General features: G+C 42.9%; 1 protein-coding gene across 3 annotated transcripts; it reads right to left on the reverse strand.

The window, feature by feature from the left end:
• Positions 1-17,120: 17,120 nt before the first annotated feature.
• Esrrg (estrogen related receptor gamma) lies at positions 17,121-230,649 on the reverse strand. Of its 3 annotated transcripts, XM_038349528.1 has the most exons (7): positions 230,594-230,649; positions 186,811-187,226; positions 161,464-161,580; positions 77,138-77,248; positions 73,313-73,474; positions 28,754-29,023; positions 17,121-17,365 (listed from the first exon to the last, which is right to left on the reverse strand). In XM_038349528.1, the coding sequence occupies exons 1-7, from the start codon at positions 230,647-230,649 to the stop codon at positions 17,121-17,123; spliced, it is 1,377 nt and encodes a 458-aa protein (XP_038205456.1). The 3 variants fall into 3 exon arrangements, with proteins under 3 accessions (XP_038205456.1, XP_038205458.1, XP_038205457.1); XM_038349530.1 differs by lacking the exon at positions 230,594-230,649 and having other exon boundaries at positions 73,313-73,495; positions 186,811-187,222; XM_038349529.1 differs by lacking the exons at positions 161,464-161,580; positions 230,594-230,649 and having other exon boundaries at positions 186,811-187,213.
• Positions 230,650-288,358: the final 57,709 nt, after the last annotated feature.

The raw sequence follows: 288,358 nt of genomic DNA on the forward strand, positions 1-288,358 counted from the left end.
TATGTGAAAACTCGATTAATTTTACCAAGTTGCTTTCAAGTTCCTATGCCATTTTCTTAAAGCAGGTATGAAGTTAGTAATTTTATCTTGGTCCTTTTCCATTGGGTAGGTTTGCAGGGGCTATATATAAGGGTAGAGGTTGGCAGAAATACTTTTAAGTAAAATATGTCTAATTTTAAAAGCAATATAATGAATGTGAGCTCTACGTAAAAGGGAGTGTGTATAGGAAACAAGAAAGACAAATCCTCCACCTAGAGAGAGCAACACAGATGATGAAGTGCCAGACCCTGACCTGGGCCAGAAAAGCTCCATGGCCAGAAATGACAGCTAGATCCTGTGCAAGGAAGCACTAACTAGCCCATAATTAATTAATATTGTGAGAACTGGGCAGAAGGAGAGAACTGGGAATTTACTAACTGTGAGGATGGTTTGTGTTTTATTTTATACTTCTTGTTTCCTATGGAAACCTCAGATGAGACTGTGGCAGTGTTGGCCCAGGCAATCACATCAGAGTGTGTTGATGGCTCTGGGAATCCAAAGAACCTATCAGAGAGGCAAACACCCAAGGCACCCAAGTGGCTTCCATGCTCTCAAATATGCCTTTGGGAGGCCACAAATGACCTCTAATTGTTATCATTCTGCACACATTTGCCCGAGAGCTTTGTTTAAGTTCTCTCGTACCAATCTACTCCCCTCCCTTCCTCTCTCTCTCTCTCTCTCTCTCTCTCTCTCTCTCTCTCTCTCTCTCTCTCTCTCTCTCTCTCTCTCTCTTTCTCTCTCTCCCTCTCCCTCTTTCTCTCTCTCCCTCTCCCTCTCCCTCCCCTCTCCCTCTCCAGGGAGATGAACAACAGCCTGTTAGTCTCGGTCCAACAACTTTTTATTCCAAGATGCCTTCTTCTTCCTACAAAATGTGGGGTGGGGCTCTCCTGTGGCACTCTCCAGCGGCAAGCTCGTCCTCTCTGTCACAGTGGATGTATTCTTGCTTCATTCTCTTAATGGGTATCCTTCCTCTAACTCAGAAACATACAAATATAGGGAGCTTGTCTGTTTCTCCACAACCAGGTACCACCAGACCCAGCAATCCACAGACTGATGGAGGACTCTCATTGGCTAATAAAGAAACTGCCTGGCCCATTTGATTGGCCAGCCCTTAGGTGGGCGGAGTAGACAGAACAAGAAGAAGGAAGTGAGGTAGATGGCTCAGTCAGATGCTACGCCTCTCCTAAGTTAGACAGACCGCCATGCCTCTCCTCAGAGAGATGCCAGATGCGATGAAGCCAGCCATCAGGTCAGACATGCTGAATCTTTCCTGGTAAGACACCACTTTGTGGTGTTACACAGATTATTAGATATGGGTTAAAGCAAGAGATGTGAGAATTAGACAAAAAGAGGCTGAAAATAATGGGCCAGGCAGTATTTAAAAGAATACAATTTGTGTGTTGTTATTTTGGGGCATAAGCTAGCAGGCAGCCAGGAGCAGGGCAGGGTGAAAAGCAGGCCTGCCCGCAGCTCCACACTACAGAAACAGACTATTCACGTGAGGGATACAGGTATCTGTGAGGATGTGGAAACCTGACAAAATCCCTGCATCACAAGTTTACTTCCTGTGATTGGGGCCCACGATAAGCAGAATGTAAGTAGGACATATATAGAGGCATCAAGAGTGAAGAACCATGTAGAAACAAGCAAACGGGTGCTAGAAACTAGAAGACTCAAGCTCAACCTGCTCCCGAGGAAGGTCCTTAGCACATTGACGGAACGACAAAATGAATGCTACTCAGGCAAATTCAAGGCTAAGGACGAAGGATTCCAATGAACCAACCAGAGGAGGGTGGGGGACAAAGGTGAGCTGGGGGAGGAGAATGGGCCAAAATAGAATAAAATGCACATATGTGTGAAAATACCATTGTTAGACTCATTACTTTACATGCTAACTTAAGAAATCAAGAAAAGTGAAAACATCACACACACACACACACACACACACACACACACAGGTGCTCGCATGCACAGACACTGGGTCCTGGAGTTACTTTATTTTGTAAACTGGGTCATTTTAGAGGTGATTAAGTAAAGTATCTTATGATGCGGGAGATTATATTAGATGATCCTTATGCCACAGATATATTTAAAGCCCTATGCCAAGGTAGATGGCGCACGCAGACAAGAGAAGTCTATGTGAAGATGGAGACAAAAGAGACTTGACAGTCTTGAATGCTGTACAGCTGTGGCCGCAGGACCAGGATGCCCCGTATCTCTCAGTGACAGGACTGTGACCTGGAAGTGTAAACTGAAATAAACCCTTTCCTCTCCAAGTTGCTGTTGGTCAGACCATTTGTCACAGTAACAGAAAGCAAAGAAGAACACAAACTTATAAGAGAATGATCTGCAAATTGAGTTGCAAAATCAGTGCCATTCCTGAGTAAAATAATGCAAGTATGTGTGTAAATAAACAGAGTGATCCCATGTTTTTCTTAGTAATACTAAAACACTTAGGGAAAGACACCAATGAGGAAAAATTTCTATGTTAGTCATCCACCCTTGCCCTAAATGTTCAAGAAAGGAAATAAGGGAGCAGGGGCAGGGTTGATACAGAGATTGACAAACTGATCACAAAGAGCAGAACAGAGACCAGGGAAAAACCTGTGTAAACAGACATTGCGCTGTAATGAATGCAGTAGAGAAAGGCCAGAGAATAACTAGACAATCGAATCGATGTGAATAGAGAGACAAAGATGTAGAAGACGTAACACCCACTGGATGCCATTCACAAAGCCACAGAAATCCAGTCCAGGTTATTTGATGAAATCAAGGAGGCGAGTTAAGCAATTAACCCGTAGAAAGGCAGATGTGGAGGCATTTTCTCAGCTTCGAAGAAGCAGTATGGTTTTAGTGGTGCTGTATGTGCTATCTATGAAGAAAAAGGGTGGTAAAGGGGGCTGTGCTAAAGTTTGAAACTCCTTCATCAAAAGATACCACGAAGAAAGTAAAGATTCAACCTGCAGGTTAGAGATCCTTCCCTGCTTGTCACTGGATCATACTCGGGATATACTAAACGTATCTACAAATAACTAAACTCAGAACCATGGGAAACATGAAAATTGGTTAATCTGGACAGAAATTTCATATAGAGAAAATAACCAAATGGTCAATAATGTCTGCAAAAGCATATTCAATATTGTTGGTGTTCAGAGAAATTAAATACATTTAAGAATTAAATAAATTTAAAAACTGAAAATAAAAAAAACATGGACTATCACTACACAGATTGAAAATGTAAAGTCCATAGCAACATTAAGAATTGTATTTACCATTACACTGTTAATGGAGGAGTAAGCTGGTCTGACCACTTGGGAAGAAAATTACAAGCTTATTTATTGACATTAAACCCATACATGATGTGCAACATTTCTATGCTACATTCAGAATATATTACCCAATGTGTGTACATCCAGGTCAGGTGAACATAAGTCTATAGGAACATTGTTTGTACTAATCATGGCAATAAAACCTAAATGTTCATCTACAGATGAGCAAACTCCTGCTAACTGAAACAAGGATCAATTTGTCAAAAGTAATGTTAACCCAAAACAAACAGTATTTTCTTTCATTTAAGTATAAAAAGCAGATAGCTTTCTGTGCTGCTTAGCAATGTGTATCTACAAGGAAAAATAACTCCTATTTACCTTTGTTCCTGCTGGAGCCACAGGCACAATGTTTGTGACGCTGACCAGTGTCAGATATGTGACTTGCTAGATGCTTCCATGAGTGTTGACGTCATGAATATTCATTAAGAAAAGCCTGTTCTATGCACTCTTCAATGCTTAAAAGATATTCTAAAGGGAACACAATTTATTGTTAAATGATTGATAAATGTTATATGGATAATCGGCATATGTAATTAATAACATGTACTCCAAACAATACTGTATCGACTGACAGAGACCATTATAACCAAGAATTATAATGAAAGGTTCTCACACATTCTCTCAGAAACACCAAGGAGGAAAAGTAACTAGGACATAAGTAAATAATGCTAATCTTCCTCTACCACTCCTTTTCTTGGTTTATTTATTTTTATTTTATGTGCATTGGTGTTTTGCCATGGGTATTGTGTCCCCTGGAACTGGAGTTACAGACAGTTGTGAGCTGCCATGTGGGTGCTGAGCCCTCTGAAAGAGCAGTCGGTGCTCGTAACCACTGAGACACCTCTCCAGCTCCTCCTCTGCCACTCTTAATAAGCCTGTCCTGAGCATAAGCAGAACTTTCTTAAAAGTCAATTATAAACTCAGCCACAGAAAGCATATATTCAGTGCTATAATTCAAGTGCATATGGACTACACTCTCAGAAAATGTAAGTAGAAATCAGTGACAATATTTGAAAATATAATAGCAAACATCTACATGTAAATATATGTACATACATGTACCATGCTACTATACTAAACACAGTGATTGATGGGAAATGAGCTAAAGGTAATTATGGGATATTTAGATAAATTCTAGTAAGAACATTACATGTCAGATTCCATGAGGTAACACACTTTAACGCGTGTTAGACAACATACCACGGAAAGCTTATGTGTTAGGTCCTTATTGCACGTTTACCCGATTTCTCACTCTTCTTGACCCTTCTGTGTATGCATGATGTAATCTTGCAGCTCAGCTCACAAAACCATATACTATTCTGCCCTCTTCTTCAAGGTGGGGCTCAGCTGTGTGACTTTATGGACAAGGGCAGGTTAATAATGGAGGAGAGAAGCGGTGGATTTCTATCTAACTTGGGATGTGTTGGCGACTCTTCAATCACTGAGATGAAAGTGACCTCCTAGTGAGTGCCGTCCCCATGGCCTGGATCAGGGAGCAAGGCTGACTGCACACAGGGCAGGGACTCAGTCCCGCCTGTCACTACAACCATCTCCAAACATGTAGCCCTTATTTTACACTTTATTGGAATTTTGTAGTTACTACAAAGTCAAAACTGGCTGACAGAAACACCAAGACCTGAAAATGAAGTTGTAGCCACAGCAAAACCTAAACCGTGGGATCAGCCTGGGGACAAAGGTAGAGGGAAAATTTGGTAGAAAGCGGCGGAGAAATGTCTAACAGGCTGGAAAACTGCCACGGACAGCAAGCATTTGCAGACCATCTGAGATAGCGTGCCTTCAGTCACAGAAGGATGGAGGACATAGAAAGCTGGTTGAGAGTCAAAATGCTAGCATGAGGGCTCAGTTGCCCTAGAATGCCTACAAGAAAACAGATGAATTTGATGGAGAAGAGGGTAGACTCAGAGAGGGACTGGAAGCTTCCAACTCGCACTTGAAGGGAACAGTTGTTGGTTGTTTTACCCTTTGGCTTTTGGGGAGGCGGGGCGCCACCCAACTCCCAAACAATGCACACACATGTTGTCTTACCCTTTCTTATAAACGCCTGGCCTAGTTTGGCTTATTTCTAGCCAAGTTTTCTTAGTTTAAATTCTCCCAGCTACCTTTTGCCTCTGGGTCTTTTCCTTTTCTTACTTTTGTGTATCTTTCACTCTTACTCCGTGGCTGGCTGGGTGGCTGCGTGGCTGGGTGGCTGGGTGGCTGGGCGGCTGGGCAGCTGGGCGGCTGGGCGGCTGGGTGGCTGGGTGGCTGGTCTCTGACGTCCTCCTCTCCTTTTCTTGCTCCTCCTCCTTTCCCTCCAGAGTTCTCCTTCTATTTATTCTCTCTGCCTGCCAGCTCCACCTGTCCTTGCTCCTGCCTCACTATTGGCCGTTCAGCTCTTTATCAGGCCATCAGGTGTTTTAGAGTCACAGCTGCACAGAGTTAAACAAATACAATGTAAAAGAATGCAACACATCTTTGCATCATTAAAACAAACGTTCCACAGCATAAACAAATGTACCACATCTTAAAATAATATTCCTCAACAGGGAACATAAACCATGCACATGAAAATCTGGGGTTCTTAACCAATGACTTAAGGAGAGAGCAGGTCCAAGTGCTCAGCCAAGACGGAGATGAAACATGTCAAGTATTCAGTGCTCAAAATCAGAATAAATAAAAAGAAAAACTTAATAAAGAATAAACTAATACCACAGTTGCACATTTTAAGCTATTCAGGAACTGATTCAAATGAACTTCAACACTGTACTGATTACCTACAAACATGTGTCTGTAGAGAAATAGCATAATTCATGGAAGACTAAAACATATCCATTGAATGTGGTTAGCAGAAATGTTTTCTCAACAATTATTTATACATCATAAATCCAGTGTTGTTAACAGAATTGTGATAACTCAAAACAAAGATCTTTGGAATTCATGCAGAAAGAGTAAAATTTCCCCAATATGTATAAATTTGGAAAATATGCCAAAGAGCAGGCATAAATGGAGGATATGCCACCAGGTACTGAGACTACAGAGTCTTAGGACTAAAAGAAGGCACCGTGCAATAACATACATCAATCCCAGAGCAGACTGATGCATGAGGAGTCCTCTTTACATACAGTGTCTTGTGTGATGAAGATGTCACCCCACGCACTGTGGGGACTGATGAGATTGAGAAACTAATCAAAATGCTTTACACATGAAAAGTAGATTAAAGGAGACCCAAGTGTGAAATCCAAATTATAAAAATCATTCTTAAAATGTTGGGGAAAAATGTCTTGAGCTCTGGAACCATAAGGTTAGACCAAAGGACTTGATTCTATTCAAGTTAATCATTCCTAATCAACAAAGACAAAGGTCATGGTTACTAGACGCATGACAGACAGGAGAGACATTTGTGAAAAGTAAAACTGACAGGGATCAATAGCTGGAATAGACAAAGAACTGTAAGTGAACAAGAAAATGATAGGGAAACAGACAGACAATAGCAGAGCTGAAATAGATAACGCTGTGGAGAAAGAAATGCTTGAGCGAGTAAGTATTAGGGCTGGGAAGATGCACAGACACACACAACTGAGGAATAAAGGAAGCTAAATATGCCACCAAGGTAGTTGCAGAATGACCTTGTAACCCAGGATAATTTCTTTAGTGAAAATAAATATATAAATGGCCACTGCTCTAGCAACCTGTACCAATTTCCAGAAATAATTTTATTGGCCTATAAAGAAAAGCATCCAGAAATGATTATCATCATATGGTTTATAGGTTAGGAGTTTGAAAACCATCTTATTGTTCATTACCAGGAGAATAGGTGATGTATGACCTAAGTTTTCAGTGACTTCCGATGGCACACTCGTTGCTAAGTCGCACAGACTAGTGTAAAGTGTACAAAATAAGGAAATGGTCAACAAGGAACCATCTCTGTAGGTTAAAAGTCTCACCTCCATATCCCTTCATCAGACACATTGAGACAAATAGCAAAGAGACGAAATGAAATAGCAATGAGTTCATATTCCTGACAAAATGAACAGAAATGACCCAATGCCATGCTCCACATCTCCAAATAAGGAGACATAGGTAGCATCTATTATTCAAGTCCTAAAACCTGCTCAATTCCTGGCTTTTGGTTAAAACAATTTATATCAAGACTTGAACAGATCAGATTCAACCTTAGCTGAGTCACACATCAGCTTCATGCTCTTAGGGCAAATTATGTAATGTCATGGCTTGAATACGCAATGTATCCATAAGCTCATGTTTTGAACGTTCAGTTCACCAGATGGTACCACTATTTTGGGATGATTTTGTGATCTGGAGGTTTGGGAAGGGATGGAGGAAGTAGGTCACTGGGAACAGGTCCTTGGGGGTTATGCTACCCATGGCCTCTTGTGTCTCTCTTTCTGCTCTCTGGTCACCCACATAGTGACAACTGATGTGGGATGTCCTTTTGTATATGTATTGTGTTTATTGGTTGATGAATAAAGCTGTTTGGTCAATGACATAACAGAATAAAACTAGGCATGAAATTCAAACAAAGATATATATTGAGAGAGTGGGTGGAATTGAGGAGATGCCATGGAGCCACCCAGAAAGCAAGATGTGAAGTAACCAGCCATGAGCATAATGGTAAAATATAAACTAATAAAAATGGGTTAATTTATGTAGAGAGAACCAAAAATAGCCTAAGCCATTGGCCAGACCATTGTAACTGATATTAAGCCTCTGAGTAGTTATTTCATTAGCAGCTGCAGGGACTCGGTGGGCAGAGACAAACGAGTCCAGTGGGATTGCGCTAAAGGACAAAGAGCCTTCAGTCTAGAGACCACTGTCCTTTCTCTTGTACCCCTACTGCTGTGACACCCCGCCCAAATCACAGGACCAAGTCCTCAAGGAAAGAAAACTCTGAAGCTGTGGGACCAAATAAATATTCTTCCTTAAATCTGTCAGATACTCTATCAATGGGGCAAAGGAGTCACTTACCCACTTAACTTCTCTATAAGATCTCATAAAGTTCTGAGGTGTGTTGAAACTCTTTAAAACACCCAAAGAACTTAGTACAACGGCGTCACCCAGGGCCACTTGATTTCTGGACAAAGCACAACTGTACTGAGTTGCCAAGACAACACTGCCCTTGCAGCTCTTCATTGCAGTCTACCCAGGGAGAAACCCTCACATCTACCTGCTACCAACAGGGGGCCCAGATACCAACACTATCCCCAGTATCAGTGGGTTTATATCCTATTATCATTAGATTACCTTAGAATCTTACCTATCCTCTGTTAGAAAGGAATTTTTAAGAATGAAATGAAAGTTCAATCTATTGAGCATTAGGTAGAAAATATCTCTTTCCATCATTAAATATTTTGATGGTAGCAATCCGCTGAGCTTGTATTGATCCCCATTTTGTTAACTAGAGTACATTTCATTAGTGGTCATGCCATTCAGCTAGTTAGTGACAGAGAGCTGGGATTTGAACTTACACTGCAAGACTCAACTTCTCATGTTATGTAGTGTGGCATATTGTTGATGACTTTTCCCAGTTTATATTTGCACCCCAGATCATATTACATAAAACATGTCATGTACAAAGAATATCCTGTGTAAAGAAATCATTTTATCACATTATCTGTTTATTATCTAGCCTAGAAATTATCAATGACTACATACTTATTTCTGTGAATGAGAGAATATGTTTCTGTGCAGACGTTAAAGATATATAGCTATATATTTCTTGATGTATAAGTGTGAATACACTTGACATGTAAATGCTGAACTATTTCCTTTGCTCAGTGAAAGAGAGCCATGGCCAAAGAGCAGCCTCAGAGATTCAAAGTACAATCTCAGAGATCATTCCGAAACTGCCATCTTTAGCAGCTGGCTTACATCCATCCTCAGAATGCTTTGTTTGCAATGATAGGAAATCTCAACCCAGGAGATTCAGCCCAACTCAAGACCTCATATTTCCAAAGTTGCTCGTAAGCTTTTCGTTTCCTGTGCTGGATTTTTTTTTTAATATAGCAGGCAGTACTTCTCAGAAAAACTGTGAAAGTTGACTGGCTGTTCAGACTTAATGGCAGTGTGAATGGCGTCCTTCTAGGTGCTGCTAGCCCTAACCATTTCCTTGCTGGTTCTTGTAGTAACCCTTCCCTGAGTTGGCTGGTATTCCCTAAAATCAGCCTGCCAATATTGGACACATACACGCAGGCACTTTTGCTTTTACAAACATTAAACAGAGCCATTTTCTTTCTTCTACCTATTTGCTTTCCTGGTTTCTGTCTTTGGGATAGTATAATAAACTCGGGTTATACTTTGGCTGCATGCTACAGAATTAGAGTTACCCAGCACCCCCTGTGCAGAATCCTCAGTCTGAGATGGCAATCTAGGGCCCCAGGAAACGTTTTCCCAGTAATTCCATTACTTAAAGACATTCTTGACCATCCCAAAAATCTGCTGTAATAGACTATAAGCCAAAACCTTTACCTACCGAAGCTCTGTCTACAGGGCTTCTGTGGAGGGTTAGTTATCCCCCCCACACACATATTTGATATTAAATTTTTCTACTGAGGATGAATTCCATCACTCCAGAACTTCTATGACATTGGGGGGGGGGGGGGAAATTAGTATTTTTAAGGCTATATAGTTGGTGCTAGTTAGTTTTTTTCTGATTGTAATAAAACAGGGAGTTCTCGGTCATTATCCATTGATTCAGTCGGCAAATCTCTTGTGTAGGCGCAGTTGTCACCCCCTGGTGATAGTGTCACCTATGTAATTTTTTTGCTAATAAACAAATTTGAACTAGCTAGGATTTCTAAATTCTGAGACTAGTTGTTTATCTGAAACATACTCCAGAGGAATCATCAGGCAGTTCTGCGCTGAATTTAATTTAAACAGTAACAGGAAAAACAAATCTCTATGGAGGATATTCAACAATAATAAAATATTTCTCTCAGCGGGTGAGCTGGTAGCAATTGCATTGTTGTGATCCAAGCTCACGTTGCAGTAGGTCATTACCATCATAACAAGCCCTTGGACCAACTGGCCTGGACACGCAACATCGAGCCCCTGATGGGCACATTATTTCAGAACTTGAGCTTCGTGGAGAACGAGACAAATACTCCTGGAAACGAAGGATTATATTTTGAAATTCCTTTCTTCTCCACTTTGTTTCCTAATAAGATGCAACTCACAATCAATCTCTGGCTACTCACTTTGGTTTTTCACACTGCAACAGGGCAGGAAAAGCAAGAAGCTGGGTTTAGGCTGGAAAAGAGGAGATGCTCCAACTGAAACACATCTGTACCCAGTAGATTGTGGAAATGTCCACTGAGCATGTGCCCATTCTTCACTGTGGAAGAAGCAACCTTCAAATGAATCTTGCTTTTCTTTCACAGGTTAGTCACCAATAAAGTTTTCAAAGGAGCCAGGCAGAATGCAAGCTTCTGCATAATTCTAAGAATAAAGCATTTCTATCCTCAATTCCTTCTTATTTCTACCCAAAACATAAACCTACAACTTGAAAATACATGGATAAAAAAACTAGTTCAGTCCAAAGTCCCTACCAAAAAATTAATTTAAATTTTCTTTCTCTTTCTTTTTAGTAGAGAAAAACATTGTTATTTTTCCCCTTCAGAGGATGTGAATGAATTTCAAAGCAAAATAAAGGGCCAAATGAACAGATTAAAATAAAAATAATCATGAAATATTCAGCATACAAATTGTTGAGCTGGCAACTCCATTTATTACTGGCAAATAACTAGATGTGCACTGAGCAACCAAATAAAACATGTTTCCCTGGGCCTGGAGAGATGTCTCAGTTCTTAAGAGCATTTGCAGTTCTTGCAGAAAGGATGGGGGTTCAGTTTCCAGCACTCACATTTGCTACACACTAGCAAGTATTAACCCCAACTCCATGGAAATCCATGCCCTCTTCTGACCTCTGAGGGCACCTGCACTCACATGAGCATATATAGAGACATACAGGGACACACAGAATTAAAAATAAGACAATCTTTTCCAAAATGTTCCCTTGTGTTTTGGGGAGAGGCAATAAAACCAGAGGTGGAACTGGGGGTGAGAGGATGCCCCCCATCTTACATATATCCCCTTGTCTTTGTGGGAGCAAAATTAAGAAGAGATCTTTTGCCTTGGATTTCTTCTTCAGTAGCAAACATGCGGAGCCAATACAAGCAAGCTCTTTAAGGGCATTTACAGATTGAGAACAAATTACAAAAACGCAGACAGCTGGATTCCATCCTTATCTTCCAGTGAGGTTGTCTGAAGATCTTCTCCAAATGTCCCAATGCCCAGGCCACATGGCAGACCGCAGCGAAACCATACCTGTGTCTTCCTGGATGGGACATGTGAGTCTCAAGATTCCAAGTTTAAAACATGGACACTAGTTCGAGAACCATTGTTTTGTTGTCTGTTTTTAAACAACTACTGACAGCTGGAACAAAACTGTTGTCAGCTGACTTTTCTTTAAAAAGCTGGAAGGATACACCAAAGGGCATGTTTACTCTTATGAGTTATGATTTACTGCTTAGATGACCATGCCTCATTAAAGTTGGATGTTATTTTATAGATTCCTTTCATTTGGTATGTGTTCATGAAGGTTTATGAAACTCAGCAACCTGGGTTTTCAACTTTTAAAGCCTTAAAGTATTTTGAATGCAACATTTGACTAATCCTTAGTTTTTTTCCCTGAAGATATATTGTTCATTAAAATAATTTGCGAAGTAATGCATGCCCCCTCCTAACATATCAACATGTAAAACAAGTAATTGCTTGCAAACTGTTCAATTTAAGTGATTCCTAAGAACAAACAATAGACAAATCTACTTGGTTTCTAAACTGACAAATACATCTAGTAACGATAAAATCCCACTGTCACTTTCTTTGAAGCCTGTAGCAGCCATGATAGATGTCTGTGCCACAAAAGCTGTCTTGTAATTATAGGTTATGAAAGAGCAAGAGAATTTAAATGTTTGGGTTTTTAAAAGTACGTAAGTGTGCCTCACATATGTTTAAAAAGAGGAACTCTGCTGGAGAAGGGAGAGCGGGTATCACGTCTTAGGTTTGAATGCTGCGTCTCAGGTATTTGACACAAATACAGCAACATCTCAAGACTTTAAAATGCGACCCTGAGATACTATGTCGTGCTTTTACCCCTCAACAGATATTAAGAGAGTACAGGGAACTCTGAGCTTTCTTGCTAGCTAGGTAATGGTGTGGTGCTAAAGACACCAGTTCTAGGTAGTGGCTTTTGTGTTGCCACTGTGTGTCCCAGGAGAACCAGTCTCCTCTGAGAGGTGGGCAAGCTCACTGAGGAAGCACTCTCCCTCCAGCTGGTCTGAGTAAATAAAGGACAGGACAGGCAGGGCAGTGAGAATGAGCAAATTAGCACTTGGTGATGGCTCCAGGAGGATCCAGGGGGAAGCTCCAAGTTGGACCCCAAGCAGGAGGGCAGCAAAGGTCATTGCTGTCAACAGTGCTGTTTAACCCCTTCTGAATTCCAAGACACAGGCCTCCTCCCTGTGCTTGGATCCCAGGGCTCTGCCAAGATTTCACAGCCTGGAGTGCTGGTCAGGGGCTGAACTGTGAATCCCTCCACAAAAGGCAGGCCCTCCCAGAGCTCTGTGTGCCAGCCCGGGAGCTCGACGTAACTGTCGATAGAAGGAAATAATAGATATCTCTCACAGGTTTTAATGTGATCTTAAAATCGGGGAAAGTTTTCTGTTTCGACATTGACACGGAGGCGATGATTTTGAATAAAGCAGGGGCTGCTTAAGATTAAATACGAGCTATATAAAGGCCTGTCAGAAGGAATTCTAATGTGCCATGAGATACTTTGCATACCCTTAAATATGCAAACTGTCTCTTGGCACCCTAGAATTCACTCTGACAGGCCTTTATATAGCTCTTACTTAAAGTCCTACTTTATTTTTAGGGACCAGGGCCTCAGAGCTACCCTTTGAGTGGCGGCAACAAAGGGAGCTGTTGACCCGTTTGTTTCTTTAGCGCGGGGAGAAAGAAACACAGTACAAAAGAGCGCGAAAAGTGGAAGCCTGTTTAATATTGTTCTACCATCCTCCGGAAAGGCATAATAATTTGAGTTACATATCTGAACTGATTGGAGTCACAGGATCATAGCTCCTTTTTGCATTTAACAATATATACAATATAAAATAAATACATTTACACAAATGGACATTTGCTGGAGCACACAGTATGGTACACATCACAAAAATATACAATTGATTGCTTTACAGATGTGATGCCCATCTACAGCTATAGACATGGTTTCATTATTATTATTATTATTATTAATTATCATTGTTATTATTTTCACTACTGGCTATAATGCAACTCCTGGATCATTGTAAGCAGTTTAAATTTTGTTTTGTCCATTTACGATCTTTTGCACATAAGACTGCCATGAAATGTTGTCCCAGGCAGGTAAACAGGGATGCTTAAATAATTAAAATACAATCACCGACATCCATTTTCTCTTCTATAAGAAAAATAGCAGTTTTAAATTTTTTATATCTTTTATGTCATCATTTAAATGCAAAATAGTGGAATAAATACAACAATCTGATTTGATTAAACACGAGTGTCACTACAAGGAGTCAACACAATCATATTGCTTTAAATAAGAACAAAGCTAAAAGAAAGATAAAACTGTAAATCGCACGGCTAAAACATACACCTTGGTGATTTCCTGACACTTGGCATTAACGAAACGGTCTTGCCTGAAACTTGAGAACACAATAAACTTTGCTCGAGCGAGGTACAAACGGGTACTTGCCCTAAAGCTCGTGCATGTCTTTTAGATCTACATTTTAAGCTGTTTTTTTTCCCCTTAGTTATGAGATATTTGCTGTTTGGAAAAGCCAAGTCTTTTAAACTGAGGACTACACATCATGCTGCATTTTGCAAGTGTGTCTCTGTCTCACGTGTACACTTGCAGGCTCTGACTTCCGCAGCCCAAATACGTCAGTGTGATACAGCGAAACAGTGGTTATATTCTATTCCAGCTGTACACACAGCACAGCTGCACAGAAGTAACTCAGTCCCTGCATAAACCTTCTGGAAAATAATGTTTTTAAACACTTACATGACGAAAGAATCTTACAGGATCAGCACCTTTTTATCCTCCCAGGAGTTGTGTTTTCTGTTGATGGTTGTTCAGGGATTTGCCAATTATTTTTTAAAACTTATCAGAGCTATCAATTTCAAGTTATTGACCACCCGAATGAATGGCTAATGATGATTTACCTAGATTCACACTACAGTCACTTTCTCTACTGAGAACCACAATCTACGATATATTCCCATATAGCTAATGATAGATACACAGTATTCCTAGCACAGGGCTGAGGTGTCCTCAGCCCAAGGTATTTTGCTTAAAGCACACAAAGTAGCAATAGTTTTGGAAAGCAGTCCGCACCAAAAAGTTTCGCAACAACACAGAGCGAGTTAAATAACAACATCTGAGAGATGATCAGGTGAAAGCCATATATACAGCATTTAAAAAATTAGACTTATCTATATTCTTGAATATTCAAAAGCTTTATGTCTAAGCTATACATTGGTATTCTATAATAAACCGTTAGAGAAATTATCCCTTGTTTTGAAAATATTATTACGATTTCGATGTGTGTCTGATCATAACGAATACTGGTTTGGAGTTTCAATCTCTTTTATTATTGGTAAGGAGTAGAATATACTACTGTAGTCTCCTGAGGAAGTATACATCCAATACTTGTCTCCTAATTCTACCCTGTGTCTAAAAGCACACACCACAAGAATCCAAACACCACGAGAACAAGACGACAGTTTCTGAATGCAACGTAAAGTCCCGAAAAGCGTAGCAAACATGGAACATGGAAGCTGAACTAGTCTTTTGTTAGGAGTACAACTTTAATTACATCTGTGTACATAGAATAAGACTGTCCACAGAATACAGAGAGCAGCTACTAACACTGGTCCATTGGTAAAAGCGTTCTATGGAGGTTACTGTTTTCTGGTTATTCGGCGACTGTAGGTTCCGGTAAGGGGGGGGGGCATCTGATTTCTTCGTTAGATTACACCTGGTTACAGTTCTGAAACTGACTGACTTTCATGCTGTGACCACACGGCTTGGAAAGCAGGTCGATTGGCTTAGCTCTTGGTAAAAAACGAACAGAGGGCCGAAACAAAACTGCAGGTTAATTTAAACAATCATTCCTAAGAGAATCAACTCCTCCGGATTGGGTTTTAGAATTTGGTCAGGCGTCTGCTGTCTTTGATGATTGGGTTGCTTGAATTCTGGCGTTAGCCTTATTGCCTCTGAAATGATATTGGCTCAGAGCTCCTTCTGAGACAGAGTTTGTAACTGCGTCCAGGCAGCATCTCATTCCTAACCACGAGGGCAGCTAGAAATCGTATGGCGACTGTCCCTCCCAGTGGGGAGGTGTACTGGTGCTAATTCTACGGATAGGGATCCCATGTGCAGTGCTTGTGGGTGTGACCACTTGGCATCACGGTAGGTGTAATCTAATCCTTGGTGTCAGTGAACATGTAGGCAAACTGGAGCTCATGTAAGAAACTGATGTTTGGGACCAGACTGGCACACAACATAAATTGCATCCGTGGTAATATGCACCTTCCCTTCAACTATTGCTTGAGTTAAGTTAAATCCCCATATTAATAAATGGCTGAAAAGTGGTAAAGCTGGTACAAAAAAATCTCCATTCGTAAGAAGAAACGAAACATTTTTAAAAATCTTCCTTCAGGGTTCATTTGTCATTCATCAGTGTTCAATTGTTCAAAGCCAGCGCAAAGTTGCGGTATCCTTACCCCTCTCTAGTATTGCATGAATAAATAAAGCTTAAACGATTCCCTGAAAAAGTTACATAGTAGCTAAACTAACCAACACCTGGAAGACTTGACAAAAGAATTAAGGAATCAAATGGCTGTAACTGATCTAGATGAGAAAGCAAGGAGAAGCAGCCGAGGCCGCCGCTTAAGTGGTCTGATCGGAGGCTGCCCCGTGGAATCTAATACTGCGCTAAGTCGATTTGCTTGGGTTGCACTGTACTTTTAGGTACGGTTCTCTCTTCGATTCCTTACTCACTGGGGATGTCATGGTTCATGACAAGTTCACTGGCATCCATATTATGGATCTCTGTCCTTTGGCAGGGCTGGCTTCCATCTCTCTCCAGTTAGAGACCGCGTTTAAGAGTTCAGCGGCAGAGGGGAGGAAAGGAAAAGACAGGGAAGGACGAGAGAGGGAAAGAGATGAAGGAGGTGAAAGAAATGTTCCTTGCATTTAGAGGCATTGACATAGAGAGGGAAGGGGGTGAGAAAAGGAGAAAGAGGTCAAGGCAAGAAAAGAAGGGTGTGGAAAGGAAGAAGAAAAAAGGAGGAAAGAAAAAAGGAAGGGAGGGAGAGAGGGGGAAGAAGGGAGGAAGATAAGGGAGGAGAAAGGGAACCATTAATGAAAGAAGAAAAAAGTCAGAACAGGAACAAGGGAGAGTAGGAAGGACAGGGACAGGACAGAGAGAACAGTGGGATACAGGCGAGGAAACCTATCAGGAAGCTGTGGCGGAATCCACAGGCTGCATCGTACGGTTGCTGCTAAAATATCAGTGCAGTCTCTGTTGATTTTAAATGTTGTTAACTAAACTCTAAGATTCTTCGACATCACTCTTGGGTTTATCTTCCCCTTTTCAACGTGCAGGGTGGGAGGGTCCAGGGGGCTTTTAGTCAGACCTTGGCCTCCAGCATTTCCAAAAAAAGTTTGTGCATGGGGACTTTGCCTTCCAGTTTGATGTTGTAGAAGTGCTGCACGGCCTTGGTGGAGGTCTGCCTCAGGAGCGGCAGCGTCATCAGCATCTTGCCTGCACGGCGAGGGTCTTCCATGTGCTGGCCAGCCTCGTAATCCTGCAGGGCCTCATGTAAGACGTCTTGAAGTTTTTGAACAGCCTCCACGTCTTCTATGTGCATGGAATCTGGACAAGGAAGCAGAGTATGTCAGCATTCACAAGAACAGTAAGATCAAAGTCACATACATAATCCAGTTTATCAGTTTATCATACACACACACACACACACACTGAAAACACTGTAAAGCAATATCAAAAGGAACACAGATGAAAACATTCTCAACAAAACATTTGTGTGCTCTTGGTCACCCCAAGGTCAGAGCTGCTGCAAAGGCCTTATTTCTAACATCTGTGTTTTCCCCTGAATTTTGCTTAGTAATCCTCAATATGAGCTTAGAAGAAAGGAATTATTTCATATCTATACATAGGTAGATACAGACACATGTTTACAACATGTATTACATAGTGACTAGCAGAAAACTTTCAGAGAGTATAATCTGAGCAACATGACTCTAAGCCTTTTTCATGTATTCATTTAACAAAGAATTAAAGCAAGGAACTCGGAACAAAGGTGAGTAAGGGGGCAGGGGAGAATTTGGAAAGAGCTGGGCAAAAGGAGCAAATAAAATCAAAATTTAAGAAATTCTCGAAGAAGAAATACAAATATTATTGAAAAAGGTCTAAATTTTAGCTGAGATAAAGTTTAAACCCCAAATCCTCCCACAAAATCCCATACTTCTATTTGGAAAAAATTAATGACTAGGGTCATAATTAACAACTCCACATGATACACAGAACCTCACGCTAGACAGAGTGACATCCCAATAGCTTCTTCATGCTTTCAAGATCTTAAACGCATTCCTAACATTAAAGTGTCCTTGTATTCTCAATTTCCCTGCTTTAAAATAGTTTTCCAATCTTGGGTTGTAAAATATCTTCCACATTCGTTAACAGTGAACTCCTCCCCTAAATTGACTAATCTAACAATTCAATTCCGCCAGGAACAAAATGGGTTAACAAGGTTGTCGCAATTACCCTTGTGAGAAATGTAAAATGTGGATTAAAAAAATAAAACACTTAATTATATACAAGTTTGAATCATTTAGCACGTTTTATTGATTCCAATGACAGTTTATCTGTTAATTACAAATAACGGAGTCTCTGGGGACCTTCGTGTTTCATGATTCCTTTTCTCTGTGAATGTTGACTGTGAAGATGTGTTTAGTTAGCCCAAAGTTTCACACAACTCAGACACCAATCAACAACTAAACAGAAACTTGTAATAAGATGAAACAGCAACAAATGAGCAAAGGAATTGGGGCAAATGAGTATCACCATGAAAATGCTGTTAAATATTCCTTCTGTTTGATAAAAGTATTTTGTTTAGTGTTCTTGTACAGGGTTATATAAAATCATTTTACCAAGTTAATGGTAAATTAGACATTATCTATACTAAGTAGATAATGGCCATATGGTGTTGTTACCTCCCGATATAAGGTGATGCTACCATGGAGCTCAGATTAACTTGGCATGGTAACCATGGCTACTACTGAGCAATACAATACAGTGATGCTCAGGTCTACGGTAACACTAAGGGGCCAGCTGATTGACATCTTCTTGAAGAAAGACATGAAGGAGGGTCATGAGACCCTCACCTGGAAATCTTGCTATCATCCCCTCTTGTTCCTGCTTCCCATCTGAAAGTATCTTGGGAGATGACAGAGTATATGGGAAGTAAAAGGCTAATTGCCAGGATACGCCATGATGCAACGTGCAGGAGGTCATCATCCAGAATGGAATGGGACTAGGTAGAGACACAGGTGTGTCGGAGCCACCCAGAGCCCAGTAAGCAACCCCAGGCCTATGCTTTCTCCGGCTCAAACCTAGTTTGCTCTGTTTGTGTACATATGTGTGTGTTCTACGTGCTGGAGTGTGTAAGTGTACATGCGTGTGCATCTGGGTGACCTTCAGGAATTGTCCACTGTGGCTTTCTGAGTTAGAGTCTCTCATTGGCTTGAAATATGCTGATGTCAGCTAGACTGGCTGGCCAGTGAATCTCTGGAGCCTTCCTGTCTCTGTCTCCCAGCACTGGGATAAGGAACTCCTGCACCCTATCTGGCTTTTTGGCATGACTTCGCATGGTTCCACTGGCCCTCATGTCGGCATGGAAAGCATTTCAGTAACTCCCTAGCACCATAAACTTGGTTTCCTTCCTCGTCATATTAAAGCTTCTACAATGTACAGGAGTGAAGAGAACATGCAATTTTGCAATGAATAAAAGAACTGCCCTGTGAGCTCATGTCACCGATGCCTCCAACTTTCTCAGCCACCTTCTTTACAGTGTTCCTAGCAACGACATCTCTGATTGCATGAAGACTGCTACTCTACACGGGACGGGGCTGATTAGTAGGAATGTAGACATTGATAGAAATATAGAATGAATATAAAATATAGACACTGATTAGAAACACAGAATGAAATAGACCTGTCTCCAAGCTCCTACATTTGGTTAGGGTAATAATTACTAGAAGAAGCCAAAATATATTTTTCTTTTCTACGAGGTGTGCCGTTAAACATGGGAAGCCAGCTGCAACCCTCCCCTCAGCTTTGCCTTGGCTGCTCCTCTGGCCTGGCCCAGGGAGATATACGAGCGGATGTCACAGGAAATGAGGCGAGAACAAATAGCAGAACGATATGCTCACAAACAGCAATTAAGACTTCAAACTATTCTTTAAAGGCTGTGATTTAGCTGGAGAGATTTAAAAATGATTTAATCAAATTACTATGATAATTTAACTTCCCATTTACAGAAAAGATTCTAACTCATTTTAGCTTTACCCATTCTCAGATCTGCTAATACTTTAAATGCAAACTCACTAAATCTGAACTATTTAATTAGACCACGATTCAGCTGGCAGACTGCTGAAGGAAATATTCATCTCCATTAGGGGCCCTGGTTCAAGTGCTGGTTCTGTAACTTTAATCTGCTCTCTTCACTGGCCTGAGCTGACACGCAGATGCCAGGCGCAGTAGAAGTGGCATTCACTTATGGTTTGGCTTTGGAGTTTGGTACTGGTTTCTTCCCAAGTACATTTCCAAGGCAACAGGTACCAGAACCAGAATGGATGGAAACAAGGTAAATGGATCAACAGGGACCATCAGCTCATGAACAAACTTGACAGGGTGGGGCTACACAGGAAGTACATAAGGAACTTGGACACCTGGGCCCAAGCCCACAGTCACTGACTCAAAGTCATGGTGCTGATGGTGCTGATGGTGCTGAGACGGATGGTCGTGACGCACACCTTTCATCCCAGCACACAGGAGGCAGAGCCAGGTGGATCTCTGTGAGTTCGAGACCAACCTGGTCGACACAGTGAGTTACAGGACAGCCAGGGCTATGTAGAAAAACCCTGTCTCTAAAAACCAAGGACCAAAAAGAAGTATGATTAATAAAAACCCAGAGACAGAAATTGGGGTTGAGCCTGAAGTTCAAAAAAGCAAAACAGCCAGCCATTGGCTCTTACCTCTACCTCAATCTGAAATGGTGATCCTGCCTCCATGAATCCTCAGAATGAGACCATGTGTGAGAGGTGTCTCCTCTCATTTTATATTCCTCTTTAGTGCTGGGATTAAAGGTGTGCACCACTACCATGTGGTTTTTATGGCAAACTAGTTGGCTACTGGGATTAAAGGTGTGTGTCACCATTGCATGATCTGTACGACTGATCAGCATGGTTTTTTTTTTACTCTCTGAAGTTCAGGCAAGCTTTATTAATTAAAATACAAATAATAAAATATCCCTGCACCAAAAAAAGGTACTGGGGATGGATCCACAACTTCCAACTAAAGCTTGGTTCAGGACAACTGAATAAGGTGATTTTATATTAATTATATATTAATATATTATATATTAAAAAGAATTAAACTTTCAAAATACATCCTAAGTTCAAATAAGTTATATACTATTACTTATATGGTATTTTAACCCTTAATGATGACATTAATAATTATCCATATAGAATGCTTTTATTATGTTTTAAATTTATTTATTTAATGTGCATAGGTGTTTTGCCTGCATGTGTACCATGTATGCAGTGCCTGCAGAGGCCAGGAGAGGGGACCATATTCCCTGAGATTTAAATTACTGAGGTTGTGAACTGCTATGTGGGTTCTGGGTCTCGAGCCTGGGTCCTTTGGTGGGCAACCAGTGTTCTTACTCACTGAGCCACCTCTCCAGCTCCTCTTTCATAAATTTTAATAGCTTACCCTGTGAATGGAACCATTAAGGGAAGGTGTCATTCCACTCTTTGACTTTGAGAACAGGGAAAAATATATCTACTTCAATAATTGCAAAATTCAGACTTTTCCAGCCATCACCAAATACTTTTATTGATTAACTATAGTAAAGCATTGGCCTTTCCTATAACTGTGGGTGTGGGCACAGGTACTCAGGGGGTCTTAGTCCAATGTGAAAATTGGCTTCCTATTTGTAGCTCATTCTCAATAATGCTGTCTCAGTACCCAGATTGTACTCTGAGCTAGACCTGAGTATCAGAAGTATATGACTATGCTTGGTGTTGAGTCTAGAATGTAGCAAGAACCAGCATGTACAGTAATCCATTGTGTGTAACAGAACTGGCCATGTTTGGGGGTATTTATAAATTGCCAACGTAGAATAACTAATCTTGAAGGAGTTTATGTTTCAGAATTTCTAGGCACACAAGATACGGTATTCTAGAGTGACTCCATAGTCAGCAATAAGCTGTTGTTCGGGAACCCTGATTAAACATATGACAAATGGGCTCTTAATTGACAAGAAAAAAATTAAAAGAATGAAAAAGAATGATGATAATGATGATAATAAGTCTTAGTTACAGCATAGCAACCGGACAACAACACCAAAACAAGTGGCATTGCAACACAAGTCAGTGACAAGGTTGTCCCCAAGATTCCTCTGCAACACAGACAATCAGATTTGCATGTGGGGGTTCTGAACACTTCCCCAGGTTTCCATGCATACCATCTGGTCCTTGTCCCTGGTTCACAATGAGTATAGAACACTTTGTCACACCAAATAGCAAGAGCATCATCTAAAACCACCGAGTCATTGAAGACTTCTAGAAATTGACCACTGACTAAATTGGATATTTCCGGTGCTAAGCTAACTGCAGGAGCCGGGCTGGATGAAAAGCAGGCCTGTCACTACATTGGAACAAGCATTAGTTTCAGTGAAATAATATTAGTGATTGATTGATATCTATTAAGTATGAATGAATACCTGTATTTATAATGATATTTTAAAAGAATATATTTTTTTAAATTTTGAAAGCTGGAAAACAATGAGGATGAATGAAGTATTTGCTCTGCATTTGTCTACAGTCTATATTCCTGGTAGCCAAACAAAATGAAGAAAAACAATACATATTTCTATATCATCACCCCTGAATGAAAAATCAAAGTTGAGACTACAGTCAATACCCTGAAATCTCCAATGATGAATGGATTTGAGCCATCCAAACCCTCGGCTCTGACATCACAGAGAGGACACCGGGCATTGCCTTGTGACACAGGGCAAGGACCCGAATGTGAGGTATACAAACTGTAAAGGACAGAGAAACAATTAAGATCTTGTAGCATCCAGGGGAACTCTACAGGGCAGATGTTCCGAATGGAAAGGAAGAGGGAACATGTAGATGAGGGCTGCACATTCAGACTCAAAAATTTGTCCATAAGATTGTTTAGGTAAACATGCTATATTCAACTGTAGTAACTAAGCATAAACAATTTAATAACAAACACAAGGAAGTGGTAATAATAAAAGCCAGGATGGCAGGGGGTTACCCTTTAGGATAGAGTTAACTTTCCCTGCATCTACATCTGCTACATTCATAGAATCCAGTGCAGCTATCTGAATCGATAGTTTATATTTAGCTCCTCATTTTCTAAAAGCAGCTCCTCTGGAGGAACGAGAGAGGGTTCAGGCTGTAACAAGACATCTGGAAGGGTTCCTGAGTACTTTGCAGTCCTTGTTTTTTTGACCTTGCTTATATATTCATTGTGGTAGACTGAAAATTGGTTCCAAGGATGTCCAAGTCCTGCATCCTAGAAGCCATGAATGTCATCTCATAGGGCAAAAGAAATTTTGCACATGACTAAGATTGAATCTTCATGTGGGAGATTATCTTGGGATATCCAGGCCACTAGCATCAAAATAGAGAGAAGACAGCAATGTCATAAAGGCTAACTTCTACATCACTGGCTTTTATGATGGAAGGAGAGCCTGGCACAGTGGGCATGCCTGAGTTCACAGATAGGGATCAGGAGTTCAAGCCTACCTAGTGGGGCAGTGTCTCAAGAACATAAGGTAACATGAAAAGATGCATGGATGGGATACATGGTAGACAGATAGATGGGTGGATGGAGAGATGGATGCAGATGCTCTAAGCTATGGAATGTGAGCAATACTAGAGAAGTCAATAAAAAGGTGTTTCGTGGGGCTACCAGAGCAAGCTGAGTTCTGTCCATATCTTTGTAGTACACTTGATGAAACTGATTTTGAAATTCTGATACCTACAGAACAGAACACAAATACATTTTAAAAAGGAAGATATAATTATGTCTGCCACTGAACATGTATAGTGGTTCTCCCTTGTCATTGTTCCCCATACAATCCAGTATGTCAACCGTTTTACCTGAATTTACCTGGCACCACATATTATAAGTAATCCAGAGATAACTTACTAAAGCAAGCAGGTGGAGGTTATATAAAACATTATTCCATTTTTACCATAAGAAACTTGAAAATATTTAGGTTTTATATAACCATGCTTAAAGAAAAAATTCAGAATTATTTCCTCACAGATACCATGGGACAACGGTGTTACAATTACCAGAAGACAGGAAAATAAAATAAGTAGGCATCAGTTCTAAAGTAATTTAAAGCCATTGATTTAGGTTTCCAGAGGTAGAGTTGGAGTCCCAAGTCTTCTGTACCCGGACATGTAAGACCACAGAGCATGGTCATTTGTGGTATAAAAGAGGCAGATGGAGAACAGAGATAAAATATCCAACTTTCTGTCTTACAGTGACTCCAACTCGTCTTTACAGTGACTCCAACTCTGTCTTACAGTGACTCCAACTCTCTGTCTTACAGTGACTACAACTCTCTGTCTTACAGTGACTACAACTCTCTGTCTTACAGTGACTACAACTCTCTGTCTTACAGTGACTACAACTCTCTGTCTTACAGTGACGACAGCTCTGTCTTACAGTGACTACAAGTCTTCATCAGTTCATCTCAGGTAAATGTTTCTCCCCCATGGGCACATTTGGAGGTTCCCCAAGAGAAATTTTAAAAAAAAGAGGTGGATATAATTAGGTTCTCCAAAAAAATAATAAATAAATAAATAAATGAACGAAACAAATAAATAAAAAATAATAAATTTATGGATGGATGGATGGATATAAACTCTTGGCCAGCAAACTAACTAAAGTCATCTCTATAACATCATAGAAAATAGAGGCAAATTTTTAAAGTTCTCTAAGAAACCAGTGGCTTGCTGTAGGTTGAAAGGAATTCGTTAATGACATCTATTCTCAATCTTTAGTTCTATGAGATGCTCTATTTCTATCTTGGGGTTTCAGATACAGTCTCTGTCAATGTCCCCCATACCAAAACAATCTCATCCCCTTTATAACTCATTTCAATATTATGTCCACTATGTAACATTGAACAGGGTTTTACTTCCCGGTTTAAGATCTCTCTTCATTGAGATAGAGGAAATCCGAGTAAGAGAGGCAGAAAAGATTGCATGAGTCAAAGGGATGGAGGACACCAGAAGCTCACAGCCCACTGAATCAGATAAGCAGGGTTCACACGGGCTCACAGAGACTGATGCAGTAAGCATGGGGCCTGTCTGGGTCTGCACACAGGTCCTCTGCATACATGTTGTAGCTGTCAGCTTGGTGTTCTTGTGGGACTTCTAAGGGTGGGAGCCAGTGTATCTCTGACTCTTTTGCCTGCTCTTGGGACTCTTTTCCTACTATTGGGTTGCCTTGTCTAGCCTCACTGAGAGAGCTTCTACCTTGTCTTACTGTGCTCTACTTTGTCCTGTTTTACTCTCATGTCTTGGAGGCCTGCTCTTTCCTGAAGAGGAAATGGCGGAGGAATGGACCTGGGGGGAGAGAGGAGTTAGGAAGCAGCGAAGGAGAAGAGGGAGGGAAAACTATGGCTGGGTTTGGGATGTATTATATGAGAAGAACCTATTTCATAATTTTAAAAAAAGAATGAATGAATGAAACTACTTACATGTCTAAACCTTGTTCTCTGAAAGAGAGGAAATACAGGCTTACAGAATAGAAAACCATTCCCCTAGACAAAACAGTCCCAAATATATGCTACATAAACACATACTTATTTGTGATATTGCTATTTAATTATCAAGTTATAAGGAATATCTCATCAAAAAGTTCCCCTGAGGGGATGATAATAAAAATAATGGAGAGACACACTAAGCCAAACTTCTATGAGGATTCAAATAGCCTAATTAAATATGGCCCCACCCCATTCCAACCATCTAGATAAGTCACTGCTTCTGTCATTACAAATTCCACAATGTGTGCACAAACCAATTCGTCCTGACTTAGTCAATTACAAGGTTGCTAGAATTACTCCAGGGTTCAAGCTGATGACCAAAATAGTAATTATAGTATTTTATCTGCAGATATTTATTCTAGAAGTATTATATAGTAATAAAAAGAAAGCACTTAATTTTATTCATACTTATACTTGAATGAAATGAGCTCACTAAAAAGCATGACATCCTTTATCAAGAATCAAATTGTCTGCTTGCCAAGCAGAAGCACAATATTTATGATTATTGAATAAAAGAAGATGCTTAAAATAAGACAAGAGAGAAAACTGAGATATCTGTTAACATCAATAGCCATGCAGGAAAAGGTCACATAGGTCTCTACTAAACAATATTAATTTTTACATAAAAATTCATTTATGTTAATCTAAAATTTCTGAATACTAAAAGAAAAACTGGGTATTTTCTAGCACATCTATGCAAAATGTCAGCATATGCTCAAAGAGATGTGTGTATACATACAGAAGCTCTCACAGGGATGTGAGCACACAGGTGCTCTCCCAGGGATATGCTCACACAGATGTGCTTACAGGGATGTGTGCACACAGGTACTCTCCCAGGGATATGCTCACACAGATGTGCTTACAGGGATGTGTGCACGCAGGTGCTCTCACAGGGATATGCTCACACAGATACACTCACATGAATGTTCTCATAAGCATTTAAGAAACTCACATTGAATCCAAACAAGACTAAATCTACAAGTTTGTTTCTGTTCTTCTAATTATGGTCAAAGAACAAATGGAACAAAATAACCTTATATCCAAAGTATCAAAGAAAATGACTTTCTAAGTAGGCTACCCCAAACTAAAAGGCTAGGATCTGGACTGAGATACAATTAATTTTCTTGGTATAAAGAAGCTAAACAGATGTTAGAATCACCTGGTGTAGAAACCCTCTGAAAAGCCAAGCTACTCAGCAACTAGGTCTGGTGAGGCAGGAAACGTCTTAAAAATTTCTAGTTTTAAATTCAAGACATTAACAAGTACAGTAAATAAGGACTTCTGATCACATGTAACTGCAGCAATGCAGGTTCCTTCCTGGCCTGGCAGCAGCAGAACGGGTTTGGAGCATCCATGTTTGAACAGTATCAATGATTAAACTTTTAGTAAGGATCTGAGGGAGTCTAAATTAGAATACTTAGGCATAAATTATGCCTGGAACATCTCCAGTTGACAACTTACAGCGATTTGGATGACAAAGTTAGCATTGCTCAGGGTTGACAATTAACCAACAATTTACAAAATCAACTGGAAACATAAAAAGACACAAAATGTGCTCACTCTGTTTGAAAAACAACAAATTGCACAAATGGTTCCAGTTAGAATTATTTTTATGATTATCCAGTAAAAGTTCTTTGCAAAACCAGTACTGTGAAATCCTTCATCCAGTCTGGAGAAATGCTACACAGTGGAGGTTAAACAAACTATTCTTAGAAAATGTCTATCTCATGGCCCACGTGGCCCCTCAGAGAACAGAGCCAGGGTTTCTCACGAGTTCATAAAAACAAGGTCACCGGTCACAAGAAATCATATTTTAAGTTTCACAGGAAAGGGAGGGGAACTAGGGTGGATGGTGTGGTTGGGGAGTGGGTTATATTCACAATTAAACCTGTGAAGTGCTAACGCCCATTATGAAGACAAATAGGAAGGTACAACTTCATTGTTGAAAACAATTTCCCTTCTATCAGTCCAAGGATTTGTGCATCAATATTGTAGATGAACTGTTAATTACAAAATCAATTAAAAATTATTTCTAAAAACAGTCACGCATCCCCGGCTCTCAGGGGGGCAATTTGGGCAGAAGATCTCATCTTGCCTAGACCGTGCCACATCACAAAGTCGCTATCCACAAGTAAGCAAAAGCAATCTGGTTTTTCATTTTTCAGCGCGGCTGAGCCCAGCCTGAGATTGATCGTCACATATGGCCCCAGAAAACAAACTGTCAATACCTTGAATACTGCAGAATTTGAACAAATAGCCAGCGCCCATTCAAGCCACTCATTGCATCCCATTTAACAGATTTTATTGACAGTTTCCTTCTTGTAATTAAAGGGAAAACTACTGGCCAGCAACCAAGATAAAGTTCAAAGATAGGGTCAAAACAAAAGCAGCCAGAAAGAGCACGGTGTGACTGTCAATGGTACACGGCTTGAGAGCCATTATTGACAGGCAGGTATCTGAAGATCGGGCCGTCATTAGGAGGGATCTATCCTGAACTTTATGCAAATGTTAAAAGAGACAATCTAGCATTAGGAGAGGCACAAAGAGAGAACTACAAAGTACTAATGACTTTTACTTACCAGAGTGTGTCCCGATTTTAGCACACCCCTGTGCAAGGGCAAGGCGTATCTATTCCTTAGCCCTTACTGCAGGTGGCGCTCTCAACAGAATTTGGTATCTAGAGATTCCAGACTATAATCTACAGTGTTCCTTCCTAACAAAACCAAGAGGCAACACCGCATGTATTTTTCTCAATTGCAAAACTGGCCTTTTTGAGAGGAGAGGTGTCTCTCCATTACTCACCGGCGTTGCCTCATACAGAAACAACAATGGAGCTAATTTCGTCCCAAGAGTGCCCATTTGTGTGAGTCCCTCAAGGCCTTCTGCTTCACTATGGCCCAAATTAGGAAATGCACAGGGTGGTAAAAGTGTCACCGCTTACGGGAGCAAGTGAAATAAAAGCCGCTGCCTGGAAGTTTCTTTTTCTTCCTAACTTTTCGCTAGAAAGCTGCACTGATTATAATTTTGCTGACTCACAGAGAATTTACCAAGTGGACCTCACAAATCCTGGAGAAGAGCCCGAAAGGGGAAGCCTGACAGCGTTAACAATGCAACGAGGACCACACAGTTATGCCAACCTGAATTAGCCAGCGCTATCGCCTTGAGGGTGACGAATTCCTCTTTCTCCAGCTTCATGCTCTTGTACTTCTTCACCAGCTGCAGGATAGCATTATTTAGGTCAAGAAGGCCTGCTAGCTTGGACTGGTCTTCGTCCATTACGTAATCGTCTGCATAGACAAGTTCATCCTCAAACGAAAGGGACCGGTACACAACACCGAGGATCAAGATTTCCATCCACGCGCTCTGCAGGAGGCTCATCTGATCAGCCAGGGACAGTGTGGAGAAGCCTGCATGGGAAGATGGGTGGATCAAGTTACTCTAAAGCCACAATTTCATAATGCAACCCGAGCTTCCTAGGGTGGGCAAGGTCTGTCTCAGGCCTCAAAACCATGCTGTGCTCTGAGTAGGAAAAGCTATTAACTCCCCCACCCTAGTATCATTTTGTGAACCCAAAGTCGAAGTCACAAGCCAGCTCCTATTGGTTGATGCAATGATAGAATCACAAACCCAGCCAGGGAAACGAGATAGAGAGATGGTTTTCTTTCCTTTGTAGAGAAAGCACCACCACACCACCTACCTTTAAAGGAGGGGTGAGCTTTGGTTACCTTCAACCACCTGGTTTTTTGAAACTAGTACTGATGAGGAAGGTGAAGGCTAAAATAATCCCCCACACATACTGTGGAAGAAAACAATTTAAACTGTGTAACACACAGCAACTCGGAAGTGTGTTTCCATAACAGCTGTGCGATGAATTAAAACCAAATGAGCATTTGCAACTGGCCACTTAGCCCAGCTGACGTCAGTGTGGATTCCTCTTTGAAACACTAACCAGCATATAAAGAAAGGAGAAATCTTAGCTTACCAGCCTCCACGCCAAAGAAAGAAGTTACAATTCATACTTATTATTAAAGTCTATTTGTTAAAAATTCTAAATATAGAAATAAAAGTGTCTGGTGGGAAGAGCGGGCAGAAAGCCAGAGCCCAAATGTAAACACTGGCTGGGCTCCTGCACAGCCATTCATCTTGCGCAGGACAATGAACCTGTTTCTGCATTTGGGAAATTTAAGAAGAGCAACCCTCTAACTACTGACTCACAACATGTAGTTGGGAAGTGTAAGGAAGTAAAAAGTTGTGTCTTATTTTCACCTGAGATAATATCTGGCTCAATCCTTCACTGAAATATTAGAAAGCATTCATAGAGATTATATAAATTCTCTTCCACACTGGAGTAACAAAAAGCAAATGACTGGGAAATAAAAATAGTCTTGTTCAAGACAATTCTTTAAGTCCAAGTAGATGCATGGTGTGTGTGTGTGTGTGTGTGTGTGTGTGTGTGTGTGTGTGTGTTATAATGTACTTGCATCTCAGCTCTGTACTGGGAAAGGATATGTCAGTGATTATAGCTAATGATCGGGTGACTGTTCCCAAGAGACTTGAAACGTTTATTTCCTTGCCAACGATATGCCCCAGAGTTCCAAGTGTATTCCCCTAGCTCACGGTTACTGCATGGTACTGCATGGTACATTATACCCATCCATGGTATAAGGCCCTTCTAGCAGCAATCCTGTAGAAGGGGGAGTCATGTAGTTAAGACAGCTTAAGAAATCTCTTTTTGTGCCCTTCCTAAGACCCCACTGTAAATATCCATGGGCTCCAACCTCTGCAGGCTTCTGTTCCCCATCAGTTGGTCCCATTGTTATTCACATGGAATCAGTTCTGTCCCACAAGTCAGTAAAAAGAGGAGAGGTCTTCCTGACCCACTGAGAAAACCAGTGAGCTGCCCTTGGTACCATACGTGCTTAATAAAACCACCAAAAGGGTCACTTCCACTTCTTGCGATGGGCTCTCCGTACCATTTCTTTCCTTAGGGAGGCATTTATATGGCATTTGCCAGGGCTTCTTTGGGTCTAGTTTCATATGGTTTCATCAGTGAAATTTAATATTACACTAATAAATATATCCTGAGAGCATTTTAAAGAAGTCAGCAGAGGAAAATAATTATCAAAGAAAATTAAGTTCTACAAAAGACAAACAAAACTCATTGTTCTTTCCCCAGCACCACCCATCCCACAATGACTAACTGCAAAAGAAAGACTAACAGGGGTTTTTTTCACAAAGTCAATCAACAGCAAAAACAAAAATCATCACTGGGAAACTTCTGAGCCAGAAGGAATAGATCTTTTTTTTTTTTTTTTTAATTTTCTTGGTTTAATTCTTCCTCCTCACAATCCTAACCAGCAGTTTGTTTCCTCTGTAGAAGGAGAGAGCTGGTAGCCCCAAGCATCGTCCTGAGACAGCCCCATCCTCCCTCCCAGACACTGTTGTTAGTAAATAGATTTACACATCCTTCAATCTCCACCCATCTCTCTGCCGCATAATTAAAAGCAGGATGATTAGTTTATTGAGTGGAAGGAGGAACTTTTTTATTGAGGTCCATCCGTGATTTTATCAGGGCCAGCACTTTTACGGTTGTCACTGGGGTGCAGCCATCCAATTTTTCTTATCTGCCTGATTAATACAAACGCTGTTTCAGGACGCATTAATTAACAGATACAAATCTACGTTCTCATGGAAGGATCAATACGGAGAAGAAAAGAGGCATCAATGTGAATTTAGTGCTGATGATGGAGAAGGCGCGCTATCGACATTTACGTGTGCCGAAACTTTAAAGTTGCACAGGGCTGCTTTGTCCCTGTGATTTACAAATTAACATTTTTTTCAACAGCAACAATGTCTGCCACATTTCTTTGGGGTTTAATTAAGCAAAAGCAATAAAATTTCATTTTTAAAGGTTGGTTCTGCCATTTGTTTCCTCTGTGTTGATGGATCTGTGTCGTCTGCGTCTGCGCTCCTCTACTCTACAAACCTAACTCTTCCCTTTTTATTTTACTCTGAAATAGCAAGAAAAGAAAGGTAAAGAAAAGGCACTTTTTTTATAAAACACAAAGCTTTGACAACTTTGCTTGTTTGACCTTCTGAAGTATGTTTTCCCCCTCACTTTGTTAAAGCAGTACGATTTTCACAAAAGTGTCGGGAGAAAACACCAAATCCATGCCTTAAAGAGTAAGGCCATCAGGGCCTCTACCTCTTCCAGCCAGAAAAGGCAGCGTCTCACCATTTATCCCTTTACAAGTTCACCTTGCAATCAAGAAACTGGCAGAAAGAACTTCCTCACCCGGACATAGGGTGGCACTCAGACTTCGTACGAAAAAGTCTTATCGCACTGCCTAAGGGACCCCAATATGCAACATAGATTTTATTTCCATTCCTTATGTATTTATTCATTTATTTATTTATTTATTTGGTGTGGTCCAGACTGACCTTGAACTTGCTACATAGCTCAGGCTGGCCTCACAGTGATGATCCTCCATAACTCAGGCTGGTCTCCCATTGATAACCCCACATAAGTTAGGCTGGCCTTATGGTGATGACCCTACCTAGCTCAGGCTGGCCTCACGGTGATTACCCTACCTAGCTCAGGCTGGCCTCACAGTGATGATCCTCCATAGCTTAGGCTGGTCTCCCATTGATAACCCCACATAAGTTAGGCTGGCCTTACGGTGATGACCCTACTTAGCTCAGGCTGGCCTCACGGTGATGACCTTACATAGATCAGGCTGGCCTCATGGTGATGCCCCTACCTAGCTTCTGTCCAGTGGGTGCTAGAATTACTGCCCTGAACTACCAACACCTGACTTTCAAAAAAAATTCTTTTTCCCCTCTCTTGAGGATGGCTGGCTATGTTGCCATTCCATGAAGACACATGGATGAAATCGTGTGCCGTGAGCGAAGAAGCATAGACACCTGAATGACAAGCCTAAATGAAAACGCTGCCATCATGAAGCTGACTCTAAGGATTTCTTAAAGACGTGATTGTGCTATCAGCTCGCAGCTACTGTGTCCAAATGATAATTACTTGTTTGTGTCCTGACCAGGCATTTGCTGGTGTGTTATAGCGACCCGGCTACAACGTAGAGTCCTTGTCATCTAGAACATATAGCGATCTTTGGCAGGACACCTTTCTCCCCAGTGAAATGAAATGGGGCTTGACATTGTGTCCCCAAAGTTTACAGGCTGTGCCTCCCCGGATCTTAATCTTGGCCATGTGACAGGTTACAGTTTGCAATGTGCAGCCCTATTCCAGCTTTGGGAAACACCACAGCACATGTTTCTCTCCCAGCTGCAGCCCCTGCCATCGGCACCTCTGACATGTCTGATCTCTCTTCATTTCTGCCTGTCCTGGAGTCAGGGCCATTTACTGTATCTTGGGCAGTTCGCTCAGCGGAAGAGCTCTCTACCCTGACCCGCAGCTAAATTGTGTGTTTATCTGCACTCCAAATACACCAGGGGACTGTGGAGAATGACAGCCCTTGGAAGGATTGAAAAGCTTCTCAAGAGGCGGGTGCCCCTGAGGTAGGGGACTTGAAGAAAGCATGCTTTGTGCCAACCTCCTTGCCCATTTCGGCTGGAAACTTCGGGAGTTGATATTGGTGCCACAGGCAGTCGTCGGGGACATTTTTTTCCCCAGCCTGGCAAACCGAGGCACTTTCCAGTCAACGTACAAAAAGGCTAAGCATTTGAAAGTGTGAAGGGCAAAAAATATCTGACGGCTAGTCTTCAAAAATACACTTTCATTTCAGAAAGCATAAATGTTTATTTCCTGAATAGAGTGTTGACAGAAATAGGCTGCCGTGCAGGCATTTGGTTTTAACCCCTGCTAGGCATTTCCCTGTCAGATGCTTAGCTTGGAACAGGAAGCACAGCGTTTAAATCCTCAGGATATTTGTTAGTATCAGTTAATCATGACATTGATTTGCCTGTCCTCGTGTTTTGAAAGGTACTTTCTCTATTCCACAAAACAAAAATAAATAAAGATAATTGACGTTTTTTCAACAAATAGCGTCTCGTGCCACCACCGTGATTGGCCTATAGTGGCTCACTGAGACGGCAAAGAAAGTTGGTTTGGGGAAGGCAGTGCAGGCAGGTTCTCTCAGCCCTGCACAAGTAAACCTGACATTTACAGGAACTGGGCAAGAGTAATGGCGCCACTAAGGTTCAGTCTTAGCTTCCAGTAGATGTTCAGCCACAGGGCCCTGAGTCAATACGATATTGTGTGTTAAGTCGGTTGCTTTTTGCCCATATTGACAGAGACTATCACTCGTTCTATAACTCACAGAATGTACAAATCTGAGCTTTGTTTCAGAGAGAGGGAAAGGGAGAGGGAGAGGGGGGGGAGAGAGAGAGAGAGAGAGAGAGAGAGAGAGGAGAGAGAGAGAATGTGTGTGTGTGTGTGTGTGTGTGTGTGTGTGCATATATGTGGAAGCCAGAGGTCTTTACATTGTCTTTTTCCCTCTTACTGTTTGAGACAGAGTATTTCAATGAACCTGCTTCTCACCAACTAGGCTTGATTGACTGTCCAAATAAGCCCAGGTAACCATCCCCTCTCTGTCTCCCTAATGATAACATTACATGTTCACACAACTATACCAGACATTTGACAGGGGTTCTAGGGAGCAAACTTAGTCCTTCATGCTTGTGCAGCAAGCTCCTCCCTGACTGGACCATCTCCCGGCCAGTAGTGGGAAGATTACCACCACCAACCGGCCTGCTTTGAGAAAGGAGCTGCTGCGGAGCAGATAAAACTGTAGTAAGGATGCCAAGGATTTATCTGGGAATGGCACAACCTTCCTTTGGAAGTCCTTCCTATCCCTAAACACTTCTGGGTGGCCAGTCCATAGCAGACAAGCCCATAGCCAGCAGTTCTCAACCTGTGGGGCTTGACCCCTTCTGGAGTTACATATCTGGTACCTTGCGTATCAGATATTCACACTATGATTCATAACAGTGGCAAAATTACAGTTTTGACGAAGCAGTGAAGTGGGGTTCAGTGAGCACGGAAGACGGTCACAATACGGGGGACAGAAGGACATAGGATCCAGTGACACGTCTCGCACCTGGATACCGATGAGACTCGGGAACATGCTGCACCACCTCTAGCCCTCATCTGCAGTGAGGTCATCTGAGATGACCCTGAAATCTTCTATGGCAAACCCCATATCACTATGATTCTAGAGCTTTTACTCATAAGAATGTCATAGCCATTGACACTTGGAGCATCTACACAGGCACTATAGAACCACCAGCAGTTTAGCGTAGAGAAAATGAATGGGATTCTGCCCTGATCTCCTAAAACTTTATTTAAAAAATATTTATTTACTTATTATGTATACAATATTCTGTCTGTGTGTATGTCTACAGGCCAGAAGAGGGCACCAGACCTCATTACAGATGGTTGTGAGCCACCATGCATGTGGTTGCCGGGAATTGAACTCAGGACCTTTGGAAGAGCAGGCAATGCTCTTAACCACTGAGCCATCTCTCCAGCCCCTCTCCTAAAACTTTATAGTCAGGGGAAAGTAGACTGGAGCACAATGCAGAAAAGACTATAGACAATGGAAGGATGGGTAACAACACACATGAACACAGAGGAGAGAAGCCTGAGGCTTGGTTGTACACATCCTTCTGTCTATCCTCCGGCCCCTCCACAGTTTTGGTTGAGACATCCACTCTCTCTTTGGATTCCATCTCTATGATACTATCCACGGCTATTTAGTCATCTTTTTAATAGATAGTATAAATATGCTTTCCCCTGATAAAAAAAATGCTTTCTTGGGGCAGACTGGGGGTAGTAGCGGTTCACTGGGTGTGGGATGCGGGTATAAGGGTTAGCATCAGGGAGGTAAGTGTGAGCAAAGAATGATATATGGAAAGGTCACAAAGAAAGCCATTATTTTGTGTGCTTACAAAAGATAATAAAACATAAATAATAATGACCTTTAAAAAATGTTCCCTTAGCTTGCAGAATTCCAGTAGGACAAAACTTGAATTTCTGGTATAACATTGAATTTCTTTCAACATCTGACCCCTTTCACCCTTCCCATCTTACTTCCTAAAAATGACCAAGTCTTCCTTGATGGTAATGATGATAATATATATCACATCAAACAAGGAAGAGGAGGAGCAGGAAAGAGAAAGAAGGAGGAGGAGGAACAAGAAAGAAGAGGAGGAGGAAGAAAAAAGAAGAAGAGAAGGAAGAGGAGGAGGAAAAAGAAGAAGAGGAGGAGGAAGAAGGAGGACTGAGAGGAGGGAGAAGTGGAGGAAGAGGAGAAAGAAGAGAAGGAGGAGGATGAGTAAGAAGTGAAGAAGAAGGAAGGAGAAGAGGAGGACAAGAAGGAAAAGTCATCATCAAAACACAGGACACTAGGCTTTGGGGATTACCCCGAAGACAAGAGAAAGCAGCACAGAGATGCACATCTGGCATGTGCACATCTGTCCTGTGCCTCCTAGTCCATATTGAAACACTGGGCTTCTCTGGGCAAGTGCTTACCCATTCGCATATACTTGGCACAGTGCAGGAGCCACCGAAGAGCACATGTAAAGCAAGCGGCCTTCCCATTGTAAAGCAGCGAATCAGACATATGCAGACAGCAAAGTTGTCACTTCTGCCCTGTTCTGTCCGCTGTGTCTGAGAAAGGTGTTGGTGTAATTTAAATGACCTGCAGACCGTCTTCTTCATCTTACCAAACAGGGCACAGAGCCTTCCTTAGAAAATAATTTTGAGAGACCGAGGAGATAGTTCAGTGGGTAAGAATGCTCCTGTACCAGCATGAAAATGCGAGTTTGAGTCCTCAACATGGACATAATAGCTGGGCATGCTGGGGTGTGCACCTGTAATCCTACCACTGTGAGTGCTGAGGCAGGGGATTGCTGAGGTTGCTGGTCAGCTAGGTAAAAATAGCAAGCTGCAAACTTAGACAAGAAACTTTGATGAAAGGAATAAAGCACCAGGTTCTAGAGAAGGACACAAGCATCCTCCTATGGCTATTGTATATGTGCACCCATCCACACGTAAACACGTGCATACAACACACACACACACATGCACACACATCTATGAAGGAAGGAAAGAAGGAAGGAAGGGAGGGAGGGTGAGAGAGAGAGGGGAGGAAGGGGAGGAAGGACAAACAAAGGAAGGACATAACTTAGAAGACAAACTTCCTTTGTAAGAACAAATATCACTGTGTATACACCATACAGGAATACCTAGGAAATAAAATAGGAACATTCTAAATCAATAAGAAATCTGAAAGGACCTAGAGGAAACCACACAGGGAAACCCCAAATCTTAACATGAAAGCAACATGTTCATATTAATTTGTTATAAACATTGATTGCTTTCCTACTAATTATTTTAGATAATTAAAAACGAGTTTGGATTTAAAAAATACAAGGTAATGGGTGGATTTTGCAAAAGTAAACTGTAGTGTCAAAAACATGCTCCTGCAGCCATCCAAAGTTTTAGTCAGCTAACCGAAAAATTATTAATATAACACATCACCACTCACACTTCTGTGAGAGATAGATATGCCTTGAAAGCTCCTTAGAATCAGCAAAGAGTCAACCCTAATTTGGGGTTAATTTTCAAGATCAACAACAAAAAATTACTGGTAGTTTTTAAAAAGTCTTTGTTATTTCCAAGACTTGTTTTTTATTCACTGTGTTTCTAACTTCAAAATATAATTTAATTAATATATATGCATGTCCATATATACATATATATGTGCTTCTCTCTTCCCCATGTGTCAAATTAGTAAGAACTTGTAAAGAGAACTTACTTAGAAGCAGCCAACCTTAAGCAGAAATCTGCACCTTAGCCCTGGCCACTTTGTTTTTATTACATGCGCCCAAAAATTATATTCTCATATTAAGACTCTAAAAGCATATTTAACACATTGGATAAGTTGGGAGATGAGCTATGGAGGGACACAGGGTTACACATTCGTTTACTTGGATGTCACAAAAGAGAAAACTAAAAGGAAAAGAGAAGTTTACAAACCCAGTTCCTCCTGCCTCTGTCTGTTTTAGGATTAAAGTTAACTAAGAAGCCCATGAGAGGTCGTCATTCTGCTGACTAATGAAGTCTGGGGAGCTCACTGAACGCCATGGCGTCTTGTTAAATAAATCCCTTTGTCATAGTTCTTCCGGGGCTGAAAGCCACACATCTTCATGGAGGCCGCAGAATGATGTAGCAATTAGGGGAGCCAGAGGCATTTCTTTCATATGAGTGCAATTGCAATCTTGAAAATTGGTATCCATCTACCAGTCATAAATTAAGAAAAATTAGTATGTGTACATTCACTGAAATGAGCAAGAGTTGGGATCTCTGAGAGACACTCGTAAATAACCCCTACATTATTTTTAAATAAAACAGCTTCAAATCTTTTCAAATGTACCTAATCCCCTCCTTGCTATAGAGACACGATCCAGCAAGGGCCCTAAGTATTGAAAGCTGATGTTCATCCCCTTAGCATCTGAATCCTCCCCTTTCTCACTTTGTTTGTTACACAGAAAGCAGGAAAATAAATGGAAAGAAACTCCTTCATGTGTTCCCTTGCTTTTCCTAGAAGAGACACTGTATAGTGCTCTGATCTGTAATCTAGAAGGAAATAGAGGAGAGACAGAAAAAATAAAACAGGAGGCCTTGTACATAAATGCAAGCAGAGGATCTGCAGCAGGGTCACTATGACTAAAGTGTCACAGGTACCTGTGCAAATATGTAGAGGAAGCAAGTTGTGAGACTCATGTCACAGGCATGAAATTACAGCTTGCTGCCGCAAATCTCCGCATTTAAATACGAGGTGAGATGGTCTGCATAGATCCCGAGAGATCTGGCTGTAATTTGTACTCCAGACATGCTGGAAAAACAGCCTTTCTGTGCTTCCGCCTTTGGGGGTTCACTTTGGAGTCTGGCTGTGGCACAATGCCTCTTTGACTAGCGAAGGTGTGCTCACGAAAGTGTTCTCTCCAGTTCGTGACCGGTGTTGCTGGCTGAGGCACAGCTAGGGCGTTATGGCTTGGCATGGGTTCCAGGGGGAGGCCACCAGCTATCTTCTCAGTGACAATAGGAGCAGCCCCTTCAATTCCTCCCTGGCCCTGCCTTATCCTCTCTGAGGGGTCTCAGTTTGGATAACTTACTGAATGAAAAGGAAACAATGAAAATCAAGGGACACACAGCTCCTGGGAGTCCTTGTCGTCAGAGGGTGAGTGCCTTCTTTAGTAATGAACGTGTGCTTGCCATATTTGACTCGGATGGGTGGGATGCAAACCTGAATCTCTTGCACTAATTCCCAGAGAAACTCCCCCATTCACAAGTGGGCTGGAACATGCAGATGCCAGCACAGGCAACTGCTACACCCACTCCTCCTTACAGGAACAAGAGCCCCCAAATCCTTCTCCCAGCCTCCTGCTTTGGTCTGCTGGAAAATGATTTTACCCACGCAGCCCAACTCTGTCCTCTGTAGTCCCTTGTAGGGCCTCCCGAGATCCTGTCAATAACCCCTAGGAATTCCTAGGGCCTCCCACACAAGGTTGACTCAAGGAAAACACAGGGACAACACTCTGGCTTAGAGCGCGCAGATGAATCTATTAGGAACTTGTGTCATCTCCTAACTTGATTTGAGTGGCATTAAGAACACCTCTGGAGGCAGACACTCTTATGTCGGCAGTGGTCCAAAAGGAAAAGGGGGGAAAAACGTAGAGAGGGAGGAAAAAAACCCACCGCCTGATCCTAATACACCTAATTAGCCATCGGCAGACTCTTAATTGCATACATTAGGATGATTCCATAGTGGAGATTAATTCTAAATATACCCAAGCAGCTGGTTAAGATGCCATGGATTACAGTGTGGACTGTACTTTTCCACTTAATTAGATATCAAAATTAAGCAGCAACAAGCATTTTGACATAACGGGGATCAAGCCGCTGCTCAGGCTCCCAGAGCTGCAGTAAAGTGACCGCTAAACAGAGCCGCGCAGATGGAGAGATATTAAATGCCGCACTGGAAAGTGATTTCAAATAATAAAATATCAATATTTACATTTTAATTACCCCTACCGAGGGCCTCTCTGTCATTCCACTACTGCCAACACAGCAAGGGGCTGGGAGATGACACCGTGGCTCTGGCTGCAAGGACTGTTCTGTTTCCATTAAAGAATGACAAGTGTTTTGCAGGCAGTGACACTCAGTGTGTGAATGCGAATGACAGCGGATCAGAAAATTCATACGAAGGGACTGAGTGCTTCAACAAGAGAATTCACTTAGGGCAGCAGGCGCCCCCGTGAAGTACATCAGCCTTTCCATTTTTTTTTCCCTGCCGAAAGTTTATTATTGGGGAGGCCCCAGGGAAGTTTTAGTCTCCCATGAAATATTTAGATCCGTAAAACGTTATGTGATGATTGTCAATTTAAAAACAATAATACTTGATGGGAGCAAATATGCGGGAGTTCTCTGCAGATCGTGAGGTCGGGACATGTCGTTTCCTATCTCCATCGGTGCCAGCACTGAAGACACACCCTCAAAGCCTGTCTAAGGCCCAGGAAAGTCTGGCGTGAGGTTTAGACTCCAGGCCTTAAAAGAACTGGGCCTGCTTTCACAATCTTCTCACTGGGATTTTATTCCTCATAACCACTTAGAAGCAAATCACAATATTCTTGACTTCAAAAAGAAAGTCAACAATGACTCATTATTCACATATATGTAAGCATGTACATGCATGTCCATAAACAAAGGTCATTCTTCATGTATGTTTTAGTATGTATACACATGCATATATACCTGTACTTTTCCTAGTTTCTTTCTTTCTTTTTTTTTTTTTAGGTTCTAGTAGCTCTCATGGGCTCTTCCCAAGTTTAATTCCTCTTCAAAGAGTGCAACGATAAGATTATGAAGAAAATAACAGATATACATTCAAAGTGGCATACTGCATCCACAATGCAGTAGAGGGAAGTAGTAAAGCCTTCCTTTGGAAATGGCTGTCCAAAGTGTGGAGATCTTAGAAGAATGTTAGTGCCTCGATAGGAGAGAGTGTAAGGGAAACCCTTTGGTCAGTGCATTGTTGGAGGCAGTTAACTGAGCCCCTATCTCAGGGCCTGCGTTTATTTAATGTGCGGAGAGGAACAACCATAAATGTGATAAATGACTACAGCGGCCGGCAGAATAGAATTTTTCAAGAGAGAGAAAAAGGAAGTTGGGGAGCTTTTTATAGATCCTGGGTACTTTTTTAAATCCCGTTCCTTTTAAAAAATATCGGCTCTGAAGCTGAGATAAAGGCTGGGAAACGGGTGAGGTACTAATGTGTGTTCCGTAACCAAGAGATGCTTCCTCTTAAGGGAAAAGAAGTATGCGGCCCAGCCTTCCCTTAGCATCCATCCCTAATGCTTCCAGGGCAAGACAGAGCACCATCTCTCAGCTCCCAGCACCTTTTAATTTCTGAAAGAGCCACGGTTGAAAATCTTAATTAATTGTTCCATACTGCTTCAGGATCATTATGCAACGTAATAAAGGCCGTGTAATTATGAAATTTTACAGCCATTACCAAGGCTGATGGCTCGTATTTCATCCTCAGCTGGACCCGATGGCTTTTAGGCACTCGGCTCCCCTCTGATGAACTACGGACAGATCTATCAGGCCCAAACAATATCCAGGCGAGGCAGCTGTAATAGCTACCTACAGATGAAGGCAGAGATAAAGATAAACTATAAATCTGCACACACAAATGCAGGCATGTTGCCTGGGGATGACAGAGGGGAGGATGAGACGTTCGGGAGGTGGCCGCTCCTACGGAGGCCGCCCCCCAAGCTTCTTAAGTGTTCCTTCCACAATGGCTCAGGTTTCATGAAAGAGAGAAATGCCCAAGTGAATGTCTCATTTATTCCTTGTCTCACAAAAATCAAATTAGAGAGGGAAGGGATGCCCATGAGCATTGTATTTAGGGCATTATTGAGAGGGCAGGAATGGTTCAGGTATTCTAACTTCTATTTCAGTTGCGGGGGTAGGGGGTGGTGGGATAAACGCAAAGGCATGATCGATGGGGTGTGATGTTCTACACCACACGCTAAACCAAAGTCAGCAACACGTGATTATAAGTCATGAGTAGTTATATGAGTATATATGAGATTATAATATTTTCAAAATTCAAGAACAACAAAACCCACACTGAGACACAGGCGGGATAAATAAAATGCTGTTCATACATAACTAAGACGTTTATGACTCTCAATTATGAACTGATTATATCACGTAAGAACTCACAGCGCCTAAGACCCAATAAAGCTACATTTGCTTAAAGTATTTCCATCACATCCCTTTTGGTGAATTAAGCATTTCTGCGGGTCCTTTTAACTTTAAGTTAAATGGAAAAGGGCCATCTAGGAGGGTCATTTGACAGCCCTAAGTGCTACATTCCAGGGAGTATCTAGTTCAACTCTGCCTCTCGGACACAGCGGCAGCTTCAGCCTCATAGTGCTAATGCCCTCAGTCTGTAGGATGCCATGGTCTCATGCTGGCTCGCTTCATGAATATGAGCAGATACACAGTCTGCAACAGGGCTCATCCTGGAGAGAAGCCCATGTGAGGGTCAATTTAAACCAGACTGAGTCTCGCAATGGTGGCCATGTGGGGAAGGCAAGGCAAGGAAGGAGCAGATTGCTGGAAGGCTGGGTTCCAGGTTGATGACTGGCAGGGGAAGAGGGTGGATATTTGTACACATGTTAAGATGATGCGATATTGGCTTAGGAGGCGTTGAGACTTTGGAAAGTACAACTCGGCAGAGTTCCCAGGAGTATGGATTAAGAGTAAGGGAAACTAGTTTCAATGTAACCATAGCTACTTGGTAGCTATATGGCCATGAGTTAGACATTAAGAGTTCAAAGCCCTCACCTAACATGGATTCTTCATGGGCGTTCTTCAATGCATGATCTAAAACAGAGTTCCCAAAGTCTGCAGATGCAGCTCAGAGGCTACAACGCTCGCCTAGAATGCACGAAGGCTTGGGTTTGATATCAGGCAAAGCAAAAACTGGTCTTGGTGGCTCATTCCTACCACCCTAGCGACTGGAAGGCGAAAGCAGTGTGGCCATCAGTTCTAAGCTAGCCTTGTCATATGGTGTGTTCAAGGCCATCCTTGATGTTGGAGACCCTATTTCAGAACTAGGCATACAAGTACATAGCCTTCCGTGAACGGACACTTCCTCTGCCTGAATCTCTATCTAAGATGACTATGTGTTTTTCATTTCTGTCTTCAGATCTCATATTTAAACAATAAATGCCCATATTTAAACATAAACTTCCCCCTTCTCACCCATACTGGAACATATCTAGCTGCTCTCCCACTTCTTTACGAGGAAGCAGCCTATTTCCTCGTCCCACGAAAGTCCTTTCCAGTGAGTCAGCCTGACTTTCATGCTGAAGCCCCCTCATGGGCTTTCTTCCATACATTTTCTATGCAGCCCCTTCACCATGGATCCATCTCTCTCAGGTTTTTTCCTTGGCCCCTTCATTCTGTCAAATCCCCCCCTGCTTTGGTTCCTCATCAACACCTATTTACTCTGCATGTCTTTCTGTCTCCCTGCCCACCTCAACGTCCAAGAAGAACAGGGCAATATGAGCTGCTCTCCTGCTCGCTCTCGCCCTTGGTCTTCTGACGCCTGGATCTCCTCTCTCACCTGACTGCCCCCTCCCACAGCCTGGCTTCCCTTCACATTCTGCTTGCTTTCCTGGAGTCTTTCTGTCTAGCCTGGCACATGTCCTTCCCCCAACAGTCTCCATGGACAGGTGCCGCCCGCCCCCTGTCTTTCTTCTGGTCTTTCTACCTCCCTTTGTGTCAGTCTTCCCATGCATGCACACAATGGCTTTTCTCCACACACCCCCTGCCCATCTCCACGGGTGTAAAGCATCTGCACTGCCAGCTTACCTTTTCCTCAGAGATACACATTTCATTTCCAGCCTCTTGCCATTCAGTCAAACCTAAATATCCCATAGACAACTCTGGTTATCTGTAATAGAGCTCTTCTCTCTGTAAACTTATTCCAAATATACCTCCTCCCCCACACAATCAGCATCACCAACAACTCTGAATGTTTCAATTAAAAAATATATAACTTCAAATAACAGAATTTAAAGTTTGAAGCTTTCTTTGACTTTTCTCCTAACTCTTTTCACCCATTTTCCATCCTCTCAATCATATTGCCCGTTTCAATCTCTTAATGTCTCCAGCCGGAGCTCAACCAGTGGTTTCCCCTCCTGCCTTCCCCGATGCGTGTCTCTTCCCGAGAAGATCTGTAGTAAGAAAGGATGCCATCTTCTTAGCTCTGCTGCTTGCTCATGTGAGCCCACAGAGTCCTTCACAGTAAGGACCCCATCCACCTTTCTCTTACTGATAAGAGGTAAGAAGAGAACATATAAAAACAAAACTGTGGCACCCCACTAATCAGTTCTGTAGCATGCCTTTTATATGACAAGCATTAGGAATATAGCAAAGACAGAATTTGGGTCTTTCAATGGCTTACACTGGGGTCAGGGAATAAAGATAAAGACAGACACTTAGCCAGAAGTGCAGCATAGCCGAATGTCCTCACCATTGGAGGTGAAATGGTCCCCAAGGATGGACTGTGGAAAGGAGGAGCCACCCACGGTACTTGGCAGATATTCTAATGATCCAAGAGAACATGCCTATATCTAAATGCTGCAGACTAAACACACTGGTATATTCCCCATATTGATATGCTGGAATCTCAATTTCCAATGAGACCATATTCAGAAGTGGGGTTGATTCGGTCTCAAAAGCTGGTGGAATTTCGTGAATGGGATTGATTCCCTAATTAAAGGGACCTCAGAGATCTCTCTCCTGAATTCCTCCATGCCTATGATCTAGCAGACTGACCCAGGCACTTTGATGTTAGACCTCCCAATTCCTTAGCTGTACGCTGTGTAAAAGACACTGAATTATGGTAGTTTTGTTACAGTAGCCAGAATAGACTGAGACCCCAGGAAACAGCAACTCAAACAGAAGGAAGGCAAAAACGCCGACACTGAAGAAGAACCTTCTTGTGGTGCCTTGGCGAACGGTGAAGAAGCCAGAGCAGATGACGGGAATGATGGAGCCTGGCAGCTGGCTCATGGGACAGGCATGTCACAAAGGCTTCGCAACCTTTTGTGGCTTTTACCCTTGAGTAATGCTGGAAGCCAAGCTGGCCACGAGTTTTGGCGAACAGAACAGGGGCTGTGGGTTGTATTTGCAAACATGAGCAGGTTCAGCCAAGGAGTGAGAAAATGACGACGAACATTTAACTCTCTATGGAGAATATTCTAGTGTCTTTTCCACTCTACACATGAAGAAAGTAAAGTCCAATCACATTCAAGGTCACACGATTAAAGCATTCCTTATAGGGTCTGCACTCAGCCACTGGGTGCAGAATCTAGATTTGAGTCACCTACAAGCATTATCATACTTCTGTGTCCCCATTACCATGTCCCCTTCCCCAAACAAGCCATGCCCCTGCACGGTCCTACACTTGGGTGTGCAGTGCCTTCTCCCTTCCTCCCTGACTCATCTCTTAAACCATCCATGCATTTCTGCAAGATTGCTCAGTATGAATTTCCCAAATAAACTAAGTCTCCAGAGCAATGAAAGCGAGAACAAAAACAAGCTCAGGGAAGCCAGATGATGACTCATTCGGTTTGTTTACTGAGCAGGTGATGAAACCAGAGCTGGCAATGCATAGGGAAGCCAGTCCCATGCAGACCTGGTGACCTCAACGTGAGATTTAAACACTTGTTGCCATGATTTACGCTTGATATGGATGCTTACATAGGTTCACTTATCAAAATATAAGGCTGATGCAGTGGAGAGGTGGTTCAGTGGTTAAAATCACTAACTGCTCTTACAGAGGGTCAGGGTTTTGTTCCCAGCATACACAAGATTGCTCACAACCATCTTTACCTCAAGTCCCAGAGGATCTGACACCGTGTTTCGGTCTCCATAGGTACCAGCAGCACCAGTGGTACACACACACACACACACACACACACACACACACACACACACACACCTAGGCAAACACACATAAAATAAAACAAATATATCTTACTTAAAAAAATAACTACAAAACTAGATGGCTGATTTCCCAATCCTGCCTAGGCAAAGACCAGTACTCCAACTGTAAAGAGATGCTTCAATATCAAGTCTTTGCTGTCTTATAGACTGTTTTGGCCAATGTCCATGTTAGACGACAATGAGAACGTGCCTTCTGACAAGGTGTTCAATTAGCTGCAGCATTTTCCCCTAGGTGAGCCTTCAGGGGTGTGGTCTCCAACAGCATCTGCCTGTCTAGCACTCCAATGGGAGAGTTCCTAAGAATATCAACCCAGACGGGTTCAGTGCAGAGAAACACTGGAAAGCACACAGACCACTGATACTGCTCCCTGCCACACTTCCTTTAAAAAAAAATCACCGGGCTCACTCTTTGCCAGACATGTGGACTTCCTTTCTATTCCTCCAAGATCAAGCACAGACCTCCTCAGAATCTATGTATAATCTATCCCGACCAGCCAAAGGGTCGACTCTATGGGCCCAGTGTATTTCTTTTCCTCCTTTGGGACATTTTGTTTATTGTATCACAGCTGTTTAGCAGAACCGCATACATTGTCATGTCCTCAAAGGCACGGGAAACTAAACGGCGTGATGAAAAAGGCACAGCTTAGCACTAACCCAGTAGCTGCCCTATATTAAATCAGTCCGTTTACAATGGAAGATGCTCTCCTTAGACTCAGCCCTCACCTGGCCTTTGATACAGAGAGAGACTGGCGATCTTCAATCTGAGACTTAACCAAGGCAGGCAAGAAATTCTGTTTCCAAAATATCTTTGACTCCTGTGTAAAGAATACTCTATGATACCTGCCTTAAGCTCCAAGCGGACTATATGGGTGTCTTATTTGATCATCTAAATGTCTGAAGTGAAGTTAGAAACATGATGAAAGAAGCTTAGCAAGGAAATCTGAAATACATATTCTATCCTTTTCCCTAACCATCAGTCTGGCCACATGACATAGAGAAGTTTTGTATTTTACTAGCTCCATTATTGCAGGCCTAAGATAAAGGTAACACTTTGAGCTGTGTGGCTTATGGAATATCCCGCCCCTTGCAGAATTCAGATATTGGTACCTTCATATTCTCAAGGAGCCAAGAAAAGTCAGTGGCCTCAGCGGTTCAGACGGAATGAAATAGGGTAGACTTCCATACACTATATAGAAACAGACTTTGTAGATCATCACCTGAACCTGTTTCTCCTTTCAAATTAGAACAAAAAGCAGCACCTCAGATTGGTAATTTAAACATCCCAAGAAAGACATGTGGCTACAGACCAGGGATCTGATTGAATTCACTGTTACAACACACACCGCAAGAGTAGGCGCTCAAATATTTATCAAATGCGCACACTCACAAGCAAAGCTCGTCTGTGAGATGCTTACAATTGCCGTGATGTGCTCGTAAGTTCATTGCTGCATTCAATTTTCATGTAAATAAAAATGTTTGTCAGGAACTTGACATTTATTAATTAATAGTTAAGTGGCGAGCAGATGCTAGATGCGCATGGCCTTCTCTGTTTCTCTAAGATGGAGGTCCATAAAGAGCCCGGGTGATTGGAATATTGGAGAAAAACGGTTAGAAATAAAGACAGCTCAAAGCCAATTCCGTCCCCAGTGAACCTTTACAGAGCTGTTTCCAGAAAGGCATCTTCTTTAACAGAATCAATTCCTGTTTATCATCAGGAGGGTTTCTTGCTACTTAACATTCAACAGAATTATTTTTTTAAAAAATTAAAGAACTGGTATTTTCTTAATTCCTATCCAAAGCCAGCTTTTTGTAAGATGTTTCTTAATAACTCATAACCCTGACAGTTACAGACGTGCTGACAAGACAGGCTTTTCTTTTGATGCAGGCAACACTAAAAAGAGAGACGAGCTTCAGTGTGCTACGGATTCTTCCAAGTTTATTAATTAAGCAGGAAGCCTTTCCCACCGGAATGGTGCAAGGTATTTATTAACACTTCAGCCACAAACAGAACAAATGAGCAGCAAAGAAGGTAATTATTAAACACACTGATCCCTTTATCGACTTGGCAGGGACAACCCCAAAGATGGTGTCTGATTATGATCTTTTTCAAGATATTTTAATTGTGCTTCTTAACCTGATAAATTAAAAACTACAGGGCAATCTCACTAACATCACAGACAAAGGAGATCCCATCAATTTGCAACAAAAACGTACGAGAAGTGCTTCTATCGGCTTTAATTATATCCCGAATTTAGTTGGCGAATTCCACCAGCTCATAGAAAGATGGAGAATTCACCATCATGGCTCATTCTGTGGTGTTACCATTCCATGTACTGCTGGAGATTACACAGCATAACCCCCAGCCTAAGAATAAGTTTGGAAAATAATATGTCAGAAAAAGAGGTTTTCTCAGTTACTTTTGTGTCTGTGGGTAACTTTTGTGACCAGATCTTCCATGTGCCTGCAGTGGCTTTGAACACAAAAGCAAAGACTCTTCCCTTCTTGAAGTCAATATAGACTGCAAGTGAGGTTTCTTTGTATTTCATGTCTGTGGTTAGTTTTAGACCAAAATTCTTCATCAATTCCCCCCAAACCTTCTACTTTCCTCGAGGGGCCACTTACCTTCATCCTAAACTTCAATCCACTAATACTTTCTTGGTCACTGGGGACTTGGACAGTAAGTCCCCAGAGCTGTGATCATGGAGAATTTGAGATTTTCATCTTGACCACAGTGGGGGACCTTAATTGGGGCCAACTCTCTGGTAATGAACTGACTGAAAAGGTACTCTGTGATAAGTCTTGTGAGCTGTACAGACCACAGTGAGTGGGTGTGGCATGTGTGGATGCCTGACAGGGAGAAAGAGAGGGGAGGATGATAGGAGAAGGGGGAAGAGTAGAGGGTGGGGGATACGTGGGGAGAGAGGAGGAGGAACAGGGTGAAGGAGACATGGGGAAAGAGGAGGAAGAATGGGGTGGAGGAAACATGGGGAAAGAGGAGGAAGAGCAGAAGTGGAGGAGACAAGATGAGAGGAAAGAGGAGAAAAGGGGGGTAGGAGAGTGGGAAAAGGGGGTAGATAGGATTTGGGAAGAAAGGAGTAGAGAGGAAGGGGATGAGACAGCAGGAAGGGAGATGGCTGGAGCGGTGAGAAGGGGAGCAGAAAGTCAGAGTAGGCAAGAGTAGGAGGAGGAAAGGGTAATTCTACTGCAGTCCCCTGGCCCATCCCTCCCCATCCTATTGACCCCAGAGCACCCTTTTTGAAGTTTGCATCATGAAGAATTTCATGCCAAGCTTTCCTTTTGTGAGCAGGTCTATCTTCCCAGCTATAGCAAGCCTGAGCCACTTCACTGGGATTCAAGTTCCTTTCAAACTTGGAAATGTAAAGGACGTAAATTATTCTGATTCCTTATACAGGGACTCAAACAACTCTGCTCTAACTCCTACATAAACAGACACGGGACTCCACTGTATAGTCATGCAGCCATGAGCCATGACCAGGCAAGGTGAATGACTCCCCCGCACATCCTACAGAGAGACACTGTTTGCCCTCCCTAAGTTAGAGGAGCACGTACCATTTACCACACATATATTGCACCTTACTGTTTATATTTTTATGGGTTCTTTCGCATTCTTCAGATTTTATACTCTTTTATTTAGTAGATCAAAACTTTTGAATAACTAGGGCTGTGTTTTAAAAGTCCTTTCCATAAAACGATCTCCCTGCAACACTGCAAAACTGAATTTTTCTTGAATCTACCCACAGACTTGCTACTGCAGCATTAGGTCCCTATGTCTCATTGGAAATAGTGTCATACACGGAAAAAAAAGAATCCCACTGTGATGTCACTGGTTTTAATTTAGTGTTTATTTGCACTCAAATGATTCTCAGTTCAGGATACCACCTGCCGTCTCCTCCCCCCAGGAGATGGCATTTGGAGAGAATGGTGGAGATTTTGAATTGGGACTTTTAGTAGAAGAATCAAAGGATGCTAAATGTCCTGGAAAACAAATAATTTCCCAATCCAAATGGCAAGTGTACCCCACAGAGAAACACCCTGAGTTAAGGGCAGGAAAGAAATGAGCCCAGAAACAGACAACACAGCACAGGAGACATTCTATGAGCTACTGGAAAATAAAAACAACAACAACAACAACAACAACAACAACAACAGTGTCTTCTAAACTTCCTAGGGCCTCCAACGCTGCTTACCGCCCTTTCCAAGTCCTCCATTGACTACACACTGACCTTCCCAATATCCCCAATGGCTACCATTGCTTTTCTCAGGTCCTCCAATGGATGGCCACCCACTGTCCTTGCTAGGTCTTCTGACAGCTACCTACCAACTTTCGCAGGTCCTCTGATAGCCACACACTGACCTTTCCAGATCCTCCAGTGGCCACATATGACCTCTGCCAGGCCCTCCAAAGTTCACCCACTCTCCTTTCTGGGTCCTCTGATTGCCATCCACTGACCTTCCCGAGTCCTCTGTGGTCACCTACCACCCCGCTTCCTGGGTCCTCCTACAGTCACCTGCCCTGCTAGCTCAGCTATAGACTCTGCAAATACGTCTCACAATAGGTGACTGCACTCATTCTTCGGTTGCACGTTTTCACATTCCCTGCCAGGGAATTTTCCAAGGTCAAAGGATTAAAATGCAGTTTTTTTTCTTGTGTTTATATAAACATCCTTCTGTGTCACTCTGATCACTCAAAAAGTAAAGGACCAAGGGTCTTGGACATTAAGATGAGGATTATCTTGGCAGTGCCTCTTATGCCCATTACAATTCCATCGAGCTTAGAATGTCTAAATGTTGACTCTTGGAGTTTTCATTTAATGACATTTCAACCGCTCGTACTATCCTGATTTCACGCATGTCCTAGTTTCGCCATCAGAACTATGGTTCCAGTTGCAGGGATGTCCCCTTTAGTCTTCTTACCAGAGAAGCCATGCTCACTATGGGACAGAGCTTTGCTCACTCTGTCTCTACCAAGACTCCCAGAAATATGTAAATCACACACCTCTTAAAGAGGTAGAAACAAAAGGGTTAAAGAAACACTAAAGAGAAATCAGCAAGTATTCACTTCAGACTCGTGCTTAATGCATAAATGACTTTTAAAATCAGAGATCATTGTTTTAAATATCAAATTACCAGGAATGCTGGATCATTTGTATTTGAACATAATATCAACGTTGAACAGCCATGACTGGCGGATATCAGACATAACATGTACAATCACCGTGAACATGCCAGGACAATCACAGCTTTGGGTCCCTTTTCCTCATCTGTAGAGAACAGAATCAAAAGTCTACCAAGCTCACAGGGACATGCATCAGAATAAGGGGGCACTCAATGCATTGCAGCCTTTTACAATCGGTATGTATGTTCCCAGTGCAAAGAATGATCCTGACAAGTGTCACGATACAACCTTTGCGAATTAAAGCTGCTCTTCTTTCATGCACACCAGAAGGTTCCTAACCCGACTGCAAGAAAGCAGCTCATTTACATGAGCTTTATTATCTTAAATTCTAAAACATTTTAGTAGTCTTGGTTGGAGTCTTTAAAAACAATTAGATGTTTCTGGGTTCCTGAACTAAATCTCCTAAGCATAGTTTTCTCTATGAGCTGGCATCAGTGCAATGATTTCCTGGGACAGCCAGAGCAGGCCTGGGGTCTTTGCAGAGGTCACTGAGGACCACTCTGGCGTCCAGACTCGATACAGAGCCTCCAGGGCTTTGCTTCCAGTGTCTGACTGGCATTCTTTTTTTACTTTATTCCAGGCAGATTCTTTTACTTTTAATTGCTGCGAGTCCATTTAGCACCAACCTCCCCTCCACTTTGCACCGTCCCGGGAGAAGGAAACTAGTTAAAATGACACAAAGGTCAAATGGCCTCTGAGCAAAGACCACAGAGCTGCTCTCTGGCTGCATGCTAGTCAGCAGTGAATTGCTACAAGGAACTACCCGGGAAGGTTAAGAGAAAATACTCACTGTGCGCACGCACAGGCTTTGGGAGCTCCATGTCAGTTTGCCTTTAATACATGGTGAAGCAGAACTTCAAGGTGGGGAATAAAACTATTTGCCTCATCAGCCATGGAGCAGAGAGAGACTGCAAAGAGGACAGGGTCTACGATGCCCGTTGCTGGCATCCCTACAGTGACCAAAAGGACTCTTACCTGCTCCCACCTTTGAATGGTTCTACTACCTACCAACATAACAACCTGGGGACCAAGCTTGAAACTTTGGGGAACACACAATATTTTAATTATAGAATGTATGGTACTACATTATGGGGCTTAATCAGAAATAAAATAAAGGGTCTTATTATTGTTTTACTTTTGTTTGGCTTGGGTTGGTCACTTGCAAAGGGGTCTTACTGGGTAGCTCAGGCTATCCTACAATGTACTATTGCCCAGGCTGCCCTCAATTTTGGACCAATCCCTGTTTCAAAACATCCACTCTTTCTAACAGTATTCCAGTCGTCTGGCTTCTTCAACATTTTCCTCACTGCCCTTTAGTGCACAAAGAATGAGTTCAAAGATGGTGATAATTTTTACTTAAAAACTTAAATGGGAATTCTGTGTAAATATACGGTTATTAAGGTTTATTGCTTTTCCTCTAACACGATTAAAGAAACACTTTAAGAATTAGACATTGACAGTAAGAGTCATTCATTAAACAGCCTTTGTGAATTAAAGCTCCAAAGAAAAGCAAAACCACCAAGGCTGAAGATTCTCCACAGGGCTGGATGACTGACTAAACCACGCAGCAGAGAGATAAGATGTTATAAACACAGCCAAACTGCCTTGCGTGCTCTTCAGTTCCTTTAAGGAGCATCTCATTGTCCACTCTGATGTCTGAGCTAACATCCTTCCCACTGCTAATATATTCGAAGGTATTGCTTAACAGACGCCATGCTTCCAGCACTTCCAATGCTCAGGACATCTTCTGTGAAAATCTAAGCACTGTAGCAGAGGTGCCTCCGCTTTGCTGTGAGCAGCCTGCTTCGTGTTTCTACCAATGCAGCTAAATTAGGATTTCATTTTGTTCTGTGGCTACAATGTTAATGTAACAATTTCCATGTTGGGGCATGTTATTTGGGGCAGTCTAAATCCATGTTCATGGGCAATGATCACTCATATTTGGCTCAGAATAAGTTATCCACATGCTCTCTCTTGATGTGAGAGCTGCATTTTACACTGTCAGTTCCTATGGATGTACAGATAACTCCCAAAGTACTTCTGAAGTACAACAATACACCATGCAAAATGACTTTATGTAATCTCACACAAATCAATCTGATGCTTGTGACATTCCCACCTCAATACATGAATTCTAAGCATTTCTAGATTATATATAACACAATATATTTAATCCACTATTCATATATAACTTTTTCTATCAAAAATTAAATTTTTTCACTTGGCTTTGTAAAAACTATTTTTATCAAAATAATAACAATATTTGATCATTTATTAATACTAATAATTGATAATTTAGTAACTAAGCTTCCATTTCTATATTTATTAAATGCACAATGCTTATCCAGTGGGTTTTGAGGCTCCTAATACATTATTATTTGTGAATGCATAATTAGCACCATAAATAATATTTCCTATGAATTTATGATAAAATTATATTTAAATATGCTATGGTCACTTTATTTAGACTTATTCTTTCTGCTTTATTTTTAAAGAATAAATATAAGACCTTCAGACTACAATGTACTGGTACAAATATACCCTGTTTGCCCAATAAACGTTGCTGATTTTGTTGATGAAAACGGTATTTCATCAAATGAAGCCACAAAGATGGTCCTAAAACTACCAAACTTACTTGGGCGTTATTGGAACAACACACCATAAAGTCTCCTGTGGATGGGAGGGGACTTTCAAGGCCCTCAACACTAGTGGCTGGTGTTTTTTTTGGGGGGGGGACACTAAGACAGGGTCCCTCTCCTGGGTACTGGAAAGATCTGTCAGCATCTACGACCTCACACCAACTCCTGTGTTGTGACAACCGGCATGTGTCCATATGCCCCCAAGTGTTCCCTCTGGTAAAAATTTCACATGGGAAATAAACTCCCATTTGACAATAACACTGACTTCAAAAATGTTTTGTCCTGCTGGGGCTATAAGTCACCACTGTAATCTCAGCACTTTGGGGGTTACAGCAGGAAGGTGAGCTTAAGGGCCAGCCTGGGTTACACAGTTGAGATCCACTCTAAGACAAACCACAGTGTATCTCACTTGGGTTGAAGGAGCATTTGTTTCAAGCCCAACAACCCACAAACTTGAGCCAAGTCTCTCTTTTTGCTAAACTTGTCGCCAAGCCAAACGTCCTTCTCTCACAGCAAAACCATCCTGGCTCTGTGGCTCTGCAAACTGTGTGGGGAGCCACACTTGTCTAAAAGGTCTCAGATAAGTTTTTAATAAGGGACCTTTGTTTCCCAAGGGTGGACCGTGTGCTATCAAGAACTAACACACCGGCGCTACCGCATGTCTCAGTGAAGCCCATGTTTGCCAGCAGATCTTCTGAGATTCCCCCATCTGAAAGCAAAGTGATAAAATAAAACGTAACTGGGCTGGAACTTAAAAAGAAAACAGGACTAATTTACATGAGTAGTTGGAGATAGTGGCATAGATAAAGACCATGGTTTAGATGCAAACTGACCTGATCTTAAATATCATATCCACTATCTTGCCAGGTTTGGGGTCTCAAACAAGTTGTTTGATTTCCCAAATACGGCGTCACAATAAGTCTTTAATTATAGGATGCTTCCTAAGATTAATCAAGATAGCAACAGAAATCAGTGGCAAGGGAGCCTGACACCTCATCAAATCCAGCTTGGTGAGGAGGATGTTGGCTGGATTCACCTTGGCTTGAAATGAAGAAGCAGACTTCGGCCTCTAAAGGGGTATATCTGAGGAGTTCAGATCTTAGTCCCTTATAGTTGAAGAGTTATCTCAGCCTCACCTAACAAAATAAGTCAACAATCTGTATCTTTGCAACATCATCAAATTTTGAGCTCAAACTTGGCCTTCGGTTTACACCACCTAGGCCAGGGCAAGAGAAACACATCTAGATGGGGCTGCGCATGCGCATCTGCCAACACCGCCCGAAGTCGAGGGTACCAGCATGAGTGTTAATACATTTCATACATTACAGATGTAAATTTTATTCTTGGAGCTGAAAGCCAGGTGATTAATTCTTCATAGCATCGTGATCAATTGGTGCAGATGCTCCACCTGTATTAGTGTTTGTTTTTGTGCGCGTTAGTAACAGAAACGCACCAATAACACAGGTGGCTGCCACGGAGCTAGGAGACACTCTCCGAAGCAGGCAAACATTGAGATCACTAGTTAGGTTGCACGCAGCACTGCCAATTTTTTCAATTAGACCCATTATTGATTTGATGAAATAGCAAATTAAACATACCATGGTGGTATGTAAATTGGTTAGAGGGAGCAGAAGGTTCTGGAACAGAGTTTCAAGGCATAGCAACTATTGGCTTACATTGACTGTCACTCATGAGGGTCCCTGGCCATGGTTGCTCTCTGTAAAGGTTCCTTGAGAGCCAGGAACTGACTTACAAAATAACCATTAGAAAAGATCAATATTGTATTTTTTAAAATTCACAACAAACATAGAAGAAAAAGAATCCTGAAAATCTAGCTTTAAAAGGAAGTGGAAAAAATGGGGTGGAGGGAGTAAGCCCAGAAATATTTCTATAAAGGATAGTGTACTTTGCCTTTCCAAATATAGTGCAGAAAGATTATATCCAAAAGGCAGGGCCCAGTGGATTTCATTATGTTGACCCAAGAACTTTGCTCAACTACTCCCTCAGATGACCATTCCCTCTGGAGAGCATGCCTCCAGGAGACCACACTCTCAGGTGATTACACCCTCAGAAGACCACACCCTCTGGTCACCATGCCCTCAGGAGACCACTCTCTTGAGCAACCACTCCCTCAAGCCACCATACCGCTATGAGATCACACCCTCTAGTGTCCATAACCCCAGGAGATCACACTCTCAGGAGACCACACCCTCAGGTGACCACTCCCTCAGGAGACCTCTGGCCACAAAGCACTCAGGCAATCACTCCCTCAGATGACCATGCCCTCAGGAGACCACACCCTCAGGTGACCCCCTCCTTCAGAATAGTGAAGTGGCTTTCATCTTCTATACTTGATTGTTTTTTTTTGTTTGTTTGTTTGTTTGTTTTTCGAGACAGGGTTTCTCTGCAGCTTTGGAGCCTGTCCTGGAACTAGCTCTTGTAGACCAGGCTGGTCTCGAACTCACAGAGATCCGCCTGCCTCTGCCTCCCGAGTGCTGGGATTAAAGGCGTGCGCCACCACCGCCCGGCTCATCTTCTATACTTGAAAGTGCCCAGCCTTGACTATAACCAGAGTCTAATCTGGCTAACAGGATTCCTGTTTCAAATTTGAAAAGATGTTCTTTTATTGCTCAATTAACAGTCTCTATCATTTCTGCTAACAAATGGGAACCCATTCACAGTGCTGGCTTCATTAAAAATGAAAGCTACTATCCACTTGAATGCCTTGCTTTATGCTTTCTGATGAATGTGTGTATACATCTTCAAGAAAGCCCTTTCTTCAGGAAGCCTACCCTGGCTCAAGGTTTGGGCTTCTACCAGGGTACACTACAGTGTGCTTGGTTATGCTGCCGATGTCCTGAGAACCTGGCATTATTTCCTTTTGTCTTATCTCGAGTCACTAACGGACAACAAGATTTATTCTCTCTTGTTGATGGTTTTCTGAGGCAGGGTCTCATGTAGCCAGGCAAGCCTCAAACTAGCCAAGTAGCCAAGGAAGAGCTTGAATTGATCCTTCTGCCTCCACTTCCCTAGTGCTGAGGACACAGGCACAAGCCCCCATGGCTATCCAGTTTTGTAAGGCGGAGCTTTATAACACCGGGGGGGGGGGGGGGGGTAAAGCTTCACTGTGTATGTCACTACTTGGCAGATACTTACAGAAAAGAACTGAAAACACTCAAAATAAATAAGTAAACAACGCAGTGAAAATGTGTGATCTTGTCAACTTCACAAGGAATAGCCTAAAAGCTTGTTTTGCTCCGGGTGAATACGGAAACTTGGAAAGGTGAGAGAATGGTATTGCTGGTCGGTGTGCTCTAAATTCTAAACATACAGAAAATGACAAATCTGCCAAGACACACCGGAGGCACCCGGTGACAGTCTAAAGTGCCACAGAAGTAAACAGTGGGTGTTCCAAGTTCACATGACTGTGTTCTTCACCATCCCACTTCAGAACTTGTCCTAGAGGAAGCAAAAGGTCCTGCGGAGAAGAGAAGAGCCGACCTGACATGAAGAGGTAAAGTGGGGTAGAAAAACACGAGAGAGAGAGAGAGAGAGAGAGAGAGAGAGAGAGAGAGAGAGAGAGAGAGAGAGAGAGAGAGAAAGAGAGATGGAAATTTTAGGGGAAGGGTCCCTGTTAGTAAATAAAATAAAATAAACAAGCAAGGGTCACTGCTGATCAGTGAATTGAGCTGCCCAAGCAAACACGGTTAGGAAAAATACATTCACACCAGATAAGCCACCCAACTGCATTTTTTATCCTTTGAATTAGAGCATGTTCAGTGTGTTAAGATGCCCATGTTCAAGGCTAGGTAGGTGGCTTACTGGGTAAATGTTTGCTGTGTAAGAACAGGGACCTGATTTTAGCACCCATATTATAAATCAAATGTTAACTATGTCTGTCTGTCATTACAACCCTCGGGAGACAAGAGACAGGCTCCCTGTTCAGTCATCCAGATCAGTACGCCTGCCAGCACCAGGTTCACTGGGAGATCATGCCTCAAAGTAAAATGTGCAGGCATTGATAAGATGCTCAGTGGATAAAAGAGCTTGCTTATGCAGCCACGGGGACCTGCATTTGGTCCCCACACCTATGGCTTTTAACCCCAGGGATGTAGGGAGGAGACAGGTGGATTCTGAAAGCTCACCAACCAGCCAACCAAGCCCAAACTGTGAACTTCTAGTTCAGCGAAGGATTCAGCTCAAGGCAAGGAGCTGGAAAGCTAAAAAGATGTCTTCTTCTATGAGGCCATCCTACACCTGCTTGCACACTCTCATACACGCATCAGACCAACAAAGAAATTAATAAATAAAGTGCAGAAGTGATAGAAGTGATTGAGGAAGACATCTGCTGTTGGCCTTCTGGCCTCTACCACACACACACACACACACACACACACACACACACACACTCACACACTCACACTTCTTCGACAGTCATGCTATGGACTGCAAACCTGCACATATTCTCATACATTCTCACAGAGAACAGCACAGAGAGAAGGGATCCTTTGCCTGTGCAAGGGTGCTTTAAAATGTGAAACTTAGAAAAATTCAGGGTTTATTCATTTCCCTCCCCCCACCCCAAGGAAAAGTATTCCATCAAAACAGATGAAGCCTGCATAAATCACCGGAGCATGTTTGGCTGTCATGGTTTTTCTGTATTTTTACAACCGCGAGTTCATTTTCCTAAAGAGAGAATAGGGAAGACAGGGAGCTGGCACTGCCAGCAGTTTCTGATGGAAGATAATGCATGTTTTTCTGTCATGCTGGCATCTGACTTGGGCCATCAGCAAGTTCAGTTCGTGCCCCCTTATATCAAAGTTTGTCTGCCATTGTGGGGATGTTGTTAGGAGTTGGAAGGGGAAAAAAAAGCAATGTCCATTTAAAGCTTGTCGGTGAACTTTGCATGAACCGCCAGGAATAATGCGGTGGGATGACAGGCCAGTTATACCTTCCACTAAATTTGCTGTCTGGAATGAACTGAAATAGTGTTTGGTTTGTGTAATTACGTCCATCTATCTTTATATTCCAGCGGCATATCGCAAATTGAAAATACTAAAAATTGACTGTTGGTTCTGATATTTAATGATTGCCAAAGACAAGACCATGATTTATTGGTTACTTACCGATGTGACACATTTGCATCTTATTAGACGGAGATTACTATTCCTTAAAATGCGGACGAGGCCTGATCATGTCTGATGGATTGATTTGATTTGCAAATGTAATCAAACTAATAAGAGGGAAAAAATGAGCAATAATGCCTTGTTTTTCAACTGGCAATCATTCCCCTGCCAACAAGGCTGATACCCCTGACTAAGCAGCCTTCACCAGCCTTCCTGTCGCCTCAGATAAACAAAGGAATGCTAAGAGCCTGAGACGAGGGTGACAAGCCACGTGTGGATGCAACATGGAGCGCATCCCCTGAACAGGGCCACTGCAGGGGAACAAAAGTTAACGGCAGGAGAGGAAACAGGACCATAGGCATCTTGAGAAGGACAGCAACAACCAGCCCAAGGGTCCATCTTGACGATGGCAGTAAATGAATCTTTAATGAAATACTAACATCCTCTGTGTTGCAGAGTGAGACCCCGTGCATGCAGGGCCCCATCTCTGAGACAGAGTAGTCACTTAGGCAGATGCTGCCATCAGTTTCACCCACAGAATCTCACTGATCCTGAAAGCACGGGGAGGAGGGTTGTGTGGAGGAAGACCCGAGTTACTAGGCAAGGTTACCTCTGAATTAGACTCCGTTCCAGATAGGTCTTCAAGACAGTAATGTACGAGACGGAATGCTAAGTGCGCTGCAGAACACATTCTTGAAAGGCAATTTCGAAATCTCTTTGGATAGCATATTATAAACCATGCATTGTGGTCATAAAATAACCTCAGAGAGTGTCTTCCTAAAAAAGCCAGTTAGGAAGGAACAGCATATGCTAAGCTCATTACTGTATACCTCCTTTTATTGTATGCATTAATTGGCATTGGCATGCAGGACACACACCACACACACACACACACACACACACACACACACACACACAAACACATTTTGTTGTTGTTGGAGGGCCTAGATATTGCAGATGTCATGCTGAACTTTTAAGGATTGTCACCATATTCCGGTGTCCCCAACAATATTTCACTGATATCACCCATTCTCAGACCAGCCTACATAAAACTTTACTCAAAGGTCAGGGGTGTGGATCAGTGGTAGAATATATGGATCGTGTATGTATGTACAAGGTGCTGAGGACCAACCAAAAAACCCAGCCTCCCAAAAGTAGGATGATCACATTCAAGCTGGACAAGGGTGGTCCTGTGTGACCTGACAATTCACCTTTACAAATCTGTTTCATGCCTCAGCAGAGAAATAGTCAAAGCAGGATGTTCACTGAGTGCAAAGGGCCAGACGACCGGATCAGGGATCATATTACTGGTCAGCTCATTTTAACAAAATGCTATGAACTGATGATTGTCCAGAAACCTTGACTCTTAGACCATTTGTTGCCTACATGTTAGAGTTGAATGGGGCTTTGTTTCTTAGGCACACCCCATGAATTCAGATACCTTCATTTTCTGGTTCTTGCTCGACACACTTAGCTCAGTATCAAGCTCCTTGACAGTTCTGCTTTATATCAAATTCATGCCCTCTGGGTAGATGCCCATGTTTCCCAATGTGAAGCCCCAGTCAGGGATTTGTTTCCAATGTATCCCCCTGCCTGGAACGCAAGGATTCTGTCCACCAGGAGACCAATACCTTCAGGAAAGAGTCTGATGTAAAATACCCTGACAGTATACCCGCTATATAAAAGGAAAGATTGTTTATGATTTGTCATAATTTTCCTTAAGGTACCAAAAATATTTCCCAGAATCTTTTATTGCTGTGAGTCTGCCTTCAGAAGATATGGTATTTAGGATGCTGGCAGGAAAGCTCAGGCAATAGAGTACTGGTCCAGAGGACACATTTAAGAGACCCAGGCAGAGTGGTGTACAGGGGAAGTCTCAGCTCCGGGGAGATGGACACAAGAAGGTCTCTGGGATCCTTGTCCAGCCAGCTTAGGACTTTACCTGGCCCAGGGAATGCCAATGAGAGACTGTCTCTAATAAAAGTTAGGTAGTGCCTGAGACATGACACCTGAGCTTGCCTCTGGCCTGTCACATGTGCACATGTGTGCACACGCACACAATACATGTATATACTCACACAGAAATGAACATGGGTAGACATTTCAAGTCATATAATGTGAGGTAGCATATTATAAAGCTAAGATGGTAGTTTTCTTTCTAACACTCTGAATAAAGATTTATATTCTTTCCAGGAAAAAAGAATTGCTATTGACAATGGTAAATACTAATCCTGTCAAACTTGTAAGCTCCGAGCTATAAGACTCAGCCTCAGCTCTGTCTGTGACTAGCCTGCCTGTGACTTTGCACAGGTCATCTAATGTCTGTGTATTTATCCCCAAAAGGGATGTGCAAGTAAAGGTACTTGACTTCATGCTCACCAAAAACATAAGATCGCAACCCAACTTTAACTGGGGCCTTTTCTTACATTAGCCTATAGAATTGTCCCCACAGCTCTCCCAGTATCCCTCCTGACACATGCCACCTCAAACATAAGCAAACTGATGTCCCAACAAATTGGGACTCTTTGTTCAAGGACAGCATGCTGCTCACTGCATGATGGAGTCTCTTCTCAAAATATCAGGCTCTCCTCTCAGCTGTAAAAGCCCTTTACAGCTCTCTCAACCCAGAGTAGATTTGAGGGACTCATCATAATGTTATTCTATGTATTAAGATAGAGTATTACAAAGCTTCCCCTTGTTGTGCTTCTGAACAAACGACCACATTTAATCAGCTCTGAGGGGAAAAAATCTATCAGAAAGCCCTTTATTCAAAATAAGTGCAGAAACAAATCTGGAAGCAATTGGTCCCTCTCTTTTTATAAAAGGTTGATCCAAGAAACCATAGTTAAGACAAACCGATGTGGGGCTGTTCCTCTTTCAGGGACGCAAGTGTGTGCGGAAGGTGTCCCACCACTGGGCCCCAGAGGAACAGACCATGAGGACGTAAGAGCAGGTTGCCTTTTGCTTTTCATTCCCTAAAATGCTGACCAGGTTGAGAGGAGGCAGTCCATCTCTGAGGCCCCAGCTGCTTCTCTTCCCACCTCCTCCCTCTTTCCTTCCCTCAGCAGCCCAGGCCACCATGTGCCCTGTCAGGAAGCTGCTGACTGGCAGTGGGGGCCCACACCCCAGGTAATTAATCCTCTCCTAATGCAGGTTAAGCAGGTGGGAAGCCTTCCTCATACAGAGAAAGGGTAGTGGGTCTTTGGAGATGGCCCCTAGAGTGCCAGGATTTAATTGGGCTCCTATGATTCCCTGAATCTGGGCCGGCTCTGGTGCTGACCTGCACATTCAATTACCATTGCGTTTTCCCCAAATCCAGCTGAAGAATCGCTTCTTCCCTCCTTTTAAGAGCTATAATATTAACATCACACTTGTGGTGAGGATAGCATGTCCGTAGATGCAAAGCCAGGTGCTGAATGAACACTCATAAAACTGAGAGACTTACTGATCTCAGAACTAACAGAGTTAGGATTTATCTAATCACTTCTCTCTTCCTCTCTCTCCATATCTCTCTCTCTCTCTCTCCCTCCCTCTCCCCCTCCCTCCCTCCCTCTCTCTCTCCCTCCCCCTCTCTCTCTCCCTCTCTCTCTCTCTCTCCCTCTCTCTCTGAGTGTGTGTATGTGTATGGATGCACACACACATACGTGTGCATATGCAGGTGTATGTGCACATGGATGTGTGAAGATCAGAAGACAACGTTGAGTATTGTCCATCAGACAACTTTCGCTTTTTATTTTTATCTATTTATTTATTTTGGTTTTTAAGACAGAGTCTCCCTCACCAAGTGGGCTAGTATACAACAATAAACCACCACACTTGGCTTTTGGAAATGGAGTTCTTGGGGAAAACGTCAACACTTTGCTTGCTGCACTATCCCGAGTCCGCCAGACTCAGCGGCACACTGGCAGCTTTTAGTTCATGCCCTAATGATACTGACCTGTGATCCAAGAGCAAAACAATGCCGAAATACTTATCCCTGACAAATTATCTACATCAGCCCTTACTTTTCCTGAGGGGGCAAACACCTAGCCAGCATAAATACACTCAAAAATAAAGTCTTGAACTTCTATCCAGAAAGAAGTATCATAGCATTTTCATTTCTGAGAAAAAGAAAATTTTAGAGAAATACCAAGTTTATCAGGGTGTTGATAGACACGTGGAAGTAAGCAGAGAATGCTTAGAAAGTTCTGTCAACCAAAGAGATTTTGACTAACGAATTCTATGGCATTCTTACAAAATGTCATTTATATGAATCCATCAGTGTCCCGGCCACACACACAATACATGTTTCATGTGAGATGAGAGAGAGGCCATGGAGAGCGGGGGTCAGCAGGAGTCCTGAGAAATCCATGGCAGAGGCAGTGCAGCAATCTATTCCATCTAGGTAGCAAGAGTTCTTCTGTGGAACTCTTTACACCTTAACCACCCCATGCTCCTCCTCCCATGCTCTCCCTATATTCCCCCTACGCTCCCCCATGCTCCCCCATGTCTCCCTATGCTCCTCCCCTCTGCTCCACCATGATCTCCTCCTATGCTGCCCCATGATCTCCCCCTATGCTCCCCATGCTCTCCCCATCTTCTCGCCTCATGCTCCTCCCAACAAGTGCTTGTGAAAGCCACAGGGAAAGCCCTCTCGTCCGCTCCACCCACATCTGCACCGTTTCTTTGAACACATCGAAAGCACATTTATATCTTGCACCTGCAGGGTTATCCCAAACCTTGGAATAACTATGAAACAGATCCACTTAGTCATGAGAATGAACACTTCCAGGGATGATGGTATTATTGAGATGGTGGGAAAACAGCCACATGGCTTTTTTAAGGTGGAGTTTGTGACCCAGTATTTTATTATCTTTGTATGTTATTGAGAATAACCATAAATAAAAACACATAAATATCTAAAAACATACCTATACATATACTAACCACATACTCTATTTTTATCTATCTATCTATCTATCTATCTATCTATCTATCTATCTATCTATCTATCTTTCTACCTACCTACCTACCTACCTACCTATCATCTATCTATCTATCATTTATCTATCATCTATCTATCTCTATCATCTATCTATCATTTATCTATCATCCATCTATCTATCTATCATCTATCTATCTATCTATCTATCTATCTATCTATCTATCTATCTATCATCTATCTATCTATCATCTATCTATCTATCTATCTATCTATCATCTATCTATTTATCTATCTATCTTCCCTCCCCCCTCTCTCCCTCTCCACTGCTGCTACTATAGTTTTGGAACATACAAAAATTAGTTTATGGAAGCCAGGAAAGTCAAGAGCAATATTCAAGCTATACAAAATAGAATGGTGATCATGAAAATTCTAGTGTTTTACTTGAGCTGTGCACTGGTACTTATCTATGAAATAAAAATAATGATTCGGGAATTCCACGCACACACTCTTCCTAAAAGAACACTCAGCAGTGAAAAAAATTAAATAAATCACTTCTGTATTTAAAAAGTGTTTTTAAATGACGTGGAATTCTCTAGAAAACCATTTCTCTGGTGCCTGAAGTCCCCAGCTGCCACACAATTTATATCTCCTTTCTCGGCTCTTTGTTTTTCTGCCATTTTCCCTGAATGTCAAAGTCAATTTAGTGCATTTCACTTTGCTGAATAAATCAGAGGCGAAATCCTTGCTAAAAGTGAAAATTTGATTTGCTAAAAGGAGCTTAGGGCAACTATTAATCAATATATCCAGAGTGTCAAAGCCAAGGCCAAGATAGACGCGCATTCATTTGGAGATTGGCTGGGCGGATGAAGGGGAAAGTGAAAGCGGCCACTACGGGAAGTGAGGCTGGGGTTAGAAAGAGGGTTGGTCACCGAGGAGCAGAGTGAGAAGCCCCGGGGTTAGAAAGAGGGTCGGTCACCGAGGAGCAGAGTGAGAAGCCCCGGGGTTAGAAAGAGGGTCGGTCACCGAGGAGCAGAGTGAGAAGCCCAGCGCGCAGGGTTCTGGGCACCACACTAGAGGGTTTTCTCTGAGAGCAAAAGTGACTTTAATTGAACGCTTAGACACATGTAGGTTGTGCTCATCCTGCCAGCTTTTAGAGGGCAATTTTCTCCCAGTGTCCAAACAGGTTACACTTTTTAACTCTTCAAGAAGTTAAGAGAACAATCTAAAAGTCAGAAGTCACAGCCTGAAGAATAAAAAGAAGTCTAGAAAGATTAAGGAGTGCTAGGCCAGGTCCACAGTGCCTGTATTGTGACAAGACTTGGGACCGTTCCCAGCTATTTCAGGCTCGCGAGAGATCATGGTGTACTGTAATCCAAATGACTAGTTCTCCACCACATCAGTGAAGAGAGCTTCGTCATTACCAGGAACGCATCTAAAAATTAGAACAGATCTTAAGATCAAAGACCCTCTGGGATACTGCAGAACTATTTTCCAGAGCACCGAGCAATATCGCCGTGTAAATTGCTTCAGCCATTCTGATTTAACACTTTTCAAATGGAAGTTTCAATCAGATAGTTCACAATTAAGATCTTGAAAGGTGTCAGCCCTGACTTCAGCAGGAAATCACTTTCCTCCTGTAGAAATCAAGGTTCTCTGTGGTGAGGCCCTCTACTTATTTCTCCGCTTCTTCTAACAGTTGGGCTCTGCCCTCATCATCCCATTTAGTTCATCGTTCGCGAGGTCCCCTCCCCACACCCCACTGTGAGCTCTGAGAAGCAGAACTGGTGAGGTGTTCATGCCTGCGTGTGCACGCACAGTACCTTACACTGCTCTCACTGAATGGTTAACTGAAGCAAGGGGAGAGAGGAGAAAGGAGGTGGCTATTGATTCAGCGCTAGGTAGCAGAACACCTTCCTGGTTTGTTGGTTGATGGGTGAGTAGGTGGGTCAGTTTAGAATGGGTCTCACCCTGTGTTCTAGGCTGGCCTTGACCACAGAGCCATGTTCCTGTCTCAGCACCTAGAGTTCCGGGGTGACAGGAATGGCCCACGCCCATCTGCATCACCATTTCTCCATGATACAGAGCTGCAGCAACTCACTTCTGCTGCTTTCTACCATTGTCAATCAAACGCTTGCGACCCTCCACAGAGTTGGAGAGGGGAGGGAGTCTCTTCTTTCTTACAGAGCATTTAAGGAGTTTCTCAGACATTCACATGAGTAAGTAGCCAAATGATGACTGCCTGGCTTCATTAATATTTGTGATGTCTAGGGAATACCATCAATCAAGCATCTTGATTTTTTTTTATTGATTTAAAAATGCCATACATTTCCTTCTCTAATCGTTGACCTTCCTTTAACCTTCAGGTTTGTAAATGTGCAAAGTTTAGACTCAGGGTGAATATGCTTCTATTTGTTATCAAATACAAACTGGTGCCCTGGGATAAAGACAAATAAATGGGGTGACACAGACGTGGGGGAGACACATGGAAACCACTGGCAAAATATCATTTTTCTTGATATAGCAGGGGTATTGAGTAGGAAGAATGGGGGTAAAGACACATGAAAACCACTGGCAAATATCATTTTTTTGATATATCAGGGATATTGTAGGCCCGGTGTAAACTCAAGTTCTTAGCTCTCCAACATGCTCCTCTGTGAGGTGGAGCGAAGAAAGAGATGGCAGAAAAGGCTGAGGACTGCATCAAAGGATGCTGAAAGTAGACCAGGTATGGTTATGACATGCCTTTCTGTAATTCCAGGCAAAGCAACATAAACTGAAATCATTCTGAACTGCACAGTGAAGCTGTCACTTAAAAAATAAGCAGGATGTATACACAGATTAGTTGTATTTTTAGCTTAAAAGCATCAAAAAGATTGCCAGTGAATAATTCAGATTTGAAACTAATAAAGGTATAAATCAAGAAGAGAATCATACATACACACACATATTTGTATACATAACATCCATATATACATATGTATTTATGTAGGCATGAATGTATAATGGGGGTAGGTGCTTTGTTATTATATCTTTTAAATTTCCTATAGTACTGAACATAGTGCTATGTGCATAGCTGACACTTGACTACTTAAAATGCATCTGGGGATTTACTGTGAAGTCACGGTTTAATAATGTGCTGTAAGATTACAATTCCCTTTGGATTATGAGTACACAATAGTATGGCTATATATGAATGATAAAATATGTGGAGATCTCCAGTGACGGGCAAGGGTAAAGCTGAATAGCGCTCACATGAGCGGAGGGAATTCAGGACGATGGCAGAGAGGAACAGTGGGCCTGTCGCCTGACTCTTCCTAGGGAGATGGGGGGAATATCTATTTGCTTCAGATAGGCCACCTCCAACAGACCAAAGAAATTATTCCAACTAAGTCTGGATGTTGTCTTGGAGAGTAACAGTGGCTGTCAACCCGACACAGTCTAGCACCACCTAGGGGACACACCTGTTGTGTGTGTGTGTGTGTGTGTGTGTGTGTGTGTGTGTGTATTCCAGCCTTATCTAGCTCGTCGAACCAACAGGTTTATTAAGAACATGAGTGACAGATTACTTATAGGAGCATTAGTAACTAAAAGCCACTTGTTTTGTCTAATGAAGGAACTTCACTAGAATCACCTGCACAATTCTCAGGCAACTCCGTTTGAGAGTCTTGTCTCTGCCAGCAACTGTTTACTGTTTTCACAATCTCAGGGAAGGACCTTGTGAGCCTTGCTATTTTTTAAGCTTCCTGGACCTTAGGAACGATCCTTGGCTGGCGGGGGGGGGCGGCATTATACCTCAAAGGAGACAGCTAATCATTCATACTCAAGCACTGAGCTAGCCGGGTGGCGGTGGCACACGCCTTTAATCCCAGCACTCGGGAGGCAGAGGCAGGCGCGGATCTCTGTGAGTTCGAGACCAGCCTGGTCTACAAGAGCTAGTTTCAGGACAGGCTCCAAAGCTACAGAGAAACCCTGTCTTGAAAAACCAAAAAAAAAGACACTGAGCTAGTGGAGAGGACAGACCTCTGCCTGCAGATCCCCAGAACAACCTGTGGCTTGTCTCTTGAACTTGATCTCTGCTGGGGATACCTCACTGCCCCACCATTAGCTTGCATTTCCTTTGCAGCAAGGGTAGCTGCAGGAAATAGAGGATCCACTGGAGGGGTACTTCAGGAAATTTCTTTCTTTATCCACCTACTGGTTTCTGTTTTTTTATAGTTCCAAAACTTTAAGTTATTAAAGTTGGTCCAGGAGACACGACATTACTTAGACAATAATGGGTCTTGAAAAGAGATTCCTGCCATCATATCAATGTTTAAAGTGAAACCAGGTAAACTATAGAAAGTCATGTCAGTAGTAAACAACTTTTTTTTTTTTTGGTTTTTCAAGACAGGGTTTCCCTGTAGTTTCTAGAGCCTGTCCTGGAACTAGCTCTTGTAGACCAGGCTGGCCTCGAACTCAGAGATCCGCCTGCCTTTGCCTCCCGAGTGCTGGGATTAAAGGCGTGCGCCACCACCGCCCGGCGTAAACAACTTTTGATATAGCCTATTAATTGAATCTTTTATTAAAAGAATTGTCAGAAATGGGAAACACCGCTAGTGTAGTTATCTACTTTTTACAGGAAGAAACACACTTAGAATTGCTTGATCATAATCTCACTTTCCAAGTGTGGTTTGCTCATAGAGCTTAACACCCCTGCCTTGGCTGAAGCAGTCACCGGGTTCTTCCCATTTTTGTCTGATGTCATCATTACACCAGACAGGATGCTATGAATGAGACAGAATGGTCTGGAAACACGGTCAGTGGTAAGCGGAACTGTTGCCCTTGCAGAGGACCCACGTGTAGCTTTGATCATCCATACTTGGCAGTTCACCAGCACCTGTCCAGGTGCCCAACTTCCTCTTCTGGCCTCTGCGGAAGCCTGCACGCACATGGTGCGGACTAATTTACGCAGGCGCATGCTCATGCACATAAATAAAAATAAATATTTTTTGGAAAGAATGTGGCTAAGATGTTCCCAAAGTTGAGCAAAGCCCTCCTTTGTGAACAATCTGCTTGTCACATTACAAACAAGCGAAGCTCGAGCCGAGCAGGGTGCACATGTCCGTTGGAGACAGGCCCCTAACATGAGCACAGTACAGCTTGGAGTCCCTCTGCTTCAAAATCAGGTCGGTTAAATTGATTTAGTTTTTCCAAAGAAGATGGTGACGAAAGCCTGCCGCACGCTCTTCTAAACTACACCACATCACACCACATCCACGCACACTTCATTGTTCAAATGCTCCCCTCTTCTTGTGACATAGGAGGCCAGCAGGATCCGTAAATACAAGAGGCACTTACACCGGCCAGCTAATATGGGCTACAGCTTTTTAAGTGCCACCTGCCAAGCCCACGCTGTATTTTGCTAACGAAATTCCAGGACATAATAATATCCTAATCGGCCACAAAGAACAACCCCAGATCTGCCTGTTTGCCTGATAATCGTCTTATCACACCCCGTGAAACCAAGCCCCGCTGTCTGATGGAGCCTCCGTTACTTGGCAGCCTGTTCTAAAAAAAGGCCGACAATGGAGAGGGAACGAAGTGGAGTGTGCAGGGCCTCCATATCTACATAAAAGAGATTAGAGGCGACAGCGTTCCATTTTACAGCTCAATCATATTGTGTTAGCATGCGCTTATCCGAGCGCGGACGAAATTGAAAGAGAAATAAAAAAGAACCAGGCAGATAGGAAGCAGAAAAGCGAGGCATGAGCAATTTCCAAGGGTATAAAGGGATGCTAATGGCAGGGCCTGTCATTCTTAAAAAGGGCTATTAGGGTACCATCATCTGTTCTTGTGCCCTTACACTCCTCCAGCGAAAGTCAAGCATTTTCGCAGGCCCTTGGAGTACTGTTTTTTTTTTCTATAGATAAGTATGGTCATGTTTCATAACAGCGCACATCCCCATTCATGTGATTCATTAATGCAAGTCAACTAATCCTATTTACTGAGAAAACCCCTCACTCTCGGTGTGGTTTTCTCCGCTATTTTCTTTGATAGAATTCTTCACTTTCACGAGGCCCAAGAAAGCATGCTAATGTGTGTTTGCAGCAGTGTAGACAGAAAGCTGGCCTGATCTGAGGTGCAAAACTTCGAGCATACCCGTGGGTGTGTGACTGCACGAACTACGGACAGAGTGAGGATCATGAAGGTGTGTGTGTGTGTACGTATGTGTGTATGTATGAGTGTGAGAGCGTGTTTCTGTGAATGAATGTGTGTGCATGTGTGTGCGAGACAGTGTGTCTCTGTGTGAATGTGTGTGCATGTGTGTGCGAGACAGTGTGTCTGTGTGTAAATGTGTGTGCATGTGTGTGAGTGTCTCTCTGTGTGAACTGTGTGCATGTGTGTGAGTGTATGTGAGAGTGTGTCTCTTTGTGTGAATGTGTGTGCATGTGAGAGTGCATGTGCATGTATGTGGGCACGCATATGTATAAGTTCACTTTACTTTTCAACATATTACATAGAAACTTCTAAAGCTAAGGCCAAAGGGGAGTTTCAGTTCACTTCTAACTGTGATCTGACTCCCTAGCCACTAAGTATAAGACTGGTTCCCTGTGGAGAACGCATTTTTACTTTATCAAAGCAGATATGTGACTTTACTCTTTATGCCCTCTTTGCCTCTACCTCCCCATTCAATGCTCCCGGTCACAGTATGTGTGGTTTTTCAGATGCCCTTGAACCCAGGCAAGCTTTGATGGCACAGGGCCTCCTGCACCATTCCCTGCGTGCATATTGTAAAAAAAAAAAAATTACTTAAGAAAGATTTCAGTGAATTCCTGTTTTCCAAACCCCCTTCTAAAAAACTAAGGTTCCCTTTGTAATTATTTAAAATACCTTTTGGGCATTAGGAAAATGTGAGCCACGAGGCATCACAGCACAGTGACCGCTCCTCCGTTTGCTATGGAGAGACTCTGATGTCGGCCCCCAATGATTCTAAGCCCTGGCTTATGACTGAGCACATAATCACATGCTCATTGTTTCTAGCACTGGAAATGGCACTCTGCAGAGTTATTTAAAGTTACCGTCTTTGCAGAAGTCACCGAGTCTGTGACTCCAGCATGCTTCTCTGGGAGCCCTCATCTCCACTTGGATGCACAATCAAGACTGCACGCTCACCTCTGACCTTTCCTAACCACAGGGCTTGCGAGCAGTGGCTATTCTTTTTTTAATAGCTGGTCTTTATTGTGACAATTCTGGATGGTATCAAAATATTGCCTTAATAAATCTTTTAACTCGGGGAGAGCAGAGCAGAGCTCACGGAGATAATAGGTGATCGGGCATCACCATGGCAGGGTTCACACTTTTCTCTTTGTTCGTGTGTTTGTTTGTTTGTTAATGGCAGAGGTCCTGGGGGGCAGAGGGCAATGCCAAGTAATTTCCTCTATGGCTCTATGCCTCTCCACTTTTTTTAAAGATAGGTTTCTCACTGAACCTGAGGCTCATTGGTTTAGTTAGGCTGACTAGCGAGCAATTTCCCAAGATCCCCCTGTCTCTACATTCCATATCTGGGATGACAGACATGCCACCATGTCTGGCTTCTCGGTGGGATCTGAACTCAGACTGCTACTGTCTTGAGAGACAGTCTTACTCTTACACAGACTGGTCTGAAATACACTTTGTAGCCCAGGCTACTCCAAACTGTGGCACGTGTCCTACTTCAACCTGTCTTGAATGTGTTTGGGGGATTCTGGAATTTCTCTTTGCCTCAAATCTCTCTGTCCTTGAGTGGAGGAGAATAAATATCTTGAGCTGGACTGTAGTTATCAATGGGAAGGGCTGGGGTAGGCGGCTTGGTGTGTATTGTCCCCCGGCATCACATGGTAGTGTCTGAGAACATTTTTCTTTGTTAGGGGTACTACTGGCATCTAGTGGGTAGAAGCTAAGGATGCCATCAAACATCCTATAATAAACAGAAAAGCTGACTACAACAGAACTTTCTAGTACCAAGTATCAGTGACGCCACAATGAGAAACCATCAGTTAGAATAATTATATTTAAAATACGTGTGTGTGTGTGTGTGTGTGTGTGTGTGTGTGGTAAAAATAATCAAAGAGAAAAAGGCTATAAGAGGCACTGACTTGAAAGTTGGGAGCATAGGAAGAGATCAAAGGAGTGTGATTGGGAAGGGCTGGGGGTAAGGAGAGGGGGAAGTGATGTGATTTTACTTACGTTAAAAGCATTAAAATAGCAAAAATGTACAAAAGGTATATACATATGGAACAATGACATACCACATTAATGATCTATGTTGATTATCTAAAAATATGTCCATAGACATGTTTCAAAACCTATTAGTTTTGTTTCCCTGCTTTCCTGCCCACCACAGCACCTCCTTTCCAAAGAAGTTTCATTTACAATTTAGACAAATCTGCTACCTGGTTCTTCTTCCCCGTGACAGGCTTTCATTCTACAGGGAAGGCCAATCCTCCAGCCTCAGTCTCGCAAATGCTGGAGAGCCACACCTAGTCGCTGGATACAGTCTGAATTCTTGCCCGGCACACCTTTTTAGACCATCCATAGGGGTGTGACTGTATTCTAAATGCAGCATCATGTATCCACAGGACCAAACTGTATGCTTTTAGATATTGTTATTCTTGTGTGGGTGTTTTCCAAAGCATACATTCAAGTTACCTATTTAGCGAGTTCTGACTTAATTTGGAGAGCTTTATTAGGAAGCAGTGTAAGACAAAGTAGCCAGTATAATACAGAGTGATGTTTAAATTAGTTTACAATTTGCTTGGTCTCATCTAGAACTGCCCTGAACAAAGCTATTCAGAAATGTCAGCTGTGCCCCTAACCACTGTAACAAATTGTTGCCTGAACGCTGCACACCTAATGACTTCAAATTAGCTTCACCGCTATACTGCCTGACAGTTCGTTACGACTGTTAGCGACATGGCTGGCGTATCATGACCAATAAATTGGTTTCAGTGTGGGCTGGGAGAGGGACTTCCATCAATTTGATTCAAGAAATTACTGTAGCATTCAAAGCATAAAGACAAACTAGTTTAAGGGGACGGAAATAAGTTAGCCATGTGTGCCAGAAAAACATCTCTTGTCACTCGAAAACTTCTTTATGAGCTATTTGAAAACAGAAATCCAAAGAGATGAAAAGGAACTCCATCACAATACTAACATTTTCCAAATATGTGGCCAGGTACACTTTTTGCTGTTACAGGATTCCTTTTTAAGAAAGACGATGAAATACTAATTGAAATCGGCGTACGAGGGAATCTACCATCTTAGGCTCGCATTTCATTTTGTGTTTAAATTCACAGTAAATACCTAATTGCAAACAACTGTGAAATTTGTGATCAAAAGAGAAGGTCAATGTAAACATTTATGATAAAGAACAAGATGAATTATTCTTAGAAGGAAAAGGGGACATTAGCACTACTGCTGAAAACAATATTCTCATGTAAAAAATATAGAATTATTCTAATCAGGAAGAGGATAAAAATTTTTATTTTAACTAAGAAATGGTTTTATGGATTGCATGTTCTTTATTTAACGGTGGCAAACAGTGCCCTCAAATATGAAATGCTCTGAATTAAGACAGTTGGTACTTAATTGAGTACAAACAACAGAAGTGGTGGTTAAGAAATAATCCCACAGGAAAAATGTAAATTCCTTCCATATGGGACATACAAACCTGGAGGCAACTGCGGCCTCGGTGTGTCTTCTGGGTTTCCAGAGAACTCACCTGGAATATGCTTTGCCCATCCAATGATAACCACCAACTCTCGGTCAGCCAAGTCACAGAGTGTCGTGAGGGCTTTGATGTCGCTGTCCGGAACAGTAGGGTCAGGCATGGCATAGATCTTCTCTGGTTCAGCCACCAACAAATGTGAGACGATCTTGTTATCTGTGAGATCAAACCAGAGCACTGCATGACCACTAACATAGTCACCCACTTTGACGAACCCCAGGGTATTGTGTATTTTGGAAAACAATGTTAGTGGCCTACAATAAAACCCATATGTGCCATCATGGCTCACTCTGTGTGCCCTAAGCAGTGTGTAGGAAAATTCACAGCAAGAAGGAAGTCACTGTGTGTGCAGAAAGCACCCCTTCCTTTGCCTGGCTTTCTGGAAAGCAGACTTGGTCCTGCCGTGAGCATTATTTTTATAGCAAACAGCTAAGAGTAGGTAGTTGTTTCTTGGGTTTGCTCTCCAATTCTTCAATGGGAGTTGGGGAAGCAGATTAAGCAGCACACAGCAGTTTTAGAATAAACCCTCGCTGGCAAGCAGTGAAATATGGACTCATGCAGAAAGCAAAGACCCACGAGTGTCCATAGTCTTAATAGGCACAAAAGTCATTAATTGTTTTAATTCCCTTAAAAAAAAAAGTCAAAGGTCAGAGCCTTCTGCCAGGATGAATTACTGAGTATATAACTCTCTCTTCTTGGGATGCGTTAAATAAGAGTTGCCCTCCTTTCCCCTCTTCTCCATGTACCAAGCCAACCCTCCAAATAAAGCTAATATCTGTGCCCATAAAAATGACCCTTGCTTATACGATACAGCATTTCCTCCTCCAAGCACCTTAGTCTTTAATCTTCCACTCTCATCTGTTGTCCTGAGTTCATTCTCTGCTTCAGATTTATCTGTCTGAAATTTGTGATCTATGCTTTTGAAATCTTCATAAAGTCAACACTAGAGACAAATGGAAAGCGTCTCATCCGATGTGTTTTACTGCTCTGGGGCATGAGAGGGTTTATGGAAGGGCCGTTGAGCCTGGCTAGCACAATGATTTTTCTCGTTGGCCTGATTTTCAATTTCTCTATGTAGCTTTAGATGTGATTCTCTCTCCTCCTATGTGAGGAGATACAGATGGGTAAAAACCAATTCACATATTTAAGAGTCCTAGGTAATATCTTCCTAGAAAATCGGGAGTCTAAGGAGGAGATTTGTGGACAGAGCCAAAGTTTCAAGTGTGTTTGCTACACATTTGCCTGCCACTCCGTTTTTAACTCCTGCAACCCCAAATGATACGTGGCATTCTTTGGGTTTGATGAAGTAACAAAGAGACTTACTGAAGATGTACTTAGCACTTTTTAGAAATTATATATATATATGAATATGTATGTGTGCATATTCATATATATGTATATACATACATATATATATATGTACTAGGATGTTGACTGGCTTGATTATGTTCAGGTCTTGTGTAACCTTGAAATTATATTTTAAAACACACCAATATAAATATATGAATTATATTTATTTCAAATAGTCATCAATCCTTAACATGCATATTAATATTTGGGTAGAAATATTCCCAAATACCAACCTTTCTAGTAAAATAATAAGACATGATGCATGCAATAGGCTCTTTTTCTAGCTTCTAGCATTTGAAAGGAGCAATGTTTATTTTATACACCATGGACAGAACACCAAGTATTTCTGCTTATGCAAAGAGAGGTTTTCATTTTTTTTTCCTCTGAAGGAGCTAGAATCTCACGACTAGAAGATTATGCATCAGTCAAGGGCACAAGCATGTAACCAGAGGAAACAGTGATTCTATTTTTCACACGGGGAAAACATACAGCCAGTTCTATATAAGTCACGACTTCTGAACTTGCAGGTCCGAGTGATTCAGTGGAAGCCTGGGCTTTCCCATCCTTCAGCAAATAGAATAGCCAACAGCGTTGTTTCAGGGTAAGTCTTATTTAATGTTTCCCTAATTAGAATCAATAGAACCCAATTTTCCTTCTTGGGTCTTTGTAGTACACAGCCAGCCAGGGGTGCAGAAATCTCCAGCCACCTTCCTGCAAATCCCATGGCATCCCCTGATGCCTATCTGAAAGGATCTGAAAATTAAGTTTTATAAATGTTTGTTACAAAAACACACTAATTGGATGGACTAAGGAAAATTAACACAATGGCCGTTAGATAATGAGCAACGATTTATTAGGAGCCCTCTTTTATCTCAGCCGAATGGAGCACCCTGCAATTGCTGTAATCTTCTTAGGGGCACTTGAAAAGCCACTTCCCAATTTTTCAGGTTTACACAGGAAATGATAGATGTTCCTGTACTGTGTTGATTGACAAAGGGTCTGGCGCCCATTTTTTTCTTTTCATAGAGGAAATTATCAATGGTTTAGGTCAATGTGGGCTTAAAGAAAATAAGAAGTGGGCAATCCAGATATTATTGAACCAAGAAACACTAACCCGCTAATGAAATTAAGCATTAGTGTTTATTGCATTTTATTGCATTATCAGAAAGTTTTAAATTATAATGTGCAAAAAAAATCTGCTTAATGCACTTCTAGGCCATATCTGCAGAATGCCAAACTGCTTCTTCGCGGGCTGAGGAGCGGATGGATGCCAGATTGGACAATTGAAGGTATAATCAACATAACGTTTTCTGGAAAGGCAAAAAGAAACTCTGCCATATGTTCACTTAGACTCTAATTTTATGTAAAATGGGCTGCTTTTCCTTTAACGCAGTGAAAATGGCCTTTCGTTTGCAGTTCAGGGTCTGCTTTATTTACTTAACAGAGTCCCAGATGCTGGTGAAGATGGCGCACACACTGACCCCGCCTGGAAGTGGACTTCAACTGGAAGTGGACCCTTTCTTTTCCCTTGAAGGTAGATCAAAACAGCCTGACTTTCTCTCGAATTGCTGGAGAAGCAAGAGCAACTTCTGTCTTCTGTGACAAAGACAGCTACATGCTACACGTGAGCATTCTTGCCACGGGAACACCTCTTCGGGCCTCCTCCGAATGCCAGGCATAAACATGGAGATTGCTAGCTGGGCGGAACTGTAGCTGGCTATTAACTGATTTCTCAGAAAATGGGATACAGTTATTGCCACCCTCTACACTCCAGCCCCTTTTAGTTAATGACAAAGAGAATGGGGTTTGCACGTTAGCTATGCACCAGCCATCCTTTCAAATTGCAGCCTGGTATCATAAAATCATGGGCTCTTTAAAAACAATTTATAATGCCCATAAGGGCACCTGAGATGGAACCACCAACCTGTGCTCATTATTAGTAGGCCCCATTCTCGTTTTAATCTATTGCTAGCTACTGTGTTAACCTTATAGAGCTCCAAATTAATGAGGCCCCTAATGTATTTTCATTGGGAGGTTGAGCAGCCAAACTCGTTTAGTTAGGGGAAAACTACGAAAGTCACTTTCTTGTGAAATCTGAAACTAACAGCTCCAATGAACTAATGATCACAGTATGACCCATTTTATGTACCTCTGCAGAGAAAGACAACCAGTCCATGTAAAATCCACACTGAGTAAGCTGTGCGTTAATATGCTCACGCTTCTACACAGCGACTAGGCACAAACAGGGGGAGTAGAGAGTTGCCACAGATATCTTCAAAAGAAATGAAAAAGTTCATTTGTTGTGTTGACATCGCTCTTTATTGACAAGCCCCGAAAATAGAGTCCATGTTCTCCAATCAAGAGGTGTCTCCTTGGAGTCAGTAGGGATGGGCATGCCAACATTAGCTGACACAGTGCCAACTGGGCGGGTCCTGCGCCTGGGAAGCCAGGCACATCTGTTGTACTTACATGGCTTTTTGGCTGGCTGCACCAGCTGAGGGTTCAGGTACGGGCTGTTCTCAGCATCTATTCTGCGCTTGTACTTCTGTCGGCCCCCACGTACTCTGTCGAGACGTACCCCTGTGGACAGAGACAGGCACTGGCTTACTGCTTAGGTAGGCACCTCACAATGGTCAAATACATCAATGGCATCTCCCAGGAGTGCTGAGGAGACAGATAGTGTAGCTGAGAGTAGACCAGTGTTACGAGAGAAGGCTAAAGAATTGGAAGCTAAACCAGGATTGGCAGTGTGTAGAAACTATGGCTACCAATGGTTAGAAAACATAAAAGGCCTTTTTCCCCTACAGAGCCATCACAGTCACCATCTGTACGTCAGGGCAAAGACACACTTCCATATAAATTAATTCAAAGGCGTCTCTCTGTTGTAGTGCAGTACTTTCTCAAGGTAGACATTGCTAGTTTGTACCCTCAACTTCCATCACTTCTAAAAGCCCCATGTGTGGGACCCAGTCAACAGAAAAATCTAGACAGATCTATGGGACTCTCCGTTGCTGCACCTGTGGAACTGAATGTAATAAAAAGAGCACCAACGGGCTTGGGGAAGGTGGGACCGATGCAAGCGGAGACTTCTGCATTAAAGTGCCGATGGATTTCCTAAAGAGAATGTTATTTATCAGTTGATACATTATTGGGAGAACAAAGAGTGGGCAGGGTGGTACAAATAGGATAGACAGGGGCTTCTATAGAGGGAATTCAGAAGGTAAGAATGTCAGGGCTACCACTCAACTGTCGGTCTTCCTACCCCATCTATGCAGTTTTCAAAGCACTCCATGTCCACAGAATTCTATCTTCATTCTTCTTGTTGCTCGATCCTTTGTGACTGTATCAGTATTCACTGACATTTGGCACTTTCCCCTTCCTTCCCCACTTATTTAAGCTTTATCTTCTCTCATCATTTTGTCTCCAAGATTTTTCCAGTTTATGTGAAGTGGTCTCATTTGAATACATCTGGGATGCGCTGGACCTTAGTTATAGCCTGATATCTATCAGCTAACTTCAACCAGGGGAGAGCATTTAATCTGCTACTATTATAGGTAGAATGAAAAGTCGGGGGGAGAGAGAGAGAGAGAGAGAGAGAGAGAGAGAGAGAGAGAGAGAGAGAGAGAGAGAGAGAGAGAGAGAGGTGTGCAGAAAAAAGTAAAACAGAGAGAATACTTTAGTCTCTTCTAAGATTGTTAGAACAAAAAAGCCCACAGAATGGACTTGTACAGGACAGCTTGGATCCAAAGTGTAGGCCCCTGAATATTCTGTCAGTGCTTAATAAAGAATTCATATTTCCAATGTAGTTGCATACCTAGCTGAGGAATTTCTTTTACTTTATTATGTTTCTATGTATTTGCTGTGTAAGGACATAAGTGCTTGTGTGTACATGCGGAGGTCAGAGGACAACTTGCAGGAGTTGCTTCTCTCCCTCCACCATGTGGATCCTGGGGCTTGATCTCAGCTTGTCTAGCTTTGGGGCAAATGATTTTTTTTGTTGTCTCAGGAGCCCAAAGCTGGTCCGTGTCTGAAAATGAGGTCTGTCTAGTGAGAAGCATTTAAAGATGGTATGAAGGTGGCTCAGCCACTAACATGCATATGGCTCATGCTTCAGTTTGACGCCTAGATCTGAGGGAAAGCTGAGTGTGACAGTTACACACCTGTGACCCCAGTGATCAGAGGCAGAGCTGAATGTGACAGTTACACACCTGTGACCCCAGTGATCAGAGGCAGAGCTGAGTGTGACAGTTACACCCCAGTGACCCCAGTGCTCAGAGGAAGAGTTGAGTGTGATAGTTACACACCTGTAACCCCACACTCATAGTGTCACAGTACACACCTGTGACACCAGTGCGCGGAGGCAGAGACTGGAGGACCCTGGGGCTCAATGGCCAGCCATCCTAACCAAGTCAGGGAGCTCCAGGTTCAATAAGAAACTAAGGTGGAAAGTGTTTGAGGAATGACATCGCACATGACTCCTGGCCTCCACATGCACATTCACATATGTGCATGCAATACACAGGAAAGTATACACACATATACACCACACACGAACTCTCAGCTTTCAGCGCTATGGCCAGGTGTGTGTCTGTATTGCTCCAACTGGACCTTGAATTCATCACTCAGTACAGTCCTCTTGCGTAGGTGGATGTGGGTGGGTGGTATGTACGTGTACATGGGGGTCATTCTTAGCCAAATTGGCTGTGTCTATGGAGAAAGTGTGGTCCTGACAAAGTTTATTGATCATACACACACACACACACACACACACACACACACACACACACACACTCGTCAGTAGTTTCCTGCGATGTCATATCTTGTATTTACAGACACACTTTCTGAGCAGCGTGTGATGACCCACCATCACTAGGCATCTCCCGTTCAGCTTTGGAAACTGACTTGTTATCCACGCTCCACCTGACTCCTATCTCCATCCCTTCCCATCTTGGGAGGTTAGCAGCTTTCCCCCATTCGCCTGCACATCCATCCTGCCTGAGCTGTCTATCCACCACTCCCACACATCTACCCAGTTCCTAAATGGCCAAGACCTTTCCAAATACCCCAGAATTTCACTTTTTATTCTCTGAATTGAAAATCAATTGGACAAAGAATTCTTTTATGACTTGTGAGTTTTATTTATATGGCACTGGGGGGAAAGACGAGATATTGATACCCATAAAGCATGAGATTAATAATCCTATAGTAAAACCTGACAGAGACTCAATATGCAGAGCAGTGTTCCTGCCAAGTTTGGATAACAATTAATAGCAAAATTTTCTGAAGTCAATATGTTTTAAAAGATCATAATAACATATTCATGTGTGAATTCATTCCCAGTCACAAGCGGCCAAATATTAAAATTTTCAAGTATTTCAAACAAAGTAAAATATATCTACTACTGCTTTTCAACTTTGCTTCCAAACCTGGGGAAAGCTGCCTTTTATGCACCCCTGGAGGGACAGCGGCTGCCATCCCGGTGATTGTCTGTAGCTCCCTGCTCTCACAGGAAGTGTAAAGGGCAATCCAGCTAACAATAGCGCCAAATGTCTCTGCGCAGCATCATTCACCAACTGATTTCTTTACACCAGAGCAAAACTCTGACCATGAAGAGCCAGCTCCTTCTCACCTGGATCATCATACAAACATACTTAGAAACAGCAGCGTAAAGGCTAACCCAAACCTGAAGCGCTCTCTGAATAGGTGGGAGCAGCTTCTTTGACTTAGATTATTGACAACGGATGGACTCATTCACCTAATAAAAATCTCAGAACTTAAATTTTTGGTTTCGTTTCTTTTAAGACATTATCTCACTTCATATCTCAGACTGTGAAACAAAGCAAGTCCCAAACTCAACAAAAATTAAAAAACAGTAACTAAATAACTAATTAAATAAATATGTTTTCCTTGAGTTCAGTCATAATCTGTCCAGTATGAAGCACATAATCAGTAATTACAACTTAACTTAAAGTTTCAAACCATTTTCACAAAAATAAATAATAATATTTGTGATCAGTATTTGGGAGAGCTAAGTTAGTTAGAACCAAATGTCGGTGGATTCAAAATTTTCCATCAAAAATAAACATGCTCTTTTTTATACTCTTATAGTTTTAAATAAACAGTTTCTCCTTAGACTTTACTTGTAGCATACTTTTGAAAAAATTAACACATGAGGATTCCTTTGCTCCTATAAAAATAATGAGCCCATGAAATAGCACGCGTGACAGAATTCTGGAGTTAATTAGGGTGACTTGATTGTCCACTCAAGCAGAGACCACTATTATCCTTTTTTTCCAATAAATAAATAAATGAATAAAAGATTTTACTAGTTGGCATTTCCTACCTATCAGAACATTTCCCAAGGCTTCTTCGGTTGCTGTGTGTGCCTGCAGGCCACGGGGGAGCCACAAATTGCACACACTGTCCAAATTTACAAAATGGAAAGAACCAGAGTAGGGCAAGGAGGAAAAACTGCTCTGAAGAGAACAAATACTAAACAAAGCCAGAGGTCAGGCCAAGGTCGCCTGGGTGGGCGCATGCTAAGCCAGCATGTTGTGTCCAAGTGGAAATTTTCTTGATATTATATGGTCAACGTTAAAGGCAGCTTTCACTATTTTAAAAGTAAGATGGATTTCATATATATTCTTTCCCTTCAGGGAGTTATTAAGAGTACACTCACCTACTTTCCTAATTTAAAATTAAGACATTTGTTATATTGTTCCAAAGGAAAAGTTTACTAAAAGACATTAAGGGTAAGATCCCAGCACACTTAAGAATGAAACAAATGATCACGCTCATTACAAACCATTTTGAAATGATCATTCAAGAATATTAAACAACCACTTGTGCTTGGTAAGAATGTTAACTAACACTTACTACTGCGGTGTCGGGTAGGGCTGTGAGAAAGCCAAACTTACAAAGCTGTGGGCTCTCCCTTGTACTGTCTGGCACCCTGGTAATGGTGCTGATTCTCCTCTGTACTGTCTGGTACCCTGTAACTGGCACTGACTCTCCCTTGTACTGTCTGGCACCCTGTTACTGGCACTGACTCTCCCCTGTACTGTCTGGTACCCTGTTACTGGCACTGACTCTCCCCTGTACTGTCTGGTACCCTGTTACTGGCACTGATTCTCCCCTGTACTGTCTGGTACCCTGTTACTGGTACTGACTCTCCCCTGTACTGTCTGGCACCCTGGTACTATATGCTCCATCTGCTGTCTAGCAGCCCCTCTCTCCTTCCCTGTAGGAGGAGAGCACGTGACCGTACCCAGAATCCATCTGCCAGTGATTGTTGAGGGAAGGGTCTATGCAGAGCTAGAGAAAGTTCTCCTGCAGGAGCTGCAGCAAGAGGCTGGAAGGATTAGCAGAGGCTAGCCCAGTACTGGGAATTTCCATGGCGACTTCTGTTGGGGTTCTCCTTGGGGACAATATCTGGGCAGCCATGCATGCGTACAGGGTTCACAGCAAGGGGATGAGTACAAATTATTTGTATATGCACAAGAATGCTCTGGGGAAAAGCATATTAACTGCCTGCAGACCACCTAAGATGCTGTGACAAACCAACCCTGGATGGTTTTTATAACTATCACCATCCTCTCGAAGTCGACAGCAATCTTGTTAACTATGACTTTAAGATTGAGCCCCATTTTCCCTATTTTAACAGAATGCCTTCTGGTGCCTACTCTCAACAAGCACAATGTCTACAATGTAACTCAATGATCCAGTCCGGGCCTGATGTGTCATGTAGGAAATGAAAGCCAGGGCACTCACAAGCCTCTATCAGTTCCCAAGAGCTCGTTATGCGCTAAACTCTCAGAGGGAATTGAATTCTATATGTGTTAGCGCACATACCCTCAAAGTAACCCACGAGGCAGTTGCAAATCTTGTCCCATTTTACAGGTGGGAAAACCATGATGTGTGAGAGTCAGATTCAGGTGTGAGCACTGGGGAGAATGCCTAGACCAAAAGATTAAAGGCATATTGCTGGAGAAAATGATGTCTGCACCCTGAGCTGGCACAGGGAAGAGGCAGAACAGCGCTGGAAGAAGGGACAGGACTGCTTCCCTCAATCCCCGTCCAGGTGACTCACGAGATGTTTCAGCTCATCACTGTGAACCAACCCAGGGATGACTTTTATAAGAGGAAATTTAAAAAATACTTTCTTTCTATTCTTTTCTTCTGAGCCAAGGCAAGTTATAAATCCCCCATGCTCCTCGTTCCTCATGGAAAGGGCACTACCAATTCGACAGGTCTGGGTTTGCCAGAGCACAAAAGCAAAGGGCCATCACAGGCAACTTCTATAGTTCCGACAGACAACCTCGATGGCCCATGTTCCACTGCGTGGTGGCTGGTGACTACTGTTACTCGAGCTAGCCTATCGGGTCCACAAGACAGGAGTGTCAGAAACCACTCAATCTGTGTGCTAAAATACTATAATGTGTGAAAGTGTGAGAAATGTGAGAAAGACCACAAAGGAATTGAAAGGTAGACAGAAGGGGGGAAGAGACACAGATAGAGAGACTTTGGCCCCTAAGATCTATCTATCTATCTATCTATCTATCTATCTATCTATCTATCTATCTATCTATCTATCTATCTACCTACCTACCTACCTACCTACCTATCTATCTATCTATCTATCTATCTATCTATCTATCTATCTATCTATCTATCTATCTAGAGAGAGCAAGGCTCACATTAAAACTTTCTTGTCATATAGATTCAAATGAAGGAGGAGGGGGTGTCCTTCAGATAGACATCTGGATGACTATCATGGAAAGCTGGCCCTGGGAACCACACACCCTTCTAGGTGTACCCAACATTCACACACGTGGATTAATTCACATGGGACAAACCCCAGAAAAAGCCCCTTGATTCCCAGATTCCCGAAGTGCAACCCACAGTTCTTGGCTCACTCTAGGGCTCCGGCACCAAACTTGTAACCTAGATTGAGGCCCAACCCCAAATACATGAATTTGAAATCCCTATCCACAAAATGTTCAGCAAGGAAAATGTTTTCTTCGCCGAGACAAATTTGCTTGTGTGCAGCATGCAGGCCAAAGCTATGACACATACAAGTACAAATTAGGTCATCGGCAACAGGTGACACATTCTAATTGAAAGACTTCTGTCTGCAACTCTGACAAAGGTGAAACGGAATACATGAGTCTGGGAAGGCAGCCTGAGCCTCACAATACCCAATATCTTATTACTTTTAAACAGCTATCTATAAACTAATGCTGACAAGCTTTGAACCTTTTATTTCGGCTCAGGCGGAGGTTTCTGTGAAGGGGAGAAAAAAATAAAAGGCAAGGAGAGAAAGGGGCATCCAGAACATTGCATTAAACATGCAACACCTACCATTATCACCTCCCCAGTGTAATTAGAGAACTCGCCTGTTCCAAAGGCACTATTTCTTCCTCGCCTCTGTCAGGGGCGTGCACGCTTGGCCTGCACTTGCTAAACATAGGGGCTGTCTTTAAAGAAGAAAAGAAAATCTTCCTTTGACTTCTGTGGGCTTTTTTTCCTCTGGTGTGTATGTGTAATTTGTGGCGTGTTCACATATATGGTGGGGGTGCCTGTGCTTGGAGGCGGGAGAACATTCCAGAGTCCTCTATCAGTTTCTACCTTTTCCCTTGATCCCGAGTCTTCCCCTAGAACTGAAGCTTGGCTGGTGAGCATTCAGCCTCCATGTCCCTTTCCTTGCTGCCAGCAGCAGCGCCCTTGTCGCAGGTGAACTCATGAGTGGCCACGCCACGTCTTTCTCTCCCCAACACGCTCTTATTATGTCGCTTGGGCTAGTCTGAAACTCACTGTGTAGAAGAAGCTGGCCTCAGATTCACAGTGATGATCCTGCCTGGACCTCCAGAGCGCTGGGATTGGAGACATGAACCCACGGGCCCAGCCATACCTGATGTTTTATTGGGCACTGGAAATCTGAAGTCAGGTTCTCGTGACTGCACAACAAATTTTCTTATACACTAAGCTACTTCCCCAAATATCTTTTCCTTTTTATCTTAAAAATTTCATATTCCTGCAGTGTATGTAGCCTATCAAACTATATTTTGCCTTATTTTAAGATGATAACCCTATGTACTTTTAGAAATTGCCATTCCTTGCCAATAAAGTTACGAGGCAATGGGCATATTAAATAGGGCAGGTCCCTCAAAACCAGTGGTTCCATGGATCCGCAGAAGGAGTGATGCCAGCACGAGGCTGTTTCCACACAACAGCAGTGCTCCTCGCGGGGGGTGGGGGGGAGTGAGATCCCGTGAGCCACCCTGCAGGAGGGGGAGCCATGCCCGTGTGTGGAATCAACATAGGGAATCAGCCACAGTGCTTTGTAAGCGGCCGAGCTGGGGGCTCTGACCATTCCACCTCACTGTATGGGATGACTATAGTCACAATCGAACAGCAGAATGTGGGTGTGGATTTCAAAGCGTCTACACAGAGGTTTGCTTTGCAGTTTTTGGTTATTTGGAAACATATGACAGAGCATGTTGGCAACAGTCCGGAGGTCACTGGGTTTGACAAAGTGGACAGGATCCTAGCGGCATGGACAATCCAGCTAAGACTTATGAAACTTGAAGATAAACTTAAAGAAATTCTCAGAAGAAAACTTTCAGTCCTCAATAGCATGCGATTTGCCAAAGACACTCAAGTGGCATTAGCAAGACACAAGCAGAAACCCGAGAGGCGGTTACAGACAACGAAGAGAAGCACAATGCCTAATGATATTTCTCTGGTGATCATTATAATCTGGCAAAATAAAATCTGAAACCAAGCAAATCTGGAAACTGAGGGTGTAGTTCATCTTGTCCAGTGCTTGCTGCTGTTCATAAAGTCCCAGGTTTAACTCCCCACACCAGATAAACCAGGAGGGGTGAAGCTGAGCTTTAATACCAACACTGTGGAGATGCAGACAAGATGATCAGAAGTTCAGAATCAGCATATAGTAAGTGCAAGGCTAGCCTGGTCTACGTTGGTCACTGTTTAGATAGATAGATAGATAGATAGATAGATAGATAGATAGATAGACAGATAGATAGACAACAAAGCAAAATCTACCACAAAGTATATTAAGAAATTATGTATATTTTCGGGTTCTGTGTAATGAAAACTCTACCCAATACATAAAATATATAAAGAAAAATAAGTTAAATAGTGATTAAATGTAGATATAATGTTAACATATACATTCCCAAATGTCCTAGGAGTGACAGGTTTCATGTGGTACAATGACATATTTCTCGCCCTTATGACATTGGCAGCAAGGAGTTTAACAGAATAACAACAGAAAAAAAAGCACTCTCAGAACCCCATGGGAAGATTCGGTATACAAGAGCACAAAGGATATTGCGTCCATTTTAATACCATGCAAAAATAAACGAACAACGAAGTTAGGATAGCTACGAAGCTGCTGGGTTGTGAAGCACAGTCATCCTGTCTTACAGTGGAGGAAGGGACTAGAGTTTCAAGGTCCCATTATTCGGTCTTCATTGGGAAAAAGTGAAAAGTAATGAAGGAATTCTCGAATGGAGACAGAGATGCTCTACTTTGTGCTAGTGAAGAAAGGCAACAGTGCCTCTGAGACCCTAGACAGACAGGCCACTCCCAACCTCTCTCCATCACAAGAAGAGACAGATGATATATATACAAGAAGGCATTATGTTTTTATGTCTGATGTTCATGCTAAATGAGTAGCCACGTCTTAATAAGAAAGGGTTTCCAATTCAATATTAATTGGCATAATATGTTAGAGATAAGTGATAGAGGTAGATATAAACAAATCTACACAATAAAATTAAATCTCCTGTCAAAGATACTATCCACATCAGGGAAGCTCATACTCTTGAAGGTAAGTATTGAGGTTGGGCATGGCGGCACGGGCCTGAGTTCTCAGCATTTGGGAGGTTAAGGCAGGAAGATGTCAAATTCAAACCAAACCTGAGTGTCTCCCACAACCCCTGAGGAACAGAAAAAGAGAGGTAAGAGGAGAGGAGAAAGAGAGAGGAGGGGGAAAGGAAGTGGGGGAAGGAGAAAGGCAGCAAGGAAGGAAGGGAGGGAGAGAAGAAGGAAAGGAAAAGGAGGAGGGGAAATTATCTTCAAATGCTTCTACAGGAATTTAGAAGTACCTTGTATTTAAAGTGGAACATTTGAACTGGTATAAAAAAATACACGTTGCGTGCGCAGAGGCTAAACTCCTAACACCCAGGAGTCCATTGCATCAAGCAGGAAGCTTCTTGACTGATGTTCTTTGGGTACTTGTGGCAGGAGACCTTTGTTCAAAGGACCCAAAATGTGGGGTTCTAGCAAGAGCCAAGAACAGAGCAAAGGCACTCGTCTGGTCCTGAGGCAGCACAAGGCCAGATGTTGTGAGTCAAAACCCCAGCTGTCACTGTTGTATGTAGTGAGAGGCAGAATTTCCCATGAAAACCTCTGCTGTTTTCCAAACTAGTCTTCTTTGTCTATCCTGTTGATCAACTGTTTCCATCTGTGTATCTGAAATACAGCCTGGCCACCAAACAGACTTTAACACACTGTACTGTATGCATATTCAGCTGAATTCCACACACTGCTTGAAACTGGATCAAAGGCTCAAAAATACAGCCGAATGATTTTTGCTGTATGTTTTAACTGCATATCAACAGCAGTGATTTTGCCACGTCGGTCACACACTTATTGTGAAGGAAGACTCAAAACTACTAAAAAGTTGGACAAATACACGTATCATTTATTAATCAGGTGTTTTTATCTGTGTGTTTGATTTATTTTATATTTCTCCAGGTAGAATGTACATGCAAAATATATGGATCTCTCTGCAATACCTTCTGCCTTTCTGTCTTGTTGTTTTTCTTGGTGTGCTGGTTATTACTCTTGAAAAGATAGGAAAACATGAAGGTCACAAACAAGGTGAAACACAAAAGAAGGGAAAAAGAGTTGGTTGGAAGGGAGAATCAAACACTTTAATATTTCAACATTCTTCCCAGACACTGTAAAAGGAAACAGCGGTTGATCTGCTCAGGGGATCTCAGTCAGATCTTCACATGAGAATTATATTTAGAATAATATTTAGATATTGAAAGTGAAACAGGAAAGATCATAGGTCCCCAGACTTGGGAGATTTGACAAATGAAAAAAACCATTCTCTTCCCAAGACACTTTTATTGCCTTCCTGCCTGGAAGCAGATGAATGAAGAGGACCACGTGGTAAGCTCTCCTCCAGTTCCAAGAGTCTGTGAATGAAATACTTAAGAAGATGGAAGTGACCCACAGATTTGGAGTCCGATGAGTGCCTGGACAGCTGGAAACACAGCACACTTTGTATCCTCAATCAGGGAAGATTGGAGCCAAATGGCCAGTGTTAGTGGAGCCGACAGCAGAAGGCTTGCTGGCATGGGTCTGAGTGCCTCTCACACTGACCTTGGCCAAATGCTTTTCCCTTTGTTCTCACCGATAATAGAGCAAATAAAATACCCGTTTGAAAAATGCTTGCAGCTTATTGCTGCATTAGGAAAAGATCAATGTCCACTGCCCATGGAGGGAGAGGCTGAAACTAGGAGATTACAGACAGCCTCGGGTTTGCTACCACATCTGGGGGAAGCTAAGCAGAAGACATACGGACTGGGTTCAGCTGAGCAGAAGAGGACCACATAGTGGGAATTCTGAAAGCCACGGGAGGACTGGAGGGAGCTCTGTCACCGAACTAAACAGCACCTAAACTGCAGAATGAAAATGATGCATGAAATATGACATGTTCCATTAAATGCATCACAAAGATAAAGGTTGCATTTCAGCGTGCACAACTGCCTAGAAATTCCAGTGTGTTTACGGAGATGTATATATATCCCAAATGTCCATGGGGCATGTTCCCAGACCCTTGGTGAACGGTGACCGTCCAGAAAGCACTGTACTCTACACACACACACACACACACACACACACACACACACACACACACACACATCTGTGGCCCTTTCCATTCGTCTGAGCTCTCATTACAAACTTCAGCTCTAATTTCTTGTGTGAGGTGAGAGAATTTCAAGCACATTTTTCACAACAGTATGGATCAAGTTTCCTTCTTAACATATACAGTGCTCACCTCAGCGGGCTCCACCATTGCTTAAATCATGGCAGAAGCACATGGGCTCTCTGCAGCAGAGCCATGCTGTAGGCATCACGTTATTAAGAAAAGTAAGGGGACCTGAGCGCAAGTGTTCTATAACTGTGGCTTCCAGTTGAGGCCGCAGCTGCCAGGTGACTGGCAGCTTGGGGTACAGACACCACCGACATGCAGGGGAAGGGAAACTCCACACGTGGGGCAGAGGAAACAAGGCAGCCTGAGATTCCACTGTGCTCGTCTGAAGGAATGATAGTTGAAAACGGAACAGTTCTTTATTTCCAGAATTTTTCATTTGCTATTTTTAGACTGCAGTGGAATCTTCAGGGTATGAGGACAGCTGTATACTCAGAGATAAACAAACACACATGGTGAAGGCAACTGCTGTATACACACAGGTATGCAGATATAGATTATGGAAGAACAAACATTTTCAGTCAATACATTATTTATTTTCATTCCTGTCCTAATGATTACATGACATGATCAAGTACGGCTAAGAACAATTAATTTGTAAAGTATCTTCCCTGAAAGAAAAATCAATATATATACACATATACATATATACATACATATATATTTACAGAATATATATGTAAATATATGTATATTCTGCTTCTTTACATAACGCCATCAGTTTGCTCATGCACTTCTAGCTAATGATGTAGTGCTTGGCCTGCCAGGTTGCTGGTTATAACTTTTGATGTCCATGGAGTTAGAAGAAGCCAACTGCTGGAACTTCCCTGATGGAAGCCAAGTGTAACAACTGGTTGCTTAAACTAATCAGATTATACGTTGTTAGTGGTTTACAAATTATCCTTGAATTTCACTTATTCCCTCATTATGTAAAAGTGCAAATTAAATGACCCAATTTCTCAAGCTGTCCTACAGACTACAACACAAAACTCTAATTTCAAAATCTTATTTAGTAGGCTCTCAGTCCAACATTAATGGAAAGTGGTTTTCATTGGAGTTCATTTCTAACAAGGTTATAAGTTTAATAACCCAGACCCTGCCCTAGCACCTGTCAGTTAAAAGTGCTGACATGCTTTGCTTCAAACAAGCCCTCTTAAAAGAGAATCACTCGGGAAGTCCCTGTGGCCATTTGTAGAGGACAGTGGCAAAGACGTTCTTAAGTCCATCCAGCATGTTTACTCAATGTTTCCATCTCCTTCCCAGAGAAATGTGCTGGACCCGCAGGTCAGTCCTGGTGCTCCAGCAGTCTATTGTCACCAGGCTCTACAGTCATCAATGGCAGTTAGCTGGTGGAGAGTGATTCCTTTGCTCACTCTACTACAGGAAGAGGACTTTCAGATTCAGAACAGCAGAACCAAGCTGTGGACTTTTCAGACAGTCACATGAAGAAGTAGGAACTGGATTTTAGGGGCTAGAGAGATGGAGGGTGGTTAAGAGCATGGGCTCCATGTTTAGTTCACAGCACCCATATGGCTGTTCATAACCATTGATAACTCTAGCTCCAGCAGGTCTGATGCTCTCTGCTGGCCTTTGAAGGCACTGCACACACACACACACACACACACACACACACACACGGTGCACATTCATGCATAGAGGCAAGCACTCATACGTATAAAATAAAATATTATTTAAAGAATTAAAATTTAGGAATTAAAAGCGCTTCCTTTGGGTTAGAGAACCATTGGGTACAAAGGGGCAGAAGGTGTTTCTAGAATAACTCTGAAGGATGTGACATGGACAGGAAATGTAATGATCAGAGACAGCAGGGGGGTTGAACTTTCAAAATTTAAATGTTCTTTTTACAAGAAGTAAAACATTGAAAGTAGGTGGGAAAACTCATGCTCTTACTACTTTCAAGTATATGAAGGCACATTATAAAAACCTTTCCTAATGCATGAATAACGTATCACATAATTAATGTAAGTCTTTTTATAAAGCATAAGACACACTGGATATTTGGACAGGTCCTATACCCAGATAGCATCAGCACAAGTACAGACAGGATTAGTGGGTCCATGTGTACGTGCACTGTGTGTATATGTGTGTGAAGTGCGAGTGTGTGCAGGTGCATGGCATGCACGTGCAAGTGTGTGTGTGTGTGTGTGTGTGTGTGTGTACTAATTAGCAAAAGACAGGAGACAAGTGTGAATCCCTACTGAGAGAAATGGTTACTCCACAACTTCTATTGATCTAGCAACATGGGCTTCTCCAACAGAGATACAGAGATACTGGATTTTCCTCAAGAACAGTTTGCAGAAATTTACTTTTTCTTAAGACTCTCGACTTTAATGCCACAAAGAGAACCACAAAAGATGCCCCACCCCACCCTGGAAGCTGCAACCATGTCCTGATCCATCACAAAGGCCACTGCTGGGCAATGTGAGGCCTCTGCTCCATCCTCAGGGCCTCCATGGCTGGCCTCTCAGCACTGGGAATCCCTGTTGGCCTTGGAAATGAAAGACCGTGAAATTGAACCCACAGAAGCACAAAGCAGATCAAGAGAGGACAACACGGGCCCAGCAGAATTAAGACTGGAAAAAGCAGAACACGTCTATTTTTTTTTAAAAGTTTGAGATGACCCCATGTCTTGGCTTCTTCATGCATTGAAGCTTGTCCTAAAGTAGACAGCAAAACTGAGAGCTTGCATGTTGGGGGAATGAAGTTGGTATAAAAAAAAAAGCTGTTCTCACCTGCATACATTTCTTCCCACATTTTTCTAATGAATAAATATATATAAATATAGTACTAATGTATGAGGAGTCAAATTAGCTCTTTCTAAAAAGGTTTTGCACAAACTTACATACTGTCAGGGAAAACAAAACTTTGTTCTTGTTATTTAGAGTATTCCAGATTTTAAATAATTCACAAGAAACAATTCAAATTTATTTGATATTCTTTAACCCCTTTGTGTATGTGATATGTACACAGGCACTTGTGTGTACACCTGTGTTTACAGCTGTGTGTGTATCTGTGTGTGCAAGTGTGAGAGAGGAGAGACCAATGTCAGGTGTTTTCCTCGACCTATCAGTGAATGAAGAGAGCTCACTGATTGGCTGGACGGCCTGCCACCCCTCTGCCTGTGAGCTCCAGGGATCTATGTGCCAATGAACCACATTTCTCTAGCACTGAAGTGACATATACACACCAGCCCATCATGAACAGCCTTTATATTGGTGCAGGGGGCAGAAAGTCAGGATCCTGCTCTTGAAAAGTAAGTACTGTTCTTCTGAGCCATCTCCCCAGCCTAAGCCTTTAAAGGACTTCACATCATGTCCTGGTTAACTGATGCAGGTGGGTGGTGGGCATCCCACTGTGGACTTGGTATATTCCTAGGATGTGGTCCTGGCACATGAAAGAAAGCTAACTTAGCCTGAGCCTGAGGGAATGAGCTGGCAGACAGCACTCCTCCATGGTTTCTGCCTCAAATTCCTGCTTGAGTTCTTGCTTTGACTTCCCTGGGAAGGAACCTGCAACCTGCCCATCACTCCCCTAAACTGCTTTTGTTCTTGGTCTTATCAAAAGAAAGGGAGCTAGAACCCACCCGCCCCTTCATTTGTAGTTCTGCAGATGGGGAAAACTGAGTTGGGCTTTGTTGCTCCCCATGTATTTGACTGTGGGATTTACCTCCATTTGAGGGTGGAACTGAAGGATATCACATGTACTGGAGTAATATTAGCACCACCAGTTGCCTGCATCCTATTAAATGCCCAGATATCATGGTACCAAACAATCTTGTAAAAAAAAGTCTTTGCAAATTAGAATGATGATAAAAATTACTGAAATCATTTCAATCATTCATTCAAAGGAAATGAGATTGTTCATTTATCAATGTGTGTGCCTTAAAATGAGAAAAACTCAAAGGGTTGCATACAATACCAATATGAGCCAGAAACAAATTAAAAGCATCTATAGAAAACAAACAAACGAACACTACTTGGTATTTTTCATGTATCCCTGGTGCTTATTGTAAATTTTGGTTTTCAAATATGAGATAAGAAGAAATATAAAATAAAGAATATGGAATAAGTTTTTCAAATTTATGTTATGTTCCATTTAGCAAGCTAGCAATATACTCAAAAGTGCTGCACAAAAAGTTTTAACAAAGAACTGCACTAATATAGACTTCTCTCTAAATCTGAATTCTTTTTAACTAAGTTGGAATAAGACCTTGACTGAATTGGCGTGACCTCAGTTGAGAACACACTACTACAAATAGTGTATTTGAAATCAAGGAGTCAAACACACAACGAGTGACTATATTTACTGATTAAATGGGAGAAAAACCCCTCAATCTCTGAGGACACATATTTCACAATGAAGATGCAATATTTATAGCTATCATTGCTGCAATGGATGTTTGTGGATAGTCATGCATGAGGGTCAAAAATCACCCCCACACTAGCAAATAGCTCCCACAAAAATCAAGCCCTCAGCCCATACGTGTTCCAAGCCTAAGAAGGGAAATCCAACACCACATATGTAAATGAAGCTTTCAGACCTAAGAAGGTATTTTCTTTACAGTGACATACATGAGTAACAATATTCCATTTCTCATGAATAACATAGAAATATGTGCAGATGACTAATGGCTACAGTAATACTGTCTAAGAATTTAAATCCCTATGACTATTTAATTTTTTTGTATGCTATTTGCCTCACCTCTGGGACTTCCTGGGTCATTATGGGCTTTCTAAGAGTTTGAAATGACATAAAATTAAAAAATAAAACCTTTTGAGAAATTTAGACTGCTAAAGTAATGCTTGTCAGGAGTATATAACTGAATTTTTTAAGAAAAGAAAACAATAGATGATGTTTTATTTTAAACAAAACTTGACACACATCTATCACAAAAGGACAGGAGGTGTTCTGACTATTTAGGGAGCATCTATTAAGTGCAATCATATATCTGTGTCAACTTCTATTTATACAAGATGATTGCCTAAGTAAGTGGGGCTTTCAAACCCCCCTCAATTAGTACCCCATCACATTAAAAAGACAATTTATCATGCTTGCAAGTTCCATATCTCTTCTCCAGCCACACCTGTGTGATGAATGAGCATTTAATGAACAAGATCATATGCTTGGTACCTCGGTAGAACCTGAGCATTCCAATCTCACATGCATCCGCAGTAAACTGAAGAGAGGAACAATTGCATTTAATTTAAAAATAGACATGTATTTGAGAGAATTTTGATTCACATCATTTTTGAAAGAATCAGAATCTCCTTCACAATCAATAATGCTGCTTCTCATCAATGCTTAGAACCAAATGTGAGTTACCTTTTGAAAACTGCAGTCAATAGTTAGACAGACGGTTCGGCAGTTAAGAGTATTTACTGCTCTTTGCGGAGGTCCCATGTTTCATTCCCAGCACCCGTGTATGTGAGTTGTAAGCTAAAGCCAATGACTCTGGCGCCAGGAAGATGCGAGGTCTGGGCCTCCGTGGGTATCCACACTGAGAAGTCCATGCCCACACACAGCAGACCTCACTCACATATTTAAAATAATAAAAATAAATAATAAAAGCCAGTCTGGTACATTTAGGAAAGATATACAATCTATATTTTGACTACAATCTGTGGCTAACTCAAATTTTTTTCTTTCATTTTTGAGATTATAATATGACATTATTTCTTCCTTCCCTTTACTCCCTTCAAACCCTTCCCCATACTTTTCCGTGCTCTCTTCTGAAGTTTAAGAAGAAAGCTGATGTGATTTTTGCCAATGTCTGGTAGTGAAGCCTTATAGACTTTGGGGGAAAGAGTTAATGAATTACAGACCTGAAAGCAGGATTCATGGATAGTCTGAAATTTCTGTACAAGAGTTAGAGTGGGTGTCTGTCAAGGGCTTATGAGAACAAATTTATGGAAAATAACTAAGAGTAAAGCTTTGTTCTTATTAAGAAACATGAATATGTATGTAATTTTAGCCAGACTAAATTAAACCAAAAATGAATAAATAAAAAAATAAGGACAATAATTGTTTTCACAAGGGAAGGATGTGCCTCCCTTCCCCCTTTTGCTTTGGAGTTTCAAAAAATAATTCACATTTTAAAATAAAACTGTTTGGAAAGAAACAAGAGGAAAATTGCTTGCAAAGAATTCCCTGAGGAGCAGGATCCCTGTACAGCCCAGCACATACATGCATGTACCCATACACATATGCACACGCACTATGCACACACACACACACACACACACACACACACACGACACATACACAACTGGCAATAAGCACTTTAAATAGGGATAGTCTGTAGGCTAAACAGTGTTTGACGTGAGCATAATCCGTGAACATTAGAGTCTGTGAATGCTCTATGTTGCTGCTGGTGTGTGTCTATGTCCTCGGTCGCTGCTAAGGTGATACTGACATCCATTCTAATCTCACACTTCAGAAAGTGAATACCTTCTGAAGTTACATGAGCTGGAACTTGGACCAAATCCCATGTGGTTTTCTTTATCAGTAACAGTATAAATAGGCAACCTATCATTGGTATGTGCACCCCTCTTTGTAGGCATGGTATATTAACATGTTCTCCCCTAGCTAATGCTCAATCATCATTGTGAAACCAACAGCAATAAATATATGAATTATACCTGTGGTTTCACTTTCATTTTCAATCTGATGGTTTAATTTGATTGAAGCCACTGATCATTACGGCTTTTCTTTAAAAGCAGAGGAAATTGGTTTCTGACTTTCGACAAGCTTGCAAATTATGTTGTTCTTATGACTCTCACCCCCTTGAACCTCTGGTTCTTCTACCCCCTTTGATATATCCAAACCAGAGAGCAAGGAGCTGCCCTTAAACAAACAATACAGTCTGCACCACTTCCATTAATAAATTTATTACTATGAATTTATTCAGGCCTGACATCTGTATAAATATATACCTATAATTTTAATGCTTTCTGCCCCTGAGAACTCAAATGTATTAATGGCCTCCATTTCAAACTTTGGAACATAGTTGATGATAACATTGGAAGTAACTATCTAATATCACTACATCACTTGTTCTTGGATTGTAATTCAGAACCATCAGTTTAAGACTACTAACTACTCCCTGGCTTACAGGCTCAAGGAACATGGGGAAGATAGGGTTAGTGTTTTGCATTTGTTTTCCTAGTTCCAAGCTTCTTTATATTAACGCAGAGAAGATATTTTGGGATGGGAAGGCAACTTACTGGAAAAAGGGCTTTATCCCTAAAAGCTGAAGCCTGGAACTTGGACCCCAGAACCAAAGTTAAAGGCAGATGGGTGTGATAACCGCCTGTAATCCAGGAGAAAGAAGAGACAGAAGATCCTCCAGACAAACCAGCTACTGATCCAAACTAGAACTGATCAGCTCTGGGTTCATCAGGAGACCATGCCCTAAGAGCAATCATGGAAGAAACATGATGTCAGTTCTGAGCCTCCAAATGCAAATGTACACACATGAATGCATACCACACTCCTTTACTGACAGCTGGCCATTGCTTGGTGACAACGTGATCCTCCATTTGCACAGAATGCCAAGAAAGTTAACCCTAGTAACAGAGGACAATGTACGGTCTTTGTTCCTGGTTCCTGATTCAACACTCTCTGCAGTTTTGCAGGTGGGGAAGATGGACAGATTCTCTTGCACGTTCCAATGAGGTGACCTTGGTGGGCTCCTGGGTGGCCTCAGAATGCCATCTGGCCTCTGGAAACACCAGACATTTATGAGAACATTGGAATTCTCAGCCCTATGTTCCAAATGTTCATAGAAGGGATCAGGGACAAAGACTCAGTTAATCACAAGTGGCCAATGACTGACTCAATTATGTCTATGATACTAAGCATCCATAACAGTCAATGAACCAAAAAGATTTAAAGAGATCTGGGTTGGATAACATTGTGAGGGGGGCACATCCAGAGAGAGGATAGGCTTCTGTGTTCCTGGTAGTCAGTGGACCACAGCCCTGACTTTGTAGGAGTGCATTCAAGCAGTTATAACTAAAATAATATTTAATTCCCGAATACCTTGTGACATGCAGAGAACTAGCCTTTTCCAACACATGCCTTTTCCATGACAAAACCCAAATAGCTGCTAGACCTCGGCTTCTTAGGGCCGCTCACACAAAGAAAAAATAAAGGTATTTGGAGAAATGTCTATGGTTAGAAACATGCAAAGTAAACAAGTCGATTTGTGTGTACCAGAAAAACAAGAAAGCAAAGTAGGGATGGCATAGGCATATCAACAAATAAATAAGCCATCTAGAAGGGGCCTCCATTAGATTAGTCTTGAATAAACTGCACATTAAAATCAATGAGAGCAACGGATTATAACTCATTGGCTCAAACAGAAATCTACAAGACCACATCACCATATGTAAACACATGTGTAACCTTATGGAGTGGAATAATGACTCAATTCAAATTAACACGAGGCAGACATTTTTACCACCCCGAAATGGGCAAGCACCATTTCACAGTGGAAAATGCCTGGCACACGGCTCCGACACAGGGAGGAGGCCCATGCTACCGGAAATGAGAAAGGCCAGTTGAGTGTCCCCTGAGATGATGCACTGAGATCAATGAGTCAATTGTCTGGCTGACCTGACAACCAAGCGCCATGTGAATCTCATGAAGCAACATCATGACGACATGTCTATGGCTGCTGCAAAATCACTGGCCTGTAGTCTTCCTCGTCATCAGTCCTGAAAGTCAGTGGAAGGGTGCAGATTCAAGTGGAAATCACATTCAGTGGCAGCAGTGATGCACTGGTCTTGGGGTCTCTGTCAGTCTTTGACAATTTTGCCTCTCTTGTCTCCTTCTGGGCTACGTATTTCTGTACTTAATTCTCTCCTCCCCTCAAATACTCCAAAATGTTAGATAGACTTATCTGGAATCAATTACAATGAAACACCTTCTTAACCTCCAATGGACCTTGATGTTTGCTTTTTTTTTATTTTTTCAACACCCTCAACCTATATTTTTAATTAATGTTAATGACCCTGGGATTACTATGATTTCAGAATGGTGCTACCATCCTGAGAAAAACTGCCAGAGGGGTTAATCAGAAGGAAATTTGTAAACTGTTTCCCAGCTTATGAAGTACTTGAGCTACTTTACATCATCTCATGTTGGTGGAGCAGGTGGAAGCTGCGTTCCACCTCACCTGTGAGGAAACGGAAGCGGGTGCCATCCTTACCAACAGTGTGGGTTGCGGCAAACCCTTCTAACTTCAGGACTCCTGTGAACATCCACAGTGTCACAGAAAGGGAGAAATCAATGAGGGGGAGCGGTGCCCTGAAATGCGTTAGCATTGTGCATCCTGAGCAAAGTGAATGAGTACCGGTCACATACGCAAGCAAGGCCTCTATCTATCTTCTTCTTTGTTGCTCTGCTTCTTAACAAAAACGGATAGTGCTTTATTGTTAGTTGTACATTGGGGGGTGAGTTAGAAGTGAAAAGAACAGAAAAGGAATGAAGAAAATCAATGATAGTTGGTGGCAAATTCATATATTTGAAACTCAACTTTACTGTTTTTAATTAAACGGAAATAGAAGCTCATTGTTTTAAGGACATTAAAAAGACAATTAAAACCTGACTTTGCAACCCCAAACACAGCCCAAACCCATCTTTTCAATGTGGAATGCCCTCAACAACCAACCAACCACAGTTTAGAAGATCAGATTCTGATAACAACTGATTGTAGCTAACTGCCTGCATTCCAATTATTGCCCTGAAAACCCGACTAATTACCAACCTGCCACTCTCTGTGCTCTCCTGTGAAGTTTGGATGGTTTTTCTAGAGTCTGAAGTAATTGATAGAGTAGTGGACATGAACTCACAGGGAAATGTAAGTACGTCTGAAAACATCCCCAGTGATAATTTTAGGATTCATTCCATATACACAAATGGACATTTAATAGCATCTCCCTGGATCACACAACATCAAAAACATCTCTTCCATGTGGTCTACAGAAGCAGAAGAGAGACTGACTTCACATTCATCAGGCTTGCACAAAACTCCTCCCTCCATCAGTTTCCATATATGCTGCCTGTTTGTTAAGTGAAAAACGACCCAGCCATGTGTCTGTCTGTGTGTCGATTCCCTATCTGTCTGTCTGTCTGTCTGTCTGTCTGTCTATCTGTCTATCTATCTATCCACCTATCTATCTATCATCTATCTATCTATCTATCTATCTATCTATCTATCTATCTCTCTATCATCTATCTATCTATCTATCTATCTATCTATCATCTATCTATCTATCTATCTATCTATCATCTATCATCTATCTATCTATCTATCATCTATCTATCTATCATCTATCTATCTATCTATCATCTATCTACCTATCTATCTACTCATCTATCTATCTATCTATCTATCTATCTATCTATCTATCTATCTATATCTATCTATCTACTCATCTATCTATCCATCCATCCATCCATCATCTATCTATCTATCTATCTATCTATCTATCTATCTATCTACCTATCTATCATGAACTACCATCTATCATCTATCTTTTTATCATCTATTAATCAATAATCATCTCTCGGTCTCTTGCATCACATACGTATATATAGTATATAAATAATATATATCAAAGTATTTACTTTATAACATATTATTTATTATATTAATTAAAGATATCAATATAATATATTTATATATAATAACAAAAATACTATATATTGCATATGCAATTATATATCATGTATAACATGTTTTATGTGAATATATATTAGATACAACAAATATGTCATATTTTTATATAATTTGTATTTGTTATGTATAATATATTATAGTTATAAATATAACAATAAGTTCTATTAATATAATTAGTAGAATATTATATTATATTAACACATATCCAAGGCACATTATAACTAAAGGAGAGGATGCATCTCTAGAACACTATCCCACCAGTTCATACTAATAATTTACATCTATGTTACAAATACACATTCTCATTCTTTACATTTTTACTTTCGAAACTCCCTCACTCTCTAGAAAATAATTTTCCAAGTTATTCTTTATACCTATTTAAATGCAATTTGAAGTTGGGATATGCTGAGGTTTACAAAATAGGCACTGGTCTCATCAGCTCTATTGTACAGCCATCTAACGTGGAAAGAAAGCCTTCCCCAAATATCTTTTTTACTCTGAGTTTCCAAATTGGTCCTCTCCCTCTACCTCACTGGTAGACATAAGTCTTGGTATTCTAGAAACAGCTACTGGCAGTTGAACACTCTAGTTAAGATACAGTCAAGGCCAAACATGGAGTGCTGAGAGATGGAGCCTATCTTTCCTCCTTCTAACTTTCTTCCCTTGTGTGGGTCGCTGACACCACTGGACCACTCTTCCTTTCTTGTGGAGTGAGTGCTGGAAGTTGTAAGAGGCGGAATGCCTGGCCCAGAGCAAACACTTAGCACACCTGAATTTTCTAGGACTTTGTAGAACTCCTTCTCGGGGTGGGGGAGGGGAACCGCACAGATGAGTACAAGAACTGGGGGGCTTTGGTGTCAGCAGCACCATGGCAGGGAAGGTATTTGGGGGCTGTCGCTCTCTAGGTCCCTCTTAGATCATTAGGCAGCAGCTGAATCAGTCATTCAGGGAGTAGAGCACAGGTCTGGAAGATGATTTCATCAAACCCTCTAAGGAAGGCCCTATAAGGACCCATGTGTACGTGGGTAGTCCAGTTCCCAAGTGTGCAATACAGAAAAGAAAGTCTTTTCCGGCAGATGTCTGCTATCCATGCTCAAAGGGCGTGTGATTAAATAAGTACTCCGTGGCACATGCTAAACGATCTTTTCATGAAAGAAAACATGCCTTGTGCTTTTCAAGATGACTGTGACACTTGGCACCACTGTGGAACACACCGAGCAACATGGTCAGCAAGAAGAACCTGGAGTATTGGATCGACTACATTCTGGAAGTCTTTTTCAAAGACCTGTAAACACTATAAGCCTCCTGTAACAAATGTCACAAGGAAGAACGTCAATTTCTCAGAGAGATGTAGCAGACATCATCTCATGTCTCTTTTGCTTCTAGCATCTTTTCTCCACTTTTGGAGACAAATTCCGAGAGCGCCCAATTAACTGTGTATTCAAGCACAACTACAAAAAAAAAACGCAAGTCATTCCTGGCCCTTCCCTTCAACTCCCTGCTCCATGACAATGCTGACTGTACGCATGAACTCTCTCAAAGCCCTCGGGATCAAGAGTCAATTTTACTCTCTATAGCGCTGGATTATGGAAACAATTACGCAAAACATCACTGACACCCACGCTAACATACATATCTACTTTGAGTAGAAAAAAATAAAGTAAAATGGCAGGGCGTCAGTAATAGAAACCAGAATCAAGTTGGGTATTTTCAGCAGTGTGGTAGAAAAGATAAAGATTGCTTCTTATGTTTCATAAACTAGAATTGGACTTGGGGTGCCTCCAAGCCAGTTCCCACAACACTCGGGGAGCACAGCTCAGGCCTTTTCAATTGCTTCCATCCAATCCAAGCCTCATCCCTGGGGTCAAGCGGCTCGCAGAGAAAGGTAGGCGAGGAACAACATAAAACACAATTACCGCTCTAGTTCTCCCTAAGTGGTCTAGGTCGCCGTCACTTTGCCCCGTGTACCCTGCATTCCATTACTGCCCAAAGTAATAAAGGCCTCCGTCACCACACAAGCTTTTCATCTTCAGGGCTCCTTTCTCTTCTCCTGATAAGGCTGCCAACTCTACTCTCGGCAAGCGAGCTCATGTGAATGGAAAACAGGGTGTGGGGCATCGCGCAGCATCCAAGCTGGGAGGCAGCATACTGTCTGCAAAATCAGAGGTGTTTAAAAAGGACCCAGAACTGACCTGGGAGATGTTGCCTAGAGGAAGAGGTTGAAATTGAGCCATGAGTTGCTGCTACTAGCCTCACTTTGATTTCACAATAGTTGAAGATTTGTAAGTGTGTGTGTGTGGGGGGGGGGAGACCATGCTAATTATCTCTTTACAGATTTCTGTTTGCGAACATTAAACGTTTTCATTGACTTGGGCCAGCAGCACTAGCCAATATTAATGCTCCACGTAAGTAAGAGTTGAGCATGTCATGTGTGGGACAGATGGCCGAAACCATCACAAAGCAGTCAATTCTGAAGTAAGCGAATTGCAGCTTGGGCTTCCTAGTCCAAAGAGTCACTAAATTCAATTTTTTTGCAATCAGTGGCATATGTTTGCATCTGTCTACAACATGACTTGGACTAAAACTGATCTGGCCATGGCATCCTGAGGACCAAGGCTATGCAACTCCTAGTGTTAAACTCATTGTGAACACCAGAGGGGGATAGGTTGACTAATTCGGTTTGTGTGGGGGTGGGGAAGGGCAGCGTGGCTATCTATCATACTCGCAATAACTGGAGCAGCTGCCAAACAGTCCGGGGATTTTCTGTTTCTTTCTAACATGTCTAAACTCTGAAAACAGCGATTCACAGCAATATAGTAATTTAATAACAATGCTAAAGGTAGCATGTACAAAAACATGGACTTTATCTCCATCAGCACCAAAAGACAACATAAACACACAAACACAAACAATAATAGATGCTTGCTGCAGATCTGACACTGTCCAAAACATGTCAAACAAAACATGTTGTCATTAAGATCCAGGACAATGCTTGTGTTAGAGGAACACACGGACTTCTGGAAAGAAATATGGATGCGATTCTTCCTTTATATTGTTTTATAGGCCTGGAAATAAGGAAGTGGGAAGAGAGAGCCATGGTTTGCTCGCTCGCATTCTGGGTATCTGAGTGACTGACTGCTACGCGGACCCACAAATACACTGGGGTGCAGAAGAAAATGCCAAGGAAGATCATGATGCCTTGCAAATAAGAAACTATCAAAACTTCTAAAACAATTAATTACATAAGTAAAGCAAAAAGAGGCAAATAGAAATCTCTTTAGCTGGGGCTGGAGAGATGGCAATGAAGAGTACTTGTTGCTCTTGCAGAGGACCTGGGTTCAAATCCCAGCACCTAGGCAGAGGCTCATGACCATCTGTAACCCTAATCCAAGGGAATTCAATGCCCTCTTCAGGCCATCAAAGGCACTGGAAGCACACGGTGCATAGACCTGTGTGCAGGCAAAACTCCCATATGTAAAAAGTAAAAACAAATCTCGTTAGTTGCATTACTGGGGAAGGTTTTACACACAATTCTCAACTATAAACACGGAAAGACCATTGCTCATGGAAACCTCAGTTTGTCAGACTAAGAAATAAAGGCAGGTGATGGGCTCTCTGGTGTCCTTTCTCCCTGAGACAGAGGATGAGATGGCCACTTTTCTGTCCAAACTTATACGCTTTTTGTTTTTATGAGAAAGGCTTAAAGCTCAGCACCCCAAACAGTTAGAGCCATTTGAGCCTCACAGAAAATGAGTGAATTTGACTCAAATCTGACTCAGATCAGATCTAGAGAGAGAGAGAGAGAGAGAGAGAGAGAGAGAGAGAGAGAGAGAGAGAGAGAGATAAAGCCTGACATCTGGAGTCAACCGAAGACGCTCTAAAAGAACCACATTGCTTTCTCATAATTTCCTGCCATCATAGGTGAAAAGCAGTGACTTCAATGGCAGCCATGTAGAGGGGAAAGGTTGTGGCAAGAAGTCACAATCCAGACACCCACAGCTTTAACAAGACAGGAACCAGTCAGAGAGAAGGAACTGAGACAACAGCATGGAAGAAAGGAACAGCCAGGTGGCAATAAGATGACAACAGGAACCTGCGTGTGACAGGTGACACCTGGTGCGACTCAAGATCCAGAGGACAGCCCTGAGTAACCAACATGAAGAGCGGAAACGTGAAGGCAAAGGGGAAAGTGGCAGGGAGCCATGATCACATCTAGGAGATCAGATTAGAGTCACAAGTGAGGGACAAACATAAGAGGTCAAGTAGATTCAGCACAAACTGCTTCAGTAGATTTTTCCAGAGGACAATAAAATCTCAAGAGATTGTGCATCGTATCATCAATAATAGGAAAGAGAACTCTGAACTACAAGTGTGACTTAATGACACATGTGTGCGTGTGTGCATGCATGTGTGTATGTAGACAATATACACACATATCAACACAAATAAGTATGTATGTATATATGTGTGCCTACATGTGCAGACATGTATATATATGTGTGTGCATACGAATACACACGTATTTATCTGTATAAATATATATATACATATATATATACATGTATATATATATACATGGGGAGAGGGATCTGCTTTGCGTGTTCTTAGAAACTGTACTTTTTTTAGAATGTTTAAAAACTGCTATTTACCATTTCTGATATAATTAATGGGGTGTTTATAATGCTTAATGCTGAAAATCCTCCAATTTAATTTTTAAAATGAATTATTTCACTTAATAAGGAAAAAAATTCCTTTCGATTTTGCCCGAGCTCCACAACTCGCCAAGTCTCCCATATTTCCAGCTATTAGCCCTTTCTTACAAAGAGCCACTTAATAATGTTCAGTCTAACAGCCTCATTTATTTTCCAGAAAATTAACTCAGTTTCAACCCTGATTAATGATTTCATCTAAATGAATCAAATTAAAAATTGAAAATTATATTTCAAAAGCCAAAGGAAAAAAAATTGACCATTTCCAGTTAACAAATGATCCTTTCAAATATTAAAAGATGACCATGGCGAATGTGTGGTGGTAATGGGACCTGACTCAGGCCTGCTGCTTATCTGCAGCTCTAGAGGAGAGCTGGTGGGGAGGGAGAAAGGGAAGAAAGGAAGGGAAAGGGCACCCTATGCTGACTTAACACCAAGAGTCCCCAGGACGCATGGTTTTGCATGCCATCAGTGTTCCCAAATAATAGGAGCACTTTCTGCTGGTAGAAGCTGGTGGGGCTGGAGACGGCCTCGGCAGAAGGAGGTAGGAACAGGCCCTGTTTAAAAAAACCCTCAGATGTGGGAGAATAGGATGCAGTGTTTTCTGGGATGACAACAGCACATGGAGAAAAACAGTGTCCCCCAACACTGTGTGCGTATGTGTGTGTATGTGTGTGTGTGTGTGTGTGTGTGTGTGTGTGTGTGTGTGTGTATGCTGGTCAGACAAGAACTTTTGGGAACTAGCCTCTCCTTTCAGAGTGAGCTGTAGGAATCAATCACATTTAGGTCAGCAAGGACATTTAACCACTGAGCCATCCAGCTGGCCCTGATATTATTTTTTATAAACCACATTGGGCCACTGCCTACAGGCAGAGGGTGAGGTGTTGCTGTCAGTGAAGCCACTCTGAGAACGACTATAATGATAGGCACACATCCATATGTGCTATTGAAACAGCACAGAATTCACCACACACAGGGAACTCTACCACGAGGTAGCGTTTGGTAGCTAAGACACCTCAACGCCATCTGTTTGTATCCACGGTCCTCTCTTGGGGGAAGCTGATGATGGGAGGGCAGAGGGTTATGGCACTTTGTATTCTGTTTTGCTAGGAACAGAAAACTGTTTCAAAATAAAGGCTTCAAAGGAGCAAAAAGATAACAGGATCCAAAAAGTAAAAAGAGAGAGAGAGACCCTTTGAGGACTTCAGAGTGACTGTTGGTATCCCAAATGCTATAAAAGAACACCAGGGGCACAGATTCTCTACATCTTGACCAGAATTCTTACTCAACTCAATTTATCAAGAGTAGCTAATGAACTGTGGTGGCGCACGCCTTTAATCACAGCACTCAGGAGGCAGAGGCAGTGGATCTCTATGAGTTTGAGGCTAGCCTGGTCTACAAAGAGTTCCAGGACAGCCCAAGTAGCAAAGTGAGACCCTGTCTCAAACTGATAGACGAATGTATGTATGTATGTATGTATGTATGGATGGATGGATGGATGTATGGATAGATGGATGGATGTATGTATGGATGGATTGATGTATGGATGGATGGATGGATGGATGAATGGACAGTGGATGAATGAATGAAATAAAGAAAAGAAGCCAATGATTGTGCTCAAAGCCAGTCACAAAAAGGGAAGATCTTCCTGGTAGGAAGCTTTCTGTCCTTCATGTGGCTTCTGCATCCTTCCCTGAAATACCACACCTCAGCCTTTGGGGAAGGAAAGGCTGCCTCTGCCTCCCTTCATGTTCGTTTCTGGGACTTGGCACTGCAGATCATTCAGGGCTTCACAGAGGCCTGTCTGTGTGCGGGTGTGCGTGGGAGCAGCTAGATAGAGGTACAGAGATGGGTGGGATTCTAGGCTGTCAGTCCCCATTCCCAGCCACCTCCACGTTGCTCGGGGACTCTGGTGGGCAGCAGGCCAGGGCTCCGTTTGCACAAAGGTCTGCTGGCCGGAGGAGGCTCCCTGGGAAGGAAATTTAGTTGGCAGCCAGTAGCACTCTGAGCCTCCCAGGGGCTTCCTCTAAAGATCTGAAGAGACTTCCTTTGCTCGCCAGGGAGGGTACTATGTGCAACAGCTCAGGCTGGTGTCCAAACAAGAGGGCCGCAATAGCCAGAAAGGGAATCTCCCAGAAAACTAAGCCAAAACTCTGGATACACAAGAGGGTGTATTCTTTAAAAGCAATAACTGAGGAGGTATTGACCACTATGAATTGCTTTGTTATAACAGAATAAAAGCAACTTTGTGGTGAATAAATAATAACAAAAATTATTCTGGGCAAGAAATAGCGTGCTGAGATTTTTATATTTAATGCAAATTGCAGTCCCTCCATTGCAGTCTCTTTACTGGCTAATATTCCTCCCAGTTCTTTGTGACAGTCCTTGTGTGAACTCCTTCCTGGTTTCCAGGTTGGAAGAGTATTTTATTAATTACCACAACAGGCATCAGATATTATTACCAATGATTTACAAGGGGGCACAGACACAATATCAAAACAAGGAATGTAGAAGACGGGAAATGGGTAAGGGAGGGAAGAAAGGAGGAAGAAAAAGAAGAGGGGAAGGAGAAGAGGAGGGGAGGAAAGGAAGGAGAAGGGGAGGGAGTTATTTTGCTCTGTGGCTCATTAGGTGTTACTAGTTATGTGCACAGCTTTCTATAGCACATTTTATAAAATTCTATATTTCTTGCAGCCCCCTAGAAATCTTTAAAACTTGAAGTCCATTGAATGTCTTTCCATAAACATAAACCATGGTAATATATTAATAGCAGCATAGCTAAATGACTGCCCCACAGTTACACAAGGGTTAACTATATACACATAAAAGCATACGGCCTTCCTGCAGAGGCCTAGCCTTCACGTATCTGCTCACATCCTTTATGCTTCCAAGTGCGGTAAATATTTGACATGCATTTCTAACTACCAGCAAGAAAATCAAGGTCCCCAGTGCAGCTTCCGACATCTCAGGAACTTTGCAGTGATCCCAGAGGAGTGTGAGGGATACTGACCACCCTATGAGAAACAGTCGAATTGTGTTCATGAAAGAGATGCTCCCCAGTGTTTTTTTAAACTATGTCTCTTTGTACTTTTCAAATAGGAAAACCGGGGTAAGAATGTCAAAACTGAGGGTCACCTTTAACAGGTGCTAATGAACTTGTCCCGTGCACCATGGTGGCCTTCTCATTTGCAGCCTGACCCAGAGCCAGGACTTTGTGAACACCAGGCCTCCCCGCATGGCAGAAGTCAAGTTCAATGTTCCAATGGTGGATGTCATCCAGTGCACAGTGCAGAAGGTCCGCAGGGATCATGCTAAAGTTTCTCAAGAATTTCTCTGCCATAGGACAGATTTGACTTCTGATTTCCAAACTATGATGGGATGAATGACCTAGCCAAACACATTCTCTCAGAGTAACCACCCTGAGAGGGCCTCCTGCATGTGCAGGGTGTAGAAAACCAATGTGAGTTCCCCGAAAATTAATTTGTCTTTAAAGTAACACACAACCCAAACTCTGGCACGGTTTTCCTTGTCTATATGCAGCGCATGAAGACGGAATGCATTCTCGGCAATACCACAGGGTGAAACTGTATGCGACCCAAGGACGAGGGAGGGTAGAAAATGTTCTGGTTTGTTTCAGTGCTACGGATGAAGTCTGGAGCACAGATCACAAGGCGTTGCCTTTGGACTTGAATTACTGAAATGAGTTTTTGGCTATGGCGATGAGCAGACATCAGTTTTCTCAATTTTACATTTGATGTTACTTAAAACTCTCATTTACTCATTGATTGTGCTAAAATAGAAAAGCATGTCACTTAATCCTTATGACTGTCTCCTCCTACTCACCTTGATTGCTCACTAAGAAACCCGAGCTCATAGTCTTCACTGTCTAAGTTCATCTTATGTGTGCAGTCCCCGAAACACCCACTCAGTCTATGACTCGGCCTGACGCTCACTGCTTTGAAAATATTTGCTATGAGTTCACCAGTCTACTCTTTGACTAAGTATATGAGGACATGTTTTATTTCATTTTCCTCAGCAAAAGACACCATGAAGGGCTGGAATGTAGCTAGTGGGTAGAGTACTCCCGTAGCAAGCAGGAATCCTTGGGCTCAATCCCAGAGCGTACATATAGATAGGTGTGGTAGTACACACCTGGAACCCAGTACTCCGGAAGTGAAAACGGGAGAATCAGGTGTTCAAGGACATCCTTGGCTACATAGAGAGTTTGGGGGTCAACCCGGGACACATGAGAATCTGTCTCAACAAAACAAAGACACTGTGAGGATGCAAAATGAAACTAGGAATTTCAACAGGTAGACATTAACAGGACAGGTGGACTCAGTGGTATTAGGCTCCCTCTAGGAGCAGTGGGGGGAATGTGGTGATATGTTGTTTGTGCTATAACAAATAAAGCTTGCATGAAGATCTGAGTATGGAGATAGCCACACTAGTTAGCCAGAGAGGCCAGGCAGTGGTGGCACACACCTTTCATCCCAGCACTCTGGAGACAGAGGCAGAAGGAGTTCTGTGAATTCAAGGCCACCCTAGGCTATGTGAGATTGAATAGTCTAAATGGAGAGAAAGAGAGCTAAGGGTGGTAGCTCATGCTTTTGATCCCAGCCCTTGGGATCAGATATGGCTGGGCAGAGACAGGATCTCTGAGCATTTAGTCTGAGGATTCATGTTAAAGACTAGTGGCTGGCTGCTCTGCTTCTCTGATCTTCATGCAAGCCTTATTTGTTACAGCACAAGAACTATAGGACCACAGGAGAACAGACAGGGCCTCTGACATGAAGCACCCCTGCCTCTGGACATTCTGGAGCCAAAGGAAGAGTGGAACTCTGTTGGAATTGGGGGTTGGGTTTCCAATCTCTGAGGATGGGACTTATTCCAGACGTAGAAGGAAGTGTGATCAGGGGGTGCCAGGGGAAGCTAGGAACTGTGCCGACAGGCAAGGGAAAGGTACTTTGCTTTTATCCTTTGGAACATGGTTTTGCTCCATATCCCAAACTGGCCTTCAACCAAATGTGCTGCTCAACTCATGATCTTCAACTCATGATCCCTCTGCTGTTACCTCTTGAGGGCTGAAACTACATGAGTGCTACAGTACCCAGGAGCACATAATCTCGGATGGGATCACATTGTCAAGAGTCAGTCTAGAAGGAGGAAAGAAAGATCAAATCCTTCCCCTGCTCCTGCTCACAGTCCCAGTATCCACCTTCCAAGAAAAGGTGGGCTTGGAAGTGGGTTTCCTCAAGACCCTGTCTGCTTCTGGAACCTTCTATAGGTGAATGCCAAGCTTATCATTAACGGCAGTGACCTTCTTTGAAAAATGCATCTTGTGACATTAGGAGTTGTCTGGCTCACTTATCACGATCCAATAATCTGCTTCTGAGACCCAGGGTCACCAGGAACTACCATCTCCACATCATTATCCTGGGCTTAGAGCACCTAAAATACTTCCCTGTGGTGCTAGGATTGGAAATTTATTCTTGACTTTTTCAACCTTCAAAAGACAACAGCATCTCTTGTCAGCTGCCATACAGCAGTATGCATGTGAGGAAGAAGCATCTTTGGACTCTACTGGGATGCCAACCCTGGCTGGACTGAAGATTTCTTTGGCTCATTAATGAGTGGGCAGTGGGTAGACGATGCTGCACATTAGGTAAGCTTCTGTTTCAGTAAAGACAAACAAACAATCATGTCCCATGAGGCTAGAGAGATGGCACAGGTATAAGTAATAACATGGGTCACCCAGAATACACGTTAAAAGTCATGTTCAATGATACAGGATACCTGCCTGTCATGCCAACACTACAAGGTTGGCACTGGAGACAGGATCCCCGAAAGTCGGGGAGCGAGTCCACCTGGCCTATGTGACAAATTCCAGGCCAATGAGAAACTCTGTCTCAAAAAGGGCAGCCCCTGTGGTTGTCCTTTCATCTGCACACATACAACACATATATGTGTATCCACATATACCAAACAGATACATATGCACACACCGAAACATACATACAAAAAAGTAGAAAATAGAAGAAAAAGCAGGCTGCCACCATGTAGCCAAGAGAGCTGGAAGTGCAGTTTAGCTTTTCTCATGTGCTTAGCATGTACTTAGCATGTGCTTAGGCCTGGGTTCAGTCCTCAGTAATAGAAGAAGAAAAGTAAGCAGAAAAAGCAGCTTAAGTTAACTTGGTAAAGGAGGTTCCTCTGAGTTCTCTTCCCTTTTCAGTGCTGCTGTTGGTGGGGGCACAGTGTTACAGGGAAAGAGAATTCCAGCGCGTGAACCAATCTACTCAACGAACGCCAGCTGCAGTAAAACATCTGTCTGGGGAAGAGGAAACACAAACTCATAAAACCAAATGAAAGCAATGCAATCTGCATGCTCACAGCCGTGCAAAGACTAAGACATCTGGGGTCGTTTGCAGACCTTATCAATCATCATATTAAAAACCGAGTGCGCATTGGGTGGGTCCCTGATCTTCACACCAAGGCATTGGCCACTCATCCATCAGCCAGCTTCTGAGTGGTGGTCCTGAGAGTGGGGGACCGAGCTCTAGATCTCTTGGAAACAAGCTAACATCTTCCTGGCAAAAATTAGAATATAAAAATAGCAATGATGTCTAATAAGGAAAGATCCGGGTGTCTACACTCTCTCAGTCATTGCATGGTTGGTGTCATGTAATTGTGCAAGATTTAAAATGGCGACAAAAACAACAGGAAAGAACAATCATGTGTGAGAAACAACAGGAAAGAACAATCATGTGAGAAACAACAGGAAAGAACAATCATGTGTGAGAAACAACAGGAAAGAACAATCATGTGTGAGAAACAACAGGAAAGAACAATCATGTGTGAGAAACAAAAGGAAAGAACAATCATGTGAGAAACAACAGAAAAGAACAATCATGTGAGAAACAACAGGAAAGAACAATCATGTGTGAGAAACAACAGGAAAGAACAATCATGTGAGAAACAACAGGAAAGAACAATCATGTGTGAGAAACAACAGGAAAGAACAATCATGTGTGAGAAACAACAGGAAAGAACAATCATGTGAGAAACAACAGGAAAGAACAATTATTATGTGAGAAACAAGAGGAAAGAAGAATCATATATGAGAAAGACTTTGGGGTGTGTATGGATCTAGCCTTCTGTGAGAGCTAAAATAATTGGCTACTGAAGATGAATCCTTACAGAACCCTCAGCAAACATCTCGATGCAACTATCAAATAGAAAAGCAAACAAAACAGTTTCACCCTCATGTGCCCAGCCTGCAAGAAAAGCAAGAAAAGAGCTGAAATAAAAGAGAAAAAGAAAAGAACTTTCTAACGAGGGCCATGCTTTCTCCAGAAAAAATCTGGGTTTTGCTTCCTGTGTCTTGTTTGCTAGCAATAGCTGACTACCCTGCTCGCTTTCTCTTTGATTCACGGAGTTCAAGTTAAAACTGAAGAGAGACATAATACATCCTCCAAATGGAAGACAAAATCGCATTGCTCCCATAAAGCAAATCAGAGAGCAGTAATAACTGTCAGAGAAGGGAGGGCAGTGCCGCCCCCATCTTCCACTTCTTCCCCCACAAGTAAAAAAACAAACCAGGAAATACCTGTCCCTTATCTTGGTGCCTGCAGGACCTCCCCATTGTAGATTCAATAATACAAGAGGTTTCTTATCAGCACTTGGGGTGACTGATTGGAGCTTTGATATGTTTAGACAATGCACTGTATTTAACTGAATTTACAGTTGCCCAAACTCAGACGTGGTAGTAAACGCCAAGGACTAATAGGAAATTAAACATGGACAATGGGCTAACTCCATTTGCTCTCGCTGTGTGTAACCTGTTTAGTTACCTTACTCGTGGACACACTTCATCTTTTTCTCTATGGATTCTCTGGGATATGTTTCAAATTGGCCAGAGATTCAATCTTCTTTTCAATTTTTTGCTACCGTTTTATGGCCATTCCTCCCTTTTGCTACTGGCCACTTTTTCCTTTGAAAAGAAAAAGCCAAACTAAGATGACTCCCCAGTAGTCTCCCCCAAACCAATTATCAGATAGTCAGCAAGGAATGCAAGGGTATAGAAGACACTGTGGTATTAATATTAATATAACATGAGAGGAACAAAAACCAGCCATGTATTTGAAAGCCACGGTGTATTTAACTCATTTTAAATTGAAATGTGAATTTCAATGTGCCTTGTATGTAAGGAGGTACATAGGAGAGAAGACAGAATGACAGTTGCATGCTGGGGTCAAGCTGAGAACTGTTTTAACTCTGTTGTTTCACGAATCTGCTAGCAAAAAAAAAATGGCTTCAAATAGGCATGTATCTACATACATGTACAGGCTTTAGCTGTTGAGGTTGAAGGGAGATATCACCAAGCATTCAACCTTTTCATCTCACCAACTGAAAAAGGTAATTTTTCATTAGATACTCAAGATCATTCTGTAGCTTTTCTGTGCGTTTGAGAGAGTGGGTGTGTGTGTGTGTGCGCTCATGCATATGCGTATGGGGTGTGTGTGCTCATGCATATGTGTATGGGGTATGTGTGTGCACATATGTGCATGATCATGTAGAGGCCTGGGGTAAGTGTTGGGTGCTCCTCCTCAACCTCATGTACTTTTGTTTGTTCACAGATGATCTCTATGGAGTCTAGAACTCACAAATTTGACTAGGTTGTTGGATGGAAGCTCTATGGAGCCTCCTGCCTCTGCTTCTCCAGCACGGGGATTACAAACAAGCACTATCATACCATTATGTACAAGTGCGCGCGCGCACACACACACACACACACACACACACACAAACGTTTTACCTGAATGTATGTATTGCACCATGTACATGTCTGTACCCACAGAAGCCCATAGAGAGCATGAGCTTCCCCGGAACTAGTTACATATGGTTGTGGACTGCCATGTGGGTGCTGGGAGCTGAACCCTGAGTCCTTTGCAGGTGCAGGAAGTACTCTTAACTGCTGAGCCGTCTCTCCATCCATTCTCTCCTTTTAAAATATGGTTTCTATAGATAAAACACTTAAGCCCTCATGTTCGTTCGACAAGGACCTTCCTGACTATCTCTGTGTATCTCTGGAGGAATCTTGGCTATTCGCAGAGAACACCCTTCTACATTTCCAGTGATTTAATACAGAATGGATTTGTTGCCCTAAGAAACTGCACAGGACTTCCACATTAATGAAAGTATGCTACCTATGACGGCTGAAGGTCCCTCTCTCTAATCTGACGAGATGCTGGCTCCTGCATGGGTAAGGATGGTTCCATCTGAATATAGACCTCACACACTCTCATTACCCTGGCCTCGAGGAAAATGGTTGGAGTTGGATGTCAGAATAAACTTCCCACTGAGGCTGCTTTCACTTGTTCCGATTTGTGAGTACGCATGGACAATTGTCTAATTCACTAAGTATGTTTTCATATAAATTTGTACATGAAATCCACCACAACAGGCTCGGGGAAGTGGATCCAATGAGCAACGGTGTGGTCATTTACAACTTCAAATCCCAAAGAATGAAGCTAGATGGAGTGCTCACAGACTGGATTGCACGCATATGGAGTCAAGTCTAATTGTGCAATCATGGGACACAGACGTCACCCACCAATCACTGACTAGAGCCACCGAAAGACCCAGGGCACTCACTGCAGCATCGTAGTGTATCTTCTTCTTCAGTCTCTGTTCACAGCGGCTGCGTGTGCACTGACCATTTCATCAGAATTCTGCTTCTGATGAGACGGGGGAACATTCAAAATGGAAAAGAAACACGCTATGACGATCAGATGGCAATCACCTTAGTACCCAGGTCCTGTCGTCATTTTCTTAGTTTGCTCTGAGACGGAAGTTCATGTAGCACAGGTTGGCCTTGAATTTGTCAGGCTTGCTGCTGAACTGTAGTCCTTGTGTATCCATCTGCCACTTTTTATTGTTATGGATGTAGCATCTTGCTTGTTCCATTCATTTTCCCCAATTTCTCAAATAGATTCTATTCATATAATATATTCTGCTTACCGTTTCCACTTCTTGAACTTCTCTTAGGAACTCCCCTCCTCCCCAGCTCCTAATCTAAATCTTCATCCTTTCTGTCTCTCCTGTTTCTTGTTAAAAAAAAAAAAGCATCCAAAGAATAATTGTAAAATAAAACAATATAAAACAACATTTCATTCTATTTTTTAAGTATCTTTTGTTGTTGTTGTTTAAAATAAACAACAGTGGTGGCAAGTGAAAACCCCCAAAGCACACAGAACCGTGCAAGAACAAAAGACAAAAGTTTCTACGGTGAAATCTCTGAAAGCAACTCCACAGCAGGCTTTGCTATGTGGAGGGGACAGGCTGGCGTGGTTATCACAGAGTTACCGTGTCACCTGAATGCCAAGTTAGAATCAAATGAGCGTTCCTCAGTAAACCGGAGTCCTTGATAATCATTTCTGTCCATAACTGAAGTCCAATAAATGTTACTTCTCTTTATCAGCACTGATTGGTATTTGCCATATGAGACACAGACAAATCTTTGACCAATCTTTAATTAGTGTCACTGATGAGATATTTATTCTTTTAATTTGAATTTGGAAACCCAATAAAGCCATGTTTGCATCTTTTATCAACTTAAATATTATCCTTTATTGCTTTTTCCATGATAATGGGTTCTGAAGACACTCTCCTGAAACAATGGGCATTTCATGCGTGCATAGCAGCCTGGGCTTTCGTACAGGCATTCCAATTATAAATCTTCTGCCGTCTTTTGACTGTAGTGATCATGGCATAGGGAGGGGAGAAGAAAGTATTTGAGCCATCCTAAGTCCTTCTGAAGGAATCACACATTCACCAAATCATAAGCTTCTCATCCTTGGATCTACTACCGACAGCAGCAAGAAGGCTGAGTTGCACAGTGCCATGGGGCTTGTCTGTGCAGGCAGGGGTACCCCAGTGTCCACTCATTGGCGGCAGACACCACTATTCTATCTTGGGCTCGACGGCTGATGCCCTGCAGATGTCCGCTTAACCTGTCTCCCAGGCCAGAGGTGCTGATACAGTCCCCCGGCCTGATGGTTCTCAGGGACAAGAACTCATTTTAAAGAGGCAGAAATCACCAAGCATATTATTAAAAGCTAATGAAGCAATCAGATTGCATCATCTTAGAAAAACAGCTCCACCATCTTCCTCTAGTCCACGAAACACCCTAAGATTAGTGTATGCGGAAGAATCCAGGGGAGGACGTGTGCCCTGTGAAAATGTACAGATAAGTGGGAAACATGGCTTCTGCACTGTGCAAAAGCCCTGGACCCATGAGGTCTTCTCCTAGCTTCTGTCTTAGAATCTTTTTCCATCTTCCTTGTTGTGTGTTACAAAATGGAAGCTACATAGTAGTTGAAAATCTATGTTTAGGGTTGAGATGTACCTTCACAGTCTTCTCTCCCACATCACCTATTGAACCAGCAGTGTCAAAACCACATCACGCTAGACTCCAAAATCCTGCTGTAAAAATCCAAGCTCCTCCAAACTAGCCTGACCGACTTGTTTACCTTGCAAGCTTGGCGACCTTTACCTCCGTGCCTGCAGTAGTACGGTGGGATTAACTCAGTGTTGCTGAGGAGACACACTTATACTTCCTACACAGCTAGGGCTTAGAAGAGCTGTTAACGGGAATTATGGGAGGTGGGAGCCAAGTGAACACACAGGCCAGGATAAGCAGGATAACTGGCCTGGTCCTCGGGAGCCTTCCACTCTGTCAGTGGCAGAATCCAACTCAGTCCCAGCAATGTGTTCAGCTTTTGCCAACAACACTGTAAACTGTCTCTGGTTTCCACGGTATCTTAAAGGAATTCCAGAGAAAATTTTCTTTGGTTTTGGAAGAGACTTCTTGAAGATGAGGGAAAGTCTTTTGGAAAGTTCTGGATTGCTGTTGGGGGCTTTTCCTGAAGTGGACTCTTCCTAAGAAGTCTTTTTACTATGCATCTGAAAACCAGGAATTTTCTGAATGAAACAATTGTCCCGTGTCCCTTGAAGCTGACACGGCAGCATTTGAGAGTCACGAAATTATTTCTACTGAGTAGAAGAAACCTTCTCTTAGTGCTTTCAACCATGGTAAAAGTCATTATTTGAGGAGCTTCAGAACACAGAATGTGTGAGGTTTTTGCTGCAGTTGTTTGGTTCGTTGATTTGGGTTGGTTTCATTCTGTGTTCTTGGTCGATGTGTGAGGGGGTGGGAGGTGGAGATGGGGGTGTACCTCTCTGTGTGTGGATGTGTTTCTGTGTGTGTGTTTCTCTGTGTGTGGGGGTGTGTTTCTGTGTGTGTTTCTCTGTGTGTTGGGGTGTTTCTGTGTGTGTGTGTTTTTCTCTGTGTGGGAGGGTGTGTTTTTGTGCATGACTGATTGTGCAAGTGTGTCTAGGTTTGTGTGTGTGGAGGCCAGAGGTCAACCTCAGGTATGGTTAATCAAATAATATCCACTTTAATTTCTCTGATGGGCTCTTTCACTGAGATCTGGGGCTCTGTAGTTATGCCAGGCTGTCTGGTCAGAGAGCCTCAGTGGCTCCGCTCCTGTCTCCTCAGAGCTCAGGTTCCAAATGTTTACACCATTACACTAGATTGTTCACATGAGTTCTGAGGATCAAACTCAGGGCTTCATGAGTGCTGAGGTCATTATAGACTGAACAATCTCCACAGCCCCGGTTTGGAATTTTGAGATAAAGTGTTATTAGGTAGCCCAGACTGGCACAAAACTCGAGATCCTCCTGCCTCATCCTGCAGGGTTATGGCACTATAGGAATGCTCTATCAGACCTGGAATAAAAGACAATTTTGACAATTCTTCATAAGTCAATTTATTTTGGGCACAGTCACTATGAAATTGACTCTTTCAATTCATCAGACATATTATTTGAGATTCTAGCTAAAAGATACCGAAAGGGCGCAGAAACAACATGCTTTTTTAACATGCTTTTCTGCAGGACTCCATGTAGGCTTCCAGGTACTGTGGCACAGTACTCGATGTGTTGGTTAGTTCATCATCTGATGAAGTTAAAAGTGCGCCCTTCTTCACCCAGTAATGTCAACACAATCACATCTCACTGTTTGTCCCGTCTTGAAACTCTCTGGAGAACATCTCTGATGCTGAGCACTGTGGGTAGCTATGTAAACCTTTTCCCAGGGACAGGATCGGGGTGATAAAAAAAGTCCTCTAACTTTCCCCTCTATTGCTTTTCTGCAAAATCCACAGTAACAATGTATCTGAAAGAGGACCCTCGCTAGGAATGGGGAATCAGTTTCAGTTTTCTGAGTAGTTCTGGCTCACGCTTGGAGCTTGGATGGCCCTGCTGACGTTTTAACGCAAACACATTTCCCTCCGCTTGTTTCAGGATTGCATTGTTTGCCACTTTGAGTATCTTCCTAACGTCATGTTGTCCAGGCGGCACTGAACTGACCAGTCCCTCATCCCCAAATCCCATACTGAGGCTTTACAGAAGCATACCTTTCACAGATCAAATAGGTGCACACCGTCACCCAGCCGACTAAGGGTTAAATTAAAGCAGATCTGTGGTGCCGTGTGCACGCAGGTGGCTTGGTTCCACCACCACTGTCCGTCTCGGAGCTATTAAATTGTGTCGGAGATGGAGGGCCTTCCGCTCCCATCCTCACACTTCCAGATCAAGCACTGACAAATGAGATGTTACCGCTCTTGTACAGCAAGGCTACAATCTGTCAAAATCCAACATAATTTGTGACCCTCTGTGACATCCTCTTTCTCTCCCTCTACTTTTTTTCCCTCTGACATTTGAATACAGTGATTGTGCTAGAGTCAAGTCCATTTAAGAACGTACAGTCAATCCTATCTAAAGGAACACAGCCTGTGTCTCCAACACGGAAACTGAATGTGGACCAGCAGAGTCCTCCGCGACCCTTTGTGTTAAGTGCATACCATTAACAATGAATTCTGATTTTTTCCAAGTTATATAATTTGATATCTTGACAGCCCAGACACTTAAAGCATTACTATTTGTTTTAAATGGCTTTATTTTATTGTTTAAATGTCAGTATCACAATAAAGGCAGGCATGCAGCCCTGTCAGCTCTCGCAGGGGAAGTGCTCCTGCAGAGAGGAGTCTTGGAAGAGTTAGTTCTAAAAATGGACTCAAGAGTGAATTGTAATGTCTCTTGGCTGGCTCTTTAAATGACTCATCAAACATATTTATACCGCATTTTCTGTTTAGCTGGTGCCTTTAACAAGGCACCGAAGCATAAACAGCCCAGGCAGCAGGGTGTCTTAACTTACTCAAGTTGACATCCTTGTGAGGGTTTAAAAAAATAATAATACTGACTCCAGGAAATAATTGAGGGACGCATGATAGAAGCCACGGCCCAGATACAGGAAGGGCCCTTCAGTGTACTTTAATTGTCTAATCCTCTGGCTGACAAAAGGCGGATTAGTCGGAGAGGGGAAGACTGAAGAGTCAAGAGGTAGATTAAGGAAACTATCTAATATTTCTCAACTACTAGAACGGCTGGAAAGTTGATTCTTTCAGGCTTTCGCTCCATTCAGACCTGTCTGGGGTGACACGAGACTGTCACATTTCAGAACAGGCAATGACTTTGTACTTCAAAGAGACTAAAGATCTGTCCCCAAAGACTTTTGTTGACCACAAACCTTCAGGCAGGCTAACGCCAGGCTTCAGGGAAATATCTGTGAAATGACTTTGTTTGCAGAAAATGAAAGCCTGGGCGGACGCTCTGAATACTCTCTGCTAAAGAAACAGAGCTGGGCATTAAGCTTTGGGGACACAGTATCGTCGGCTCTGTAGCTCAGTACATGATCTACCTAAGCGGAGAGGCTTTTGAGCAATGTTAGGGTCTACTATAGATATTTTGAAATACCTCCTACTTGATGAATCACCCTAAAATTCATTGGCCCACATGGTCCCACCCAGCCTACAGCATCTCAGAGTACCCAGCCTGGATGGGCAGTCACTGTGTTGGCACGCAGCAGTTTGATCAGCATTGATCCACTCTTACCATACCAGATCTTTCCAATGCTCTTGGTTTCAATGTTTGCTGCTACTGTTACTCGTAACGGAAATAAAGAACAGTGTCCAGAAGATGTCTTACAGACATTGCCTCCCGAAGGCCCCACTTCTCCGAACACACTAAAGGAATCATACATGTGCTAATTCTACCTACAGCCTTTAGCTGGCTCTGGGTCTGCAGCCAGAATTCTGCATTTTTACGACATTCCACAACTGCTGTCAGGCCCAGAAGGCGGGCCCTGGGCCCTGGATCCGGTTCCTGTGTGTCCCTGGGGTGTCTCATCAAAAAGTACCTTACCATGCAGGCAGGAGCCAGGCTTTCTGCTGTCTCTGAATGCCCACCAGGAAACTGGGGTTGAATTCTTAGTATATGTTCTGCTGGGGACTCATTTGATGGGTGCTACACTAAGCCAGAACATTCCTAGATGTTAGACTGACTATGTTCTATGACAAGATAGGACCATGTCCTATCACAAGAGTCAAAATAGTCACAAGAAAGATTTGAGAAAGGTCAATTTCACCCCTCTACTTCTTCACATCTGCTTTGTGTGTGTGTGTACATATTTATGTATGTGAGTGTGAACAAAATCATGGTAAGTTACAGGTATGGCGGTCAGAAAACAACCTTGGGTGGTGTTCCTCTTTTTACACCTTGCTTGAGAAAGGTTTCTTGTTTCCTTGTGGCTGTGTCCTCAAGGCTACCTGGCCCTTGGTGGGTCTCCTGTCTGTGCTTTCTACCTCACTGCAGAAGTACTGCAATTACACACACACACACACACACACACACACACACACACACACACACTGGTGTGTCTGGACTTAGGTGATTGCAGAGGACACTAAGTCAGATCCTCCGTACTCAGGTGAGTGCTTTATCCACTAAACTATCTAGCCAGCCCAACATCCTCTTCTTCACAGACTTATAAATGCAGATATGTTGTGACATGGGGTTGATCTGAACCCTCTAGACAACTGACTGTAGTCATGGCCTGCCAGCCCACCTACGTTTCTAACAGATTCCTGCTTTCCTTGTGTGTCTGGCTCCAGGTTCTGCCAAGGCTTTCCGTGATTTTCCAGGCTGCCACAAACCCCAGAGCTGATCTTTCCCCATTCCCTCCCTCTCTTCTCTCCAAAGCCCTTCCTGCTTTTCACCTAGTGTCTCGATTGGGCACAGGTGACACAGGGCTGGCTTTCACCTTTGCTTGTGAGCACCCAGGGAGAAAACAGTAAAGCAGAAGCAATATAATTAGCTTTAAAAATTTCCACTCTGCCTCCAGGATGAGAATAAATATTCCCCAAAGATTCCAATAAAGGGAGTGCTTGCTGGGCTCTTTCCTACAGGAATCCTGTCACCTCAGTTCTTTTTCTCTGTTTTCTCTTCTTAATGTCACAGAAGTCTCCCTTGTAGGTGGGGATCTCAAGTGAAACCTGCGCACCCACTAGGTGGCATCTTCATAATAAACACTCAGCCGATTTTCACCTGCTCCAAGTCTTGAGGATCTGTTCTATGATGGCACTTGCCTCTCAGCTTCCTTACCTAAAGGCTTCATCACATGACATGACGTTTGCCAGCCACTTGACTACAAAGCTCCAAACAAACCACATGCCACACATGGCTTCTGTTAAACCAAAGGCCGCAGGAAAGTGCTTCTAAAAGAAGGCTGGCTGAAGGTTATAAATAGGTGACACTATTTATAAAGCATTAAGAAACTTTTCATGACTCGTAACATAACACCCAGGCAGTGTTACTGTTAAAAACCTGTCCCATGCCCAATGCCCAATCAAATGGCAGCACAGACAACCAGCGAGGGCTGCTTTACCCTCCTGCTAATCTTTTACACGAGACAGAGGGAACATTTCCTACTAACAGCCCAGCCGGCTCTCCCTAAAACAAACAAACAAAACCACCAAGGTAAGGACTTTTTAACAGGAAGACACAGTATCCCACGGCAGATTTCAAAGGGACCCAAAGTACTTCAACATCCAGCAATGAATAACCTATATCCGTGGCCCTTAGATCCTGCAATAGAAGCCTGATAACAGGAATGCCAAACTCTTGGCCTGACCCCACTGAGCACTTACTGCCCCCGAAAGGCTAGCACTATCTGCCTGTGGAAATAATCCGTAGATGTGGCCAAAATTAGGTTGTAAGAGAAAGGACCTGCTTGAGTTGGGGGAAGAAGAATTTTAACATCAATTTGTAAGAGCTCTAAAAACGCAAGCTACTTTCCCTCGGCGGAATGGCTAATGCATTACAAGATTTCATGACACCCAAACCAGTGGGTGTCAGAAAGATTTAAGTTCAAATCAACATGCATTTATTCTACGGTTTTGCAATATGGAAGGCTGATGGCGTGAATATTTTACGGTAATGCTTCAATATTAAAATTCCCATATTGAGATTCTAGAGTCAGATACAAATTATATTTAACCACCAGAAAATTCATTGAAGTACTTATTAGAGTATCAGTAATAATAGTCATTAAAATTTTATGATCACTTAAGAGAACACTAAATAAAGACAGTTTAGCAAATGCCCTATTTACATATTTTAACAAGACTCACATAGTAATATCCAAATCACATTGAATTTGAGAGTAAAATTAAACTTGCCCTCGATGGAACAGATAGATATATGACGGATCTGCCCTGGTAGGTTTGTGTCTTGGTGTAGGTTACACGGAGTCTCTTCACAGCCTTTGTGAACCGGCTGTGGTATACAACATCTGTCTAAGAGTCTGTAGCTTGGCCTATGGACAACAGGAATGGATCCGCAACCCTACAAGCATTACTTGGTACCATGTGTTATTTTTTAAAGTTTTCTTTCTTTATGTGTGTGTGCAAAGGTATGTCATGTCTGTGCTGGTGCCTTTGGAAACAAGCAAAAGACACTGGATCTCTGGAATTGGAGTGACAGATGGCTGTGAGCCACCTCTCATAAGTACCGGGAACCAAACCCAGGTCCTCTGGAAGGAACAGAAGTTTTAAAAAAAAAAAAAAACTCCTCAGTCATCTCCCCAGTCTGTCATGTCTTATTTTTCTAATCTAAAAAATTACAGATGTGTTTACTTAATTTTGAATGTGAAATAATAAATGAACAGTATCTATTGGTCTATATGCATATATATATACATATATGTATACATATATATGTATATATATATATATATATATATATGGTACATTGCTTTTAAAAATTGACAGGATTTGCTGTCTTTGGTTTACATAATTAATGTTAGGAATTATCACTGAAAATTCAGTAAACGTGGGAGGTTGTTAGGGCCCTGAAAGTTCTCAAAAGGAAATATATAAGGGCATCTGGGAAAGATGAGGGGGCCTGGAGTTAATCATCAAATTCTGGGACAGGCATGGCATTAATATGACTCGCTTTGGATTCCTTGGGTCATGTGATTTACAGGCAAACCCATCCACTAGAACCCTGTAGGCTCTGCTGGAATCAGAGGCTCAAGAGTGGCAAGTTAATCTGAAGTGAAAAACTCCCTAATATCACATGGTGTCTTGATGCTGTGGAATTATGGGAACTGGTGCTCACAGGCTTGCAAATGAGTCTGTGAGCATATTATACTTGTATGTCTATGTGGGTGCGAGGCTTACAAAAATACTCAATGCAAAAAAAAAAATCCAATGATGTTTCAGAAATTCACCCAGAGGCTTAAAAAAAATTAAAAAGACCATGGAAAAATCTTTGAGGCTATTTTTCATTCTGATGTGTATAATGAATTCATTAATAAAACCATGTTCTCCATTGTCCCTGCCTCTCCTTTTCAGAGAAATGGGAATTATTTAGGAGTGGTGGCAGAAGATGATGATCTCAGGACTGGGAAAGCTGAGGCAGGAGACCTCGAGTTAGGAATAGAAAGGGCTACATAATGAGTTTTAGGCCAGCCAGGGAGACATAGAGAGCCCCATTCTCAAGAAAGAGGAAAGGAGGAAGAGGGAAGGGGGCTAAGAGACAGAGAGAGGCAAAGAGGCAAAGGAAAAAATGAGAATCAAATTAAATGAGAATTAAATAAATGAGATTTTTTTTCACCTTCACTGGCTGCTACATAAGTGTACAGAACAGTTATTTATGCAGTAGCTATGGAAACTCTATAGTAGAGTGATAACATGCTGAAAAACTCCAGCTAATAGTAACAGCTTTTGTTTCTTCTTTGTTATGTTCTGAGCTGTATATGATAGTAATGGAAGAAACACCACAGATAATAATACACATTGTATTATGAATCCTTCCTCCAGCATGTATTTATTGTCAGAGACATATTCTTTGGTTACTATCAAAATCTGAGTCCACTTTTTGCAGCATAGAATTGTTTAATTGCAAAGTGACATGTTTAATTGCAAAGTTGACAAGCATGATTTACAAAGTTGATCCAATAGACATGACCAACAGGGTCAAATTTTATCATAAGTGTCTAGCATTCAAAATCCATGTACTGAAAACCTACAACTGACATACTCCCTCCCTTCCTCAATCCCTCCCTCCCTCCTTTCTTCCTTCCTTCCTTCCTTTCTTTCCTCTTTACCTCCCTCCCTCCTTTCCCTTTTCTTCTTCTTCTTCTTCTTCTTCTTCTTCTTCTTCTTCTTCTTCTTCTTCTTCTTCTTCTTCTTCTTCTTCTTCTTCTTTTCTTCCTCCTCCTCTTCCTCCTCCTCCTCCTCCTCCTCCTCCTCCTCCTCCTCCTCCTCCTCCTCCTTCTCTTTCTTCCCCCCTCTATCCTTTATGATAAGTAGAGCTAGAGCACACAGGGCTGAGCACTTGCTAAGCAAACACCCCATCACTGAGCCACATCCCAGACCTTGAATAAAAGGCTGAATATCTCTGTTCCCCAAAGAAAGAAAGAGAGGGGGGATAGAGAGAAAAACAGAAAGGAGGAAGGAAGGAAGGAAGGAAGGAAGGAAGGAAGGAAGGAAGGAAGAGGGAGGGAGCAAGGAAGGAAGAAAGGAAGGACAGACTTGATATTCACAAAGCATTTAGGCACTGCCTGGCCCAATTGCAAGTCACCATTACTAGCTAACATATTTTAAATCATCCACCCACCCCCATGACCAATTTTTCAATTCAAAGCTATATTGCCCTCAGAGAGTACTCTTTATTGGTTCAGAATTTTATTCATTCATTCAATTGTTCACTTTATCTAACATAATTTGGAGGACACACCAATAAACTAGTGAAGACTATTCAGGACAGTAAGTGTGCTTGTTGGATGGCTGGGGCCACTGGATAATACACACCCAACCTCACATCTAGCCTAATACACTCACATCCTTCTGCATAGATCAGTGAAGACAGACTTACTCACTCCTTGTGAAAGTATTCACTATCTATTTCATTTGGCCTAGACTACCACTGGAAGAGGGGATTTACAAAAACCGTACCTTCCTAAAGGCGGTCATCTTCCATTGTTCTATGACTTGTATCCATTGCTGACCAACGGCAGCTTCTTTTCAACCTACGTAAGGGAAGGGTTCAAGGCAAGGGAGCACTTTGGGAGAGGTGAAGACAAGGACCGGCCTCTCGGTGTGTGTGGACTACCTACGTGAATCTGCTTTCCCCTGAGGTGCTATCTATAGCAGCATCATTTTGGATGCCAGCTGTCAAGATGCACAGCGTTTTCCAATGAACACTCCCTTCCCATTGTGCTTTTATATCAAGTCAATGAATATGGATAAGAGGATGGACCCTGCTCTGGGTATGTATCCTCAGCGAAACTTAATGTAAGTGGCACATAAGTGATATTTATGTATACATTCTGCTTGCTTATTCCAGGCTAACGCACTCAGAGCACTAACCTTGACCTACCCTCTCCAAATGGACAAAAATCCAATTTATTATCCAATTTAAAGAATTTATTTTCTTTATGTTGTACAGGGAAATTATGCCTATCCAGCTCATGACAGTACAAAAAGAAACACCCCACTGAGACGCTCAAGACTCTAACAAAGAGGTGTGATATCAAAGGTCACACACGATGATTATTTTTGTCGATTCTACATATCTAATAGAAAGATCCCCCTTGGTTGCAGTCCTGGGTTTTGTTGCTAAGAGAAAGAGATAGGAGATAAATATTCTCACTCCTTGATAAAGCCCAGTCCATGAGAAGAAATGACTTCTTAACTATCCTGAGTCTATACTTAGGACCTTAGATTTTCCACCATCTCGGGCCCACGTTAACCTCCTGAAGAAATGCCTATGATTCACTGGGGCACTTGGGGCAGGTCACCAACCACAAAAGACAAAATTTCACTCACCAATTCACCCGATTTGTCTGTTCAGGGGTTCAGGCCAATGGCACGTGGGAATGAGTCTCTCACGATAGATATATGGCTCCATGAATTTTCCTGATGAAATAATTATTGATCCTCCTAACAATATCCCCAAATCCAGTCAGGTACCGAGCCAGGTAGATTCATACTTCCCAAGCCTTTCTCTATCTTTCTAGTGTCACCGTCACCTGTCGGATGTGGGTTATACTTGCTTCAATTTTGAAATAGTTGCACCAGTGTATAACCTAGGCCTTGTGCTGTTCCCCCTTTGCCGTCTGATGGTACAGACACATACGCACCTGGGTATTGATCAGGTGCTTACTGCTGACAGGACTCAGAGCAAGTATTTGACCTGGAATTGAGACAGTACCCTGATGAGCTGGGGCTGTCTTTATGCTCAATCTTTATCTCTAAATTCTGTCTTTTATAAAACTTGTCCCCAAAACCCCATTCTTCTGGTACCCAGGAGAGTCTGCTGACCACAGTGACCTCCAAGGAGGAAGTCCTTGCTTCCAACCTCTCCAATTCTAAGAACAAATTTGTCCTTCTCAAGGATGTAGAGTTCGGCAGGACGTCTTAAAACATTCAGAACATCACTATTTATCCCAGGAGCTGAATTTGGGTAGCTGCCACCAGCCATATTTATATAGAACCCTGTCTAGGCTCTCTCAGACTGTTTAGTTTTCCTAATTTAGGTATTCCTAGACTCTCCTCAACCAGAATGCTGGTCCGGCAAGGAAGGGCAAATTACACCTCAAGTTCCCTGGACCTATTAAAAGAGACCTATAGATAACAGAAAATGTATAAACTATGATATTAAGAAAAACGGAGGCTGAGGGTTAGCTTGGGAGTGATTTGGACCAAGGGTTAGCTCAGGAGAGACTTGGACTGAGGGTTAGAAATGTGGACCGAGGGTTAGCTTGGGAGAGAAATGTGGACTGAGGATTAGCTCGGGGTAGAGCGGCTGTGTGAAATGTATGAACGTATGACACCTAACTCCATGCTCATCTCTTCAAAGAGATGGAGCAGAGGCAAGAAGGAAGATGATGCGATGCATCTCTCCCATTTATTCAATAACCTCAATGGGAAACAAAGAAAATTATAGTGTATTACAAACTCTCTCTCTCTCTCTCTCTCTCTCTCTCTCTCTCTCTCTCTCTCTCTCTCTCTCTCTCTCTCTCTCTCTCTCTCTCTCCTCCAAGGCAGTACACATAATTATTTCACTAGCAGGCCATACCTCCCAGACATGTTTTGTGTCTCAGAAGCTTAATTTATAAGCCCAGATTTTTTTTGCCTGAAGAAGAAATTCAGACACATGTCAATCAGATTTATTACATTTTTTAAAATATCCAACACTAGTATAAGACTTTTCCATTATTTTTTGAAAGGAGTTTATGTGTTTTAGATTTTAACAGTATAGTACGAAACAAAAATAAAGAAGGGAGTTACAGCCATGAAATGATCTAAGTATTTATGATAGATAGTATCAAAAATATTTTTACTTCCCCTTCATGGTTAAAATGTTTACTTCCAAGACATATCCAGCAAAATTTATGGCTAAAATCGGTATCAAGTAAAGATATTAGCTCTGAAGTTCTTAGAATCAAGATAACACAAGGGAACAAATATCTCCTCGTGGTATTGTATGGAATAATGGTGCCCATGCAGGTGACAGGATTCTGGTCCAGCTAATCCCCAAGCCTAGGAAACACAACACCACAGGTTGAGACAAGAAAACACTGATCTAAACTAGTTCTAACTCCCACTTTTCTGTGAAGCCGAAAAGGTTCCAGCGATAGAATTCTGCTCTGCAGAGCCCAAGGAGGCTGAGGATGCAGGAAGGGAAAAGAGAAACTTTAGCACCACCCAGGTGCTCATAGCACTGAAAGCTTAACCATGTCTAGTGTACCAAACACTCTCCCAGGTTACACTGCACTGTGGAATTCTCTCTAGGACACATGACCCCCTGTCTTAACCATGTCTAGTGTACCAAACACTCTCCCAGGTTACACTGCACTGTGGAATTCTCTCTAGGACACATGGCCCCATTTCTTAACTATTAACTTAAGGTTAACAGTAACTGAACACTAAGCATGCTGGAAGTGAACACAAGCTGGAACTTGCATGGGGATGAACAGTGCTTGTGTATGAATACACACACAGACACACACACGGAACAACAGTCAGACCACATAGAGAGCAGGCGCTTATTGAGCTCCAGCAGTATACACTCAAAGGATTACCCTGTAGAAGGAAGGAACATGCTAAGGTGCGGGTGGGAATGCACGGCTCGGCTCACATGTGTAAGCCAGAGGAATCCCAAGATATCTGTCCTCAGATGCCTTTAAATTTTGTTAGAGACTGGGTCTCTCGTGAGCTTTCGTCACCCAGTCAGCCAGGAAAGCTAGCCAGGGTGTCTCTAAGGACCTGCCTGTCCCCCTCCACCTCCCATCACCATGTCCATCTTTTCTGGAATCTGACTTGAGCCCTGAGGCTTGCAAGACATACACTTTATACACCAAGTCGTCTCTCTAGTCCACTCTGATGACTCAAACTCTCTCTGACGAGTTCATATTCTCAGATCCACAACAGCTTGAAGAGACCTAGAACACTCTCCTTAAACACTCTACCAAGACCATTTCTACTAAGGCCTAGCAAAAGCTTCAAAGAAGCACGAAGTCCCTAAAAAGGGCTACCAAGTGCTAGTCTTCTTCTTTCACAGTTCTTAAGAATTTGGGGGAGTCAGCACCCTAAAGATCCGGATGCAGAATACACCCTAGGACCAGGACAAGAAAGTTTGTGTTGCTCAGTTCCACCAACATTTAGAGTTTCTGCTTCTTCATTCTCCTGTCAGTGCTGGAGTGGGGTGGGGAACGACCCTCAGACACTTAGCAGCCTAATTAGGCCATTAGGAACAGAATCCTTTCTGGCAACTGGGAAACCATTCCAATTTTCTCAAAGATAAATACATACATACATACATACATACATACATACATACCCTACATACATACATACATACCCTACATACATACATACCCTACATGCATACATACATACACATATATATACATACCCTACATACATACATACATACCATATATACATACATACATACATACCCTACATACAAACACATATATACATACCCTACACACATACATACCCTACACACACACATACGTACATACGTACGTACATACATACATACATACCCTACATAGTACATACATACATACCTTACATATTACACAGTAGACAATGGCCATGACCCTGATGTCCAAGTGTTAACTCCAGAAAGCCTTTAGCGCTTTCCATTGGCATTCTACATTCCCTCAGTGTTCCCCACTTCCTCCCTAAGTCTCCATCCTCTGGGCCTCTGTGATCCCCTTGGATAACCCCGCCTCACGAATCTGATCTCAATTTTCTTTAGAGTCCACCCTTCTGACCTTGATTATTATCAGTGTCCCCAGGAATCTATCCTCAGCCCCCACCTCTCCTGGTGTTGAGTAAAATCCTCCCTGACTTTCACCATCTTTCCTAGGTTCCTACCATTCCATGGTTGCCCAGGAATTCTCTGCTCCTCCACTGCACTCTTTCCAGATGTTTCTACTTTCTGATCCCACCTACAACTCAGTACGTCTGACCCCCATCTCTGCCTGAGTGGTATGATACAACAGACCCCATCTGGTGGCCAGAGGTGACTGACTTACCTCACCTGTACCCCACTTACCATGCCCGGATTCTCTTTCTATCCCCTGCCTCTTGTCACTTTTTCAATGCATGGCCAATCTTTTATTTGAATCTTTTCCTTTTTTTTCTCTTTGTAGTACTGGAGACTGAACCTAGGGCCCCACACATGCTTAAGTATGCACTCTTACCACTAAGAATTATCCCCAGCCCAGGGCCAATGTTTTATTCTATATTCTGGGTTACTGCAGTCAATTCCTAACTGGTATCAGTGCCGATGGACTCCTAGTAACCTCTCCCTTAACCACCCTGCAGTCTGACTCATTGTTCTAAAACTGAGCCGGTAAGTATAGCCCAGGGCTAAGCCCTTCATTGTACCTCTGGCTACTGTGTGGATGAGACACAAGCTCTTTGTGGGTGAACTCGCCAGCATCATGTTCTCCTGCCAGCCTCGTCCATCATCATTGCCTCCTCAGAGCTTCCTCGCAGGTCCCCAGAGGTGCAGCCTCTTCCTCCACCAGGATGGGACTGCGGCATCTCTCTCTGCTCCTCAGTGAACTTTACCAGCTGTCACTCTGAAGGAAGCATGCCCTCATCTCTGGCTCTGAATTAGGTGATTCTGTTTGCTTCGTCTGATTTGTGCACAGCTGCTCACATATAATATTTCATTTCTCCCTAGCTGATGGGTGCTAGCGGCCTTTTGCTGGGCTGGATGTTAGGGACAGAAGCCATGTGGTCTTCCCTGCTTTACACCCAGCACAGCTCAGGGTAACCAGCACTTAGTGGCTGCTCAATTCGCTTTTCCTAAAAGACTAAGTGAACAAACCTAACTGCAGTTCTCAGTGTATAAATGTTTAGATTCAGGATGAGCTTGCCTCATGATGCAACGTCTCAGGAGAAACAGACCTTATCTAGAGAACTAATATAGTCAGTCTCTCCAAACGGGAGAACTTTTGGGTGAAAATACTGGCAAATAGAGAAATCAAAGAATCCTCAAGGGCAGCTACCAGGGTGTCTTGTGGTTTCTAACAGTGAGGAAAGCTTGTGTCTGGGGTGTTCAGCCTCATGCATCTCATCTATAAATCTTGAGGGAAGGCACAGGGATGCCTCTGTCATAGCCACAGCTCCAGAGCACCTGGGTTGTCTTCTTCTTTCAGAATTCATTCTGAAGAATGTGTTCAACCACTACAAAGATACAAAGATGCATTGGCTAATCTGAGAGTGAAGAGAGAGGGAACAGAGTGGCACACAGATACAGAGGAAACACCTGGGTGAACTGTAGAATTCATATTAAATGACTTTGCATTCTATCATGTGGAGAAATATGCAAAAATAACATAAACCCTATGATTACAGTTATACAATGTGTGTGTAAGTAAAATGTTCATAGGAAGGGATGGGGCTGCTCAGTGGTCAGCATTTACCTAGTGAACGTGAGGTTATGGGTTCTATCATTCCCTTTGTCTCCTGTGAAAGAGCATCATGAAGAAAACCGAAGTATTTGCTTTCAAAACAGAAAGTATAAAAGACTAAAACAATATAGTACTACTAGTTAATTTTAGACACATAATTATGCTTTGGAAATAAAATTGCTAGGCAGGACATGGTGACACATGCCTGTAACCTTAGCATTGGGGTGTTAAAGAAGGCAGGAAAACCAGGAGTTCAAGATCATCCTAGTCTACAGAGTAAGACTGAAGGCAGCCTCGGCTACACAAAACCCTATCGCAAAACAAATAAATAAAATAAACGTATATTTAGTATGCTAGTATGAGAGTGTCTTCAGAGTCCCATGTGACTACGGGTGAAGGGGTCATTGTGTAAACACAGACTCCATTTGGAATGTTACATCCTTAGTCTGCATATCACTTTCAAAGTATGAATTGTCGTGACCATCTCTGAAGACTCTGAAGATGGCTAAGTAGCTTCTCGATGGTTCATGGAGAAGCAGGCTGGCCAAGTTCAGAGTCCTGTAAGCTCTGGTTCTAACCTTTGTTATGCCCAGGTCCTGCTGTTGGTGGTCTTTCACAAACTTGACTTATTTTATTTTTTATTTATTTATTTTACATTCTGGTTCAGTTCCCACCCTCACCCCCTCCCCTTCTAGTCCTTCCCCCCTCTTTGTTCCCACCCCTCGATCCACTCATCCTCCATCCATTTATGTTCAAGAAAGGTCAGATCTCCCATGGGAGTCAACGAAACATGGTATATCAAGTTGCAGTAAGACTAAGCATAACCCCCCCCCATGTATTAAGGCTGGACAAGAAGACCCAGTCTGAGAAGTAGGGTGCCAAAAGCCAATAGAAGAGTCAGAGACTCCCTGCACCCACTGTTAGGTGTCCCACAAGCTACACAACTGTAACATATTTGCAAAGTGGCTTGGTCAGTTCCATGTAGGCTTCCTGGTTGTCAGTTCAGTCTCTGTGAGCGCCTATGAGCCCAGATTAGTTGACTCTGTGAGTTTTCTTGTGGTATCTTTGACCCTTCTGTGATGTGGGATTCCCTTCTCTACACTGTGAACATGTTTTTATTATCATTGGTTAATAAAGAAGCTGCTTTGGGCCTGTGTCAGGGTAGAATAGAGCTAGGTGGGAAAACTAAACTGAATGCTGGGAAAAAGAAGGTGGAGTCAGGGAGATGCCATGTAGCCGCTGTAGGAGATGGACATTGGAACCTTACCAGTAAACCACGAGCCTTGTGGCAAATTAAAAATTAATAAAAATGAGTTAATTTGAGATGTAAAAGCTATCTAGAAATATGCTTAAGCTATTGGCAAAACAGTATTGTAATTAATTAGTGTTTCTATGTGGTTATTTCGGGCCTGGCTAGCCAGGAAATGAACAAGTGGTCTCTGCCTACACCTCTGGCTCTTTCTCCCTCTCTTCAGCAGGATTCCCTGAGCTCAGCCTAATGTCTGACTGTGGGTCTGCATCTGTTTCCATCAGTTGCTGGATGAAGCCTCTCTGATGACAACTGGGCTAAGTACCAGTCTCTGAGTACAGCAGAATATCATTGGGCATCTTTACATTGAAGCTTTTTTCTCCAGTCACATTTGGTTCTAGCCTAGGTTTCTGGGTCATCCAGGGATCATCCAGGGGTCATCCAGGGTTCCTGGAGCTCCAGACAGTGTCAGGAGTGGGCTTACTCTCCCGGCATGGGTTTTAGGTTAGACCAGTCTTTGGTTAACCACTCCCTCAGTCTCCAGGACACCCTTAACTTAGCACATCCCACAAGCAGGACAGACTGTAGGTCAAAGGTTATGTGTCTGGGTTGATGTTCTACCACTAGAAGTCTTGCCTGGTCACAGGAGATGGCCAATTAGGCTATATATCCACTATTGCTAGGAGTCTTAGCTAGAGTCATCCATGTAGATTCCTGTAAGATTCCCTTGTGCTAAGTTTTTATCTGACCTCCTCCACCCCTTTCCAGTAGTCTCTTGCAATACTTTCCCACCCCAACCTTATTGCTCGTGTTCCCATCCCCACCCACCCACAGTCCACTTGCAAAATCTCTTCTGTTTTCCCTGCCCAGGGATATCCGGGCATCTCCTACAATCCACAAACTTGGTTTTAACAACGACAACAACAAAAATTGAGATTTTTATTTAAAAAATTCGAATTAGCTACTTTTTAAAAAAATATGTCAAGATACACACATCTTTTTAAATATAGTTCTATACTCCTCTTGGTTTCCAACTGCTTAGAAACCTTAGCTACACTAAACAGCCACTTACCTATTAATGACTTCCCACCCATACCTCAAAACAACTCAAGACACCTGCTCACCTGAGCCCCTGCAGGAAGATGAGGGGAAGCAGGTAAATCACCACCCTGGCCTAATCTCTGAAAAGAGAAGAGGGCTCCAAGGAGGTGGTTCACTCCAGGGCCACCCAGTGCCCAGTGAGAGGTGATGCTGTGGCGGCTATCGCTATGTCTCTACGTCTCGACGACGAGCTTAGATGAACTCGGCTGTGGTGGTTCTGTGGTTTGGTGCCTTCCCTGAGACTGTTTTTCTAGTGTTCCCATTGGCAGCTGAGTGACTGGCCTTCCTGCCCAAATCCATTTCTGTTCTGCTTAAGTTAACTAACATTGATGTTTATTGATTGTTAGGGCCCCAGTGACGGAATAATGCGACAGAACATAGGGCCAAGCACCGGCAAACTCTCCTGCCCTCGCTTTCCCCTTTCTCTTTCTTCTTCCTGTTTTTCCATCAAAGAGAAAGACCATTTTTATTCCTTTTCCAACTCTGCATTTTTCATATTCGTATTACTTGATGACTAGCTAACTCTTTCGAAATGACACAAGAAGTGTAGAAGTATATGCCACACAAAACCTCGTACTCTGTTGGTTGGGGTTATTCTCTGTACAGGGGAGTGGGAGGTTGCGAAACCGGGATAGTATTTTCAAAACATACTCAACAAAATCCCCACGTAAAACCCATGAACGAGACACAAGCATGTGGGGAGGCAGAGGGTGAGTTCGGAAGAACCCACAGCTGAGCTGCATTGTGGCTCATTATCCCCAAATGATGCACATTAAAGAACCAGTGTCAACATGAAGAGAGAGAAAACTCTAGAGATTCACAGTGGGTCCTAGTCCACTGGAGCTGGGAAGATTGGAGGACAGAAACCCCTAGTCCATTATGGTTACAGATGGCCAAAATAACAAGGGGACTCTGTAAGAAACAATCTAACAGTGCAAAACAACACAATACGACTACATATAAAGTTTAAAACTGAGCTAAGGAAACAATTAGGTAAGTCAAACTAAACTAACAATTTGACACCAATTAGCACAAAAGCACTTAAGAGTAAATAGTATCAACAGTATGGAAAGGTATTGACTGTTTTTTTTTTTTTAAGAGCCAGGAGATGTGGGTGAACCATATTCACAAAACATCAAAACTTCCTGCAGATCAGGAGCCACACTTTGAATAAGGATATTGTAAGTGACAATGGAGTAACAGAGGAGGGAAGGAGGAGGAAGTGGATGTGGAGGACAGTGTAGCCATGGAAAAGTAAAGGCTAGAAGAAAGCACACAACTTCTCACTCTTGTACACAAAGACTCCCTGTGAACAAACGGACCCTAGGGTAAAAAGAAGGGAGGGTCAGTCAGCTGATGTTCAAGAGAGGCAGCAAGACTAATTTCTACCAGACAGATCCAAGGCAGACGAAAAGGTGGAATTAAACAGAGCAGTGTTCTTCTAGGAGTTCATAGCATGGAGCACGGAGTCTTTGTGTCTGGTGTTTCAGTCAAAACCCTGAACATTTGGGCTTAAAACAAACAACAGTTCTGAGGTCTGGGGCTACTAATAGCACTTAAGTATGGATGGATTTTTTCTGTACCACCTGTTCCCACAGCCGTTCAGTTCCAAATAAACACACATAGGCTTATATTAATTATAAACTGCTTGGTCTATTGCTCAGGCTTATTACTAACTAGCTCTTAAGACTTAAATTCACCCATAATTCTTATCTATGTTAAGACACATGGCTTTGTACCTTTTCTCAGTAAGGCATTCTTATCTTGTTTGCTCTGCATCTGGATTGCAACTGTGTTTCTGCCTTTGTCTTTCCAGAAGTCTTCCAGTCTGGTTGCTCTGCTTATTCTTCCCACTTGGCTACTGGCCAATCAACATTTTATTAAACAAATGAGTGACAAATATTTACAGCATATGAAAACATTATTCCACAGCACTAAAAAAGGAAATACTCAGAGCAAAGTCCTTTAATCTTTTCTGCATGTACTTATTTATTCTTCCATTCTTTCAGGGGAATCATGTGTGCCACAGCACATGTATGAAGGTCAGAGACAACTTGCAGGAGTCATATCTCACCTTCTATCATGTGAGTCCTGGGAACTGAACTCAGGGGATGAGTTTTGAATGTGATCACCTTGCTGGCTGAGCCATCTCTCCAGCCCCTGAGAGCTGATCTCCTCATCTATGTTGAAGGCTTTAACTTTAGAACTGATATAAATATTCTGTATGGTCAAGACAGCATACAGTAAGCAATGTGGAGCCGTGAAACAGTTCAGTCTTGCAAATATGAGGTCCTGATTTCAATGCCCAAAAGTGATATTTAAAAAAAAATGTTAAGCTAGACATAGTGGCACATGTTTGTAATTCCAGCACTGGGGAGATGGAGTCATCAGGGCTCAGCAGCTAGCCAGCCTAGCCTACGGGAGCTCCATGACAGTAAGAGATCCTATCTCAAAAACCAAGGTGGACAGCACCTAAGAAAAGTATAACCCAGGCTAATTTGGAGCACACAAATATAAATGGGCAGACACACACACACACACACACACACAAACACACCACAAAACATAAAAAGATTAATACATTTTTATCTGTAGAATTGGAAACCCTTTTATTCCTTGTGTATTTATTTCAATTTACAAATTTTCTGGTTGCTCATAACCCATCTTCTCTTTCCATATCCCCCTACATATGGCTCCTCACATGCTCTAGATCCGAAACCCTCCTTTCGTTTTGGTGGCTGTCTATCTGGCCCTCAGGCTGAGATGCCCGGTCAGCTCTGTCCACATATCTCGCTGCCACTCTGCTCCATCTAGTGGAGCGCTGATCTCTGCAGGGCTATGCCAGTTTAAGGAAAAGCAAAACAGAAACGTAACGCTCGCAGTGCAGGGTTATGGACAACCACGGGAAGCACGCCCACACTTAAGCTTTTATTAGGTTGGCTAAATAAAGCCCCTTTTCCAATTTCCCAGCAACTCAAACAGGATCCTTTAGTTTTAATAGTTTATTTCTTTGAGAGTGTAAGCGTTTGTTAAGTCAGGGAATGCAGCGCACTGGAGTCTCCTTGCAGGACACTTCCACCAAGAAGGACTCACCTTCTCTCTTGTGCAAGTTTCATTAGCAGAGCCCTGCTAATGTAAATTACTACTTGATAATTGTGAATTGTTCTCTAGGGAAGACTCAGGTCAACTTTTCCTCATGCTACATGACAAAAATTTCAAATATTAAGATAACAAAAGTATTCCTATGATTTCTTTTTTACTTTCTTTTTTACATTTACAGAGGTGTGGTGGACAAAACCATGTGATCATTGACTTTCTCACAAAAAAATGACTGCTGTTCTTTGGGAGATATATCTTAAATCCATCTATGAGGAATGCTTTTTTATAATTGTTATAGAATGTGAAATACAGAAGAAACCCAGAGGACAGGCTTGAGAGATGACTCAGAGGTTAGCAGCAGACAACCTGAATTCAGTTCCAATTACCCATGCCAGGTGGCTCACAATAGCCTGTAACTCTAGCTCCAGGTAATCCAATGCTTCTGGCCTCTGTGGGCATCCACACCCACAGAGACACACAGATACACACAGATACAGACACACACACACACACACACACACACACACACACACACACACACTTAAAGACAGAATCCTGGAGCCAATGGTGCACTGCCCTTAGATACACTCTGTAGTGTGTATACATGATTCATATAATTAGTAGGTTCTAGGGCTGGGAAGGATCACACTGTCCTCTGCCACTTGTGTTAATTCACAGTGATTCTGGAATCCAGAAATCACCATGTTTGTGAATATAAATCACTGCTGAATTTGACAGGATCGTATTTTAAACGCCCAGCGAAGAGCCTGCCTGGAGCTGACTCCGGATGGCCAGCTCCCGGGGTTAAGGCTGTACCCACTACATTAAGTTTCTCAGTTTCAAAACTGACTGCAGACAGAAACCACTGAAGAAAACTGGGAACGTGATGCAGTTCCCTCAACCATCCACGACAGTGTTCAGACATGGGAATGACCTCATTCATTCATTCATTCATTCATCCATTCATCCCCCAAGGTGTAGCCACAGTGTTCCTCTTAAAATATCAATCTGTCCTGTTCTGAATCAAGGCAGAGGAGCCTTTAAAATGACCTAACATATCCCGAGCATAATCCAAAATTCTTCACTGGAAGTCAAGGTTCTTTGTGGTTAAATTCCAGGGTGAAATGCTTCATCCCTTTTCACCTAATCCCCAAACCGCTGGCTACTTGCATTTCTCAAAAGACCAGACCTCTTCTCTAGACCTCTGGGCTGGAATGTCTGTTGATATCTCCCCACAGAACACTTGATCTCTTTCCCTATCCTCACTAATCCCATTTAGGCTCCAGGCCTCCCTGTAGGCATCACCGGAGCAGGTCAAGTGCCCTGGTCCCTGTTTCCATGACACCAACACCCTCTCAGCTCTCAGCAACCAGACAGGAAGCCCCTAAAACTCTGCACCTCTGCAGCATGCTTCCTGGAACTTGGGAACTCAGGAGGTTATCTAGACGCTTTCGCTGAATGTTTAGAAGAATACTCTAAGGCAGGAGAATCCCATGCCAGAGGAAGCAGCTACAGATCTCCCCTCCTAGCAGACTTTCAAGGACACAGACAGCTCTACTCAACACAGAAGTGGGAAGGAAATTCCACAAGACAGCGTAACGTTTCCATGCTACATAGTCATGCTTGCCGGGTCTATACCGATAGAAGATACCACTGTAAGAAATTTAAGAGCCAGTGAGTTAGATCAGCACGGAATAACTCAGGACGATAAGTAGGATTTCTCTACTGGTCTTATTAGCTTTGATATCTATGTTATTCCCAGGGGAGAGTTTGGCTCGAATATAGGAATGCTAACTTTTTTTCACCAGAGCAGAGTCTAATCAAGTGTGTAAACGCTGCAATATACCAAATGGCAGGGAAAATTAATGGTCCTCTTGTGGGCCCCTGTAGTGTCTCACCACTGGGAAGTGACTCACACTACCAGGACAGGGGTTAGTGTGAGGACTTATGCAACCTAGGAACAGAATGGGAAATGGCCTGGCTTTAGGTGAAGGGTAGAGGCTAAGGGGCTTTTGGAGGAGCCTTGGAGGCAAGAAGACTTAATAGAAATATCTGGTCTGCTCCACAAAGTGCTCAAAAAACAACAGCAGCAGCAACAACACAAAAAACTGGCAAGTTATAATTTCTGTAGTTGTGCAAGAATGGATTCAAATGATACTTGAAAAATATATGAGTAATTGTGCACACGCATGTGATATTTTTCTGCACATATGCATATGTGAGTAACTGTGCAAGTTTCTGTGTGTGTATGTATGTGCGTGTGTAGTAAACACCATTAACCATTTAGCAATCTTGCCAGTTCTCAATGTACATACTTAGTTAGTTAATTCTTTGATTTGTATTAAAGAAAGAAGAATTGAAAGGTTACACATGCACTATGTTCCTGAGAGCCAATGGCCTCTCCATAAATGCAAAACTGAGGAGTCAGTAATTAGCAGTAAGGGCCAAATCCTGAAGATATTACTGAAAACGTGAAGGAGATAACTTAGCCGGCAAGCTCTTACGGCTTTTTAACCAATAAGTTGTAAGTAGGTGACAAGTGCCCGGGAGAGCAATGTGGTGGCACAGCAGCCACTCTTAGAGAGGTGGCTTACACAGGCTACTTCCTCTCTTTGCATGCAGAGTCCTCTGTGTCCCGAGTCTGGATAGCAAACTGTGAGCCAGCGCGCTCCCCTCCAACAGTGACCACGGAATGACAGTCAGTGCTGAAAGTTTTGTTTCCCTCTCCTCAAGCTTGATTTTGACAACTGCTTAAACTGTTAGTGAAAGGAGCGCGCGCACACACACACACACACACACACACACGACAGAGTGTCGTAGGAAGAGGCCCCGACCTCTGACAAATTTCAGCGGGGCACACATTTTTTTTCGCGGCCAGCTGATAAACCTTCTGCAAACAGGGGTTGATAATGGAAACCCGCTCCAGCCCTTAACTACAGTGTGCGTTGCTCTAATAAAAAGAATTAATGCAGTCAATTTGTACCACTGTTCTTGGAACAAAAAACCCTGTTTCAACCACAATCTTTTCAAGCGCTGATTGGCAGCCCTGTCCATTTCCCCTCTGCGGTGTTGTCAGGAGTCTTCAATGTGATAATGAGCCTGTCACCATATTCAAATAGCCCCGTGACAGCATGTTTTGTGAGTGTGACGTCCACTGCAAAGGGTCTGTCAAAAAGCACCTTTCAGAAAATGAAAAGAGAATGCTCTCCTGATGATAAACCTAATTTCTCCATAGATAAAAGACAGAGATTTTTCATCAGATTTTGTCAGTGTTGTGTTGCACTTATCTCTTCAAATGTTCCCGCTTTCTTTCTTTCTCTCCCTCTTTTTTTCCCTCTTAATGTACATAAATTTAGATTTGTCAGTGGTCAGGACGAAAATGATGATGAAATACGTTCTCTCTTTGAGGAAGCAGAGTCCATCGGGTTCACCACAGAAAAGAAAAGGAAAAGTAGGCTGAGCCCGAAAGAAAGGGAGGCCACCTTGCTACTCACAGCCCAAGGGGTTTCTGCATGTGGAGCTCAGATTCTGCACGCTCCACAAGCCAAAGTCAAGTGTCCTTCGAAAAATATCCACCGGAAGTGGCTGTCTTCAATTGTGTCCCCACGGGCCACTTCACCAGTGGCATGAAGAAGCAGTCACTGTGTCACTATGTTGGGATGTTCCTTATTAGGGATCAGAGGGCCACATTTTCTGTGTCTCATAAACACTGAGAAAATGTTCTTCTATGGCATTTCAACTCATCTAATACTTTTGTGTGTAGTTAGGATGCATGAAAGTGATGTCCGAATTATCCTATTGTAGTGTTCTTTTTTTCCCCATGGTTTATTTTTTTATATTTAAAAATTTCCATCTCCTTCCCTCCTCCTCCCCCTTCCCTCCCCAACTTCTCCCCCTTCCCTCCCCTCCCCTCCACCCATACCTCCCCTCCCTCCCTCTCAAGGCCAAGGAGCCATTAGGGTTCCCTACTCTATGCTAAGACCAAGGTCCTCCCAACTCCTCCCAGGTCCAGGAAGGTGATCGACCAAGCTGAGAAGGCTCCCACAGAGCCCGTCCATGCAGAAGAATCAGAGCCCAGAGCCATTGTCCTTTGCTTCTCAGTCAGCCCCCACTGTTGGCCACATTCAGAGAGACGGGTTTGGTCGCATGATCCATCAGTCCCATTCCAACTGGAGTTGGTGATCTCCCATTAGTTCTGTCCCACCGTCTCCATGAGTGAACGCACCCCTCACGTTCCTGACTTTCTTCGCATAACCCCAGCTGCACAGATATTGTAGTGTTCTTTAATATATGAATTATACAGCTATATACAAAGTATGGTTTAAAAGTTAAGTTCAAAGTTAATACAGTTGACCCTCAATCACCAGATCAGGATTCAGACCCAAGGGGAACATGATTCAGTTGAAAACATCAAAGAAAAAAAAGAAAATATAATTATTGAGAGGAAAATATTTTTGAGTGGCCAAAAACTATGCTATAAAAAACCCTAGGTTTTCTAGAACATAATTTAATTCTGTCCTTTGCTTCCCCATCTGATACAGGCCAAGTCTGAATGTGTTCAGCATGAATGCAAAGTCTGGGCTAGGCATTCTCTATGCATATGAACATGTTTGGGTTTATAAAATACAAAAAAAAAATGTTTGTTTATCATATGTGTACACAAAATACATATACCAGTACACGTACTATGTTCACACCCCTGAACACAGCACAGCGGTTGTGACTATGCATTGTAAACGCCAGGGTCTTGGATTATAAGATCGACTCAAATGTACCAAAGGGAAAGGAAAGGTAGGAAGTACCTAAGGTCTGGAGAAGAAAGAGGGAGAGGAGGCCAGTTCAGGGAAGCCGGGAAAGGAAGCCAGGAATGAACTGGCATCTGTAAGGGCTTGAAGCAGAGACACCAGTGCAAGGTCTGAGAAGTTTCTGAGGGGAAAGATATAGCTAGAAATTTAAATCTAATACAGACGTCCATCTCAGCTTCTATGACAGCCAAGAACCTTATGTTGCTAAAAACAAGGGCAAAGTGTGGGGTACAGTATATCACCATATGATCTCATCAACATCCCACATTAAACTGTAACCGAGCATTTTCAAACACATCGTTGGAGACAAGTGTATGATCCTGCTCCACAATCTCCACGTGTCCCAGTAGCTAGTGGGACTGAGCCCGTGTTCGCAGCCAGCTTGCCTTCTGCATTGTCTGGTCCAGGCAACTCAGAAATCTGTGTCTGGAAACAGCACTTCCAAACCTGTCACTACTCAGGGGCAGGGGTTTGCTGTGATCTTCATCCCCCAACTTCACTGGACACAGCCCTGGTTATATCTCATTTGAGTTAAAAGGTCCATGTGTTCCAGAAGGGCCTACCTATTAATTAAAGAAAATAGTACCTTTACATGTTTAATATCACATACTATGATACCAGGCAGTATTAAAACTCAAAGCAAAACAAGATATCTTTATAACATGATTTGTTCACTACCGAACAACTAGAGAAACTAAAATGATAAATTTTCTGTTGTTTGCTTGTTTTTTTTTTTTCATTACAGACTAGGAAACAGCAGCAATGGAGGAGATACACAAAAAGTCAGAGCCTGAGAAAAGGGGACACAGTAACTGAGGGTCAGCAATTCATTTAATGGATTTAAGTTTGTCACATGGAGGAAAATGATTTAAAGCCAATACATAAAGCTGTCAACAGTTGGGCTGGAGAAATATCCTGTTCTTTTGACTAAATGCTTAAACCAATGGTTTATTTGGGATTAAAAGAAAAAAATGGAAGGATAATCTAGCTGAACTATACCCAACATTTAAAGTCCATTCCTGAACCCTGAAGATTTTCATTGTCTCTAGAAGTCACTGTCACCACAATAATCCCCTCATTAAAGCTGAAGAAATGCCGGGGTAGCATTTACAAGGACGCAAAACATTTGGAGCAGTCCTGGGCTCACGGCACCTCCAAATGAAGGCAGGCACATTGCATAATCCCGGCAGCAAGCGCTCCTGACAGGTGGATGATTTATGCTCATAGTCAGAAGAATCGGAGGGCCTGCCGAGGAGGCAGCATGAGCAAGGCGGTGGCGAGACAGATGCTCTCAGTGGGCTTGCCGGGGCTGGCAGGCTCCAGCTAGCTCAGGTGCAACCTGGACATTTAAGTGCTGAACTCCTATTGCCCAGACTCCAACACTTGGATGCGCCATTTGTGATATTATATGCAATGTATACAATGAATAAACAGTCAGATCAGCCCGGCACCGTGTCTGCACTGCACACATACATTCCCTACACACAGGCTCTCTCTGTGTATGTGTGTGAGTGTGTATGTGTGTGAGTGTGTGTGTGTTTGTGTGTGTGTGTGTGTGTGTGTGTGTGTGGTGTCTATAGTCGTCATCAAAGTGAAAGGAACACTCTTTGTAGAATTATTATCATGCATGTAGAAACACTCCATAGCTTAAGGCGGCATGGCCATGGGAATATTTAGCCCAGGTGTGACTGGTGACGGCTGACAGGACTTCCTAACAATTGGATCAATATTAAAGATTGCACGGTGGGATTAGGAGAAGTGCACCTCAGCAGAAACCCGACATCTCTGTCAATTATATTAATTATTTTTCAGATACATGGCACGCTTTCAAGGCATTTCATCCTGAGAAAGCATTTGAATATTTGAGAGGAAAATGAATGGGGGACCGATAAGAAGAGGAATCCCCAAAGGAGAGCAACTGCTTCGAAATCAATCCTTAAAAATATTTTCCAGAATTTCTCTCCATGGCCCCAACAATAACAACCTGGTAAAGATTATGGTATTGGTTGAAAGGGTAGATAAACCTAATTACAGTTATTGATGACGAATTACTGCTCCTCTGATCTCTAACAGAGGGCATTAGCCAGCATCCGCGTGGTCAGCATGCATGGCTGATGGAACACCGATGGACAAAAAATTCACGCCACAGCTCTGCATAGAACTCAGATCACGTTGAGCCCAGTGTGTGGAAGGCACAGATTTCAGATGCCAAAGAAAGGGACAGGCATCCAAACACAAGCTCTCTGCAATGCATGTCTTTACTTTCAACTCCCAGACATGGAAAGGTCAAAGGTAGACCCTACCTGCGAGAATTAAAGACCCTGGCATCCCTTTAATTAGGTAAGAGCATTCAAAGACATGCAAATTCCCAAGAAGCCACTTTGCAGGCAAGAGTTATGTTATTCTGTGGGGGAGGGGGCTGTGGCTTTTCTTTCAGTTATTCTCCAATAAAAGAGCATTTTTTAAAAGAACAAAATGGAATACATCCTAAGTCATTCAGAATACCTCTGGACTTGATGGTTCTCCCGAGAGAAAAAAAAATCAGATAATCTGACGCATTTGCAAAGGCATCCAAATCCCTTTTCTAACTTCATTAAGCTCCAGCACTTAAAAACCATCCGTACCAAGCACTTTAATTAGAGACAAGCCAGCACAGGAAGGGCTCAGTAGTATATCCACCTAGGAAGTGAGACACATGGGGCAGGAGTGTGGGGGTCTGTAACTCATCAGTGTAGCCAACTGGTAAAGGGACACACAGCAACGCTGACACATCCTTCCTGGATTGTGTGCCAGGGCAGAAGACAGAAAGATTGAACCATTGTGACTGATCTCATCAGCACACTGGGCTTTTAAGGCTTTTCACACACTGGGGTATGGAAGAAACGAAGTTTGAAGTTCAGCTGATAGCCCAGCCATTCATACTCCACACACCTATTTTCCCCCTTTTATTTCCTTTATTTTTTCATCCATCTTTCCTTCTTTCTCCCAGACCTCAAAAATCCTTCCACCACTACTTCATACTTGGACATGGACACCCTTGTCACGAGATAACCTGGACAAAACTAACATGCAATGGCTCAGGAGCCACACAGAACTGAGATGGCATGTATTTGATAATCCATAGTCCATTCTCGGGTGGAAGAAAGGAGAGAGGCTAGGGAGAGAAAAGGGAATGAAAGAAAATCCGTCTTCTCTTCAGCATGAGCAGTAAAATACTTCAGCTTCCCAAGCTAGAGAAACGGCATGCTTTGACAAAAATCTAAAGGAGTCCAGAGAGGCACCAACAACACAAGCTAGCCGCACCTTTAACCTGTGTTATCTAAGCTTAAAACAGCTGTAAGTTTTCAGGGAGAAAATAAAGTGAAATGTTCCAGAGAGAGGTGAAAGTGCCTTCTTCCCCTATGGTCCCTACAGTTTTTATCCCGCTAGAGCTGAAGGGACGCATTAGCATGTGTGAAACTGACTGTAGACACCGTACGTTACACATGGGAAAAGCAATCCCATGGACGCAAGGTCATTTGGTCCATGACAGACTTTCTGCTGTCTTCCCACAATTCACAGAGGGGTCTCTATGAAAATGGCAGGTTATTCTGACCCTGCCTGTTACCTTCAGATCTCCCGGGCACTCGAATGGGCTCAGGCCAGAGCCACATAGCGCATTATCAAGGACCTCTGACCCTAGCCAGTCATGGAGAGAAAGCTATGTGAAGACAACCCAGGCCTGCTGTGAACACAGCATTCTCTCATAGCAGAGGAAAGAACAAAGCCAAAGGCAGTGTAGGGAGAGGACACTTAAGACCAAGCAGAGCCTAGTGGTCCGTGGTGGAGCAAAGCAAGGTCCTAAACATCGGGGTGGCAATGGGATCGGCACAGTCAAAACTGCAGCTAAAACACATGTGTCTGAAATCCAGCAGGACATCCAAAGCATGAAGAATCTCACGCTATCTGTGCAGAGGAATGGGATCAGTGGCTGTGGGCATCGGAGAAGAGACAGTGACGGGGGTAACTATCAAACTACCCCACATACATGCACAAAAATGTCACAAACTACCCCACATACATGCACGAAAACGTCACAAGCCCGTTTATAGATAAACAATGAAAGCTAACAGAAACATTTCTAAAGGAGAAAACTTGCAAGTCATTGGCCACCCCAAATCTAACCACTTGACACTTCCATACAGAATGACTCACGGATACGAGTCCACGGGTGCCGCCATCAGCACTTGTATTAGATCCTTGATTTTTGCAAAGTATTCCAATACTCTTGGAATTTTGGGATTTGAAAAAGAATGGCTGGCTATCCTTTTCCCCTCCATTTTCCTTTGCCTTAAGTTTCTTTCAAAATATCCAGCCTTGGATATAGCTCTGTGAGCCGAGCGCCCACTTACCACATACAAAGCCCCCCCCCCCCAGTTCTATCCTCAGGGTCCTATAAGCAAAGCACAGTGGTGCATGGCTGTCATCCTAGCAGTTGAGAGAGGGACACTGGAGTCTGGGGCCAGCCTGGGCTACACGAGTGCTTCCCAGAACGAAACAAATAGACAAGCGGCCTTCACTCTTATTCTTAAAAGTGAGAAGTCTACTGAAGTACAGGGGCTCGGGTCCAGAAGACTTTTTAATCGGGACATTCTGCATCCTCGAGGGAAGGAAAACAGAAGGAAAAGGATCCGCGAAAGCTCTGATTCCCTGCCCATTAGCTGCTTTCCGATGTGCAAATGACTGTGGTCTCCCAGGGCTGCTTCAGAGTTCAGCAGACCCCAGCCCTGTCTCCTTCTGGATTTCAGGTTAAAATCAATGCTCTAACTGAGGCAGCTCGTCAAACTCAACAACCATAAGTTAGTAAGCGAGGGTGGTGAGGAGGAACGAACCCCAAGCTCTATAATCCTGGCAACTTTCAAAAAGGCAAGTTTCCAAGTGACATTAAAAATAGAAATAGAATTCCTTATAAGAGGGTGGAGGGCTTCCCACCTCAACAAACTTAGAATAGGATTTTGCTGCTGAAGCACAAACCTGTTAAAGATCCATTCTTGAGCTAACAGGAGATTCTCCAATATCTCTTTGGATGTGTATTGTGGGAACCGAATTCCTGGCATTTTTACTTTATCAGTACTAATTTTGTTTTCTGCAGTATCCTCTTCAGATGTGAACTGATGATTTCTGGGGAGTTCTAGAGAAAGTTCTGGATCATCGAGAAATGTATACTTCGGAAAGCACAAACTTGGACCTGCTAATAGGAAAGAACGAGAGCAATGCTAGCAACAGTGTGTGCGCTTCTCACAGTCAGGTGCTGGCCACCACCAGCGGCTCCACCACTGGACCATGGGCTACCATCAAGGGCTAGGCAGAGATCTGAATCACCCACCTAAACAGTAGGAACACTCTACACACAACCTTTAAGAAATAATTTTGGGAGACTGGAGAGATGGCTCAGGAGGACTGATGTGGGATTCCCCTCTGTATGCCGTGAATATGTTTTTTTTTTATTACCATTGGTTAATGAATAAAGCTGTTTTGGCCAATGACTTAGGAGAGTAAAGTCAGGCAGGAAATCTGGACAGAGATATAGAGAGAGAGCAGGTGGAGTCAAGGAGACACAATGTAGCTGCCGAAGGAGAAGGACCTTAGGACCTTAATGGTAGGCCACAGCCTAGTGGAAACACACAGATAGATAGACATGGGTTATTTTAAGATGTAGGGACTAGCTAGGAATACGTTAGAGTCATTGGCCAGTGTTGTAATTAATATAGTTTTTGTGAGAGTATTTGGGTCTGAACAGTTGGGGCTCATGTTCCGTTCCCAGCACATACATCACACAGTTCACAATTGCCTTTAACTCCAGCTCCAGGGAATCTGATGCCCTCTTCTGGCCTTTGAGGGCACCTGCACTCAAATACAGACATACACATAATTAAAAATAATCTATTTTTTTAAAGAATATTCTGGTTCTATATAGAATAATAACATGCAAAAATTGAGGGATATTACCAAAGAATGATTTGGAATTTTTAAAAGCTGCAGCAGTGAAAGCATCCTCTCAAATAAAGAATTCTTTGTCATGAAAGCAAGAAACAGCACCGAGCAGTAGCTTCCTGAAACCCCTGGACACTTGTGAGACTGAAGTTAAACTGAAATGCTTCCTGATGAATATCAAGACATCACACAAGCTGCAGAGGGTCAGGTACCCAGTGGAGTCCTGGTTTTGCCATTTCCCGCATGGCTAATATTGGGAACAATATTTACAGGAATGTCAAAATACATCTCTGTTCTTCCATGTACACTCACTAACTCCTCCAACGTCTATAAGGGGAATCAGATGAAAAATCAATGCCATTCCCTACCCCTTCCTCCTCCTTTGTTAGTACTTTAGTATATTATCTGATGAATCAAATAAAAGGAAGTCAATGACACATGACCACTGACTCAAACTACTAAAGTCAAATCAAATAAAGTCAATGACACATGAATACCAAATTCTACTTGGTCCTGGCCTCACATGTATGAAAAAAAGTGCGTGCGTGTGTGTGTGTGTGTGTGTGTGTGTGTGTGTGTGTGTGTGTAAGTGCGTGCGCATGTGCACACGTGCATAATTTAGATACTATTTTTAGTTAAAACAATTTATTTATGGAAAAACTGTTTTTGCACCCAACTTCCAAAAATGTAACTTGAAAGAATACAAAAGTGGGCTAAAAGGAAGGGTCAGCCATATTTTATTGAGCATCTAGTATGCAATCATTATTGAATTACATATCAAAGGGGATACAAATAGAGACGGAGAGAGGGTCCCATCACACGTTGATTCTATTTTGCTCTGTGACACATTAGGTGCACAGCAGAAAGGTAAAACTTCATCGTTTTGCCTCAGATTTTCCAAATGCGCCTGTGTGATAGGTATTGTGTATCACGACTATCACACCTCATTCCCACGTCAGCCTGCAAAAACACCCCTGCAGCACATTCAAACTCCATTTCATAGGTAAATCCTAAAAAGGTAATGTCACTGCGATCCACATGCGTCAGAGGCTGACTGCTTGCCTAGTGTGCTGACAGCTTAGCTTTTGATCTCCACACCACAATAGTAACAATAATAATAATAATAATAATAATTAATAATAATAATAATAACAATAGTAATAGTTGTTCAAAGATAAAGTTACCTGCTGGGTAGTCAGGCTGGGCTAGGGCCACCATCCCCTCCCTATTGCTATCAGCCACATGCGGCTGTTTAACAGAATGAAAATTAAGTAAAATCGAAAATTGACTCAGCAGTCATAGTGAGCATATTTCAAGGATTCAAGGAATAGGAATAATTTCTGGGTTACCTTTGACCCTAGAATTTATGCATTTTATTTACAGGTCATACTTCCTGTTCTGGAAAATGTGTATTCAAAGCAATAAATCATACGTAACAGACAAGAGATAAGGGTGAATTCTGAAGAGAAGTCGGAGCTCTGTTAGCGCAAGCCTGTGAGCATAAGGAGCGTGAATGATGGGAACAGAAATATTCAACATAGTCACTCTTTCTCTTTGTGCATGTGTTCCTCTCTCCATTCCCTACATTTCTTGTGGTGGATATCCAGCATGTCACCAGGGAAGGCCCCAAGTCATCCTTCAGCCTCAGCTTCCCAGGAATCTTGCAATAGGAGCACGTCACCATTCCTGATGGTGTCACCCTCATTTCCAATACCCACCTGGTGCTTGATAAAGCTATCAGAAAGGGTGGGTGGAGAATAAGAGAGGCTGGGCAAAAGGCATGACATGGACCTAGTGTGTATAAATTGGATTGATGGGTATAGAAGATGTCTTGGGAGGAATAACCTTCATCTCAGTTCCTGATATTTGTAATAGGAGGAGTAGGATGCATGGGAGGAAGCAGTGAGCAGGGGCAGTACTTCTACAGACCAACCACCAGTCAAGAGTCCAGCTTCCTTCCACAATCGGGCTGGCATTGGTAATAACCCAATACTGAAGTGAGGGAATCTGACATTTACCTGGTTTAAGAATCATTGGTGAAATCAGAACCAAACCCTGGTTGAAAGCAGAAGCAATGCACAAGGTTAGCCAGGCACAGGAAATAATCTCATCTTTATAGCTTCTCTGCCTTTCATTCTCACACCTTCGAGAAATCTAAAACATTCAGGAAAATCAGCATGTGTATGTTAAGATGTTGACTGAATAGTTCTGAGAGGAAACAGGAAAGGAAGAGGGAGCAAAACAGAATGCTTGAGGCCACAAGGCTGTGACTCCATGGCCTCCGGAGAAACAGGCGAACCTCAGGGCACTGTCCAGGAAGGTCACAGTTTCCTGGTTTTTCCTTCCCTCCATTTCATCTCAGTTGGTTGTTCATCTAAAAAGGAAGGTGCCTTTAACACAGTAGAAGCAGTACCAGCTGCAGCATAGTGCCCCACGATGTCTCCTGCTCCCCCAACCTTGTGCACATCCCCCTCTCTTGATGGTATGACCTGTGTGCATGTCGCTCAGCCAACTATGGGAAAAGTGAGCCTATGAGTCAAGCTCCCCCCTCTGAAGTCCCTCCCACCTGAGGGACAACACTGGCTGTGCCTTGGTGTGCTGTCTACTTGGATAACATTGACTAGCAGTGGCAGGTCCTCGGCCGCTGTTCTGGTCGCCACAAAGCTACCCTGGCTCTCAGAAGGCACAATCTGCTGTTGCCTTTGGTCTGGTTTGCCAGGAAGCCCAGGATGGACTCCCCACCAGCACCATCAGGCTCAGGGAATTTGGCTAGCACTAGGTATCTAGACTTCTGCCAGGTAATTGGCTTTGGGGAAGCCGCTGACCTACTCTCCACTGAGTGGCTTTTGTGGACCTGGAACCCAGCCTGCCTCTCATCATTGATCAACCTTGGCCAAGCCAGCTGGCTTGCTCCTTTGAAGACAGCTTGCCTTAGGGAAACTGGTTGGTGGCTTCTCTCTCAACCTACTAAAAGAGAGAGAGAGAAACAGAGAAAGACAAACCCACACAGAGAGACAGACGGACAGAATAAGAGAGACAGAGAAGGAGAGGAGAGAGAATAGTCTCACTTTGACTCTGAGAGGCAGAGGAGAATCATGCTAATCCAGAATAGAGGGGGCTGGAGCTCTATGCAGATTCAACAAGGAAAGGGGCATATTAGGTGTGGAACCCTTCGAAGGAGAACGATTAATGAAACACTTCACTAAAGCAGCCCTGAGAAATGCAAAAGCAGAACTCACGAATTCACATTAAATTGCAACAAACTCATCCAAACACACACACACACACACACACACACACACACATCTCCCTGCATGAGCATTATGAAAACATATTATCTGAAAACTTGTAAGAAAAAATATGCTAAGCCCAACCCCATCCCCCCAGCACCCCCACCACTTACTCTATGGCTTTTCTCCAAGCAAATGGTGAAGCAGGTTTCCCTACTCCCTTGGGGCAGAAGCCTTTGGAGATATTTTATAATTCAAAAGGAATAAAACTGTAACCTATTAGATCAATGTTGGCTTCCAACTTCATGCTCACCAGTGGAAATGACGAATGGAGAACAATCAAACAAATGATTAGCTTTTAATAGTGTTATAATTAATAAGAGAGGAAAGGAGTGGGGAAACTTATTGTCTATGATTTCCTCTTCTTATGTGTCCTGTAGAACAGGAAGCGTGTTCTTGGAAGAATTCTTAGTGTTGCCTTTAGGTAACACACTTGCTATCTCACTTCAAGGTTAAATGATTTTTTTAAAAGAAAGTATATCTAAATATACAATTGTCTCTGAGACTCAGAAAAGCAGAGTTTATGTAATTTTATCATGGAATTTTTATACAGTAATCGGCAAGTTTCTAAAATATCAGTATTGGGGCTGGAGAGATGGCTCAGCGGTTAAGAGCATTGCCTGCTCTTCCAAAGGTCCTGAGTTCAATTCCCAGCAACCACATGGTGACTCACAACCATCTGTAATGAGGCCTGGTACCCTCTTCAGGCATGCACGTAGACAGAATATTGTAAAATATCAGTATTTAAATTTTCCTCCTTTATAAATGGACTGGATTTGAATATCCCAGCTACACATCATGGCCAGATCTTCAAACTACCAAGGTAGAAAGCACTCAAATATATTCCACTCTACAAAGTCTCATTTAGATAGAATGTGTTCTCAAGTTCAAATTCTAGAACTGTCCCAAAGAAAGAAATTTTGTTACAAGGTGAAACTTTTTCTCTGTTGTAATTTGAATTAACATACAATGACACAGACTATCTGACATAGACAGGGACCTGTGAAAGAGATTTGAGGGAAAACCACAACTTGAGCATTCCTGGTTTGCATCACATAACTCAGAGGTGTTTCGTTATTCCAAAGTTGTCCAGGGTACAGCTTTACAGTAGAGTTCTTGTCTCTCACGTGAGATGACCTGGTTGGTTTTCATCTCCAGACATGAAAAAAATAAATACATAAAGCACGAAACAACAAAATATTACTCTAAAGTTTATATGGAAATCTGAAGGACCCCAGAGTGGGAAGTCCGCCCAAAAGACATTCATGTCTAACCCTCACATGATAGTTGGGATTCTTCCAGTTAAAACACCTCTCCTAATGCAGTACACATATTACTGTCTTCTGGATACTAAGAACATCAAGTGTCCAGGTCTGGTGGTGCATGCCTTTAATCCCAGCATTCAGGAGACTGGGTGGATCAGATCACTGTGAGTTTGGTCTAAATAGAGAGCTCCAGGCCAGCCAGAGCCACATAGTGAGACTCTGTCTCAAGCAAACAAACAAATAGAAAAACTCAGAGTACCCAAGTTAGTTCAAATCCAGCAATAACAAAAGGTGGGTATTTTAAATATTTTTTAAGAGCTCAGTATCTCATAATCCATAGCCTCTGCAGGATTACAAGTAGCTGGGCCTGAAGCACATACCCGTCTCACACTTGGGAGACAGATTCAGAGAGATTACTCAGGCTAATGATTAAATTCCAGGCTAGCCTGAGCTACCCAGTGAGTTCTACACTGGCTTGGGATAACATGTAAGATCAACCCCCCCAAAAAAAAATAAAAAGAAAAATTCATTCTGAGCTAAATATATACTTGATATCCCTATAATTCATAAAGGAAAAAAAAACTATTAGATAAACAGATGGATTAGACCCAGTGTTACCACTATAAATTCAGACTCCCTGGACAGTGGAAGAACTTTGGGAGATAAATAATGATTTCTGTAAGTGTCACTTCCTCTGTGCAAGGGGAAGACCTACTGGGAGTCAGCGAGAGGAGGAAGCACCTACTGGGTATGGGGAAGGAAGCACCTACTGGGTGTGAGGGGGGGGCGGGGAGGATGATCATTGTGTGGACTAGCTAGAAAAACAAGAATCCAGTCACCGAACACAGCATACAGCCTAAGGCATTAAATCCTCAAAAAGTGGTGACTAGTTGTTACCTTCAACATCTTCCCTATTCATTTTGAGACAGACTATACCAGTCACAAAGCCACAAAACACTTTTTAAAAGAAGAAAGAAAAGAAAAGGAAGAAAGAAAAGGAAAAGAGGCCATCCAGTAACATAATGTCTGTACACGGAATAAGTTTTTGTGGTACCTTAGCTACATTCCCAAATGGCTTGAATGTCAAGACAAAGCTCAGAGACAAGGTGCTCTCTGCCACTGCCTGTATTATAACTTGGGAGTTGTATTTAATGTTCTGCATTAATGAGGGGACTGCTTGGGACGGGCTTACAACTGTGTCTGCAGGAAACACCAGGGAGGTCAATGTAGTTCTATTAACTGTCACCCAGTGCAGAAATATTTTCCGTGAATACCATTAAAGCCTTCTCCTCTCCTTTGTTCTGCTTTTTGAAGGCAGTAGGAACCCAAACTTCCCTAGCAATAATTTCTGTTTTAGACTTGGCAGCATAATGTTATTAGACTTGAGGGGGGAAAAATCACCTTGGCAATGTCTTCTCGGGAGATTTTTTTTTTTAAATTGTTTTTTACAAAAGAGATTTTGTTAGGATAAATTACTAAGCAGGCTCATTCAGGGGGTAAAAACAAACCCACTTGTTACTAAATGACCCTGATAGCTTTCTGTTTTTTAAGAACATAAAGTGCCTGGAAAACCCTGCACCCTCTAAATGGCCATGTGATTGCAATGGCAAATGTGGAAGTGAGGGGCAATTAGAGAAAGGACTACTCTGTGCACTCCCTGCTGATAGGGCAAACCTAGAATATGCTTCTGGCTTCCCGGCCACAGATGGATCAGGCAGGAGCTGGGGCTGCAGGAGAAACTGCCCTGGGACAATTCTTCTTTATATTCTGGGGCACAGGACAGCTGAACAGAGAGACAAAATCAGTAGCTACATACTCGATCCCTAACTTGAGCTCTGTCCCACATATCTGTGCACACACTTCTCTCTCTCAGGGTTAGAAATAGGAGTTTTACACCCTGAGATAATTGTTTATCACTCGGAAGACCCTCTCAACCCAGTAACAGTCACCCCATCTTCCATACTGCTATGAATCCATCTACTCATCATTTTCTGAGTATTAAATCAGTCCTATAACTGCAAAGGTCGAAGTTAAAGTTGAAGGCTTTATGTTGCACATGAATCGACAATTCTGGATGTATTTAAGATCTATCAGTCCAGAAAACTAAGCCAGATATACATGACATGGCCCTGTTAAGACATGGCATCCTTGAGGTTGCCATGAATGATTTAAAGCTCCTCCATTCCAACTCAGCATCCAGAAATCACATTCTAGGTCTGGAGTCGGAGTTGACTGATAGAGTTCTTACCTAAAGCAAATGTGGTGCTAGGTTCTGACTCTAACTACAGCAAATGAAGACAGATAAGAGAGAGGGAGAAGAGGAAGGAGGAGTAGGAGAAGAAGAAAAGGGAGGAAAAGTAAAAAACAGAAAAGAGGGGAAGAGAAGGAAGGAGAAGAGGAAGAGGGGGAAGAGAAGGAAGAATGGAAAAGGAGGAGAAAATGAGGAGGAGGAGGAGGAGGAGGAGGAGGAGGAGGAGGAGGAGGAGGACGACTGTGGGATGTTCTTGTACACTGTAAAGATTTGTCACTCATATTGGTTTAATAAAATACCAATTGTTTTTATACTCCAGAGAGGAAGTGTAGGAGACTAAGAGAATTCTGGGAAGGGGAAAGGCAGAGACACAGTAACCAGCTAGATGCAGAAGCAAGATGAGAATGTTTTACAGAGCAAAGGTACCAAGCCACATAGCTAAACATAGATAAGAATTATGGGTTAATATAAGCTGTACGAGTAACTTAGTAATAAGCCTGAGCTAAGAGGACAAACAGCTTGTAATTAATATAAGCTTCTGTGTGTTCCTTTGTGACTGAATGGCTGCAAGACCAGGTTGGACAGAAACTTCCACCTACAGAGGAGCAGGAAGAAATGCAGGTGACCAGGTCATGAACCCCTTTCCTGGATTAGTCCCCATCAATGACTATCTCTTCAGCTATCCCATCTACTTCCAAGTAGTGTTCAGAGATTAATATTCTAAATCAAAGTCCCTTCCTATGAAGGGGGAACTTGAATTGGTATGTATAATGAAAAGAGATAGTTTGTTTTCTTTTTAAAAAAACATAAAAACAAGAAGCAAAAAAATGTGAAGAATTTCCAGTTTGGGCAGAATTAATGGAATAGTACAAATCATCATCCATTGCTATTGCACCATGGCCCTATTGCACTTCTAACCTCATCATAATCATCATCATCATCATCATGGTCGTCGTCGTCGTTGTTATCACCACCATCATCGTCACCATCGCCATCATCATTGTCATTGTCACCACCATCATCATCACCATCGTCATCATCATCCCTACCCTTGTTATCACTGTCTGGAAGCCATACGCTAGGATATAGGCATGATGGCATTTGGAAACTGAACCTGCATGATGTCAGAAGAGAAGGGGTAGGCACACCTGCACCTTCTTCCAGGTACAGAAGACCACCCAGAGTCTCAGAACCTAACAGTCTTGTTCACTCCAGTGCAGGAGAGTCAGATGCAATGAGGATAGCGCAGTGTCTTGTCAGGTTCCAGGGAAAATCTGGACCACATGTTGAGATTTATCAACGTGAGTGTCTGTCCTGTGGCTTTCTCCTACAAAGCCACTTCTTCCTTCCTCCTCTTAGACCTCTCCTCCCCCATTTCCTCCATGCTGAAGCTGGACAATTGTGAGAAGCCTTCTTTGTGCATAATGTTGTTGAGGAAAATATCCGGTTATGTAGAAGTCTCTAGTCCAATTTAAAACAGGGTAAAGCGGGATCACGGGAGAGGTCTTGGTGCTTAAGTACTACCCAGAAACCCAAGTAAATGCCATGGCCTACCTATAATTTGGGGTTTCATGGAGAGACCCTGCCTTAATGTAGAAGACTCAGAAGTGGAATTGAGGAGGATTCCAGATGTCAACCACAGGCCTCCATCTGCACCAGCATGCATATGCACCTATGTGCGCCTTCATACATGCAAAAACAACCATACACACATGCACACACACACACACACAAACATACACTGCAAACACACACAAAACTGAGATCCTTTCTGTTTGATCTGCATACAGATTAAGATTAGGCTGTCTCATGAACATTGGAATGGAACTTCCCTTACAGATGTTCCAGATGTTCTTATGATAATCCTGGAAAAGCACTCTGGAAGCCACTAACATCATCACAGAGGACACATTTTACATGAAACTGGATCATGTAGCAGGTCAATATGATATGCATGTCCGTATGCATCACATACATATACACATGAAGCCCAGATTCAGGCTCCTGGCATTTCCTGCTTATCACAGCCCAAAATGTAGCCACTGAGCTTAGAAACTCTTCCTCATCATAAGAAGCTCTACAGGCAAAATCCAGCAAGTTGGGAAAATGTCATAACTCAACGCTCTTCCAGGAAGCAAATCTAGGCATCCACTGAAACTCAAAACCTTGATTCTAGGTCCACCTGACCCCAAAGTCTTACTGTCTCTGGCAACATTAGCTGACAGGGGACTGCTCCTCTCTCTGGGCCATTGGGCATTATAGGTGGATAATGTCTGGTCCCTTCTTGGTTGCAGTGCTGAGAATGGAATTTAGGAAGAAGCATCAGTTACGCTGTCCACAGCGCCCCATGCAGTATCTTCTTCAGTATCCACAACTCGGATTTTGATCCTCATAATTAAAAAGATTCAGTTTTATTTTTTTTCTGGGGAGGGGAGTGAGGGGAAGGGTTGTCTTGTTTTTGGTTTTTTAAAAGTGGGTCTAACGTACCTTATGCTAGCCCTGAACTGCTCCTCCTACTTCTGTCTCTCGGGCGCTGCGACTACAGGCACGTGTAACCACACCCAGCCCTAGTAGTTTTTGTTGTTACTTTGTTTGTTTGTTTGTTTTAATATCAAAAAGAGAGCAAATTTTCTTGGAATAGAACAGTGAAGTTAGTCTGCTGTATTGCCCGAGTCTTTCACACTTTGCATGGGCCCTGGCATGACTAGGGAATATGCTACGCATGACGCTAGAATAAGAATAGACTAGACTATTCTATTCTAATAGCTAGAATAGAATAGAATAGACTGCCAGGGGTTAATCTTAGCACAGGAGGTGGGAGCAGGAAGAAGATCAATGTATTTGGCAGCTCCTTCTCCAAAGTATAATCCCAGCCAGTCAGGGCTAGTAACTGAGATTCTGTCTTAGGAAAGGAAAAATGCACACACACGCATGCGCACACAAGCATGCATACACGTGCGCATACACAAGTACACAAAGAACAATAACAACAAAACAGAAAAAAAACTTTTCAGTGTAAAAGTCTTTGTGCCAATAACAGTTAAATTCCCTTCAAGTCTTTGACCAGCGGATTCTCTCCCTCCACGAACTTATTATGGCTTTCTTGGGATGGCTTTCTTTGTGATCAACAAAGAGAAGCCAAACCAGTGTGCAATGAGATAGCATTTACATGACCAAGGAGATGGTGCTAATTAAAAGTATATCCTTTGAAAAAAAAAAAGGTACATCTTGACTAATCACTTCACAGGTCAACTCTGACTAATTCGGGGGGACAGCAGATATGTTAGAGATATGTTTCCTCTGACATACAGTATGGAACAACACTGGAAAAATGATACTGGTCCATGCAGACACTCACCATGTGGACACTCCCCAGCACAGGAGAACAGAGAGAAAGACAAGCTTGCTCACGCACCAGATGGCGCAGACACAGTAGAATTTACTCAACAGCGCTTCTCTACGTTTCATTATTGTGTGACATTTCTCCCCTCTCCAACACAAGTATTGACTAGAACCATTTTGTTTGCTTCAACTGCTAAGTATTTTTTGGTATGAATGAGCATGTTCCTTGTGTGTGTGTGTGTGTGTGTGTGTGTGTGTTCCTGTGAGTATAAATGCACATATTCATGTCTGTATATGTGTGTGCCCAACCATAGCATGCATGCACATGTAAGTGAGAAAACACAGACTGTGGGTGCTCACACGTGTAGAGGCTAAAGGTCAATGGCAGCTGTCTTACTGAATCATGTCTCCGTGTGTGTGTGTGTGTGTGTGTGTGTGTGTGTGTGTGTGTGTGTGTGTATGTAGCAGGGTCTCTCACCACATCTTGAATTTATGGACTGACAAGACTTGGTGGCCAGCACGCCCTAGGAATTCTCTCGCCTGCCCCTCATGGGTTCTGGGATTACAGACCTCTGCTATACCCAGCTTCTTGGGGTCCTGGGGGAATAAACTCAGGTTCTCAGGCTTGCATGGCAAGCATCTTACTGACTGAGTCAGCTACCAGATTTCTTAACTGGTAACAATTACTTGACTCAAAAATTCTAATCCGCGGTCTGGAGAGATGGATCAGCCCTTGCTGCTCTTCCAAAGAACTGAGTTCAGTTCCCAGCACCCAGGCTGGACAGCTTGCAGTCACCTGTAACCTCAACTCCAGGGATCTTATGCCCTCCATTGGCCTCTAAGGCCATCTGTCCTCATGTGCAGACACACACCGAGACACATGATTAAGAATAAAAAGAAATTTTTCAAAAAATCTAATCTCAAGCATCCAGTCTAGTTCACTTAGATGCCTGGTGCCGGCTTATGGGGAAACGGAAGTTACGGGCATTTATTCCTGTGTGTTAATCAGTTTATCCACAAAGCCATCCAATCCCTTTCACCCCTGGGCCTGCGCTTAGCTGTCTTCTCACAGGGACACACCTCAATTAGTAGAAATGCCAGTCAGTATGACAAAGAATTATCATTGTTTTAAAACAGTCAAGGCCTCATTTTTCTATAAGCCTACTTCTTAATGAAAACCTCCGTCTGTCCCCTCAGGCAGCGCTTTATGGTACACTTGGCGAATTGAATAAAAGATACCTGTTAAAGCAAGGAAGGTTTCCATTGAGGCTGTTGAAATCTGATTTCATCTCAGATTCGAGAACTAATGTTGTTTTTTGTTTAACTAGATTTTGCCTGTCAATTTCCAGACCTGCTGTGCCGTCTGCCTGTACGGACTGCTGTGGTCAACACGGGGGTTGTAGTAGCAAATTTTATTACGGACTGGTAATTGAATTGAACAGGTTTACATTTGAATAGATTTACTACACCATGATCTCTGACATACTGCACGGGACTCAAATCCCTGCACATCCATAAAGATACATTTAAGAGGGTATCACCCTTTCCAGGCTTAGGGAGTGAGCCTTGAGCCACGGAGATGCCCGAGCATAAGTGTGCATTTATATGCAGGGTACAATGCAATATTTCACTGTATTCTTTAGGCATAAAAGAAAGGAAAACAGTATTCCATACTCACTCATACCCATCCTATCTATGCTTTTGGAGAGAAGGGTAACAGGCTCAGAAAAAATGCTATTTTGCCATCCGTGTGTTCATGAGGAAGTAAATGGGAAATAAATTATGATGCGAGCATGGCAGGCACAACAGCACTTCCCGGAAAACGCGTCCTCTAAAGGCCTGATAGCAGGTGCTGAAGAGGTGCGAACCACAGATAAGCAAGGCCCAGTTTATCCTGAGCAACAACGTTTAATTAAACGCTGCTCACACATCTGCCTTTGCTCTCGCCTCCCTCACACCCTCTCCTAGAGACCTCGAGAAACGCCATCTAAGAGAAAAGACGCGTTGCCGCTCATCTTTAAAGTTGAAACGGCACACAGATGAGAAAATTACAGTATTGAAATCAGACTAATCAAAAACTCCCATCTCCCCAGACATGGAGGCCTGTCTCTATGTATTTCACTACTGGAAAACAAAATTGGAGTCTCACCCAAGGCTTTCATTGATACCTGACTTCCACTGCATTCCAACAAATGGACTGCTTTTAAACAGAATGATTCCTCTATTTTCAGGGGTTTGAACCCTTTCACTAACTTTTATTTTTGAGCACAAGTTTAATTTAAATCTCCCCAATCAGAGTAAATGATAATATAAATATAACCAAGACCAAAACTGAACTGTCCATCACTTATAACATTCTGAATTATGCTTTTGTGGGATTTTCTACAAAACGGGGAGGGAGTCTACCCTGTAAATTAAATTCTGTATGCTACTCTGCCAGACGACTTAAGGCATTGGCTAAGCAAACTTATAATCTTAAAATAGTTCATCATTATCATTATCATCATCACCAGTGGGCCTTGACCCCTTTGGGTATCAAATGACCCTTTCACAGGGGTTGCCTAAGAACATAATAAAACACAAAAATTTACGTTAGGATTCATAACAGTAGCAAAATTAGCTATGAAGTAGCAATGGAAATCATTTTATGGTTGGGCATCACAATGTAAGGAACTGTATTAAAGGGTCACAGCATTAGACGTCTGCGAACCACTACCCTAAAGAAATCTGGCTTGTACTTCAGTTAGGTAAGTCGGCCTTTTAGTCACGTGTTCAGCTTTGTCCAAAGTTACCCTTTAGACAATTTCATGTACATATTTACCAGTAACAAAGCAACTTGTGTGGCACAGCAGCCTGGAAATGCCTCTGGTGTGTGGGAGGAGCTGCATGCAAATTTGGCGGATGGATTGGAAACCAAACAGAGGTTGCTTATGACCAAAGGCCCCCAAATGAGAAGTCCCCGGCCCTCGGGTTTGTTTCCAGTACCACCTGGCACCAGTCTTCCCGAACCCCCTTCCTTGTCCCTGAGCTAGCCTAAATGGGTGTGCCTCTGCATCCTTCCTCCTTCGAACCCCCTTCCTCATCCCTGAGCTAGCCTAAATGGGTGTGCCTCTGCATCCTTCCTCCTTCGAACCCCCTTCCTTGTCCCTGAGCTAGCCTAAATGGGTCTGCCTCTGCATCCTTCCTCCTTCTGGGATCTCCCTCTCCCCTTCATATGCATATATTACATACAGTATACACACACACACACACACACACACACACACACACACACACACACACACATGATCATATCACTGCACATCTTTTGTTTTATTTTTCTGTTGGATACCGTAGCATGATCACCTTCCTGCAACACTTGAAAGTTGTAACTTTGCTGACAGCTGTTTTCCAAGGGAAGAGCCAAGCTGAAGATCAGATGGAGAAACTGAAGGGGTTTATTTGTCCAGATGAACAGGGCAGGAATTCCCCAATCCTGTATTCCATCAATTGCACTCCTTCCCCTATGATACCGTGTATACCAAGAATGCACTGGACAGGTACAGACCCGGCGGAATTGTGCAAATCTAGTAACTACGCATTTAGTGAGGCTCATCCTTCTCATCTGCAAATATGTGAACTTCAAATGTAAAACCAAAAGGTGAGGGATAGGGATGTGTAGTGACAATACATAAATTCCGATGTAGCAGAATCCACACACGTCTATAGATAACTAACCTAGCTTTACTATCAAGCTTCCTCCCGTGACCACATGGTCATCTTGGTGCTTTCTGAAAACATCATATTGACTTTAATATCCAATGGGCTCTCTAAATACAAAGAGGCAAGTCTACGAGCAGTACGTAAAATGTATATCTACAAAATACGCATGTACAGATATTTATTTAAAAAAATACCTCCCCCTAGGAGGTTTCTCAGAGAAAAGGAAAATTTTTATTCCATCTCCAAGATGAAGTATTACTCTGTCTAAGTAAGCTTAACTATACAACTATGTCAGGACATGTGGGATAGCAGAATGTCGTCTGCAGCCAATAGCTTCCCTTCCTGCTGCAAGAATGATCGAGTACGGAAGCTCATTTGGTGTGCTTAGCACAGAACCCACATTCCCCAGCTCTATCATCTTTTGTGGGTGCTATTCCCACCTGAAAGCAATCAGAGCATCAAAGCATGAGTACATTCTATCAGACAGAGTAAGTACTAAAGAGAAGTTTGGAAAACAACACGGATGACCTTAACCCAAATGGTTTAAAGAATTGAGAAGGGGGCGTGCATTGTGAGTAGCCTCTTGGTTTGCCTCCACCTTCTTCCCTCTGCAAACTGTAAAGATCAAAGGCCCATAAACACATTTCAACCAGAAGGGAACTATCTTCTGGTTGGTGTCAAGCTGCTAGCCATGAGTTATTAAAAACTCGGGTTTTAAGAGTATCTGGGAATCAGATTCAGGTACCTACTAACCCACCTTTTCTGATGGAACTGGTCTCAATCCTTGTTTTGATGGTCACTGGCCGCCTCCCCCACGACCCCCAATCTCAGAACACAGGACTCTCTGCAGAACCACTTACCTTCTTTGAGCATGCCCACTTTGAGACACTTCATGAAGCGGCAGGCCTGGCAGGATTTGCGTCTGCGCTTCGTGATTTCACATTCATTCGTGGCTGGGCAGCTGTACTCTATGTTACCTACAGTGCACAGTGTGAGAGAAAGAGACAGTCAGATTGACAGGTCAGAAGAGAGAGAGGCACCCCGAAGACAAGGTTAACTTTGCCATCCCCGACCTCCAAAAAAGTCATGTGAGTGAGAGACAGTCATCAGGAATATAACACGTGCCAGGAAGCTGGATATGCTGTTGTAACCATAAAATGCGCCTCTATGGAAGCAGCTTGACATAAATTAGCACTTCCTGAAAGGCTGAGGCAGGAGGATTGCCAAAAGGCCAAAACAGCTTGGTCTACATAATAAGTTCCAGGTCAGCAATGAGACTATTTCAAAAAGAAAAATGAAAAACCAGATATCAGCCTCTTATGATAATAATCTACTTGAATTATTTTTGTATCTGAATATTCTGCAAGACTGCTATACATGTGGGAGTAGGGCAGCAAACAATCACTAAATAGTTGACCCACACAAAGTGGGTCTTCTAGAAGAGATTCCAAAGCAGTCTATGCTTATGAAAACATAAACACCAGAAGCTGGAGAGATGGATCCAGAGGCTGGAGAGATGGATCCGCGGTTAAGAGCGCTCACTGCTCTTGCCGAGGATACAGGTTTGATTCCCAGCATCTACACAGGACTGCTCACAACTGCATGTCACTCCAGTTCCAGAGGATCCGATGCTTCCTTCTGAGCCCTGCTGGTACATACAGACAAGCAGGCACACGTAGGCCCACATAAAATCAAATAACCTAATCCTACAACAACAACAACACACAAACAAATGTCACATCTGGATGCCAGTCTACGGAGACTCATGCTTTGGGACAAGCTACTTGTCCTTCTCCTGCATAGACCTCTTAGAACTCACTGATCCAAAGTTTACTGAGGGGCATTTCTGTTAGCACCTGGCGTACAGGGCAGCGACATAACTCTCCTGCTATTCTGACCAGACGTTCTTCCCAGCATGCTCCCTGATGATGCCGAGAGGGAGGGTGATGGAAATAGTACCATTGCTGCCACCATCTTCATGGTGCTTGCTACATTATTTGTATAATTAATCCCAAACACCATGGAATTATGAGGCCAACAAACTATTCAGGTTATAATTTTAACAGCGGGCTGGTTTTTAGCTATATGCAACGATCTGAAATGCAAAGCACATAACGAGAAGATCTAAACTTCCCGTGTTTCTCTGAGACAATGAGGTGTGTGGGGTGTGCTCCAGGCAGCTACAGCTGTGTAGAGAAGCTGCCTTGAAAAATAAAGACTGTCTCCACTATCAGCCCCGTCGTAGAGTACTTGAAGGTCTCCAGCTACTTCCTAACCCTTTCCCCTCGTGATTAAGTGCATTAGTACCCTAATGAAAATGCATCCTGCTTATTGCCCTCTTGGGAAGGGGGAGGTCATCACAGCGAATGCATAAATTGTCATAGGAGACGGTCCGGGCATAATTGCAATTTTGCTGTTCCACGCTTGCTGTACTCAGGGTCCATCGAGTCCCCTGAAACATGCGCAGATCCAAGTAATTAGCATAGGAGGCTGCCTGGGACCACAGCATTGATGAAATATTTCAGAGTTAATCACACTTTGTAAACACTGATTTATATTGACTACCTTTCTGTGGACTGATGCCTCCTCATTAAATAGCACATTAGCGCTTCGCAGGATGGTTCGGCCACTCCACCACGCACCAACTGCTAATTCACCAGGAAGTGGTAACCTAGCCGCTTGGAACTACAGAAAATTGGTTAAGTATGCATGACTTTAAAAAAAAAAAGTCTTGAGCATTATAACTTGAGGTAAATTGACTGGCTAAATTAGCATTCTAATTCAAAGCAACTACTTTTAAAATGAGGTTAGATAATAGAAGTGATATTAACTGCATTAGCAAGAATATTCGCCACCACCTTCTTCAGAAATATCACTCAGGGGCTGGCGAGATAGTTCATCTGGGAAAGTGCTAGCTGCAGAAGGCTGGCTGACCGCGTGAGCGCAATCCCCAGAACCCACGTGAAGGCAGAAGGGAAGAACCAATTCCACGTCCTTGTCTGCTGCTCTCCACGCAGGAGCACTGGCACTCGCTCTCCTCATATTAATTAAGAAGCATTTTTAAGAAAAATATTACTCAGAAAAAGGGCTGGCAAATTAGGTCAGCAGTAAAGGCTGTATAGACCTGACAAATGGAGTTTAATTCCTGAATAACATAGTGGAAGGAGACCCACCCCCCCACACACACCCACACACACGCACACGCACACGCACACACAAATAAAAATAATAGTGATGACGATGATGGAGACAGGCAATGATAAGGTAAGTGAACACTGGCTTGGTCAAAGCTGAGAATAAAAGAGATTTGAAATCTGAGCAGTCTCTTTCACATGTCCCCAGAAATCTATTCGGCATCTAAAGAATGGTGCTGGAGTGTTGTGTGTTTGTTTCTGGTTTTGCTTTTGGTGTGGTGCTGTGAATAGAACCTGGGACCTTGCAACAGTACACGAGGCTAGCAATGAGCGATCCCCGGCTCTGGTTTTATTTCTTGAATTTTATTTTGAAACAGTTTTCTGAACTCCCCCAGGCTAGCCTGAGCCTCGCAGTCTTTCTGCCTCAGCTTCCTGAGTGACCATCACCCTGGCTGAGAGCTAAGAGTTCAGTGTTCAGCTACCAGGTCCTTATATTCTCTATGATTTTCTCTATATTTATTTTAAACGAAACTAACATTTTCTCTCTTAGAGAGGACTGAACAATAATTTCAAAACCTGGGGCACACACTTTAAAAAATGTCATTTCCGGCCATTTCCCATCTTTAAACTAGTGTGATGTAATACACGTAATATACATGAGGTAATACACGTGTACACACACACACACACACACACACACATTCCCAGCAAGGCATAAACATCCACCCCATGCCTTCAACTTGGTGGTACAAATGTCTGTCACATGGCTCACGACCACACATAACTGTGTCTTCTCATCCATCTTTGGAGATGATATCCTCATTCTTCACGGCAGGACACACCTGAACCTGCACCATCCTCCTGATCATTGGCCTCCACCCTCCTTGCTTTAGTCCGAGATGGATGCTATTTGCACTGTCTCTTCCCATGACGGCCTTGCTCGTGTCTCTTCCCCAATTTAAACTAAAAGAGCTAAGCTTGGTGTTCACGCCTATACACCCCCGCACTCGGGAAGATAAGGCACTGGGACTGCTGTGAGTTCCAGGCCTGCGGACCCTACAATAAGTAATAGAATAAAGAAAAGAAAAGAAAATCACTTCCCTAGCAAATGTAAGGTCTTACATTTGACACTCAGAATTACACATATGAGCACACATGTGGGCACACTCACACACACACACACACACACACACACACATTACTGCTGCCCTTCTGAATTAAATCTAAGCTACCCGACTGCCACACACGCTCCTTCCCCAATCTCACTCTCATCTGCTTTCCCAGCAATGTAACAATTATTACCTCCCATGAACCCCCAGATGCAGCCAATTTGATTTATTCAGGTTTTGCTGTATGTCCTTCAAGACTCCCCTCTGAGAATGATCTATTTCTGCCCCTCTTTTCTTCTTAAAATTATTTCCAAGACTCAGTGTTCAACTCCAATTCCATTTCAATCATTTATGAAAACTTCTCAGACCATTCTAGAAGGAAATGACTTCTGGGGATGCCTATCATTTGAGGACTGTCATCTGATACAGACGGTCCTATTTTGTCAGCCCTTTGCATATGCCTGCGAATGACTAGACAGGAATACAGTGGAGGACAAGAGCCAATTCTTATGAAGTGTGGCTATCTCCAACCGAAGGCTTTGGTGACTCGGGAGGAGAGGGAGGCCAGGTTGGTGATAGTGGCCTGTGCTCGTAACCCCAGAACTAGAGCGGTAGAGACAGGAAGACCTCTGAAGCTCACTGGCCGGCCAGTCTGGCCTAGTTAGCAAGCCACAGGTCAGTGATTAACTTGCCTCAAAAGAAGAAAAAGTGCACAGTTTCTGAAGAGCTATTCTCAATGTTGACCTCTGTCCTCCATGGGAACATGTTCACATGTGCATACACACACATACACACACACACACACACACACACACACGCACGCACGCACGCACATGCACATGCACACGCACACACACACACACACACACACACACACACACCAATGCTCACAGAGATTCCACTCAGGAAAGTCAATGGCATCACACAGGGAAAACTGTCTTGCTGTGCTGTGAAGAAATGGGTCAGGAAAGACACTGGTGTGGAGGAGTCTTCCCAGCGCCACAGGAAATGCAAAGTCTTTATGAGAACTTCCTGCAATGGGGCCAGGAATACAGCTCCTTAGGGACAATGCTTACTTAGTATGTGGGAACCCTGGGTTCAGCTCCACTACCACTGAAAAACCAAGCGTAACGACACAGGCTTCAAACCTGGAGATGGAAGCAGGAGGATCAGAGGTTCAAGGTCAGGCTGGGAAACAATGAGGCTTTATTAAAATATTCCTTGTTCACAAAGCAGTCCTACATGTTTACATCATTCAATATATATACATACATTATATATATATATATATATATATATATAATACATATATAATATATATTCAATTTAGGTGCATAGAAGCTGTTTACAATGGATTGGATATCCTTGTGAACACTCTGTCTTAAAGAAGTCTCACTACACGAAGATGATAACCTTGATCTCACTAAGAAACTCTGGTTTACATTTGGGGAACAAATCAGCATCACTCTAAATAAGTTATTTGCTAGAGGGAAGCCTCATTTTCAAGGCCTCCCATCGAGTTCCTCACAACACTGTTGTCGTCTTTGGTCACCCAGCCATCAGCATCTTTGATCGGAGTTACAGGCTCCTGAGACTTTAGCCTTCAAATGCCTTGCCTGGTACTTTTAGGAGTCAATTAAAGGGAGGTACTTTATATTTGAAATCCACCACCCCGAGCACCTAGATAACAATGTAGCAGACTCTTTGGTAAAGGTTCAAAGGCTTTCTTCCCTCTGGACCACTGCCTCTCTCCAGGACACTTGTTTTCCTCCAAGTCACCAAAAGTAGAAACTAGACCAAAAATAAATAAATAAATAAATAACAAAATGTTTTAAATCTCCAATATATTTGGGTACCGGGACCATTTATCCCGGATTAAAGCAGCCAGGGCACAGGAGAAGGTACGTTTCCTAACCCAGCATTCTCACTGAAGACAAACAGTTTTCACAGATTATGGCTCACGGTTTTCTGGGACACATTTGTTAGATGTGTTAGGTAGTTCCTGACGCCATGGCTCGAATGTTCCCGGTTTGGCCAATAGCTGGAGAAATGTGCTCTGTTGCAGAAGGTGGAGGATCAACATGGAAGCTTGGGGTACTAAAACCAGGCTGACCAGAGCGATAGAGCAATTGCTTTTCAGAACATCCAGGGCTCTGGGTACTTACTTCGGAGTCTTTTGTACAATTAGTTTGCAGGCAATATGATTTTTTCACTTCCTGCTTAATAGAATCTTGCAGCTCTCTGGTGGATGGTGTAACAGGGTGTGTGCAGGACTCTGTCTAGAGTGCCAGGGGATAATTTGTAGATTCTTCTCAGTCACTCTGGCAGTGAAAGGGCAAAATTATGGAAACTAGCACGGCATCTCCAAATAAAAATACATGTCAAACCTGTGCTCCAACTAGCACGGCATCTCCAAATAAAAATACATGTCAAACCTGTGCTCCGATTCACATCCCCCAGGGCAGCCACGCCCTTGCATCTAGAAGACCTATGCTAGCTCGTGTTTCCAATCATCCTCCAGCCATCAAGGGAGAGCCGATTCCAAGGCCACTGTCTGTTCCCCCTACTTGTTGTGAGTTTATTAACAAACCAAATGGCTGCGGGTGACACAGAGGGCACTACAAGTGGGGGTTTAGACCATTGTTCTGCAATATTAAGTGGTTTTAAAAACAATGGGCTTTGCTTTGGCTCCCAATTACAGAGAGAGCATCAAAGCCATGAGGCAATAATAATAATAATAATAATAATAATAATAAATCTGTAATAGTCTTGTTTTAAATACCCCCAAACTAGAAAAAATTTAGGGAGGAAAACCCCTTGTGGTGCAGTATCCAAGTTTGTTCTGTTTGTTTGTTTGTGTTTTGTTTTCATTTCTAACACAACGGGACTTTCTTTGCTTTCCTTGTTCTTGTGCTTCTCCCCCTTCTCCTTCTTCATTTCCTGCTTGTAATTTTCTTTTTGCTCCTGAGTGGTTTCAGCTTTTCCCACATAAAATAGGAAATGCCACCACTTCCATCTATAGCTGAGCTTAGACAATATGAGCTCTTTGTTACCTGTCTGCAACCTGCTATATGTCCTAATTACATACATAGTTCAGTGTACATGGCAGTTTGGGGAAGCACCGATGTGTATGCACACATGTGTGGGGTGGACAGAGGAGGACGCTGTCCCCTTTGTCACTCTCGGCTGTACTTCTTTGAGACCGGGGCCCTCACTGGGTCTGGGTCTCACTGTTTCTTTTCAGCTAAGCTGGCTAGCCAACAAGCTCCAGGGACTCTCTTGATGCATATCTGCTCTTCCCTCTTCTTTTCTGAGCCCCACTCCCTTTCACTAGGGTCACAGGTACAGACAGCCACACCCAGTGGTTTTTTTTCCCCCATAGGTTCCACAATGGCCTGAAAGCACATTGAATTTTGAACATGAAGCACAGGCTTAATTCCTGAATAGAACGGAAATATGACTTAAGGAAATGAGACTAGAAAGCACCACAAGTCAGTGGTTGGCTGAGCCAGAGAGAGAGAGAAAGAGAGAGAGAGAGACAGAGAGAGAGAGAGAGAGAGAGAGAGACAGAGAGACAGAGAGACAGAGAGAAACAGGGATGGGGCTGAGCTGGAAAAATGCTAACCTGGCAAGCATGAGGCCCAGACAAGGAGACACAGGACTGTAAGCTAGGAACCCTGAAGCAGAGGCAGGAAGTTAAGTAACTCAAGGTCACCCTTTGCTGCACGGGAAGTTGAGTTCAAGGCCAGCCTGAATAACAGAGATTTTCTAAAACAAACAAACAAAAAACAAACAAACAGCAAAAGAGGGAGGCCTTTATCCTTTATACAGAATGAGAAATTACTAGCGGTGATAACATGCCATAAAACAAGAGCAAATTACTCAGCCTTGATTTTTTTCCAGTTTAAAGAAGATACACCTTGCCTCACTTTCCATAGAATGATTATTTCTTTCTGTTGCAATTCTTTAAGATTAATTAAACACTGTATTGTGATTACAGAGAAATGGGAAGGATCACGTATGGCCACTGGGAATCCATCTTTACCATTTTAGCTAAACTATGGTTTAGCAAAGAATGTGGCAGCAATGAGTAAGGGAAGAGGAGAAAGGAGGAGGAGAACAAAGAGAGGGAGAAACAGTAGGCTTAGCTTTACACTTCAGCTCCCTGGCTTATCTCTGGGTGAATGTGAGCCTAGGAGTCTCAGTTCTCTGAATTACAAAGAACCACATTGCTTTGGATCTGTGTAAGAATTTTATGCAAAAAAAGTGTATTTCACTTCTGAGACGAAGGAAGGCAACCACAAGGGTTCACGATTATTCCCTATCTCCATCTGAAGGCTGGAATCTGAATTTGAGAAAGATGTAAAACCACTCTCAGGGTGGTGTAGTGATACGTGCCTGGAGTTTGGCAGACAGAGACAGGAGGATCTAAGCAAGTGAGTACAGACAGCCAGAGCTACACAGGGAGAGCTTAGGATTACAAACCAAACAACAACACAACACAAAAATGACAGCCAGAACTACACAGTGAGAGCCTAGCATTACAAACCAAACAACAACACAACACAAAAATGACAACCAAACTTTGCAAATTCATGCAACGATGTGAAAATGAGTGACTCTCACTCCTCGAAGAAATGCAAAACACACTGCTGTCTTCCCAGCAATGCTACAGTTCGTTCAGTCACTAAGGAGGAGATCAGGTGGCAAGAATGTAAGGACAGAGGCCAATCATTGGTTAGACAGTCGACGAAGTGAATCTCAGACATATGAGCCACACCTCCTTGTAAACACTCCGTGCCCCTCACAGGAATCCAGATGGGTTACTGCCATTGAGCCTTATCTGGCTCTTACTGTGATAGAAGGCCGTCAAAACCCTCACCCTTGCCCCAGTCCTAAATCTGTTTCTACTAATACCCCAATGCTCAACACCTTATCTCACAACTCTGTGGGGGATCTGGAGGCTCCAGGAGGCACCATTATCTTCCCTCCTAGTCTTCTGCATTTTGTATTTCTACAACTATTCTCCCAGGGTTCCCAGGACTGAGTAAAGGGTCCTGATGCTGACAACCTCATCCAATGCTCACCTTTCAGGTGAACTGCCCCTCCATCCCAGCTGTACATCCCTTTGCTTGCCCAGCTGTGTCTATGAACTGCCCCTCTACCCCAGCTATACATTCTATTAGGACAGAGACATCCTAGGTTGTGCACAGTGAAGTCAACAGACCACAGAGAACACTCATTATTAAATTATTTTCAAGACATCCTCTTAATGTGTGGCCTGGTTGACCTTGGGCTCAGGTGAACCTTTTAACTCACTGTCCTAAGTAATCAGCCTTCAAGGGATATCCCATAGTAACTACACCATCCACTGACTTTTTAGGGATTCTGTTCTTTACTGTCCCATTGCAGAGTCTATGACCCAACTCTTCATCAAAAAAAAAAAAATAGACAGTAAGAAAAGAGAAAAGAACGAAAGAAAAAGAAAAGTTCATATTTAGAAAGAAAAGAAACCCTCCCTTCTCCCTCATGTGGAAGCTAGCTAATACATGTCTACATGGATGTATGTTATAAATGTATGTGTCTACATGGATGTATGTTATAAATGTATGTGTCTACATGGATGTATGTTATAAATGTATGTGTCTACATGGATGTATGTTAGAATTATATGTGTTTACATGGATGTATGTTAGAAATGTACACGTCTACATGGATGTATGTTAGAAATGTACATGTCTACATGGATGTATGTTAGAATTATATGTGTTTACATGGATGTATGTTAGAACTGTATGTGTCTACATGGATGTATGTTAGAAATGTACACATCTACATGGATGTATGTTAGAAATGTACACGTCTACATGGATGTATGTTAGAAATGTACGTGTCTACGTGGATGTATGTTAGAATTATATGTGTTTATATGGATGTATGTTAGAAATGTATGTGTCTACATGGATGTATGTTAGAAATGTACACATCTACATGGATGTATGTTAGAATTATATGTGTTTACATGGATGTATGTTAGAAATGTACACGTCTACATGGATGTATGTTAGAAATGTACATGTCTACATGGATGTATGTTAGAATTATATGTGTTTACATGGATGTATGTTAGAACTGTATGTGTCTACATGGATGTATGTTAGAAATGTACACATCTACATGGATGTATGTTAGAAATGTACACGTCTACATGGATGTATGTTAGAAATGTACGTGTCTACGTGGATGTATGTTAGAATTATATGTGTTTATATGGATGTATGTTAGAAATGTATGTGTCTACATGGATGTATGTTAGAAATGTACACATCTACATGGATGTATGTTATAAATGTACACGTCTACATGGATGTATGTTAGAAATGTACACATCTACATGGATGTATGTTAGAAATGTACACGTCTACATGGATGTATGTTAGAATTATATGTGTTTACATGGATGTATGTTAGAAATGTATGTGTCTACATGGATGTATGTTATAAATGTACACGTCTACATGGATGTATGTTAGAAATGTACACGTCTACATGGATGTATGTTAGAAATGTACACGTCTACATGGATGTATGTTAGAAATGTACACGTCTACATGGATGTATGTTAGAAATGTACACAGCGTGGGGAGAACGTTTAGAAAGTGAACACAAAGGGTAAAGTTTGCAAAGATCAGATCCTTGCTAATGAGGTCGCATGCTGAGTGTATTACTGGTAAGTTCTCTTCAAAGAGACACTACTCTCTGGTTGTTCCAGCCCTGTCTTTGTGCAGTTCAGAGATGGATGGCTCCACACTGAGTTACCCCCCTTTACAAGACATCCTGACATCTACCCCAGTGATTTCTACAGGCACTTCTGAAAATCCAGGTGCCAACACAAAGGGCAGCAACCACAAACACTATTGGTGCCAGCAACCCTTGGATGTGCTCACCGGAACACCTACAGTGCTGACGGGTGCTTTAAGCCCAGGAGACTAGAAGACACACCAGAATCAGCTCACAGGTGCTTGGAGGCAGGTTTTGAACCCAGAAAGCTTTGCTCCAAAGCCTGCACTCTTAAGTACAAGGCGATTCTGCTTAACTCTAATCTTTTCAAACTCATTACTGACTGTCATTCAAAGTAGAAAAATGCATTGTACATGCCCTGTCCTCCAAGCATGTAGCTCTTTGTGTATCTCTCGTTGTTGCTACAGTTGTTGGACAGAGAGAGCCTTTTGAAGCCTGACACAGGACCCCGGAAATGAGAGGGTGAGGGTGGATCTTGGCATTGTCTTTTGCTGTTATCAGCCTTATGGGACCTGGGCAGCTGTGGGGTAGGATAGGGTTGCTTTGACAGAGTGAAATCTCTCAGCACCTCAGGAAGAAATCCTTCATCTAGTCTCACTGCCACTGTGGTCTGTGGCCAGTTTAATTCCACAGAAACCAAACAGAGCATGTCACCAAAGCAACGGGTATCGTGTTGTACACAAAGCATTTTGAAGATCCCAGAATAATGTTATTGTTCACGAAGGGAAAGAAAGGACTCCACGATCACTAGGGCAGGCTCTAAAATATATCTGACAGGCTGTGATAAATGTCTACTAAAAACATATTTGTTGCAGATACCTGTGGTGCACACACCTGGTATCCCAGCACTTTGGAGACTGAGGTGGGGGGAATCTTGAATTTGAGGCTAGAGTAGGCTACACAGTAAGGTGCTGTCTCAAAAATCAAAATGAAACAAAATCTAGGGCCTTGAATTTGCTAGGCAAGTACTCTCCCAGTGATCTTCCCCTCACCGTTACCCCAGTATTTAAGTTTTTATAAGGCCAAGGATGAAGTCACAGAAGTCCTTATAGAAGGGTCACCTCTGCTACAAGAAAGATGTCACACCAGAGCTGTCCACAACTCCAAAGCTGCTGTGTTCCATAGCCAACATCATCTTTTCTCTTCTTGCAAAGTATAAGCAAGCAGACATATCCAGCTTCTACAACAGGTGAGTTGAAAAGAAAGGACGGGCTAGCGAGATGGGTCGGTAGTCAAAGTGCTCACTGTGCAAGCATGAGGAACTAACTCCACATTCTCAGTATTCACTGTTAAAAAGCCAGGCACAGAGGCAGCTTCCTATAATTCCAGTGCTGGGGAGGTGGACATAGGACCATCCTTCAGTAAGCTCCCGGTCCAGCGACAGAAGAGATGACAGAGGTACAGGATGTGACCTCTGCCTGCACACACGTGTAAGCTGTGTGTGTGTACTCGTGTCTCTCACTCCTCTCTGGCCTTCCTCAAATGGAAACTAAGCAAAGAGGGGACACAGAGTGGTCATCGGGACCCAACGTGGGACATGTCCAAATTCTCTGGGAAAGGATGCTCAGAATCTAGCCACAGGCTGAGGGTGTAGCTCAATTGGTAGAGTGCTTACTTAGCCTGGGGGCCATCCTAACACTGGACACGCCTAGTGGACAGTGAAGGCCAGAGGACCAGAAGTTCAGAGAGCATCCTTCAGTCACACACTGAGTTCAAGGTCAGCCTGGCTACAGGAGTATTCCTTAGAGACAACCTTACAGAAGTATGTTAAAATGTGCCCATCTCTACAAATGAGCTAGAAAAACCGAATGTAAGACAGGACTTGAGGTCACAGAATGTAACAATGTTCTTTTGTAGCAAGAATTGAAAGTTCTCCTCCTTCTGAAAAATATTCATTGTTATGAAACAACAAAGAGAAAAGACACCATTCTGAGCTGCCGGCTGCTGTGGTTGAGAAGTTTATATGAATAGACTGTCATTCTCACATAAGAGCCAGGGAACACAGCCACCTAGACATCTCAGTGGGTAAGGAGCTTGCTGCCAAGCCTGATGACCTGAGTTCCATCCCTAGGAACCCACATGTTGGAGAGAAATGACTCATAAAGTTGTCTACTGCCCTCTATAAATGCGCTGAAGCTTACATGTACAGAGAGAGAGAGAGAGAGAGAGAGAGAGAGAGAGAGAGAGAGAGGAGGGAGAGAGAGGGAGAGAGAGGGAGAGAGAGGGAGAGACAGACAGACAGGCAGACAGATATACAGAGACAGACAGACAGACAGACAAACACATAACAATAAATACATAAATATCATCCAACAAACAAAACACCCATGAGAGCCAGGCAGGTCTGAAGCCTCATCCCTGCAATCCCAGCCAGTCCTGGAGAGGCTGAGGCAGTGGGATGGCTCCTAGTACCAAGTCCACCCAGGCTACCGAAAAAGCCCTGTGTAAAATACCAAACAAACTGAAAGCAAAACCAGCCTCTCCCCGTAAGAGCTAGAGAAGGAGCCTGTGACACACAGGACACAAGAACAGATGATATTATCATGGTCAGTCTGGGACCAGTGAGTTAGGTGTGGGAATGAGGGGCAGCAGGTGAAAGCGCAGGTGTCAGAGACAGAAACCAGGAGGTGACGCGACACAGTTGGGTTCTCCAGCTTTAAACTTAAGGGATTTCAGAAACAAGTGATAAAACCCTAGGCATTGTTAAGCCTTAAGCCTGACTGTCTCCTTTCTAAAAACCCTTAATATTATCTAATCATAACTTTTTTACTCTTCTTAATTCCCTACTTTCGTTTTATTTTAACAACTTAATGGGGGAAAATGTTCACGGACTACAATCTCCAGAAAAATGTAGCCTCAAATTACAAAAGCTTCAAAGAACTTTAACATGTCCAAGGCAGAGTCACGACTGTGCGTTCTGATTCTCCCAAGACGCGATTGCTCCCAGCACTTCAGTTATTATATCTAGACGAGAATATTGTGATGGCAAACCCTATCGTCCTGGAATTATTAAGAATTAGGATTACAAGAAGCATTAAAACAACAAGGCACATGGTAAAAACTAATATGTTCAGCATCAGATCTGGACATGTGACTCCAGGGAAGAGCACATTCTACTCTTGCAGAGGACCTGATTAGGTTGCAAGAAGCCATGTCAGGTAGCTCATAACCACCTGTAAGTTACTATTGTTCCAAAGCCATAAATACTCCATCAATAACTAGTATAAAAACAACGTATAGAACTTAGAAAATGGAACAAACGATGTAGACTGTCGAGTTATGTAATTGCCTGTGTGTAAATCCAAAGAGGTAAAAGATTCAACAAACGAACAACAACAAAATAACCTTTAAATTTGGGCACACGTGCAATTCCCCAATCAAAAAATGTTTAAGCCGTCACCTCAAAGCTATTGGGAAAGCCAATTAAATCCAAGAAGAAGAAATGACACGTGCTTATGAGGATGTGTGTGTTAGTGGGAGGTGATAAAGTGGCGTGAAACACAATAAAGATATTCCTCAAAAACTACAAAAACCAGTTACGGCTGACTGGCCATTCCATTCCTTGATACATATTCACACAGACTACAAGTGCATTCTGGGAGGGGTGGGGCTGGGTTTGAATCCAGAGTCTTATATATGTCAGGTTATCTATAGCTAAGCTGCATCCTCATCTTGACACAGGACCTGGTAACTTGTTCAGGGTGACTCTGAAGAAGCTACATTGAACATTTGGATCCTCTGGTCTAGCCTTCAATCAGAGAATGGCATCTTGTATAGATAGGTACCCAATGGTACACTCATTATTTAAGCATCCCAAAGGTAGATGTATGTTAAATGCCTCTCAAGAGATGAATGGATTAAAAATAACAGCTACATACACACAATGGAATATTATTCAGTTTTATAAGGGAAGTTCTGGAATATACCACATGTCATGGATGGACTTTGAGGATATTAAAATTAGTGTGAGTCACAACAAAAGCTACACACTAAGGCTTAGGATTTTGCTCAGGGATGGAACACTTGCCTACCAGCTACAAGGCCCTGAGCTCCATCCACCTGGAGGAAATACTGCATGGTCCTTCTTGTTTGTGGCTATGCTTATGTTCTATGTCTGGGCATGCCCACTCATAGAAACAAAAAGTCGAATGAACCCAGGGCTGGTAGCAGGAGGAGCTATATCAAGGCCACGGTGTAAGGGTCACAAGACAGAACTTTAAAGATCTGCTACTTGGCCAAGTGACACACGTGGCTAAGCTTCCAAATTTATGGGTATTGTTTTTTACCATAATGAAGTTAATATATATATATATATATATATATATATATATATATATATGTACTGATTATAATCTTAGAGATTGAGGGTAGACTCTGTGGAAGAACATGAATGTCCAAGGGCCTGGCTTCAACATCCAGCACCAAATACACAAATGTCCATGGATATATTTCACCTGTAAGTGCCAAAATTCTTCACCAGAATCCTTCACCAAGTTTTGCTTTTAGGTGAAATTTCTGAATGCTGTTAGCGAGCTCCAGGACAAGGACTGTTGCTTTCCCATGGTAATGACTGAAAGTGGATTGATTCAGTTCATAAGAAGGTGATTATTAACCTTTAGTTCCTAAGATGCTATCTAAGTTTAAAATGAGAAAAATGTACCATGACTCTGGCCTTCACCATGAAGAGGAAACAACCCAGCCCTATAATGCAAAATTTGTCCATTTTCAACTGATTGATTGATTAACCTATTGATCAACTGTGCTCAGGCTAGAACTCACGGCCTCATTTTTAGGAGGCAAGGACTCTACCACGGAGTCATGCCAGCATCCCTGCACTTTGGCTTCTGAGAGAGTGTTTGCATCTTCTGAGTCGGGAGAATCCTGTCAACCCACATCTTCCTCATTAATCATGAGAATGTCACCCACACCAGCAGGGGCTCTGGACAACCCTACTCTCAGAACTTCTTTGTGCTTCCCTGGGTCCTTCAGGTGGACATTCTCACCAATCCCATTTATCTATGGCTAATTTTGGCTTCATTGAAGGAAGAGAATCATATAAAAACAAGCATTTTCAAAGCCACAAAGCATAAAGTTTTATTCATACCACTTTACCCTACAGCACTGAATGTGTATGGAGGCTGTTGCTACTAAGGTCTAATTTGTCAAGACTAATCGAGCATGGTAAAATGGGGACAAAGATGCCACTGCATGTTCAAAGCAAATGTTTGTCTCAGGAACAAAGAACGGCAAAAATTCTGGAGATAATGTGCCTAAAAGCCTCTCGGCAGCCTGAGAGTTGAGACAGGAGCATTTCTCCAAGTTCAAAGCAAGGCTAGGTGTGAAATTTTGTGTCTAAGGAACTGAAGTTAATACATCCTTAAAAGACTTGGCTTCTAGTCAAGGGAGGGTGAGAAGGAAAGTCATCACCAGGTCAACAAAGGTACCAGTTCTTTTGTTTGATTTTATCTTGTAATCAAAGAATACCCTCCAGCCTCTTCATCAGTCAAAAGACAATGCTGGCTATAGTGTCAGGTGCTGAGGGAAAGGCCAGTGAACTGTAGGCAAAATATCAGATACACCTCACTTGCTGAGAAGTCCCAACATCAGGGAAAACATTCTACTCTGCAAAACAGCCAGAAATTGAAGTGACTCACAAAGTTCCTGAGTCTTGGAAGACCCAACAAAAACCTCTTAGTGCTCTGGAGTGTTCATATGATATACTGTACCAGCAGAAGTCCTGAGAATCTTTGGGGGGAAAAGGCAGGGGGCGTGGCCTTCTTTCAGTGAGAGAGTGCCTCAGAAGCAGGAGTACATGAGGAGACAGGATACACATCACTAAGGGAAGAAGCAGGCTTCCTGCTAGCCCTAGTCCCAGGACTTGATCTCAGTTTCTAAACAGAGATTCAGTTAAAAAGGTTCACATGAATGAATGAGAGAGCCTTGTGCAGTCTGACTGCATGCTGAGGCAGGGGCTGGAGGGACAGCTCAGAGGCTGTGAACATTTGCTGCTCTTAGGGAGGAGCTGTGTGTGATTCCCAGAACCCATATGCATATGTAAAGATAATTTATTATAAATGACAACTTTATTTTTCTAGGTTCTAGAACATAGACCCTGTTTCAAAGGCACTAATAGAGAGTGTTCACTTACCTATATTAGAGTTGATTTAAAATACAAAGTCTGAAGTATGACTACATAGTTTATTTATTTATTTTTTTTAGTTATAGCTCTTGCAATTGTGTTGTTGCAATGACAGCACAGTATCTTTGCTTTGGAGACAGTGTATGGCCTGGTAATCACTTCATAGATGAGAAACTCCTGACCCTCCAGTGCCCACCTTCACAGAGCTGGCATTCCATGCACGTACCACCAACCCGGCCTTTTATCTGGTGCTAGGACCCAGGGCGTCATGAGTGCGAACTGAGTCAGATCACCAGCCCTTTGTATAATTGTTCATTTTAGTGCTGGGGATGGGAGGTGGGGCTTTGGGTAAGCAGAGAACTGTTTACCACAAAAAATTATACATGCTTACCCTCTATCTGTCTGAGGGTATTTAAAAATAAAATAAAATAATAATAATGCATGTGATATAATATGTTGTGCTCTTGCTTCTTCCCAAGCACTTTCAGGAGTCACAAAGGTGGAACAGAGGACAAGATACTCTGCACATATATTTCTCAAAAGTTATTTCTGTTTGCTTATTAATTTGATAGTAAATTCAGCGAGGCATTTAAACATGGTACTAAAAGTTTTGTTGCAGCTGGGAGTGTAGCTTATCCTACTACATTGACCCCAAGGGCCAAAACCCCTGGGTTCAGTCCTCGACACCACAGAATGGAACAAACCAGAGCATGCTTCACTGATGATTGTTACAACTTCCCTCGCACAGTGGAGTTCTTATCTACTAACTCCCAAGTGGAGCAGACACTCTAAACGCCAGACATCAAATGACACATGCGTTCAAGTGGCTTTCAAAAATACAGTATGTGCACCGTGTTCTCAAAATACACATAAATAACACTAGACGCTCTTGCGGTGGGAATGGGACGTTTCTCTCCTAAAAGCAAAGAGGCTAAAAATGTAGTGAGGATCATTGAGTTTATGCATTCCACTCCTAGATCAAAGACAAACCATGTATGGGACATAGAGCTATTGTCATCCGGACACTCCGGGGATGAGGCAGGAGAACTGAGAGTTCGAGGCCAACCTCGGCTACACAGTGGGGAGATTGCATAGACAATTTAATCTATGAGAATAATCACTTTGGTATTACATAATCCAAAAAGCCAACATTTTAAATCAACCATTAATTACTTTATCTTAATTTTCAAGATTCTGCTTCATGCTTCACTAGTTAATACACATACATATGTTTACATGTAACTATACTCAAATATGTGACGATATACCACCACATATGTGTACATCTAGTCAGATATGTGTATATATGCACATACATTTGAGTATATACACATGCATATTCAAACATACACACATGTACATATATTCACAGTAATGTACATACACATATGCATGTACATACATGCATGTACCTATGCACGCACACCTATATGTATGGACACATGCATATGAACATAAATGCACACGTGTACATGTGCATGTATTTGTGTACCTAAGAACACACATATATATGAACACACATATACATAAACACATATGGACACAGACGCTTGTATCATAATGTTCACAGGTGAATAGTACACACAGGGCTAAAATCGTAAGAAAATGAACACATAAACAGTAAAGATACTAGAAAATTCTGATTCTTGAGAAAGAAAAGACGTTCACAAAGCTGGGGCGACAATTAAAAAAATTATCAATGTTGTGAACTTACTTAAAATTTGAACATCTGCTTAAATAAAGGACACATACACCAGCTGCCTAGGAGCCCTGTAGTGTGAGTCTGAATGCTCAATATGCCTACAGAGTTGCCAGCAGAATGTTTGAGTCTAGACAGAACTTAGCCTAACTACGGCCAGGAAGTCCAATGGAACCCTGCCCTTATATTCTTAAGACCCAAGCTTAGAGTACTTTTCAATTTTTAAACAGCTCTATAAATGAAACAAAGCAGCAGCGCAGAAGAGAGAAGGTGTGCTGTCCTCACACTCTCAGGTAGCTAACATCCTAAGAAATTTAGGTTCTACTGTCTGGTCCATTCGTGTGTAGTCTGCTGACCAGTGACCTTCAACCATCCAAGCAACAGGACAGCTTCCCTGACTGTCTGGGCAATCCTTGGAAAATGAAGTCCTACCTACTGCCTCTGTCAAAAGACAGAAGTGAACGACACTGTCTTCAGGACGTTCATTCATGCAAAACCTCTTCACCCACAGAGAAAGTCAGCAATACTCTTACTATGAAAATAAACACTGGACCAGCAAGGGATAATGTAGGCATGAGATCACATCTGTAATTTAGAATTTGCAACATTAATGCATTTCAAAACAGATTAGCCAGAATTAGCATCAAATGCAAGAAAAAGTGGAAAGTCAATTAAACTTACCACAAAACTAGTTCAAGTACTAAGTCAAAGCGACTGAATTACAGACAGCAATTCTTTTGAAAATATTATTTCTATCTTCAATTCTGCCTCCAAGCTGATAATCACAGAGATTCATCAATTTAACTCAGACATCCTTGTATTATTTTGGATTTTAATTAGAGAACGTAGTTAAGCTTTTAAGTTGACATTTACTATAAAGTTCTATAATTATTTTTTCCATGAACTATTTAAGTAGATATTTCAACACATCCCTTTAGAGGCTCATAGGATGCATTCTCTCAGTATGTGAGTTCTTTTTTTTTTTTTCTTGACTGCTGTAAATGATCTGGACGAAGACTGATTGCACATGGTGGTTAAAAAATGATACATTTTTCAAAGACCCTCTAGGACCACAAGACCTGCTTGCACAAAGAGTTCCACAAAATAATTCACAGTGCAGAAGAAGTTGGTAGCACCAGGCACAGTGCCTAGGTGCCATTCCTCTCAACAAAAGCCCTCAGGCCAGCATTTAACCTTCATGTTTAGGGTATAAGATGGGATTCTATCAATGCACTTTGTACCTGAGGCCATGGACATTGGAGAACGACCCTCTTTTTTGTTTATTTTATTTCTTTTAACGACCCTCATATAAGGAGGCTGTGAAGGTAACAAGGAGACAGCATGGAACGCTCTATAGCCCAGATCCTGAGTGCCTGGGATTCTCAATTGCCTGGCTAGATGCTGTAAGCCCAGCTCAAGTCTGAGCAAGCTCTCCGTTAAATCCATCTTCTAGAAGTGGAATGGGATCAAAGGTCATGGCTGGAGTGCACTGTTATGCGATCTGTGAGGGGTGCCTGGGGCAGATGTTTGGAGGGGGTTATTGGCTGGAAATATTGAGAAGAGATCAAGATCAGGTGGGATGGGGTGGGAAGGGAAAGCAGCTGAGCTGTAGGCTACTGCTAGGTGCATCTCCCACTGCTTCTTTGGGACACACACCCTCCAAGAGTTCCAAAACGAAAAGTTCAGAATGGACTTTCAGTCACTGAAAGTGTGTTTGGTCCAATAAGAAAATAGGACATTTTTATTCCGCAGTAAACCCTGACATGTGACTTTACCATAGTTACACACATGGTATGTCATTTCTTTGGTTCTTAATGATATGATCAGAACATTTGGACAGGTACTGGACCAGGCAGAGATGAAGTATTTTGGGACAGTAAATATGTCTGAGGGACCGTGTTATATATACTTGGCTTCATTGTTGTGTTTACCTTTTGAAGTTATTTAAAAATCTGTGAGTTCAAAGTACTGTCTCAGGCCCGAGTGTTCAAATTAAAATCTGTCCCAACAGCGAGCGCTCTCTGTCTTTGCAGCTTTAGGCCCCATATCGATGCCTATTTGTGTATGTACTTCTGTTTCCTACCACAAAGTGATTTATTTTTGAGGTATGGAAGATAAAAGGCAGGACCTTATGCATGCCAGGCAACTGCACTGTTACTACCTCCATTCTGAGCACTTTTCTTCCTGACAGAGTGCCACTATGCAACCCAAGCTAGCCTTGAACACACATGATCTCATCTCCACTTCACCAGGGACTGGGACTGCAAGCATGGACCACATGCTCAGTGGGGAACGCAATGCTTAATGCAAGTCTCAAGATTTTGGTTTCTTTGTTTATCTTTTTCCTATTTGTGTGTGTGTGTGTGTGTGTGTGTGTGTGTGTGTGTGTAGAAAATGAACCTATATTGTTAGGTAAACTTTCTACCACTTGACCACCAAACATCATCTGTTCCAAATCTTATGTTCTTAAACATATAATTTTCTGTTTTGAAATGGGGGGGATTGTGTATAAAACCAATTTTCTTCATCCTAATGCTGGAATAAAAGCTATAACAACCTAGCGTTTTCTGTTAAATGTATTGATATGTTTTGTGTATGTTTTCCTTTTCGGGAAAAAAATCCAAAGAAAATTGATAGGGACAAGGGGAAGAAAAAACACAAACTTTCCCCATTTATACATGAATTACAACCAGAAGTAGGATTAGAAAAAGACAAACAAAAACAAAAGTAATGAAATCATTGCTTCCAAATCAATAAAATGGAAACATGGCGGCCGCCGAAATCCTATCAGTTGTTAGGATTACATTTGACAGAAATGTCAAAGTCCTTGCAAGTAGCTTAACAACTGGGGGTGTGGCCAAGTAGAGACCCAGGTTTAGCATATACAAGGCCCTGGTTCCCTCCCTAGCTCCCCACAAAACCAAGCAAAAAGCCTTCAAAAAACAAAGCCTGGACTTTTGCCCACTTCTGACCTTATCCAGTAGTTCCTTGGAAATAATTAATAAGTAGAATATGCCTTTCTAATTGGCATTCACTGAAATCCATAATTATTTGCCTTTTCAAGAGTAAAATGCCATAGTCGGCTTTGAAAGAACAATTCTCAATATTTTTGTCAAAGCTTGCCTCGATCTACATTTAGTTCCAACTTTAAGAATTATTTGCTCTACCTTTTTGCTCCTTTTGTCTTTTTCTTTAAGATGGGTTTTTACCATAAAGGCCAGGCTCCTTCAAACTTACAGCTTCCTGCCTCAGCCTTCCCAATTGCTGGGAGTCTAAGTATGGAGTGCCATGTCCAGTTTGTTTATTTTTGTCCAACTTTTTAAAAAATATATGCTTACTTTAAATTTTTAAATTCATTTTATTTTCAATTCTAGAGTTGGGTTACATTTTATTCCATAAAATAGGCTGTTTTCTTGTCCGTTCTTTCAAACTCCTATTTATTGCACATCAGTAAACAAATAAATCCACCAAATAAGTCATTGTAGTAAGAAGAAACATCCTTAAGAGTCACTACCGCCCACAGATTAGCCTTTGGCTGCACATGTTCCTTAGGAAGGCACAGAGACCAGAACCAGGCCCGGGTGAGGCCGAAGTCACACTTACATAATGCCCTGGCCATCGGGGCCGTGAGACAGAAGTAGGCAGGCCTAGTTCTCAAGGGGAGTTATGTAAGCTCGGCTCATTCCCTGAAGAGTTCCCAGGGAGCGGAGGGGAAAACTACTACCTGTCAAGGAGAATTTGCTTCGATGCTGCCCTGAGTCCCAAGAGCCACCCTCTACCCTTCCTCATAGGAACACAGACATGCGCGGCTGCCATACGGATGGGCTACTTTCGACATCTTTGGAGTTCAGGCACCACTGTTTGGCCACAAAGAGGTGGGTCCATTCCAATCTTCCTTACAATTACCGCCCTAATTATTACATTATACTTTCACAATTTAATCCCTTTATTTGCCTCACTGACTTTTTGGGGGCTAAGTGAACAGCACAGTGTGAGCCCTGAGGATGCGGCTAGCAGGGTACCCTTACGGAGTGTGCCCCAGCTGCCAGCTCCAAGCACAGCCAGGTGGGCAAGACCGGAGTGCTAATCGGGACAGTGACATCTCTGTCTCATGCTCAAAATCCTTGAAACTCACTCTCTCCAGTGTGGAGGAAAATCCAGCACTCTGCACCTATGCCAAGAATCATCCTGCGCCTGGCTCTGCTGAGCTTTGAGTATCGGCCGGCATCCTAAAAGATAATCACACGCAGAACACGGATGGCTCTATGCCAGGGGTTGCTCAGTCAATAACTAGTTTGTTCGCATCAAAGTAATAATCTGTGTTTCTTTAAATGAAAACATCAAAAACAAAAGAAAACAACCAACATTATTACTTTTCCTCTGACGTATTCTGTCTCAACAAAATAAGCCAAATAGTAGACATAAATCCTCTTTGCTACTCTAAGACGCTGATGTCCCCCCACCAAAAGGAAGAGACTTGTAGAGGAAGAATTCATCTCAACCCACAAGCTTGAGGGGTAGAATTGGCAAAGGATGTTGAGAAGATGAAAGAAACTTCAGCCAGCACACTGCCCGGATCATGCCAGCTATGATAAATCTGTCGGTAAATGGTACTGGTTTTTACGGGGAGCGTCCACTGCTTTTATCAGCCTAAACTGCATTTGTTCCTTCATCCCCAAACATTTATCTTCATGCCAGACCAAAGGCTATATAAATTTTACAAAAATTACTAACAAATTGAATTTCATACACTCTGAAACCCAAGGATTATAGTAATATTAGCCAATGGCTGATAAAACAAATCAGAGATTGGAGGCATTTTTATCCTTAAATTTTGCCATTATCAGTGAATAGGATGAAGATATACTTTGTCCAAATGCCACAATGAATACCCTTACATATTGTGTTGCTGTTGTTCCCGGTGGTGGTTAAAGGAACTGGACCCAGGGACTTGTCCATGCTAAGTCCATGCTAGGTCACTGAGCCACATCTTCAGCCTCTACATGTGACTTTGTATTGCTTCTGTTCTTAAGCATTGTACCAAGTATGGGTGTTTAAAAAAAGATTCAAGGGTTGGAGGATTTTAAAAAGAAAAAAATTAAAGCATGATCTTCTGGTCAAGGAATGGAAAGCTGCATCTGTCAGAGGTTAATGATTGCATGAATACCGGACATGAACTTGGATGTGTATTTCACCTCAAACCACAAGAGCCTATGGAGATGTCCGCTCTATTATGTAAGAGCTATGATGTCTTGAACAGTGTATGTTTATTTTTTTAAAAAGTTCCAGTGCTAGGATTGAACCTAGCACTTCGGGCAGGGTAACCAATGAGTCTAGAAATGAGCTTACACTCAGCGCCATATTTGTGAGCTGTCAGTAAACCCTGAGTTCTCAGCCACAGATGAGGACGCTGCAAGAAAGAAGACAAGGGGAAGGGGAAGGGGAATTGTCCACAGGGAGAGAGCCTTACACAGCCTGCACAAGGCTTGACTTCCATCCCAAGTGCTCAATGTCCAGCATAATAAAGAGTAAGGGTAGGGAACTACCCCACATGCATGGAGGAGGTTCTAGAATCACCTATGAAAATATGTAAAAAGTATTAGTGCTTAAACAAGAAACACCTCCTTTATACCTTAAAAACCCGCGCATCGCGGCACTTCACGTTCTGAATAACCTGATTTTACATATGTTCTAGAAAGGCCATGCAGATGAAAAGAAAGATGTCCTTGAGAAATCACTATCAGTGGGATTCAGGGTCTCAGGCTCCGACCTCAGCACCTAGAGGACTGTGGAGTTTAGATTGCCAGGCTCACACCAGAGACTCTTGTTGAGTCAGCCTAGGAGGAGGCCTATGGTTTGCACTTTTAACACATTTGTTGGTGATGCTGACAGGTCCGGCCCAGCTATGCCACTCTGAGGACCACTGGTACATTAACACACAAGAGTGCACCAACTCATCACCTTGACTTCATGTGAGGGATCACCTAGGAAGCTGACAAAAAAATCCCCCTTGGCCCTGGCCATACCAAAGGCAAATTAATACAGAACTTAGGGGTTAAGGCCCTGGAAGAAATGTTTAAGAACATTGTTTGTAGGAAATTCCCAATAATCATTAAAGTTTGGGAAATACAGATGCATGAAAAGTTAGACTTTGTGTATATGACTGGCTATTGGACATACATATATTAGGTCCTGGGTGTGGGTGTGGCTCAGTGGTAGAATGCATGCAGAAGGCCTGGAGCACAATCCCAACATAAACATATTATGTCTGTCTGTCTGCCTATATCTATGTGTCTGTCTATCTGTCTATCTATCTATCTATCTATCTATCTATCTATCTATCTATCTATCTACCTATCTATCATCTATCTATCATCTATCTATCATCTATCTATCTATCTCACTATCTATCTATCTATGCTTACTTATCTACTCCCATGTTCTTGTATGTGTGTGTGTGCATGCATATGCAAGCACATATGTACATACCATGAGCAGAAAAATTTGGGTGCTTTAGACTCTTGATATATGATTATTCTTTCTTCCCCTCATGTACTTCTAAAGACTATCTCAAGAGATCAAAAAAGTGAAAACTATTTTCTGCGAGAATATATGAGAATATATGTGTGTGTTTGTGTGTGTGTACATATGCTGAGTTTTATGTTTGTGTATAACTAGTTTAAAGTAGAGGCTACAAATTTCAATCATTCTACATTTTGCATAGAAAATAATCATGTCATTTCTAAATCTAGAGGTTTGTAAAGGTTAGGTTATACACTGGCATTTGTTTGGAGATGTGTTTTCTATTCAAATTAATTCATAAACACAGTAAGCATATACCCAGCTACAAGAAAAAGACATTGAGCTCAAGATAAATACGTCTGGAGCAGCAGTTCTCAAACTGTGACCCTTGGCCTGGCAGGATTAGCACCAATTCTGGTGCGAGAACATAGTAACCCACACGTTGGTGAGACTGCCAAGGATGCTAATATACACGCGTGGAACAGAAATGTAGATCTAAATACTCAACACGTTCTCAAATCTACAAGCAAAGCAGTGTGGGGAAGAGCACTGGGAACCTAGTGCGCCCTGCTGGGCTGTTTTGCAGACCGACCGTGTTCTCTGAAATGTCTTTATTATCATTGCCCACAGAGAGCTCCACAGCAAGACAGGAAGGTGTGATGGACACCTGGAGAGGGGCGATTCCACAGACCCTCCATGTATTTGTGTTTTCTACTCAAAATTGTCTCATCAGTGTGCATGGCATGGAATGGAAGGGTAAGTACCAGAGAAAAGAAACAGAGCTGGATGGGGTAGGCACTCACCTTGAATTGTCCTCTTGAAGAAGGCCTTGCAGGCTTCACATGATGCAACACCATAGTGGTAGCCAGAGGCAATGTCGCCGCACACTAAGCACAGTCTCTTGGGCATGGAGTTGAGCATATATTCACACTTGGTCTGGGGATCCTCAACGATGGTGCTGGAGCAGTCATCATACAGTTTCCGAACAGGCCCGCTACCTCCCAGGATAGGAGCAGAGGGGTAGAGAGGTGGCGAGTCCAGTCCGTTCTGATGGCCATTCATGGTTGAACTGTAACTCCCACTGGCGTCGGAAGAACCACCAGGGCTGTGGTGGTTGACGCTGTCCGTCAGGGAGGCTGGGCTGGAGGGTTCCGTCTTGATGAAGGACGAACAGCTGGAATCAATGTGCCGATCTTTGTTTGACATTCTGCAGAGAAGCCTGAGAATAAGGGGGAGACACAGAGAAAGAGGGAGAAAGAGAGAGAATGTTAAAGAGTCCCAGAGATGGAGACACAAAGACATGGCAGAGAGGGGCAGATAAGGAAAGCTGGAGGGGAGGGGAGAGCAGCAGTATTGGTATGTAAAAGCCATTGCTCTTTAAGAGTGCTTCCTGAGGGCTGGGACTACCCATCACTCAGTCTCCAGTCAATACCTCTTGTTCTACAAGAAGGTAATCAGCATAAGGGCATGACAGGGTTACATCAAAGCTCCCAGACAGGCCATAAACAAAGCTCTACAGGGTCCAGTTGCTTTTATTTTATCTTTCTCTTGAAGAACCACTGTCAATGCTACCGTGGCTCTCCAGATTCTAAATTTATCAAGAGAGCTGTGACGATTTGCAAAGTCCCCGCCATTCCTCAAATTGCATTTATCTCCACTCTGTGTTCGACTCCACATCCTGATGCCACATCCATTTTATCACAAACAGAAGCCAACTTTTCGTTTGCAGCCAGCGCAGATATTCTCAGGCTCCGGAAGGACGGATTGAGAGCAAGCACAGCATCTCAACAGCTTCACGGAGCTTAGTGAAAGGCTGATGACATTGATTAGTAAATAATCTGTGCGAGAGTGAGCATGACTGTGTGTGTGCGTGCGTGCATGTGTGCATCCGTGTGTGTGCGTGCGTGCATGCATGTGTGCATCCGTGTGTGTGTGCGCATGCGTGCGTGCATGTGTGCATCCGTGTGTGTGCATGTGTGCATCTGTGTGTGTGTGTATGGTGTGTGTGTACATGCCTCAGAGCAGGGAAAGGGACAGAGAACGGCTGAAACTCTGCTTGAATTCTACAGTACCTATGAGTCAGGAAATCTGAGAGATCTTGCGCCGTAGCATAGGAAAGTATCTCATCATTTTAGAAAAATGAGATTTATGATGGTCCTCTCCTTGACTCCCCCTTAACATCACACCTTATGAAAGGCTCTGGGATGAAGTGCCTAACCTGACAAACTATTTCTCTAACCTAGAAGAAAGACATCACCCCCTCACTTCGTTGGCCCCATAAATGGGAAGATTTCTATAAAGGTAATTAGATGCAAAGACGTAATTGGTCCTCTTGGCTTTCTGCCTTGCCACAGCGTAAAAACCCTCTTATGCGAGGCTCTGAGAACCCCAGTAGCCACTAAGAAGAGGTGACAGTTGAGAAAGGGACTTAGATAATTGCTTCCCAGTGGAAAGTTGATTTATGGGGATCCCACTGTGATGGTCATTCTCTAGAATTTGGGGGAGTAGTCACAGAATAGCAGAATGGATGCAATTATCACTTTCACTATAAATCTAATGATATTTTATCACCGAACAAATTTCATGCTCTCCTTCATGTCTCCCTTCCCCCATTGTTTCAATTCCTTTTAAGTAAAGGGAGGATACTATGGAATTTCCCATCAGAAATGTCCACCTAACTCTTCTAAGTGGGCAGTCGCAAGAACAAAGCACAAGGGCAGGAATTTGCTTCTTCCTCAAATGTATTTCACTGGGGGAACATCTCTGCTCCCTGAAGCCAGGCCATATTACCGTGTGCTGGGAGAAGGGGAAAGCCACCCAAAGCCCCCCTTGCTTTCCCTTCCCTAAGAACGAGGGAAAGAAAAACTATTCTGCTTGCCAGTCCTGGCGACAGAATCCTCTCCCTCCTGCATCTGCTTGTCCCCGTCACTGCTAATGGGCACTGTAATTAATAGCTCTTTCTCCTTGTCCCCCTGCCTGCACTCTGGGCCAAGCATTCTCCTCAAGTTGGTGTTTGAGGGAAAGCAGGTCGGCGGCTTGACTTACAGCAGCCCTGACTTCCTTTTCATTTAAAACTCTTACATGGCCACTCCCCTTCTTCCCTTATAATCATCAGACTGCGCGCACACACATTATGGTCTTAGGCCACTGGTTGGAAGTTATTACCAAACCCTAGATGGTCTCCCTCCTCTTCCCTTCTCTCACAGCTATGATGATTAACTCGCTCACTGCCCCACCCGGGCACTTTCTTTTTTCCCCCATCCTCCTCCCCACTCCTCTATTGGTGCACTGCTTTGAGCTGCCTGATTGCAAACCATCCCACTTCTTCTCCAGGTCTCCTCCAGCGTTCTCTTTAAACTTCAGGATTGTTTTTCACCTTTGTCCTGTAAAGGTTTTTTTTTTTTGTCTCTCGTCAACTTCTAAAATTGATGGTCTACTAGTTCAAGGAGCAGGGCCAGGAATTAACATGCCATTTATGGGACAGCTATTTGCTAAGTTACCAAATGTGTGCATGTCAAAGACGCGTTGTTCGAATCTATCTGTGAAAAATGAGGAAACTTTAGCCAGCTGTCTCTCTCAAAATCTCACTCCATACTTTACAGTAACCTGGAAGCTAGCAGGGAGTTCAGGGGGCATTGCTGCCAAGGAAGCCCCTGGAACGGGGACAGGATCTTCTAAATGAAATCTGGTCACTCCAGTCACGAGTGAAAGCAAACAAACTGGATTTGCGCTGTAGGTAGTATGTGGTTCTTTTCCAACATAAAATGTGCCCTTAATTAATAACTTTTGCCTAGCGGAAATAAGAATAAGGTGGTCATTAGTCAAAGGCTTCTAGCTGTGCCAGATATTGAGTTGAACATAAACACTACCTCATTTAATGTCTGCCACATTCATCTTGGTGTGTGTGTGTGTGTCTGTGTGTGTCTGTGTGTGTCTGTGTGTGTCTGTGTGTGTGTATACATGCATGCCTAGAAGGGGCTTCTCTTTAAGAAATTAAGCATCAGATATTCTGAAGTATAATGAAGGTGCCATAGCCAGGAATTGGAAGAAATAAGGTTTGAACTTGCATCTCATTTCAAACTTTGGAGCAGAAATGTCTAGGAGCCAACAGAATTTTCAATAATGCTTATTTATATTCGACAACATGATGGAGAAGCTGGAGAGATATGTTGGTGGCTAAGGGGATGGGGTACTATTTCAGAAAGAAATTAATTTGGTTCCCATAACCCATAGCATGTGACTCCCAACTACCTGTGCCTCTGGCTACAATGGATCCTACAGACCTTCTGACTTCTACAAACACTACATATAACCTGTCCCACCATATACATGTAATTAATTATTTTTAGTTTAAAAAATCTTTAAAATATACTTAGCTGGGCCCAAGGGCACATACCTATAACCCTATCTGCTGGCAAGATTGAAACAAATTTAATACTTGTCTGGACTACTGTGAGTTCAAGACTAGCATATGCAACTTAGATGCTGTCTCAAAACACAAAATCCAAAGCCTGGGGAGACAGTGCTACCTGAATTCAATCCCAGAATCCACATTTAAAAACAAAAGTGATTGGCATTGGTGGCATGCATTTATAATCCCACCTCAGAGATGGCAGAGACAGGTGGGTTCTGGGGCCTCCATAGCCAGCATCCTAGCCTACTTGTCACAGTATAGCTTAGTAAGAGACGCTGTGTCAAATGTTTTAAAATTAAAAAATAAAAGAATAGGAGGACAAGAAAGAGATGGAGGAGAAAAAAAGCATCAAAAGTAAAAACCAGTGAACAGCACCTGAGCATGAACAATCCAGGTTATCTTCTGGCCTCAACACACAGGCCCACACATGCAGGCACCTGTATACATACATGTGTGCACACATGCTGTCTCTGTCTCTCTCTGTCTCTGTCTCTCTCTCTGTCCCTCTATCTCTCTGTCTCTCTCTCTGTCTCTCTCTGTCTCTCTCTCTCTCTCTCTGTGTGTGTGTGTGTGTCTCTCTCTCTCTCACACACACACATACATACACACTTGGTCTCTCACATACAGATAACAAAATACACACAGAAAGTGTTGAGGATGTAACTCAGGAGTAGTTTACTTGCATGAGGCAATAAGTTCAGCCCTAGTAAAGTTAAATAAATAAACAAAAATAGCTGAGCCAGCCAGGGTGGAGAAGGTACACACAGAGAACAGAGGGTACACACAGAGACCATCAGGGGACAGAGGATACACACAGAGACACAGAGACCATCAGGGGCCAGAGGGTACACACAGAGACCATCAGGGGACAGAGGGTACACAGAGACCATCAGGGGACAGAGGGTACACAGAGACCATCAGGGGACAGAGGGTACACACAGAGACCATCAGGGGACAGAGGGTACACACAGAGATCATCAGGGGACAGAGGGTACACAGAGATCATCAGGGGACATAGGGTACACACAGACCATTAGGGGACAGAGGGTACACACAGAGACCAGGGGACAGAGGGTACACAGAGACTTTCTGCTTTGGCCTCTCAGCTAATTCCTCTGCTGTTCAGCAGTAAATGGAAAGGGAACAGAAGGCCCCACCCTGGCTGCTGATCCGTCCTGTTGAGTGATGCCCAAACAGAATCCCCCAAAGATCACAGTTGTTTCCTCATTACAGCTGAGCTCATTACAGTGAACACTTCCTAGACGCCATGACAGTATAACCTAAACCACAGCCAGACTTAATTCTCCAGCTCTCGGTCTTGGAAATTCTACAGCTCTATTATTCAAGCCTGAAATATTCACAACTATCTATAAATTCAATTGTCAGCTGGTAGGTTTTATTCTAGACTTCACTTCAATCTAAAATTAGAGGCACTAAAATTCGCATTTACTCTAAGAGGAATGTACTGAATAAGACTTTATTTCAAAAGAACACCTTTTTGTCAGAAAGAGCCGTTTTCAAGATGATGGCTTTATCTGTAGCCAGAGTGAATAAGCCCAACTCCACATTATGCTGTTAATGCAGAAATTTCAGGTCACATTGGATTAATAAAAAAAAACCCTCTAAATTTAGTTAAGAATTATGAATAGAAATAACATGTGTCAAAATGTGTACGAAATATTTATTTTAAAGCTTCAATACAGTTTACATTTATTTTATTATTTCAGGTGAAAAGATGGGAACAAGGAAGCAGGAGAAACAGCTTTCAGAAACCCTGTGAATGAGGTAGAGGGGAGGGTCCTAGGGATATCACTCAGGAGGAGAGGGCTGGTCTAGTCAGCATGCAGCACGCAGCAGGTCTTGGGCTTGATTCTCAGAACTGGTTTTTTTTTTTGTAATGACAATGACATTTTTATGTAAGGAACAAAATTTGAGGAATTTAACAGCCTTCCTGAAATGTAAGGACTTTAAAAAAACACTTGCAATACTGCTTAAGACTTGCTCTCAAGCAATTCTGATCATGAGCCTCGACATAAGAATACTTCCCAGTCTTGCCTAGGGGTCTTCAAGTTATCCTTATATATTTTATATCACTTATAATTATATAAAGTATATTATAGTTGTAATTATTTGCATATTAATTAGACTGCATAAATGATTATATGAATTATTTTGGTGTTAGATGTTAAAAATGAGGAAAACCAAACTTCCTAGCAAATGCGCTGTTTAATTAACTAAGGTGTACATTTGTGCACAGAGAGAGAGGGAAAAAGCGGGGGAAAAAGAAAAGGATCAATTAAAGTTGCTGCTGTAGGGGAAACAAGAGGACAATGTGTGCGTTAATATTCAATTTATATTGTAATTACCGAGCTAATTGTTTCCAGCAATTCTCCCCAGATCCAGGTTATGCGTAAGCGTGAACGAAGGGCCACCAAGTTTGAGTTTCCATACTTTTATATCCACATGCGGGGTGGGGTCTACATTTCAAAGAAAGGATCCAAACTTGGGAAACGTATGTGTTTATTAAATGTTGATAGACAAATATTTTCAGTAATATTACTTATTTTTAGCCAATTTCTCAAAATATGATTTTTTTTCTAAATCTGCATACATGCATTATATGTTCCAAGAACATGCTTAGTGCAGGCAGATGTCAGAAGCATGTGTCAGATCCCCTGGGACTGGAGTTACAGAGACATGGACGCCACCATGCAGGTGCTGAGAACTGAACCCAGGGCCTCTGCAAGAGTGCACTCAACTGCTGCGCCATCTCTTCATGCCCAACCATGAGCTGACTATATCTGTACATGTATGTGTTGTGCATGACATGGCCCGTGTGTGAGGTCTCAGGACAGCTTGGTAGTTCTACGGCTCAGGATCTCGAGAGAAAGTTTGGGTCGTTAAGTTCTACTGCAAATGCCTTCACCCCTGACCCATCTCCCTTGCCCCAAGTATGAGCACCTCTATTGTCTTATTTTCGCTTGTTTGTTTGTTTGTATGTTTGTTTTGAAACAGCATCTTGTGATTTAGTCCAGGCCAGGCTAGGACTGTAATCTGTTCAGGGTCTCAGCATTCCTAAGACTGGGATGACAGGAAAACAGCTAATATGTTACCAAGTGAATTCTGCGCAAAACTTGAGCGTATTTCCTACTCCTATAAATGAAAAAACCAAAGATGAAACAAATAAAAAGGGGCTCATAATACTACAGTCCCTGCAGTTGACAGCTGAGGCCAGAAAAACAGAGTGGGAAATCTTTCTGGACTATGCATTCAAGATGTTGTCTCAACAGAAATACGAAGCTCATATTTCATATAGGAAACTGTGTGTAGCGGTCTCCCTATCCCATTTTGATGATCACACTCAGACAAGGTCTGAAACTTTTCTTATATGTACACCAGTGGCAAACACTTTCAGAAGCTAAATAAAGGATAGTTGATGGTGTCACCACTTCGCTTCTTCTGCCATATCCTGGAGGTTCTAAATAGGCACCTGTCATCATTAAAATTCAAAATGTTTTAAAAACCATCTCTCCAACGTGTGCTCATGAGAAAACAACAGAAGCCAGAAATGGGGCACATTTACAAATCAATCACAGGATTTCACGAACCTGTTTTGTTTAAAAGTCAAGATCTCGGTAGCCTATAGTTATTTTTCATTATCACTCTTAGAAGAAGCCCTTAGTCTGAGGCCACAAACCCTCCAAGGACAGGCTGCAGAGCTGGTGAGCCCAGCTTGGCTCCCTTGGCAGCCTGAGTTACAGCATCCAGCAAGACTTTACAAAGTGCCCCCCTCCCCAACTAATTGCGCTCTGTAACGCGGCAAGACGCGAATCACTTAGTAAGGAAATGGGCATCAGCTGCTATTGTGGGAGAACAGAGATGCTGCAGACAGGAAAGCAGCCGAATGAAGTGTCATGTCAGAAATCCATGGTGCAACGTGTGATTTGAGAAAACATGACTACTTTAGAGAGACAGGGTGTCATTACGGCTTCACAGTAATACGGTGCTTTGACAGCTGCTGAGTCTAACATACCATCATTGCATTAAGGTACACTGGCTTAGCTGGGGAAGGATGAGAAAGGAGTTTTCTTTTAATAAGAAAGATCTGCAGGTCTGCCTGTTTAACCTCATCGAAGGAGATCGCTGATTGTCAATGAAGAATCATGGATCCTGACCCAGATACTCAGAAAGACAAAAAACACGGCGTTGACATACCCGTGCATATGCAGGCTGAATGTCTCATTGTGTAAAGGGCAGTCAGTTCACTAGACTAGAGTTTTCTGTAACGCCATCAGATCATAATCACCGGGTAAGGCTGCTTCTTAGAGGGAGCTACTTACGCACTGAGTCCAGAAGACTCTAACTTGGCCCATCCCAAGAAAGTGACCTGGCTATGTAGCCTGGGAATAAGGACACAGCACCCCAGAAAAAATACTGGGGCCCTATCTGAGTGGGAAGCTCTCTTATTTCTGCAGGGGCTCCCCAACATTCCAAAATGGGGAGAAGAAAAGTTCCAAGCACATGAGTGGGGCTTTCAGCTCCTGTCTAGATGGTGCTTCCTCTGCGAACAGCAGCTTCAAATGAAACAATGCGACCCTTACATTCAATAGCTGTCCCCACTCTCCCCCTGACTCTGAGTTCATCAGCTCTCCTGGTTTAAGTCCCAGGGACCCCTGAGGCTCAGGTTGTCTCCCAACACTCAAAGCCCCACCCAGTGGACTGTGGAGCTGTTCTCTCTGCAATACCTAGAACAAAGGAGGATAGGAGAGAATTCCTTTTCTCCTTCTCAGCCCTGAATGGTCAGAAAGGTGGCAAGGGAGATGCAGGGAAGACCCCGCAACCTCTCCAAAGCTGGGCATAGTGTAAGGGTACAGAGACTGAGTGTGCAGAAACACACCTTGCTTTCTACACCTTGGAGCCAAAGACTACTTTGTTGTGACCCAGACTATTTCTTTATTCAGTTGTAAATCTTCAAAATCAATTTTTAATTTTTTTACATCTCTGAATGTTTTGCCTGCAGGTATTATGTCTGCTGCATCCCTGCCCGGGGCTCCCAGAGGCCAGAAAATGGCTGGAGAATCCCGAGACTGGAGAGTAACAGGTGGTTATGGTCAGACACGTGGGTGCTGGAAGTGCTCCTAACTGCTGAGCATATCTCTAGCTCCTTTATTTGATTTTTAAGGACAAGGTTTCATGTAGTCCATGCTGACCTTGAACTTCCGGCGTAATTGAGGCTGGCCTTGAAGCCCTGATCCTACTGCCTCGACTCTCTCAACGTTGAGATTACAGGTCTGCACTGCCAGCACTTCATGCTGAACTCCAACCTGCTTCTGACATAGAAAACCCATTGCTTCCACACCGCCAAAAGAGTTACTCTGCTTCCTGGTTGATGAGCATTATAAACGGGGGCCAGAAAGACGCTCTGATGTCACCCCGTGTCATACGTCTTGCCTGTCGGTGGTTTCCATACTTAAGGAGTCGCTCTGACTCAGTGCTGAGCGGTGTAGTTTATCTTTAGCTTATTTTCTTGGACCCGTTTCAACCTGGGGGTGAGCATCTCTTCTTTATTGTGTCTAGATCCCAGCGATTGAGCAAATCAATAAAACTGTTAAAAGCATAATAATGCCAGGTAACTGTACACACAAAGTTTTGCATAATTAACTGTCTGGGATTTTCTATACTATAATGTGCACTCATGTAGCATGGAGTAAGCTTTAGGTCTATAAAATATACAGTTTATATGTACCACGATTCTGTTTAAAACTCCAACTAATCCTCTCCCTCGGTTTTAAAGGGAGCACTCTCTTCCACTGCCAAGTCCCAATCAATTCTTATGGCATTACTTTATAACTAACATGCTACTTAAGTGGTGATGGCTATTAACTATTATACGAATCGCATTCACGTACTGGAACATAGTGGGGCAAATACCATTTAGTTTAAACAAACTTCTGCCATGTAGTCAATACTATTGAGGCAAATTAAGTGTTTTAACAACTGTGTATATTTGTTCTTAATGCAGTTCAATTAACTATGTCCTCGAAGTGCCCAGGGACATGATACCTGTGGATCTTAAAGAAACTGTCCAAGTGGCAAATCAGACACTCAATAAGCAGTACACATTGGAAAACAAATCATTTTGTCTCGAGGAATAATTCTTATTTTACAGAAGTTAGTCTCCTGGGAACTAAAGACCAAGGAGCAGAAGGAGTTTAGAACAGAGTGTCCTCCTGTCAACCCATGTGGGTATAAGTGTTCCAGGGTGAACTGGGTCACCAGCCCGGGGTAGCGTGAAGCAGCCCTGGGCACTGGGTGGGGACTGTCACTAAACATGAGGGTTCTCAGAGTGCAAAAACTACCTACGATAAATCATCAGAATGAAGCCTATCATGTACTGAAGCTAACATTTGCTCGGTTTTAGAGATTTACTACACCACGAACAAACCCCCTCTGTAGTCACTGTCAGGAAAGAAAGAGTTGGCTGCTTCTGCAAATCTCCGGTCCTTCAAACAGAAATATGGATCAATAAAGTTTGCTCATGTTTAGAGAACTCTGTCTTCCAGCAGTCAAGGAGTACACCGTCGAGAAGTCGACACAACAGGGGACTGGCAGCTAAATGAAGACCTTCTCGCGCATCTTGCTGAAGAAGAAACAGACGGCCCACTCGCGGGAAGTCTGTACGCTGATCTTTACAAATGACAATCGAATATAGATGCTCCACACACTAACTCCAATGATAGAGTTCACAAATCAAACCCAGGTCAATGAAGGCTCGGGCTGCCTGGATGTCCCTTCCTATTCTTTGGGCTACAATGAAACAGGAAATAAGAATTCTATCAGGAGTGCCTGGAAGTAGAAGTCACCCTTTGCTCATTAATAAAATATTCTGCAAAAGCAGTTACAATAACCCATAGAGCAGCTGCCTCTGGGGAGACAGGCTAGATACTTGGGGGTGGGGGGGTGGGGACTCAAATCTACTCAGACACCAGTGAATTGTGCTAGTAAGACAATCCAAATGGGGAATCAGAGTTATTTAAAGAAAAACGGTTGCTTTAAGTACATAGAAGACGTCTCTATTCAGGGAGGTTTGCAACACAACTCGAGATGACGTATCACATCTGCTGGATGGTGCTTAAACTCTATTTATACTTTTAAGGCAATATCTTAGTCTGCAAGACAACATCTGGATAAAGAAGCAGCTGGTCTTGGGGGCTACGTGTGACTACAGTTAGGGGGATATTCTGCTGGTATCAGGTGTGGGCCAGCTGAAGCCAAGTGGAATGGTGGGAGGGGACCAGCTAATCATTCATTTGGAGACTCTGCCCATGTCTGAGCACCTCCTTGAGCTGGCTGCTTCAAAGAGATGATGGAGCTAAATAGGCAGGCCAAACAAAGTAACCAAGTCCACACCTCCATTTCATCCAGGCCTTGGAAGTGACTAAGGATGTGTTCTGTACCCTGGTGGGCTTTGCAAAAAAAAGGAATTTATTCTGCAGCGGGCAGGGCAGGAGAAGCCATAAAAGAGCAGGGTTCAGGTCAGAGGGACTCTGTCATATCCAAAGGTTCGAACACTAGAGTGCAAAGGACAATTTCTAACTCTTATTTGCCATTTAAAATACCTGATTAAAAAAGAAAGAAGAAAAGAAAGAAAGAAAGAAAGAAAGAAAGAGAGAAAGAGAAAGAAAGAAAAGTAAAGAAAAAAAGAGCAGCCTACAGCAGGGTTCTCTGGGCCTGTCTGGATCCAGACTTGTCAGTGCTGGACTCAGTAGGAGACATCAGGTCTACCTGAGGACCTGGCTTTGTCACCCGTGGCCATAGTGCCATTTGGACTCTCCGTTCCCTCATATGTAAAATGACAAGAATCACCTGCAAACTTCCCTAAGTTTCTTCTAGTTCTTTAAAAAATGCATCTTTAAAAAAAAAGCATATTGATAAGGACCTCAGAGTAGACCTAGAGAGTAAGACCTGACATTAAATACACTCAGTTAACAGAAACTGTGTGTGCCTGTGTGTGTTCCCATGTATGTTTGTGTATACCCGTGTATGTTCTCATGTATGCCCGTATGTACCCATGTGTGACCCTGTGTGTGTACCCATGTGTATGCCTGTGTGTGACCCTGTGTGTGTACCCATGTGTATGCCTGTGTGTGCCCATGTGTGTATGTGTGTGTTCCCAAGTATGCCCCTCTGTGCCCGTGTGTATACCCATGTATGTCTTGTGCACACACGCGTGTGTGTGCACGCATGTGCATGCATGCACATGTGCATTTATGTTAACAAAGAATCATTATAAAAACTTGCCCCATCTTGGTGAAGCTGTAGCATCCACATTTAGGGAACACTGCTTGCCTGAGGGTCCCAGGACAAAGCAGTGACCATCTGAGGTGGAGTGGACAGCTGGATTCTTGGTGTGTTCCTAGAAATGGCTGTCTTCTTTGCCCATTCCCCTGTAACGTGGGAGGTGCTGGCGGAAAGGGCAATTCTGTGCAATCAGCATTTAAGTGGTTGTTTGTCCCAGTGTGTGACACCATGCTGTCAGCTAGCAGCAGGGAGCCGCTGAGTTGCTACTACATATGATTTGACTGCCAGTAGGAACCTTGGTTTCTACCAACTGCTTGCAGTTCCCTCAGCGAATCTTCTCTTCATTCCTGCTGACTGTTTAGGCCCCTCTCTTCTGTTTCCTTGTCTGGAATAGGTAGAGAATCCAAATGCCACATGGGTTTGCAAGATGCGCCCCCAGGATCTATTGAGTGTATCAGACCCCAGTCAGTGGTCTGTAAAGGCATGACCACACAGTTTGTAAGGCACAGGGCAGGGCAGAAGCAGGCTGGTCATGTGCACTACACCCAAATGTATGCCTTGATGAGTTTATTTTGCTTGCCTGATGAGAAGTCAGCATGTATCGCTTAATTTTTTAATAATTAGTATTTTGTTAAAATATTGCTACTTTTAGAGATTGTTTCCGGCAATTTTTTTATTTTTCTTTTCTGATTTGGGAACTTTTATATGTCACACTAATACCTTTTTCCTTAAAATAAGTATTTCAGTAGGGAGATGGGGAGAGAGGAAGAGGCAGAGGAAGGTCAACCCAAGCTAAGTATACATGAAATAGTCAAGGAAACCTGCTTTTTAAACTAAATAATTTTTTAAATGAAACGCAGAGTTAATTCTTCATTACTGATTTTGGTCATTAGGATTCTCAAAGAAAGATTCCCAAAGAATGCCTCTCACAATTGTAAAAATTAATAACATTTTTGGGAAAACATAAAAACATATGTATGAACCAAATGAGTGAGGGAGAAAGAGGATAAATCCCTCAGAGACTTTAGGAAATGCAAAATTGAATGGGAAAGTAATTAACAGTAAAGATCTAAAACTGTAATTAAGCACAACTTCATTAAGATGAGGCAGGTGAGGCTGATGTCTGAGATGGGAAAAGTGGCCGCGCAACAACGGAACGAGGCAGGCTTCTGTGCGGAGCAGGAAAGCCCTGTCTTTAACCAGATCAAATTCTTGAAATTGGCTGTCAAGACAGGATTGCTGTGATTTGTACGCGTCTATCAAGTGTGAGGAAGGGAGGCACAGAGAACAGAGGCAAGCTGCTGCCAGGGCCGTCCGCAAAGAACCTTTGATTTCCACTGCGCCATCTGTTACCAGATCTGATCCACATCCCCTTTAATCGGGTTTACTTCCATAACACTAATTCTTCCCCAACCTTTATGAACATGAACCACAAAAAAAAGTGACGGTTGCCAGTGAGTGAGGAATTGAATATTGCAGAGCAAAGACGCTGAGACGCAGTGGCTTACCGGAAGAGCCGTTTCCCATTAAAATGTATTCCTGGGAAAGGGATTTGTTTTCCCCCAATCCTGAGATATGAAATTGTTCATATTTGGAGTTGGGGAAAATGATGATATAAAAGTAGGCCAGGGACATGAAAGCGGAGGGTGTCATAAAACCCAATTGTCACCAAGTTTAGCCACTTTCAGAAGTGGCTATAAAATCACTTTGTCATGGTCCTCACATCTACAAAGCCTGAAATTGTATTTTTGTTAAGGAAATTCAAGAAGGTGATGTATATATTCAGGAGGAATACAGAAGGGCAGAAATCAAAACCTGGGAGGAATGGGAGTGAGAAAATGTATGTCTTAAAATCAAGGGATGTACACGGACAGTCGCTTCTCTGGCTGGGCTTCTATTAGTGAGCGCCTGGGCTTGGCCACAGCACCGACCCTTTGCCAGGATAATAACCAGCGCACAATAATGAGCCTGCCGAGCTATAAAATTATAAAGTACTTTCTGCATCAGAGAAAGATTAAACTATGCTCAGTAAAGATTTAGTGTTAAATGCATTTTATTGCTTCCTAAGACTGTGAAAATTTGTTATCTCTAAAGGCAATACTACATAAAGACCCATGGGCGTGCATTACAAAGTGAGGGAGGAAAAGTGGGCTTTGACGACTGGCCTGGTTTTGATTATGCTGCTAGTCACGGGGCTCACTAACTAATTCTATTAGCATCAGATGAAACACCCAGAAACACGGGCTCTTCTTGTCGCTCTGTGTCTCAGAGCACTGACTCTGTCACACGGCACATCACCCAGAGCGTCAATGAATATCCTGCAAGAGCGCGATTTTAAAAACCTTTATATTGATCCTAGGTATGATTATCACTCATAAATACATTTCTGTAGAGAAGGCTTTAAAGAAAGGCTGACCACAATCTGGTATTACCTAAAGTCCTAATGCAAAAAAAAAAAAAAAAAAAACCAACCTAATCTGTTATGTAAAAGACACATGCTTTCGGGGGGAGGGGGAATTTTCATGAAATGGGTGGAGTCATATAATGAGATATATAAATCAGAACAATAAAAATATTTTAAGCTACAAGAGATTGTGAAGATAAAAATTTTTAAATGCTAAACCATAAAGTAACTTAAAATCAGAAAAATGCTTACATGCAAAAATCCTACTATATATGTGTATATATATGTATATATTTGTGCGTATATATGGGTGCAGATTTATCCTTGAAAATCCATCAGTAATTATCAAGAATTTAAAGGATTAATGACTGTACAAATAATGCTGTAGACAATTGTTAAAGCAAAAACTGTGATAGTATTTCTACTGCATACATGAATGAAAGAGAAAAGTTTTCATTTCTTTGCACGCATACAAGTTTTCAGCAACTGACACACCACAGCTGTGCTCTCAGATATTCACTAAGAAGCATGAGACTGCCTAACCAAGGGCTGTGTGCCACAGCTCTGCTCATAGGAGCCTACACCACAAAAGTGTCCCAGGACTGAGGGGCAAACTGTTCTGCATATATACATATATATGCAGTTTGCATATAGACACACACATGAGTCTTCCCATATATGCATACAAATACCTGCTCACAGTCACAGACACAAACACATACATGCTCACACACGGGCATACACATATACACAGATATGTGCATACTTACACACAAGTACATGTGCACTCACACACGTGCAGATGTATGCATGCATAGTCACATGTATGCACACCTAGAGGAATTCGGGTCAATAATACAAGAAAGGAACTGTGATTAAGGGGGAGACTTGACCTCAAAGCCACACTGGACAAAAAGCACTGACGTAAAAGCTGTGACGCCTGACTCTGGGTCGAGACCAACGAGGAGGCTGCTGCATTTTGATAGAAGGGTGTATCGTAGAGCTGCGTGGGATCTCTTGGAGCACAGAAGACTGGTGGTTGGCTGTGTGTGATCCAAGTCACACCTGTCATTGAGTTATACAATATCTCAAATATCTGTTTTGTTGTATGTAAACGTATCTTCATAAAGTTTATCTAAACAAAGGGTTAAGTGTAATGACCTGGAAGGGCCACAGGTTTCCATCAGCTCCTATACCCTGGAAAAAGTCTTTCTGTCTTCCTTGGTTTTGAAACAAGGTCTCAGTCTGTAGCCCAGGCTGACATCAAACTCACAATCCTCCTGCCTCAGCTTCTTGACTGTTGGGATTACAGATATCTACCATCATGCCTACCACAGACCTACAAATCAGAATTCAGTGAACCATGGTTTACCAGGGATTCCCAGAGTGAGAGCAGAAAGAAGACCAAGAGAGACTTGAAATAGAATCTCTATTTCTTAGGTCTTTAAAAAAAAAAGGTCCCCAATGAGTAATTATCTACTCATTTAAATAATAAATACTCTTTTCTGAAATCTGCTTTGAAATTCTCTAAAGTATTTGTCATTGGCAACATAAAACAATCCCCAGTACTTGGTGTTTGCTTTGCCAACAAACAAACTTCCTCCCTTGCTTCATTCCCTAGTACCTGGTACATGAGAAAAGCTTTAGCCAAAACATGGCATGTGAATGTCATTACGAGCAGGTGAGTATTAAAAGTTGGTTGGGAGCCAGATGTGGCATGCGCCTTTAATCCCAGTACTCAGGGGGGCAGAAGCAGAAGGATCTCTGAATTCAAGGTCAACCTAGTCTACCCATTTAGGGAGTTCCAGGGCAGCTAAGACTACATAGTAAGATGGTGTCTCTAACAAACAAACAAACAAACAACAAACAAACAGTGTCTTCAAAGACTGGCTCAGTAGTGGCAAACTTGGCAAACCTGTATTCCCAGTACTTGGGTGGGAACTCTGGAAGATCAGGAGTTCAAGGGCAGCCTCACCTCAGTTCAGCCACTTAGTAAGCTTTAGGCAAGTCTCGGCTACATAATGAGATTGTGTCATCACGAACAAAAAAAAAACTGATTTGTTTGGAATTTACAATAAGGAAGATGGAATTGGAAGACAGAACAAACCCAAGCTTATGATTTGCGAAACAGAAATTAAAAAAAAAAAAAAAACAAAGAAGAGTTGTGCCTGGTGCCACAGATCTGTCAATCACAACTCCTCAGGAAGCTGGAGCAGGACGATGACAGCTGAAGTACAACTCAGACTACAGAGTTCAAGGGCAGGTAGCCAGTGCTACAGAGTGAGTTCAAGTCTAGCCTGGGCAACTTAGACTTTACCTGAAAATTTAAAAATGAAAATAGGGCTGGAGTTATAGTTCAGTGGTAGAGCAGTTGTTTAGATGTGTGGATAAAATAAAAGCTGGGGAGGGAGGGAGGAAAGGAGGAAGAAAGGAAGGGAGGGAAGGAGGGAGGAAGGGAGGAAGGGAGGAAGGGAGGAAGGGAGGAAGGGAGGAAGGGAGGAAGGGAGGAAGGAAGGAAGGAAGGAAGGAAGGAAGGAAGGAAGGAAGGAAGGAAGGGAGAAAGAGAAGTGACCATATATTTTAAAGGGTGCCCAGCAGGCATCTCAACTTTGACAAACATGGAGGTTACATGGGTAAAGCTCTTGCCAGGCAAGCATGACAGCCAGAGTTCAGATCCCAACAACAATGTAAATGCTAGCAAGACTGGCCAAACTCTCCAACTCTGGGAAGAAGTAGGAGATCCTGCTTCAATATGTAATCAAAAAAGATACCCCATGTTAACCTCTGGCCTCCACATACATCTACATGTGCCCACACATATCATATGCAACACACATACTCCAAAGCCCCCACTGTTTTTCACATATACACTATTGTTTATTTCTACCCAGTGACTTAAGCAGAACATCTATCCATTCAACAGTGTATTTCTTTTTAATTTCCCCCTTTTCCTCAGTGGTTGAGGAAATAAACAAATATATCAACAAACCCATAAAGCCACAGTTAAAACTAAACTAAAGTGTTCTTCATACAATGTGGAACAAGGCAAGACTCTGAAGCATCTAGGAGATAAAACACTAAGCAGAAGAAATAGCATTTTCATATCTCCTTAGGTCCCAGCAAGCCTGCTAAGAGTCTAGCATATTGGATGGTACTGCACTGGGTGGCCAACATTTCTTCTTAGAAGGTCTGGTTTGGAACTTTACCAACATGCTTCCTTGCCTTACATGGCTCTGCCATGTCATCTACAAGACTCAACTGCCAGAGCTGCAAAACGGAACATGCATCACACTGAGAATTGTGGGAAGAGTAAGAGACCATCCTTTGCAAACCCAAGGTTGGACTCATGGACTCTCGAAGAGGAAGGATTGAAGCAAACACTTTAGGGAGGAGGCCGACCGGCTGGTGGACCAGTGTGAGAGAGGAGGGGATACAGAGAATACTCAAAGGGGATTCGGGATGAACCAAGGGGAGTTAGAGAAGAAACGAGGGCCAGAGTGTCCTGTGTCTGAGATGCTGTATCACACGGATTGATGCCTTTCCCCAAACATTGGGAGGACAGAGGTTGATATCAAACACTAATTCTTCAGTGTCATTCATCTGATCACATTTTAGAACTATGATGTCAGAGGGAAAAGAGATGAGGTGTGTAAATCCCGAGTACGTAGACATTCGAACAGATCAAACCTGGAGATGACTTTAAGCAAGCTGAGGTAAAGCCACTGAAAGAAAGGGGACAGGTGCTGTGGCTCAGCAGGTGAACTCTTGTCTAGCAAGGTAAGGCCTCCAGTCTGATACAGCACTGCACACCCACAGAGGGGGGCATCATCAGGGGAGTGGGGGGATGGTGTCTGAACTTCTAGTAACCCACAAATAATATACAATAGTAACAGGTTAAAATGACTTTGAAAGTTTTTTTTTAATTTTTTTTTTAATTTTGTTTGAATCTAACTACAAAAGCAAACACCCCGCAATGAAGCTGGTCTTTCTGTGGGTGACTGATGGTGACTGTGGTCAAAGGTATAAAATTATTAGATATACATAAAAATAGATGTACATAAAATTAAACACCGAACTAGATGCCCACAGAGAAGTGAATGCTTCTGACTCTGTCAAGATGCAGAAGGTGTGGAATATTGCTACAGTGATGTTTGGTTGTGGTTGACGGAGCCTGGGACCTCCACATGCCAGGCAAGTGCTCTGCCCATGAATGGAACCCCTAGTCCACAGTTTTTCCTTTTCTCCTCCTGCCCCTGGAGATAGAGTCTCACTTGTGACCCTGGCATGCCGGGAACTCATTCTCTAGACCAGGTTGCTTCACAGAGACTGCCTGCCTCTGTCTCCCAAGTGCTGGGACTGACAGTGTTTGCCGCTGCTTCTGGTCTGTCATTTCCTTTCAACTTAGTGTCTCAGTAAGTTCCCTTGGCTGTCCTTGAACTCACAGTAGCCCAGGCTCTCCCTGAACTCACTGTAGCCCAGGCTGGCTCTGAATGTGTAATCATCCTGTTTTAGTCTCCTGAGTAGTAGAGATGACAGGCCTATGCCACCAGCTCGGCTCAGTTTTGTCGCAGTACTGTGGCATAGCTGTGCAGGTCAATTTCATTGGGAGACAGTGTGTAGAAAGGAGTATAGGACTTCTCCTTGCTGTTCATATGAATCCATGTGAGCCTACAATTATCTCAAAATGTTTCAATTAATTTATTTACTAATTAATAATTACATTTAATAACTGTAATTAAAATATGTATCAGAGACATGAGCTGTATTCTGCTTCACATGGACCCCCCGGTAGCATTTGCTATGCTGGGCAGATATGAGCTACTTAACATACATTATTTTTACATAATAAAGGCGCGAATGTGGGGTGTTACATGAACTGAAAACATCGTTTTCTGCTACTGTTATATGAGTATGCTGCTCATATATACTGCTGGTCATATGAGCATCTATGATTTACATCTATCTGTCCAGGACATGCTTATAAATATGACTGTGAACAACAGGAAGTCAGGCCATAAAAACAACAGGGGGACCCAGACTGCCCTCCTCTGATTCCTTTCAGAGACTTTGGTAAGACTGTGGTACCTCATAGCTGTAATCCCCAAAATTTAGTAGCATGGGGAGGAGGCAGGAGGATTGCCAAGAGTATACTCCCAGCCTTGGCTATACATTGAGTTCCAGGACAGCATGGATTAAGAAGTAAGATCCCCATCTCAAGCAAATAAAAATACTAAACAACAATAACAAAAGATAATGTTCTTAAGAACTACCAACATGATTCCTTATGTCCCAAGAGGAGGCCTGGAAAATCGGTTTCCTCATCTTGTCAAGGCAGAGAAATACTTCTCAGAGCCGAGGAGGAAGGTGTTCTGTAGAACACTGTGGCACACCTTAACTCTGTCACTTTCACACCTTCCCTCCTCTGTCTGTGACAAGCATGGTGCTAAGCTTCAAAGGAAAAAAAGTCTTTTTTTCCCCAAAGGAAAACATGGCATGTTTTGGGAAATGCCAAAACAGCCACCCTGAGCATTGCTGAAAAGCTGAGCTCTGCATCAGATTCCATGTGGATAAAAATGACACAGATCTGGGAGAGAATAAGTAGTACTAACTTCTAAACTAATCAATTACGGTCAGCAGTCACAGCCATTAGTAACCATACAGAAAATACATCAGGGCTCAGGGCAGTAGGCATGAGAGCCTCCATTACCAGTCCAAAAAGGTAATCTCTGTTCCTGAGGCACATTCCCTGAGATTGACCCACAAGAATCTCTGAGGTTCTGCCCCACAAAGCAAAGCTAAACGTCAGAGTTCCCTATCTTGGGGGCAATGAGGTCACATCCCAGAAGGCCATGGATTCTTGTACCTATGGTCCATCTGCCTTGTGACAGCTAACCTGTGCCTTGTGTGTAAGAATCCATCCACCACTGCTCTGTGCTTGCAATGAGGCAGATACCCAAGCTATCCAATCTCCTGGAGCACAGAGGCCTACGGCAAACTCCATGCTCATCAGAAGTTTTGTGGTTGGCTAAAAAACCACCAAACATATTGAATTGATGGCCCAGGTGCTGGCGGAAGCTGTGTGTGAGAATCTAGGATAGAGAATAAAAAGAAAACTCAGGTGATCAGAGAAAGAAAGGGGAAACAAGAATATGGGCAGCTTCACCACCTTATGAATTTCACTATGAGTGGCTCTGTGACTCAGGGAACTGAGGCCCAGGAACAAAAACAGAATGAATGTCCTAATTTACGCATACATACATACTGGTCCCCCACTTTCAAAACTGAACTGACAGATTAGCAGACACAGATAATACCTTATTCATTCACCCACATTTCAATCTCATACAGCCTCACAAAAATGGGGGGCCGAGGGGATGTCAAAGTTACAGTCGGCACAGATACAAGGTCTTCACATTATCTATTCTGCACATCTGTGTCAAAAATGTGGCCAAGCTGAAACCAGACCATCTATTGAAAAATCTGCCCAAGATTTTTCTAGTGATGATGAAATGGTGGCTTGTGATTGGCTGACTGCAGTGAGTACAGGGGGTTGTTGCCTTCGTAGTTTTACTAAATATGAAAGCAAAAGATTTATGTTATGGGGGATAAGGGCAAGAATGCAGTAAAAATGAGAAAATATGGCGACCATGTGCCATACATCACCAAAGGGATAATTATTTATCTAAAAACTTGGCATTGTTAGACTTCCAACATGCAGGGTATGGAATTCATATATTCAAAGGGGGGAATCATAATAAGCTGCCAGCTGGAGGTGATGGATATGTGTTTAAACCCAATGACCAAAATCCTAAGCCTGCCTGTCACAGACAGCCAGGGAAAAATGGAATTTTCCTTTCATAACTCTTGATGCTGAAAGAGGGAAACCCTGCACGAATGATGAGTGGCTCGTTCTAATGGACAAATGGACACTGAGCTCAGGAAACACACATGAATAAAAAGTCATCTTCCTTAACCAATGCCACTGTCACCTGTTACACGCGGGAGAATGAATGGAGCCGGGGGAGACTTCTGCCCTTTTGGTGTCTGGAAAACACAAGCCCAACTTGCAACAAAGGCTGGAAAATCTTCATTTACAAATTCATTTACAAACTACAAGTTCACTTACAAATTACAAATGGTATAAAAGTGAGAGGAAAGCCTGCATTATGTTCCTCTAATAACTAGTACTTATTGTGTGGCCATGACGAGAAGGGTTACCCTGGCCTGCTTGATTGATGATGAAGGCTTGCTTATGGTTTCCCTCCTTTGAGGTTCAGAAGGATCCTCAAGTCTCACTTAAAACGCTATCATAAAAGGTATGTAGCCTATCTATAACATATAAATCCACTTACTAATTCAGCCTGAGCTGAAATTTAACAAGACTTCAGTTCCCATCCTTCTGGGGAGAGAAACCAAGACTCTAGTATCTCTTATATCAACTGTTTCTTCTATTCCATGCTCTCTGGGTTCTATTGTTTTGCTTTTTTTGTTGAGACAGAGTTTCTTGCAGCCCAGCTTGGTTTTCAACTATCTATATAGCAAAGGATAACCTTGAAGATCGGTTCTCTTTCCTCCACCTCCTCCACGCTGGGATGAGAGGCATGTGCTGCCATGTCTGGCTTATGTGGTAGTGAGGACTGAACCCAGAGATTCCTGCATGCTAGGCCAGCACTATACCAACCAAGTCCCTCTCCTAGTATTTGGTGCCCCCCCCCCACACACACATTCCTACACATACAACCTGACTGAACTCTCAGCTTCAAAGTCTGGCAAAGTTATTGTCTTAAAGAAAAGCAGAGTAGTTCTAAACTACAAGAAGATTCTAGCTACTTCAGATTTTTCAAGATCCATGTGGTGGCAATTTTCTTTCACACTCAGCAAATTTATAGTAACAAGATGTTCCCCTGACAAATTAATCACGTTCTAAGCATTTCATCGGATAAATAAAATATCTCCATGGGAGGGTAAAATCAGCTCAATCAGTTGATAAAAATCCTTCCTGCAGAAAACTGCCTCAAATGAGTGGGGGATGGCCTCACAGGCATGCTTACACACACATAATCATTTGTGCATGAGAAAAATGTAAGCTGAGCTCTCATGGTGTTGACCATAACCCGTAAGACACTCTCAGCACCTCGTTCACCTGCCTCTCAAAAGACAGGAGAAACAAAGGTAAGAGGGTTTCTTGAAATACTGTCACTTTAGGGCAATCTGCTAGAAACTAGACTTTGTTTTTCAGTTCCCTTAGCAGAAGAAGACTCTGGCCTGAAGAAATGGTTCAACCATTAAAAGCACTGGTTGTTCATCCAAAGATTGAGGATTGCTTCCCGTCACCCACATGGCACTCACAACCATCAGTAACTCCAGTTCCGGGAGATCTGAAGCCCTCTTCTGGCCTCCTCAAGGTACAGCATCCACAGGACACAGGTACATGCAGGCAAACACACACACACACAGACACACACACACACACACACACACAAAGTAAAGGAAGATTCCTTTTGTTCCTGTGGTTCTCTCAGTGGTGATAATAAACCCTTGGCTTTTCATCCCCACATTCTCATCCCAGTTTTCTGGGCAGGTCAGGAGCCAGCAAGCAGCAAGACTTCTGCCTCTGCCTTGCTTTCCCCTGGCTAATTTCAGAAAGTGAAGCTGGCAATTATAAGTAGTGGGAGACTGATAAGGACGCACACATGCACGAGAAATAGGTCCAATTCAAGCTCCCTGACTAATCCTTATTATGACTCATTTCGCCTGCAGAATTTGTCGGTTGAGGTAAGAAGCTAATTTGGCTTTGAGAAGTGAAATCTCAGTTTGTACTTCCCCTCTAGTGCTACTAACAACCTGGTTATTAAGAGCGAAGTAGCGGGGAGAGGGCATGGAATATTTATGGAGTGCACGGACTTGCCAGGCACTTTTTGCTTAACATACTTTAAGCAGAGGCATTAATTTCAATCACTTTGGAACCCACAGTGTGCACCATTCAACCTGGCCCCCAAATAAACTATATTATTTTTAAAACTGATATCCAAAATGCATTTAAACTGGACTCTAAAACCAACTATGAATGGCTAAATGGCCTGAAGAACTTCCCAAGAAATGGTAACGAGACAACGGCAGGGGTTTTCTTGGCTGTTCATCCATTTGCACACATACACTGGTCTTTTTGTCTGTCCTCTTTCCCTAGTGGCCTGTCTCCCCTCTTAGCAGGATTCTCGCCCATCAAAGAGACGTCAACATGATCAATATGTTTTAAAACAATAAAGGACCCTGGCATTGTGCCTGGGCAATCAGGACATCCCCAAGCCAAAGCTGACCATGACATGTTGTCCTTACTGCTTAAGTAATGCCATTCTATTTATTGTCCTTGCTTTTGGGAAACCCCACATGGTCACCTCACCTCCCCATTTATACAGCCATAAAAATCCCCATGATTCATTATTACACCCCTCTTCTTCCCTGTGAATGGGGTAATGAAATTCTTTATGGGGAGCTATTAAGCACCACGGATGCTGTTTGCTTCTTATCCTGATAATTAATAACACTATAACTAAGGAGAACCCGTGTTTCAGGCGGCTCACTCACCATGAGCACAGCTGATCTGACTGAGCTATCAATGGCAGATCCCATGAGGAACCTCTGCAGAAAGGTTTCCTTGTGAAATCTAGGCTGTGTTAGAGTCTCTTATTAGCCTTCATTTTCTTTCTCTATTTTAGTTTTCATAATATCAAAAAGACTTACCAATTTACTCCATAATTACAAAGTCAGCATTCTGCAAAAGTAAGTCACAACACTAATTAATAACCTGCTGGGTGTCTTCTTGAGAAATGATAATATTTTTCTTTTAAAATTCCTAGCAAATATTTGGGTTCATGGCTTCCTCTAATAGATGACACTTGTGTGTCTAAATAACAACCTACATGAACATCATAATCAAACAAAAATGAAATCCACACCCAGATTATATCCTTGACTCTTCTTAGACTCAAGGGGAAATCTGCAAAATGCTGGAAGGGCTGTCCTGGGAGCTTCAGCTGCTCCCTGGCGAGGTCCCCATCGTCGTTCCATGACCGCGGGCGCCTTCTAGACTCCCCCTAGTGACACGAACATGCTTGGAGGTGATCTTAAGATAACATAAAGTATTATATTCCTCAGGCACCACTGTCACAATCATGCCTGACGCGACAAAATCATCCCCTGTGAATTACCCCAGCCCCACCCAGGTCAGAAAGAGTCCATGTTTTTGTCCCACCATGCAAAGGGCTGGAGTCCAGGAGGCTGCATCTTAAATAAGAAGGTAAAACTTGTAAATCAGTACAGCAAGTCTTGGTAAATACAAATGCAGAAGAAATGACAGCCTATAAAAAACCAACGCTGTGTGTGTGAGGAGCCTTGAACTATGTGTGGGGCTCCCTAAAACTGTCTGGGGGGCACTGAGTCAACCCCGTCCCTCAAAGTCAAGGGCTGTCACTGGGGTGGCCAGGTGTCAGTTCCGTCCTCTGCCTGCTGGGACATTTTCTTAGCAAGTCAGCAAGAAAGTTTTCCAGGAAACAATGGTATCATAACAACTATGATGAGTTCTTGGTAGGTGAAATTTGGAGAAGGAAGGGGTTTCTTTTCACAGAGGTGGAATATTGAGGATAGGCAAGGAGACATCCTGGGACATCACAGGAGGAAGCGAGAGGTCTAAGCGGGATAGGTGAAGAGGTGACTAGTTGCCAAAACTAGCTGTGACTTTTATTTAGAGTCTCAAAAGCAGACAGGAAGAGGACGTTCCCAGCTTCTTTTAGAAAGAAATGACTATAAATCCATCACCATAAAATACCTTTGAAAACAAAGGAGGTCACCGGTTACTTTTAGAATTAACTATGTAAATTATTTCTGTGCCTATTTGGCTGTAGATATAAAAATTGCTTATGTTCGAATGATAACTTGGGGCTTCACTGGTGGGAAGAAGCTCAGTGGAGCTTTCTTTGCAGCTGAACAGGGAGTGGAGTACAATGGCAGCGAGCAGTCTGGTCTGTCCTGGAGCAGCAAGCCCCTCATGCCTTTCCCAACATGAGAGCAAGGGAGACATCAACAGGCCCATTCCGTTCACATGGCTTCATTACAGATTTGTCAGCTAAAAATTGAACCAGTTGGACACAACACAGAACATTCTTCATCTTTATTAGCCACTCCATAATGTAAAAATGATAGAAGGGAAAAATAGATATTAATTTGAATGAAGTATAACGTCTCCACCCTGACCTCAAACAATGCCACCCTCCGAATGCCTCTGAGGAAAGACCACAAGAATAGTTTCTGGACACCACAATTCCAGATGCACCCCTTACCTTTCAAGGAGAACTGACATTCAGTTTGTACAAACCAGCTCATGCTAGACTCTGCAGCAAGTACAACCTCAGAAAATGACTTTTAAAGCCCATTTCTCACCTCGATATTCCGCTTGGATATAAGCAAGTTACTGGACTCTGGCTTATGATTTCAGTATTTCATTTTTGCATTAACCATGGTACTTAGGACCATCATGATCATCTGTTTAAATACAAATCTCAGAGAGTAATGCACAGGTTTCCCACTTAGCACCTAGTAATACAACCTATTAATACATATACCCAATCACTAAAAGGAACTGTACCTACCTAAAATAGTTTTGATTGGCCACATACATAAATCGAATTAACATAGTTTTTCTCATTTTTAAATCTAACAGAAGAAAACCTCTGAATTCTATAAATTATAATTAAAAAGTCAAACACATGTCCCCATCCCCCACCCTTAACAAAACCCATCTGTTCCTAAAAGGACAAACCATAGCTTTACTCAGTGAATGGATGCCTAAAATACACCTCACGTTATCAGTTTTACTGATTCTGAACTCTTTAAGATTACCTATCTTCTGTGCAAAGCAGTCTGAGTTTTATCTAAACCTAGATAAATCCCATTGGTGTGTAATCTGCACCGTGATCTACACAGTAAAATCTACATGCAAATGGGTGTTTTCAAGCATTTTGATCATTCCAGAACTACAGACAAAGGGAAGGGGCAGGTTCTCTTTCTCCCTTCCCTTGTTATTCTTCTCCCCTTCCCCTCTATTTATTTATATCAGCTACTTAAATAATTCACACTGCCTGCTTTTCAGCCCCAGTGTTCCTCTGAAGAGGCCTACAATGAGCTATTGCAGTCACCAGATGGACTCATGCATGCAGCAGGTGGGCCAGATGGCAAGGCGCCCTGTCTGATGCAGCCTGCCTGGGCATGGGCCGCCTTTTCCTTCCAGGTACATTAGCATCATCTAATGCTGAGTGCTGTGGAGTTCGCGGGTGGGGTGGAAGTGGGGCATGGGCAAATCCTTTCCATCAATACCGGAAGCATCATAAATTATCCTCTCTCTTCCACCACTCCACCCCAGCCCAGCAAGCCCTGATGCTTTACGCTGTTGCTTTGTTAGTGGGTTATTCTGTTTGTCTTCTTTTCATTCTTATAGACCTCTAGGGAAGGCCTTGGGATACATCCTGGCAGTGTGCATAGAGAAAAATGTATCCTTCTGAAATATTCCGTCTCAGCTTTAAGAAGTAAAAAGGGGAGTGATGGGGTAGAATAGGGGAAATGGTGGAGAAAAAGCACATATTCACAGATATTTTGCAAAAAGCACAAATGAAGAAGAAATAGACAGGAGGTTGCTGGGTACAGGAAGACACAAAGGTAAGTTGTGCTTTGCAGCTAGGAAGAAGATCAGAACCATGTTGTCATGGTTTTGCACTGGTGTAGGAAATATTGGCTATGCCTAAGTGGAAACAATCCTTTGTCTACGTGTCTGGTATCTTTTTTGAAAAAGCATCATCTCCCTTTTAAAGTCTGTCATCCTATAGCACTGTTCCACATAAAGCATTCTGTTCCATAGCAGTTGCAAAGAAAACTGGCCACACTGACGCCGAGCTATCAGGAGACAGGCACTCGGTAGCACGGAGTATAAATTTTAATTGAGCATAAACACTTGACAAAAACTCTCCCGAGATGTTTCTGGCACATTCTGACTGGCAATGGCACCGTGGTACCACGGTCTGACCCTTCTATAAACTTCTGTGATGGCAGCATAGATCTTACTGACTGACTTCACTAATCATCTCGTTGGAAACATCTAAAGATGTGCAAGACAGTGATTTTAACGACCTGAGGCAAAGCAAGCTGTATCTTCAAAGAATAAATAAACACATAAAATGCTGAAATAAAATGCATCTGCCGAGTGCTTAGTGCGAGGGGTGAGGACAGCTTTGAATTCAATCTTCAAGTCCTCAAGCAAATTGAACTCCCTGGCTTTGGGGAACTCTAAAGGGCAGCTGTGCAGGAATGCTGGATGAAGACCCTGGCTCAGAGTGTATCTGAAGATGAGCTGACTTCCATTTATACTGGACTGAGCGTAAAAAGCCACACTTGAAAATGTGTGATGTGCACCCGTGACCATTCTGGATTTTCATCATTTACGTTAGGATCCCCAGAGCTAGGACGGCACCTGTGCACACACAGTGGCTTCTCAAAGCAGGACCCTAAACATTAATAACCTACAAAACAGAGCAGGGGGGATGGGCAAAGGAACATAAACAATCTTTTTAGAGGCAACGTGAGAAGTTTTCTTCCTTAAAACTCGATGACTTTGATTAAGAACAGCTCACTAACTCAAACCTTCCCCCAGACAGAGCCAAATGACATAATCATCAAATTCAAACAATCACCCTTTACTGTGCCTACAACCTGAGAAATACCTGTTGGGTTTTTTGTTTGTTTGTTTGTTTGTTTGCCTGTTTGAACAATCTTTTAAAGAATTTTTTTTCACTTTCACTACCAGCCTAAAAACAAAACAAAACCCACATGCAGGCAATTTCAAGCACTTTTAGGTTAGGGACAGCTTTTGAGGACAAATCTTCAAAGACCTGCAAGAGTCTGTCCATTTTAAATTGAGGAGCAGGAACAAGACACTATGATGAGCTCAGGGCAGAGGTCAGTGGTGGAGCCCTTGCCAACACACATAAGGTCCTCAGGTTTGATCTCTACAACTGAAAAAACAAGCACCACCAACAAAGGAAATCCAAGATTTGAGCTAACACCACAATTCAGTCATATGCTTGTAGTATTATGGGCTGGTATAATTCTATGCCCATGACAATAATTTCAATCATCAGCTCAGAAATGCAAATGCCAGAGCTTCAATTTGCTAAAGTCCTATGGAAAAGAAATCACAACTTCAATTCCTGAAGTCATTATCTGAAAACTGACTTCCGTTTATACTGGACTGAGTGCAAAAAGCCACACTTGAAAATGTGTGATGTGCACCCGTGACCATTCTAGATTTTCGTCACTTAGGTTAGGATCCCCAGAGCTAGGACCGCACCTGTGCGCACACGGTGGCTTCTCAAAGCAGGACGCTAAACCTTATTGACTTAAAAAAGTGCAAAGTAACATGAACAATATTTTTTTGAGGCAACATGAGAAGTTCCTATATGCTATGAATTTGATAGTCAACAGTTGGATATAAAAAACACATGCCAAAAAATTAATTTTTAAATTGATATTTTTAGGCCATATTTCATTAGCTATCATTAAGTTATAAGCCTCCAACTAGTTCATATTTTCTAACAGAGGTATTTAAAGTCATAAACAGAGAAGAAACCATGAAAGGCCAATGATGGTAAAGCTACTTTCTTAGGCAAGGTGGTAACTTGGAAATTAAAGTGTATTATTTATTTATTTATTTATTTATTCATTCATTATACAATATTCTGTCTGTGTGTATGTCTGCAGGCCAGAAGAGGGCACCAGACCTCATTACAGATGGTTGTGAGCAACCATGTGGTTGCTGGGAATTGAACTCAGGACCTTTGGAAGAGCAGGCAATGCTCTTAACCACTGAGCCATCTCTCCAGCCCAATTAAAGTGTAATTTTTAAGCTGGTATGGTCACCACCCATAATCTCAGCACTTTGGAGCCGAGGTAAGTGAACATCAGTGAGCTCACAGCTTGCCTAGCCTACAAAGTAGGCTCCCAGCCACTCAAGACTACATGGCAAAACCCTATCTCAAAATAAACAAATGTAATTTTTAGAATTTACATAGCTCCTAATGACTTGGAAGTACCTTACAAGTTACATGTATTGCATGACTGCTATATTCAAATAGTGGCAATATGACTTCTACAGAAAAATTAGTGACACTCAGAAAAAAAAAATTTACTATTTAAAAGAATACTTTAAGTAAAAAATAAAAAGAAGACCAGCCTGGTCTACAAGAGCTAGTTCCAGGACAGGCTCCAAAGCTACAGAGAAACCCTGTCTTGAAAAACCAAAAATAAATAAATAAATAAAAATAAAAAGAAGGAAAGAAAAAATGGTGAAAATGGTGAAGGAACAACTCAGTTACTATATTTTAAAATGTAGACACAAATAATAGGAAAGGTGGCAACTGGGTAATCTCTCATTACCCAAGAGAGAATGGCCACTGGAATTTTGATCTTTGACATTTGAAAAGCATTTTAAACCAGTGTATGTATATTTTTGAACAGCATAATCTTATGAATATCTTAGACTAAGAAGTCAGTGTAATGGCATTACATACACATGCAGAAAGATCTGTATTTGTACATGCTAAAGGTTTATGTGTTTTCATATATACAGTATATGCATGTGTACATACAATATTATTTCTTCAACTAACTGCCTTGCTGTTTCCTTATTTTGTACACCTTCCTGAATGTGACCAAGTGCCAAACTGTTGAAATAAAAATTAGTTTCAACCCCCCCAAAAGATATGTAAATTTTATTCTCATATACAAAATAAACTAAATTTAGTATGGTGTCACATAGGTGTGGGACTGTTTTCTAAACAAAATACTGAACACGTTACTTAACTCAAATCATATAAATTTCTTACAATGCTGCACTTCCTAACCCACATAGAACCCTATAGTAACACCTGTTCTTATGGGCATCTTTCTTATTCCTAAGTAGTGGTTTGTTGATTTTTAATATTATAAGAATAGAGAATCTATTATTACTTTTATTTATTTGTGGGTTTGTTTCACTTTGGAAAAATTATGAGTCAAGTAATCCAATTAAATATAAAAATAACAGAATAATCAATCAACAGAACTTTTTTGAGCTGGAACGACCACACCAAATGACTATCTATCAACTTTTAATTTGGAAGCAGGGACAATGTCTCTGTAATATCAGCCTGTCAACCTGATTCAACTAATGATTTTGGCTTTTTGGTTTTTACCACCTCAAAAAAAGAAAGAAATACTAAAAGGTTTTACTCCCTAAGCTTTGAATTGTGAAAAGAGAGCTTCTGGGAATGAACACATGCTCCTTGCTTGCCTTTCCTGCCCTAAACAGAGCTATCAACATAGTCCATTGAGCACTGTTTGGGAAACAAGGAGAGCAGGCCCAGCAGGGCTTGTGTCTTCCATTTCTGCGTGTCCTTCTCAAAGCAAGGCGGGGGTTCTGTTTTTAGTACATACAGTGGTTCAGTGTTAATCCTGTTTTATGTTGTTCACACCTGCTGATGACTGGCAGCCTGCTGATGGGCTGTGGCCCATGTTGCCTGGGAGGAATCCACTCCCTCCAGCTCCTCACAGAAAAGCTGGACAAGAGCTACCCTCCATCCAGGGCTGCAAATAAAGTCTGAGGAACCCTTCCCACAAAATCATCCTCTGTGGTAAATCAGAATCTGGTGTCTGCAGTTTTCTACACACATACACACACACAAAATTAAATCGACTGGTCTTTTCCCATAGAAAGAAGTGAATTTTCTTGGCTACTTATTTTCTTGAGCTTTTTATATCTTTGGTAAAACTGATATAAATATGCTGTGTGTGTCTGTAGTTGAAGGGAGAGTCATTTAAGTCAGATGCGACAGATGACAGACATCTTACATCATCACCACTGCTTTGTGTCTTTAGCAGGAGAATCTGTGCTTTAAATCATTATTTTAAAGTAGTCTGTGCTGTATTCATAGAATTTTATATCCAAAATATGTGTGTGTGTGTATGTGTGTGTGTGTGTGTCCAGGCTGACACTGGTACCCACTGTGTGGCCAGGGTAGAAATGTGTGCTAAGGATGTTCTCTGTTCTCTTCCTACCGTGGCTGTGACCCCTGAGTTGCATGTGTCCAGCAGCAAGTAGAATGATTTCTCTTGGGGTAGCAGCAATAACTTAAATGCATGTCACAGACAGGGAAGAACAGGCGTAAAGAATACTCCAAGACTGACAATGGGACCAGGCAAAGGCAGTCACTCAAGAAAAGATTCAGGAAACCTGTCTGCCCTGTCCTTTGGAACAAGTTGCAAACGGTTGTGAACTCACCCAAAGGCAGAAAAACTCACCCAGTCTTGACATGAGCTCAAGTTAAGATGCCTCTTTGTACTGCCCAGGTCCAGCGGTGGCCTCAAAGCCCCTCGTGCTATTGCAGAGCCAGCTGCTGCCCATAGGTGGTTGCAGAGAGCTCCTACTGGCCAGTGAAGGGCAGCCTGACAGGTGCCCAGCATCTAGGGGGTGAGTTAGTGGCCTTGGGATCTCATCAGGACATCTCTGCAAATCTTTTTCTCACGCTGTGGCCCATAAAGCACTTCTGGCTTCAGCATTAGCTTGAGGAGCCCCATCCTATGGCTCCTCAGAGATGAATGCTCATTTAATGGAACACTTCACATTCTTCTCTGGGGGCATGGAAAGGTGCAGCAAGTGGGGTTCTCAGAACATTGACGGGGATGGTCTGAGCATGGGGGGGGGATGGGGCAAGAGGGGGCTTTACCAGAGAAAAAATTGCAAGGATTCTCAGGATAACCAGCCTTGTCTCCACAGGACAGAGCACACGGCACTATTCTTGGCAACTCTCTAATGATACTGAAGAAAAACTATGAAGCTGTTGTAATGATGTTACATAGCTTATCAGAGTGAAAGGCAGAATTCACGGGTCTCCCAAATTCTGCAACAGCCCATCAGAGAATGAGGGCCAGTTGTCATTTCCAATTTGATTATGGACTATGGGGTGCATAGAAATAAATTCAATTATTGGGCTGGATCATGCAAAATTGCTGATATTTGACCATTTTTTGACCTACAAAATAGCAACTTCATATAGTTCAACCTAATATAATTAGAATCCCATTATATTATTTCCATGCAAAATGAAAAATACTCCAATGTTTTTACAGGTAATTTCACAATTTGAAGCTTGACCTTTGCATTAATTTCTGCTAATTTTTTGTTTGAAAGTTTCTTTTCAAAATTATATCGCTTACCAATGTTAAAAGTTGAAGCTGGACTTGGAGGAGGGGGTAGCCCAGTAACAGAGTCCTTAGTAGCCTGTGCTTAGCTCAAGTTTATGACCTATGGCATCCTCACAAACAAAAGAAAACAAGATTAAACAAAAGGACGGCAAGCTACTCAAGCCATGGGTGCACAGGCCTAGTAGTCTGGCGTACAGCAGCCAGCATATACAAGAACTTTCACTTACAGCCTAGCATGGCTAGCACAATCGCCTTTGTGACAGCCACGTAGGACCACCGTGCTAAGGTTCCACAGCCTGTGCTCAGTGCCCAAGGGCTGAAGATGGGAGAAACAACTTCTCCTTGAGCAACTTCACTAAAAGAATGGAAACATGGACTTCCCTCTATACCCCCTTCCCAATGACTTTGTAAGTTTGCTGGTGACAGAAAGATTCCAAGGTACTGGGAGTGCTGGCGGCTTACGGATCAAACACTATTTAGCATGCTCTGTGTCGTGCTGGAGATGCGGATGCAAGCCCTCGGACTAGGAGGGAAGAAATCCAGCAGCTTCGCTTGATCAAGGTACCTGCTGCCACCTCCCAGCGCTGCTCCAGAGCATGGCCGCTAGTGAGCAGACTCGAGACCACCTTATTTTGATTACAGCGCTTTCCTCGGGCAGAAATTTTTATTTCATTTTGAATCTTAAAACCATTCCATTTCCAGCCATGCATTTTTATGTTTACAATTGACATCTTCATAAAAGAATGGAACCTTTGAGCGACAGCTCAAAGGCATGAAGGTTGCCAGCAGTAAGGACTTAAATGATTTTACACCTAAATGGAGCCCAGTTGTTTTTAGTTAAAATTTAATAATCCTTAAACTGATGACCTTTCTTCCACAGAAAGGCCCCAAGTTGAAAAAAAAAATACCGAACTTTCCAATGAAATATATTTTAAGAAACTAGTGCTGAACAAAGGGCTGTTTAAAGCTGAACGCTTTGTCAATTTATCAGCTTGTGAACACTCTGTCCCTCAGTCCCCCACTGCCAGGCGAATGTATGGAGCAGTGGTGCCTCCCTTAATCGAAGACTATTGATTCGACTGTGTCACGGTGATCTCATTGAGAGTAATCAATAGTAATCCAAAATCAATCATTCTGGTCTTGCACTACCATTTATCAAATCTGAATACGCCAAATTATTTCTAGGCATCCGTCGCAAAGATGAGCAAACGGGACAACTGAGGAAGTTAACGGTTTGCATTCAAAGCCAAACCAGTGTCCTCTCCCCACAGCAAGGGAGGGTACTTTAAAATGTACTATTATTTAGACAAAAACATTTATCTTGTCATTAAAGCATCCTCAATTTATAATTAATCTCACCTCACTCATAATTTTTCTGTTGTTTTTTTTATAGCTGGTTCAGCACAGCAGATATAGGCTCACCGAGCCCCTGAACTTACCTGGTCGTCATCATTTTATAAGTGTGATAAGCTAAAGTTTCGAATGCCTGTCACTCATCAGCTAGGAGAACAAGGAGCCTCGATCGACACAGGGCATAACTGCATCTTGGAAGACAGAAATGGTGTTTAATAGACCCAGCGCCAGTTAGGCGTGCTAATTTCTCCAGAGAACGGCCAACAGCATACGTGTACCTTCTTATCAAAGACACTGCCGTGGATGCCGAAGGTTCCTTTATCAACACATCCCCCTTGTAATTTAGTCAAGGTAATAAATCCTTCTATTCATTAGCACGCACTCAAAAGCACCCGTCCTTCTTTAACTTGAATAGGAAGAAAGGGGGCCCAGAGTCTCTAAAACATTTACTTTCGCTAATGTAAAAGTGCTGGCATTTTCCTTCGCTCTGATAAGCTGGTGCCACTGAAAGAGATTATTCTTTTCGTATTCAAACCTATCAGCATTTTGTAAAAAGCTCCCTGCGTCTTATCAGGAGTATGAACCAGCGTGGTTACTGAAAGCAGCCTGCATTGCTCCTCTCTCTCTCTCTCTCTGCCAAGCTATCTGATAAGCCCCCAGCTAACGAACTGTATTTACACACAATCAAACACAAGTTGTATCTTTCACCGCACTGGAGCCGGATTCCAGTTCGCCATTGGTTTTTCCGCTGTGACATTAACTTAACAAAAATGTCAGCAGCCCAGTATCCCAAACTGACAACCATCAGGAAAACACTATAAAAGCACTCAGGTAGAATGTTCAGCAAACAAAACAAAAGAAAAAAACAAATGGGAGGTGGTAGGGGCAATCTCGTGGAATTCACAGGGAGAATAAAGGGCACTGGCGTATGTGGACAGGAAGACTCCAGGACCCTTTCACCAAAGTGCATGACCTCTTAGCAAAGCAAATGCAAAGAAACAGATTTTTTAAATGAGTGTATGTCTTGGGGATGGAGAGGGAAAGTGTTCAGAGAACACTAGGGCCACCAGGCATGCCACTCTCCCTCCACCTAGAGGTGAGAAGCTCTACAAGGCAAGCAAAAAAAAAAAAAAAAAAAAAGACAATAGACATCAAAGAACTTACCCCAGAAACTAAAGACAAGAGAGACAGTACTGTGGTCACCTGAGGTGACCATATCTCAGGACAGATTTTCCAATCATGAAAACTCTCATAAATGCTCTAGACATTAAAGTTTTGTTCACTACAAGCAAATGAGAAAATAGATAAATACAATACAATTGGAGTGGGACGTTTTACCTTCATATTATTTTTCATATTTCTTCAAACTTAACCAACCGAAGGCGTTCACTATTCAACGATATGAAAAAAAGACATGTCACCCAGGCAGTTAATTTTTCACTTTCATCCCAGAAAGGCCTCCCACCAGGCTGTGGTCCAAAGAACCTGAGAGAGGCCTTTGGGTACTTTGGATGCATGAAAAACAACAGCGACATTTCTAGAAAAGGAGAGAATTCTGAAATATACTAGAACAACAGGGTCACAAGACATTCTTGTACAGAGGAACAAATTCTGGGCTGGAGCTTGTGCCTATAAAACATCCATGCGCGCCTCACTTGCCTTGGCCGGCCGGCTAAGAAGAAACAGAAGCGATCTGCCACATGCTTCCACCTGAGGCCAAATCTTGATGCTGTCTAGACTCCAATAGGAAGACTCCAAGCATGCAAGTCAGTGCCCTGCAGTTGGCAGTGGCTTCCCCATCTGTGACTCAAGGCCCTCATAACGGATGAGGTAGGTCTCAGTCAAGTCTAGAGATCAAAGGATGCTCTGTTATTTCTCGGGGTCCAGCATGCACTGCATACAGCCACTTCCTCCTAGGGAAAAGGCATGGTTCTCATTCTCTTTCCCTGATCATGAGCTGTTGATTACAGGTCTAACAATCTTTCTCAAACTATCAGATCTGTTTTGATAAATGAGTAGCTGCCAAGAAAGCTTCTTTAGAATATGCTTGGATTTGAGGGGGGTATAAAAAATACCATTTAGCACAGCCATCTTTGGGTTTGGTGGAAAGTTGATGTGTGCTACAAAAATTTAGAATTATGGAGGGTCAAAGGCAGTCTAGAGAACAGTTCGCAACTGAATGGTTCTCTCTAAGAAGCAGGAGAACCTCTAGGTTCTTTTATTGATCTTATATTTTTTACTAATTTTGTATATAAGCTTTTTCAAGTTTCCCAAGCCAAGGAAATTCTCGTGACTGTTGTGTATGAACAGCTTGGAAAGTAAACCTGGGAAAACATTTTAAATGGAACTGTGAGTATTAGGAGAAAAAGGAACCTAGACTGAGCAAGCAAGCCTTTGCTTAAAGTCTCAGAAACCATGAAGCAAATGGGTAGAGGGTTTGTGGGGTAGATGGAAAAGGGATTACCATTCGCCAAGATCTCCTTCTGACCCAGAGGTGGGGTGGAATTCAGCATGCTTTTGCTTATTGTCTGTGCATCAATTCTTCTTTTAGTTTTAAATATTTTTCTGCATATTGACTAAGCCATACACAGAAAGCGTGGGAGGTTTCTGTTTTTCTTTTGAAGAAAATGTAGGCGAAGCTCCACAAAAGAGATGCTGCTCAGGAGCCTTAGGATTCGCCGCAATTTTGATTTTTTTTTTTTGTTTGATTCTCAAATAAAAGTAATGAAGGTTTATCCCCTCTGAGATGCACACCTCTGCTCCCCACCTCACGGAGAGCTAGAAGGATCTGAATGAACTCCAGTTCCACAACCCTCATTGCCATCTATGTGGTCTGGAATCCCTGCGGTTAGTTTTAAAGAAGAGGTCGGGAGGCAGCCCGGCTCTCATCACCTTCACCTTACCCACCGGATCTCTGATACACGTGAGAATTTATTGCTTGCTCTCCTTATATTCAGTACCATCCTAACCAACTGTTTGTGGAGAAAGTGGATGATGAAGCGAAGTTAAATTGACATGTCTGTGATGTGCCTGGCAGCCCTCAGCGTGCCCAATATTAATTTGTTTTCTTTGGCTAGGTACGTGCTGCCAATGTGTATTACACGTGAGATGCACTTCAGTCCCGGGGATGTAAATTCTGCATGCGAGCCGGTCGCGCTGGAGGCCACAGGAGGAAGCACAAAAGCATGCCCACGATGAGAACTGTTTCATACGATTAAACTACAAATTGGCATTTAGGTTCTTGTGGTGGCATACACCATAATCTTAGGTAAAGTCCTGATGATCTTTCACGCTTTCATGTTGGATGGATTTTTTTTAAACGACAAAGCCCAGGTTTTGTGCAGTGCTCTCCCAGCTAGCACTGTATGTTAAAATCTATAGTTAAATGCACGTATAGATCTTTGCTAGCATATTGAAATAATTTCAAAGAACCAGTGAAAATCCAATTTTTAAATAACCGTATTTTTCTTTTGTTGCTTTGCCTTAACAAATCACCTCCCAAATACAGAGGCCTTGCCACAAATTATGATGCATATACCATTTGACGAAATTAAAATATATAATGCCAGCTCCCTCCAAACACCCCAAAATACCTTTCAGAAATGAAAAGGAGAAGTGAATGTTTGCAATACATACAAATCTAGATTCTAGATACTTTCATTTCAATAGTTTGTGAAAACTGTCAAAATAAAAAAAAAAAACACTGTTCAAAATACCAGAGAAAAAGGAAAATCTGGCATCGTGGGAAGAACTAGCAAGTACAGCCCTGGGAAAAGTCAGACTGGAGATCGTTTCTTTACTGAGGCTTCCTAAGACGTTAGAAAGAAAGTCTGACTTGAACTTGAAACAAGAAGAAATAATCAGGTGGGTCCTTGAGAGAGCAGAGGGCTGTCACTCAGCACCTCAGACCGCCATGGCTGACCCTGATCTGATGCCTCAGCGTAGAGCAGCAGCTAGCAGGAATTTTCCATAAACACAAGAGCAGGAATTTGATAAAGCGTTATGCAAATAAGTAAAGGTAGGAAATGATCCCAGCACTTTAAAGGAGCGCATGAATTAGAACAAGAATTAGAGGATTAGAAAAAGCAATATCATGAATATTTTCTATCAACACACCCTCAGATTTGTGTAAGTGAAATCACAGAATTCTAAATTTACCTTGGAGAGTAAACCTGAATTATCTAAGACACGGAGTGAATTTGACAGATATAAAAACACCTATTAATTTTATTCCTTTTTCTCTTTTAGGAAAAAAATAAGGAAATGACATATTTATTGAGTGCAATAATAAAAATCCACATTTTTACATTTGTTTGAGAGCTGCCCTGCTCTTTACGATCATGTGTTTGTTAGACCGATTGTATAGGAAAAGATGTAGCCAGGAGCTATTTCAAAATATTCTACTGCGTATGGCCTCAGCCCATTAAATTATGCATTTGCTATCAGCAGCTGATTTTCTATTTTACAAATTATTTATGGTTACTAGATGATGAATATAATTTTTTAGAAATTAAAATCAGACAAAAATGTGCATTCCAGGCTACCTGTTCACCTGCCCAATGCATAATGGCTAAATCAATTCTTTTTCCAATTGGGTCTGATAAATACCTAAAACATGAATTCAAGTTGCAAATCATGCCTGGCAAATTTAATTGGCCACTAACTATTTATTGCATTACACCTAAGACTTATTTATATAGGCAAAAGCTGATGAATAATAATATTAACATAGCTAAACTGTCCATATATCACTCTCCCCATACATATGTGTGTTTCACACGCAACTAGACACACAGACAAACACATTTTCCCCATGCATCCTAGTGGCAACTCGCAATTTTAAAGGGCCATATGTGCGTTTGTTTATCCATCATGGCATCAATAATCTCAATCTATGTAGATGTGGCCACAGGAAAAAAAATCAATGATGAAACATGCAAAACGCAGCAAGAATGAATGGCAAGCTGGAGAGACGCCTGGTGTCATCCCCACACTCTCAAATGCACCCAAATATGACTGGAGAGAGGTGAAATATTTCACTGTCAGGGAGCAGAGAAAAGCGCAATTCATTTCTATCTCGTGTGTTTTAGGACAATGACAATTTAATACAATTCCAGTGGGTGTATAAGAGATAAAAACTGAACAAACTGGCCCAACATAATCAAAGATTTTCTCCGGAGAGCTGGCTCGGCCGGAGCTCGCCTGCACTAGAACATATCAACCAGGTATTGTTTCTCTCTCTTGTGAATTTGCCTGGGTACCAGACTCGGGGCACAGCTTGTCTGCTGCGACGACCGGAAAGTTCTCCTATGATCCTGCACACATTCTCATCTTCTCTCTAAACGCTTGCGGGGCAGATCTAGGAAGTTTATTTGGTATGGATTGGCTTTATAAAAATCACTGCTGTGAACGGCCCGTTGGATGTACAGAATCAGCCAGGGAGTACGCATTTTTAACTCAGTCTATGAAATCCTATGAACCTGCTAAACATCACTTGACAGGCGAAACAAAGATCTAGTTTGTTTAATGATTAGGCTAACAGCAATGCTGAGGAATTTTTCACAAGTCACACTGACTTGTAATTTGGACATCGTGATACCTTCCCGGAGAACCACCCCTTCTTTGTCTGTAATTCTGGAGGGAGGGAGGTATCATGAAAGTATTGTTAGACAGAACCCGAGAGAAGTTAGCTGCCCTCTTTGATGCATAGCACCAGGTATAGAAAATTAATTGCAAAAGTATGGCCCAGCTAATGAGATGGCCCTTATCTTTTCTCAACCAAGGAAGCATAAGTATTTTTCTACTGGCTCAATATTTTACAAAAAGAATACCTAAAGTGTTATTAACTAAATAAAAATCTGATCAAAAAACCTCAAAGCCACGAGTTGTCATATATTCTAAGGTCTGGACAATTTGAAGGAAAGTGACTTCCTACCGTATTCTGTTCCTAAGCTTTAAATTCCCTCATTCATGCTCTCTCTCTCAACTTTAGTAGAAAAAAAAAGCAGCTCAAGTCTTTTCCCCTGCTAGCATTTTAAAAACAGAATTTCAATGCCATACTTTAAGAAGGAGCCACTATACATTACAGGCCAGATTAAATTAAAGAAATATATCAAACACTATCAGTGTAGAGCACATATATTCTTTTAAAGAAACAGTGCTACCTTATTGGGGGGAAATGCTGGAAAAATGACCGTCCATGCGAGAGAATTAATGGCTCTCCACAAGGGCTTTGCTAATAACATGGGTTAATTACCACCACAACACACTAGGTCCAGTAAATAAAGCTTCAGAGCCGCAAGCACACAGATAAGAGGCCATCACTGTAAGAATGAACAAGCCCCCACCATCGCCCTTGCCTCTATTAAGATGAGAAGCTGTTTAAACTCACTACCAAATGTGCACCGGGCAATACCCACATACCCTCACACAAAGGGCTGCTAGAACACAGGTGCCTGTCACCACCCCCATTCAACATGTATTACATCAACTAAGGGACACTTTCAAAAAAAAATTTTTTTTTGCTTACTTTAAAAGAAAAGAATCATGAGTTACATAATACAAACCACTTGGGAATACACACACACACACACACACACACATAAATACATATACATATTCACATTGTATACATATATAGTTTAGGGCATGCACCATACTTATTTAATTCTGAGAAAAAAACAGAATGGTTCTGTTCTGTTTTGTGGTGGACAAGGTTAAAGATATTCAGCCAAAGAACGCTAATTGCTGCTGGCTGTCATTTCCAGAAATTTACCGAGATCGTCTGAGGACCCCACCTACACCACCTACCTTTAAGGTTGCTAGTGTTTTCAACAGATTTACACAGCAGGATCAATACAGAAAGTCGTGAGTTCTGAGTAGGAGTTTAGGTATTCTACCTCAGAAAAAATAAACTCAAAGTGCCTCTTGTCGGCTCTCAAATTACCTCGTATCTAAAGGAACTTGGGAAGGCACCTATTTTTCCATAAAAAAACATACTACCCATACCTATTCTGATTTACATTCTTGTTGCTGCTGTGATTATTCACAGGTCTCATTCTTGTTTTTATTCTTTGTATTTCCCCATGACAGTACCACTTTAGGAGAAGTCTATTTCAATTCACGTTAGCTGTTCCTAAGAAGACATGAGTCCAAGGGGAAAATAAAACCAACACCCTGAAACACAGAAAACCACACACAATAAAATTTGCATAGCTCTGAGCAGGGATCCTGACAAACGTGAAACTGTTAAATGTTCAATGTCTGGGTCTCAACGATCAAGCTGGAATTTCCTAAACTGCCACCTCCTCTCCTTGTCTGTTTTGGAGTGTTTCAATTGCCTTCTTCCAACAGCTGTGGCAACTGTTAAAACAGCCAGTAAAATTAAGTCCGCTCTATAATCCTGTAGTCAATGTTACATTTTAATCAGAGGTTGAAAGGGATTCCTGTGACGAGCGCACTCATTTAGAATGATTACACAGACACATATGTCAAAACCAGCAGATACATTATTTCCGTCTATTTATGCTATCAGCTATTACTGCTATTCAGTGTGAAACAAGCCATACAGCATTGTGTTCTTGAAAGTGCTGGCGACTTTCCTAAAATAAAAAAAAAAATGTATGTACTTACATAGTTAAAGGTTAACATTTTAAGCTCTCTTAATGGTAGTCAATAAATTGCATGAATCTTTTTAACAGCCTCCCAAGCAGAAACAGTCCAATATTTCCCTTGGAAACTGCATAACTCAGGTTTCATTTCTGTGTATACACACGTGATGGGGTTGAAACCGGCACAATTACTATGAATATTAATAGCATGTATAAATTCTGTGGTTTATTAATTGAGACAGAGAGGCAGATGCGTTGCTCAGTCTTGGATCTTTCGGTCTGTCCAGTGAACCACGTAACCATCACAACTGCACCCACACAATAAATCTGTATTTTTAAAAGATGACTTTTAATTGAGCCAGAAAGAAAGAAAGAAAGAAAGAAAGAAAGAAAGAAAGAAAGAAAGAAAGAAAGAAAGAAAGACAGCTAGTTTGAATTTTGCGCCAAAGCCAAAAGGACATGTGCCCTGGTTTCATTTAAATACATCTGCTTTAAGAAGCCTATATACACTAATTATTCAAATTCAGTATAAGAAGTTAAATGCAAGGAAACTACTTTTTCCATGAACCCTTTGGAGGAATATTTAAAGTTTGCTCTGTTTATTTATTTACGAGACAAAGTTCTGAATCTGAGTGAGCTTAAGGTGTTCTGCCTGGCAGGAGGACATTTCCGAGTCCCCTGTGCTACACGCAGCCCAGGTAGGTGCGCTGCCCTTCGCACTGGACTTGCGTGGGCGGTCTTACCTTTGTTTGTATTTCAGTTTTATTCTTGAGCATTTTAAGCTTGGCTCTTCCCTCGAGTGCTTCAGACAGATGCAAAGACAGCCTCTCGATGTCCCAGATCCTAGTCTTGGCTAATAGTTCCTGTGAGTGTGTGTGTGTGTGTGTGTGTGTGTGTGTGTGTGTGTGTGTGAGAGAGAGAGAGAGAGAGAGAGAGAGAGAGAGAGAGAGAGAGAGAGAGAATGCAAGTGTGTGCACTCACACACGCTCAAACACACACAGGCAACCAGAGGCTGCGAGCCACTTCTCCTCTCTCAATTACGATGCAAAGCAAAGAGCTGTCACCAAGAACAGCGAGTAGACTTCCACCACCACCACATGGCCCCAGTGCCCAGAGTTTTAGATTTTCTTCCCAACCTAACAAGAGAAAGGCTTGCCAAGAGCACTCGTAAAAATTATAACAGTTGGATTACTGTAACGCGAAAGCAATCTAACTGATTCAACAGAAAGCAAACGAGACCACTGACAGCCTCGTGACCCACTGATGTTCTGTCTAAACAGTGACTTGAAGTTTATGAGCTATTCATTTACACAAGAATGCCCAATTTGCTTTCCCTGCCCCTACTACTTACTGGCCCTGGACCTTTGATAATCTAAATATGTAGACTATCCAGGAAGGTATTCATAAATATGACTGAACTACATTTAAAGAAGTAAAGTACCCTTTTTGTATATTTCTGGACACAATACGATACATAATCCAATTCCAGGACCTGCCCACTGTCTATTTAAGGGAAGGTTTTTTAAAAAGTCACTAATGTTTCTTCTTCAGTTTTCTCCCCTTTAAATATTTATAATGTGTGAAAATCTCATGTTACTTAACAGACTGATTTGCCAGTTAAGTACTGACATAACGCTAACCACATAACTACCATTACCCTAGCTCTGAGCAGCACGGGGCTAGTTGCTAAATCGTTCTCTGAAGGGGAATTAATAAAGGTACGATTTTGCCTCTGACTCCGCGCAGTAAAGGATGACAGAGTTTCAAATATCTGTCAAACTGCAAATACGTAAGAAGCACTCAGTAGTATAAATCATTTTGAATATTGTATTTAAAACATCTTTCCTAGGGAAAATGGGTCCGAGTAAAAGATGCATTTTAACAGTTCACTGAGCATTGGTGCCCAGAGCCTATTCTTAGCACCTGAAAGAGAAGTGGCTGTCACCCAGCTGTTTTAGTGACAGTCACAGGGCTGCCTTAAAGGTAACACTGTAGTCAGAGAACAATTCTCCACTTACTGAATTAGGAGATCACCCTCCACACAAAAGGCACCAGACAGCCGCCAACAAGCACCCACGCACACCAAACACCCAGGCCACTACGTGGGTCCGTGTGCACACACGCCGCTCTGTCCACGCTCCGGCACACACGCACCCCACCCCCGCCCCCCCACGCCGAGTTGCAAAAAGAAAGAAAAAAAAAGAAAAGAAAAAGGTACCTACTCTTCCTCGTAGTGCAGGGAAAAAGACTCAGGCAGGCAAAGTTCTACCGAATCCATGTGCGCCCGGCAACCATTATTTGTGCACCCTACCTATAAATCAAAGTTTCCTTGACAGAGCCGGGTGCAATTAACACGCGCGTCCTCCCGGTGGCAAGCCCATAGGCACGGCCAGTTGGGACCGAGGCTCGCACACTCTCTCCTAATCAAGGACTTAAAGCCCCGATTGGAGCTTATTAATATGAAGTAGGGCTTTACATATGCAGTCCCACCGGCCCAGGAACGCATCTGATTGGGGGGCCGCTGCCCAATCAGGAGGGAGGCGACGAGAGGCCGCTGGAGCCGCAGCCCGCAGGTAGGCAGGGCGCACGCCCGGAGCACGGTGGGCAAAGCTGCAGCCCGGCTGCAAAAGCCCCACGCAAGCCGCAGATTTTCCCACATTTATTCTTTTAATGCGTACGCTCCCACGAGCCCGAGAAGCTTAGAAAAAAAAAGTAAAGAAAAGGAAAGAAAGGGGGGAAATATCAACCATAACTAACTTAACTCATGTCACACCAGAGCGATTTGCTGTTGGTTTTTTCTATTCTCAGACCTATTTTGTTTTTGCAAAGAAGAACTTATGCCAGTTCGATACATTTGGCTGATGGATTCTGTGGAAGGTGCTGAGCGAAGTTTATCCTGCCTTACTCTGTATATTGAGTGCTCCATCGGGGCAGCTGCTGTTTTTATTTATTTTTATTATTATTGGTGTGCGCGCTCTATTTTCTTATTAGCTTCTACTAATACCTTCCCTTGCTGTGTCCTACTATAAAGAGCATTTTTTTAAAAAAAAGACATCTTTCTTCGACATGAGTTCAGCCTAAGAACTGACTGGGCGAGCCCTCTGGGGTGGAAGGTCGTAGCTTTAAGCAGTAAGGAAGAGGGAAGAGAGCGTGGATACAGGCGAGGGGTAAACATTTCTATTCTCTCTCTCTCTGTCTCTCTCTCTCTCTCTCTCTCTCTCTCTCCCTCCCTCGCTCCCCCCCTCCCTCCCTCCCTCCCTCCCTCCCTCCCTCCCCCCCCTTCTTCCCTCTCCTAGGCACACAGCCTTTCAAAGCAAAGGTAAAAAAAAGCAGGGTTGTGTGGCCTGCTTCCCTTTCTAGGTTTGGGTAGCAAGACTAAGGGCTGGGGGTGGGGGGTGGGACGTCAACACCTTAAATAAATAATCATTGTATTTTGACCAAATCGACATATGACTTTTGTGGGAAGAGCTGCAGCAATGTACTGAAACTCTCCTGAAGCAAGTACCCCTTTCAATAGAGACTTCCTAACCAGGAGACATGCTCATACATATATGATTTTACCCAGAACATGTAGCATTGGGGTAAAGCACAGATTATGGGCTTCTATTCACATCACACCTGGCTTGCTTTAAATAACCAACACAGGAATATTTTGTGAATCACCACACAGCCTAGCCTACAGGAAGCAGTTTGAGACACATGATGATATACAAAAATCATGGGGACTCGGTCAAAGGCACAAAAATAATGTAAAACAACAAGAAGAACAATGCTTTTCCTCTTACAATAGTGTATAGGCTGTTTTCAATTCTCAGATAATAGAGAGTATCTTCAGGTTCTATTTTAAACTACAGGATTTTTTTTTAATGCTACCAAATGTACGTTTGAAACAGATAGCAGCTATTTATGGCAGAGAGTTATCTGCTACCTTATGCAGAGTGAAAGACCCAGGGTTTTGATGGAATTCAGCTCTCTTGCTTACCAACCTCCTGTGTCTGAAGTCTTACGCGATAGAAATAGTATAATCTCTGAGATCAAAATAAAACAGTGCAGATAAGCAGTGTGTGTTCAATTCACCACATCAGAACTCAACTCCCTCAACTCTCTCAGATTTTCTAGGTCCTTAAAAAACAAAACACTAAAATAGAACATCCACATTAAAATTCAGAATATAAAAATGACAGGCACGATCTTGTCACCGCCCCGCCCCACCCCCATGTATTTAGCTATATTCAAGAGAGGCATCCGATTCTTTCTATGTGGGCTTTGTATGCACACAAGTTTGTAGAACCAGAACTCACACAGGGAAAAAAAGAAAGAAAGAGAAAGACTGTACTTAAGAATACTGTATAAAAACAGGTAGTAAAAGCTTAATTACCAGTAGCATTATGCTGTCTATATTGTTAAATGTGAACTCTGCAATTAAGATGTAAATTTGGTTGTGAGCAGGGAATTAAAAGCGCTCTGAGATGGAGAAGAAAATCCAAGCATTCTGCAGTCACCCATTTGAAAAAAAAAAGTAAAATAAAAAAGCCTTGCCTACTCGGTCGAAAATGAGACGTGGAATCAGTTTACAACTAAAGAAATATATAAAAAGGCATTCCGCAAGAAATGCAATTTTTATCCAAAGTGCAACCAGAGAAATACAAACGCTTAGACTGCTTTGTCAAAGAATAGCATCATTTCCTCACTACCCTGATTTTTTTACTAAACTAAAATGTTCAAAGAAATTAATAGATTTATATAACTATTAAATATATGTGCACACATTTCAGCAAAAGTTTTATATTTTTTTGTCCTAAAATATTTTTCTAATTTGAAATTTATTCTGTATGCTTGGCACATCTTAACATGTCCAAAGAGCAAATTCAGTTTTGCATGTGGGCAGTGTCCTCCCCCGTATGTATTTGGTCTCATCACATTACCCTGCTGTGACAAAAGACAATCGTGTCCTTCGAAAGGGTCCTTTAAAGACAAGGTTTGCGGTCAGTTTTATGCCGATTGGGTCTTAAAGTCACCCACATGGCCTAGACGCGCTCCTTGATTTCCCCAAATTTTCTTATTTGGGGAACCTATTTGCTGTCATGACTTCTCTGCTGTATATTTTGAGAACTTACACAGACACGTGCGTGCATTGGTCTTCTCCCTGTGCCACAGAGAGACATGTGCAGATGTGTACAGTATTATTTCCTGATCTCACCAGACTTCACTGCACACTGAACAACCCATGAATGCGTGCTGCTTGAGTCCGGCTGGATAGTCCCGGACCAAGACCCTAAGATGCCATTTGCAACCTAGAATGCCATGCAGCCAGTTTAAAATAACCCATTTGCACTGAACATGCAGGAAACCATACAAACACACAGAGCAAAGCGCCGTGAGAGGTTTTCCCCAGCCCCAGAACTCCCTCTCCTCGGAAGAGGCAGGAACAGAAAATCTTTAGTAACAAACATGCCACCTGCAAAACTGAATTAAACATCCAAGAATCTCAGAGAAAGTACAAGAAAACACTGGGATGAGGGAGGTGGGGGACAAAATACTAGACAAACACATGCTGATCTGCGTATATACTTTACAATCTGACCACCAGGAATCCACCCAAATCAGGAAAAAATTGAAGCAAACAAAAGGCCCCCGAAGACTGTTGCACAGAGAATATAAATAAATGAGTTGCCATCAGTGTCTCATGCATCGGGCCTGCGTTCTAAGCAGGATCCCAATCTCTTCCTCATTAGCCAATGCAATCACAAATAGCCAAACTTCTTCAACACGTGCAGAGGCACCAAGCAGAGGGTGGATTCCATTTCTATTTGAATAAAAACAGCAACAAGCAGAAACAAAAGATAGAGACCTGTGAACTGCATATGGCAGGACGTTGACTGCATTCACACGAAAACCATGTCCTAAAAGACGCTTACAATGAGTTCTCAGGTTGGGCAAACGTGAGGAGGAATCCAGTCTGGTGTCACTCATGCTTCCGCTGATTTTAGTTTCCTCCATAAAAACCACCAGGGTGAAGCTCCTGACCTGACTGAAATCATCTTTGCCATGTGTGATGGCTCTTATTTGATACTCCACTTCTGTCATTTGTTATACATTTGAAAGCCAATGGTCTACTATATTTGGCATTTCCAGTTGGCCTTGTAATCTATCTACTATTCCAGATTTTCCCCTCAAGTCCTTAAACACTTGAAAAGTGGTTTAGGTTTTCGAACCACTTTCTCTCCTGTCTTAGACATATCATATGTGGTGCAATGAATCATAGCACAAAAAAAATCTAGCCAAGACTATCAGAAACTACTGTCTCACAGTCCCAAAGGATCCCAGTAACAAACATCCTTCAGAACAGAATCTTAAGTAACAAGCTTGGAAGCCCAGATGTCAGGCCCCCTCCACATTCCACAGAAGCCCTGTGGCCTTGTGCAGGCCCCTCATCTATCTGTGCCCTGTTCTGTCATTTGCAGAATCATCTATTGTACTAGGAGCCTGCAGAGCTCGCACCTTTCCCACTGAGGACACAGACGTCCATCCAAATCAGGATGCCTACTCCCTATTACCACCCAGCCTCTATGAATTCATCCTCCCGCATTTCCTGCTGCCTTTCATTTCGAGGGCGCAGACTTTGATATTTAAATTATTGTCTCCATTGGCAAGAAGCAATCATTTCTGCTGAAAGTGGTCGCATCCACAGAAGCACTAATAAAAAAAGCCTCGCCTTCTGATGAACCTCTTATCCCATAAATCTAACCCATTCCCAAATTATGGAATTTATATTCTCCAAGGGGCCATTGTCTCACTTCCAGACTGCACCAAACTCTTTTCCCAGTGCTTTTTTGTGAAAGAGGAAGAGGAGGGGGAAAAAAAAAAGACCAGGGAGAGCCAGAGAAACAACTAGAGACAATTTGGTTTCTGTTTAATTAATTTAGGATTATTTTGCTTGCATTTTGTCAGGCTAATAATATACACAGGGAAGTGTCAGTAAAAATTAAATTATAAACTACAGTCAGCCCAGTGGGAAAACCGACTTCAGTTACATTGTATTTCCAAGGCCCTCACTCTGATAAAATATCAGACGCATGTTAGGGCATCCTGCAAGGCTTTTGCAAGCTGCATGGCATGCACTGATGGAGACATAGTTAACATTGTGAAATTATACATTAATAAATGAGCTGCAGCTACATTCTTTACTGAATGTTAAGCACCATGAGCTAAATGCAGACAACACTCAAGGTCAATGTCCCGTTTTTAGACCTTTTCAGGCGGCTGTAATATTATGATAATCAAGCTTAAAATATTCCTATAGAAAGGGTAAATTAGCCTTTTCACTTGAAAGATGATTATGATAAACAATAAACCTAAGAGGGGACAAAAATCCCTATTTTTAAAAGCTATAAATTGTTGACTCAATGATGTGTGTCACAGTGTTGTCCAAAATAAAGGGTGGTTTCATTCTGAGAGAAAGGCGGAGGGGGCAGTGGAGGAGGGGTTGGAACAAATATGACAGACTTCTGAATAAGCAATACACGGTTTGATGCCAGCAAAATGATCAAATTATCTACCTTAGCCACCCCATTAAACATAAAGTACATTTGAGGCTAAGTGTGTGTGTGTGTGTGTGTGTGTGTGTGTGTGTGTGTGTGTGTGTGTGTATCCATGAAACATTTTTTTTTCAAAAAAGCTCATTTTCCCTTGATGATTATCAATAGAATTTGAAAGGTTTCTACTCTGAGAGTTTCCATTAACCCTTTTTGTCCAGATTTTCAAAGAACTAGTTTAAGAAACAGAAAAGAGAGGTGAGATCGATCGTGCCATCAGATACCCACATAAACAGCCTGAAAGAGCTCATTAAACTTGTTTGTTAATGTTAGAACCTGACAAACTTCTAAGGGTCTGTTTCAAAAATGAATATACTTGATAAAAATCTGCTTCTCTCCACCAGCCCTGATTAATTGGGAGTGTGTCTGTCAAACTTGCCAAAGCCAAGAGACTTTCAAATAAAAGACCTTTGAGGAAGGTGCCTTAGCCTGTTCTGAGACAGGTCAAGGGTTCAGATTCCAATAACCTAGAGAGAGAGGCTTTGGAATAGAATGAGGTCAGGTCACTTTATCCAGTCAACTTCTGGTTTCTTTCTGTATCAAATAGGCATTGAGAAAACAATCTTGCAGAATTTTTTATAACGATTCAATCTGTTAAACTAATTGAACACAGTGTCTGGCCCTGGTTATGGGGTAGAAGGCATATGACCTACTGGACTAAGGTCATTCTTATTGGGGCCAGTTGTCCTAACCCTATGAATGCTCATCACTCTCTATATTATTAAGAATATTGGAGTTTTGATAATAAATATTATTCACTCCACAAAGTGAGCTATCTATCAATATTGGCATTATTTTGAAATCTTATTGGAAGATTGGTATAAGAGAATGGTACCGTAAGTCAGTTGAACTCTGTGTTTGAGTCATTCGAGTTCTTAGAAACATAAGCAAATGAAGTACAGGTGTGATGGTGTTAATTATCAACTTGACTCTAGAATCACCTGGGAGACAAGCCACTGGGCAGGACTTTGGGACATCATCTTGATTGCCTTGATGGAGATTGGAGGACTGTCCACTCTGGGGAGCCCCGTTCCCTGGCTGGGATCCTGGATGTATAAATGGAGAAGGGAGTGGACAGCAGCGTGTATTTGTCCCTCTTGTCTTCCCAGCTGTGGACGTGACAGAGTAGCTGCTTCAAGTTCCCATTCCTTGCCTCCCCCACCATGATGGACTGTGCCCTTAATGTGTGGGCCAGAATAAACCCTTTCTCCCCTAGGCTGTCTCTGTCAAGGCGTGTTACAACAGCATCAAGAAGATGAGGTGTTTTTAAAAAAAAGAAAAGAAAAGCGAGCATCTCCTTTAGTGAAATGCAAAGAACCTTTGCCAGAAGAGTCTGTGAACTGTCTGCTCTTCTGCCATGTGCACACTGTGTGGATGCAATGCAGTCAGGAGCAAGGAAAGCCACGGTGCTCGGAGTGGTTATCTTGTCTGGGAGGAAGACTGTGCCGGGAACGTTAGTGGATTCAGGGGCTCTCCAAATGATTCGGTTGCACCATGTTTCCCCAAAGAAAGTGTGTGTGTGTGTGTGTGTGTGTGTGTGTGTGTGTGTGTGTGTGTGTGTGAAAGAGAGAGAGAGAGACAGACAGACAGACAGACAGACAGACAGACAGACAGACAATCACCCTTTTTCACATCTTTCTACTGAAGCAGTGCTGGCAGTCAACAGCGATGCCAGTTGGGTTTTGATCGTCCCAGGCAAGACTGATTCACACAAGTCTGCTGATCACATAAATCAAGAACTCTGTTTCTTTATAAAACTTTATTCTCCTATGGTGAATGGCTCCCATCACCCCAGAGCAGTGAGCATGGACAATGGAGAATTACAGACAGGAAGAGCCTGGGTTTAACCCTTTTGTTCTACAGGTAACCCTTTTGTTCCAGAAAGCCAAGAGCCTTAACGTAAGTTGTACACCTAGATGATGGGGCAGAAACTCCATATCTCTCCCCTTCCCTGCTCTTGGTTAAGGACAAGCTACTAGTGTTAATCTCATAATCACTAACAATACACCAGTGCACAGAATTAGGGCACACTACGATCTGAGTGTTCAGAGGACAAAGTTCTTCCAAAGAGCAAGGATACATTCAAATCCAAAAGATAAATATACCACATGTATGCTTTGTCCCCAAAACATAGTAGGATCTCTAAAAAATCACATCTTTTTTTGTACTTTTAAAGATTTATCTTTATTTTTAAGTGTGTGTGTGTGTGTGTGTGTGTGTGTGTGTGTGTGTGCTGGAGTTGGGTTTGTGCACAGAAGAGCAGTGCCCATAGAGGCCAGCAGAGAGCATCAGCTGCCCTGCAGCTGAAGTTACTAGCCATCTGGGAGCTGCCTAATGGATTACAGGAACTAAACCTCCCAGCCCTCTGCCAGACCAGTGTGCACTCTATGCTATTAAGCCATTTCTCCACCCCTTAACATCACTTTTTTTTTTAAAGAGGGAAGCAGTGCGTTGTTGTAAGTGAATTCTCTTTCCCCCAGCTAACATAAGTAGATTGGGGGTGGTCATTTCCTTTGGAGTTTAGTTTTTAATACATGCTTACTCTCTCCCCACTCCAAGCCCTATCTAACTGCAAGTGTGGAACTAGGCTGAGTCTGATGGCATCTCCAGGGCCAGTAGTGGAACTTGGTAAATAGTCTTGCCATGTTTCAGAAACATGAAGAAGGCATCCCGAGTGAATAAAACAATAAATGAATGAATGAATGAATGAACTCATAATAACTGCTCCTCTTCTGTTGATTGTGATTTAGCTTAAGGGGGCCTCAATGACTGCTGTGATATAAGGAAATCTGAAAACTAAAGTCATTCTTTTTTAAGAAGATAGGTGGAGCCGGGTGGAGCCGGGCGGTGGTGGCGCACGCCTTTAATCCCAGCACTCGGGAGGCAGAGGCAGGCGGATCTCTGTGAGTTCGAGGCCAGCCTGGTCTACAAGAGCTAGCTCCAGGACAGGCTCTAGAAACTACAGGGAAACCCTGTCTCGGAAAAAAAAAAGCGAAAATAAAAGAAGATAGGTGGAGAAGAGAGGGAGGTTGGGAGAAAAAGACTATAGAGAAGAAAGGATGGAAACCAAGCCCAGGGGATCCAGGACAGAGCTTCAGCCACCATCATCTTGGGATGGGTTACTGCAAAGCTAGGGAGGAGCTACGGGGGAGGAGTGTTGCTTTCTATGTCTTTTATTTTCTGTTTTCCAAATACTCATATTGACTGAGCTTGGAGTGATGAAAAGTAAATAAACAAAGTGGCTCCATTGGTAGCCACTGTTACAACCCCACCAGCTGCCACGGAAGCACACTAACTAGCCCGACCAGGACAAGAATGCTTTCTAAAACATGAGTTAAGATATGCGCTGTGACGAAATCATATTCTGCCAAAACCTTCGGAGTGGCTCCTGGGTGTCTTATGCAATTTCTACGTTGAGAAATTGTATTTCTTAAATTTCACCCCATCAGTGTTTCCTTGGTGACATGTACAGAACAATAATCCCATGAAGAATGACCACACAGCTACTTCTCTGAGGTGTTAGGCTGGAGCCACAGTGGGCACGGATAGGACACCGATAGGGTCCAGAAAGAGGGCAGGCAAGAGACTAATCAGCAGAGAAGGCAAAGGTCTCACCTCGGGCTTCTCTCTAGCTCACTTGACTCCTTTCATACAATCCTTCAAGCAAGTCCTGTATGGTTGTGTTCATGCACGTGTATGTGTGTGTGGGGGGGTGTAGATGTGTGCACATGCTCTTTGGGGTGTGTGTGGGTGCACATGCACGTGGGGGAGTATGTGAGGTGCACATGCATGTGGGTGGGTGTAGGTGGGTGCACATGCACGTGGGAGGTAGGTGGGTGCACATGCACATGGAGGGTAGGTGGGTACACATGCACGTGGGGGGTGTGGGTGCACATGCATTGTGGGGGGTTCACATGCACATGGGGGTGTGTGGGTGGGTGCACATGCATGTGGGGGTGCGTGTGAGTGGGTGCACATGCACGTGTGAGTTGTGGGAGGTGCACATGCATGTCGGGGTGAGAGTGCACATGCATGTGTGTGGGTGGGTGTAGGTGGGTGCACATGCATGTGGGGGTGTAGGTAGGTGCACATGCATGTGTGTGAGATGTAAGTGGGTGCACATGCACATGTGGGGGGTGTAGGTGGGTGCACATGCATCGTGTGGGGTGCACATGCACATGGGTATGGGTGTGTGTGGGTGCACATGCATGTGGGGGTGCGTGTGAGTGGGTGCACATGCACGTGGGAGGTGTGTGAGGTGCACATGCATGTCGGGAGTGAGGGTGCACATGCACGTGTGTGGGTGTGTGTAGGTGGGTGCACATGCATATGGGGAGTGTAGGTAAGCGCACATGTACGTGGGAGGGTGTACGTAGGTGCACATGCATGTGTGTGGGATGTACGTGGGTGCACATGCACATGTGTGTGGAGGTGTGGGGGTGCACATGCACGTGTGTGCTCACTTTTACGGATGCCAGAGGACAACCTCATGTGTCCTTCGGGTTTCTGGGGAACTTGCAGGGTATGCTGGCTGGCCACTGAGCCCCAGGGATGCACCTGGCTACATGTGCCTGCTTTTGGGGTTACATACACATGCCACCGTGCCTGGCTCTTTCACATGGGATGGGGAATCAAATCTAGGTCCTCACATTTATAACTATAAGTAGTTTAGCAAATGAGCTGATTCCCCAGCCCTAAATTCTGCTGTGTTATCTGTTCAGACCCAGGCTGGGGCCCTGATGAGAACACATTGTATTAATGAGAGACTTCATTTTTTTTCCTAGAAAACCAGACTCAGGGCTAGGACTATATCTCCTCTGGTAAAGGGTCTTGCTACAGAGCATGACCACCCACCTGAGTTGGATCCCCAGGGCCCACATGCTAAAATGGGGGAGCCAGCTCCCACAAGTTGACCCCTGGCCTCCCCAGGTATGCCACGGTATTCATGTACCAACAAGCGAAATTTAAAAATAAGTAAGACAAAGAATTCCTCGTCTCCCATTCCTCCAGTGGGTAAACCAGCTTAAGTGGTGACGTGGTGGTGGCCAGCTATACCCTGATGATGGCAGCCTCTCCTCTCATTGTGTCCCACAAACCCCAAACCTTTCTCATCCTGGGGTCCAGGCGATTGAGTGTGCGTATCGGAGTGACACAATTGAACAACCTATTCTTCCCCCCTTCTTCTCCCAGAGTTTCGTTACCACTTGAATTAGGAAGCTAAATAAATCAAAGACAATTTTCATTAGAGAGAAAAGAAACTTAATTCGCCCTTTGATAAATTAGAACTCTAAGCAAAGTAGTGGGAAACGGCAAAGGGCCGGCGAGACGGCTCAGCATGGAAAGGCGCCTGCTGTCCAGCCTGAGCGCCTGACTTTGAACCCTGGAACGGCTTAGCTGTTGACAATTTGAAATGATAATTATCGGGTAGCCTCTTTCTCATTTGGGCTCCTTTCTTCTTGCAATCATCTTGTAGGACCTGTGGGAATCCCATTATTCTACTGTTATCGTCGACATCTTCGTTATACAGACGACAAATCTGAAGTCCGGGAACTCTGACTGTCCAAACACATCCAGCTGCGGCACTGCAAAGTCCCCACCGGATTTTATCTATTAATTTCTGAACTTTGCATTGTTAGTACTTTGGAGCTCAAGCTGTTTCTTACACATCTTAAAAGACCCCTTAGCAGGCCTCACAAGAAACAAGGAGAAGCAGGCACTGGGTTCCTGTAGCTCACTGTCCACCAGCAGAGAGCTCAGCTTCAGGAAACCACACAGTTGGCACGGACCACCATTCTCTGAGCAGAGTGTCAGTCCTTCTTGACACACATGAACTTTTCAGCGCACTGTGGCAGTTTCTCAGGTAAATGCCTGAGGCACCAGCCAGAACTCAGAACACAAAGAAAGCCCCTAAGTCTGCATTTCTCTTCTCTCTTGGGGACTTCACTAGGAACCATAGAGCCCTCATGGCTACCCTGCTGCTCCCAGATGACAAGTCTGAAATGTCTCCTCTCTGGGACCATGAGGTCTAAGGAGGGATAAAATTATTTTTTATGAAAACACAAAAAGCAGAGCTGGGGATATTGCTTGGTGGTAGAGGGCTTTGCCTAGCATTCACTAGACTTTGGCTTCAACCCTCAGTACTGCAAAAAGGAAAAAAGAAAAAAGAAAAGAAAAACCATAACAACAACAAAAACAAAACAAAACATAAACAAAAAAACAAAGCCAAAATTGAGAAAATGTCAAAAAAGTCAACAGTCAATGTAAAACAAACAAACAAAAACAATAAAACTAGCAATACTCCCCCTCTTCAATTTTTTTTTTATTTAAAAGGGGTTTTAGATAAGCACAGTGACCTGGAATGCCCCCCCCCCATCTCCAGTATAACAAAAGGAACTCTGATGAATTTACAGAGCGCAACACTGTTACAAGCAGGCTTTCTTCAGAATCACCCTGGTTGGCAGCTCTAGGATTTCCAGAACACAGGGGAAGGGGATTTCTACTGCAAAGTGCTGGAAATAATACTTCTCTGGGGCCTGGATGTAATGCTTCTAAAACAATCCTGCAAGGGAACGCATTTTGTTTTCTCCGTTGGCAAAGATGATCAAATGAGACAAGGCAAAGTTTAATGTACTCCTTCTGTAGTTACAACTTGCCAGCACTGCCCAAGTCCATCCCACCATTGGCTTCATTTCCATCTATTGAACAGTTAAGCCTACTCAATCATCCAATCCCCATCAACACTTTTAGATGTGCAGAGAATAGTCCTAAACACTCAGTTTAACAATCTTAACTCATGTGCCTGTATTCTGGGAATGGTTATCTTTTATGAATAAATCCTGTAGGATCACAAGAGTGAACCTTCCCCCATGAGCCTGCCTCCCATTCAGTCAGCAACAACATGTACCTAGGCAGTCTATATACAGAGAGAAGATACTCCCATGTCCCTCAAGGGCCACCACACAGTACCCATCATCTACCCTCCCCCCATCTCAAAACACATTACACTGGGTAGCCTAACTGGTTTGGAGTACCTTGTACTTAGGTCTCTGTTTTCTGTGCTGTAAACTACTGAGCTTTTAATTATCTGTGTTGTAACTAACACAGTATTCTGCCAAATAAATTGCTTATTTGGGCAAATGTGTATTTGGGCTATAGGCACGCGCACACACACATGCAAAATACAAATATATTTTAAATTTTGATTCTTGAGCTTCTAGAAAGTTGTACACTTACTTCTTCCTTTAATTTGCCCATTAGTTCATTCAGTTTAGTCTTCTTCATAATTGGAAGTAAAATAAAAAGCTTCAATGTATAAAAGCTAGATAGGTGGCTAGAAACGTTGGAGACAGAAGGTTGCTCTTATTTTGCCCCTGACTTCTGCCTTTCCCAAGCTGAGGGACTTGTGTGCTAAGAGATTTCACTGTTCTATGGCTTGGTCTCTTTGTTTTTTAAAATGTGGATGACTCCAACCTCATCTGTGGCTAAGGATGTTGAATATGTTCTGTATATCAGTGAGCCCCAATACCCAATCGAGACAATTAATCTCTAATCTCTGGATCAGGAGTTTGCAATGTTCTCCAGATACGTTCTGTTTGCAGCCAGTTTGGGTCTGGGGGCAGAATTCAGCATTTGCTTAGCATATCTGAGTTCCTGGGTTCAAGCCCAGGTGTTACCAGACTAAACCAAACAAACAAACAAAAAAAAAACAAACAACAGAGTTGGAGATGTTGCTCGGTGGGAAAAATGCTTCACCTGTGTGTAAGGTCCTGATTGGGACCCCCTGTGTAAAAAGAAAGACAAGCATCCATTGGTTTTGGGGGTGGGACATTCTGCTTTTACTCATGGTTCTAAAGAGGGCTGACTGTGGGCTCCTGGGAAATCCCATGTGTCCGGTTCTATTGTTTCGTACAACAATTAGCATTAGGGAAGTGGGACAGGAGAGCTGTCTCAGAGATTAGGAGCAGTCAGGAAAGGTCAGGGTTCGATTCCCAGCACCCACTTCACACGCGGTTCTGAACCATCTGTAACTCCAGCTGAAGGTAATTGAATGCCCTCTTCTGGCCTCTGTGAGAACCCTCACATACTCAAGAGCACACACACACACACACACACACACACACACACACACACTAATAAGATCTTTTTGTAGAAGGTACACCCCCCCTTCCTGCTTACTTTCTGAGGAAAAATGCTCCAGAAAGCATTTGTCGGGAAATACATGTGAGATACAAGCCTACTGTGAGCTATGCACATGTAAAGGAAAGTGTACTTTTTATAAATGGCTCATGAAAATTATTTTAAGTTGCAAAAACATCAGGGACATGCATGAGATGCCAAGTTACTAGGTCAATGGACTTCAAGGGCTTGGTTGGTGCTCTTGTTCTGTCTCCTCTTAGTTTGTGAATCTCGGGCAACACTCCAAAGTTCAACAGAAATTCCCAGATGAGATGATCCACTTGCTAGAGAAATTGCCTAGAGACTGGACCACCCTAGTATGGATTCTCAACCCACTGAGTAAGGATGGCTGTGACGGTGTCTACACAAGGGCACTTTAAGGGTGAAGCCCACAGGAAACTGTAAGCTGAAGCCAACGCTGAAAGGAGAAGGAAGCGGGTGAGGTGCACCACTGAGGAAGTGGAGTCAGGTAAACTAAAAACCATTTGTGAGTGACATTGTCCTAGGGACCAAAAATTTTAATATCCATTTAGGAAATTTAACCAATATAAATGCAATACTGCCAAGGCGAGGCCAGCAAACTCCACGACGCTGACCAGTGAGGCGTGAGTATAATGTAAAAGAATCATTTAAGGCAGGTCGAGTGGTACAAGCCTGTGCACTCAGTGATGGAGAGTGTAAGGCAGGAGGGAAGATCAATCACCACAGGCTTAAATCCTACCTGGCTACACAGTGAGTGCCAGGACATCCTGGGCTGACAACGAACTAAGCGACTCACCCATTTATTGATCAGATTATATTCAGGGAATGGAGGTACAGCTCTGAGGTCCAGCACTTCCTTATAAGTATGTGTGAAACCCTTGGTTCAATTCCTCCCTCCCTCCTTCCCTCTCTCCCCCACTCCCTCATCCTCTCCCTCCCTCCCTCCCTTCTCTTCCTTCTATTAGAATGGGGATGGAACATGGGATCTCATCCTAGGCAAAAGCCCTACCCCTGAGCCCTATGCCCAGCCTTGCCATTCATTTGCTCATATTCCACATTTGTGTGAATAATGTCACAAGGCTGGCTGTTTAATTATCTGACAGAAGACAACAGACAGAAGCTGGGAAGCCACTAGACCCAGCAATGGAAAAGTACTGACTGAGACACCATGAAATACACATCAGACCAGGGGGGGGGGGCGGGGGGGCGCTCATTCACAAATGCTGTATTTTAAAAAGCCAAACTGAGGGAGGATTCCTGGCCACACACCAACATTTCACTTCCTCCCCACCCCCCATGACTTCTACTCTTCACTAATATTCATCTTAGTGGGGTCATCAAAGGCTTCCCGCAGGATAGGGACCTCAACTCTCCTGCCATCCCATAACTAAGTGCTACCACTGTCTCCCTCAGGCTTGTCTGACTCTCCTGAGAGACAAGCTTCCTGTAAGAGAGACACCATCCCATTCATCATAAGTAACCCCAACACTGACAGGCAAGTACAAAAAGCAGGACCTCCGAGAAGGAAGGAGAATTCCCAATGAGCAAGAATAAGTTGTCATAAGAACCATGGCATTGACCATTTACTTTTTAAAATGATTTTACTGAAACAAACCTTTCATACACCTATTCTCTGTGACTTTCTGAACTTCCCATAGGAGGCTGGCAGGGGAGTGGGGCTGTCCAGGACTGGACCTCAGGGATACACCTCAAAGTGTTAGATTCAATCCCAATGCCACACACACACACACACACACACACACACACACACACAGAGAGAGAGAGAGAGAGAGAGAGAGAGAGAGAGAGAGAGAGACTTACACACCCCAATAATTTGGCCCTTTGTTATAACCCTTGTATAGGATTCTCAAACTCAACCTTCATCTTCACCTGGGGAATACACATTCCCAGGCTGCTCCTGGAGAGACTCTGGGGTAGGTAGGTGGTGTCAGGCGATGGAGTCTAAAAGCTTGCTGAACAACACTCTCTTCCAAGTAGACTGCCCCGCTATGGCTCTTGCTTAGGTACAACAGACCAGCTGCAAGCTCGTTTGAGTCAATGTTTCAGAACCAACCAAGACACAACTCAACTGCTAAAAACCATCTTTGGTGCACTCCCACCATGGGAACGGGGACGGGGGAGGTGCGAGATGCAAAGATAAACCTGTCACTGTCGAGTGTGTCCTAGGGAATGTATTCTTGGCCCCCTGTCCCACTCCCACCACCCTATGCAAACTGTTCTGTAAATATGTCCACAGCCTGCTGTCAAGCCCCCAGCTGCCTCCTGACCTCGCCGTACTAGCCCCTTCACTGCAGAAGACCAGCCCCTAGGATCGCTGGCTTGCTATTATTCTGCGTTTAATGGGCCCGACCTGTGCAATATTTTTTATCTGCCTGCAGCCCTATCTCTAAATTATCTGTTTTGAATGAATACCGATTTTGTGACATGAAAGTCTGCTATATAATGAAATGCAAACAATGGAAAGGCTAAATCAGTTTACAAAAAAATCTATTTGTCAAACAGTGTGGAGATGTTCCCAGTTTAGCCCAGCAGCCCATGCAGTTCTTGATAAGGGAGCTAAACACCTAGCTGTTGGCCAGAGCCAGATGAAAACAAAGGCGTGTGTGCCAGGGATATATTCTCCTTCCAGACGTCTTTGTTGTAACTTGTAGCTAATTAAATGCCCTTACACACGAGATGCACATAGCAGCAGTATCAGGGAATTTTCTTACAAGAGATCAGGGGAGAAGAGCAGAGCCCCACACAAGCTTCCTGCCAGAGAGAGCTCCTCTTACGCCGCATTTACATTTCTATAAGGCTTCATCAGCCTGGAGAAAAAAAAAGGCACAAGAGGAGGCCTTTCTTGTTCAATTGGACCAGAAAGATTTCTAAGCCCTGTAAAGGAACGTGCTCAACATTTAAAAAGAAGAAGAAGAAGAAAAGAAAGAGAGAAAAAAGAAAGAAATAGTAACTTACCCTTAGATGCTGCGGATAGACAGCTCTTTCCGTACAACAGACAGAGTAGCTAAAGACTTTTCAGGGACCCGAAGGGTTTGAATTTTTATGGGTAGCATTTTTCTTGTGCCTAGAAATATTTGGCAGACAGCAGCATACCTGTGTGAAGGTAACTTTCATTAAAGGCATTCCAAAGTTAGCATGCCACACTTAACCAAAATGGGGTTATGTAGAATAATAGACTATATAGATACTGGACATACAGGCAACGTGGGCATTCTTTACCCCTTCTGAATTTTACTGTCCCATGGGAAAGAACTTGAAATGTTAACCCTCTGAGAACAAACACATTCTGTCTGTTCAATCATACAAGAAAACAACCATCAGATACAATGCTGAGCTGTCGTCCTCTCTGGCTGGTGTTACTTCTCCTTGCAAAGTCCTCCAGCAAAGCGGAGTAGCACCAGATACATAGGCAGTGTCATCCCTGCAGAGGGGAGCTGAGCAGAGAATGGGAAGCCCTTTAGGATCTGGGTAATACGATGTCTGCTCACGGTTCACAGGTAGATCTCTCCGGTTCGAACATCACCTCCAGAGTGCCCTCCCAACACGCCTCATCCCAAGATGCACCCCGGTGGGTACCCCCAGGCCTTCTGGAATCTCTCCTTGGTATGGAGACCAAGAAAGGTCACCTCCTCCCAAGAGGCATCTCGTCCCTCCGATGTTTTGCATTTTCATATCCACTTATGTGTATTTTTACTTCTCCCGTGAACCTGGAAGCCTTATCTCTGGGTGTTCAGAACAGAGCTTGGGACCTGGCAGAGCGTACAGGCTCCACATCTCCTTATTAAGTAGATGAACGAGCACAGAGCAGGCACCATCCTTCGACTTCCCACTGTCTATAAAGTGAGTGATTAATGAATGTGACCCTCAGGTCATGAGAAGTAACCCCCCCTTCCATACGCAAGTTTGCATCTGTCCTGTTGGTTCTGACTCACGGCACCTCCATGATCTGAACGTCCTGAGGAAGCGGATGCCCTCACTAGCGCTTTCGCGGATGTTCCTCCATTTCTTTTCTTCTTCCCAGGCATCCCATATGCTCTCTCACACAACTACCTTGAATTTCCCACTGCGTCGGAGTTCAGGAGTTTTACACCTGAATGCAGAGTCTGTTCTCAGTCCAGCTCAAACTTAATTTTTATTAAGTTTATTAAGTCCTGCCTTAATTTTTCTATTTTGTGCCGAATCCCAGATAAAAGGACCACCGCCTAGCCTGAACATGCTGAAAGCCTGACCCTGCCATCACACAAGCAAAGTTGGCCCATTCCTTGCCTCCTGTGGAAGCAGAGAATAGCTTGCAGGTTGGTCGCTTGGTTGGACAATGCCAGTTCTGCTTGCAGTCAAGAAAAGGAGACTGCTTTTCTGGGCTAAGTCTCAAAAATGACTTAGGCAAATTAGATTCGGGTAAATTAGATAATATTTAATTACCGATGGAAAAGGTTTAGATTTCTCCAGTTTACTGTATGCTCCTTAAGGGCGGGCACTGTCTCGTTTCTGCCAACTGTTTCCACTGTGCCTTGTATACAGTTGTTGACCAATAACGACTTCATCAGCGGGGCTTTGCCTAGCCTTGTACTGGCCTCCTCTAACCTTTAATGTCATTCTCTTCCTACAACAGAAACTCAATAAATTCCATTTGCTTGAACAGAAATCGTAACTTTTTAATCCCTTCCCAAAATATAGAAATAGAGCAAGCTATAGAAGGAGTATGATTTCAATTATTAGGGCAAACGGCTTTTCTAAGTAAAACAAAGAACTGTGTCATAATAAACGTAAAACAGGTTTACTTGTTTACATACCTCAAATAAACTATACATATAAAAAGTACTTAAAATGTTGTATTCACATCGCCCTCTGCTGTTGGACTCTCCTAGATAATTAAAAAGACCCTCAGACTTCCAATTTAACTGAGATATTTCTCCCAGAGAGGAGGTTTCCCTGTTCTCTGATGACTAGAAAACGCGTTCAACAGTGAATGAGAAGAAAAAGAGCTTTCGAGTTTGCTGCGGCTGTTAAGGATTGAATCCTCACCTCCAACAAGGTATGGCGCCTCCAATACATTTGCTTAATGGAGTGAATTCCTCCTTCTGTTGCTGGGGGTGTCATTAGAGAGCCACGGCATGGGGCTGCTAGCTGTACCACATAAAAAGAGGTGTGCTGTACAATCCAAAAACGCAGAGCTTTGTGACAGTGGCATACTGGGAAAATGCAGCCCTTTCCCAAATCAAGTACACGAGGTGTTCAGCGGACAGCAAACACACAAGGAAACAGTCAAAATCTATGCATTTGCTCTGTAGATCAGTGTGCCAGCGTGGCTAAAATAATACCCTATATAGTGACTCCTGATATCATGGAGAGAGCCCTGGAATAAATATCTAGGTAGTAAACTCACTATTTTTCCTGTCTATATGAAAGAAACAAAGCTATACTAGTCTCCAAGAACATTTAACACAGAGCGCTGGTTACAATTTTCCCAAAAGCAGGAATATATTTGCAGAAAGTCTTAGATCCCAAAACATCAGGTAGAAAATCGATCTTGACATGATTCCATTCATGTCATGGGGTGTTTGGTGCAAGCCATCTTGCACTCACAGCACCATTGGCTGCCTAGGGATGGCATCATCGCCGCTGTCATGGGCCCTGATTGCAATGAGTGCTAGTCCTTACAGACGACAAGCGTTGTTAAGTACTGCCAGTTGATGGGGAGTTAACTCCATCCTCAACATATGCCATCACTTGACTTGGTGGAACTCACAACCTTTGGATGCCAAAGCTACTAATCGGGAAACCGAGGCTCCATGATGCTCTAGTGCTCTGTAATCTTCATAGCAGGCAACTAACAGAAATACCCCAGGCCCCATTCAGAGGGCACCCAGCATTTGCTCTCAGTCCTTATCTTTACTGCCCCAAGGGACCAGCGCTTATGATACCCTGAACATAGCTGGCATGCCATGTGGCTCTCTTCACCTGTCACATACTACAGTCCTCTTTCTCTCTAACTGAAGAGGGTTGAGACAATCCAGAGAAGAAAACAGAAGAGATCCAGCAAGATACTAAATACAATCTCTTCTGCTTCGCATATGAAGAAACAGCAATTAGACAGAGAATACTAAACTCTGGGTGTCGAGTCAATTTATCTATCCTATATTTGGCAGGCATTTAACACATTGTTGTTAGCACCAAGCTAGGTGCCAAGCTAAATATTTACACACGAGGAAATGCGAGCCTGCATCCTTTCCTTCGAAGGTACCAGACAAACGAGGCTCCTAGGGGCACTCCGCGGATGCTTCAATTGCACCTCTCACCTAAGTCTAGCGCATGACTGTGCACATATGCACACAAAGGCTCAGTGGTGCCCAGGATGTACAGATCGTAGCCAAGGACTCCAACATACATACACAAACCAAAGAAGCTAAAACTTAAGAAATGTGCACACACAGGACTACCGAGGATAATTCCCTCTCTGTCTGTCTTTCCCCTGGCGATGCACGCTGGGTTACCTATGAGTAGTTTCTTTTGGCTGCAAATGTGTTTCATTCTTCCATCTGTGCTTACAGCAGCGTGGCTGGCCTCCTGCCACGGCGGTGGCATCAGCCTTCAGGACGGCCCCAGACTCCATCTTCTGCCTTACTCACCTTACTCATTTGTTTTGCTCTCCAGGCGAAAAGCAGGTATGGAGATTTTTCTGTAGTTCACGAAGGTTTTACTTCTGATTCCTTATTTAGGAAACATCTCTCCATTTACCCAGCTTGTGGCCTACTTTGCTGGGGTGAGAAGCAGTCTTGAGTCCCTCGAGAAACTGCTGGTGAAATCAGAGGACTTAACTGGGGATCCTGATTTTTCTTCGTGAGCTGTCATTTTAAGGGGCGTCTCTGGACGATGGAAGCACTCCCTAGAATTTTCCCATTTTCTGAATTTTGCTTTTTTGTTCTTTCCCTTTTCAAAAAGTTTTCTTAAAAATATTAAATCAGGGCTGCTCTGTCACAGGGATGGTGCCTGCCTTAAAAATCCTGGCATCCTCAGTTGAAGGCTGAGGTGGCCTCTATTCTCCTATGTTATTTATTTGCAGTCAGGTTGAGAGGTTTACTGCGTGACTGTGCTGGTTTGAAAGAGAATGTCCCCTTTGGCTTCTGCCATTTGAACATTTGGTCTCCAGTTAGTGGAGAGGGGGTGCCTGGGCTTTTTGGAGGAAGTTCTATGCTGGAGGTTAGCTTTGAGAGTTCCTAAGCTTACCCCACTTCCCATTCACTCTCTCTGCTTCATGCTTGTGGTTTAGGATGTGATCTCCACACTCCCTACTCTGCCATGCTTTCCTGATACCATGGGCTCATTCTCCTTGGGAACAGTAAGCCAGAGTCGGCCTTTCTTCCAGAAGTCGCTTTGGGCCATAGCGTTTTTGTCACAGCAGTGAAAAGAAGCTCATCCAGAGGGTCCTCAGGTGACATTCTATGCCACTCATTTCCCCTGTAACCTCTTTTGTGTCTATCAACGACACCTTCCATAGGCATGACTGTCAATTTTAGGGCTAAGGAGATGGTTCAGTGGGTTGCCATACAAGCCTGAGGGCCTGAGTTCGATCCCTAACATCCACAAACAAAGAAAAACAAAACAAACAAACAAACAAACAAAAATGGGTGTGACAGTGCCCATCCATAACTCCAGTACTGGAGTGACAGAAGCAGGAGGATCCCAGGGCCTTGCTGACAGTTAGTCCAGCTAAGTCTTTAACTCTGGGTTTAGTCAAAGACCCTGTCTCATAAAATAAGGTAGAGAATGGTCAAGGAAAATGCTCAAATATTGATCTGTGTCCTCCACACGCTCATTAGCAAGCTCCTGTGTAAGTGTGCACGAGTGTGCGCGCGCGCGCGCGCGCGCACACACACACACACACTCACTCAGCAGCCGCCTATGCACTCAGCAGTGGCTCCTGTTGTTAAACCACATGGCAGGTTATCTCAGCTGTTCACTCTTCTATGAGGTGGAGACGTGCATGAGCAAAGCATTCTACTTCCTGGGAAGAAGGGAGCAACACAGAACGGTTAGGGAATACAGGGCTTGCTGAGAGCTTGGACCTAAGAGAAGCAGAATCCCCTTGCTGAGCACTGTCTTCAGCACAGGGCTGGACGACGGGCCTGGGCTGTTCTGTGTAACCCCAAACACAGCCTCTTGTACCACACCATATCCTTAGTTCATCTTCACGGCGTCTTTACAACACACGCTGTGACGACGGCGACAGAGAAACATGAAGAACCAAATGACACCCAGATGACAACTTACTCAAGGGAACCAAGCAACGAGTGATGAGTCAGGAATGTGACCCTGGGCTGCAGGCGGCTCAAGGCTGTGATGTTTCTGTCACGCCACTCACAGCTTCCCTGACTGGATAGAGTTTAGCCCGATTAACAGGGGGGCAAAGCATCAAAACAGCAGAACAGTTAGAGTCAGGCCAAAACGTCCTCCGTCAGTGTGGATGTCCTAGGTGCAGTACAGTGCGCCCTGAACAGGAAGGATCCACCATTCAAAAGTGTTCACTACCCCAAACTCTCACTTTTACAGAGCATTTTTCTTCCCTGGGAACAGAAACTGCACCAGATTTGGACGTGAGGGAAACTGTGAGATGCATTTTAAGGTATCAGTTGGAACACTGTATCTTATCATCTGTGGCTGATCAACAGCCTGCATGAAGGCAAATCTAGAACCTACTCTGAAGGGATAGACGCGAACGCAGCAAGCTTCTGGAGCTGACTAAAGTACTCGCTGATCCTTCATCCCCTCCTCAGAGACTTCAAACAGCTGCCAAACGCTTGAAACAGAGACTGGACCCTCATCCCAGAAACTGCTCACTAAACAAACGAAGCAAACACACAACTTACATACGCAACACCCTCCCATACACACACCACATACACACACCATACATACCCACACACGCACAAACCATACACTATCCATACACACCACATACACACACACCATACACGTACCACACATGGAAACCACATACCACAATCCAAATCCAACACACATACACTATTTTGCTTGTTACACGTTAAACCTGCCTACATGTATTTCTAAATATTGTCTTTAAAGAGCCTCATTCAACTAACTTTTATCAACAACATACCCAAAAGGACTTATGTTATTATCATTCAGGATGATTTATTATATTCAAACTGATTTAATAGACGGTTACTATCTTAAAGAAATCATAATATGGGCCAAATAGAATTCCTAAATTTTTATGAAGTTACTAGTTCTATTAAAATCAAGTACACAAATAGGACTGACTAACACTTTCAAAAGGACCAAACACATACAACCTTATTTAGATATTTTACCTCTTTTCAAGATAAATGATGTTAGTTTTGTAGGGTTACAGATTCTGAAATAAGGATGCTGGTAAATTTTTCCCCTTCCTAGGGGCAGGACCCACACTGAAGAGCAGTCAGCTCTTCACAAAACTTCCCCCATCTAAGCTCTCCCCCCCCCCCCCCCGCCGGCACACTTCCAATCCCCTGCCACAATAGCGCAGCAGAACAATATGGCTAGCGTTGGGCTAGGCTATGGCTCAGCGACAGAGTGCTTACCCAGCAGGCACAGGGTTCTGGGTTTGAGTTTTGATCATTAGTATAATGATGCCTGAGTTTAGATCCTCAACATCTACCTGACAACTGTATTTTGTGGTGCCTGTCTGTAACCCCAATACTGGGGACCCAGAAACAGGAGGAACCTAAGGACTGACTGGCCAGATAGTCTACTCAACCCTTTAGCTCTGGGTTCAGTGAGAAACCCTGCCTCAAAAGCTAAGGTAGAACTAGTTATGGTGGCACACACAGGTAGGATTTGCTGAAGGAAGTGGAGGGAAGAGGATCATGAGTTTGAGGCCAGCCTGGGCTAAAAGGTGAGTTCCATGGCCACTAGGGGTACACAGAGAAACCTTGTCTCAAAACAAAAACAATGAGGGAAACAAAAACAAGCAAACAGAAACTAAAGTGAAGAGTGATTAAGAAAGACACAGTTGCTGGGTCCTCACAAGATCGTTCAATTCTGTGCCTCCTTCTACCCCCGTTAACATTATACTCATATAGGAAAGGAGCTAACACTGCCACTTCCTCTGCCTACAGACAGAGGCCTTCTAGCTGGTTGCTGCAGACATCCCTGATAGAGGAATGCCAGGGACCTGTATGCAAGAGGAATAGTGATGGTCCTTTCTTCCAGAGAGGTAGTATGCTCTGCCAAAATGTTGATAGATGCCCAAGACCCAAATGCACGTGGATAGCCTCTACAGAATCCTACCTGGAAGCCTGGAGAGACGGATTTGTGGGTAAGAGCGCTTACTGCACAGCGTGGAGACCTACGCTTGGATTACTGCACCCACTTAAAGGCCAAGCATAGCTACCTACTCCTGTTACTCGAAGGCTGGGTTGTCAGACACAGGAGGATCATTGGATCTGACTGGCCAAAAACATCACTAAAATAACAGTGATCTCCACATACTGTGAGAGACCGTCTGAGACAGACAGAGGAGAAAGCCTCCTCTGGCCTCCACTTCTGCGTAGGTCCACCATCACGGGTACATTCACACATGGGTACCCCATACACATGCTAACTCCCACATAAAATAAAGAACCCTGGTTCCATTGGGAGCTAACGGTGTCCTCAGAGAAACCACTCACTCTGTAGGCTGCCGTCTACTGACATGTCAGCGAGGTATGGGCAGCTCACATAGATGGTCAATTCAAGTCCTCAGATATTACTCGGTGATCACTTAAAATGATACTTGGTATTACTCAAAGCTTTGCACTTCTGCTCAGGAGGCCGAAATATGACTAATGACTCAGCTCACGTCTTACCCTTATACTTCCATTACGTACAACGTTTATTTTATCAACCATATTCTGCCTCAATTCCCTATAACTGAATAGGAAGACGGCTGTGTGAATCCTATAACATGCCCTGGGAATAACAGGTACCACAGAGGGAGAGTTATGCTCTGCTGAGATGGGGTCTCTAGGGAACAAGTAAAGAGTACAAAGAACTCTGGGCTGGAGGGACTCGGTGACAGAGCAGTGACCTGGAATGGAACACGTGCTGGAATCCATGGAGGAGTGGAGGGAAGGAGGGAGAAAGAGGGAAGAAAGAGGGGAGGAAAGGAGAGAGATGGAGGGAGGGAGGAAGGGAAGGGAAAAGGGAGGGAGAGAGAAAGGCAGGAAGGGATGGAGGGAGGGAGGAAGGGCTTTTTTGAAGCAGCAGATAAAAGCTGGGTCCATGATAAGCAATGAATTCTCAACCCACTTGTAAATACCCTTGCCAATGCCTACACTCAATAGTTTATTAGAACATGCCAAATTCCTCTAATCTGGTGGGGACCTATATTTTTTATCTAGTTAGAGGAACAAAGAAAATATATAGGACAGTCAGTCAAATGTTTGCCCCAAAACAGAGACAAATACCAAACCATGAGTCTAACTATTAGCAGAACTCTGGACCCATGTTTGACGCTTACTGCTTCCAATCACTCTGCAGCTCGTCCTGCCATAGCCCTGCACCCTGGCCTTCCTCTAGTATCTCGGTGCTGGGGTATACAGATAAATGCAGACAGTTTTCTGTCTGTTCCCAGTTCCCTGCTCCTTACTGGGCATCTACACTGTCTGTGTGGTTCTAAAGTGAATTATCTGGGCAACCATCACAGAAGCAGCTGAATTTTGCGAACTTCTCCTCAAGGGCCCTGATTTTGGCGGGCCCCCTGGAACATGGCAAGGGAGAAAGAAACCCATGACTGGGTGAAGTGGGCTTTGTGGACTAGAAGCAATCACACCACGCCTGCGTGTGGCCTGCTGGGTGGACCACCTGTCCTCGCAGACAGGGGCAGAGCCGGACAGCCGCCAGTCCAGTTTCACTGGCTGCTATGCACTGGCAATTGTCAACACCTGCTGACGTCAAATTGCTCACCTACCCCTTTATTTTCTACCAGTACATGACCTTTATTCCCATCCACTCTGCTTCTGTGTTGGGGGCAGGCTGCAGACACCCCAGCCGCAGTCTGTCTGCAGGGGGCCTGCAGAGTTATGGGGCCCCAGCATCTTCTCTGCCTTGCTCCACCATCACTTAGGCATCAATTAGCCGGTCTCATGGCGCACAGCTACTCAGGGCCGGGTGCCGTCCTGTGCCCTGGGCAGACAGACAGGATGGCCACTATCCTCTGCTGTTTGTCCTGTCTCTCAGGTTCCCTGAGACCACAACGAAGCACCTGTTAAAGCTGCTTCTGTTAAGCCTGGGCTGCATTTGTTTGGCTGGATTTGGACTTCCTGGCTCTGTGGTTGAATACAAAGTGATTAGAGGCCAGTGTTTGGCAACAAGCGCCACGGGGAGGATGCTTGTGTGTGGGTCTCTGGAGCACAATGTGTTCTTCAGAGCTGCATGCCGGGAGCGCCCAGCTAAAGTCCCAGTGCTGAGGAGATCAAAATGGTCTCCTATGTCGTCAGCTGCTCGCCAGCAGCTGTTTAGTGTAATTCCAAATGAGCCGCCTGAATGAAGCTCTCGTTCCTTCGGTAATCTCTAATTTAGTTAAACACATAGCTGAGCAATACTATTTTAAATGTTATCTGAGCTTTTAAAATAAGTTTCTGATCCTTGTATTTGCTGTGTAGACAACAGAGTAAAATATAAATATAAATTAGAGAAAGGGGGAAAGAAGGAATCGCTATCAGTGTGACCCTCGTCGAAGCCTGAGGTGTCAACTTGAGAAACAAAGACAGCATTAAATAAAGTGCATGAATGTGGAGCTGCCCTCACTCACCTCCTGCCCACCACAGCTAAACTGAAGCGTGCCTCTTGCAGGGTGTCACAGGACACCCCTGCACTCCCAGTCGTTCAAGAGTTGAGGCAGGAGGATTGCTACAAGTTCAAGATCAGCTTGAGCTACACAGTGAGTTCTAGGTCAGCCTGAGCTAAAGTATGAGACCTGTTTTATAAGCTAAACAAAACGAAATAAAGGAAAGCCATGTTTCTTCTGAAGAATAGTTCTTATGATAATAAATGTAATCAAGATAAATTATATTTAGTTATTTTATCCTTACAACATTTGGATTATGGCAGTGAAATACAGCAGGACTAACAAGAGAGCCTTTCTTCCCCCTCTCTCCCTCTCCTATCTGCCGGTCTTCCTTAATTGCTTTCCTCCCCTCCCCTCCCCTCCCCTTCCTTCCTGCATAGTCCTGCTCCTTCTCAGAGGTGGTCTGCTTACAAGGCCACCACTGCCAGGCTCCTGTTCTGGCGTCTGCATTTTTCCCTTGAACAACAGAGGGCACTGATGCTTCTAATCTGGCAGCCATTGCCTGGGAGAGTGCAGACTGCTCAGTTGGCTTGTCTTTAGCCTTCCAGCTAGCCCACCTCCCCACTGTTTGCAGCAGACTTCCTCAAAGCCCTGAGCAGGCTGCCTTTATTCTTCCTCTGTCTTCATTCTCTCCCTAGTTTCCAAACCTCCACTTTAGAGAGAGCTGCCCTTCGGTAATGGCTCATGATTTGTTTAAGCGATCAGCCTGAGATTCTGATTATGGATGGCTGCTCTCGAAGCTTCTCCCTAGCCCTCTGAAATACAGTTCAGTCCAAGATACACTACCATTAGCACCTTGGCCCGAGAAATAAAAGTCCCTTCGTCCATGACCCGCTAACAAAATCCATGTCCTAACAGTGGACGTTTTAGTGGCAGTTTACCAAATGTCACACATCAGGGTCTCTGACTGAACATGAAGGTGGCTAACAGGCACCTCAGCACTATTTGCGGAAGAACACACTGGGGTATCTTCCTTTAATAAAAGCACAACCCCCCCCTCTCTCTCACACACACACACTCACACAAAGTCATAATAATTTCAATCATTTCACTCAAATTGAAAGAGTAACACGATGTGTCTCCCTGACAACGTGCCGTCTGTTTAACCATTTTCTCACCATAAAAGCTTAGGAGCTACAACCAGCTAATCAGAAAACACTCCATCATTTTCTGAGTGGTTCATCAGCATGCTTGATCCCATCTAGCACCGCAGAACGCTTTCTTCCATGGACTTCTCTTCCAGAATGCCCACCCAGCTCTCTCACTGCTATTTGAAGGCAGATTTATTTCTTACCCAGGAGTTGGGGATCTCGGCATACCAGATTGCAAAGGCGCCCAACACCAAAGAACAGATGGGTTATTCTTAGTCTCCTTACACATCGAGGAGAAATGGGGCCATGCGTGTCTCCGTAGAAAGCGATGTTCATTGGAAACTGAGTTCAGCTGGGGCTAGTTTAGCAAGGTGGCAATGTTAGAAAAAGACCTGAGCGAGCGCAAAATCACTTGTGTTCACAGCCCTAGGGAGAGATGCCAAGAGACAGTGTCGTAGGGACTGTGAAGAACAGTTGAGAATGCCAGCTTTGTCATTCTTCCCACTTAAAACAAGGTTTGATTTGGGGAGAGGGTGAAGATATGGCTGGGTGGATAAAATGTTAGCTATGCTAGCATGAAGAGCAGAGTTCTGGTCCCCAGCACTCATGGAGAAGGTGTATAAGTCATCTGTGATCCAAGTGGAGACAGGAGAGCCTGGGGTGAACTGGCCAGCTAGTTAGAGTTAGCCATCTTGAGTCTCAGCAAAAGCCCTGTTTCCAAAATTCAATGGAGGATACTGAGAAAGACACAGGAGTCAACTTCAAGCCTACACACAGACACACACCTGCGTGTACACGTGTGGTCCACACATATACCACATCACACACCCATACACTGGCAAGAAGAAAACATTAATTTAAAAAACTAATTAGAAAAAAACCCTGTGGTTGTAGAAGTAAAAGGAATTGTTCCAGCATCTTCAGAAGCCATCTGTGAGTTAGAGTGGGGAGCACCACTGGATAGATGGAGGGTTTTGCCTCAGCCAAGTTGTGTGAAAGGTTTCCACCATTTCACCCGGATTCTTTCTCTGTCTGTTCTCTGTCCTCACTTCCCATCAATTCTTCCCCTTTATCACTCCGTGCCCTGGGACTATGGATCCTAAAGGCTTTCATTACCACGTTTTTCCTTAAGTCAAGGAGAAAGCCTTCCCAGAAGAGCCTTCCTGAATCCTGCTACCGTGTAAATAACGCTCAGTGTGGATACTGATCATCTGCCTGTGTTCTTAGGCTGCTCCTCATGTCGGGAGGAAAAGTAGCGGGTTGAATTTTTCTTCATTTTGGTAAGAAGCTACATCTATGCTGTGCCTGGGCTAGCTGGCAGCCAACTGCATTTCCCATTAGAAAGTTTCAGAAATTACAAACCACCAGAGTGAGAGTCATTATGTAGAATGGGCCTCGCCATCTGGTCAACCACTTTGACATGATAAAGGCCATCATTTTGGCCCCATGGTTTGGTTACTTCAAGGGGATTTCGGCCACAGTATAGAAAATAGATGTTTTTGTTCCAAGCTTACTTAACTTGGCTTATGGATCTCTTTTATTTTATTCTTCTTTCATTTGAGGGCTGGGGATTGAACCCAGGTCTTCCCGCCCACTCAGCAAGCACTTTACCAACTGAGCTAACAGTTGCTATCCCTACATCCTCACATGGCCTTTGAGCCCTATGCTATTCAAGCAATTCAAAGTGTGGCTGTTGATCCCATTTAGTGGAAGGAGCACCTGAGAACTCAAAGAGCTGTGTGCTTGTCAGTGTGGACCGTTTTCAGACACGAAGCCAGTAAGAGAAGAGGGATTTGTCTTTTGGTTTAACAGCAAGAACAAGCATTCTCCTTCCCCTGCTTCTTTTCTGCAACAAAAACTTTCACACACATCTCAAGTTCCTGATAAGTTCGTCAGTGGTGTCATGGGCGCTAGGAAGGGGGAGATAGGTTTCTGATGGAGAAGGTAACAGTTAGGAACTGGACAGATTAGCCCAACTGCTCAAGGAGACTGGGATGGGGGTGCTGTTCTGGAAGTTCACAAAATGCGGGACAGGAATTAATTCTTATCTTTTATTTGGCTACATCTATCAACTATCTATATTGACTTATTTATGCATGAGGGCCTGGGACACAAGTGCCATGGTGAGCTTGTGGCAGTCGGGACAATTTGTAGGAGCTGGCTCTCTCATTCCACCATGTGAGTTCAGTGACTGAACTCAGGGTCTGGGGCTTGGTGGCCAGCACCTTTACCTCTGGAGACGACCTAAGGAATCCCGGGATAATATGTTCCTTTTGTGTGTGTATTGTAGAGAGACCCTCTTCTTTGCATCTGGGCCACATTTCTGGGAGTCTAGTTTTCTCAGACTTTCTTCTTTCCAGACAATTGCTGTGCACTGAGCAATGTCCCCATTCTACTATTTTCTTCAGATGAAAACATCTGGGCAGTAACTTAAAACTGGTCAGATCAAGGTATGGGGCTTTCCTGTGACCTGGTTCAGGCTCTTCCCCTGTGAAATGGTTTGTGGTAACCTTGACTCCATAGGGGTGCTGGGGGGAAGCAGGACATTTCTCTGCTACCTTTTCCCTTATTGCTGCTTTGTTTTCCACTCAAGTTTCAAATTTATCAGAATCCAAAAGAGGCCAGCATAGGGAGAAATATTTATTCCAATTTGATATCTCACTTCCATGCATCAAAATGTTACATTTGACATTGTTGTCTGTACAACAGACCTCACTGTTTAGGAGGACTAAAGGGTAAATGAAAGCCACAACTCTCTCTCTCTCTCTCTCTCTCTCTCTCTCTCTCTCTCTCTCTCTCTCTCTCACACACACACACACACACACACACACATACACACACACAGATGTGCACATACATGCACATATGAACATACACAGATGCACAATTTACATACATGTGTATATACATGTGCATACACGTATATATGCAGAGTAATATCTCTAATGAGAAGTTTCTATGAATTCACAAGCCTGTCTCTAGTAGTTTGTATTGACAATTTAGACTACATGTCTGTGCTCATACATATATACAGTTTGTATAGATTTGACCACATATTTGGATGCTTTTTGTGAAGGTTCAGAGATTTTTGTCTGTATCAGATTCTTGCATTATCAAAGAACATTGATTTTTGTGAAGCATGACAAAAAAAAAAGCCAAAGGGCATTTGAAAATGTATTGTTTGGCAATTTCATACACGGATGTAATGTATTTTGATCATATTCACCACCCTCTCTCATCCCATCCAGCCCCCCTGAACTCTTCCTTCCTGACAGGTCTCCCTTCTCCATTTGTGTCTCTCTATGACCCTCTGATTTTCACAGGGGTTGCTTGTGTAGACATCAGTGTGGAGGCCCTTAGTGGAGCACCGGCCACTCACCAGTGGCCACACTACTGAAGAAAAGGGAACCTGCCTCCCACAACAGCCATTCCACTGCCCAGAGCTCCTCAGCTGGGGTGGGGCCCCTGTGAGCCCCCATCTGCTATGATGATAATGGCTCTGTCTTATTCAGAAGCCTCATGAACGCAGAGGTCGTCACGGGCAGAAGAACCTGTTTCGTGGCTCTCTGCCCTGTCCTCCAGCACTTCTACTTTCTCTGTCCCCATCTTCTGTGATGCACCCCACAGGGCGTTTTCGAAGTCCACTTTAGTTATATCATTGGCACCTTCCTTACAAAAGAATAAAAATGGATAAGAAAATACCAGGAGGAATTTCAACTAGCTAATCGTACAACTGCTTGTATCATGTCTATACTCTGCTTTAAAAAAATGTTTTTAGACAGGCTCTAGAAACTACAGGGAAACCCTGTCTCGAAAAACAAAAAACAAAAAACAAAAAAAAAATGTTTTTAATTATATTTCATTTTCTTGTTTTGTTTTTGAGACAGGCTCGGACTGGCTCGGACTCATTATATAATCCAGATTGCCCTTAAACTCCCAGCCATCCGCTTGCCTCGGCCTCCTGAGTGCCAGGATTAAAAATGTGAGCCACAGGCCCTGCTTTTATTTTATTTTTAATTGACACATAATAATAGCATAAATCGATGGGTTATGTTCCATTTCTAAAAAATTAATCCCACGGGTGCATTTGGGTTTTCTGCATATTTTATAAGAGTTTTATAAATACATAAAAGTATGTCTAGTCTTACATTCATATGATTCTTGAGCTAAGCATATAGTATTGTAAATTAAAAAAATAAACCCAGCACTTACATGGTTTTCTAGATGAAAATAACTACTCAGAGGCAACAGAGAGACTTACGTGTAAAGGGCTCATATAAAACTCTGAGAAATGGAAGTTTCAAGCACCATGGTGCTGGGAAGAGTTGAAGGCTAGGTATGCACACATGGTCTTCATTTAATCAGAGGAGGACTAGACGGTAGCTAGTGATTTTGCACGCAACATAAAGCCAGGCTTCCTGGGGCCCCTCTCCTCAGCTGTGACTGCCTAGCACCTCCACTTAGCATTTGCTTCTTCTACATTGTTGCTCCCAGGCCTTTAGTCAAAACCATGCTGATTTTACTGTTGTTCCCTCACCCCTTTTCTAAACCATCAGAGCTTTCAGAAGTAACTTACTGGGATGCAGTTAGACGATTTAAAGAAGACAGGGAAGTCCTTCCAATAGCCCAGAAGCACAGAGTAAGAGGAAATATGATCCTGAGCCAGCCCAGGTCTTCTTCCAGAGGCCTAGGCCCCCAGGGAACCCACAGTTCCCCAGGGCCCTTTGCACACCTCACATCTGTCAGTCCTGTCTTTTGGAAAAGAAAAGAAAGGGCTCAAACCTGACTCCAGAGTCTGGCGCTCCTTAGACCGCTCCTTAGACCTTCGCTAGCACAATGAAATTGTGGCTGCACCTTCCGATCCTTTTGCAGTTAACAGTGTCTACCTGGAAATGTCTTTTCTCTTCCTCCCCTGATCTGCATTGACCAGCAACTCCTTAAAGCAACAACAATCTCTCTAAGAACTCCACACACACACACACAATTTTCAAGAACCAACAATGTATTAGTCCTAAACCACAGCTGTGATGATTCTCACAATCATCACTGGGATGCTCCCTACTATTTACACACAGCCAACCATAACTTGGAGTAGCATTCTTAGCATCTAAGGCCAAAGAGAAAGGACTTACCTGTCATCATTTTTTTCATGTGTAGTGAAGATGGCACAAGGTCTGCTGGGGGAGTTTGTGTAGAATGGATCAAAGGGACTTCGTCAGTGATTTGTAGGTTTCACTCTCCCATGTTCCTCTCCTATTTCAACTCCGTTCGAATGGATAATTAAGAACCAGCGACACAGATGGGAACGCAGCCATCCATCCACCCAACAGATATTCCAAGATGACAACTGTGACATCAAATTCTCTAGCACATAGCTGAGCCTCCTCGAAATAGGCAGATTATGACAGAGTACGGAGGAAAGACAGGAAAGCCTTGTTCTGTGCGTTTCAGATGTTCCCTAAACACACTTACAAAGAGCAACAGATAAGAGGAGGCTGCAGACAAATGCACTATGGATCCCAAGGCCATTCTGGACCCTAGCTCATCCATCTTCTTCAACTGCAGTAAGATATTCTGACTTTTAATAATGGTTTGATAACTTAATGTTTGCACATAATGTTTTGAGCAAATCCTTTCCTCTCCTCCACTTCCCACCACTTTTTCCTTCTCAATTTCATGTTCTCTTCTTTAAAATATTTATTTAATATACATATATGCATATAATATGTTTGGGAAAAATCTACTCCCCCATTATGTACACTTTCAAAAAAACCCCACGGTGTTCATTTACTGTTATCTGTATGTGCGTGGATATAGGGTATCTACTGGAACATGGGTACCAGAGAGTCCACTTATTGAAGTCTGTATGTGCGTGTGTATAGAGCCATCTATTGGAGCATGGGTACCACAAAGTTCACTTAGAACCATTTGTATGTGCATGGGTAGAGGGCCATCTGTTGGAACACAGGTAGTCTCTTAGACGCCACATCCCTGAAGAAAATAGAACCCTCTCCTCAAAAGCCATCAATTGCCAACAGTTCCTCAGCCAGGAGTGGAACTTGATGAGCACCTCTCTGACCCGTGCTGGGATTTCGGCAGATCTGATCCTATGCAGGTTTTCTACAAGCAGTCACAGCCATTATGAGTTCACATGTGCATCATCCCCGTCATGCTCAGCCCTGGCATGTCCAGAAAACACGATTTCACTGCACACGTCGACTCCCTCTGGCTCCCACAAAAAAATATTCTTAATGAAATTATACTCTGCTGTTTTCAGAGCTGCACACCAGTACACAGATTGCACTTCCTTCTAAATCTCCATCCTTCCAGGATCGCAGCAAGCTGCAAGGCTCCCCTTCAAGGATGAAATTCATTTGAGAATTTAAGACATGGCTTAACGTTTTCATACCCAGACCAGAACCCTAGATTTCAGATCCCCAAAAGTCAGTCGCTACCATGTCCATTTATGCAAAAAGAATACCTTGTTGGATAACTGACAATGAATTCTCCAAGGCCTGTACCATGCACTTCGCATTTTATTGCTGTTGATTTCGCAGACAGGGCTCGCTACGCTGCCTGGCTAAACGCTTCACGTGAGCACCCACCTCGGCCTCCCTAATTACTCATACTACAGACCCGTCACTCTCAATCTTTGCTACAGAATTCCATATTCTGAGTATTAATCATATAGGCAGATGTGCAATCTCCCTTGTATTGATCAGCACATACATAGCTATGGGAGAACCTGAAATTCCCTTTTATTTCCATTTGCCCCACCCAGTTCCCACAGGTCAGAGAAGAAAAACCTCCCCCTCACCACATGCTTTCAACCCCCCTGCCCCATCTTCAGCTCCCTCAACTCTCAGGAACTGGATTGGTGAAAACACTTCACAGATGTTTCCAGAATGGAACCATCCCTCTTAGGCGGGAAATCATCAGTGGCAGAGAAGAAGAAACTGTGTGCGTTCCCCCCCCCCCCCCCCCCGCTAAGACTGCGTTTTGAAATACACAATAGTCAACGGGGTTTCTGCCTTCCTATTCCAGGGGCAGTTCACACCTGCAGAGTCTAAGAATTCTAGTTAAATCCGGTTACTAAATAGTAACAGTTTGGAAATGCTATCCAACCCTGGTGAGTTGCAGGTAACAGGGAGCTGAAGACAACTTTTCCCAGGGTCCTAAGGTGCTCTGGCCCTCCAGAGTATCTCCAGGCCTCTGATGCACCTCAGAGAAAGGTAGCTTCCCACTGCCAGAAGTAAGCAAAGCTTTCATTTTCTCATCTGAAAAAAAAACATGTAGATAGCATCTGCTCTAGCTGGCATGCAGGCAGTGAGGAAATCGGTGCAATAAAATGGGAAACTCAGCTTTCAATAAAATCCATTCTCTTCCTCTGCAATGCTATCACAAGCACAGCACAGGGGGATAGTTAAACAGAGTTAGCCTCCTCTCTGTGTTCTGGGATAACAGAATGCTATGTTAGCTGGCTGGGGCACAGATTCAAAAGCCCAGCAAATGCTATGTCCTTGAATAAGAGGGTGACTGAGATAAAAGAACGGGATGACTTATGACCACCAGGGAGGCATCCCTAGGCATCTGCCTTCCTATGACCACCAGGGAGGCATCCCTAGGCATATGCCTTCCTATGACTACCAGTTGGAAGCTCAGAAAACTCAGTAAGAACTGACATCTCAGAAGTCACAAACCTAGGTTCTTCCTCTCTCTTGAACACATACAACAAAACGCTCCTTGAACCCGAAGGAGAGTTCCTTTGGGCTACTTTCAAAGTCAAGGTAGGAACTGTTGGGAGAGTTCCAAGCAGAGGCACATGCTAGTGCTGTTCAAGAAGCCAGCATTAACCTTAGACGTTACAGAATGAGGTAAAGACTGCAAGAGCATCAAACTGAAAACGTAGCTCACTCCATGGGTGCCCCTTCTAACTCATCACCCTTCACAAGCTAAAATGGTCATTATCAATACAGAGCATACCTCAGGGGTCCTAGAGGAAACAACTATCAGAGGACAGATGGAAAGGGGTGACCACGAACCCATTACTTGGATGGGTCAATTTGTGGGGTACCCATCTGAGATTCCCTCCAGCAGGGTATTCCCAAACTCCTCACTGAAGGCCCCCCCTGCAACTAGTGCTCCTCGCTCAAAACACTTCATTAATTCTAACTGTAAGTCTTTATCATCAAGATTTCTTTCTTCTCTCTGCTCATTTCCGCAGCTCCAGTGGGGGGAGGGATGATTTGTTTTCTCTCCGTTCCTGGTTATTTATAAGATATCTACTCTAGATTAGTCCTGCTTGAGTGACACTCTAAATGGCTCCATTCCCCGGCACTACTCTACTTCTGATGGGAGACTGACAACCCCTACTTAGAGCGTCTTTCAGGGAGCACACTGAAGTGTGAACGCTATGAAAGGGCCTGTGTTTCAAAACAAACCATCTCAATAATCAGCACTTAAAACACTTTTCATTAATATATTTCTTTGTGTATAAAACAAAAGCTTAATGCTGCAACATGGCCTTTGACAATTTAAAAAAAAAAATAAACACTATTTCAATTTTTAGCTAGATGGGAATACTGAAGCTGTAAGGGGGGCTTGTTTGAGATTTTACCCACACATCGTCAAGGAGGCTTGTTTGAGATTTTCCCCACATATGATCAACGCCGGCTCAAATGCGGTTGTCTCCAACCAAAATATTAAAGCTCAATAAAAATGCAAAGGCAAAAGCAGGAATTAGTAAATATAGAATCTCAACCTTTCCCTCTCTGCCATTAGCAAATACCTGTGGTTTAGGGAGATACAGTTCTGTGTAATCCTTATCTGAATTTGTAATTAAGACTTCAGAGCCACAGATATCTCTGCCGCTTGGTTCAGGGCTCCGCTCTCTTAATTTTAAATGACTGGACCCAAATCAAATCAGGCTTCAAATGCATGAAAAAGTACATGTCCAACGACTAATTGAACTAATAGATGGCACTCTTCAATACAGCTAAGCTCACTACCCACTGCGGACAGCCAGAACTTAGAGGGGAGGAAATACGCATAAATACACAGCATTTTAAAAACATGAATACAGGAGACAGAAGAAAGAAAGAAAGAAAGAAAGAAAGAAAGAAAGAAAGAAAGAAAGAAAGAAAGAAAGAAAAAGAGAAAAAGCCTCCTTGGATAACTGCTTGTGAACTCATGATCCCTTGATCCTTAATGCAAATATAACACAAGAAAACTTATAATGGTCCGTTGCTACAGACCTCATCTCTTGGTCTAAATGGGCTCCGAATCAGATTGCCATTCATTCCCCTTAATTGTCACCTCTAATCGAAAGCTGTGAGGGTCTCAAAATGAAGCACTTATGAGTGTTCTTTTCCAATCTCTCGTGGGCTTCTCTCAGTTTATCACAAATGAACAATCATGTTGGAAGGGGCTCCGTCTGTTTAATGTCATTAGCGATTGTTTCATAAAACAAACAGCCGCTCCAGCGCTCGGCAGCCGTTAATCTTACATCGAAATGTGGCGGCACTCAGGGCGCGCCTCAGACCTGCTTGTTCTCGCTGCTACAGGCCTCTCAATCTACAGCAAGTCAAGGCGCTTATCTCTGCTCTGTTCAGAGCAGGGATTTCTTTCTCCAAATACTAAACCAAATGCAGTTAACATTGTGTGTCCAGAATTGCTTTTATTTTTAACCCCTGGGCAAGCTCTTTTTTTCCCTTTTCTTTGAAAGTGATTCAAAGCCTACAGCGTACTCTCTTATTGGCTGTACTATTTTACAAATATTTTCCTCAATAGTGACCAAGTCAAGTTCTTTTACAGGTTGGCGCCTGCAAGGCAGCCTAATCAGTGGTCTTGGGAATCCCGTCTGATAAATGGCGAGATGGTGAACAGGAACACATTTGCAGAGCAGGGCAGGCGATGATGGGTGCCCCAAAAGTCCAAGGCGTCAGGGGAGAAATAGCCGTAGCAGAGCCAACTTGCCCCTCACCACCTGCTTTTCCCAACTGTTAGTGTTATAATAATTATACCATTATTTAGTATTTATTTTGTCATGCATTGTCCTAAGCCTTTAGAGCATATTAATTGATTTCCAGATAAAGTAACAAGAGGCTTAGAGAGGTGAAGTAACATTCTGGCAGTGGCACTGTCGGTCCAAGGCAAACCTGTCATTTAAAACAAACCTAACTATCTTTAAACACACACATTCTTAGCCAGGGTCCCTTCTAGAATGTGTTATCCCACCAAGTTCAAAAGTTGTATCTATAATAATCACATATCCAGGAAGGTCCAGGAAATTATTGCTTATGAATTCTTGTACCTCTGTCGGGTTTTTAGAAAGAAACTGGGGTCCTACCTAGACTGGAGTCCTGAGGCAAAAAGCTACATTTTGCTGCTCAGACCCAGGTCATGCAGGCCATTTCCCAGACAGAAGCAGTGAACTTCTGAATTGCACCGGCAGAGATTCTCCAGCTGCTCCCATGGGGAAACCCTTTGGGTGTAAGCTATGGCACTGTACCATACCAAACCTCCTCAGTGCCTCTCCCTGCCAGATGTCCTTTTGCTGACTTTGTGTTTGATATTTATAACCCCTTAACACCAAAGAGAGATACTGCAAGGCAGAACACCAAGTATCAATATCAAGCTCATTCCGCTGCATGGGGTAGCCTGTCACTCAGTTGATCAACCAGAAACTACGGATTGCATAGTAGTTAGAGTCCCATGATGAGGCTAGCTATCAACTAAACTAATATTTGTCTCCGAATTTAACAACTGTACTAATGGGACAACTTCTAATGGCTACGATAATTCGTTAGAGAGAATCAGAAGTACATCCCTCATTCATTTTCCTCTCCTTTCTCCTGGAGAAATGCTCAGCTCATCAGGCGGGACAGGCACCTTTTCCTCCAAGCATCTCGTAGCTCTCCAAGTGAAGGATGTCATTCCTGCTCCATCTGTCTGTTTCCTAATACGACTACCTCTGGTTCCCTGATGGAATATGACTTCTCCAGGGATATATCCCCACTTGTGGTAGCTGAAATGGGGTATCACTCTGGGAGGTTTTCACAGCATCTAGAGGGTTTCAGTTTACAGACTATGTAAGTGTTCCCTCAAACTGGAATCACCATAAGAGCTGGGGGACTTGTCTCTCTCCCAAGGCTGTTTCTCAAGCATGAAATGCAATGTCTTATACTGAGGTGGGGCACTGTCTGGAATGATGGTGGATGGATGGATGGATAGATGGATGCCTCAAATTATCTTATACTCACAACCAATCAAAAACATGAAAAAAAGATTATTGAAAGGGATGGACACACATATCGATACATGTAGAGATTCCTATGTGATGTTAGCTGAATTTGATGGCCTGAGATTTTTTTCTCTTCTATCATTAGGACTGAGGAGATAAGGGCATTTTTGGTGGATTTGAAAACACTCTACAGAAGGTAAAGGCAGACTTCATCCAATAGAAGGATCAGAAAGCAAGACATATGTATGTATGTGCCACAAGTTTGATCAGTGTAATTGGTGATTTGTCAATATACAGACTCAATTCAACTGGACAAACAATCTTTGGTTCCTACCAATAGGACAGGGACTCTGCTAAACTTTTCAGGTGATCAGAGATGTATTATTAACACATTATACTTTTGGGAGTCTATAAGCCAGGAGACAGAGAGCAAGGCATAACTTCCATACACAAAGCAAGTCTTTTAAAGGTTTCCCAGGATCAGTTGAGTCCTTCCATGATACAGCTCAATGAGTAGCCTCAAGACCATTAATTCCCTTCCCCAGGTTCACCCCATGACCTTGCTTGGAATGAGCATTAGGGTTCAAGAAAAAAGGACAAGTCTGGGAAGAGAATGTCCTGAGACTGGCTCCCTAGCATAGACATGTCTTGAGACTGGACACCTAACATAATAACCATGTCCTGAAACTGGATCCCTAACAGAAAAATCACAATCATATTTTGCAGAAATATCTACACAGTATCTTAAAGGACAGCAACACACAAGCAAACAGGGGAGGGCAGCTGGAATGAATTTTGTTTTCATTTCTTCTCTCAGTACCTATCAACTAAAACAGCAAAAAATACTTTGAAACAATGTAGTAAAAAACATTTTGACAAAGTAGCAACATTGATCTTTTACCTATATGAGTGATCTTCCAAAGCTGGTCCTTTCGGCACAAGCTTTCTCATAAGCACGCTGTGAAATATCTTAGTACTTGTCAAGGACAGGAAACCCAGATGGAACACTCTGACACGTCCTCCCCTTTCAGCGGTTATGCAGTTGACTATGGATTAGTTTACAGCCTGGAGGTGCCCAGCTCCCAAAGCATTGCACAGGTTTCAGAAAGTTGGTTCATGTCTTACAGCCCTCACCTGACCCCAGGTATATATATGCAGCACCCCAGCCATCTGACTCTAGGATATTCTGTTGGCAAAGCAAAAGCCACAACAGTACCCTACTGAATGCTATAGACCGATGCTCTATTAATTCTCATAGTAACACTCTAGATGGCTGTTAGAATGCTCAGTGATTAATGACCCCCCTTTCCTCTACAAAGCTTGGTGGGGTGGGCTGTGTCGACTGCCTGTCTTTGCAGCTATTGAGAAAAAGTTACCAGTTGGGTGGGATTTAGTTTATGGGCAGAATGTTTACCTAGTATGTCCAAGGCTCTGGACTTCATCTGCAGCAATGCAAGAAGGATGGGGAAGGAGGGAGGGAGGGAGGGAGGGAGGGAGGGAGGGAGGGAAGGAGGGAGGGAGGGAGGGAGGGATAGACGGGAGAGGGAGGGAGAGAGGAAGGGAGGGAGGGAAGAGGAAAGAAGGGAGGGAGGGAGAAAGGAGGAGGGAAGGAGAAAGAGAGGGAGGGAGGGGATGAAAAGGAAAGGAAGGAAGGAAAATAGAAAAGAAAGGAAGGAAGAAAGTATGGGAAATGGAGGAAGAGAGGGGAGACGAGCAGGGGGAGAAAGAAAGGAATTAAAGATAGAAGGAGGAAAGGGGAAAGAGGGTGAAGGGAGAGAAGGAGAAAGGAAAGGGGACGGAAACTGATAAAGGGAAGGGAGAGGACTGACGCTCATAGTGACACCATTTCCAACAATTCTTAGATCTACAAGCTAACTCACTACCCCAAGCGTTCTCTCCCATGCCGAAACAGAATGGCGTCTGTAGTACACAGCTATCTCCAGGGACCCCGAGTGGTCATTTTGGGCAGCATGACCAGCAGGCTTTGAGTTTTTCCAGTACTACTGCAGGAAGAACCCAGGCAGACAGACCGTGTCTAGCAGACTTCTCTCCATGATCAGTTCTCATCTCTTGCAGGCATGAGGGGCTACTGAAAAGTGGGCAACTTAAAACTGGACCGCACACAGCTGTACTGGGAACCGTTTACATCAGCAAATGTAAAAGGTCTTGTGAGAAGGTTAGTTTTGCTCATTTTTCTCATTTTTGGTTACTTTTCTAAATGCACTGAATGAACCATTATGTGATGTTTTAATTTTAAAAAAAGTGTACAGAGAATTAATATTTTTCATTCTCACAGAGAGTACAATGATCTCAATAAGTCTCTAAGAAAAATAAAACCTTAAATAGGACTGGTGGCTCTTACCTGTCTCATAGCTCTCAGGAGACTGAGGGAGGAGAACTGAGGACAACCTGGGGTACATAGTGAGTTCAAGGCTAAAGCTACAGAATAAGACCTTGTCTCAAACACACACACATACATACTCTCTCATACACACATACTTAGACAAACACACATATTCTCTCTCTCATACACACCCTGACACACCACACACTCACACACTGATACAACACACAGACACAAGTGCCTTTGTTATCTGAAGAGTTACTTGCTTTCTATTGCAATGGTAATAATAATCTTACATGTTTTCTGTTTACCAAGTCCAGTTTATTTGAAATTCTATCCAAGCAGTAGCATGCAGGTTGAGGGGAAATTAGAGCAGGGAGAGAGAATGAGAGAAAAACCTTAAACCGAATCAGCGGAGGAACGCTAGTGAGAGGGGACATAGGAACGACAGGGGACTGAGAGAGGGAACATGGCACACAGAAACTTCCGACACAGTGGGTATGAACTCTGACTGAGGCACAGAGCCTGCACGCGGCTAGTGGGCAGTGGGAGCAACCTCAAATACATGTACTGTGTTTGTATGTACTATATGTACTATCGTTCCTCTCTCCTCCTGAGTCTCCTTATTGGGAAGAACCTTCTAGAAGCCAGAAAGCCGAGTTTTCATGTTGCTGTGTGGCCCACAGAGCTTGCTACTCTTAGCATAGAGCCGGTAAGAAAGGATGGGCTTCACCTTCACAGTGGGGGGGGGATGGGAAATGTCTGTCTGAAAAGGAGGAGAAGGGTCATGGTTCTGGAGGAAGACATCACAAATCAAACAACCGTGAGGTAGAGGGTGACCAGAACACAATCTGCGCTGGGAGCAATGACGGCAACAGCTGCATTTCCTCGGCTTTTATTGTGTGTCATTATTTTAAGGGCCAGGCCCTTCCTAAGTCGCTCCTCTTTGGAGCAGGATTGGAGCTGGAGTTCAGTTGGGAGAGCACTCACTAGCCATGAACAGGCCCTGGGTTTGAGCCCCAACACGGCATAACTGTACGTGGCACGGTGCCCCTGTAATCTCAGCACCTCAGCATGGGGAGGTGGAGGCAGTGGGTTCTCAAGTTCAAAGTTATCCTGTTTTGAGATCCTGTGTCAAAAACCAAACCAAATCTTTTTTAAAGAAAAGTCCTCACAGGGGTCTCATGATGCAGGCCCCACCATCACATCAGGCTTTCTGAGGAGAACTCTGAGACCGAGTAGACTCCGTCAACTGCCTGGAGCTACAACATATTAGCAGCAAGCTGCTCCCTGGTGCTTTCTGGAAAGTTGCATGGTCCTGTCTCCGAGAAGGTGCGCAGAGAGCTAAGGGCAGTCTCAAGCTGAGTGGAGAACATGAGCAAAAAGCATGCATAAGGGCTGATCATGTGGGGAGCCATGGAACACGGTGATAGAACCAGACGATCAGAAGGTAGAGAAACGAGTCGGCCGGGCATCGGGCCGTGGAGTCCCCATTTCCGGTCGCAGTGGGGTGCACTACTCCCCGGCAAAGCTGTGAACATGCCGTTCCCACAGTGTGGCTTCTGTGCTGACCATCGGACTGTGGCTGAACTCCAGGTACCAGGCTGCGAGAAGACAGTTTTATTGTCGCTTGAGGATGGAGTATCACGGATCCCCACTTCTTCTCCATCTTCCATTTCTTGCCACTGATATAACTTTTTATGTTGCCGGCAATAGAAACACAAACTGAAAATATCTCAGGGCCAGGGTGGTAAAAATAGAAGGCCATAGTAAAGCGAAGGCATCTCAGTCACAAACCTTGTAACGCAAGCCTGTCTGGCGGCTTTTGATCTCTTCATTCAGCAAACCTGTGATCACCAAGGATAACGAGCAAAAGACCCAAAGCCTAGTAGCATGTATGTCCGTCAGTCCGTCTGTCCGTCCGTCCGTCCGTCTGTCTGTCTGTCTGTCTGTCTACCTGCTTGTCTTTCCCTAGATATGTCCTTAAATTACCACAAAGGAAAAGCTAATGACTCCCTACAAGCCAGACACTCAGGGAACACACAGGGAGTTGTGTGTGTTGACAGCATTATGCGGGAGCTGAATTGAGAAACGCACAGGTAATAAGTGGAAATTTTGCTTGCCTCCTAAATCCTCTTCTTGAACCCTTTTCTTTTAAGATTTATTTTTTATTTTATGTATATGAGTGTTTGTCTCCGTGTATGTATGCAAACTCTGTGTGTGCGCGCGCGCGTGCTGGTAGAGGCAAGAAGAGGGCATTAAACTCCCAGAACTGGAATTACAGATGGTCATGAGCCATCAGATGGGTGGTCAGAACTAAACCTGGGTCCTCTGCCTCAGCACCAAGTGCTCCTAGCTGCTAAGCCTTCTCTCCAACAGCCCCTTCTCAGTTCTTCTTACAAAAAGCCCATTTCTTTCTTTCTCTTTCTGACACTCCACATCTAGTGCTGGTGATGACTGTGACTTAAAACCCAGTAATCACAGGAAGGCAGAGCTTGTTCATTCCACAGCACCTCCCCAGTGCCATGCGAGCTTTGTGGGGAAAGCAGCACGGTCTGGAGCTTAAACCTCTAAACACTTTGACAACTTGTATCTGACTTTTGAGAAAATATACTGAGATTTGTTGACACGGTAATGAGCACCTCACTGCACAGCAAGAGGAAGTTCTTAATGTCTATGAGAAATTACACCAGAGGCCCTGCCCAGTGGTAGCATTTATACAATACATAAAGACAGAGTCTTTCCTACCACTGACCTCAACTGACCATTCTCTTGGATCAGACATGACTCAGACCGAATGCCTTTGGCTATAGCTTCAGTGTTCTCTGGTCATGATTAAGTTAGCGTAAATGTTCTGTATTTGACTGTGATTATTGTTGAACTTCAGAACAGGGGCTCCCCAGTGCTTTCCCTTACCCTAAGATGCAAGGACACCAACAAGGAGGCTCAGCACAAGGAAAGGCACGAGTCCAAGGTCATCTCAAGGAGAGAGCCTGACTGGAGAGGCTGTGTTTGATTCCTCTTATCATCCTGACTCAGCAAACCATCTCCCTTAACAACTTTTCCCTGTCTTCCATCGTTCCGCATGTTTTAGAAGTGACATTGGCTTCTAAAAAAAGAAAAGAGAAAATTCACAAAGGACCGGCCAAAATTTCAAAGACATCTCTAAAACCAAAGACAGCTGAAGGAAGTGGGGGGGGGGTCTTAATTATAAAGATAATGTTAAATAATAATGACAACACGCAGAACTCAACTCCTGCTAACATTTTCATGTATGTCCTTTCCAGAAGTGAGAGCGTTTCTTGCCTGAGGTCTGAAATGCCACCCAGATAGAAGGCCCACAATCTAATCATCTGCAGTGTTTGTCATATGGTAACAACGAGTTGAAAGTTATTTGAATAACTAGATAGTGGGGTTTTGTCAGCTATAGCTCCACAATGTCTGTGATTTTCAATATATCTCATGGTGGAAAAACAGACGAAATCTTTAGGCCTTTGATTGCACCACAGCACCGTTTACTCACAGAGATACTTAACTTGTGTAATGCAGCGCCGATAGCGAAGGTGGAGAGGGGACGCAGGCCTGTGACTAGGTGACAGTGTGAATGCCCCAAGACAGTCCTCTGTGGTTTCCTTCCTTGGATGGACTTTCTCATTAGAAGAGTTCAATTTAATCCTGGTCTGCAAAACTCAAGCCTGCATTTTGGTGAGGGGTCATGGCAAGCAAGGGAACTGCGGATCTATATTTTAAAATGTAGGGGGCTGGAGACAAGCTCAGTGGTTAAGAGCATTGGTTGTTCTTCAAGATGACCTGGGTTTATTTTTCAGCACCTGCATAGTGGCCCAAAAGCACCTATAAAAACAGTTCCGAGGGATCCAACATCCTGTTCTGACCTTCTTGGGCACAGGCAGTAGACACACATGCAAGCAAAATGCACATAAAATATACTTTTCCAAAAGCTAAAAGTAGCAAGGTGTGGTGGCTCATATCTGTTACTCCAACACCTATGGAAGCTGAGGTCAGAGGATTGCCATGAGTTCAAGCATACATAATGAACCCCAGGCCAGTACGGTCTACAGAATCAGAGCAGATCTCAAAGAAGATTTTAAAACTTGATTAAAAAGTAACAATATATGTAGTTCATAAATCAGTTCTTCCATAAGAAGACTAAAAACGAATAGGGAGCTACTCCTGATATTATGGGTTACAAAAATTTTTTAAAAAATAAAAATAAAAGTCAATGACACCTTCCCATAGAACCATTGCTGTAATGTTTGTTTGTTTATCTTTAAATCTACGACTAAAGATTGCCCATGATGTGGTAGACATTTAGCCAAATTATCTTCCATCCTCCCCAAAATCCTGTGAGGACACATGATCATAATCCCAGCGTACAGGTGCAAGTTCTCTGAGAAATGGTTTGTCACCACAACCGGGTAATAGCTGTTGCATACAGAGTCTACTGTCATATTAGGAATAATTTGCTCAAAAGAACAAATGTCCTTATTGCCTCTGTAGTATGCATCTACTGGGGAGACAAAGTTCGCTTGAAACTTCAAGTGACCGAGTTATACCCTAATATCATCATGCAGGACTCCTTTTAAAATGTATTTAAGCCAGCCATGGTGTCTTTTGACAATCACCCCAGTACTTCGGAGGCCAAGGAGGATGCTGAAGTCCAGTAGGGGCTACAGAGTGGGAACAAACAAACAACTAAACAAATGAAATAATTTTTAAAAGTTTTTTATCTTATTTATTGACTGCCTATTGTTAACTTGTGAAACATACTGTATCAATAAATTCAATACAGAGGAAGATTAGCCTCAGAAAGTTAGCGTCTTACATAGGATTACAAAATCCACCAAAGATCTCAATTTCTAAATTTCTAAAAAGTATGGGCATGTGTTAGGGTTTGAACCTAAAATGTGTCCTCTTCCCACAGGTTCATACTGTCAATGTTGGTTCCCTCCCACCTGGTACTGTTTTGTCCTGCTGTAGGACCTGTAGGATGTAGGCCCAAGGTGCAGGATACAGACCGCTAGAGGTGGTTCTTTGCAGGTTACAGCTCAGGTGAAGTTCCAGCTTCCCTTTCCACTTCCTGACCAGTTATAGTGTGAAGAGCCTCTACCACATGTGACTGCCACCAAGAATTCCCCCATGCCCTTCCCATCATGAAGGACGACAGAGAGGTTTGTAACCAATAATCAAAACATGTCCTTCTTCACCTTGTTGTGTCTGGTGACTAATTTAGCATCATTTGGGTCTTTTTGAGCCTGGGAGTAGAATAATTTCTAACATACACAAGCGAGCCATGTGAAAGCCAGCCTGGAATGTTGAACATTAATCAAGCTGTGGATCAATTTTGGGACAGTGAGTCACAGTGCCAACTGCTCTACATGGGCAGCTGACTGGCAGTCTGGCTTTGGAGAGAAGGGAGAGAATCACAAAGGAAACAAGAGGACAGATACTGACATCTGTCAAGAGACCTCCAGGAATAGTGATGTAGGTTTGGACCCGTTATCTTTGCCATGTGGAGGGGATGATAGACATTTGAAAAAGCACAAATTCAGTGAAGATTGGTGGTGTGTTGGAAATGATTTATCTTAGATTTCTCTCCCAGAAAACTGATGGGGAAATAACATCCTGGTATCTTTAAGAAGGAGGGCAGAGAGAGAACAGCACGCAGGAAGGAGTGAAGACAAGTCTGCTTTTAGGAAGCAGAAAAGAGAGGTACCGACCACGGATAAGAAGTGGATTAGGGGTGGACGAAGAGAGCAAAGGGAAATGGAGTGGCAGGTAAAACACGCTTAGGATGCGAGCCACCAAAGATGCTGATGCAGCAAAGGGTATGGAATGAGAAAAACAAGGTCACATGACAGTAGGAAACCCCTGACTTCTGCTGCTGGGTTGACAGCTAAGTGAACGCCAGTTACTGAGACAATATCTAGTGGTCTGAAGAGAGAAATAATCGGAATTGGCTTACGAGCATCCTGTGGTACAGGTAAGTTTCATTTACATATATCCATAAAAGACTTGTCTGCATAAAGACAAGGAGTAGCCTGAGAGTTAGTGCCATCCCCTGAATCCATATGCTTTCATTAGCATGACTCACACTTTGTTGTACACCGGTTGGCACCTTTTTCCTAGTACACACTACAAACCCGTGCCAAGGTCCTATGACCCCGGGGAAAGGGTCAGCTGTTTATTTTGTTTCCTACGTGATGTCAAATGATTACAGAAGACGTGAAATTTTCTTTCATTGAGCACATTTCATTGAGTACACACATGTATTTCTCAGATTTTTTTAAACTTGTAAAACGCTAACAGAAAATGAGTAAACAGACTTATGATAGTGATAAGCAGAAAGAGGCCAGCACAAGATGGCATGAACTAGCTACTCTCTAAAACCTGAATTCTGAACAACAAATACTTAGGTTGAGATTATGTTTTATATAATATGACTCAAAGTATCTGCCTATTCTTAAAAAGCCAACACTAGATTCACTGTCAAGTCCCTGCTACAATTACTTGTTCATTTTTATCTGCTCATCCATCCACCCATTCACGGATCCATCCACCCACTCACCCATCCACCCATGAATCCATCCATCTAACCTTCCTTTCCTAACTTCCCTCCCTCTCTCCCGCAGTTCTTTCTCTCCGTTCTTTCTCTCATTCTGCCCCCTTCCCAGGATCATGAGGTACACCTGCTTATTGTGTCCTAGGTTCTGGGATAGGTAAAGAATCAGCCTTGACTTATCAATTCTACGTTGCTAAACATTTTTATAAATACATATTTTTAATCGAATGAACCAAAACACCATTATTTCAATTAGTATGATTTTTTAAAAGTCTAAATAAATAAGAAAATGATACTTGTCTTTTTCTATCCACTTTACTAGTCTAATAAAAATGCACAATAATTTTTAGCATAAATATACATATGCTTATAGCCATATGTAAAGAAATTCAATTGGAAAATTAAAATCAGGCACAGTGCTAATTTAGTGCCTTATTATCTTTGTCATAGCATGTGCACACAGTTACCTAATAAGTAAAATATGTAGAACAAGGCGAAGAGCCCTGCCCTCGGGGGATTTATAATATATTCTAATGTATTCTAATGGTGTGTGAAATATATATCTAAAGTCAGAATTTGTCAAAATTTTGTAACTGGGAGATGCTGATAACTATGTTGGAGTAGGCATTTAAAATATTCCTGCCACAGGGAAATAATATACGTCTTTATTTCACAATGCTCATGTCTTGGGTTTAAAAGCTTCCTCCAGCTACACAAGAAAAGCAGTTAATGGGCCTAGAAATACATAGAAAATATTTTCAGGAAACAGTATGGGATAAGCCAGGCACAGCAGCACATGCCAGTAATTCTAGCACTCAGGAGGAGGAAGATCGAGAGTTCAGGGCCAACCTCGGCTACATAATGAGTCTGAGGTCAGCCCGGGCTACACAAGAAGAAAAATAGCAACAATGGAAAAAATATCAAGACTCGGATGATTTAAATAGACATGTTTATATACTGCAGCATTCTTTAAAGATGTGATCAATTTAATCATTATTTCTAAACTTGTGTCATGAAAGCTAGTTGGTTTAAGAATATAAATTTCAGGCCTAGACAGGAGTAGTACATATGTAGTGCCCTGACAGAAGGTCTGAGTTCTGGGCTTAGCTCCCAGGACAAGATAACCAAGTACTTCCTCACAGCCTCTGAGGCCAGCACTTTATCTAGAAACAACTGCACTGTCACCAACTGATGATGGCTCTGTAAAGGTGGCAGTTCAGAAATGTCATTGCCTGTAGAAGCCAGGCAGGCATCAGACAGGTTGAAGAAACATGGAGTAGTGGAACCTATGCAGAGCTGAAGAATGGCAGCCCCACGGTGGCGCACTTGAACGCTAACAACCACCACTGCTCAGGGTCAGGCAAGACAGTCAGAAACACAACAGTGTGCATGCAGCCCACACAGAGATAATCAGTCCATCCAGAACAGCAGAATTGCAAAGGCAATTTCCAGAGCTCAAGTACAGGACGGGGGTGTGGAGTTCCTCCAAAAGCTTATCATCCCTCAACTCCAGCATCCTTAAGGGATTCAGCAATTTGAGTAGAAGTCACACATAGCTACTTTCATAAGATTCAACACCATTACAGCCTGAAGAAAAGCAAAAAATCTTCCAGACAGATGGAGCTTGACCTGTGTCCATTGGGTAGAGCACAATGCGACATAAACCATGCCCTGACACTAAGACACCAAAGATGAAGGACCCGATTCCTCTCCTGACATAATTGTTAAGCTGTTCAAGTTTAGTTTTTGTAATTCTCAATATTGTAGAGCAAAATCTTTTGCTTGAAAGGGTCATGCTATTTGCCAGTAGCCTCAGAGAAAGTTTTATGAAGCAGGGTGGAACGGTGAGTTATTTTTCTCTCAACAACATCTTGTGGCTTTGGAACTAGATTCCCAAATAGCTGAATGACCTAGCCTGGTGTCACATTACCCAAAGAGCAGCTAAGAAATGTGCTGGGACAGCATCAGCACACCAGGGACTCACTCTTTCTTTCTTTCTTTCTTTCTTTCTTTCTTTCTTTCTTTCTTTCTTTCTTTCTTTCTTTCTTTCTTTCTTTTCTCTCTCTCTCTCTCTCTCTCTGGCTCTTTCTCTCTCTCTCTCCCTCCCTCTCTCCCTCCCTCCCTCCCTCCCTTATCTCTTCTTACCTTTTTACCTTTTTAAAAATTAGCTGATATTTAATATTCTGGAAAAAGAACTAAAGAAGTAACTATTGGGAGAAAACCCAGAACTTCATTGTTTTCATAATTCATCCTTTAGTTGGCTATGAAACTCTCTATTTCCTGTCATTTCCAGGTTATCATGGCCATCGCTTTTAATGCTTAAGAAGGTTACTGACCACTTAGATATTTAAGTTTTAGACAGAAAAATCTAATTGACAGTTAGAGTAAAAAGCTCAATAAAGTCTGGGCCTCGTGGTACATGCCTTTAATTCCAGCACTTGGGAGGCAGAGGCAGGTAAATCTCTGTGAGTTCAATACTAGCCTGATCTACAAAGTAAGATCCAGTCTAGGCAAGGTTATATAGTGAGACTCTGCCTCAAAAAAAAAAACAACAAATAAACCAAAAACTACCAAAAATAAATCAACAAACAAAACTCAATAAAGGAACCTCAGTCAAGAAAAGAAAAATTCCCTTAAAATACATATATTTTCTATAACACTCATAGTCAAATGATACTGTTTACTGTTTTAGTTTTAATATGTAGAAATTTAAAACTTGGATTGGTTTAGAAAGCAGATAAAAAGCTCACAATGAGATCCATGCATTTTACACACAGATAGAACCTGGTTTGGCTTGAAACTTCACCTAGAAAACCCATAAACCAGTTCAAGAAACGTCTATTATTGTCAACTGTGTCCAAAGCATATTGAGGCACAATTAAAGATGAATGCATACATCTTGTAAGAGCTGCGTTGCTTCAGAGTGCAATAACCAAGATTTGAACCAAAGCATATTCTTTCTGACATTAGGACAGACACAGTTGGCTTGCTCATTCTTTAGAAAGTTTGGTGGGAGGTTTCTGTCACTGGCAACCACAAAGGTGCTCCTTCTGCTCCCTGCTTATCCCTCTGGGAGGTGGACGGTATGTGAGGTAGTCAGAGAAAGCATTCCAGCCCCTCTGAAGGTGATGATTTAGCTCATGTCAGGAGTCTATAGTCAGGGCCACAGTTTAGCTCATGTTCATCATGCTTTATCATACATGTGAAGGCACACGAGGTTTCACTCATGGTACGGCTGGAGGTTCTGAACGGCAAAAGCCATGCGAAGGTTCCCCGTGGCATCTATAGTGTTGCCCTCCCATCCTCTCACTTATGAATGAATGCCGATGACTCGGCCGCGAGGCTGTCTCTCTCTCCCCGCTGCACACCGAGACGAGGGTGCCTCCCTGAAGACAATGTCATGGCTAAAGCCACTACTTCCAAACAACTACTTCCTGTGAAGTCACACACACAAATACGTGTCGACTACACTAGCGACCAGGGCTGTAGCGCACTATGGAAAGGACCTCCCTCTGACAGGAGAACATGGAGATGATTAATTAAGGCAAGGAGAAGGAGAATTATCTGTTATCAACTTTTCATTGCTGTTGCACTTTTCACTCGTACTGTTAAAAATAAAAGGAAAACAGAAATAATGCTGTCTTCAGACTTTAAATGTCGCCTTCAGGTTTTCTATTGACTAGATAGCATGGTGCCTTGGATCTAAGACCAGGTCTCCCCACATCATGTGGGTGCGTAGACTCCTCCCTTAGTTACCTCCATAACCTGTTGTATAGCTGAACATTACATCTACACGGCAACATGTTTTGTCTGCCCAATAGACCTTCAGCCGTGAGGTAGTGATACCATGAACCCCTTCCTGTGAACATAGCAGGTCTCGTGCTTCTGAGACACGTGACTCTGTTCTCAACTGCTCACACTGACGTCAAAAAGCTTCGCAAAGAATAGCATCATTTGTACTTTTTTTCAAATGTAAGTGTGTAGGATGTGCCTGTATGTGTGACTCTGAGTTCTGTGTGGGCACCCACATACAGGTACACAGGCACGCATGTGGACACGCAAGTGGAGGTCAGAGGTTGATGTCAGGTGTTTCCCTCAGTGGCTCTCTTGCTGAACCCAGAGTTCACCAATTTAGTCTAGCTAGCCAGCTTGTCCCAGGGAAGCGCTGTCTGCCTGCTGTGAGCTGTGTTTACAGGAAGGCCACCAGGCCCTTCTGCCTTTAATGTGGGTTTTGAGGTTCCAGACTCTGTTGCCACGCTTGAGGGATACATGCTTTAGCCACTGTGCCATCTCCCTAGCTTAGAAACGGCATATTTTTAATAAGTATTTCATCAGTTTACCACCTCCTTCTTCCCTTAGTGTGGTACGGTCTACACTAAGGCTGCTGGCTGCCCTTCACTAACAAACACCAAAGCACGAGATTCCATCTGCCACTTGGCTTCTCACCTTGAGTGTGCCTGACTCAGCCAGTCTGATCATTTTTCAACAGGGAGCTATGGCTGCTCCTCTATGAAAATCTTTGGAATACCTTGCTGTTCTCATTAGATGAGGGGTGAACTACTTAAAGTGTCCCTACAGGTCCTGGCTTAAGCCCAGCTGCAGACCCTTTTCTCATGACTGTCCCCAGCATGACAACAAACACACCAGTTGCCAGCGGGAGTCACAATCCTCCGGCTCTTTTCTTCCTGCCATGTGCTGACTACTTCTGTCAGTCATCCCAACACCAATGTGTCCCAACTTATCCTAGCTCTCTTTACCACCAGGGCTGAGTTAGACAAAACCCAGAGATCTCCAAGGGTCTCCAACTATCCCCGTGATGGCACTTAACTGCATTGACGTAACTGTATGTTCTTGTGTCTGCATCCCTCCCTGGACTTCAGACTCTGAAAGGTTTGGATGGCGTCTCACTCACACCCATCCTGTGCAGCCTAACACAGTTCCCACTCTGCTTTATTGCATGGGCTAAGAACGCATTGAACGGCAGTTTCTCAAAGTGGTGGTCTATTTGAATATCCAACGGGCTGGCAAAGGAGAACCTTGATGTATTGTGGGGAAGGAATCCTTTAGCATTTGGGAGGTAAAGGAGTAGTTCAGGAGCTCCGGAGAAGTTTAGAAGATGTAATGAGAAAAATACGAAGAATCCCCCTGCTGCAGCAGCAGGGGAAGGTGCCGAGGCTCCTGAGAATGACTGAAAGACAGGAGACATCGCCAGGAGCTGGATCTGATGGGGAGCAGTGGCTCACAAACGTTCACATCAGTTGAGAAGAGGATGCTCTAAGAAGATACAAGAGGACTTAAGAGATCAGAAGATAAAAAGGGCCCCACCAGGCTGTTTTCACTGGAGGCTCATCTCCACATCCAGCCATCCCCTTACCTTTTGAAGTTTATCTATCATTGCTTTGAATTTATCCTTTCTTTCCAGCCAGGTACTACTGGCATGATCAATGAGAAAGGACATAATTCACCCAGGGAGCTTCCTGTTCAGGCTGTAATCGGTGGTGACGCATTTTGTGACAGTTCCATAGAAAGGATGACTAACGTACATAAAATGCATTGTATATTATGGGGTAATAGAATATCCAGCACTACACATCATCCCCTCCTGTGGTGGGGATCCAGAATTTAAGGATCAGTCTATGACGAGGCAGTTCAACATGAAGACCCTTTGGAGGACCTCAGAAGGTCCTCTATGAACCTGCAAGATACCCAAGGCAGCGTCTAGGGTTTCATCTTAGTTTTCATAGCATTTATTTTGCCAAACAGAATTTTCTTTGTAACATGTTACGGACCATTACAAATGACTGGTAAGACTCGTGAAGCGTTATATAAAGAAACATAGTCCTAGAATCAGTTTGATCCTGGAGTTGCAGCCCACTTCTGAATAATAAGACTCTGATATGAGACTCAAGGACACAATGGTGCCCAATTCTTTAAAATGGAATTCTCGTGTTATTTATTGTCACAGCCCTCACCCTGCACACAACCACACCACGACGTGAGGCAAGTCACTCATGTTTTGTCCCCACTTCGCCGGCACCATTACAGCTACAACTTTGATGACTCAGAAGCCCATTGCCCTGAAAAGCCACCACACTGTTCCGTTTGTGGACTAGTGTTATGGAACAGCACAGAGACATCTACCCCACTTGGCCTCCCAGGCTAATGCTGACCCACACCTACGAAGAAAGCAGGTATCTGTAATCAAACCTAGCCGTGCCTGAAGACAGAAACCCAAACCTTGGCTGCCTTTACCTTCACGGTCCTTGTCTCTGCAAATTAGTCACCAGAAGAGCAATAATAAGGAGATATCTGAGAGCCACGCGGGGTAGCTAGTCTCAGATCTGTGCAACTTTAAAAATTCATCAAACAGAGATTATTGAAGGTTGTCATAACGTGGCTCCTCGGGAACAGCTTTTGATAAGTGTGCGCAGGGGTCTACTCCACAGTGTTCCTACGAAATGAGCGGAGGAAAAGGCAGACACGGGCAGGTGAGACATTCAGGTGTAGGGCAGTGGATCCCAGGGAGAGCTCCAAAGCACAAATGAACCCTGAAAGTTGTTTCTATTTGAGACAAAAGAGCTGGAGTCTGATGCCTTCATACAGACTGGTCATTAGTGCCCCGAGAAAGGACGCTCCTTGGAAAGGGGTCAGTCCTTTAGAAGAGTTCAGCTGGAGATGCTGGCCAGCTTTCACTGATATATCTACAACACAATCCTACACCCGAGGCCTGGAGAACATTTCTGAAGAGGTGCAGAAGGATTGTAGAAGATTATAGGAACCAGAAGCCTGAGACACTTGCTGGAAGAGAGTGTCTCCTAGAAATGACGGAGAAACTGATCTATGACATCTTAATAGCATGGTTGTTCAAAGAGGACCTGAGCAGCAGCTGTCCCAGGAGACATGCCAAAGTTGATGGAGGAGAATCTGGCATGGCCTCAGCCCTAGGTGGAGAGCTGTAGCTAACTAATGAGTGCTGAGAGAGGGAATGAGCCCCCAACAGGCTATCCAAGCCCACGAGGGAAGCCCTCGACATATATTCATACATGACTCAATAGGCTGTGTGTGTGTGATTGTATGTGTATGTTTTAGTGTGTGTGTTTGTGCTGTATGTTGTATGTGTATATGTGTGTATACATGTGTGTGTGTGTGTGTGTGTGTGTGTGTGAAAATAAAGAGCAGGAGGTATTGTGAGGACTTGGGGAGAGTGGGAGGATTTAGAAGGGGAGAGGGAGAAGTAGAAATAATTCATATAGAGAGCTCATGCATGAAATTTTCAAAAATAGAAAGAAAATAAAAATGAAAAGCTTATGCTGTCTTCTAAAAGTTATATTATTTACAAACTTATATTTTAATAGTTACACACACACACACACACACACACACACACACATCTTCTTCCTGGCTATTTAGTCTCAAACACCGAGCAAATTATAATTATCTTAGAGATTACAAAAACAGAGGCCATATTCATACAGGTAGATATAAGAAGGTAGACTAGAAGGCTAGGATTCAGATTCGGCACTGGGGGAGTGGCATTGAACAACTGGCTTTTCTCCCTAAGAGTCCACTTCTGCATGCTGAAGATGCCAGCGCCCCACTCCACCTGCGTGAAAGATCAAATGAGAGGGCCCATGGAAGGTCACCGACTCCACCGCACCTCCCCCACCCAGCACTGAGCCACACCACCGACTGCTTCCTCCCCTTTCCTGCCTTCTACATAAACTAGTTAAGGGATCAGTAAAGGGATCTGCTAGTGAACGTTAAAAGAAAGAAAGAGAAGAAGAGGGTGTGCGTCTGTGGCTCAGATCTATAGACAAAGAGTGCAGCAGAAGAGAGCAGGGAGAGACCACGCTCATACGCCATAGCCAGCAATGAAGCCTTCATACCAGTTGACATTCTTAATGTTTGTATCAATATCACTAGGGCCTCTCACTCACATTATAGATTCCAAGCTTAAGAAATGTAACTTCGGAACAAGAGAAGCCCCATCACAGGGCTGACATCTCCAAAACAGAAAATGCATTTATGGGTAAGCTTTTCAAGAAGGTGTAGCCTGCGACTCTTCCGAAAGAACTTCTCAGGTGGACCCTGGAATGCTGGGCTGGCGAGGTTTAGTCAACACTAACTGGGAAGGACTGCTCACAGAAACCGAAGCGTGTAAACTTGCTAACCGCTAAGATGGGTGCTAGTCACACACTGTCTTTTCAGCCGTCACAGGAAATGAGCGTCTCTGATCGTCGTCATCTTTTACCTCAGGGAAAAGCACAGAGGAGAAGACGTGAGACACCTGTGCTGTTAACGCCACTGCTCTGCGCTAAGATATGTTTTCTCCCTATTAGAACAAGCCACATAGTGGCAATGGGGTTCTGCAGAAGAGAAAGAAGCATCTGGAGGAAAGACAGAATCGCCAGCGACAGGAGGGAATCTGGAGGGAAGTCCCCAGATGCAGAAGCTTTCTTTCGGGCCCTAAATCCTCCCTGGGTTGTCTGTCGCACATGAGATCAGAGTCTTCTCAGAAATGGAGCCTTTTCATGTTACGTGTTCGTGACTCAATGTTTAGGCTTCCTTTAAGATCAACAGTTTAGCAATTGGGGTCCCCTAGCTTTTATCTCAGTACTAAATTTAATCAGCAAGTACATTGTAAAAAAAAAAAAGATTTTGCAGTTCCACCTAACACTGTACACCAAGCATTTCCACCTTAAACCCAAGGTAATCGCAGTAAGCAGTATCAGTTAGCCTACCACAGATAAACCACATTGTGGGCAATGGATTCATAGACAAGAATAACAGGCTACTATTTAAATTTTTATACTGGACCCTTTATTTCACTCAGAAACTATTTATTAAGCTTCTATGCTGTGGTCCTTTGCTTAACTTTAGGAAGACAACCCGGGGCGGGGGGGGGGGGGGATCAAGAATAATAATCTCTTTCCCTCTGCCCCAGTCCTTGCTGAAGAGTAAGAATAATTTAGTAAGCATATTTAGCTTTTTTTGCTCCAAGAATATCAGCTTATTCTTAAAAAGCAGATAATAAATGCATATTTTCAAGCTTTCAACAGAACCTTCTTATTTTCCAGCACCCAGTAAGAGACCTTACCACACAAACACGCACTGAATGGGGTCTATCAACAGATCAGTTAATACTTTCATTTGAGGGCCTTTGCACTCCTATTGCTAACTCAACATACTGCCGTGGTTCAAAAGAGCTTAAATCCTAGTGGGCTGATTCAAGTAAGTAGAAACAAGCTGGTCAGCATACATACCCCCCTGGAGCCCCAGTGCAAAAGAGACCACCTTTCCATGCACAAATATGCCCCTCTTCGCTTCTGCCTCCTCCTGTCGCAACCTAGAAAAACCAAGCGTGCAAGCCGGTGAGACAAAAATCACAGAGCAATGGAACACCTGACTCTTTAGCTGATTTCTAGATGATTCCCAGGAACTGTTAACGTGCAGAGCAGGAGACAGACTGTCCAGGTTCATATCTGTGTCCTGCACAGTGTAGACACACACCATAGGCAAATGTTGGCGAATGCAAGGTGACATTCCCCTGAAAACTCTGAAAGTCATCGAGTCTTACTGGAGGTCACCTGGCCTTGCTGGCACCTTGGCTGACAAAGGAGAGTTTTTTTTAATCAACCATAATGAGCTTTTAAACAGCTAAGTCTCTCTTTGCAAATTAATTATGATCTACTATTTCTTAAGCTTTAAACAAAAGAAAGGCATGGCTTCACATCTATTTCTGTTATTTGCAATATTTGCGTGAGAGCAAACAGGAACAGATTACAAAGGCCTTGGTTTTTAGACAAAACACAGAGGCTCTTAAATATAAAAAGGCTGGTGGGATTGTCCTTTAAACGCCTCTGGTATCTGGGCCCAGGGACAGACCTGCACTTGTTACGGGATGACAGAGTAAGCTACTCATGGCAATGCCACTTGTGAGTAATGGCACAATTCCTGCCTTCTTGGGCTGTTAAGTATTTTCTCTCCGTCTCTGTCTTTCCCCGTATATATTAATATCTAATTTCCATGTTGGTTATCAAAATGCAGGCAAACAGTTTCTCCTATTGCACAGGGAAGATAGAGGGCATTTCAGAAACTCCAGGGGAATTCGCACCTCAATCATGCTCT

This window comes from Arvicola amphibius, chromosome 12 (assembly GCF_903992535.2).
Source record: "Arvicola amphibius chromosome 12, mArvAmp1.2, whole genome shotgun sequence".
NCBI lineage: Eukaryota > Metazoa > Chordata > Mammalia > Rodentia > Cricetidae > Arvicola > Arvicola amphibius.

Coding starts and splice junctions, on each gene's coding strand:
- Esrrg (XM_038349528.1), bottom strand. CDS start 230,649: ATGGATTCGGTAGAACTTTGCCTGCCTGAGTCTTTTTCCCTGCACTAC. Junction 73,475..77,137: donor GCAGCCAGCCAAAAAGCCAT/GTAAGTACAACA, acceptor TTGATCTCACAG/ATAACAAGATCGTCTCACAT. Junction 29,024..73,312: donor ATGGGCAAAGCATATTCCAG/GTGAGTTCTCTG, acceptor CTTCCCATGCAG/GCTTCTCCACACTGTCCCTG.